This window comes from Heterocephalus glaber, unplaced genomic scaffold (assembly GCF_053883595.1).
Source record: "Heterocephalus glaber isolate CG9 unplaced genomic scaffold, H.glaber_assembly_v1.0 deba00001497, whole genome shotgun sequence".
NCBI classification, from domain to species: domain Eukaryota; kingdom Metazoa; phylum Chordata; class Mammalia; order Rodentia; family Bathyergidae; genus Heterocephalus; species Heterocephalus glaber.
Window position 1 is genome coordinate 25,430,578 of NW_028258320.1, and position 288,358 is coordinate 25,718,935.

Below are 288,358 nucleotides of genomic sequence, written 5' to 3' on the forward strand. Positions count from 1 at the left end.
GAATAGTGTCACCAAAACATCCTCGAGTACAGACTGTTTTTTTAAAAATAATAGCTTAATGAGATATCACTCACACACTATGTGATTTATGAATTCAAAATGATCAGTTGTATAGTTTTAGATATATCTATAGAATTATGTAGCTATCACTGCAGTTGTTTTAGAGCATTCATCACCCCACCAAAAAGGCAGTGACTTCTCTCCTCTTAACTGTCCTTCCCCGCTGCAGTTATTATGAGTATACTTTGATTCTATAGATTTGCCTTTTCTGGACATTGAATGTATCAGAATTCTAGAACAGTTTAGCCTTTGTTACTGGTTCCTTTCAAGGTTTATCCTTGTTATAGCTTATATTAGTACTTCATTTCTTTAAATTGCCCAATAATATTCCATGCTATGGATATGTTACATTTTATTTATACATTCATCAGTTGGTGGACATTTGAGATATTTCCTGTTGGGGTTATTATGAATACAGTTGGTATGACTGTTTTTAGACAAGTTTTTTCAGGGACATCTTGCTTCATTTATCTTAGGGATAAAGCTAAGAGTGGAATTGCTAAGTTATATAGTAATTCTATGTTTAACATTTTAAGGAGGTGCCAGACTGTTTTCCAGACTGCACCATTTTACATCCCCACCAGCAATGAATCAGGTTTCTAATTTTTCCACATCCTTGCCAACACTTGCTGTTATTTGACTGTTTTTTTTTTATACCCATCCCAGTGGATATGAAATGACCCTGGTGTAGACTGAAATCATGTTTCGCCTTTCCTATGCCCCCACTTCATGCCTCATCATTCACAGTAAAATTCAACCCTTACAACAGCTTTAAGGTGCTGTGTGATTTGCTTCCTCTCTTTGAGCAACCCAACTCTCTTGCTTTGTTTTCTGGCACTTCCTTTTATTGCTCAGTTTATTCAACCTGGCCTCAAAGCTTGTGCAGTTATTGGTCCTTTGGCCTAAGACGTGCTTCCTCCAGACAGTTATATAACTTATTCCCTCACCTCCTTTGGGGTTGTGAACACCACAGCAAAATATAAGTACTGAGGCCAGGGGGAATTTTCAACAGACAGGTTCCCCAAAGCACATGAATTTGGTAACCTGCATCTCTTTCTGATCAGGTCTATGCTCCTTAAAGCTTTGGCAGAAATTACATAATTTTTTTAAAAACAGCAGGTGATGGTGATGCATACCTATAATTCCAGCACTTGGGAGGCTGAAGCAGGAAGATTGCAGCAAGTTCAAGCCAAGAATGAGCTATTTAGTGAGTTCAAGGCCAGTCTGAACTCCATAGAGACACCCTAGGAAAAAAAATTTTGCTTTGTATTTCTTAGTTCTTTTAGGATGAAGGGAAGTGGGGTGGAGTGGGAATGACATTAAGAAATTTTTCAGAGGAGAGTTAATGCTGAGAATTTTTCTTCATTTGTTCCCTGCCCCCCCCCTTCCCCCAGCACCAAGGAGGTGTCTTGTTGCTATCTGGAAGAGATAAATGCAAAAGATAATGGCATGTCATGTGTATATATGTGTGGGGGTACCCATGAGACAAAGCAATTTCTGTCTTGACATTCATTTTTTTGGTATGACTCTGAGTAAATCTCCTAAGCTTCCTGAGCATAGGAATTTTCCTATCTGTATAACAAGGAGTTGGACTACATAATCGTTGAGATCCCCCTATTCAGGACATGCTATATTCTGTCATACTTTTCACCTAATGAAATTTAAAAAAAATTTTATTTTATTGGTACATTTTAGGTATACAATATAACAACATCCATCATTGGAAATTTGCACCTTTACATAATCTCTCTTGGTTCTTATTTTTTTCCCCTTCCCTGCCCTCCCTTCAACCCCTCCATCCCTCCCTATTTACAAAGACTTTGTCTCCATTTTTTCTTTTTCTCATATTAATTCCATTCCCTTCTTTCCTTTCCCTTACCCCTCCCACTTCCCCTTCCCCTTTTCCCCCTTTCTTCCCATTTCACATTATTTATTATACAATTTAGTCCTTATTTACACTTTCAGTTTCTCACACTAGAGAAACTATTCGGTATTTACACCTGTGTGTCCTGTTTATTTCACTTAAGAGTATCGCCTCAATGTGCATCCATTTAGCAATAATTTCTCATTTCTCTAATTTCTCATTTTTTATGGCTGAGTAGTACTCCATTTTATAAAAAATCCCCCACATTTTCTCGATCCAGTCTCCAGTTGATGGACATTTGGGCTGTTTCCAAGTTTTAGCTACTACAAACTGTGCTGCTATGAACATGGGTGCACATATATCACTGTGGTATAATTCTTTTAATTTTGGGGGGAAGATACTCAGCAGGGGAATAGTTGGGTCCAATGGGACTTCCAGTCCTAGTTCTTTGAGGTATCTCCATACTGATTTCCACAGTGGTTGCACTAGTCTACACTACCAACAACAGTGAAGCATGGTTTGTCTTTCCCCACAGCTCCACCAGCATTTGTTATTGGTTGATGTCATGATAGCAGCCATTCTTTCAGGAGTGAGGTAGAATCACACCATTGTCGTCATTTGTATCTCTCAAATGACCAGTGATGTTGAACACTTTTTCATATGTTTATTTACTATTTCTACTTCCTTGTCTGAGAAATGTCTGTTCATTTCAGATGCCCATTTTTGGATTGGGTCTTTAAATTTGGGAGGTCTGATTTTTTTAAATTCTTTATAGATTTGAGATAGTAGACTTTGGTCTGAGGAACAGCAGGTGAAGATTATTTCCCACATTGTGGGTTGTCTCTTCACACTGTTGGTGGTTTCTCTTGCTGTGCAGAAGCTTTTTAATAAGAACAGATCCCACTTGTTGACTGTTTGTGCTAGTTCACGGGCAACTGAGGTTTTGTTCATTAAAATCTTTTCCTACACCAATGTCTTCAAGAGTTCTACCTAACCTCTGTTCCAGGCAATTAAGCATTTCTACTTTAATATTTAGATCCTTAATCCATTTCAATTTTAGTTTAGTGCATGGTGAGAGAAATAGGTCTAGTTTTAATCTTTGGCAAGTTGAAACTCGATTTTTCCAGCACCATTTATTAAAGAGGCTATTTTTCCTCCAGTGAGGGTATTTGGCTCCTTTATTGAAGATGAGATGACTGAGTGTGTCTGGAGTTGTTTCCGCATCTTCTAACCTGTTCCACCTGGTCCTCAGGTCTGTTTCCTTACTAGTACCATTCTGTTTTTATCACAGTAGCTTTGTAGTATGGTTTCAAGTTGGGGATTGTGATACTCCCTGCCATCTCTCTGTTACCTAGAGTTGCTTTTGCTATTCTGGGTCTCTTCTTGTTCCAAATGAATTTTTGGATTGTTTTCTCAAGGTCCATGAAGTATGGTGCTGGGATTTCAAATGGGATTGCATTGAATCTATATACCAGTTTGGGAAGTATGGCCATTTTCACTATGTTGATCCTTCCCACCCAGGAGCAAGGGATGTCTTTCCATTTTCTGATATGGTCTTCAATCTCTCTTTCCAGAGTGCCTTAGTTTTCAGAGAAGAGGTCTTTGATTTCTTTTGTTAGGTTGATTTCTAGGTATTTCAGTTTTTTGGATACTATTGTGAAAGGAATTGTTTGCCCTATTTCTCTCTCAGTGACTCTGTTGTTTTTTGTAGAGTAAAGCTATTGATTTTTGTATGTTGAGCTTGTATCCAGCTACTTTACTGAATTCATTGAGTCTAGAAGACTTTTGGTGGAGTCCTTGGGGTCTTTTATATAGAGTAGCATGTCATCTGCAAATACTGACAATTTGACTTCTTCATTTCCTATCTGTATTCCTTTTATTTCTTTCTCTTATCTAATTGCCATGGCTAATGTTTCCAAGACTATGTTGAACAGAAGTGATGATAGCGAACATCTTTGTCTTGCTTTCTGATTTTAGTGTGAAGGATTTCAGTTTTTGACCATTTAGTAGGATATTGGCTATTGGTTTTTCATAGATGGATTTTATCAGATTGAGGTAGAGACCATCTATTACAATTATTTTTAGGGTTTTTATCATAAATGGGTGTGGGATTTTGTCAAATAGTTTTTCTGCATCTATTGAGATGGTCATATGGTTTTTGTCCTTGGTTCTATTGATATAGTGTATTACATTGATTGATTTGCAAATGTTGAACCATCCCTGCATCCCTGGGATGAATGCCACTTGGTCAGGGTGCATGATCTTCTTGATGATCTTCTGCATTTTATTTGCTAGTATCTTATTGAGAATTTTTGCATCTATGTTCATTAGTGAGACTGGCCTATAGTTCTCTTTTTTGGTTGGGTCTTTTTCTGCTTTGGGGATCAAGGTGGTGCTTGCTTCCAGGAATGGTTTGGGGAGTATTGCTTCCCTTTTAATTTCATTGAAGGGTTTAAATACTAGTGGCAGCAGTTCCTCTCTAAATGTCTTGTAGAATTCAGCAGTGAAGCCATCAGGACCCAGACTTTTCTTAGTTGTTAAGTTTTTAATTACATTTTCAATTTCATTGGTTGATATTGGGTTGTTTAGAATTTTTAGGTCTTCTTTGTTCAACTTTGGCAATTCATATATATCTAGGAATCTGTCCATTTCTTCTGTGTTTTCCATCTTATTGGTATATAGATTCTGGAAGTAGGTGTTGATGATCCTCTGGATTTCTGCTGGGGTCTGTTGTAATTTCACCGTTTTCATTCCTACTTGAATGGATTTGGCCCTTTTCTTTCCTTTTCCTGATAAGTTTGCCTAAGGGTTTGTAAATTTTGTTTATTCTTTTGAAGAACCAACTCTTGGTGTCACTGATTTTTGGTATCATTCTCTTAAGTCTCCACTGAAATGATTTCTGCTCTGATCTTCATAATTTCCTCCCTTGTATGAGCTTTGGATTTGTCCTGCTCTTCTTTTTCTAGAAGCCTGAGGTTCAGTATCAGGTTGTTTAATTGGGCTCGCTCTGTTTTCCTAATATGTGATTCACTGTTATGAATTTCCCTCGTAAGACTGCTTTCACTGTGTCCCATAGATTCTGATATGTTGTATTGTTATTTATTTGTCAGAACTGTCTGATTTCTTCTTTAATTTCCTCTGTGACCCTTTGGTTATTCAGAAGTGTGTTGTTCAATTTCCATGTGTTTCTGTAATTTTTGTGGTTTCTTTTGCTATTGATGTCCAATTTTATCACACTGTAGTCTGATAATATACAGGGGATAACTTCAATTCCTTTGTATTTACTTAAACATTTTCTATGAGTGAATATATGGTCTATTTTGGAGAATGAGCCATGTGCAGCTGAGCAGAATGTGTATTCTGATTTTGTGGGATGGAACACTCTGTAAACATCTGTTAAATTCATTTGTTCATGAGTTCGACTGAGTCCTAGTATTTCATTGCTTATTTTTTGTTCAGTTGATCTATCTATTTGTGACAGTGTGGTGGTGAGGTCTCCCACTACTATTGTATTAGTGCATATATGACTTTTCATGTCCATTGGTATTTGTTTTATATAGTTGGGCACACTAGTTTTTGGTGCATAGATATTTATGATTGTCATTTCTTCCTGTTGGATTGTTTCCTTTACAAGGATATAGTGTCCTTCTTTGTCTCTCTTAATCAGTGTCGGTTTGAAATTCACTTGATCTGCAAAGAGGATAGCTACTCCTGCTTTTTTTCGGGTTCCCGTCACACAGAGTATTGTTTTCCACCCTTTAACTTTCAGTCTATGAGTTTCTTTTTGAATTAAGTGTGTTTCTTGTATGCAGCATATTGTTGGATATTGGTTCTTGACCAGTTCTGCCAGTCTGTTTCTTTTGATTGATGAATTGAGACCATTAACATTGTTTGTAATAACTGATACATATTGACTTCTTTTTCATGACTTTTTCTTTTTGTTGGATTCTCCCCCTTTAAATTTAATTTTTGTTGCACCTGATTAATTCATTTTGCTGTGCTTCCTGGAATTGTGATCTTCATTGTCTGTTCCTAGGATGTTATCTAAAATTTTTCGGAGTGCTAGTTTGGTATTCATGAAGTTCCTCAGGTGGTCTTTGTCATGAAAGTATCTTATTTCTCCATCAATTTTGAAAGACAGTTTTGCAGGGTATATCAGTCTGGGTTGGAGGCTGTTTTCCTTTAGGGCTTGGAATATATCACTCCAAGATCTTCTTGCCTTGAGGGTTTGCGTTGAGAAGTCTGCTGTGATTCTGATGGGCTTTCCTTTGTATGTGATTTGTTTCTTTTCTCTAACTGCTTGTAGAACTTTGTTCTTCTGTTGGGTTTCTGGAATCTTAACAATTATATGCCTATGTGTAGATTTGTTTTGATCAAGGCTAGTTGGAATTCTATATGCCCCACTTATCTGTATGTCAAGTTCTTTCCCTCTGCTTGGGAAGTTTTCTGCCATTACTTCTGTGAAGATTTTTATGTCATCTGCACTCTCTCCTGTTTCTTCATCGACTCCAATCAGTCTTATGCCCTTCTTCTTTGCATTGTCTAGCATCTGCTGGATTGATTTCTCGTGATCCCTTACAATTTTGAAGCATTTTTTTTTCCTGATCACTAATTGCAATCTTATCTTCTATATCTGAAATTCTGTCCTCACATTGGCTCATTCTGCTGTGTAGACTTTCAATGGAGTTTTTAATCTCTTGGAAATCTGTTTGTATGTGCTTTATGGATTTCATTTGTTTCCTATGTTGGGATTCCATCATGTTCCTCAGCTCTTCTATTTTTTTTATCTGTGTCCTCTCTAGATTTATTAATCATGTCTAGCAATATGGGCACAATATCTGCTGTTATGTGAGAAATTATTTCTGATTTCATTTTTTCCAGATCCTCTTTTGTTGCCAGTTCAGGGAGTCCAGGTGGTTGAGCATCAGAGTTTTCCGTCTCCTTTCCCTTTGGGGTTGCTGTAGGTGATCTGGAAGTCTGGTTTTGAGACTCATTTATGTGTCTTCTCATTTCGGTTTGTGTGTTGGGGGGGTGCTTTTTGCACCACATTGCTCACGTCCTCAGTGCTGGGAGTGGTGGAATGGCAGATCCAGAAGCCCCTTCCTCTGGGCTGGGAGCCACCTAATGAGATATTAGTGCTGGCTTGGGTTTAAGACATGGGGGCCCAGGAAACTGGCAGCTATCAGCAAAAAAAAAAAAAAAAAAAAAAAAAAAAAAAAAAAAAATCTCCAAATGCAATTTCAACATAGTAGAGCTTGATATATTTTTGTATCTCGACTTCAAGAGATCAAGCTTTGAGTTGGCAATATGGGAGATTCAGTTACTATTTTTGACAAGTAGTTGGATTTACTGAATGATACATTGCATCTGACAGCATTATGGATGAATCGGGACAAGTATAGAGTTTAGAATTTCAAAATAGTTGAAAGGCCTTAAAAGATTGATCTTAATGAGGGCACTATATTCTTTTAAGAACCACAGTGTTTGCTTTGAAAAACTGTCATTATGCAGAAAGAGTTACTCAAAGCCAGTTACTCAGCCATGGAGGTGATATGTGGAGAGAAGGTTATGAGGGAGAAGAGAGCTTTGAGAATGGCAGGGGCTCAACTGGGCTAGGCAAGAGAACTGCTACTCACACTTCTAATAGATCAATTTATTTCTTACTAGTGTGTGTTCGTTGAGAGGGGAAACAAGTGTTCATGAAATTGTGAGGATGGAAAAGGTTAGGGGTGGTGGGTCTTTCTGATGCTTATGGAATGAAAAGGTTTGTGCCTGTAAAACAAAATGCCTATAATGACATGTAAAGATCAGAGCTAATTTGCACTGATGTGATGACATGTTCTAAAATTGGCTTTTTCTGTCATTGCCTCACTCTGTGTAATTGACGTGCCCCAGGGCTACCTCAATCCAGAGGTTGCTTGCTGGTCCAAGTTAGGGATGGTTGGGGCTGGAGGTCCTGCAAAGCCAGAGAAGATAAAGCTACTGGAGAAAGTAGGAGCATTGTCTGGATCTTCTGCCTCATCAACTTGGTGTCTCCTTCTGATACCATGTGGTCCACAGACATCTCTGCACAAGAGTCGCTGGAGCTGCCTTTGCTTGTGATTTTCCATATGTGGTTCTGAGCATGACATTAGCCTGTGGATACAAGAAAGGAGCTTTTAGTTTAGAAGTGTCCTGTATTTTTCATGTTGAAAATTAGTATTGATTTCCAGGTTGGGAGGGATTTTTTCTTTTTTAATCTAAGCTCAACAGTAAAAGAGTAAAACCTTTTTGCATTAGCAATGTCTCCCATGAGTGAGAAGGGTAAACACATATTTACAGATCATGTGTTTACAATATCTGAACAAGTCCTCATTTTAGAGAAAACGTTGAGGTTACAAGAGGGAAAATAACTAGCCAAGGTCACACAGAAAAACCCAGATCTTCCTCCTTTGATGCTAAAGTATCTTGCATCTTGCCAAGCTGGAGCTTCTTTCATAAAGGATGGTCACAAAGTGTTCAGGAAAACATGAAGCTGAGAGTGACTGGGCATGTGGCAGCACATAAGCACCCTGCTCTGAACAGTATTGTCAACTTTTCTTTCATTCTTGGTTCAACAGGGCCCAAAATAACACATGTCTGCTTGCATTGTCTGTGAAAGCCACAATACTATGTAGGCCACAGAAACACTGTTCTTTAAGCAATTAACCTTTTAAAAGTTCATTATTCTATGGAGACACATGAAGTATGTAGATTTCTTTCAAATGTTAGCCTAATAACATATAATATGGGACCTTTAGAATTCTCAGTATCTGCTTTTCTCTGAAAGGGAAGGTTGGTAACTTACGGTTTCATTTTAGTATAAAGCTTTGTGTCTAATGGGCTCTCTAATGGGTGTTGATTCCCATTCATGCTCCAGCTTCTGAGAGTGTAGGCTGCTGCTCAGAAACTGTCTTTGGTGGAAGGAGTTTGTCTTGCCTTCTTCAGAGGCAGTCTGCAACTAAAAACTGTCCATGTAAGGGTTCAACACTACCTCTAAAAGGCCATTTTGGTTTTAGTTCTCCCAGTGAGGACAGTTGAAGTTTCTGTTTTATTGCATCAGTTAACCTTTTCTGTAAGCTCAATCCTGCTTCCTTTACCTTCTTCCTGAGGTGTTCTTCCTGAGATCACATCTCAGTAAGCATCCTATGTGCATATTATCTTCAGAATACAGAAATGTTACCAGCTATCTGGGTATTCCTTAGCCAAGTCAAGTGATACATAAAATTAACCATCACAAATCTACCTAGTATCAACTTGGTACCCATACACATCTCCTTAGTCTCTAAATAAAGATAATGACAAGGTTATAATTCTGCTAAAGTGATGCAATTATCTTGTATACTATTGTAAACACACTAATCCCTTCTCCAGAATACAAAAACATTGAGTGATGTTTCTTCTTCTTCTAATATTCTATAATTTAAATATTACAATTTAAAGTTAACAATATTTAAATACTGATACAAAATTATTATATCTTATGTTACATGATAAGAGAATAAGAATATCTGATATATATTTTTTGTTATGGACACTATATCCATCATGCCCATAACAAATTAAGGAAATGTTTGTGACAATTATGGTTCTAGTTCTGGTCATAGCTGGTATTTCAACTATCTTCTACTATTCATTCTGTATTGTGTTTGCCTTGAGCAAACATCTCAGCTGCATATGATTCTTTACCTAGTTTACATTGAGAGGGATATGCAAACTTCCATTGCTGATGGATCTGGGTCATGCATAGTCCTGCCTGGATTCGGCCACTGCTTTTCATTGATCTTTATGCCAGGGAATGGTACTGTTGACGATAGTCAAAGTATGCCCTGACAGTCTCTCTTTCCTCTGTTGTGAAGTAATAGTGCAATTTCCCCTGGGTAGTTAGAATCAATCACCACAGACCATAAGTGCCTTTTTTATTTGTTGATTCAGGGACAAGAAGCCCAAACAAGCTGGACAGACTTAACTTTCAGTTCAGTGGAATCATTGTATCCCTATGGGTGGAGGCCCTCCTCATGCAACTATGATCCGTAGATCAGCAGAGCAAAACATTATGGGGACAAGAAGACAGAATTTTTCAGGTGGGTCACTAGGAGTAATGGTGTGTGATACCTCCCCACCTCTACTCCTTGATTCCTGGACTAGTGAATCCTGGCTTTGAGAGAAATACCATCACATAATGGTTGCTGATTCAGAGAATATATTGTCTTCTGTAGAACTTTGCACAAGTCCTTCAAGATATTGTGACCTGGCTGACACTATACCTAGCTCTTCAAAGGACTTCTTCACTGTTCTATCAAGTCAGCTGCTTTAGGATTTTGGGACACAAGATAAAACCAGTACATACCATCAGTATGCATCCATTACCACATTTACTTAGCTGTAAAGTGAGTTCCTTGGTCAGAGGCAACACTGTGGAATACTGTGATGGTGAGTAAGGGCTTATGTACCTCCATGCTTGGTAGTTTGGGCAGAGGCATTGCATAAAGGGAAGGAAAATCCATATTTAATGTAAATATTTCTTATAGCAAGTGCAATATATTGCTCCTCTCTCAATGGAAGTGGTCCAATGTAATTGACCTGCACCATATAGCTGACTAATCACCCTGGGGAATGGTGTCACATCAGTGTTTCAGTTTTGGACTTTGCTGTTGGCTAACTAGGCACTCAATGGTGGTCATAGCCAGTGCAGCCTTGGAAAGGAGAAATTCATCCCCATGCATAATGTCCATTCCTGCTACAATGATCCATCGTTCAAGAGCCAATTGGATGATGACAGGAGTAGCTATGGAAGAAGCTGATTGTGATCTTATCCATTTGATTATTAAAATCATTCTTTACTGGGCTGGGTATTTAGCTCAATGACATAAGGTCCTGAATTGGATCCCCAGTACCCCACCCCCCCACCCCTGCAAAAAAATCATTCTTTGCTGAGGTCATTTTTGGTGAATAGTCACAGGGGATACAAATATCTTATTTTTTGGCTACAATGATCTAGCCATAAATCCTCTCCAAGTTTCTTTGTCACCAAATTTTTTTTTTTGGTTCCTGGAATTGAACTCAGGACCTTGTGCTTGTGAGGCAGGCGGTGGCACCACTGAGCTAAATCCCAACCCTGTCGCCAGTTTTTCAATCTTGTTCTTCTTGATGATCATCCAGCCAAAACATTGGCTAAGCCTCATAAATTGTATTTAAAAATTGCATGTCTGGTCATTGCTTCTAAGTAAAGTGTACAGTCACACATGTTGCCCACAGTTCTGCTGGCTAGGAGTATTTCCTTTCACCACTGTCCTTCAAGGATGTTCCAGTGAGGCACTTTAGTGCTCCAGCTCTCCTTCTGTGTGGGGCCTGAATAACATGCAGAACTATATGGAAATAAAGAGTCTTTTCTTCTTTTGTCAGCTAACAATACCTCCTCCTCCATGAGTCCATAGGTGCAGGCTAGGAGAGAGAAGGCAGCATAGTGGCAGTGGACCATGGACTTTTGGACTGCTTCTTCATATAACTTACTTGTGCCTCCATTCCTTTTGGGCTCCTGATCACATATATACCACTTCCACTTGGTTACAGAGTGTGGCTGGGCCCAATATTTTAGCTTGGTAGATGTAAGATTGATGATTTATGTAATTCACCAGTCTGATTGCTATAAAAACTGGATGAATTCTAGTAGTCAGCAATGTTCTCCCACAGAATCAAGCAAACAGTTGCTCTAATTTCATTTGCTCTGCTGGATATGGTATTATTGCTAGTGTGGATTAAAATGATTTCAAATATGTAAACACAGGTGTGGTCATTGATCTAGTTAGTGGATTTCCCCCATCCCCATCAATAAGACAGCTCAAAAACAATTCACATTTATATGGAACAGACATTGTTGCCCACTGTCATCATATGGTGTTAAGGACCATATGGATCAGATAGGCAAAAAGCAGCAATTAAGTGGAGGTTTTGGTAGATTATATGTACTCCAGAAGATAGGAGATAAACTCTGTGAAGATAAATTACTACACTGGTGAAATATTTAGATAACAGATTGTCTGGGTCATGTTGAGACGTCACCTCCAAGAAAGAGAACAAATTATTTTGTTTCTCCCATCCTACTGCTAAGAAAGAACAGTGTTTAATAGGCTGTTTTGGGTTCTGGGGTAACATATGCTATACATGGCAATACTGCTTCAATCCATTTACTATGTGACATGGACAACTGCAAATTTTGAGTGGGGACAAGACCAAGAAAGAACTCTGTAGCAGATCTAGTCTGTAATGCAAGCAGCCCTGTCACTGGAGCCATAGACCTACCAGACCTATAATACTGTAAGACTGTGTGGTAGGAAAGACTATGTGGAGTTTATGGGAAGCTCCAATGGAATCAGAATGTAGACCCCTGGGATTCTAGAATAAGGCCATGCCAGCCACAATAGAGTATATAACTTTCAGAAAGTGGCTGCTTGTCCCTTAGAACACAAAATATCTGACCTGGTACCATCAAACAGCCACATGGCCAGAGCTGCCCACCATAAGTTAGACTTTCTCTATGGATGGTTAATCTTGATTTTCAACTTGACTGGTGTCGGGAGCAATTCTACATAATTTTTGGGGAAAATCATTTCACAATTAAATTATGATTAGGCCTGCTTTTTCTGCCTACAGGCTGGCTATGGCATGTCCAGACATAACTCCATTTTTAGCTCTGGTCATAGCTAAGACCTCAATGGTCCAGTGATGCTGTGATGCTCCAGGGCAGGATTATGCCAGCAGGAGACATCCTGCAGAGGAACAAAATCATCATCTACATAAGTTCCTCATTGTTCTAGGATTATCACCCCTGCCCTCTGAACAATCTGTGACTCCTGATATACAGAATAAAGGTGTGGCAAGCTCAGGGATTTTTGTCTTTTCTGCCCAGAGCAGCATTGATTAGGCTCAAAGCTCAGCTTCCTCTCTAAGTCTCATTTTCTGTCTTAATTTATTAATTCACCTTGTGCTTTTGTGACTCACAGGAGACTTGGACTCAATGCAGGAGTTCTAGTAACATCCCCTCTCCCTGTTCCCTACAGACTAGATTGAGAAATGCCAAGGAAATTAGTAAAGCATATTTCTGAGTGTATCTGTGAAGCTTGGCATGGGAGGATGAAAACTGAGGAAAGACCTGCCCTGAATGTGGTGGCCCCATCAGATAATCTGGAGGCCCAGATAAAACAAAAGTGGATGAAAGAGAAGGCTCACTAACACAGACTCTCTTTCCACCTTCTGACTGCCATAAGGTGAGCAAATTTCCTCTTAAGCCCCCTTCTGCATGATGTTTCTGCCTTGCCACAGGGTTAAATCAACAGAGCTGGCAAACCATCACCAAAAACCTCTGAAACCATAAGCCAACGTAAACCTTTTGGTCCTATAAGTTGTTTTGCTCAGGTATTTTTTGTTACTGTGATGGAAAGCTAACACAATTGAGTAGATCTATCATCAATCCATCATCATCATCATAGTCATCATCGTAGTCCTTGTCGTCGTCGTCATCATCATTATGATCTGTCAACAACCATGAGCAGGACCAGAAGGCACAAGTAAGCTGCACAAGTAGATGGCTAGACCCATGTGCATCCTTCCCTTTGGCCCAGTCCTTCTCTCCAAGGACAAACATGTACAAACCTGTAGACACATAAGGTTTCCTTGCGAATGAGAGGGGAGGAAAGGACAGAGCCTGGTTCACAGATGTGTTGGTTCAGTATGTGGGTAGAAGCCAAGAATGGGCTGTGATGCACTATAACTGCCCAGTATGAGGCTGAAGTGAGGCAAGGTAGTCCCAGTGGGCAGAGCTTCATGGGGTGGACACAGTCCTCCACTTTGTGTGAAAAGATATGTTCTCCATGGTCAGAACACATGGAAAGATTACACCTGGACACACTATCAACTGTACATAGTTGGGCGGGGGTCATCTGGAAAGGTGACATGTAGATGGGCTCATGGAAATGGACAGATAGGAGGAAGATCATTGTAAGGCATGCTAACCCCCATGTACCATCTTCCTCAAAGGTGCCACTACCCACTAGCAACTGGCTAATGTGTTGACTGGATTATTGTTTGGATTTCAGATTATTTCCTAGAACTTCAGAGAAAACTTCCTTGACTACCTTAGCTAAAGTCTTTCCTTCATTACTACTCTACCATATCATCTTGTTTTATTTTGTTTACTGTACTTAAATAAAATAATTTTATTTTTATATTGTCTGTGTCTTTGATTAGTTTCCAACTAATGGAAGAGAGTCATCTTTTTCTTGCTCATCACTACATCCTTTATGTGAGAAATATTTCTGACACAGGGTGGGCATTCAGGATATATTGAACAAAAGAATAAGGACTAGCAAGATTAGGTAACTGGCCTAAAACCATGCAGCTAATAAGCATTACAGCTGGGTTTTCAGTGCTATCTTTGTGCTTTTAGATAAAATAACATATGTGCTTTAGTTTTTTTCATATATATATAAGGATGATACTGGTGTCTACATTTGAGTTGTTATGAGAGTAAAAAGACTTAATATTCAGATGGTCTCCGATTTAGGATGCTTCAACTTAATGATTTTCTGATTTTACAACTATGTAAAAGTAATGTGCATTCAGTAGAAACTGTACTTTGAATTTTGATTTTTTTTCCCAGGCTAGCAAGAAATGCAGTATGGTGCTCTGTCATAATGCTGGGCAGCAGGAGCGAACTCCATTTTCTTGTATGCCACATGATCATGAGGGTAAACAGCTGATCCTCTGTGGTGCGTTGTGTTGCTCAGGTATAGTGTTCTGTAGATTAGATTTATTAGATGTATTTTTGACTCAGGATACTTTCAACTTACAATGGGCATTTCTGGATACAACCTTATAAGTTAGGGAGTATCGGTAAAGGTATTTAGACAGTGCTTGATACATCTATGGCACAGTAAAAGTGTTTATTATTTTTAAGTAGTAGAAATTGGATTTAAACTTGGGTCTGACTCAATCTTTGGCTTTGGTAGAGCCCCAAAGGGCACTGAGAAATTGTGGGAAAAGGATAAGTGGACTCACAAAAGGAAAGGGTTAATATTTGATGTAATGGTGCCTTCATAATCTCATCACTTCTGTGTTTTGAGTGCTTAATGTATACTAAGCACAGTGGTGGGCAAGGCGGGAAACCTACAGTTAACTATAGTATGATCTCTGATTTTAAATGGCTCTTGCAGAGGTGGCAAACCTATGGCACGAAGAGCCTTCTTTGTTGGCACGAGAGCCAAGTATATGAGTTGTTTTCTTTAACTAAAATCTCATAATTCAGGTTTAACTGCAGTGTTGGGACTTTGAGATAAATAAGTGGGTTTTGGGTTGCAGTTTAGGCACTTGTTTCCTAACAGATTTTCTATTACTCCCCTACAACATGTTTTAATCTCTCAAAGCCCCATCATAGAGTCCCAGGTTATTACACCAGCATTGAGGCAAGAAACGTCCTTCACTAAAGCTGAGGATGGTCAGCCCTGTAACACGTGCTGCTGCCTCACACTATTTATATACTTCCCTTTCCAGATGTATGGGTGCAACTGTAGCAAACCTGGAAAGCCTTCCTCTGACATGACTTTAACCATTTTGACTTAAACCGTCGACTCTGTTTTCTAGCCTACCCTTGGTCTTATTAGAAAGAACTAATGTAGCCTTCCCAAGACCTGACCTACTTAGAACTTGGCTTCTGGACTTTTTGTCTGCAGAAGACCTCAAACACTGATGAGGAGGAATTGATGGGCTAGGAGTGCTTGGGTTTCTGGAATTGGGTGATGGAAGCATGTGCTACTTTTTATTCTCATCACTGAAAACTTTGTCCAAAGTACTCTTGGATGAATTGTATTTAATTTTGCCCAGTACTTTGTGGTAGCATTGTTTGCTGAATACTCTAGAGAGTTCTGAACTTATATTTACTACATAATTTAACTGTGAGTTTTACTTTTTTGGGGTCAAACTCCATCCATCAAGGTAAATCACAAGGCCCATTATGCTTTATTTTACAGGGTTTTTTTTTCATAGCCACTGCCACAGTGGATTCTGCATTTCTGACAGAGGTGAATGGTTTTTACCTAGGATGCTAGACAAGTCATTGCTTTGCTAATATTACAAACATGTTTTTTTCTGATATGGATGTCTTTGAAAAAATTCTCATCCAGCAGCTAATTTTGTTCCTCCTTTTGCCCTTGGCAATGTATTATTAGCTTCTTCTTTGCTCATGGTCTCTGGAAAGGTTATATGTTGTTTTAATAGCATGTGTATATAATGGCCATTAGTACTAATGGGATATATTCTTTCAGCAGGACATAATCACCAATAGCATGCAAATAAGCATATTTGCTCTTCTTCAACATTTGCTGAAGGCTCCATTCTTGGGCAACATATGGTCTCTAGTCACCTCTTCACTCTGTTCTGAAAATTTTCCTTACACATCTTAATCATCAATTTTTCCTTCTCTGTTTATGAAATGAATTAAACCAATAGGAACTGGGATGACAACCATTTTTAGATTGAAAAGAACCTCTTTTCCTTGCTACCAGAATCCATGGTTGCATTTTTATTTTTAATTTATTTCATTTTTTTACATCACCAATTAGCACCTCAAAATGATTTTTGCATCTGGCATGCATGGGGAGAGTTACAAAAATTCTAGTTTCAAGGCTTCTTTTGGTCTATTCTGTAGAAAAAACTCCACTATTTTATCAAGTGATTTCACAGGCTTAAGAAGTAATAGTTTAAGATGCAATGTGAATAGTATTTGTCCAGATTGTCAAAATAATTTTAGAAAGTGTCTGCTAAATGTCTGATGAAAGCTAATCTGATCAATACCCAAAGAGCAGAAACCAGTATTGGAGGAATACCTACTGTATATCAGGCCCTATATTTCCCCTGAATCACTTATTATTATTATTACTATTATTATGACTATTATTATTATTATTTTTAGCTAGGCAAGTCAACTAAAGTGACTTGCCTGAGTTTATTCATTCTTTGGGCATTCATTATTTCGCCAGGAATATAATCATGGATCACTAGTTTGTGTTAGGGATTGTGCTTGGCAATAAGCAGACAGAACATCATGCATGTGATATGCCTGGTCCTTGTCCTTATGCAATTTGCAATCAAGTTGTGAAGATAAATACAATGTGATTAAACAATTGAAAAAAAAACAACAAAAAATAAATGGTTGGTAAACAGTGTAAGAGAAAATAAAGAGAATGCTGCACACACATTCATTGGGAGTGCAGGGTGGGAGGATCTTTTGGATGACACACTGAAAGTAGAAACAGAAGCCTTGATTGAAAACCTAGTTAATCTGGCCCCAAAACTGTCTTTCCGTTGTAGATGTGCCGAATTTCATCATGATTTTGATTTGCTAACATTTCCTGAGTTCCTACTATGTGGTGGGTCCTATTTAATTTTGTGTGCTTCTCTAACTCTCTTATGAACTGGAAATTCTTCTTTTTTCTCCATTTTTCAAATAAGGAAACAGAATTAAGAGGAATTTGCAACTTACCCAAAGTGACTATTTCTTCAGGTCCAGCGATTATGTTTTAAACAGCTACATTTTGTTACTTCTCCACCCTTTTTGGCCCCTGACACTCATACTGCCTTCATTACAGGGTGCAAGAGTTTCTGCTGTGTTCTTTGGGAACAGAGACCCTCAGACAATGAGACAATGTGACAATATGAACTAGCTGGTGGATCTCCTCCCACTGCAAAAAATTCCATGGCTGGGCCCTGGAAGTCAGATTATAATACAGCTTTATTTTGAAAATGTTATGTATTTTTCAGGTCAAAAAAAGTGATAAGTGCTTATTGTGGGCAATTTGAAAAGCTAAAGCAAGGACAGAAAAATGTAAATACAGGAATAAAGATAACATAGTTTCATCGTCTAGAAAGGGCAGTGTTTTGGTTCCTTGGAATATGTTTTCAATGTATAATAACAAAAATGACGCTTTATAGCATTCATTCTGCGCCAGGCATAATTCTACATACATTCTATGTATTAGATAATTTAATCATTGCAGGATGCTTAGATGGAAGCTACTATTATTATCTCAATTTTATGGAGGGTGAGAGTTAGGTAGAGTGATGCAGTCACATTTCCAGGACCACAAGATGAAGGCTACTAAAGTATTTCTGCTTCTGATTGGCATGCTAGTCACTTTGCTATCTCATTTATACATAAAAAGAATTGAATCTATTCTTTTATACACCTGAGATTGTACTTTTAATATGATTTTAGATCCTGCTTTTTAACATAACATTATTTCATGGGCACTTTTTCAAGTTTTCACACGTTCTTCAAATATTTCTAGTGGTTATATAGATACAGCCATAACTACCTCCTATAGATCCATACTTAGATTGTTTTTTGTTGTTATGAAAAATGATGCCATGAATGTCTGTGTACAGAAATCTTTGATCCTCTTTTTGATTACTTCCTCAGAACAGATTTCTGGAAGAGGATGACTTGGTCAGAATTTTTGTCATTTCTTCAAATTCTTGGAGTGGGAAAAAGGAAGAGAGAAAAATGTTCATATGTGTGGTGCAGACTTAAATGACAATAAGTTACAAAAGTCGGAGATCTATGTGGGTTAAGAAAAAAAAATCAAAGGAGACTTTCTTGAGGACGTGACATAGAATATGAGCACCAGACAGTGAGGAGCTTGGGCCTGTCGGGGTGCGGAAGCCCTCTCAGACTCTGGACTCTCCTTCTAGAAGTTGACTTGGCCAAGGGGCTGATGCAGGAAGGCTTCTCTGAGTAGAGTCTGAGAGGACAAAAAGGCATTTGCAAGACAAAGAAGGATGTGAGCCTTTTAGGCAGGAGGAACACACAATATGTGAAGACCACCATAGGGCCTTCAGTTGAGGGAGGGAGGACTTGAGAGATGAGCTTAGAAGAGGCAGGCAAGGCCTAGCCTGAAAAGGCCTGGAGCTTCCTGTTAAGGAAGATGGATGTTCTTAGGGCAGCAGTGGAGAATGGCTGGAGTTTGGCCTTAAGATAGATGCAGTCATATCTGCTTGTCCATGGACTGCTGGGGGCAGGGGTCAGAGTAGGTGGGTGGAGGTGGAAGCAGAGGAAGTCTCATGGACGAGCATGTTTTGGGGACTCAGAGGAGAGTCATTGGCCCAACACAGTCCTGTTTCCAGCCGCTTTGCCTGCAGCAGGATCTGTGGTCCTCTTTGTCATCTCTCATGCCTCGCTAAGAGGGACGCAGATTGAACATACATAAAACCCTGACATGGAAATGAAAACGCTGCAGAAACAAAGAGCACAAACCCTTCCTCTGTGTTGTTGGGAGTTAACATCCGTGAGAAATATGTGTGCGTCAGAGCAGAAAATAATGAGGCAATATACTTCTTTAAGCAAATTCCGTTCATCATTGCTCGGGCCCAGTGCAGGGACAGGTGGGGGCGCCTTCCCTTGTCAGCACTGGCTGCTCCCTTCTGAGCAGACAGGTCACTAAGTGCTTTTCTCCAGGCAATTATTTATCGGATGATTGAAGATTTCGATCAACCAATCAAGCTTTTATAGAAGCCACTTTCCTTGATTGTGTCCCTGATCTTTAGCTTGGGGTGAGCTTTTCCTCTGTATGGTTCCATAGCCTCAAGCTTTCACTTAATTTCTCTCTCCCACCTCCTGCATCAGCTTCGTGCTGGTATGTTCATAGGGTTACACAAACTCCTAACACAAGCTTCCAGCATGGGCCTCCAAGGCATATGAAACCCATTTTAGGCCTTCCCTCCATGAAGAAGGTCCTGTGAAAGAGTGGAGGGACTTGTGAGCAGGAAGTGGAGGGAACAAGGGGAGTTGAGATGGGCACTGGAGGATTTAGAGGATTCGGATGCCTGGGTGACTGGATTCAGGACCAGCCCCAGGGACACTCAGAGTGAAGCAGCATGGATCTATGCTCAAATTCGGGAGCCACATCCCTGCTTCCAAATATACTGAATATTTTGAATTTTAATGGTTATGTATCTATTTCAGTGTGATTTATTCCATGGAAATTATTGCTTTTCTTTTAAAACAAAATTGTCCTCAATATATAAATGACTTAAAATGTTAGGTAAGCTAACTCAGATGTTGTACGGAAGGTGCCTTAAGGTTAGGAGACACTGTCATTGTGGAAACAATTTTGGAAACAGCCATGGATAAAATTCAAGATCTACCCATTAAGTGTGTGCCCAAGGGAAAATTACTTAATAGTTCATAGCATCAGGTTTCTCATCTGTAAAATGGGGAGGTAAAACTTTTGATATCATTATGGTATGTAAAGATTCATTTGTCCATTGATATATTCCTTCAATTATGAAATATGTGTTGTGTGCTTTTGAATGCCATTTACTCTCACAGGCATGGGGGAGACAAGGGCTAATCAGATAGTATCTGCCCTGACACATTTCTCATTCTAACTAGGCTAGAGAGATGATAAACACATAGATGGATATATAAAAAACCATCAAACACTAAGAAAAAGCAGAGTAAGAGAGAGGCAATACAGAATGGAAAGCACGTTTGAGGAAAAGGAAGATCACTGTTAGTGGGCTTGAATCCCAGGGAGGGAAGAAAGGAGAAAAGGGGCTCAGCTGGTCATATGCCAGGGAAAGAGGGCCTAGTAGGGGAGTGGATCTTGGATTTTGTTAACTGTGATGGGAAGAAGGATGATTGATATGTGGCACCTGTTAAAAATGATATAGTCGCCGGGGATTTAGCTCAGTGGTTTCACCGCCTGCTGAGCAAACACAAGGACCCGAGTTCGATCCCCGGTACCAAAAAAAAAAAAAGATATAGTCAATTGATATTTGAACAGCTATATTCCTAGTGGCCATCATGTGCAGAACACAATTTAAGGATTCCAGGTTTCAGAGATATCAAAATAAATTGGAAAGAGGTGCTCAAATTCTTGTTGTGGGAACACTAGTCAAACCAGTATTGAATATTCACTTAATATTTGTTATATGCCTGGCATAGTTCCAACAGTTTCAATGTAGTAGTGCGGGTAGTCTTTAGAAAAAAATATAGAAAAATTATTACCATCCCCATTTTATAGATGAGGAAGCTGTGGCACAGACAGGCTTACCACACTGCACATACTGCCTCTCAACTTTCAAAGAAAAGCAAAGTGAATTAAGTGTGTTTCCCCTGAGCTTCAAAGTACAGAGTACAGCACCAACATTCCCCTGAAGAGGGACAACACCCTTGGGCTTCAGGTGCTCTAACTTTGATGATGGGCGCATTGCCTCTCCTCATTGGACTTCAGCGGGGTATCTGTTCTCTAGGGGTCATGAGGATTAAAGGCGAAGGTGCACAGCAGTGCCTTTTCACACAGCCTGTCACCTGGAAAATATCTCTTCAATCTTAGTGATCGTTCCAGGAGGGTTTAAGGCACGAGGAAGACTTTAACAGGAAAAGAAATTTAATTTTAGGTCTATGGAGAACATCCCAGGAAAATAATGTAATGTTAGAAGCTCATGATGTGGCTGGCACCTAACTTGTGGTGGATGAGGATATAGCAGACAAATCTTTTAACTTGTGACCCCATGGGGACTTGACTGCTATCCTAAGGACAATGTGCTAGTCTGCTGGGCCTGCTATATAGATGCCACAGGCTGGGTGGCTCAACAACAGAAATCTACTCTCACAGTTCTGAGGGTGGAAGTCCAAGATCAAGATGTCAGCATGGTTGGCTTCTTCTGAGGCCTCTGTCCTGGGCTTGCAGATGGCCACTTTCCCACTGTGTCCTCATGGCCATTCCTCAGTTGGTGAGTTTGTTCTCTGTGTGCTAAGCTCTTCTTCGTTTATAGATACCAGTTCTCTTGGGTTAAGGTTCACCCAAGTGACCTTGTTTCACCTTAATTTCCTCTTTCAAGGCTCTGTGAGATGGATTTTGTGGGGATATAATTTAGACCATAAGAAATGATGAGGCTTCCATTCTTTTAACAGAATGGGAATCCATGGTCTAACCCACGAGCAGTAGGAGAGGAAGAGAGCAAGGTCCAGGGTAGTAAACTCAGTGTCACCTCCTTGTAGGGAAAGGGTGGAGAAGGAGATGAGAGGTGAGACATTGTAGAATTTTCAGGGCTTAAAGCCTGATTTCTTCAGGTTTCACACACACACACACAAACACAAACACACAGACCAAGAAAAATCCAATTTGTCTCACTCTGGCCTCTTTCTTTTTCCCCAGGGATGAGTCTACTTATAGCTCCTTGGTTTTCCCATCTGTTAAGTGGGAAAAATCAAACCAGGATCTCATGGCTCCCCATGGGATACAGTCATGTGTCACTTTAGCACTGAGACTTGGGCAAATGCAGACTGTTTTCCTTCTTCCTGCTAATAAAGAACCATCTTCCTTCCAGAAGACAGTACCAACAAACTTGCATTTTCTAAGTATCAGAAAGCCATGGTTTGGGTTTGAGCTATTCACTCACTGATGATCTAAGATTATTCTAAAAAGACTTTGCAGCTTAGTCTAATTGGGTAATTGGGATGTTTCCAGATGAAATTCGACTTGTATTTTTAACAAACCTCTTTGAAGAACTGGTTGCCATGGTGCTGCTCTGCTGACAAGATCCCTCACTTGCTCCCACTAAGCAGCGATAATGGGCTTCTGTTTATTCTAAGTTTCAGGTTACCCACCTGAGCATCCTTCTGGGAGGAGGCAGGGTGCGAACCCCAAGGAATCGCTGAAGTCTTTTCTGAGATTTCCTGGATGGGGAAGATGTGCCTCACCAAGTAAGGAGAGGTGTCATTGTGGGGGAGGGAGGGCTTTGGCCTCACAGAGGCTCAGCTGGCCCCAAGGGACTTCCTAGGCCACTTCCCTGCTGGGGAGCTGGGATCTGAGGAAGAAACTGTGCATTTGCCACATACATAAACCGGGTGGCTGTTTAGGATATGAGGACCAACCCTCTCACATTTGAGGGCAAATAGGTGTTGGGCAGGGAGAACTGCCTTTATTTTAAGACCTAATGCTGTTTTAAAAGTTAATATTAATGTTTTTATACTGTTACTATTTTACACTTGAGAAGGCCTTTGTTCTAAGTCAATTTTTCAACCTAGTGGATATGATTCTTACCCATCGTCCTTGAACTTCTTGGACCAGAGTGTTTATTATAAGAATGTGAAACATCTTCCCCAGATGCAGTGTTTTGGCTTCATTAAAAGTTTTTCTAGTTCCTCTTCAGTCATGTCAATATTTACCTTGGACAATGCTTTGTGTCCTTTTGTTTATAATTCCAGAATTCTCCAAGACAAACTGATTATTCGTGACTTTCTGGCCTGGTTTACAATTTAAACATACCTTAGGTTGACGTTTTAAGAATATGAATCCTCCAAACTATTTCCTCTACTCATAGATACATAGTTTGTACGAATCATTTCATACCTTGTATTCTTTCTTTTCTCTGTTGTCTTCTAAGCACGCCTTTATTCTTAGAGCATCAACATGTGAACTTTTTCTCTTTTCTTTTAAAATCCCAGCGTCCCTTTTTTCTGCCAAGGATGCTTTTAACACAGTGTGTTGTACCCTCATTCTTTGAATGTATCCATTATTTTCTCCTCTACACTGCCCACTCCCTCTTACTAAATTTCTGATCACTGATGCAAAGAACACAAGACCCCTGTCCTCACTGCTTAAAGACAATACTTTAACCCTTTCCATCAAGGATAAGGAGGGCTTGGTGGCAACAGACATCAGAAAGCTCAAGCAGATGTCTCCTGAGAGGCCATGTACGCAGAGCCTGTCATCTTTCCTTAATCACAAAGGATCTTACAGATCATGTATCTCAGTTCCCTATGTGTGCCTTATAGCTGCAGAATACTTTAAATTTACTAAGTATTTCACACACACTATTACATTTGATTCTTTTAATAGCATTGTGAGGGAGACCCAGAGGATTGAAGTGACCTCTTTAAGATCACAAAGTAAGTTGAACAACAAAAGTTTTTGCCCTTGAGTTATTTATATTAACAAACTACTTGGATTTACACAAGTCTTTTAGTTCCTCTAAATTACTGTACTTTTCTTGATTTGGATAATCATTTATGCTATTTCCTTTGCTTGAACTACCCAACTTTCCCCTTGGGACTACCAAAACCCTTGCTCATTTTTCAAACATTAGCTTCGATTTCACTTTCTCTAGAAGCATTCCTCGCCCCCCCACCCACCCCAGTCTGGGTGAGAGTTTCTTCTTTCTCTGTACTCCATAATACCCTTAAAATTACATTAACACATTTACCAGAATGTCTATTACATTAACTAACAGTAGTTATATTATTCTCGATCCTGTCTCTTCTCATACTGCATCTAGATTGCTGGCCATTGTATCCTCAGTACATAGCTCTGGGGAGATTCTGAATGAATAATCGTTGAATTAAGAAACAGTGCCCATTGGATCCTCTGCTTGATGTAGTCTTAGGTGCTTGAACTCAAGAACAAATGCTGGAGAGAACATCAAGCATGGTGTAAAAATGTGGGGCATTTCCAAGTCCAGTCTACAGAATACCAGATGAGTGTTGGTAGCTGAAGTGGCTATCTGTTATTTGTCCACTAAATACCTCTTTTCCTCTACTTTGCCATCACTTTTCCGTTAGGAAACTCTCATCACTTTTAATCAGGATTTTGGGGGTGTTACCCATGCTGGTTAACCAGGAGTAGGTTTAATAAGCATATTGTAGTACCAGTAGCCAGTGAAAGCACTGTAGAGGGCACAGAAACCAAGACAAAACTCTGAGGACAGTGGATCTTCTTTGCTTTTGAATATTTCGAGCAACAGAAATAAGACTGAATCTACAGGTTCTCTAGGAACTTGTAGATAATTCAATGAAGTCAACACAGAGCAACTTCAGCTGAGAGATAGTGGTAGAGTGAAGATATAATGCAGACAGGATCTGAGAACCTCAATTCAAGAGTACCAGAAGAATGATACTCCTTGAATGTTCAAATTTAGGGTAACTGATAGATTCCCTTTTTGGATACCACGAGTTTGAGTTGTATTTCTGTTAATCACCAATAACTGATAATGTTTTACTAATTCAGTAGGAAACAAAATGCTACGCCATTTTCATTACTGATATTAGCACTTTTTGTTCTTCTTGGCTTTGCCTTGTGCTTGTGCTTCTGCATATGTGTTTTGGATCTGTGTGATTTTTCTTAGGTATTTAATCATGAATGGAGTAAGCAAGCATGTGTTTGACTTTTCTAAATTCAATGCCACATGACAGGCTTACTGGATATGTACCGGTTCATATTTGAGCTGAATATATATTTGAGATTTTTTTCTTCTGGGAATGGTGATGATTTTACAGAGATTTTCTGTCCACACTCCCACACCTCCTTGTTGTTCTCCTGGGTAAATTGTCAGAGGACAAACACACTGGAATGTGGGAGAATGGTCTATGATCTCAGAATAACGCATACAAAGCTCTTGAATGCATAAAGTCAGAATGTCAAAACTGAACCTGACTGAACTTTATGCTCAGTCAGTTTTGGGCAGACAAGGCCTTCAGATTTTCTTTGGAGACAACTTTCTGGGATATCAAAAGAAATTACAAGCTATTGATATTCAGGGTAGACCCTCGTCTTGAAATGCTATGATGACTCCATGCATGGATCTTTTTGTCCTTTGGCCTGAAAGATGAAAACTTCATTCCCAGAAGCCCTCATCAAGTGCCATGGAAGCTCCTTATGATGATTGCTATAATCAAAGAACCCATCAATTACCTTGTACACATGATTCAAGAAAGGCATATTAACTGTTAAAGCAAGGAGGCAGGAGTTTCATTAATAGTGATTCAGTTCTTGCCTTTTTCTAACGTGCAGTCCTAGAAATAATCATTGAGTGCATCACTGTATATGGGACAATACACTTAGGAAATGTAGTATTTGGGATTTGTTTCTGAACAAGTCCATACTGTCAACATATCAGACACAATCTTTGTCACCAAATCCAAGATACAACTTGCAAAATCTTAAAATAATGAGATTAGTTTCTGATTATTATTAAATTGCAAAAATTTTGACAAATTTGAAATGGAATATATGTTTTATTCTTATTGTACAAAATCCTCAACTATACATAAAGTATTCATATATCACATGTAAATATATTTGGTTATTATAATTTAAACAAATGATCCATGTGCTATTATAAAAGGTATTTTTACTTCAGAATTAGATTGATTTTGCATGTTTTAGAAGTTTGAAAATTTTTAGCGAATGTTTTGGAAGGTTTAGATCTCTTTAAATCACCAATGACCTGGCCTTCTCTTCTCCTTCCCTACAGTAAGCATGAGTTTACCTGTATAATGACAACCAACTGTACTGGAAAGGATTTGCTCATGATGATTGTGACAGTAGTGATAGCAGTGGTGCTACAGTCTCTGAATCTGGTAAAGACATGGAGAGGTGAAGTGACATGCATACTGTCTTTTCTATATAGGAAAAATTTCATTAACAGAGGCCCAAAAGTTATCCAGGAGGTGAAACTCACTTTTGGTGTGAATTGTTTTTATAATTCAGAAGTAAAATCTACTTACCTCTCTCATGAGACTGAAGTAGGCCAAGTTGAGTGCTCATTTCCACAATGGATATCAAGCAAGGTTAGGTGGCACAGTCTTATTGTGGATGTCCTTTCCTCTGCTCTTTGTCCTGTGAGATCCTAATAATAAAATCTGGGTTTAGTGGTGGATGCGGGTAGAGCACACAAAATCTTGAGTGGACACATGGGGTCCACACACCCTGTCAGAGAGCTCTGCCTAAAACCTTAGGACACAAGTACAGCTAACGATGAAGCAGTATCCATTTTCTTTACCCAGAATTTCTATTGCATACTACTTTCTAAGAAATTGCCTATGGATCCAGGTTCTTGGATCTCTAGGACAGTATCTTCATTCATCATTAATTCCTACCAGAACCAAGAAAGAAGTTTTGTGCTTAGCTCCCAGTAAATGGAAAATTCAATTAAATGGCATTCTCCAAATACTACACTTCACTGATGTTTAACTATGCACATTCTTGAAAGGCCAAACTAGATGAAACTGACATTTTGAAAGTTATATTCTGCACTGAAATAGAAACTGAAATAGGAATATATTTTTGCATGCTTGTTTCGATAGCATTTTATTGATAGAAAGTTTAGGAGTTATAGGGTACAAATATCAAGTTTTTGTTTTATTTTCAGTGAATATTTTCATCATAATGTACTGCATTTGTTGAACAAATGGTGTTCAACCAAATTATATATTTGCTTTGGAATTTCACTGCTGCTTTCTTTTTTACTTCTCTAGATTATCTTTGGATATTTAAGAGCTGCAACCACTGAGATTAGTGTTGACTTTTGTACTGGGGATTTTTCTTAACTTTACCCCAGAATTAATGAGCACAACAAACAGCTGTGCTGATAGACCCATTCTGCTTGGTGACACACTCTTGCCAGCACAGTTGGCAGGTGGCCTGTCTTGCAGGGGGTTGCAGTGGAGTGGGGAAAACATTGTTAGGAGAATGAGTCCTGCTTATTTGAAGCCAGGTTCCTCCACTTTTCTCCTGGTGTTGAACATTCTGTCTCATAATTTTTTCTCACCACTCTAAATTAGGTGGGCAATCTCTCTGTCATTTCATATTTCCATATTGGTTGTACTTTTTCAATTCCAACATTTTTTATTATGGACACTGAAAACTTTGCCCAAACTACTTTTGAGTAAGGAGTTTGAGGCAGTAGTTTGAGTAAGTAGTTTGAGGGTGCTATTCCATAATAAGTGTACAGCTTGATTCAAATTCCTGATAAAATTACTACCAGAAAGCAGTAAAGTGAATAAAAGGAGACAAGGTACACTATGTGAGTGACAAAGGCAATCTCTTCACTGTAGTGTTACTCAAACTGATGTTAAACTGAATGCAGAGGTCGTGTGTGTTCTAAGACGTGTGTCATGCTGTTTTGTCTTTGTTTTTTTTGTTACCATGCCTTGAATGATGCTACTTCTTGCAAATCTTAAGTTTCTCTTGGAACATGTTCCCTTATATTCCAGGTCTTATAGTGTAAGAAACCTATGGACAACCAATTTGCCAGTGTCTGATACTAATTTTGTTTGTTTGTCTAAAAATGTTCTTGTAGGAAACGAAAAGAAATCTCTATTTGTTTCTAAGGAAACAATAGTTTCTCCCCCTAAAGGCCTATTGGAGAGCTAATGACCATAAAGACAGGGATGGGCATGTCATTGAAGCTCAGAATTTTATCCTTGCGTTGCTTGGAATACACTATTTAGAGTTCTTTCATGGGCTTTAATTATCAACCACTCTTTCTAAAGCTGTAGTTCTATGAGCTACTCCCAAGGCAGAATTTCTTATGTTAGAGTTTGTTTTCGCTCGTCTCAAGATGGAAAATGATGACTTCAATCAAAGTTTCCAAGATACAGGAGCCACCCTTGTCACTTTTGCCATTTCCAGAGAATGTTCTGGAATCCTGACACTTCGTGGAAACATGGAAAGTGCATATTTATAGGTAGGGCAGCAAGCCTTCAGAGTAATTGTCAGGGCCTCCTTATACCTCATGAACACTTGGAATATGTGATATTAAGTGTCCCTTCCAGTTTCAATATTGTGAAGGAGTGTAAGACTCCCTTTTTCTACAACTCTACTTTCATGTCGATGACATCCTCTGGCTTCAGTTACTTTCATGGTCGGGAACTCACTACTTTAGCAAAGCCAATTATTTGGAGTTTCTGTAATTGTGTGAATTATTCTACTCAAACAAACAACTGTCTTTCCATCACCTGAAGGTCCTACATCTCTCTCCACATGGCACATCTTCAGTGCTGTCCTGTCTTCTCTTTCTTTCTTATGCTAGGCATTTCTTTGGTGTTCACTAGTTTTCAGACCTGTCATCATCTTTAGATAGAAGCTCTATGTAATAAGGGTCTATGTTAAAAGACATCATGAAGTGTCCAGACTAAGGATGGTATGGTCTGCTAGATGGACTTACCAGTGCAGAGCAGGCAGGAACTAAGGAAGCTACTTCTGGAGTCTTCTCATAGTCTCCTTTTTGAAGACTGCCTATAAATACCAAAGTGATCTAGGTTTATGGCAATGCCTAAGATTTGATATTTTTGTCTTGACATCCAAAGAACCACATAAAATCAAATTTCTAAAATCCAAACCATGATGTCTAATCTGATACCATATTTAGTTCCTCCTTTTGCCTTTGCTATTTCTGAGGTCGAGTTCCAAACCTTCCATGCATCTCTGATGAGTTCTTTTCCTCCACTATCTTCTTCCAAGAGATTATCATTTCTCCATTATGGGACAGCCTGCTCTTCTACTCCAGTCTCTTTCCCAATTCCAGTACAGCTTTCAGCTGATACAGGCAAAGTTAAAAACATTGAGTATTTTTATAATAACTTAAAAATCATTCCTTAAGAGGTCATGCTGAGGAGAGGGATGCCACCACACAACTGGTTCTTTGGCAACGCTAATCTGAATTTTGCTAAAACACGTACCCAAATGGGCAAAAAAATGCATGTGTTAAACATAAGATGGAAAATGAAGTTATCCATCGCCTTAAAGAGGCTAATACTGAAAAGGCCAGGAGAAGAGCACCTTGTCAAACTAAGTCATCATCTACAAATTGTTAAACAGAAGTTCCTCAGGCCATAGCTGCACCCAGCAGAGTGGGACAGAAGTTCTGATTCAAAACTTTGATTTCCACAGGTTATTTGAGACTTAAATGAAATTTGGAAATGTTTCCTGACATCAAAGGCTGTTCCTTTTGCCTAATCAATTAAGTGTGTTGTGCCTGTCCTCCCCTGATCTCTCTACGACTGGGAACATATGTCAAATTCTCCCTTTGCCAGTAATTTGGAGGCTTGTGACAATAAAGTATCCTTTTAATAAGTAAAAAAACAAGATGGTCCTGGGGAATGTTAATATAACAGAGAAAATAGCAATGAATTATTCCTCCCTGAAAAATGTACCAAATCTGATCAATCCATATCTGAATATCATCCGCATAATTTGAAAATAATACATTGAAAAGAATAGAACCAACTTCACTATCCTGTTCACATTTACATCTGGAACAGCTGCCAGGGCCTCTTGGAGTTGATTTTGTTCTGTTCTGTAGGGCCGATTTGAAACCCAGGCATAAAATGAAAGTGAGCAAATTTACCTCTAGCATTCAAAGAAATGCTTTTGGTCAAAGTGAGTATTTCTGACCATGACTCATTTTCAAAAGAAGCATTGAATTCGCTTTGTCATCTTTGCCTGGATCGAGCTCAATCGGCCCTTTTATGATTTTTAAAATATCCTATATAGCTGGGATGACATTTATTAGGCTTCAGCTATTCAATATTGCATTTCAATGTATAAAAGTCACTGTTCAATTGAATATTGAGTTTTCTAAGGAAGTAAACCTACAGAAAAGAAATTTGCAAGAATCTAAAATAAATGAGTTTGGGGAAGATCAAACTGCCCTTTTGACTGTTTCAAAGATCAAAAGATCTCTCTTATATAGAAATCAGGAGCAGTTTGAATAGCCTCTTTCCTCTACTGTAAAGCTCCGTTTTTTTCACTATCATTGATAGCTTGGGACTGCACCATAATGGTATAAAAGGCCTTGGGGGAGATAGAAGACGGTTTCATTCTCCAAAAGCAACCAGGATTTTTGCGCTGGAAATAACAGGCTTTTAATTTAATTTAATCTGGAGTCCAGTAGAGTGAGAAAATGAAAAAATCTGTCTTGAACTCCTTCAGGAGTTGTGGTGGCGTTGCAGGGCACAAGAAGATCTCCTGTAATTGTTTTAAAGGCTGCCCTGTTTGTTTCTACTTGTAGGAAGGAGAGGCTAGATTATACATAAGAATATTATCTTTGGGCTCACATTACCCTAGATTCAATGCAACTCTAGGAAGTTGCCTAATCTTCCTAGATCCCAATAGCTTCATGTGTAATATGGAGATAATATGATTCACTTCACTGGCTTAAGCTCTCTCCAACTCCAGGTCTTTGGTCATATTGTTCCTTCAACTGAGTAAGAAATTGGCCAACCTAAGATAGTCATCTGTGTATTAGTGGAAAATAAAAACAAAATGTTAGTTGATTAAATGAAATGTAATGTATAGAGTCTAGCACATACTAAGTGATTAAGAAATAGCAGTTCTTTTTCTTCTCCTTTTTTTTTTTTTGGTAGCGGGGATCGGACTCAGGACCTTGTGCTTGAGAGAGGTAAGACACACTAGTTCCATGCTGGAGTCTGGAAGCTGGCAATATCAGCCCTATGAACCTTACAAATCAAGTCAGTTTTCTTAAGCTTTTAAACATCACTACCAGCATTATTGTCATCATTGACCACAAATATGAACTTCTTTAAAGTTTCCCTGTCTAGAAAAATAAAAATCCTTACCAATAGCACAAGCCATTTCTGGTTGGATAGTTACCATTAGAATTGTTCTGCTTTGGTTAATGTAAGTACTCACAAGAAATTATAGTACAACCATTATGGAAATCAGTATAGAGATTTCTCAAAGGACTGAAATTAGAAATTCCATATGACCCACCTGTCCTCCTACTAGATATCTTCCCCAGAAAGCTTAAGTCATCATATTACAGGGATACATGCATACCAATATGTATAGCAGTACAGTTTGTAACAACTAAATCCTGAAAGCAGTATGCATACTCACCAACAGACAATTGGATAAAGTAAATGTGCTATCTATATATAATGGAATACTACTTGGCTATAAAGAATGACAAATTTGAGGCATTTGTAGGAGAATGGATGCACCTGGAAAATGTAATGTTTAGTGAAATAAACCAGACACACAAGCTTAAATAGCATATGGTATCTCATTTGAGTGAGGCAAAGTACAAACAAAGAGAATACAAACGAAGGATAGATAGAAGGGGAAAAAGGGTTGGTTCTCTTGCAACGGGGAGTGGTCCAAGGGAACAAGGGTGAGGGAGCAAGAGGAAGGGAAGGAGAAATAAGTAGAATAAAGATGTGCCATGTACAGGAATCTAATAACCTCAATGAATGTAAACATTGTATGTCATAACATGAGCTATGATTAATAAAATCAATAAGAATGAAAAATGGAATAGGGGAGTTGGAGAAGGAAGGAGAAGGTGACTAAAAAAAATAAACAAGCTGTCGTATGTACATATAAACACTCCCCAAGATGACTGTAAGCTACAGAGACTGTAAACATGTATAATAAAATTTTTTAAATGTTAATAAGAGAATATTGAACATAATACTATACTTTCATATTCAAGAATTGATAAGAAACTTACAAGAACTGATAAGAAGCCTTGAAATATACAGTATTAAAACATACAATGATACAAAGAAATTATTAGTTATTAGTTATTATGCATTAGTTTATCAACTCATCTTATGTGAGAAGATGGAGGGTCAAGAATTAAAGCATTGTTTGCCTGTGTGGGAAAGAAGTACTTCTGTCTGAGGTGACAGGTAACAAAATTCAGTCTAGCAGAAATGGATTTTTAGCAGAAATGAATTTCACGCATTGAACAAGGAGCTTACAGTAATCAGTACAAAGGCTGGAGGAGTGGACTATAGACAGAACTTCCAGGAATCACACCAGAACACAGCTATGTCCTGGTCCACTGAGACAGCTACTGCTTCTGCCATGATCAAGATGGGGAGGAGGAAGTCATCTCTGCAACTGCCTTCTCTTGCACTTCACCACACCTATCTCAACCTGAGCCCATGAAATAGAGTCACGTGACTTACCTGTACGTCACCGCAGTGCGAAGGTCTGTGTAGGGAACAGGGAAAGGGGACGTTACTAGAACCTCTGCTGCAAGTCCTAGTCTCCTGTGAGCCACGGCAGTATACGACAGGAAAATTACAGGAAAGGTAGAAAAATGAGACTTTCAGAAGCTGAGCTTTGGGTCTGATCAGTGATGCGCTGGGCAGCAAAGGACGAAAGCCCCCAGTTTACCGCACCTTTTATACATTACATCAGGAGAAACAAATGTTAACAAATGACTTGCAGAGAGTTCAGTACATCCTGCTTAAATAAGATGTAACAACCCAAGAGCAACGAGGAACTGAGTAGATGTTTGTTCCTCCCAGGATGTTTTCAGCTCCCAGGATGTTTCTTGTCCTGGAGAATCACAGCATCACCGGATCATTGAGGTTTCAGTTGTGACCGGAGGCCAAAATGGAATTATGTCTCAGAATTCCATAGCTGGGCTGTAGGCAGGAGAACTAAGCTAACCAAATGATTTTTCCCTAAAATTATGTAGCATTGCTCCCAACAGGTCTGGTCCCTGAGACCTGTGTTTTAGCTCCCACCCTTCTTTACAACGTACTATGTAGCAGGAGGAATAAGACACAGGCTCTTCCTCAGTGTCTTCTTGGCTGAAGGTTGGTTTCACGCAGGGGTTTCTAAACTGCAGGGGATTCTGGGAAATGAGTTCCCTTTAGCTTTTTAGCCTCTTGGAGACCAAAGAGCAACTATGAGGAGATGGGCATGGGCCGAATGAACCAGTCTTCAGATTCTACCCAATGGGATGGGGGAGCCAAAAAAAATTTTTTTGAGAAAGAAATAAATGGAGAGGGGGCTGAAAATAACCTTGGCTGACCTCTCAACTTTGCCTAGAGCTGGTTATTAATATGAGGCATTTTAGGAATGCCACATCAGGGAGACATTATTATTTCCTTTGAATAGGTGGTTTTGAGGTCTGCATGTAAACTTGCCTAAATAAATAGCTTCTGTCTCCTATGCCCTCACATTTGTGGTAGGGGTGTCTGAGTTCTCTCCTTAGTAGAGGAAGAAAGGTCCTATTACTCTTACAACCTCTTTGTAGTCACAAGTGAGTGGTCTTTCTTTAGGTTAGGGTCCAGACAGATGCCTGGAAAGAGAAGGTTGGGACACCCCCTGGCATGTGTGGCAAATGGCTGTTTCTCCAATGAATTTACCTAAATAAGGGCTTGAAGTTGCTAGATTTTGATGGATCCTGAAATCCTCTCTGGGTTCTGGAAGTAAGAAGTCAGGAGTACTATCCTGCCATCACCTCTTTAACATTCAATCCAGCAAAACACCTTAAGCTTTAATAAACATCTCCTTCTTTAATAGTGTTGACTCCAAGCTAATAAGGCAACCAGCGAATCAAGTGAAGGTAAATTCTCATTAACAATTTATTTAACTCTGTTGAAGAGAGCAATTCCAACTTCTGCTAATTGAGTTTGCAACAAAAACATGGATCCATTTTCTACCACCCTCAGGACCTTAATCAAACTCTGGGAAAGGTAAAGTAACTCTCGTTAGCAGACTAAGGTAAAAACCCAGGGTGGAATGGAAGATACCAGAATACTGTTAAATTCTTGGAACTTCAACAGGATTATAAAACAGAGATACAGATTAGCATTTCACAGTGTTTCCAATTTTATTTGTCAGTGGAAGGGTCCTTTGACATGAAGCTAAGCCAGGACATGTGTAAAACTTTGAAAATTTTGGCTTTGGTATGTGGGTGATGGCTTCAATTTCTCCTCCTTTATTTAAGATCTCTCTGTGGAATGCAGAAGAGACAGCTGGGTAGAGCTCTAAGAAGACTTATTTTTTTCAGCTGATCCAAAGCCATTTCCTATGGCTCTAGGAGGTGGCTGTAATCTAGGAGTTTCAAAATGAAGGGCTGAGAGAAACTGCCTAGAGTGACAGCCTGTGGGCAGAGGGACATGTGGAGCATCTGTGATTGGGCAGTGATTGAATTTGAAAATATTTAATAATTCTTCTTGAAATTCTCTGCTTTTCTTCAGATTTTCTTCTGATTTTCTTCTGGAAGCCTGATTAAATGCATATTATTTCATCTTAAGTGATTTTACAGGTCATTTATTTTGGATTTATGAACATTAACATGTTTTAAAAAGTATTAGTGAGCTGTATTATTGGATACTAGCTCTCTAAATCATTTACTCTACCTCAGGTAAGTAGATATCTTTCAAATATTACTTTAGTTTTTTCTTATGCATTCATTTCAGCAAAAGATATTTAAGGACACCTGCTATGTGGCATATATTGTGCCAGGTCCTATAAACACACCAATGAACAACAAACCTGGTTCTTGCTTCTTCTGCACTGTAGAAAAATTTTACAAAGCACATTTGGTGACATCTATATTATTGTGAAATTATAGGGAATGAATTTTAATTAAAATTAATCTCCCTTTACCGTTCAGAATTCCATCCATGAATCAAGGTCTACATGGAAGGTCACAATGCAGGAAGATGGTGTCATATCCTGGAAGACAGAAAGGGAAGGTGAGTGAGGGAACAAACTACCCTTCTTCCCTTATCAATGTCTCCCAAGGTACCTATCCTTTAGAGTTTTTCCAGTTGTTCCAAGTCTGTAGCTCCAAAAGAGAAAATGTCCCCAGTGTCGGTGGAAATACTTACATTTCCTATTTTGAGAGGCACATCTGAGCCTCTCCAACTGTCAGTGAGACCTCCTGTTTGTCTGCCTTGCATGCACAGGGTTGAGGTCTAAGTTGCTGCTGCCAGTTGGAGCTGGTAAAGAGTGTGATTAAGTAAATCATTTGAATCATGATGGAGAAGATAATCAGAAAGTCCAACACAGATAATTAGAACTACTTATTAAGATGAAGCAAATGAATGCAAAAAGTTGAGTCACAATGCCAGGATCCAGATGATTCTATGGTGAGCAGTTCAGAATGGAAGATCTGGAGAATTTGGGGGAAGAGGTAGGTTTCTGTATTTCTCTGAAGGTTCAAAGTGTTACAAGTGATGTCAAAAGAAGAATTTTTGTTAGGGTTCCATACCCAGAGACTTCTGGAGGTGGTCAGCCATGTAGGATCATCTTTCCCCATTGGACAACTTGTTCATTTCACCCATGGCTTTGCAAAACCTGGATGAATAATGTAGAAGGGCCAAAGATGCCACCTTTTTTCTGGGAGAACACTGTGGTAACTCAAAGCAAGGGAAGATTCAGCAGTGTAGATGAGGCTTAAGACTTTACAATATCCTTTCCCATTGTCTTAGTTATTTTTCTCATTGCTGAAACAAAATACCTGACACTCAAAGTTAAAGAAGGAAAGCTTTAGTTCAGCTCAAAGTTTGTAGAGGTTTCAGTCCATACTTGGTGCACTTCAAGGCAAGGTGGCATGGTAGAGGGGCATCACAGAGAAAACAGTTCATGGTGGCCAGAAGGCAGCAAAGCATTGAAGTAGCAAGTGACCACAGTAGCCTTCTGTCCTTTATAGTTTATCAAGGCTGCCTGCTCTTAGGGCTGGTAGTATTCACACCCAGGGTGGGGCACCCTTAATCCTAGGGATTGCACCATGAATCAATCCCAGCATTACATCCTTAATCACAGCATCACACACTCTAAATCCAGCCACCTTTGAAAAGCCCCACCTATGGCAGCATAAGGCTTTGGGGGGACATCTAGACAAGAGCTATACCACCCACCCTTGTCATTTATCTCTACATGTTTCCAAGATGGAGACAGAGAGCCCTGAAACCATAGACAGCAAGTAAGTTCAAGGTCACATAATTAGTTAGGGCAAGACTTAGGGCTTGAATCCAAGTCTCCTCATTCTAGGTGCCATTCATTTTCTATTACAATTTGCTATTACTCAAATGGCATGAAAATACAGACAAATTATGAAACAGCATCAAAAATCCATTCACCCAGTGACACATAAGTGTAAGACTGTAGATTCTGATTTCTTTGCAGTTCTTGGCAATTTTCCTTGGCCTTCTCCCTTCTATCTTTCTGGCCCTGATAGGGCACTGATAGAAATATACCTCTGAGTATTGACTATACTTGCTTTCCCCAACAGAGATCTGCATTCTAACTATGAACATAGTCCCATGGTAATTAAAATGGTAGAGGACCAGGAAACATTTTATTCAGTGAGATTTCACTCATATGCTTATTTCATTGCTGAATTGTCTTCCAGAAATAAGTCAGAAAGTTTTACCATTCTATTATCTTGCTTTAGTTGGGAAATATGAGGGAAATGAGTTTAATTCACCATTCCCATTTCTAATTAAAACATTTTACATTTCAAGCTTTTTAACAAGAAGAGAGAAAATACAAGAAATTCTGTGTGGAAGGCAGCTTTGAGAAGACACAGTCTATGCAGCATGATTGCTTCAGAGCAAGGAGGGTTAAAAAGGCAACAACAAAAAAACCTGCTCATTTTTGCTTGCTAAAAAAAAGAAACAACTCAAACTATCTCCAAATGTAGTTTAATCCATTTTCAGACTCTATACATTATGCATCAAGATTCTGTACAAAAGGAATTTGAGAGGAACGTTTGCATGAAACCACTTCAGTGGATTAAATTTGCAGTTCAGCACATTAGACTCAAAAAGTGTACAAGACATTTTGAGAGACCTGTCTCCTTCTTTTATATGCAAGGTTCCTACTTCAGGTAAATACCTTTGTAAGAATGAGTGGATTCCAGCAGCTGTCTTTAAGAAAAAAATTAAGAGAGGATTTGGCTTACCTTCCACTTAGTTTAATAATGACTACAAATGTTTGAAGAACATAAAGCTTAGTTAATCTGAGCAGTTCTGTGGATCCTAATGTTCTTTTGGCCAAAGTTGCCTTATCCAAGGTGGAAAAGCTGATCTGAAAAGATACTCCTAAAGAAGCTAACATAGGTGGCTTGGTAATAACTGCAAACTCTACCCAGCTTCAGTTCAGAGTTGCATTGTTGGTATGGTAGACCAACTGGATGGAAAGCTTGGAATCACTCATCCAGATGTCTTCACCCAGTGGATGCCAAACAACGTGGGTGTTTGGAGGGCCCATGGCATTTTTATTTCCTGTTGTTTAAATAATGGATTGTTGGGATGTTAGACGCATAGTGTCTATTTTCTCTTACCCCAGAGACCAGGCACTACTGGAGGAGCACACTTTATGACAATTACATTGAGTCATGAGTTCCAGAAGAGCAATCTATTTCTGGGCTCTTAAAAATGGGAGGTTTAAATTGACAGGCAAAGTCTAACCCCTAGATATCATCACTGTTACAGACCAGGGGCTAACCCTCATTAAATCTAAAAAGCATCTGAAAGTTTCTATAACTTTTTTTTGAGAGTTGAAAAAGTTAAAAAAGTTCCTAGTGGTGTGGCTGGTTGCCTGGGATACAGCATTGTGTTGACAGCTGTGGCCCTTTCCTGCCAGCTGAAGATTTGGACAGTGACCAATGAGAGGGTTACATTCTACTTTGAACTTTGCATTAAGCTGGTGACTCACTTTGAAACCCACATTTTATGAAATCTGTTAATTCAGTGCAATGTACTTGTTGAGGTGTCTGCATTCAAATTGGATTCCATTAACTTTATAGTGTGATTACACGCCTGAATCATAAGACAAGAGATTGAATTTATGTGCCTTCTGAAAGTGCTTTTGAAGACTGGCAGCTTCAGTAAGTTTAATTTGATCCTTGGGATTAGGAGAATAAACCTAAAAAGATATCACTTCAACTATAACAATGATTTGAGAACCCATCTTTTGAGAGTTGAGGTGATTGGTCACTCTTTTATGTAGAGGAGTTGTTATTTAGCATGCATATTTTTGCTTCAGAATATTTGATTTTTGTTGAATTTTGGGTTAAGGGCTTAGTGATCTGCTGTTATAGTGGTTTTTCAAATATTAAAATGCCTAATTATTAATTTGGGTGCTTGTTAAAAATGCCAATTTCCAGTCATTTCTACTCTCTGATTCTGAAAGATTGGCATTGTGGACCCCACTGGGAGAAACCCTACTATACTCACTTTGCGTTTGGAGAAGGGATGTCTCTCATCCATGGCCTACCTCACAGGTATTATAAGTGAGCCAAGACCTGGAACTGGAACTCTTCATATTTTTCCTTAGGCATGGTTTCACCACCTACTTAGTTCATGCTTATCCAAATGGATATTCATGACATGGAAATTATTGGTGGTGTGAAAATCGGATATGCCATGTTGGAAAAGAACATGAAGTGGTAAAAAAGAGTGAGCGGTATACTGCACTTCACCAAAAGTAAGATCTGACATCTCATTTGAAAATTTAAAGTACTCCTTAACAAAGAGGGGTTGAATGGGAGATGCACAATATTTCCCATATTTGGGTAAATTTTAGGCAGTTTATAACATAGCAGTGTGCAAATCTTTTTATTTCTGTTTCTTTTTGTAGATTTTTGGCTTTAAATACACCAATATTTAAATATCTGGGCATTTAAAAATCAATTAATGAAATTAAAACCTTTTTGTTATTGCTGATAATTTTCATTTATTCTTTAATTTATGTATTTTTGTTCAGATTCCTTGAAGTTTTTCTGTTGAATTGTTAGTATGTTTGTATTGATTTAAAAGAGCTATTTATATACGAAAGTTATTAATTTCATCTTGCTGAAAGTGTTGTTGAGTGTTGTTTTTTTTTAAACAGTCTTGTTATGTAGATCAGGCTGGCTGTGAACTCACTATGTAGCCCAGGTTGGCCTCAAACTCGTGGCAATTCTCCTCCCTCAGCCTTCTGTGTGCTGGAATTAAAAGTGTGTGCCACGATGCCCGGCTGTGGTTTTCTTTTGTTTATGGTAATTTTTCTTTTATATGGTGAATTTCAAAATTTTCCTATAGCAAAATAAAATTTTTTTGCATGAAATTTCATTAGTTTTATTTGTTAAAGTTCTCTGTGTCATAAGATCAGGAGAATAATCATTCATACCGTCTTAGAGCTATTTTTTGGTTTTAGATATATTATGCAAAATGTAAATATAAAATATGAATATATAACATAAACATTTTTCCATGAATAATTGTCCCATTGTCATTTCATACAGATTCTTTTTTCATTGGTTCATATGATGCTACCACTTCTTGTATATGTAAATGTAGTGCTAAATATTTTTTTTAGAAAAGATTTTGCTATGTTTTTCAGGCTGACCTTGAACTCACTGTGTACCCCAGGATGGCCTTGAATTCATGGCAATTCTCCTGCCTCAGGCTCCCAAGTGCTAGAATTACAGGCATGCACCACCATGTGTTATTAGCCAGTGCTAAATATTTTTAATGAGTTGTTAATTTTAATAAATATAATATGATTTGATTCTTACAACAACATTCTAGTGTATTTTTATCCCCAATTTTCAGTTGATCACACTTAGGTTTAGGTAGCTTAAACTGCATATTTACTGTGAGGTGGAGCTCAGAGGGAACCTCAGAATTGAGTGACTTCAAAGGTTGTAGATCTGGCCCCTTGTATACATTTTAACATAAAACAAATTCTTCGTATAAGGCCATTTTTGAACCTTTATTCCAATTTGTTAATTTAGGTTTTATTTTTGCAGCAACATCATACTTGTAAGTATTTCAGGTTTCTAATATTTTTAAACCTGAAAGACTTTGCTCCTTAATACTCATCAGCTTTTATCCTTGTTCCTCCCACCGGCTTAATATTCATGTTGACCTCAGACTAACATCAGCAGATATAAAAATATTCCCTGAGATTTTCCATGGAATTACATGTAAAGCTTGAATCAGTATTTAAACCTTGCATCTAGCAAAACGTACTTTAGAAGAGTTCTACAGTTTGTCTTCAGGCAGATTCTTATTTTCACCACAAGTATATTGTAAAATATTTTCTAGGATATTTCCTTACCATTATTAGTTTATGGAAAAATTATTTTTTAATATTTAAATTTTTTATCTGACTTCCTACTGATTTTTTAAGAATAGCTTTTCTCATGGGTTTTCAGTGTAAGTAATCTTTCTTTTTCCTTCCTGTACTGGGTATCAAACTCAGGACCTTGCGCTTGCAAGGCAGACATGTTGCCACTGAGCTAAATCCCTAGCACTAATGTAAGTAATTTTACAATCTATAAATAATAATGATCTTGGCTTTGTGTTAATTTTACCTTTAATTTCTAATTGTTGTCTTATTGCAGTGGTGGGAAAACTATGAATGAGGAAAATAATCAACCAGCTAATGTGTCTGCTTACCTTTTGTTCTTTCTTCCACAAATTATTCATGAAGTACCAACTTTGAGCTAGGCACTGGGCTAGACCTTGGACATAGAGACTGAGCAAGACAGAAACACTTCCCATCTTTCTAGAGCTACATCCTCCACAGGGGATAGCTCTTAACTAGATATTAGTAGATTAAATATTATACAACGAATTCAAATCACAGCACTTATCTCCTTCATTTTAATGTGCCTAATATTTCAATTTTATGCCAATTTGAGATTTTTTAAAATCATTTTTGTTTTTTAAGGGTGGTTTTCTAGGGTTTCTTTTTAAATCAGGAGTGTCTCTTGAGTTTTAGGAAGATGCTTTTCAGTGTTCCTCCTTTTTGTATATTTTCACATCACCCATTTTATAATCAGTAAACCTGACAGTATGCTGTTGATTTTGAGCCATTCCTTCTGGAATCTTAACTCTAGAAGACATCTCGCTAATGCAAGGTCAGTGTGTCTACTTCTTTGATGCTGTGAGCCAGCCAGTGTTCTGATTTAGGTGAGAAACTTCTTCAGAATAAGAATAATTAGTGGGGAGCTCTTTGTGCCTCCCTGGGTTGAAACAGTTCCTGTTGTATTCTAAGCTTGCTGTATAAAGACTCGCTTACTGCCCAGGGAGGGCAGGGAAAATCCCCAAGCTGCTGGTGGATTCATCCCAAGCCTGGTGGGTGCGAATTGGCACTGAAGTCTACGGTGCAGCACACACCTTTTGGAAGCAATGTTTGCTTCTTCTTATTGGAGGAAAACAGTTAGACAAAACGTATGGAAAACACAGAAAAAAATTTGAACAACCCCTCTAACCTCACCATTAGAGGGAACTCCATTTTGGTTGATACTCTGTGTTTACTCTCAATCTCCCCACAGCACATGTCATTAAATGATATACATATTTTTTTACTTTTTTCCATTTACTATCATGAACAATGTCCCATGTGTGACTGCTTCGTTATTTTGTTTTGTTTCCTCAGTTTAGTCCTGGCTCAATGAGTTTTGCTTCACTGTATTCTAGAAATTCATCTGGTGATGAATTTTGAAATAGTTCTAAGGAATACAGGACCAATGAGGACACCTTGAGCAAAGACACTTAATCTGAAATGGCCACACTTGGTTGAATGAGTGATGACCATGTCATCAAAATTTCAGCAGAAAGGAAATGGTAATAAGTCAGTATGAGGCCAACCCTTTAAAAGCGGAGTAAGTTTATTTTCAGAATCTATTTTTGATAGACAAGTTGGAATCCAAGAGCTTGTTCTAAGACATTTTTAAACCACACTCACCACAGAGATAATAATCAGCAGCAGTAGGATAATCTTTGAAAAAGAAGAAAAGACCTATCTATGTATGTATCTATTTGCTGCACCTGTGTATGTATCTTTTTGCTTAAATTTGAATTTGGAAATGAAGAATGCTGAGAATGCTAGGACATGCCGAGGTACAAATTGTTACAGAGGTTGTATTAGTCAGTTTTCCCTTTGCTGGACATAATACAAACATAATACAAACAAAGAGAAGAGGATTAATTTGGCTCACATTTTAAGGGGATTCAGTCCATGCTCAGCTGGCTCCAAGGCAGAAACCTCATGGAAGAAGGGCCTATATATCCATCAATAGATAAATGAAAAAGGGAAATGTGATATTTATACACAATGGAGTACTACTCTGCTATAAAGAAAGACAAATTTGAGTCTTCTGTAGGAAATTGGATACACTTTGAAATCATAATGTTAAGTAAAAATAAGTCAGATACAGGCTCAAGTATCACATGGTTTCTCTTATATAAGCAACTCAAAGTGTAAATAAAGAACAAAATAAAAGATAGATAACAGGAAGTAGGGGGATAGATATTTCTCAAATGGTAAGGGGATCAAGAGATGAGGGGAAGAAGGAAGAGGATGAAGGAAGAAATGAGATGTGCTATGTGCATGTACCAACTCTCCACAGGGAGAGTACAATCATTGTGTACTGCAAACATGTATTCATAAAATATAAAAATTGAGAAAAAAAAGAAAAAAAAGAGTGTCAGAGCAAAGCCAATCTGTTCCTGGTGGCCAGGAAGCAGAGTAGAACAGTGCCAGAGTTTCTGATAGAAACAGAGTTTATTTTCCCTCCCTTAAACATGCCAGACAACCTGGCTGGTTACAGGCCAGTCTTGTGCTGGCTATGCTCCTGACCAGCATATTTTCACCCCAGTGTTTCATGTTCCTGTTACCTCTGACTTCCTGAGGTCTCCAGTGTACCTTTGATTTCATTCTCAAAGCTTCATACATGCCTTCTCAGGGGCTCTGCTCCTGGATTCAAACACCTTCCATGAAAACTTAGTAGAAGCCTTCCTCACCCCACAACTTACACATTGTCCATACCCATAAAGTCAATACTATGTACAAGATGCCAAAGTCTTCCACTAGCACGGGCAGTAGCTAGGTCCCCTTAGACCATGCCAGCAGCAGCTTTCGAGTGCCTGGATGGCTGAGCACAGTGAAATGATTCCCAAGGAACCAACTCCTTAGGTGGCCCATCTACAGCAGGGGGCCTAGGAGCTCTCTTATGAAAAGTTTATCTATTTGCACCCTTGATGCTGGGATGAGTGGGCTCTTTCCTGAGATCCTTTGAGGGATCTTTCTTATTGTCCCTTTACAAAGTACTTTGTTCCTCTTTATGGTGCTAATTTTTTTAGCACTCATACTTCCTTTGACCTCCACTTTAGACAGGGTTCTGTCTGTATCAAATTTAAATTTTCCAAAATGTTCTGCCCTGCTTTTTGTTGCACTTCTCATTATAAATCTGAGTAAAGCAGCCAGCAGTACCCATGCCACAGCTTGAATGTTGGGCTGTCATAAAGTTTCCACTGCCAGATTAATTAGTTCACCACCCTTTATCTCAGTCTCCTGCAAAGTTTTAGGACATGGGTAAAATATAAACAAATTTTCTACCAGATCATGGTCTCTAGTCCAACTGTCCATGGACTTCTTTTTCTCAACTTAAACCTCTTGAATGTGGCTTTTACTATCTGCATTTCTATCAGCATTCTGGTCTTCTGATCTCTAATCAGAATCTTCCATGAAGCTTTTCTTACAATATTCTAGAGCATCTCTAGCCTGCATCTTCAAGTCTTTCCAAACTTCTCTCCCAAACCAGTTCCAAAGGCATCTAAACAATATGGCCAGGTACATTTACAGCAATGACTCTATTTTGCCTATACCAATTTTTAGTCTGTTTTCCCTCTACTGGTCACATGACACAATACACAATTTAAAGGTGTAGAGGTTTAATTATTTGTCTTGCATTTTAAGGGAATTCAATCCATTGTAATCTGACAATCTGCCCTAACCTCCACACTACTCAATAAGCTTACCATCTCTTTTTCTTGTTCATAGAATCACTATTTTGTTCAATAATTAGCTGACCATGTTTGCAAGGTTGTTCCCCAACTCCACCTGGTGAGTCTTGACTAATGTACATCACTCATGATAATTCTATGTTCAATGCCAGTGTTTACTTTAGGATTGGCATGTGACACAGTTCTAGCTAAAGGAACATGGGCGACATTCTCCTGACAGGCTTTGGGAAAGTTTTTTTTTTCAAAAGAGATACAAACAAACTAAAAGCTGTCTTTATGTGACTACTTAGTGAGGATGTTTTTGCTATCCTGGAACTACAAGGAGACAGTTGGGAGGACAAAAGCTATGATACCAAAGACACCTCAGATAGAAATGTCTATATTCCTGGGGACGTTATGGAAGCTCCTTACTTCTGAATTTCTTTTTTTGTTAGCTAAAGTAATATGATATTTGAGATATTTTGAGTTTCAGATTTTGCTTACTTGCAGTCAAAAGCACTTCTATCTGGTTGAGGTGGCCACCCATAACAAGAACAGCTAGTATCTGGAAATGTTTAAGGGGGGGAAAATAAATTCTCTTCCTATCCAACTCTGTCTATGTCTTGAACCTTTTATTTTAACCCATGAAACTATCTACTATAAAAAACAAGATAATTCTTCAGAAATATAAGTTCGTCTTTAGAATAGGATATAGTTACTATCCATCACAACAAATAAATCATATTTTCTCTATTAATGGTCTTATCCAGGTTTCTGGGGTAGGTATTTGGTAAATAATTTTTAGCGAATTAAGGAGTATATCATCTGAAGAAATGACCTTATCCTAAGGGAAGGAATATTTACAAATTAACAATTTAGGGTCTTAGTTATACTTTCTTATATTAAAGAAATCTCAAATCAACCATAGAGATTTTAAAAATTAGTAGCTTCACTAACAGAAGAAAGTATATAGGGTGTGGTCATTGGTTAGAAATTCTTGGGTATGCAATTCATCATACTTTCAAAGCCCAGTCAATTTCATAAAATGCTAGTTTAGAAGGGACTGTGCGCCTATATAAACTAAGAATTGTTTTATATAATAAATCTACTATCAGGCCTCTAGTTAATGAATTAGCCAATTATTTCCTCATGTTATAGACATTGATCAATATGAGACATATCCGTGGAGTTAATTAAGGCTGGCTAGATTGCTGGGATAGATGCATCCCAAAATGGAATGACTTTAAGAAATGAGTTTCATTTCTGCTCATAGGACAGTTTAGATATAAATCCCCAGTTTCCCAGTCGGTGAGTGCCTCCCATCAGGAGCTCATTCAGGAACTAGGCTGACTGTTGGTCTCAGATCTTTAGATCCTTATTGTCATGGAGCCCCCAGAAATGGAGAAGAGACTATGGAGGTAGTATTTGATGGTTTTGAGCATCTCCCTTAAAGGGACAGATTTCATTTATGTCCACTTTCCATGGGCAGGAACGTAGTGATATAATCACACCTGACTATAAAGAGATCTGAAAAATGGAGTCTAGCCATGTCCTTAGGAGTAATGGATTTTGGTGGACAGGTTTTGGTGATATAATTGCAAAAGCATAAGGCTGCAGAAGTATCTTAGTAGGGAGAATCTATTCTCCCATTGATGGGACCCCATCCTCCTTTTCCATTCTCCCTACTGCAATTAGAGTTGTCTCTTCACAGTGCAGATATATTTGTCCTTCACTAACCATTTCCAAGTTTCTGCCTAACTCTTTCAGGAAATTCTCAGTATACAGAGGACAAAAATAAGACTCTTTTATCCTGGTCTGCAAGCCTCCACATCATCTCATCTCCATTTACCCATTTATCTTCATTTTTGGAAAATACTCTTTCTCACTTACAAGGCTTCAGCCACACAAAGCTTTCACACTTTCCACCTCTCGTGTTATATTTCCACAGAAATTTTGCAATTGCTGTTCCCTTTGCCTAAAATGCTTTCCTCCTGTCTGTACTTAATTATTACCTATTTGTCCTTTAGGTATTACCAATTTGGTTAAATTCCTCTATGTAAGCTCTCACAGCAGGATATACTTTTTTTTTGGTAGCATCCACTTGGAGTTTTTTAAAAAAATAATTGTTGTGTGATTGATTAAAATCTATATCTTCCTCTAGACTATAAATTTAATGAAGTAGTGATTATTTCTATTTTCACTGATGTATGCTTATCATAATCTCTGGTGGACTGAAGGCACTTAGAAAATATTCATTGAGAATAAGCATATTTGAATAAATGAATGAAGATCTGAACTCTAGTTTGGCCCCAGTCATAATTATCCATGTGATCACAGTCCTTTTACTTTTCTGGGCCTCAGTTTCTTTATTATGAAGGGTTATAGTAGATGATGTTTAGGACTTTCAGCACCATAGTTCTGTGGTCCTAATTAAAGTTGAATTGTGAGGGTAATTACTTCTGTTTAATCACCTAGCTATGTTTCCAAAGCAGTTGCAACAAATTCTGAGGCTGGAAAAGTGGCATGAATACACTTTTCATCCTTTGTTTTTGAATTTTTAGCTACTACAAATACACTGCAATCTTTTAACTATATTCAAATCTATAAAATCTAATTACAGCTGAAAAAAGGATTGACTAGAGTTAGTGAAAAATAATAGCATTAATTATTATACTGAAAAATATAAGAAAGAAAATCCACAAGCATTTCAATGGTCATTATAAAAGATTAACTCTGTGTAGGGTTGGCAGGACAAGTACAGGGTGAGCATCCTTAACCCAAAAATCTGAAATAAAAAATGCTCCAAAATCTGAAAACTTTTGAACATTAATATGACAGCACAAGTGAAAAATTCCACATGACTTGGTCTCTTGTGATAAGTCTCAATCAGAATGCAAGTCCACTAAAATATTCTATAAAATAATATTAAGCCTAAATGTGTAAGGGCTATATGAAACATAAATGAATTTTGTGCTTAGTCTTGAGTCCTAACACTAAGAGGTCTTACTATGCACAGGAAAAAACATCTCCAAATCTGGAACAATTCAAAGTCCAGAACACTTTTGCTCCTAAACATTTTGGATAAGGGATACTCAACCTGTACTATACTACTTTTATTTTGATTTAATTTAGGTTTTCCTTGGTTCTGTACAAGGCATGTATGGATAATGCATTAATATAAATTGTCACTGGCAAAAGGACAGGGACTATTTTTTCTACTTTTGATTTTGAGATTAATAGTCAATAAAAAGATTAACATACAGGCTATTCTAATCTTGTTTTTGGTGATAGAATGGCAGGTGATATGAACATCACCAAGCTTAATTTCAAGTATCTAGATGATATTTATTGATTGATTGATTTTTGCTCTCCATGTTATTATAAGACAGAGATTGCTTATGATTGCTTATTTAAAGAAGTCTTGGTGGGAACTAGAGTACACTTTATTGTGAGCAGCTGGAGAGACTGGGGTCATTCTATAAACGTATGATCTCTTCATTTAAGATTAACTAATAGACCCCATTATGGATTTATGTTGTAAAGAGTTAGGTGCTAAAAGAAATCAAACTACACTTTGTTTTTATGGACCACACACTTAGAAAATGTCAAATTCTACCACAGAACTAGGAGAGGCATGAAGAGGGCCAGGATTGGTGAAACTTGTAGTTACCTTTTAAAATGGGTATTGTTTACCACTGTCTCCTTTATAAACATTTACCCTTCTAATTTGAAATTTGACTATATCTGATCTCCTGTGCTAGTTAAAAGGGAAAGTAATTTTATTACTGGTGAAAATGACTGTGGACATCTGTGGTTGTTAAGGTAATGCTTCAACTTGATTTACTTCAGGATCTGACTAGAGATTGGTGGAACACATTTCTGGGTGTGTCTAGGTGAGTCAAGGAGGCCTGGCTTTGGGGCCTATGTCTGGTCTCTCCCACCTTCTACTTTGGCACTGTTCCCCTGCTTGCTTCCCACCTGCCATGAACTGAACATCTTTACTCTGCCATGTACTTTGAGCATGCTGTTTTTTCTTTGGAGCCAGCTGGCCATGGATTGAAACTGTGAGCCAAATTAGAGCTCTCCTCCTTTAAGTTGTGGTGGCAGTTATTGAAACCAGCTATGGGAAATCTAACCTATATGGTATCTTTATTTTGGGTAATATGGTCTTGCCAGCATGGTAGAGCAGGAAGAGCACTAAATTAAGAATGCCAGTATCTGAGTTTGCAAACCAGCTTGGCGACTTTCCAGGATCATGTCCCTGATATGGCCCCTTTCCTGAGACCTGCTTAGAGTGACCAGAGGTTATACTTGGCAATGTAGCATGAGAGCCTCTTTACTTGCTGTCCTTGCTGCCTCCAACAAATAGTCCTTATCCCTGTGGTTGGTTTTCTCTTGTAGTCCGATCTCAGCTCAAAAGTCATCCTTTTTAAGGGATTCTTAGATCACTATAGCTAAAGTTGCTCTCTCGCATTTCTAAATCTTATGTCCTATTACTTTTTTTTTATTAAATTCTTTTATTGGTACATTTTAGGTATACAACACAATTACATTTCTCATTGGGAATTGTACCTTTACATAATGCATCTTGGTTCTTCTTTCTTTGGTTTTTTCCCCATTCCTAGCCCTCCCTTCACGCCCTCCACCCTTCCCTATTTACAAAGACTTTATTTCCATTTTTTCCATTTCTCATCATTTTTTCCTTTCCCTTCTTTCCTTTACCCTGCCCCTCCCACTACCCCTACCTTTTGGACCTTTTCCTCCTATTTTACATTATCGATTATTCATTCTAATAATTGGTACATTTTAGGTATACAACATAATGACATTCATCATTGGAAATTTGTACCATTACATAGTCTCTCTTGGTTCTTTTTTTTCACCCTTGCCCAGCCCTCCCTTCAACCCCTCCATTCCTCCCTATTTACAAAGATTTTGTTCCTATTTTTCCATTTTCTCATATTAATCCCATTCCCTTCTATCCTTTCCCCTAGCCCTCCCACTTCCTTCCCCTTTGCCCCTTTTCTTCCTGTTTCACATTACCTATTACACATTTAGTCCTTATTTACACTTTCAGTTTCTCACACCAGAGAAACTATTCGGTATTTACACATGTGTGTCCTATTTAATTTCACTTAAGAGTATTGCCTCAATGTGCATCCACTTAGCTATAAATGTCTCTAATTTCTCATTTTTTATGGCTGAGGAGTACTCCATTTTATTAAAAAACCACATTATCTTTATCCAGTCTCCAGTTGATGGGCATTTGGGCTGTTTCCAAGTTTTAGCTATTACAAACTGTGCTGCTATGAACATGGGTGCACATATATCACTGTGGTATGATTCTTTTAATTCTTTGGGGAAGATCCTCAGCAGTGGAATAGCGGGGTCAAATGAGACTTCCAGTCCTAGTTCTTTGAGGTATCTCCATACTGCTTTCCACAGTGGTTGCACCAGTCTACATTCCCACCAGCAGTGGAGCAGGGTTCCTCTTTCCCCACAGCCCCACCAGCATTTGTTATTGGTTGATTTCATGATAGCAGCCATTCTTTCTGGAGTGAAGTGGAATCTCAGCATTGTTTTCATTTGCATCTCTCGAATGACCAGTGATGTTGAACATTTTTTCATGTATTTGCTATTTCTACTTCTTTGTGTGAGAAATGTCTGTTCATTTCAGATGCCCATTTTTGGATTGGGTCTTTAAATTTGGGAGGTCTGATCTTTTTAAGTTCTTTATAGATTCGAGATAGTAGACCTTTGTCTGAGGAAGAGCAGGTGAAGATTTTTTCCCACATTGTGGGTTGTCTTTTCACATTGCTGGTGGTTTCTCTTGCTGTGCAGAAGCTTTTTAATAAGAAGAGATCCCATTTGTTGATTGTTTGTGCTAGTTCACGGGCAACTGAGGTTTTGTTCATAAAATCTTTTCCTACACCGATGTCTTCAAGAGTTCTACCTAACTTCTGTTCTGTTCCAACTAGTTCAGAGTTTCTATTTTGATATTTAGACCTTTAATCCATTTTGATTTTAGTTTAGTGCATGGTGAGGGATACAGGTCTAGTTTTAATCTTTGGCAAGTTGAAGCCCAATTTTTCCAGCACCATTTATTAAAGAGGCTATCTTTCCTCCAGTGAGGGTGTTTGGCTCCTTTGTCAAAGATGAGATGGCTGAGTGTGTCTGTCATTGTTTCTGCATCTTCTAATCTGTTCCACTGGTCCTCAAGTCTGTTTCTCTGCCAGTACCATGCTGTTTTTATCACAGTAGTTTTGTAGTAGAGTTGCAGGTTGGGGATTGTGATACCCCCTGCCATGTCTCTGTTACCTAGATTTGCTTTTGCTATTCTGGGTCTCTTCTTATTCCAAATGAATTTTTGGATTGTTTTCTCGAGGTCCATGAAGTATGCTGCTGGGATCTCAATTGGAATTGCATTAAATCTATATAGCAGTTTTGGAAGTATGGCCATTTTCACTATATTAATCCTTCCTACCCAGGAGCAGCAGATGTCTGTCCATTTTCTGATATCATCTTCACTCTCTCTTTTCAGAGTGCCATAGTTTTCAGAGAAGAGGTCTTTGATTTCTTTCGTTAGGTTGATTCCTAGGTATTTCAGTTTTTTGGATGCTATTGTGAAAGGAATTATTTGCCCTATTTCTCTCTCAGTGAGTCTGTCATTGGTGTAGAGGAAAGCTATTGATTTTTGTGTGTTAACCTTGTAACCAGCTACTTGATTGAATTTGGTTATTAAGTCTAGAAGACTTTTGGTGGAGTTCTTGGGGTCTTCTATATAGAGTATCATGTCATCTGCAAATAATGACAATTTGACTTCTTCATTACCTATCTTTATTCCTTTTATTTCTTTCTCTTGTCTAATTGCCATGGCTAATGTTTCTAGAACTATATTGAACAAGAGTGGTGATAGTGGACATCCTTGTCTTGTTCCTGATTTTAGTGTGAAGGATTTCAGTTTTTGACCATTTAGTATGCTATTGGCTGTTGGTTTTTCATAGATGGCTTCTATCAGTTTGAGGTAGAGACCATCTATTCCAATTTTATGTAGGGTTTTTATCATAAACGCATGTTGGATTTTGTCAAATGCTTTTTCTGCATCTATGGAGATAATCATATGGTTTTTGTCCTTGGCTCTGTTGATATAGTGTGTTACATTAATTGATTTTCATATATTGAACCATCCCTGCATCCCTGGGATGAATCCCACTTGAGCAGGGTGTATGATCTTCTTGATGATCTTCTGCATTCTGTTTGCCATTATCTTATTAAGGATTTTTGCATCTATGTTCATTAGTGAGATTGGCCTATAGTTCTCTTTTTTGGTTGGGTCTTTCTCTGCTTTGGGGATCAAGGTGATGCTTGCTTCCAGGAATGAATTTGGGAGTATTGCTTCCCTTTCAATTTCATTGAAGGGTTTAAACAGTAGTGGCAGTAGTTCCTCTCTAAATGTCTTGTAGAATTCAGCAATGAAGCCATCAGGGCCCGGCTTTTCTTAGTTGATAAATTTTTAATTACATTTTCAATTTCATTGGTTGATATTGGGTTGTTCAGAATTTTTAGGTCTTCTTCATTCAACTTTGGTAATTCATATGTATCCAGGAATCTGTCCATTTCTTCTGTGTTGTCCATCTTATTGGTGTATAGGTTTTGGAAGTAGGTATTGATGATCCTCTGTATTTCTGCTGGGTCTGTTGTAGTTTCACCCTTTTCATTCCTAATTGCATGGATTTGGGCCTTTTCTTTCCTTTTTCTGACAAGGTTGGCTAAAGGTTTGTCAATTTTGTTGATTCTTTTGAAGAACCAACTCTCGGCTTCATTGATTTTTTGTATTGTTCTCTTAGTCTCCATTGCATTGATTTCTCCTCTGATCTTTATAATTTCCTCCCTTGTATGAGCTTTGGGGTTGTCCTGCTCTTCTTTTTCTAGAAGCTTGAGGTTCAGCATCAGGTTGTTTAATTGGGCTCGTTCTGTTTTCTTAATATGCATATTCACTGCTATGAATTTCCCTCGTAAGACAGCTTTCATTGTGTCCTATAGATTCCAATATGTTGTATTGTCATTGTCATTTAATTGAAGGAACTGTCTGATTTCTTCTTTAATTTCCTCCGTGACCCATTGGTTATTCAGAAGTGTGTTGTTCAATTTCCACATGTTTATGAAATTTTTTGAGTTTCTTTTGCTATGGATCTCCAATTTCCTGGCACTATGGTCTGATAATGTACAGGGGACAACTTCAATTCCTTTGCACTTAAACATGTTCTATGTGTGAGTATGTGGTCTATTTTTGAGAATGACCCATGTGCAGCTGAGAAGAATGTGTATTCTGATTTTGTGGGGTGGAAGACTCTGTAAACATCTGTCAAGTTCATTTGTTCAAGAGTTTGATTGAGTTCTAGTATTTCATTACTTATTTTTAGTCTAGTTGATCTATCTATTTGTGACAGTGGGGTGTTGAGGTCCCCCACTACAATTGTATTAGTGCATATATGACTTTTCATGTCTGTTAGTATTTGTTTTATATAGTTGGGTGCACTAGTGTTTGGTGCATAGATATTTATGATTGTCATCTCTTCCTCTTGGATTGTTCCCTTTACAAGGATGTAATGCTCTTCTTCATCTCTCTTAATCAGTGTTGGTTTGAAATCTACTTGATCTGCCAAGAGGCTAGCTACTCCTGCTTTTTTTCGGGTTCCTGTCGCATGCAGTATTGTTTTCCACCCTTTAAGTTTCAGTCTATGAGTTTCCTTTTGAATTAAGTATGTTTCTTGTATGTAGCATATTGTTGGATTTTGCTTCTTGACCCATTCTGCCAGTCTATTTCTTTTGATTGGTGAATTGAGACCATTAACATTGATGGTTATAACTGAAACATATTGACTTGTCATTGCCATGTCTTTTTCTTTTTGTTGGGTTCTCCCCCTTTACATTTAGTTTCTTGTCATGCCAAATGGGTTCATTCTGCTTTGCTTCCTGGGGTTATGATCCTCCATGTCTGTTCCTAGGCTATTGTGTAAAATTCTTTGGAGTGCTGGTTTGGTATTCACGAAGTTCCTAAGGTGCTCTTTGTCATGAAAGTATCTTATTTCTCCATCACTTTTGAAAGATAGTTTTGCAGGGTACATCAATCTGGGTTGGAGGCTGTTTTCTTTGAGGGCTTGGAATATGTCACTCCAAGCTCTTCTTGCATTGATGGTTTGTGTTGAGAAGTCTGCTGTGATTCTGATGGGCTTTCCTTTGTATGTGATTTGTTTCTTTTCTCTAACTGCTTGTAGAACTTTGTCCTTCTGTTGAGTTTCTGGAATCTTAACAATTATATGCCTATGTGTAGAATTTTTTTGATGAAGCCTATTTGGAGTCCTATATGCCTCATTTATCTGTATGTCAAGCTCTTTTCCCCTGCTTGGGAAGTTTTCTGCCATTATTTCTGTGAAGAGATTTTTTTATATCATCTCCACTCTCTCCTATTTCTTCATTGAGCCCAATCAGTCTTATGTTATTCTTCTTTGCATCATCTAGCAGCTGCTGGATTGATTTCTCATGTTCCTATTATAAGGAAATTATAAGATTTTGAAGCAATTTTTCTTTTCCTGGTCACTAATTGCAATCTTATCTTCTATATCTGAAATTCTGTCCTCACATTGGCTCATTCTGCTGTGTAGACTTTCAGTCGAGTTTTTCATGTCCTGGAAATCTATTTGCATCTGTTTTATGGATTCCATTTGTTTCTTATGTTGGGATTCCATCATGTTCCTGAGCTCCTCTCTAGATTTATTAATCACATCTTGCACTAGGGGCACAATTTCTGCTGTTATCTGAGAAATTATTTCTGATTTCATTTTTTCCAGATCCCCTTTTGTTGCCAGTCCAGTGGGTCCAGGTGGTTGAGTATCAGAGTATTCCATCTCATTTCCCTTTGGGCTTGCTGTAGGTGATCTGGAAGTCTGTTTTTGAGACTTATTTATGTGTTTTCTCATTTCAAGTGCGGTGGAGGCTGTTCACGCCTGCATGGATTACCTTCTCTGAGCTGGGAGAGGTGGGACAGGGGCCAGGAGCAGCGGTAGGGATGGTGACCCAAAAGCCCTTTCCTGTGGGCTGGGAGCAGCCGGAGGGATGGTGGCTAGGAAACCCCTTCCCCTGGAACAGGAGCAGTGGGATGGTGGCTCAGAAGCCCCTTCCTCTGAGCCAGGAGGACCGGGTACCGACGGTGGCCCAAAAGCCCTTTCCCCTGGGCTGGGAGCAGCGGGAGGGATGGTGACCGGGAAGCCGCTACCTCTGGGCCGGGAACAGTGGGACTCAGTACCTTGGTCTGGTGGTCTGGTGTCCTCTGCGTCTTTGTAGTGTGGAATCAGGTGGCTGCCTGCCTGCAGTGGGGTGATAAGGCATCTACTGCATGACTCAGCACCTTGGTAGGGCGTGCACAGACCTACCTGTCTGCAGCAGCCTGATTCAGCGTGTGTTCTGTGCGACTGGGGACCTTGGTAGGGTCTTATGTCCTATTATTGATATTATTCATTTGTGTTCTGCATTGTCATATAAAATTATCCTACTTATTCAATTGCTTATTCTTTCCCACTAGATTAAAAGCTTTATTAATTCCATGAAGTACAATACAATATTTGTCTTATTTCACTCCAGTACCTACAAAGTAGCCTGGATAAATGATAGGTCAGATTAAAAAGAAGAAATGCACTCATGCAAATGTGCAGAGACACACACACACACACACACACACACACACACATGTACAACCCATTGGAGATATCTTCATGGATCATTCTTTGAAGCTAAATTTAAATTCAGTGCCAAAAAGCTCTTTAGCAACTCTGACCAAATATGATACATTGATCTTCTCAATTGCTAGTACTTCTGTGAAAAAGGAAGCAGTCCCATAAAAAATTGGGATTTTTAGCATTCTCTGTTTTAGCATTTATAAATTCCAAAAGATGGTTTTATTCTGACCTAGAATCATTTTCCTTAGGAAACTTAATTTAATAATTATTTTGGCTGCCATGAAGGAGTCTGACTTCTTGTATTTAACAAATTAATGTCCAGGAAAAAATGACTTTGATATTGAGATGGGGGATGTCTTCCTGAGACTGAAATTTGAGATGTCAGAAGTATTTTGCCTCTATAGTTGTTGGGAAAAGGAGCACGTTTATTCTCTAGGTGAACTGAAGCATAAGGAAATGGAATCTAAGAACATGCAAACTTATTATCTACCAGGATGGTTGAATGGTTCCAATCAAATGGAGGATAGAAATAGGGTTTTATATTCAGATTTTTGAAAGAAAAATAACTCCATAGTTATATTTAGGTGCAACAGTGCCTGCAAATACTTGAAGTAGTGGCAGTCTTTAGCTTGTTCATAACATAATGAGTATATTTTCTCTTTGAGAGTTATCATGGTTAGGAGAAAAGTTCCCTAAAACTGTTCCTGCAAAGGCAGGAATTGTCTTCCTGAAGATGGTAAGAGAAAGGCTGCTTCTTTCCCAGAGATAGGTGGGTATTATCTTTTAAATTGGCTTTTCAGAGGGCTGCCTTGGGCCAAAGACCACTTAGTGTAGGTAGACTGTGACTGTAAGAAAGTCAAATCTTCTGTATTTATTCCACTCCTAGAAATTGCTAATAAGTGAATATTTTGTTTTCCGTATCTCCAAGAAGTCTTGGTACCAGAAAGATGACCGTTTTAGAAACACTAATCTGATGTCTCTTATTTAAAACTTATTAATAATTGCCCATGTTTTAGGTTAAAAATAAAAATCTATAACATGGGCTATGCCTTGTAAGAGCTGTCCCTGGTCAATCATTCAGCCTCAGTTTTAGGGGACTTTGCATATACTTCTCTGTCTACCTGAAAGGCGGTTTCCTTTATCTTCCTCTCTCTAGTTACATTCTACTAATCTCTCAGATCCAGCCCAAATGTCAGTACCCATGGGAATCGTCCTGACATCTTAGGCTAAACCAGGCTCCTTTATTCTATACTCTTGTAATTCCCTGAAGCTTATCTTCATAGTTAATATTAACCGTAACAGATTATTAGGGTAGAGGCTATGTTTCTCTGGCTCATCACTAAATACCCAGGCACATTGGAGGTGTTCAATGAATATAAAATGCACGAATGAATGAATATAATTGGGTTATACAGTCTGTCTTACATAAATTTTCTAAATACTTCGTATGCTAAAGACATAACCAAAAGGAAAAAAAGATGATTTTTTTTTTGCTCTATTTCTTGTTAACTGAAATGGATAGATGAAGATAAATGTTAAGTATGTAGATTTTATAATCATACAGGTCCAAATTTAAAACTCGATTCTACTACTTACTAGATTCATGATCATGGGAAAATTACTTAAAATTTCTCTGTATTACAGCTTCATTATCTATAAAATAGGTCAGACTTAGGTTTGAAGCCCTGATCTACCAGTTATTAATTGTGTAAATTAGCTGAAATTAGTGATCTCTGTAAGCTTTAAGCTCCTTCACTATAAAATGAGGCTAATAACATCTGTCAATTTCTCATGACTATTAGGAGGATTAAATAATCATACACATTTATATATAATGAAATATATTTGCTTATGAACATATGAAAATGAATAGTCCATGTCAGTAACCCAGTAAGATCAAAATGAAACAATACTGTGAAATTATTTTCTATTAGAATGACAAAAGTAAAGCACTGGCTAGTACATGCTATTGGTAATGACGTAGAGGGAGCCATTCGTATGGACGGCTGGTAGGTTTGCAAAATGATAGAATACCTTTGATTCTATCAAAATTCAAAATGCACATACAATTTGACCTAGAAATTCCTCTTCTGTAACTTTATCCTATGGACATATTGTACTTATTTACAAAGGTGTATGATCAATGATGGCAGTGCAGCAGTGTGATATATCTCCCAGAAATATTATTTGATAGAAGAATGTAAAAAGCAATATAAATTGTGCTTTTAAAAAATCACCACCCATGCAAGTATGCATCCAACTGTTTGAATAGGCAAAGTTTTAATTGCCTCTTGGGAGAGGAAGGGCGTACCTAGGGAGAGATTTACTTTTCATTGTCTTCATATTGTACACTGTGTGTGTTTAAGTTTTTTAGTTTACAAAATAGCCATATGTCTTTATCAAATCAATATGAATTTCAAAACACAAAGAATATGAATTAAAATTTCTGGCTACTGCTACCATGATTGCTTTCTCCTATTATTATTAGATCTTAAATTTGAACTGCCCCAGAGATCCCTAGTTGCTCCAACTTAAACACAAAGGACAGTAGAAGGGCAGAGTCGTCACTGTGGGATGACTGAAAAAAGTGGGAGAACACACCTACCCATAGGTGTCAAGAGCGAGGCAGAGGAGCAGAGAATTCCGGCAGAGAGGCTGATCCAGCAAGTGAGCAAGTGGTGTGACATTTTGCATATCCTAAGAAGTAAGCAAACCAAACCTTACAAGAAAAGTCATTGAACATGAATTTATTGAATCCTCATAATTACCTCAAAAACAGGTACTATCTCTACTTAAGAGACTAACAAATAGAGTTGAGTGGCCAGTGTAGGGTTATACACCAGCCAAAGGCAAAGCCAGTATCAGCCTTGAAGAGTCTTAGCCACAACTTTCAGCATGTCTGTTATATGATGTAGTATTTAGGGATTGTAGTGCTTTTTTTGATTCAGTGATAGGCTCCTGGTACCCTTGCTCAAATAAACACTTTTTATGAGAAGTGCAGTTCCACTCTGCGCCAATGATTTCATTTGAAACCGTGCTTGGTGATTTCTAGAAGGGTATTTATTCCCTGGTTTTGGTTACCCCAGTTTTACTGTTTCCCCTGGAGAAAAGACTGCTGAGGGAACCCATATTTGTGAGTCGTTCTTGTGGTCTCCTATAGCCTTTAACGCTTTTATTTAGAAAGGATAGCTCAGGGAAAAAACACATCTCCAGGCCTCCAGCCTGAGAGCTATAGGAACAATAACATGATTTTATCTTAAGGACTACTCTTAATTTGCAGATTAGTGTAGTCAGAAAATTACCAAAAGCTGTTAGGTCTGTCTCTCTTCCATGTGGAAATATTTTGGGCAGTTCCTTTGATACTGATAGAGAAGGTAAGTGTATAGTACATATTTAGCCAAGTGCCATCCAGTTGCAGGTATTGTACAATTTGGAAAATTCTTGAGGGAACTGTCTCCTCCCAATTTTCTGCCTCCATTTTAGAATATTCTGAAGTCTAGGAACTTTGGAAAGGGCTTAGGTAGTAATGAACTAACCTGTCTAACTAGGGACAATCAGCACATGGCTATTTTTGTTTTAAAATTGTATTTTAATAAGGGTATTTAAAGACTTGAGATATTTTTCAATAATTCCACTGCAATGTAATGGTTAATCTTAGGAGCTCTGTGAGTTTGACTTGTATTTAAGATTTTTTACAATCTATATATAGGTTGGTCTTTAATAACCATTTATACATTGCTTCTTTTTATATAGGTCATGTATTCTCCTGGGAGAGTAACAAGATTAGAAATAACAAATACAGTGCAGAATAAATTAAAATGCTTCAAACTACATTATATAATTTCAGAAAATTGGTTTCACACTGAAACATTTAAATAAGAAAACCAAATGATTTAAGTTTAAAAAAATCCTATTATATGGGCTTGAATTGCCATTGTTTGGCAAGTTTTATCCTGAGTAGTGTAGTAATAGTATCTTTTCATAGTGTTCCAGTAATGTGACAATTCATTTGTGTCAATATGGATACAATTATTATTATTATTATTTTGTTTCTGGTTACTTAAAAAAATAAAAAGTGAAGATGTAGTGTTTATTAGTAAAAACGTCAAAGAACTATCATAAAAGTAATTGTATTTTTATTTATAATTCTCCAAGCTCCTGTATACAGATATTCTTATTACTGTGGTGCAATTAATTCAGAAGCTGTTATGGTGCAAGAGATGGCAAAATTAGGGCTAATACTCTTCTAAATCCTTATGACAATAAACAGCGGGGCTCGATTTTCTTTTCACAATGAAATGAAGAAGATACGATGCTCTAAAGAATCTATATTCCAGCTAGTTTTGTCTGTTTCTGTGAAGTTTAGCATCACTCTCCTTGGACGGAGTCCTCAGGCCTTTTTCAGTTTTTCTATTCGTGCATTAAAGGCCTCTTCCTGTATTTGCAGCTTTTCGTTTATCTCGGTCTGTGAAGACAATCATAAAAAAGTGGTTATGATGGAGCTATCTTTTGCTGCACATTGTCTTTGTGGTTTTGACATACTATAGTGCCTAAAGACAGACATTATCCCTCACACACCTTCCTGTTTTGCAGACATAGCCGTGTTTCAGCCTGTAGTGATGTGATAACAATTTATCATATTTCTCTGCACATTCCCAATGTATAGCATGTCTACTATGAACAGGAAGTGGTATTTGGACAGCCATTTTTCACATAGCCATGTGTTGGAAGATAGGATAATTTATCTGCACTTTCAGACAGACTTTACCAATAAGCACCGAATCTGAATAACTGCTTTGGGCTGGTTATTGCAGTGTTGTTGGTCCCCCCACCCCTCTGCAATGGATGTTTTTGTCTTCTGGGTAATACATTCTAAATGGGATCCCAGAAAGCTTCTGTGGTGAAATAACAACACAAATAATCTCACAATTAGAACAATTCTCATAATTAAGAGTATTCATCATACATTATAACTCTTGGAATGATGCCACTTTGTGGTATATTTTTGGTAGAAAAAAGTAAGCAATTGCTAACAGGTTTTTAGCAATTGCTGAAGCTTTGATAGCATTTAGCCCCTGGCAGTGATATTCTGTGGACTAACACTGCTACCTGCACAATTTCAGAAATATTTACACATTATCTGAACATCAGTAGCTCTGGAAATGTCTGCTTTTTATCACGGTTAATAATAAAATTATGTGCAGGGAAATGTTTGCTATGTTGTTTGATGTAGCAAAAAACTTGATATTTTTTGTTGTTATTGTATTTGGGGTGATTTAAAAATTCCTATGAGATTATTAAGAGTAGTTTATACGCATATGTATTAATAAATTCTAAATTGAGAATATTTATACATATAACATAATTTTAGGTCTTCAAGTTAGTTGTATTTTGAGAAAATTTATTATTTAATTAAGATACCAGAAATTTGAAAAATCAATATGGTTTTAGGACCAGATTTACTCTTTCATTCATTCTTTCATTCACTCATTCATTTGAGTGCAACTATGATAGTTTAGAAATGTTTGCCCTAATTATCTTATCTGATGAGATTTTGTTTTACCGACAGAGTAAGGATTGATATTTAGGACAAGATCACACTAGGGAGCTCGGGATTTAGCTCAGTGGTTCTGGCACCAGCCTCGCAAGCGCAAGGTCCTGAGTTCGATCCCCAGTACCAAAAAAAAAAAAATACATTGGTGAGAGATAAAAATTAAAAAAAAAAAAAAGATCACACTGGTGTCAGCAATTCTGGATTCAGAATGCATGTGAGTAGGAAACTTTTGTTTGTTTGTTTGTGTTTTGGTTTAATTTTTTTTTTAATGTCATGGACCAATTTTTGGCTTCTAGTTTTATTCCAATCTTTTCCTTTCTTGGTGGTTGGATGAAGGTTGCATGGAAGGATAAAATGATCCTCCAATTTACTAAGGAAATTTGTTTTCAGGATGATTAATTTCCTCTTGAATGATTTTAGTACAGTTAAATGGAACATTGGTCTATGGGTGGGGAGATCCATGTGGTACTTTAGCCATGTAGTCTTGGCCAAGTCATTCAGGGATTCTTATCTGAAAAATTCGTTGGAGAATAGAACTGTGTTAACATTACAACCTAGCTTTTAAATTCATGATATACTTCGCTGATTACATATTTCATTGATCTAGTGCCATGAAAAATTTTAAAAATTAAAAATAAATTTTACTCTTGTTTCATTAAAATAAATATATGGCACACAGCATATTGGATAATATGGGTTCAAATGGTTTGAAGAAATAATCTCGACATGATTCCCAAAGATTGAAGAATATCTGTACCCAGACAATCAACTCTTCCTACTTTCATTACTGTTCTATGTCCACTGTGATCTCAGTGCTTTTCAGCTGAGGACTGATGGACCATCATTTAAAACTTCTGTTTTTCTACCTCACAAGGGTTTGTTTCATATTGATCTGGAGACCTCTGGTATTTCAGTGAAACAGAATTTATTGAAACAAGCGTGGCCTCAAGGAAAAGGTTCATGAATGCAAGGTGCATCTAATGGAGAGCTGTACCTACAGGAGAGTAACCTTTCAGATCTCCAGATCTTGGGCATCAGTACTTCAGTTCAAGTACAACCAAGAGAGCTACATCAAAAGATTTCATGACTGGTCAAGAAGAGGCTATCATTGGTCTGCTAGTGTCTCCCTGTTATCCCCAAGAATACTGCTGATTAGAAAAACTATTTTACAACCACTGGAGCTGGAGCTAATTCTGCTTCTTTTAGCTGAGAATGTAAAACCTTTAACCTTGATTCAATAGCTTTTCACTGACGACTAACTTGAGGTGATCTTCAACTTTTCTAACATTTAAAATTCAAAGTTGACCTAAAGGTACCTGTAGTCCCAAGAAGGCAAACTTCTCTCAGAGTTTTCAGGTTGTTTTTACACCAGCAGCCAACATTTAATGCAAGAATTTAGTGTTAATGTTCATATTTCTCTGAAATGTAATTCTTTAACTATATTAAAGTTTGCTCCATTGGGTGTAATTTTTATTATACAACTCAGGGCCAAAATAATTTCATTTTGAATATATTTTTAAAATTAAAATACCTAAACTATATAGGCTTAAAATGCTTGCTCTACTCAGTGTAATTTTAATTAACAGCTGAGCGCCAAGATAACTTCATTCTTAATAAATCTCTAAAACTATAAAATGAGTCAACTGGAAAATAAGTGGATTAGTCTAAAAATTTAAGGATTCACACTACCATTTCAGAACTGTATGCATTATACAAGATGATATGTTCTTGTAATCACACTAGTGAAGAAACTCTAAAAACCATGTGTAAAATATGAATTCACTACTCTCTCTTTCTGGAAAAAAACTGTAATAACGGTGTGAATTTTAAATGAAGAAGAAGAAAAAACTATGGGGAATTTAAACCATCTTACAAGTAATAGCTCACTAAATGTTTGTATAGCATGTTTGTTCAGAGGGCATATGCACAATAACCACTAACGTGCAGCTAACTTTGAAAAGGGATGTGGGAGTTTTTAGATCTAGGAACGCTGAAAGTCAGATTTTAGAAGTGGAAAACAACTTGTCCATCTAAAACAGGAGGAGAAATTTAGGTAAGTCGAGAGTAATTACTCAACTTGGAGTTCGACCAAAATACAAGGATAAATACTGAAAATGCATCACCCCACAAGTATGTTAAAATTCAAAGTAGTCTCCTGGTGGTATTAGACATGATGTGGTTTTTGTGGATAACACTGGTATTAGAGCTAGAACCCAGGTCATAGTTAGCTCCCAGGCAGGGTCTTTCGTCAGTTGCTGACCCTGGAAACTCTCGACAAATGACTTAATCTTTATGAATCACATTTTTCAATTGCTCAAGGGATGTGCCCTCCTTATTCACATGGAGTTTACTAGGATTATTGAAAGAAAATACGTAAAAGGGTTGATCAATTTGAGACTGTATAAATCCACATCATCTTGCTATTTCATTGAAAAATTGGCAGTAATTTTGTTGAGGCTGATGCCCACAGATCCACTTAATATGAAAATGATTGTGGCATCAAAAGGACCCACATCTCTCTCCTCTGCTTCAAGTTCTTTTGGTGCCTAATTACATTTAGGTAAGCAAGCTAATGAACTTCCAAGATGGCTTTAGGCCAATGGGAAGATAATGTGCACATACAATAATCATATTCTTTCTGCTATAGAGTAAAGGTATAAATGCTACAGACTCTAATATTTAAAAAATGTAGTGAATAGTTAAGAGCATACAGTTCACTACACGGAATATGACCTTGGTAAAGATGTTTTCAATTTTTTGGGCCTGCAAACAATTCTCTTGCTGCCTAGTAGTTCCTCGGCAACAATTTCAGAGCCGCAGGATTGCAAAGGAGCCCAGGGCCATAATTATACATAAACTATATTTAGATGAAATGTTATCAAATCTAAAAAGGAGATATGTTCTGAACTCAGTTTAATTCAACTGCACTCTGCCCTTCCATACAGTAACCAGTTATTACATTCATGGGGTTGTTAACAATAAAGCTTTGTGTAAAACGTGTTCTTCTACTTTTTCTGGTAAACACTAAACACCCCTTATTAAGCTGAGGACTTTGGCTGAGTTTGTTGGCACCAAATCATTAAATGCTCATGTAAATAATGCAATAATGTTCTATGATTAAACAAGTACCAAGCCATATTTATGCCAAAGTAATCTTTTGCTCTTTCTAATTTAATTATTAATATAGTATGCTTTTTATATATGGTCTCATGTTCAGATAACAACTAAATCTTTTGAGATGCATTAGTATTTTAAATATGTGCTATGTTGGCCTACTGAATTATGGTTATTTCTAGGAAATTGTAAATTTGTTAAAAAATGCAATCCACTTATTAAATGTTTTGGCCTGGAAGATTATGTGAATTCCTGTAAGTCTTTGTGTTAAGGTAGAAATATTTGTTTGTTTGGAGAGAATACAAAAGAACTGAGCATAAAGCTGAGTCTGGTGATATAGCTCACTGGCTGCTGCTACTGAGATGGCAGTTGCCATAGCCATTTTCAAGCTGCCATTGATGTAAATTATTTAGCTATTAGTGGCATGTGAAAAGGAACAAACTGTCTGAGGGATTTTAAGGACTCCTTTATTTCTTAGAAATTTGGTGAGAAGAATTAGCTAGCAATTATGATTCTTTAGAAATGTACACCAATTATCCCTCCATAAGCAATGCTGCCAGTGTAACACAGCACCAAGTCTTTACCATCTTGAATGTTGGGTCTTCAGTGTTGAATGATTTTGCAAACTGATTCACAAATACCATGCCAGATCCTGTTGGTAAATCTATTTTGTGATCTCTCTGAACCTCAGATGACTCAGTATGGGCATGTTAAATTGAACCTCTTCATCAGGAGTATCTCTTGATTGCACAGTTTTGGTGATGTATGCAGACATGAAAGCTAAGGTGTACTAATTACCCAATAATAAAGTGAGCAAACTATCAATACTGAGTACCTGAACGTCTGTTAAAATGTCATCCGTGATTTGAGCCAGCACGGACTTTACATCTTCAGTAGTGAAGCCAACTAAAGGATCCATGTCCAAAGTGTCAGTTTCTGGCTGGGACTCCTCATGGCCTTGTTCTTGATCTAGCCCCTAAAATATTAAATGTAAACAACATTCAAGTAAATTGTGGAGTATCCATTTGTTAATATGTAACCTCAAAATTCTATTGGATATTGTACCAGGAAGGATGTCAGTCTAGGAGATTTTGATTTGATATTACCCTGTACAGTATTTTTATTCTTTATGGAGATTATGACAGAGAAAGTCCTAGTGCCAAGGCAGTGCTTACTTTTGGGGAAGTGAAAGTAGAGATTAGGAAATATGGGATGGAAGTGTTTAAAGCTGCTGAACTGCCATCAGCTAACCCATCTTGGAATCAATGCTAAAATAAATATTTACATCTGTCTGGGAAAACTCAGAGGCAAAGAAAATGGAAGAACATTTGGTTCTTTCCTTCCCACCACTAAGTATATAATCCCTAAACTGGGTCAGTGAAAATACAAAAGAAACCTTACCTTCATTTCTTTATCTAATATTGGAGGTGGCTCAATGAATTTTGAATAAATATCAAATGAGATTCCTTCTTCCAGAGGACTTGGAAAAGGGCCTCCTGCAGGGTTGACGATCTCTATTACTTGCTGGAAAGGAAGAAAAGAGATAAATTATGACAACCTTCAATAAGTAACCACAATTTCAGCCAATTGCCTTATATATGTACCATACTTCCAAATGTGGTCTATTTTATGTGCCATCTCCTCCTCATTCTTGATGCTATTGACCTCCTGGTTATCTGGTGCTTTCTGAGCTCCATAACTCATTATTTGCATTTTATTTTCCTATATTCTTGTCTTAATCTCTTTTTATACTTTGTAGCTTAGCATTTCATTTTGTACTTTGTTTCATGGCTCAGTCCCTTACTCATGCCTACAAGCTCTCTGTAGGTGGAGAACCAAGCTTTAAAAACCCTGCATTTTTTTTTCTCCAGCTCTGGCAGTTGGTAATATTTTGTGATGGCCTGGTGGTGATGGATGCCACTCAGCAGAATGCAGTTGTTATTGAAAACAGTAATAAAGTAGCCATCAAGAACTTTGTGATGAGGACAGTGAAAGCTCTAAAGATTAATATGTACAGCCAGTACACTGCAGGTCAGATAGATTACAGAAAACACAGAGGGCAGGGCAAGACTTCGCCATAAGCAGTTGACAACTCTTTAGCAAGAGGGCATCAATCAGAGGGAGGGTGATAGTCAACATTGGAAGTGAAGATGAAAAAAGACAGTGAAGCCAACTTTGGCAGTGCCTATCCTACCATAATTTGGGGGAGAGAAAGAAGAGATGAGAGTACTAATAGCATTAAACATCTGAATCATTTAATTAGTTCCTCTTGTTCTAATTCCATGGTTAACAAGCAACATTTTGACCATAATTTAATTTCCCATCTCAATTGATCTGTAAAGACATGCCCACTTGCATGTTCTGGCTTTTATGCCTTTTACATTCCTCACTATAAATCAATAAATTGTTCCAGTTTGTACAGTAAATTCTCATGAGCTTATTATTGCAGCTCAGAGATGAAGTTGCTCACTGTTTTCTGAGAAAGTCAGACTCTTACTAGTTCGGAGACTAAACTCTAGAAATGTATAAATTCATTGAAAAATGACCATCTTATGAAGCATAGAGAAAAATAATGAAATAATCATACATTGGTTTCTAACTTCTCTACAATATTTCACATAAATTTACATGTTACATTTCATTATTTGCATATTAATGTGTTTTGACTGAGATATGTTTTGAAATGTACTGGAAGCTAAGTTATTTCTTGGTCTGACCAGTGTATGTGCATTTTGCATTGAATTTGTATTAGTGGTTTTAATTTGAGTTTACAGGAAGTTGTTGCCTAGTGTGAATATATAGAAGCACTGAACTGTCCTAACTTTAAAGGCAAGGAGACTTGGAACCCAAGAAGCTAAATGGTTGGCCTAAGGTCAAATGATTCCCTAGTGACAGAGCTAGGAGTTAAACTCTGGTGTGCTCACTTCTTGGCCTATGCAGTTTTCAAGAAACTTTAATATGTTATCAAGTTGCCATACTTGGAAGTTATTGATCTTATTAAGCAATGACTTTTTATTCTGTTAGATGACATCATTCCAGATTGTTTATTTTAAGTTGACTAAATGTTCATCAGAACAGAAAATTGAGAAAACGCGTCAGAACAGTTCTTTTCACTCAGCACATTCAGAAGCCATCTTTTAGGTGGGGTGTACAAGCATTTGCATCTTCTCACAAAATTATTTGTACCTAATTCTACTACTCTTGGATTGGTATCCCCCCACATCTTCTATTGCTCTTATTTTCCCAAGCTTGGAAAAGGAAACAGCTAAACATATTTTGGGTAAAATAAAGAAGCTGCTTGTGGGAGTCAGAGAGAAGGGAAAATGATGAAATATTTATTTGGTGGTACAGACTTTAATATTTGGTGAAAAATATGGTTTGGGGTGCAGGGAGGGAGTGAGACATTGAAAAGAACAAAGAACTGGAGTTTACTGAATTTATTTCAGGCACTGAGAAAGTAAGCCTGAATTGATTTGCAAGGTAAAATTGTTTTCTTTTAATGAAGCAGAATTTTATCTTGTGTGCTGTCACCACATCTGTCTCACTGCTGTGCTTTTCTATACACAGGACAGACCTTCCTGCGAATTCACCCTCACCCTCCAGCGCAGTTCTCAATAGACAGCCTCTCCATTTTGGTAATAACAGATTCTACCATCCTCCCCCTTGTGCCCTTTTCCCCACCAGATCATACACTTAAATGAAAACAGATATTTGTGTTCAAGTCTCTCATTTCATCCCTCACACCCCTGTGGTCTGCATTCCTTTATATGGTTCATCTGAATTACTCACCAACTACCCAATTTCCTGGTCGTTGGCACTACAATGTGTGTGTGATGTGTGTGTGTGTGTGTGTGTGTGTGTGTGTATGTGTGTGTGTCTATTGGTTACACTCTTGGAAACTTGGAACTTTTTGCCTCAACATAACTATTTGTTTTAGTAAAGTGAAGCTCCCTTTTATTCCAATAAGCTGAAATTCTGGCTGAGAGTTGGGCTTTTCCCCCTTTCTATGAGTGTAGCTAATATAACTATTAAATTGATTTAATTTATGCACAAAAAGAGGGGGTGAGAATTTCTTTTCTTTAGACAGTTTGCATATTATTAATGAACCAGACTACAGCTATGTTTTTCTGTCCAATGCAGAATTGTATTTCTTTACATTAGTGAGTTACTAGAAAGAAAAGAAAAGTCTCAGTTTCAAATGGAGGTAAAAATAAAATTTTCAATAATAATAAGAAGGTCTATTTTCTAATATATAGTTTGAAAGAAACATAATGCCCAGAAGCATCATGGTGATTTTTTCCCCCATTAAAAATGAGTAGCCTTTTTTGAAAAACAAGTTTAAGGAAAATTAGAATCAATAATTGTGGTGAGAACACAGAGCCAGCAAATATGCTTAAATGAAACCGTCTGATGCAATACTTTCTTTAAAAAAATACAATTAGGCCTTTGTATTTTTTTTTTAACAAAACCTCATGTTTTACAACACCACTGGTTCTGTAATAAAATCTATTTAAAACAGAAAGACATGGTCAGCTTTATTAAGTTAGATTTTCTGAAAACGTTATAATTTCCTCAATTCTATGAATAGTTGAAATAAATTAAATAAAGCTAGTTTTATAACTATTTTTATACATTCCTGTAGAATTCTAATTGTCTCATTTTTTTCTTCAAAAGTCTAATATGTTACCTCTTAAATCTGAAAAAATAAAAACAGAAAAGGGGATCAAGTAAGTTTATTAAAAGAACACTCCTATTTGATACCCTGACTTAGCAACCCCCCATTTCCATATGAGAATAGCACCCATAATATCAAGAAACAAAAGGAAGGACTTTAAGTGACTTGCCTCAGGCCTAATGCTGAGATTAAAAATCAGGAGTTTCTGATTATACACATATATCCATTTGGCCAAATGATTGGTTTTGCTTGACTTTCAAATACCTCCTAAATTTTACTTTAAATGTAAAGCAGTAAATATTCTTCTCTTGCCATTTTTGAATGCTTGCACACAAATGGATATAATAAAAACAATCATATTGTTCCATGTGAATGCCATTTATATTTTTTTCTGATAATGAGTAGACTGTTTGAACCAAGGTGAGTACATTAAAAGCTCTAATAAAGAAGTGAAGAGATTTCTAAACAGAATAATGGACTGTTAAGTGAACATACAATAAAGACCATCTACAGATGTGATCACTAGAAAATTAGTTTTGCATAACTTACCAATACACATTTCCCCCAGATGTTATCTGTTACATGAAAATTAAGTTAGTTATATTGTATGTTACATGCACATTGTGTCAGTGTTATTTAAGATGGCTTACAATCTGCACTTTCCTTTAATTGTGTTATGGTATTTAAGGCATATCAAGTAAGTGGCTTTTTGGCATAATGTAATACTTCTAAGTACAAAATTTCAGCATCAAAAATTATGAAGAATGCAAGATCTTTACTTATAAGCCAAGTGCAATCACTTGAAACCTTTAAAAAATTTGTATACTTAATATGAATTGGACATCTTCCATGGGAATAAATGCTAAGAATTTTGACCTCTTCTGGAACTAAGTTCAGGGTCAGTTTGGGTCTAATAACATGCTTATGGGAATTGCACTCTCTTTCAGATCTTACTGTGTCAGAGAAGTAATGTAAAGATTTTATCTCAGCATTGTATTACTTCGCACATTCTTTTTCTTCTTTATGTGTTAACGTTATCGATAGCATTAACTCCTGCATTATTTTTTTCTAGAAATTGTTTTTTTTTAGAAAATGTAGGTGATTTGTGGGTAATGTTATACCATTAAAATCTTTAATTGAGGTGGTAAATTGTTAAACTATGAAAATTTATTATTAAGCTATTCAAGATATTAAAAATGGCATTGAAATTACAACTTTCTACTAGTATGAATGGCAGAAAGCAAGATAAATCTGTTGGGTCCTTTTGGAGCCACAGGCACACAGACAAAAAAGTGGATTTGCTCTGAAAAGGCATTTGTTTGGAATTGTCAAAGGATGACTTCATATGTAAATCAGAACTTACTAAAATATGTCAAAGTTTCAAAAAGCAAACTTTATTGCCAACTTTCCCTACTATTAACTAAAAGAAAGAGGCACAAAAAATTCCTGTAAAGTTTTAACTATTTTCCCCCCTTGAAGAAAGACTTTACTCATTTGCAAGTCTAATTAAGAAGTACTTGTGTGGTTCTAGAAATTTTTAACAAAAAATTGTAACTCATTGCCCACAATGTCCTGCACATAAAGTAACAACATATGAATGCCACCTGCAAGATGCAATAAACTGTACTAATGTCATACTGAGGCCATAAATTTAAAATGGAATAAAAGGAAATTCAAAAGCTAGGAAAGATTATCAGAGAAACTAATTAATCCACTTCTAAAGCATTTTTCTTTTGTGTTAAGGGCCATTACAAATGTCTTAATATACCCTGTAAATGTAGACTATCCATTCTGCTACAAGAGTTCTCCTCCTCCTTTGCATTTTTGACTTGGAAATAAATTTGCAAATGCAGCACATTAATTTTCTTTCCTATGCTTAATATGCAGTATTTACATTTTGAAAAGGTTCAAAATGTTGCCAGGCTTCTGCAGGGTATGAATAGACATCTAATAGCAACTTCTATTTTTATCCACAGCATACTGATAGTTTGAACATTTATAACTTAATAGAGCTTTGAGACCATCAAATCCACACATGCTAATCACCTAAACAGTGAACAGTAACACAGCACAACAAGTCAGAACAGGAAATGAAGACTACCCATTCCAGCCGAGGCTGCGAGGAGGAATTTAAGTTGGCAGGCCGCAGTAAAGCCATTTACAATCTGGCTAGAAAACTCCAGTTCACACCTTGTGCCCATTTTCATTTATATTTCTTGATTTGATCTTGTTTAACTGGGGCTTAAAATAATTTTTTTAAAAGTTGGGTAATTAAACAAATGGATTCGAGAGTATTTTAGATATTTTTATTTCTAAATGCACTTCTGTTTAAGGCCAATACTACAGTTGGAAAAGAGATCTGGGTACTACTATCTTAATGACCTCAGACAATGAAATCCTCTCTAATGAATCGGAAAAGGACTACCTTCCTGTAGTGTAAATGCAATTTAAAAGGAAAAGATGTTTTGATCTGGCTCTTGTGCAAACATTTCCTGAGGGATATTACTATTCTTCATGTACCCAGATATTTTCTACAGATGCAACAATCTGAAAGATAGGTCACTGAATTATAAGCTTTAGCCTTGGCTTTATTACTAATTGTGCGATGCTAAGAAAATCCCTAGGCCTCAGTTTATTTATCTGTAAAAGGAGGATAAAGATAATTGCTACTGGCTACTTCATTGAATTGTTTTAAGCACAAATTAGATAATGTGGATGAAAATGCTGGGAGTTCTTCAAAGGAAGGTATTATTAAACCTCAAGGTGTATTATTATTATTATTTTTAATTACTATTATTATTGAAAGGATTATCATCTTAATGCCATCATTTTCAGATGTTTGACAGACTGAAGTAGCCATGTCTGCGGACATGGTCTATGCTATTTGTGTATGTGTTTCTTAGCATTGCTCAGGCAGCCCAATTAACTCAGAAGAATTGGTGAGGACATGCCATCTCTGCCTACATACAGTGACAGTCTTTAAAATATCAAATGGATATCCAGGACTATCTTTTCTGAGGACTTCCTTGGACTCACGCATGTTCTCCCTGAGAGCCAGATAACATGACATAATTAGGTAGTTATGAGGCATAGTCAGAACTCATGCAAATCACCTTGCAGGAAAGAAGAGTGTTTACGTCTAACTTTCCAAATTAGAAAATCTGCCTCTCCCTTCCCCGCCCAGTCACTTTCATTATCTTTTGTTTTTCAGCATCAAATGTGGCCTGTGGTTGCCTGGATTGAATTCACTTCACAAAGATTCCCTGTATCAAATGTTGCCAAAAGTTAAGAGTTGGGTATTACCAGGCAAACTTTTCAAACTTTTTTATTGTGTGTGTGAAAATGAAATATCTGAGCTCTTTTTTATTTTATGAAAAAATAAAACAAAACTTTGGAATTAAAGATAAAAGAATAACAAAAGTTATTACATTGTGTATCATTATCTTTAAAGTAGTTACTCAGAGTACAAGACAAGCCAAAAAGATTCTTACAAAAAAAGAAACAGATAATAACACAAATAAACTACTAGTGTAAATGAAACCAATTATATTGGTTTCATACAGTGCCTTTAAAAAATTTTAAAACAATGGAATTTGTAATTTGGAGAAGTATTTGAACTTCTCCCTAGGTCCTATTTATCTCTCTTCCACTTTGTTCTTTATTTGTGTTTCTCATATAAGCTCCTGAAAGGAGTAAATTTAGCATTGTATTTTTGGTTTTTAGATTGACCTTGTCTGGCAACTTCTTCAGGGTGAGAGTCAGAAGGCATGATTCCATTGTAAATAGCTGGAAAATATCTAATGCTTTTCAAAAATATTTTTTAGAGGCCACTTTGGAATATGTTTAGCCTCATAGATTATACTCTCAAAGGCATGACCTTGAAGTATAGTATTTCAAACAACTGTAGTCATACATAAATTTTTGTTTGGCTTCACGTAGGATGTAAGATTTGAGGGTTGTAATATTTTAAATTGAAGAAGTATTTCAAATGATCTCTTTTCTAAAGATTTGAAATTAAATATCAGTATTAGTCAATTAGAATAATAAAGATGAAGCTATGCAATTATCCTTGTGGAGTCTGTTTTCAATTATCAAATATAAATTTATAAATTTTATTTTACCTATGTTGCATTTCCACTGTACTTTATGATAGCTTATGTGCAGATGAAGTTATTTTCTGGCTTTCATATTTGAGAACACTTTTTTGAACAAGTACCTGTAATTTGCAGAAATTATATGAGATAATAAATTATAATGGTTCAAACAGAAACTACAATGGAAGAATGCTATGTCCTTGGTTCTAGTCTTTCTTTTTTTTTCTTGGACTTTCTGTTATTTTGACAGTTTAAACTACCTGAATAAGAGGAGGCTGAAACTATTTGGATAAATCTATATATGTAATTTACTTAACTTCAAAGCATGCTGATTGAACTTCACTTCAGTCCTGAAGTCGTCAGCGTAAAGTGGAAAAACATTCCTAAGACTATATTGAAAAGAATTTTATTTAGAAATATGAAGTTTTTTTGGACAAGTTAAAATGTTTATAAAATGCTATAAAATCTTTACAGAAGTCAATGCAATCATTCCTGACCTCTTAGACCTAAGATGTCTATTTTCAGTAATCTGACATTAAAAAATGTGCTGACAAATATAGATTTAAAAAACAACACAGGAAGTTGTAAATCAGTTGGTAACCCTTAGCATCAAGGAAATAGGAGACCACGAACATGCAGTCATTTACTTTAGTCAACCTCAACCTCGATTTTTAACTAAAGAAAATTTGCAGAAGGCATAATGTTTACATTTTGGATATTTCATTCAAAGTGTGTGTTTCTTTTTTCTCTACTAGAGTCATAAATTATTATTAAGAGATATATTGTCACAGTTACAAATATTTCCCTCTCTGCTTAGCTCTCTCTGGCCTCCTCCTTTTTTTAAAATCTCCAGTAACTGATTATTTAACTGTACTAGACCCTCTTCCCTGGTCAGCAAGCAAGAGTCTTCTTGCTTTGGACGAAACTACTGCCATTGTTTCTTATGCACTTGCCATTCTACAAACAGGGCTTTTCCAGGAAGAATCTAAGCCCTTTCTCTTATGCAGGGCAGACCTTTATTCTCTATGTAGGTGATATAATTTCAATGAAAATGAAGAGTTATTGATTCCCTTAGAAAGAAAAGAACTAGGTTCTTTAAGGTTCTGAGGCTTTTCATGGAATTGGAAATCTTAGAAATTAACTATCAAACTGATTTTGTGGACAAGAGTGTATATAACAATAGATGTTCTCAAAAAAGATCTTTCACCTATAATCTGTAAATCATGCTAGTTCAGTTAAAACAAACAAACAAACAAACATCCAGTGGCTCTGAAACATGTAGGAGTATCTTTATTCCAGATTTGAATGTTTGAGAAATCTAGATTTTTTAAATTAAATATGTACTCGTAGTCCTGGATTGGCTCTGTTACATGGTAGAGTAGGTCAGAGAGTGGTTTCTTTGTAAAATTAAGGAGCTGGGTTAGGTCATCTCTGGTGTAGTTACAGATGTTATATCCTATGTTACCAAATTTCAAGTGGCTTTCTCTTTATTTATACAAGACCCAAAGTCTCCAGCCTGTGTAAATACCTAGATTTAGTTTTTTTCTGTCATGATGAGGAAGAATATTTGGACTACACACTCAGTGCTTACTGGAACCTTAGACAGGCTGAAGCTTGTCCATCTATTTCTACTTAATTATCTTCCCAAATCTACTTCTCCTCCCCTTTTCCTTATCTTTCAATGGCATCTCCAGCTTCTCAGTAACCAGACTCAAAGTCTTGCGGTTATCTTCAGTTATTAGCTGTGTCTTGTTTCTAACATTAAATCAACCACACAACTCTTCTCCTTGGGGATACCTCCATGGTATCTGGCACACCTATGCCCTTATTTTCCATGGCAATGCCCATCTGGCATTCATCAAATCCACCCTCTTGCCCTTACAGATCTTCAGCTCTTGCTATAATGGACCACTCATTCTTTGCCAACATGCATCATGGCTGGAATGCATGCCTGGATAGTTTGTGCCTCACAAACATTTGTTAAATGATTAAAGAACAAAACAAAACAAACACCAAAGCAAAGAAGCATGTCCGAAGCTGTTTTCCCAGCTCCATCTTGTGTGGGCTGCTCCCCCTGCTGGGCAGACTTTTGTTTCCCTCATCCCTGCCAGTCAGTGTTCCATCTGGTCTCTTAGGTCAGCTCATTCACCCTAGTCAAGTCTTGCTTGTCTTCCTGTGCTCTGGGCATATTTCACATGTTCCTCTTACACAATACTTGTCACACTGACTTGCAGCTGCAGCCATGTATAAGCTATTATTTCCCATTAGTTTGTGGAAACAACTTGAGGGCAAGGAGCATCGTGGGGGCTGAGAGCTTAGGTCTTTGACCGTAGAAGGCCTTCATCATATGTTGCACATGCCACCTAGGGATGCCTAGTTTGTTTGATCAGCTATAATTCTGTTTAGAAAGTGTGTCATGAAACATGATTCCACCTGGGAGCCAATCTGGTAGCTGTACTTTTGCATCAGTGTAGCGCCTGTCTTTCTCGCTTATCAGTGGTGTCCTGGAGTATTTGATTAGCATGATGCCAAATAACCAAAACGATTTTCACTGATTTGATTGTAGTGATACTTGTTTTTAACTGATAATTAAACTGAGGTATAAATTGACTGCTGGTTGTTTTATAGACACAGTGTATTTTCAAACTATGAAGAGTTCTCCAGAGATACCTAGCTCCTAGTGAAAGTAACATCAAAAGATCTCTCTGAGGGCTGCTGAGATGCCCTACTCCAGAGGCCACAATTCATATTTTCCTAACTGGCATTGCTCCCAATACAGAGTAAAAAGTACTCACTGGAGCTATGCAATGGGGAGGCCTTGAAGGTAGTGCTGGCCACCATCTGAGAAAATAAATGGCAATGATGATAAAAAGTAACATCTCTCGTTTATTGAGAACTTACTTTGGGATTGGCATTGGGCAGGCTGGAAAACACATTATCAGTATTAGATTCTTCAAGTCATACTACATCGTGAGAAGAGATTTTATTATCTTCATTTTTTTTAGATGAAGATCCTAGAGCTCAAAGATTTTAGGTAACTCAGCCAAGGTCAGATGACCAGAGAATGATGAGTTCTGGTCAGAGCTCGAATGCAGATCTATTTGACTCCAAAACCCACATATATAATCCTTAGGAACAACTGAAATTCTGCCAGATTTTTATGGATCCCCAAAAATGTTTATAGGTGAGGAAATAAGAGGTTCAAAAAATAACATGATATACACACATCAGGGATATGAAAACAAGTTCTATAGTAATTTCAGAACTAGAATTTTTCCCTCAAAGCACCAGAACTACAATATATTGTTCCAAAAATAAGTCAGTGAAAGTAAGGCATGGAGGATTGAATTTTTTAAAAACATGATAAGATATAAAAAGCACTGGTTTAAAAGGAAATATGAGGACATGCTTAATTCATTTGTGTAAACTAAAAAGCATAGGAGCATCAGCTTGCTTTGGTGACTAAAACTGCATATTCCTTCTCAAATAGCAATTTATCCTATTTGTTGTAATTGTAATTACTGTTTTCACTGGAATCACAATTTTCTCTAGGAAGAAGCATGCAGAAAAACAACCAATAACGTAGACAGTTAAAAAAATACATCGAGAAATGGGTATGGTTGTGTGAACAAATCTCTTCTACCATGTTCTGTAATGTGCTTTAAATCCATTTCCATATTTTTAATTAACACTTAGTTCCAAAAAAATTTCTGGAGGCCATTTAAATCACAAATTGAGGAAAAAGCAAATTTACTTTATCAGAAAATTGACTATGAACTATTTTGGTGGCTTTTATTATTTTTACATAGCAATAATTAAAATTAAATATAGTCTGATTACTCAAGACAGAAGACGACAGTGAAATAATTTTCATGACTGATACAATTTTAAAGTCAAACCTGGGTGAATAAGATATTAGTTCTGTTGTGGACGAGTTTCATTGTCCAACTGCAGCTCTTATTTCCTGATCAGATCCATCCATTTCATGAAAGGAATTATAGAGCTGTACCAATCCACTTTGATAGCAGAGGCCTGGTTGCTCAATGGCTTTGTCTCAATGGCTGTTCTACGGGAACTGAGGTGTTACTTCTGCGCTGTGGGTTTTAGGCACCTATTTTGATGGTTTGAATCATTCATTTCTTTCAGGGAGAGAGAATATTATCCTACTGCATAAATATTATTTTAAAACTCTCATTCCAAAAGCACTAGTCATCTGCCATATCAAAACATCGCCATTGTCACAAGTAGAAGTGTAACTACAGCTCCCTGAGGTGCCTGCTCATCCTTGGTTCCATGACAGAAGCTACTGTTTCCTCACCTAGAAACAGGGTATAAAAGTGGCTAGCCACCATGCGAGTTTTTAGGGAGATTAGATCAATATATGAAAAGCACGCACACAATATCTGGCATGTACAAAAAGCTTAAATGCTTAAACGTGTGAGGTTGGTTTTGGTTTTTTTTTTTTTTTTTTTTTGCTGGGGGTAAGATTTCTTCATCACATTTATGTCTTTAACTATGCTGAACCAAGCTGAAAATAGAATCTTAATCTCTTTCATCCCCCAAATCCAGTACCTAGCAGGTGGCTAATATCACTGTTTCTTCCTTTGTCATATTGTCTCTTGACATACCAAATTTGAGGATTGTTTTCCCCCTAACTCTTTTCCCCTCCCTGATATAAACTTTATACCTTGGGCTGCTCTTCACTACTGCATTTGCAGTTTTTCGTATTCCTTTTCTGTTCATGATTAGATTCTTCAAAATGGTGTCCATGCTAGACAGAGTTATGCAAAGTGAATAGATGGTGGCAGTAAGACTGAACTTTCAGGATGAGTATAGCCTGCTCCCTGATGACGGAATTATTCAGGCCAGGAAAACCCTTGAAGGGTCGTTCTGGTTTTCACACTTGTATGAACACAGCCTTGGTATGAGGGGTTGTTAATGAAGCCAGTGATGCTGGCCCAGCACGTTAATTTACTTGATTTGAGGAACTTCCTGGTAATGTATTTATAAATGAACTCTCTTTAGTGGGGTACCTATATTTAGATAAGAAAATTGGAAAACAGCACCTCCTGTAATACAGTGCTTCCACAGATTGTAATATCAATCCACTCTAGCACAGATAACATTCAAGTAATCAAAAACTAGCAAGAACAATAAGCTACTGTTTTAAAATTCTCTTGCTGGAGATAAGACACCAGGGCTACAAACATTCAAATAATAAAGGTGCATTGCAAAACTGAGCTATAGTATTAATTGGGTTAATCTAATTATACAATCTGCAATTAAGCCTTAACATATTTCAGATTTCTAGTATCATTGGCAACATCAGCCATCTGATTATCATCATTGCCCCAGGAGATGAAGCCTTTACTTTTGAAAGATCTGGTGTTCAAGGCATGTTTTGCAGAATAGATAGACTATCAAAATGTTATGAAAAGACACATTTTATCTCTTTAGATTCTCTTTGTGTTAGAAGCTTTTCATTCTTATTCTGTACAACAATGATGTGTAAATACTAAGAAATGACTGAGAAGATAAATTATTACACTAATTCTTTATTCTAAACAACATCAATTTCTTTATGGGTTTTTTTTGTAGTTGCTATATTTATTCACTTATTGGTGAATAATTTTAGTTTGGTTTTAGATAGAGAAATATAGTATTGTAACTGATTTTTTTCTTTTATCAGATTGATTTTTCCATTGGTAAATCATAAAATACTTCATTATTTTAACAGGAAATTTTTCAAAGCGTTTGCTGTTATATCTCTGAACTTCACCATTTCACTAGCATCTGTCAGATTTAATCACCTACAGAACTACCTTATAAAGATTACCTTATCAGAAAAAGTGTCATCTTGTGAGCTTAGGTGTGAGAATTGCAAAATAAAGCTGAGCTACAGTAACAACTGCTGTGCTAATTTATTGTAAATTATATTTTTTGTTTGCAGAGATAAGACATGAGAAGTGTTTCTATTTAAATTCATTTCCTATTATTTCAACATAAATACCAAACAGCTTGACACAAAAAGTGAGAACACAGAATATTCCTTAAATAGGTTCTAGTGAAAGTGAAATTTATTTTCTAAACTATTGGAACCAGTCATATCATACTGTTCTAGGTGCAGAATCATACAGTACAATTAAGACAAAATATAGATGCTAAGAATGCTAGATGGAAATTTCTGATTGTCGTGTAGTGAATGTTGATTTATAGGATACGAACTGGAAATAATTGCATAGCAAGCTGGTCTACAACAAAGCTTTAATTCACTGGGCTGACACTGTAAACTCATAATCTGTCTACCTAGCACCAGTCATGATAGATTACAGCCGTTCAGAGCACATAAAGCATGTCCTTTTCATGAACATTCTGGGAACTGTAGTTCAGATGACCCCAGTAAAAACAACTGCAGTGGTTTTAACCAAGCTGGTTCTTGAAGAAATGTAAAAATCATGAGTCATTATATTATTAAAATGCAGAACTAGGTGGCAATGAATCACATGAAGTTATCACCTTTAAATCACTAAAGAGAGCATAAATTGGGTCCTATAAAGCTCCATGAGTCTCAGTGCATTTTTAACAAGATGAACCTCTTATATAAACAAGATTTTATTATTGTATTTATTGTTATTATTATTAAAACTAGAGTAAAATTTAATACTCATAAAAATGAAGGGCTAATGTTGCAGGCTTGAGCCAGAAAGAGCATAGGCCTGCATTTTGCAAACTCCTTTAGGTAGCTCTGCCAATATATTTTGACCTATTCTCGTTCTTATGAGTCAATGCAAAACATGGGAATTTGTGTGGTCTTTAAAATATGCATTAATGAATGAAGCATCTGGAAAAAAGCCCTCAAATCTATCATGGTTTTTAACCTAAACTGGTATTTGAACCCTATCTTGGAAAACCAATGCAACTGTTTCATCTTTCAAACCCCCACTTTTTACAAACACTTTGGATTTAAAAAAAAAAAAGGAGAATTGAAATAACATTGAAGAAAAAGTAAAAAAGTAAGTTTTCCATATTTTCTATGATTCTCTGCAAGTAAACTTTATATTGTACCAGACACATTTTATCTTTTGTGTAGGACTTAGATTTTGGTGCAGTTCCATTGATCTAAGTATACTTCATATGCTGGACACATCATAAACACAATTGTTGTCCTCACAGGGATTACAGTCTGGAGGTGGTGAAATAAATTTTCCTATAAGCAATTATAACACTGTGAAAATGTCCACACTTGAGCTAAGGTAAAGGACTGTTGGGCTTGTCCACTTTTATTTAGCTGACAACTGAATAGAGTACTCTACCAGTCAGGGGTCAGCCTAACAAAGAGACAAGCAAGGAAGGAAGGGTGTGGCGGGGTATGTGGATGGACACTACTGTCATCTAGCTGCTCCTCCAAGTAATTATCCAGAACCAGAGAAAAAGTGGCACTAAAGGACTTGGAATACAAAAATATCTCAGAATAAATTAGACTCTTGGAAAATTTAAACATTATTTGCTAATTTTTGATAAATATTAATTTGATTATAAAGAACAGAAGAAACATTGTTGGCTAATGGTTATTTTTACTTAAAATATTTATAGTTTGAAGGATACAAATAGACCTCTGGTGATAGATTATGAAAAACATATTTGATAGCTAAATATAAAAAAATTTAAAAACTAATAACAACTGACATTTATATAGTCCTAGTCCTTTTCTCCCAAAGCTCTTGACAAATATTACTGACTGTGTATACATAGGAATAGCACTGAAATGTAGCTTTCAAAGGACTAGCTATTAATCCAAGGAAAGAGTAGTAAATGGACGATCTACCAAAATATAGGTCTGCAGAATATAGGTATACATTTATGAAAATACACCACTTCACTTCCCTCTCAACGTGTTTTTCATGTTTTATTGAATTACAAGTCTTATTTACCTTTAGTCTTTTACTAAGTCTCCCACTGTGTTTGTATTTTTTCCCCTGAGATTGGGCTTGAGGTGGTTTAATGGTTCCTGTGGGGCAGTAAGTACCAGAGTTGATGTCACTTTCTGTCTGCAGATAGTAGCTCTGGCTCTTTAGCGCCTCCTAGCCTGAGGAAGAATGATATGTCAGTGCAACACAGGTGTGCCATCTACTGCACCTGGATTTCTCTGGAACCAAGAATGTTCTAGTTATCTGAGAAACACCATCTGTCTCAAGCTAGTTTCATTTATGAAATATTTGATCAAATGAGTTATTGCTGGGTTGATGGCATTATTAAAAGGACAATGCTTGTCATACTTGTTTGGACAAAATGTAAAGTACACAGCAAGAATCATTTTTAAATACTAGAAAATATAAAATACTTAAGGTACACACTTTAGGCCCTTACTGTAAAATACTAATTATTTTAATGCATAATCAAAGCATGACTGGCAATTACAGAAATATAAATTAAGGTTCTTTACATTTCCTGTAATGATGTTAAAATTTGGACATTTTAATTCAGGACTTATTTGAAATGATTTGCTTTAAATTTTAACATTCATCCTGCCTTCCTCTATAAATTCTCTATCTCTTCAAAACTTAAGCTAAACTCTCAGCAGCTCCTTACAGCTTTCATATTTTTTTTTCAGAAAACGAGATCTATATTGAATAAAACTCCAATTTATACCATCATTTTCAGTGTAAATTTATTGAGCATGCACTGCAAGTCAAATTCTGGAATACAGAATTGGAGATTCACCCAGAAACAGCCCACAAGCTCGCCTTCAGTGTCTCAGTCTAATTTGTGGGTAGGGGGCTTGGTAAGATGACATAGGAAAACTTCAGAGTTAAATTATTATTAGAAATATATATAGGGATCCTAAAAATATAGAAAAAGCAAAGTCCATTTATTCTGATGTAAGTGTTAAAATTAGGTGTTTGGGGAAAGCTTAAAGGGGAGAAAATGCCAGTGTTGAATCTTGAAGGATAAATAAAAGTTAGCATGCAGATGGTGTTGGACAGGGAGAAAAAAATCTCAGAAAGAGAGAAAGGAAGGAGCATGTACAAAAGAAAAGAGAGAGAAGAAGATTCTAGAACAATGCACACTGCATTGGTGAATGGCTGGGGTCAATCAGGCCTGTGTACAGTTCTAGCTTTTGTACTTAATGACTACATGATCTCTTGGTACTTTAATCTCCTGTAAGTCTAGGGTTTCCATCAGTTAAATGGGCTAAGTGGCTGGCCAATTGACAATCATCTAATCAGCCAATTTTCTTGGGAACATATATCAGAAAGTAAAATGGAAATAAAAATTATAACATTTAACAACAGAATGAAGTCTGATTGAGGAGTGCTACTGTTTGAAAATATAAATGTTTTAAACTTCAAATGATTTATAGAGTAAATCATATCTAGCAGTGAGTGCATGATTGTCTTTCTCTAGAGCTATATTGAAAAGATAGAAGAAAAAATAAAAATAAATCAAGGGGCTTACTTCTTACATGTCCTAATAATAACATGAAAATTTAAAAAACAAGTTTAGCAAAAGTTGGAACAATGTATTACCCTGATCATTTGCTGAGAGGAAGGCAGCTTGATTAATGTAATTAAAGGGTTGCTTGTAACTCAAGACTCAATTAAAAAAATAAATTTGGCCTTATTACTTTACTTCCAACTGGTGGTTTTCCTAGTGTGATTTTTGAGCTAAAATCTGCGGCTGCTTTGTTCATGACACATGAATTGTTTTAGCACATCCTTTCCCCTGCTGTGCATATGATTAAGAAAGCAGAGGTTAAATAGTGCAGTAAAGAATTGGGTAAATTCATTCTATTTTTGTTCACAGTGTTGTTTAGTCTCTCCTTCCCCCTTTCAGGACCAGAGGAGCTCAGGAACCTATTATCATCTTTTGAAATTATTTAAGATATGCTCTTATGCTGAAAATATGACCTCTCTCTTTCAACATTTTCTAGTACACTGATTTGTGATATCTGTGTTTCAGGTATTGTCTCCACAGTGTTGGCAAGAAAACCAAATGCAAGTACATCCTACCATTATTGGGTGCTAATATATGCTGGGTACTTAAATATAATTTTGCATACTCTGTATTTTTTTTTCCTTTGTGATAAACCAATGAGTATAGTCATTCTCATTTTTAGAAAAGGGATAAGGGGCTCTACAGTGTTATGCTAATGTTTCAAGGACTTCAAATTAGCAGGTGACAGAACCAAAGTGCTAACTCTGGTCTATCTTATTCCAAATCTCAGTTCTTATGCACTTGCTTTGTGTGTGTGTGTGTGTGTGTGTGTGTGTGTGTAGTTTAATTCAAGAGATCTGAATCTAGTTTTGGTGAAGAATCATGCATATCATGCATATATGATTAAATTTAATTGACTAGAAATCTTCTGCAATGCTGTCTTGCAGTTTACAGTCTAATGTGGGTGGGACTACAGTACTGGGTATCATATGGTAAGCAGCACAGAGGGCAGCATAGTATAGTGGGGAATACATGACAAATGTAACATGTCCTAAGCAAAAGAACTCTTTTCTTTTCTTGAATCTGTTCCTTCCCCACTCTTCTAAGTAATAGTGGTGCTAATATTCACTAAGCTGTCAAACTAAACCCTGGGAGGTATCCTTGATTCTTCTTTTTCCTTCACCTTCAGCATTAATTCTTCAGGAAGCTCTGTCAGATCTGCTTTGAAATGTATTCGAAATCAAATTCTCATTACCTCCTCTGCCGCCATGCCTTCCAAGTACAGGAATGCCCAGACCACAGCCACCACCTCCCACCTCCCACTTCCCTGCTTCCTCCAGTCTATTTAAAGCCATGTGCACAGAACAGCCAGAGTGGATTTTATGAGGCCTAAAGCTAAATCATGATACAAAATTAGGTATAAAAGAGAATATATAGTTCACAAAAGTAAGCATATAAAATAATAAAAGAATGAACAATAAATTGCATTTATTAAAAAGAAATTCTATAAGTAGTACAAAATTAAAAATAAAATTAAAAATTGGCTGCTTAGTCTATGTCTATGATACATTTTACCCTATTTTTAGACTTCATACTCAGCTCTTCAGATACAATAATGTGATATTACTTTCCAGCAAAAACAATAGGACTATTCAGTCTTTCCTCCAGTTTGGTTAATGGAAATGTTTTTATTATTAATTATTTAGGGAAGTTGCAGCTTCACAACTTATCACTAATAATATCATACATATTTTAGGACTGATGTCAGATTTCAGGAAATCTTTAGCAAGTTCCCTATGTTCATACATAAGCTGCAAGAGCTATGGTTCTTTTCAGGTTCACTTACTCAGGAAAGATTTTAAAACTCTTACTCCTTGAAGAAATGACAGTCAATAACCAGGCTGTATTGATGCTTTTATTTTTGAGACATGTTATAATTTTTATTTTAATTTATATTACTATTTTTATTTAAAAGCATGCCCGAAATTTAAATTATTTTTCCAATGTCATATGATTTATTTTTCTCTATTAATTGGATCATCAACCAATCTAGCAGCCTACTCATTGTTTCTATTTAAAATGTGTCTTTTATTAGATTAATACTTTTATTATGATCTGAATTTTGGGGTGTTGCAATTTACTTCTTGCTGTCAGAATAATTTATTGATTTCAAAGCTCATTTGTATCACTCTTGTTTCATCTTCCATTATGTCTTAATTTTTCTCAATTCTTTAATAAATCAATTTTGAGATGACAAAAGAAGGTACCTTGCATATAAATCCAAATCAGAAGTTGTGATTTTTTATTTGTTGAACAAAAACATTCCAAAAGTCTGTCCAAATTAGTTAAATGGTATATTCAAAATTTATTGAATAAAATGTTTGCATTTCATTTGCACTTTGGTTTTTATTCCAAGTCTTCAAAAATATATTTTAGAGTTCTTGAAATGTCATTTAACTCATGGCAAGACTTGAATAGCTTTTCACACAGCTGATGTTTAGTAGATATTTCCATAGATTAGTTTCAAATTCTATACATTTCAAACCTGCATTCTCCTCCACTACTCACACATGCCCAGAGCCTGGCACCAAAGGACAAACTCACATTGCAATACGACCTTACATCTGGTGCTTTTATATGATGATGCCACAATAGACTGTAGGAGAAACCCTCCCTGTACAAAGATGTCTAGACACACATTAGAAGAGTTCCTTCTCCCAGTTCAGTTAATGACCTTTTTGAACATATATGCCTGTCCAGCTCCAAGTCTCCAGATGTATGTAGGGAATTTGCATGTTGTCATTCCCATATCATATTAACCTTCATGTACTTAACACTAAACTCATCGTGACAACTCTCTTATTATGAAAAAATGGGTTTGCTCATTATGTTAATGGTACAATTACTCTTTTATGCAATCTTGCTTAATTCTGTGAAGATTTTGGTTCATCTTAACTTCTTAGTCTTTCATATCCAAATGGTCAACTTATTCCTATGTTAAATTTCCTTTAAAAAGTCTATTTCTTACATCTGTCCCTTCCTTTCCATTACCATCCCTACCTCCTAGCAATTTTTAATACTTTCTCTATTTTTTAACTTCCTAATTAGTCTCTCTGTCCCTAATCACTTTCATTTCAAAATGTTGTGTGTAACACTGCCAAGTTACTTTGCTCAAAATACTCCTTTTATCATACCAGTCTCATGCTTAACACCTGCAAGCTAAATTGCTGTTTATAACATTTATGTGAGAATTCTTAACAAAGATAGAATTCAAAAATGAACTTGAATTCCTGAAGAATTAAAGCTACTTTCATATCTATTAAATATTATTAATTTGGATGAATTGGTTGGAAAGCCAGCCTGAACTTGAGAGGAGTCTGAATTGCAGAATATTTTCTAAATAGACTTCATTAAGTGGTAGAGATTCTCAACCCTTCAAGCAAGGGTCCCAGACAATTTTACGCTCGTGCCCAAGGCATTCACTATTTGTAATGAATTAACTTCTCTCCCATGCATCTGGAATCTTACTAGTTATGTATTATCCTTAAGAAAATACAGAAAATAGTTAATCATTTTCTGTCAGACTTCGTTTCTTGCAGACCCCTGTTGCAAAAGACTGGAACAGTAACTGAAGCTACCAATAAAATGTTACAAGTAGAGATTCTGGATCTACTTTAATGACTTAGAAAAGCAAAATGAAAAAAAACAAAAATAAACCTCATTATAATTAGCAATGGGCATTTGCATATACACGGCGAATGCTGCCTAATTCAAACTCTGTCCTCGCAAAAGCAGATATAAATGTGTCATGAGTAATGAGGTCCTGATGTACAAACGAGTGTGCACTCATGAGTATGTGTGTATGCCATATATAACATTCACATTTCCACACCTCTGAAACTAAGCAGCCTCTGTGCAATATTATCGAAATTATAAATGTCTGTGTTCTTTGATAGATCAGTTTGCTATTAAATGAGAACAGATTGATATATCTGAAATTCAGTTATTTGAATTTGAATATGGTTATTGCTGTATATAATTTCTAATAAGGTTCCATTACTATAATATTTATTGTTTAAATCCTTGTTAAGATATTATAATTTTTATGTTAGGGTTATAAGATGTTGTGTGTATGGTGCTGAGGTTCAAACTTAGGCCCTTGAGAATGTTTGGCAAGTGCTCTACTACTGGGCTATATCCCCAGGGAAAATTAATTTTTGAGAGGAGAAAATATGACATAATATTTTGATTCTGGAGCTATGTTAACTATTTAAGAAATTAGGTGAATAGTATATGTTTGCTAACAAAATAAGTGACATTAGTGTATTTGAATATCATGAAGCTGTTAAAGTGACAGAAACCCCAAAATTCCAGAAGATTTAACAAGATTCTATTTTATTTTGCCTCACATTAGTGGTCTGGAAGTAACTAGTAGAGAAGTGCTATTGTGGTTCCGAATTTTATAGTCTTTTGGCATCTAGGCTCCTTCTCTCTTGCTGTGACTCTGCTGGATTCCACTCTCAAGATTACCATGGTCCAAATTGGCTGCACCACCTGGATCTATCTTTTCCATGTTCTAGCCAGTAAAATATGAAGATTAAAAACAAAAATCACCAACCAAACAAGAGTATGTTCCTTCCCTTAAAGGACATTTCCATCAAGTTACATACTTTAGGCCAGGTGTAGTGGTACATGACTGTAATTTTGGCTACATGGGAAGCTGAAGCAGGAGGATTGCAATTTCAAAGCCAGCCTGGGCAGTTTGGTGCAACTTTGTCACAAAATTAAAAAAACATTTTTTTAAAGGGCTTGAGTGTAGCTAAGCATTCCCTGGTCTTAATCGCCAGTACTGGAAAACAACAACAACTAAAGTCACACATTATTTCTGCTCACATCTCATCAGCAAAAATTAATTTTGGCTAAGTGGACTGACTTACAGATTGGGAAATGAAGTGTTTTTTTTTCCACTCAACTACTCACCTATCCAAAAATTATCTGAAAAGAAAGCTGGAGATAGACGTTGAGAGATAAAACAGATACATGACCAGAGATATAGTATTGTCCTTAGTTTGATGTGTCTCCTAACTGTATAATAATACACCATACTTGCTGTGTTCCCATCTCCAAGGAGGAGGAGATGGTAGGTGGACCTATGCTAGCAAGTTAGAGCAAACCTTAATCTGCTGGTTTTCAGCCATCAAAATCATGGAGGTTTTAACAACTAGAAGATGCTAAGTCCTATCCTGTCTATTGCCGGGGGAGAGTGAAGGAGTATTAATAAATAAATAGTCTCTTTTTCAAAGAGCTCTGAGGGAACCAGGTCTGTGGTCGGGTCCTAGTAACAGTACAGGGATCCGTGGTAGGACTTCCGAACAACAATATTCCAAAGCTCTTAAGAGGAAGGGTTATAGGAAAGACTGAGTCAAAACTGTGGGCTCCATTCCTCTCTTTCCTTTCTTCCCCTCACTTCTCTTTCTTGGTTACTCATTCCTCTCTTCTCCAACTCTCACCAAGCCTTTGGAATAGTTTTTGTTGTGGCTTATATGACAGAGGAAGTAAAGAGGGGAAAAGTAATTTAATACTGAAAAAAAAGTTTCCTGAAAGGAAGCTGAGGGTAAATAACGATAACACTAGACGCTATAAATTGAGCCCCTTGAAGGTAGGTTTTCATTGTTTTAAGAGGACATCTCTTCAACAGCAGAAGATTGAGGAAGTCAGAGTGAGGAACAACGAATTTGTATTGGAACCAGATTGCACCTTTCTGACTGGCTGCACAGCAGCTCTTGGTGGGAAACAAGGACTCCAGATTTCAGGATTATAATGAGCTACTCTTAGGTGATGTCAGTTGGACAACTTTGATGATTTTGATAGAAGACAGCTAGCTCTAAGACAATTTCGCATCTAGAAATACAGAAAATTACATTCCTGCTGATACTGACTTAGCTTTCTGAAGAGGACATGTTCCCTTTGGACTAGGGCCCAGGTGATGTTCACATTTAAAGGCTCTTTGGAGTTCATTCAGTATTCCTTTGAGGGACATTTTTTAGCTGGGCCCTACTTTTACTTTACTGATCTTCAGAAGCACCTTAGATTTTACCTTTGCTTATGAATAGAACTCCATATATTCCTGCCCCTGGAAAATGTCATTATAATGGAGTTTCTTTGGAACACAGGATGCTCAGTACTAAGCTTACTTTATTTAAAATATTAAGGTTACTTTGAGGTTAGATTGAGTTTCTCAATTATGCTTTTACTCTAATTTGGTCTCACTAATTAAGCCATTTTTACTAAGGGAAACTAACACTATCTTCTATCCTGCTTCACATTTTCTCATCCTATTTTTGTTTTTATTTTAACATTTTGTCCAACACTTCTAGTCTGGATGAGCTTGCTCATAATCTTTTGATCATGGCCCTGGCTCCAGAAAGAGCTACACTTATTTCTCTATTTATGAACATTGCCAGCTACCTAACAGACATTTAAATTTTGAAAAACCAGTGTTTTCACCTTCCCATCTACAGGAGACAGATTTAAAGAGGTTTATGTGAAGATATAAAAATCCATTGTATTTTCTGTTGACATGAAGTGCTGCAGGTAGCTTTCTGATTTTTCTCTTAACTCTCTGTAATGTGTACCCCCTTTCCTAAAAAATTCTTAATTAGTGTCTAGTGGTTCTTAACACCTGTTTAATTTTCCCTTGAAGGAGGAAGGGTTTAATTTTTGTGTAGTTAGTAGGGATCTTTAGCAGAGTACAGAAGGTTGGCAGTGAAACAGTAGACTAAAGCAGGAAAACAGCAAATATAACAGGAAACATCAGACTCCTAAAGCCACCAATCTGAGACTTGTGTATATATTGAAACTTTATAAATGTACATGAAGAGTAAAGAGGTTTGGGGTATATGAATATGTGTGCACGCATATGTGTATATTGCCACATATAATAAAGTTCACATTTCCATATCCTTGAAATTAAGCAGAAGAGGAGGTTTAGGGCTGAGAGGAAAATAAATGAACCCAATTATTGAGAAACACATATCTCATAAGTAACATTAATATATTCTCACAGAAAACATTATTGTTGAACTGGGAGAAAAGCCTTACAGTTTGAAAAAAGTCTCCCTTTGTGTATTTTTGATATATATCAATGAATATATATTCTAAAGTTTTATTTTTTTCTTTTGTAATTTTAAAATATAGTCAATGCATCTAATAAGCAAGCTGAATTTATTACATAAATCCAAATATGTCTCAGCTGAAATATTTATCTACTTAGGGACTTGATCATGTTCTTTCCTCATCAGCATTTAATTATTTAACTAAAAATCAAAGAAAAATCCATTTCAATAAAATAATTAAGAAATGTAAATGAAAGGCTGATGTCTCTCAGTTTGTATTTTGAACTGCAACTCTTCTGAACTGTAAATGCATTTTATAATTTAAAAGCAAATTCTACTTAGAAATTTTAAGAAATGACCAAATTACCCTAAACTGCAGTAATCCTGAATGCGAATGACTTTGCGGCTGGTTTGGAAAATCGTTCTCATGGGCACAGGGTGAAGTTGTAGCCAAACCTCCACAGGAGGGCACTATAGTGTGGCTCTGGTCTAAACTGCAACTGCAGCAACCCATCTGGTCCTGACTGGCTTTTGATTCAGTGTCTCAAACGGGAGTCCTTATCCTGCATTAGAAAATTCCCCTCTTCCTAACTGAGGATAGATGGGTTTCATATATGGTAAATATTGATTTTCTTTGGTAAAAAATTATTTTAGTAATTTAATCTCTTTTGAGGCGTATATTCAACATAAAATTTTATCCCCAAACACAGAAAAATTGGTAGCGTGCGTGATCTGAAAGAAGCGAGACCTAAATAAACCAAATTATATAATGCTTTAAAAAATAACAGTAATGTTTTAGAACTACTAAGTTAAGCGATCAAAACCAAAAGGCCTTACAATAAATGCCTTTATTACTTATAAGTAATACGTATGTAAAAATGGTGCTACTTACATATGGTACATATTACTTATAATGGCAGGCCTCGGTAACTAGGCGGTAGATAAATCAATCTTAGTGAATGTAAAAACAGAATCAAGATAAAAATTCCAAAGCATTTCCAGGCTGGTTCTTCTTATTCTCATACAAAGGCTCTGAAAAGATTCACTATATTAATAAAGATAGATATTTGGGTCAAATTAATATTTTTCAAAATATATCTTTTCCTAACTTTCAATTTAACTAGTATGTTTTCAAGTCATTCTCCAGGAGACAAAATATTTTAATATTTTACTAGATTTAAATCAATATAAAAGTAATTATAGTCTTGGCAGTTGCCATGTGCCTTTGTGAGCCTTGACTATTATTCTGAGGACTAACAGAGCCATGCAAGTCCATGAAAGCTAAATCGAACAGACAGTTTCATTAAATCTGAAAAGTAACAGGAGTAGTGGTTACAGATATAGATTATATCTATAATCTATGTTTCCATTTTATTTCTTTCATTATAGTTTCATAAAAAAATGTCAATTGGGGAAATCCTAACAATGAAGGGGAAGATGGGGGAAAAGTCTTGGGTGTTTTCAGTATCTTTATGGGTGATACATACTGCCTTATAGTCAAATATTGGTAATGTTAATGTTCTGATAAGTTATAGTCAAATAAAATACTGTAACTGTAGCATAATTCTGACTGTTTTCTGAACCTGCATTCTCTATCAGAAATTGATGGCGTTATGATTTCATACAAATGCAAAGTGCTTGCTTTAAGCTGAGGAGTGCTCTAAACTTTTGATGGTTCACACCTGGATTGAATAATTAAATTTGTTAGTAATTAAAATGCTAGTTCATTTCTTTCCCGGGGAATCAAGACAGACTGTTTTAATTTAAATATCTTTGCTTTTAGCTCATACTTACAGATCTTTAGGTCAATAAATAATTCAAAAAGTAGGTTTGAAAATTAAAAAAGAAAGTAAGTTAATCTGCTTGCACATAATAAAATTATTTTGAAATATCAAGTAAAATTGTCAAATTTATGCAGTCAGATCCTTACATAATAGAACAATAATATAATCAATATTTTCCTTTGCTTTTAAATCTACAATCTAGCTAACTAGAACATTTAAATTATTTATTGTTTGAAAATTTTAGGAGACAGAAATTCTAATCAAATGACTTGATACCAGTAACTCGAAATAATGCAACTTCTGTGATCTATATTAAGAATGGGGCAATTCCCACTGGATTTTATATTACTAAAGATACTAAAAGATCACCCTAAAAAAGTTTTATTCAGGAATTTTTCTTTCCTTTCTTTCACTCATTTTTTCCCAAAGTTAGGGAGATGTACCAATAGTTGGGGTTTTTTCCCCCACAAAAATACACTACTATAGAATTTCAGCATAAATGCAAATTTTGTTTAAAGAAAATGCTCCATTTGTTAAGCACTATGCTGTAAAAATCTATTTAATTTTCAAGTTTGATACTTCTAAAACATCCAGTACTTTGAGAGGTAACTGTTGTTTCTGTCTAAATACAAGAAGAATCAGAAGGGGAAATATGACATTAGGTGAACACTAGAAACCCCCCCCCCCCAATACAACTGGTAAGAGGAACATAATGGGAAGCTTGAAATCCTGGGTTTTCTATGGACTTCATTTTCAGGTAAAGAAATGACACAAATGACACAATGTCCCTTCTTGGGCAGGATTATTTAACAAAACCAACAAAACTGTCACCAGAACTTGTGGAAGCAGCTTCTCTGGGTGGCTCACGTGAGCTTTCTCATTGTTCCCATGGTTCTGACCTTGAGGTTTAAAATATTACATCAAATTTTGGTCAAAGTTTTTTGTTTTTTTTTACTTTGTACTTTTTAAGTAACTTCAAATTTACATTGTAAGTTACTGAGATAAATCATTGTGTTCCTATACAGCCTTTGAGAATAACTTGCAAATTAATGCTGGATTCTCTGTCATTCTTCAGTGTGCATTTCTTAAGAATAAAGACACTGTCATTCATATATAGATATAGATAAAGATATAGATAGAAACTACCAAAAATGTATATATCAGGAAAGAAAAACTTGTATAAATATTTTAGTACTAAATTTATTGAGACATCTGAGATTAATACAAGTTATGTTTGACCTCTACAATACAAGAGGTGCTCAAAGTGGTGGCTATTAGCTTCCAGACATTTATTAATATGGCAAACTGCTGAAGTGTGTATATATTTTTGGTGGACTCTGTAAATAATGTCTATTAAAGTTATATTTGATCTAATATTGCCATATAATGCCCAGACTCCAATAACTATCAATTATCCCAACAACATCATTTATAAGTCCAGCATACAATTTAGGTGCATGTGTTGTATTTAAATATTTGTTCAGCCTCTTTCAACTTACAAGAGTTCCTCATTCTCCCCTTAATTTTCTTAATTTTCAGCATTTTGAAAATCAAGAATAGTTATTTTTTAGAATATTCATCTTTGTCTGATGTTTCCTCATGATAGTTACCTTTTCTGATACTGTGCATTTGACTATTTGGGACACCATATACAAGTGAAATCGTGCAATATTTATCTTTTTGTAATTGACTGTAATTAGCTTATTTCATTTAGCATGACCCTCAGGATTCATCCAAATTGTCCATATTGTAGAGTCCCCTTCTTATTAAAGGCCAAATGGTATTCTATTGTATGTATAAACCACATTTTCTGTATCCATTTATCTGTCGATGTACATTTGGGTTGTTTCCACATCTTGGCTATTACAAATGACATTGAAGTGAATATAGGAGTGCAATATGACTTTGAGATTCTGATTTCAATTCTTTTGGATAAATAACTCAGAAGTAGTGTTGCTATATCACAAAGTAGGTATATTTAAAATTTTGAGAAACCTTCATGTTGTTTTCCGTAGTATCTATACCAACCATATGCAAGGGCTTCAATTTCTCCATGTCCCTGTCAACATGTCTTTTTTTTTTGCTTTTATTTTATCTTTTAAAATAATGGTTAGCATGACATGTGAAGGGTGATTTTAATTGTCGTTTTGACGAATTTTCCTGATGATTAGTGATACTGAGCATCCTTTTATGTACTTGATTGGCATTTGTATGTCCTCTTTGGAGAAATATCTAGAACTGGATTTATGATGCTACAAAAGCATAATGATAATTAGTAGTAATTGATTTGATTGAGAAAAGCCATGGTAAACAATTATAGGTAATTGCAATCAAGAGACTGTCAACTTTCTTGGCTTTGGGATCTGCCTGGGAGGTTGGTGAAGCACACTTCTAGATGTATCTGGGTGGATCATGGAAGGGTGGCTTTGAGGTTCATGTCTGATCCCACACAATGATCCCCTGCTCTGCTTTCAGGCTGCCATGAATTAAGCAGCTTTGCTCTGTTATGTTCTTCTCTTATGATGTTCCTGCCTTGGAGCCAGCTGACCATGAACTGAATCCTCTTAAAACATGAGCCTCATTAAACTTCTCTTCCATTAAGTTGTGGGAATCAGGTATTGTATCCAGCAATAGAAAAACTGACTAATACAGGACTTCAAAATAAAGGGTAATCCTTAAGCATGTTCATTGTTACTGAAATATCACTGTTCTGGGCATTCTCAGAAGACAAAGTTAGTTAGAAAAAATCATATTATATTATATTATATTATATTATATTATATTATCTTTCTTGAAACCTGTTAGTTCATACTGATATCTCCAATATTACTTCCTTCTTTAATGGTGATAAAGCCTATTTTTCTTGACTTATCTGCCCAATTCTCCCATATGTAACCACTTTTCAAAGCTGTGCCAGCCAAAGCTTGATTCTAGATACACATTGTCCTCTTTGTCCCCCTATTGCCCCTAGTTAGAATTCAAGAAGGGAAATGGGAATGGAAGGAAGAAGAAGGCAAGCCTTAGGAATCTTGCCCCTAGTTACATCAGTCACTTACATAGCTGCCAGTAGTGTTGGCTGAAAGATAGACCTGGGATGGATAAACTATTTCTCCAGCCTACTACCAAGTGTGCTCAAAGAAGCTCAACTTGACCCAAATTTCTGAATATCCAAATTCTGAACTGAACCTTTGGAATCTATTTAAAATAAATTGAAACAATCAGGTTCAATATATAAACATATAAAAGAATCGATAATTGCCATATTCTCTCTTCCCTTTTATCTTGAGGGTTCAAAACATTTATTTTTGAAGGGTGACATAAAATGCATAGGGATAATATAGACTACTCATTCTTTTTTTAAAAAAGACAGAGGGAAAGCCAATGAGCTTACTTTTTAAAAAGCTAGCTCTTTATTGTTATATTTTCACCCAGAGATCCGTAATAACCTGGCTACAGGTGTGGCTTTATAAACTTGACAGACCAATTACAATAATGGTAACCCCATCTCTATATGTCCATTTTCCAGGAAAAATGTTTTATTATCAAGTTTCTGAGATTTACTTGCCAAATGTTAAAAGTCATGCACATAAATATAAGAACTAACTTTGTCTGTTTAAAAAGAAATACTAACAAGAAAAGTAGAAAGAAAAAACCAACAACACAAAATAAAATTTACAGATCAAAAAGGAGCTAAAGAAATAAGAAAGACTGCTTTTAAAAAATCAGAAAGGCATATAACCCATATTTTTAGATACATTCAGAAGTGTGTTGAAACAAAAGAAGGATTAAAAAATGGGTTTAGTTCTATGACATTAGAGTCTAAAAATACTGATGTTTGTGACCCTCAGATTTTAATCTTCTGGAAATAAAATTTAAAACCAATTCTGTAATAGATGCTAATGTAAATGATGCTTACAGGCATTGATAAAACACTTTGCCTTCCTTCTACTAACATATTCCATAATTATACCGTGATTTAAATAGTTTATATATAGAGAGATGAATGTAGAACATGAGAAAAGTGTTCATACATTAGCATTCAGAGTAAGTAATTCAAACATCTAATTGTTCCAGTCCATGGAATATTTTAAAATATTACCGGTTAAATGTTCAAAATTATCTTGGATTTTTTTTTATTGAGTCATTCTGATCATTTGCAAAATTAGAAGATGTTCTTGATGAACATAGATGCACATTATAGAAAATAAGCAAAGGTATAGAATGACAATTATCAGGAAACTACTTCTGCTTTTCTTTTATCCCAGATGCATGCAAAAACCATTTTTTCTAAACTAAGCTTCTGCTGTTTGAAAAGAGTTAGGGATGACAAGAGACATTTCTAGTTTTTTTTAAAGCTGAAGAAATGCTGTGGGTAAGGGGTTTTGAGTGTAAATTCTTTGAACTCTAGAGCTCTTTTAAATGCATTTTAATTAATGAAACAATTTGAATATCTTTATTAAATATTCTGTGAGCATCTGTGAAAGCCTTAATATTGCAAAAAATTATTCTTGAGAAACATGCAATACCAAATTTATGAATCTTTGCCTTTGTAACTGCAATGATTTGAAATTTTAAATCTTTGTAAATTCTAGAGTTTTTTTTAGAATGGATGCTAAGACTATATTTTTTTGTAGTTTGACAAGTATGATTGGTTCAAGTCAATGAATGCTTACTGAATATTTTTCTGTGTTAAGATCTATAGAAAAGTCAATGAAATAAGAAACAGCCCAAGCTTCAAGAAGTTTATAATCTAACAGAAGGTAGTAATAAAGATAATATTTTACTTCTTATTATTTATACAAGTTCCATAAATGAAGGCTGTGGAGTAAGAAAGAGGTCATGTAGTTCTGGACAATCATATATGATTCTACACATAAGAGTATTTTCTATTATGCCTGTAGTTTTTTTTTTCCAGTAATGGGGATTGAACCTATGGCATTCTCATTGAACTATTTATTTTTTGAGACAGAGTTTTGCAGTTGCCCAAGCTGGGCTCAAAATTGTGATCTTCCTGCCTCAGCCTCCCAGAGTGCTTAGATTACAGATGCACACCACCATTCCTGGCTTAGATTTTTTTCTTAGCAAACTTTGTTTAGATTTATTTTTTTGGTTAAAGAGTTGCTCTAGAGAATTTTTAAATTTGCAAGCAACTTTTATTGTATTTTTTTTTACCACGTTTTTCACTTCGAATTTCAATGCATCATTGTCAGGCAGCTTATGTACTATTTCTAATATAGAAATTTACTGAGATTTATTTTGTCGAGTAAAAAGTTGCATTTAAAAATTTTAAATGGATGCTTAAAATAATATCTTATCTGTAGACAACAGATATAAATAAATCTGAGTGTGTGTTGTGTATTAATATTCACTAGAGACCATTCAGCATGGAAGAACTAAACAACTAATCAGACAAAATGACCCTGCAAGTTGACATCAACTAGCTTTTGACTTCAGCTTTCTTAGGGCTGGCGTGATGAACACATGGCTGGCCATTTTGAGCCTATGTGGGATGCTCTGATGAATAATTGTTACTCCACAGCTGCTCAATAGATGAGGCATTATCTGCATTGTCCTTTTCTGTCAAATTCTTTCTTCCTCCTTCCCTTCACAGTTGTTGATCTTTACTACCAATTTTTTGTCCAAACTCCATTTTAGTATATGATTATGGGCAACCAAGCTTGGATGCTGAATATTACCCAGATTGTGTTGACAAGTGCAATTCTCAAAAACAGATACCTGGATAAGTAGAAGATGTGCTTCCTCAAACTTTGTACATTTTGAGATTATTACATATTGTTTGAACATTTGAATACTCATCTGATAAGAGTATGTAATTCTGGAGCCAAATGTCTTTTCTTCCTAAACTCTGTTGACAGTGCTCTATAATATTCTCCCATCTAAAGCTACTAATGAGAGTTATTAAGCCAGTGCTTTCTTTATTTTTTAAAAACCTCTTCCTTTGTTGATGACTAATTTTTATTGCCTGGATGCTGAAGTACAATAACTTTACTGTACTATATCTCAGAATTGACATTCTTTACCTTTTTCTTCTAGAACAGTTACTCCTTTTGTCTTTAGATCCTGTCTTCCTTAAATTCAGAAACATTCCTATTATCTCTTTGAATGATTCTTTTCATTCTATAATTTTTGCCCTTTTCTTCAAAGACAGCAGTGCCACCGATGTTGGATCTCTACTGGATCACTGGTGACCCTTCTCACCATGTCTTTCTGCTCACATTCCTTCTGAGATTTTCCTAAAGCTTGCTCTCTATGTCATAGGTTTGTTTCTTTGCAGTATAATTTTTACTCTTTTTGGTAAATATTTCTAAGTCCTTTAATGTCATTATTTTCTCTCTCTTTTTAGCAGGTCAGTTGAATTTTATTGTTTTTATCTTTCTGTCATAAATGTTTAACTTTGGAGGTTCAAAGGATGTATTCTTTTTTCACAGTTAAGAGGATTTGAATGTATTTTTCAGAGTTGTACAATCATCATTTTTAATTCCATAACCAACATGCATCGCCCTCCCCTCAAACCCCAGCATCCATGAGCAGGCCCTCCCCACACCCTCCTCTCCTAGCTCCTGGCATCAAACTATTTTTCTGTAACAGGACAATTTTTATTTATTGTATTTTATTTCTTGGTACTGGGGATCAAACTCGGGACTTTGCGCTTGCGAGGCAAGTGGTGGAACGACTGAGCTAAATCCCCGGCTCCTAGGACAATATTTAGAACAGAGTAAAGCCCATCCCTCAGGGAAAGGGAGTAAAAGTTCTTCAGAACTAGTAAGAGTAGTCCAAACACATCCTTTAACTGTGCTTCCCCCAAGTACATGTTTCAGTACACAATGATTCACCATGGGAAGTTAGTTCATGTACATAACACATCTTAATTCTTTTTATGTTCCCTTCCTCACATCTTCCTCCCCCTGCCTCCAACTCTTGGGCTGCTTCCCATTTGCAAAAGATCTGTCTCCCTGTTTCCTATTATTTTTTTTTTTTGCTTTTTAATTTATACTTTGGGTTTTTCATATAAGAGAAACCGTAAGTTATTTAAATTTGTGTGCATTTATTTCGCTTAACATTGTAGTCTCAAGGTGCATCCATTTTTCCTGCAAATGAATCAATTTACTCTCCATTATGGCAAAGTAGTACTGTATTGGGTGTGTGTGTGTGTGTGTGTGTGTGTGTGTGTTTGTGTGTGGGGGGGGTATTATTGTGTGTGTATATATAAATATGTATATATTACATTTTCTTTATCCATTCATCTATTGATGGACATATAGACTACATCCAAAATTTAGCTATTATGAATTGTGCTACTGTAAACATAGGTATGCATGTATCACTGTAATAAAATGTCGTTAACTCTTTTTTTTTTTTAGACTTAAATTCTTTTATTGGTACATTTTAGGTATACAACACAATTACACTTCTCATTGGGAATTGTACCTTTACATAATGCATCTTGGTTCTTATTTTTTCCCCATTCCTAGCCCGCCCTTCACGCCCTCCACCCTTCCCTATTTACAAAGACTTTATTTCCATTTTTTCCATTTCTCATCATTTTTCCTTTCCCTTCCTTCCTTTCCCTTGCTCCTCCCACTATTCCTACCCCTTTGGACCTTTTCTTCCTATTTTGCACTATCAATTATTCATTCTAATCATTGGTACATTTTAGGTATACAATATAATGACATTCATCATTGGAAATTTGCATCTTTACATAGTCTCACTTGATTCTTGTTTTTCACCCTTGCCCAGCCCTCCCTTCAACCCCTCCATTCCTCCCTATTTGCAAAGATTTTATTCCTATTTTTCCATTTTCTCATATTAATTCCATTCCCTTCTATCCTTTCCCCTAGCCCTCCCATTTCCTTCCACTTTGCCCCTTTTCTTCCTATTTCACATTATCTATGATACATTTAGTCCTTATTTACACTTTCAGTTTCTCACACCAGAGAAACTGTTCAGTATTTATACATGTGTGTCCTATTTATTTCACTTAAGAGTATCACCTCAATGTGCATCCACTTAGCTATAAATGTCTCTAATTTCTCATTTTTTATGGCTGTGTAGTAATCCATTTTATAAAAAAACCACATTTTCTTGATCCAGTCTCCAGTTGATGGGCATTTGGGCTGTTTCCAAGTTTTAGCTATTACAAACTGTGCTGCTATGAACATGGGCACACATATATCACTGTGGTATGATTCTTTTAATTCTTTGGGGAAGATCCCCAGCAGTGGAATAGCGGGGTCAAATGGGACTTCCAGTCCTAGTTCTTTGAGGTATCTCCATACTGATTTCCACAGTGGTTGCACCAGTCTACACTCCCACCAGCAGTGGAGCAGGGTTCCTCTTTCCCCACAGCCCCGCCAGCATTTGTTATTGGTTGATTTCATGATAGCAGCCATTCTTTCTGGAGTGAAGTGGACTCTCAGTGTTGTTTTCATTTGCATCTCTCGAATGATCAGTGATGTTGAACATTTTTTCATGTATTTATTTGCTATTTCTACTTCTTTGTGTGAGAAATGTCTGTTCATTTCAGATGCCCATTTTCAGATTGGGTCTTTAAATTTGAGAGGTCTGATCTTTTTAAGTTCTTTATAGATTCGAGATAGTAGACCTTTGTCTGAGGAAGAGCAGGTGAAGATTTTTTCCCACATTGTGGGATGTCTCTTCACACTGTTGGTGGTTTCTCTTGCTGTGCAGAAGCTTTTTAATAAGAAGAGATCCCACTTGTTGATCATTTGTGCTAGTTCACGGGCCACTGAGGTTTTGTTCATAAAATCTTTTCCTACACCAATGTCTTCAAGGGTTCTACCTAACCTCTGTCGAACTGGTTCAGAGTTTCTATTTCAATATTTAGATCTTTAATCCATTTTGATTTTAGTTTAGTGCATGGTGAGAGATATAGGTCTAGTTTTAATCTTTGGCAAGTTGAAGCCCAATTTTTCCAGCACCATTTATTAAAGGGGATACCTTTCCTACAGTGAGGGTGTTTGGCTCCTTTGTCAAGGATGAGATGGCTGAGTGTATCTGGCATTGTTTCTGCATCTTTTAATCTTTTCCACTGGTCCTCAGGTCTGTTTCTTTGCCAGTACCATGCTGTTTTTATCACAGTAGCTTTGTAGTAGAGTTGCAGGTTGGGGATTGTGATACCCCCTGCCATGTCTCTGTTACTTAGAATAGCTTTTGATATTCTGGGTGTCTTCTTGTTCCAAATGAATTTTTGGATTGTTTTCTCAAGGTTCATGAAGTATGCTGCTGGGATCTGAATTGGAATTGCATTAAATCTATATAGCAGTTTTGGAAGTATGGCCATTTTCACTATATTAATCCTTCCTACCCAGGAGCAGCAGATGTCTGTCCATTTTCTGATATTATCTTCAATCTCTCTTTTCAGAGTGCCATAGTTTTCAGAGAAGAGGTCTTTGATTTCTTTCTTTAGGTTGATTCCTAGGTATTTCAGTTTTTTGGATGCTATTGTGAAAGGAATTATTTGCCCTATTTCTCTCTCAGTGAGTCTGTCATTGGTGTAGAGGAAAGCTATTGATTTTTGTGTGTTGACCTTGTAACCAGCTACTTGACTGAATTTGGTTATTAAGTCTAGAAGACTTTTGGTGGAGTTCTTGGGGTCTTCTATATAGAGTATCATGTCATCTGCAAATAATGACAATTTGACTTCTTCATTTCCTATCTTTATTCCTTTTCTTTCTCTTGTCTAATTGCCTTGGCTAATGTTTCCAGAACTATATTGAACAAGAGTGGTGATAGTGGACATCCTTGTCTTGTTCCTGATTTTAGTGTGAAGGATTTCAGTTTCTGACCATTTAGTATGCTATTGGCTGTTGGTTTTTCATAGATGGCTTCTATCAGTTTGAGGTAGAGACCATCTATTCCAATTTTTTGTAGGGTTTTTATCATAAATGCATGTTGGATTTTGTCAAATGCTTTTTCTGCATCTATGGAAATAATCATATGGTTTTTGTCCTTGGCTCTATTGATATAGTGTATTACATTAATTGATTTGTATATATTGAACCATCCCTGCATCCCTGGGATGAATTCCACTTGATCAGGGTGTATGATCTTCTTGATGATCTTCGGCAATCTGTTTGCCATTATCTTATTAAGGATTTTTGCATCTATGTTCATTAGTGAGATTGGCCTACAGTTCTCTTTTTTGGTTGGGTCTTTCTCTGCTTTGGGGATCAAGGTGATGCTTGCTTCCAGGAATGAATTTGGGAGTATTGCTTCCCTTTCAATTTCATTGAAGAGTTTAAACAGTAGTGGTAGCAGTTCCTCTCTAAATGTCTTGTAGAATTCAGCAGTGAAGCCATCAGAGCCCGGGTATTTCTTAGTTGATAAGTTTTTAATTACATTTTCAATTTCATTGGTTGATATTGGGTTGTTCAGAATTTTAAGTCTTCTTCGTTCAACTTTGGTAATTCATATGTATCTAGGAATCTGTCCATTTCTTCTGTGTTGTCCATCTTATTGGCATATAGGTTCTGGAAGTAGGTATTGATGATCCTCTGGATATCTGCTGGGTCTGTTGTAATTTCACCCTTTTCATTCCTAATTGCATGGATTTGGGCCTTTTCTTTCCTTTTTCTGACAAGGTTGGCTAAGGGTTTATCAATTTTGTTGATTCTTTCGAAGAACCAACTCTTGGCTTCATTGATTTTTTTGTATTGTTCTTTTAGTCTCCATTACATTGATTTCTCCTCTGATTTTTATAATTTCCTCCCTTGTATGAGCTCTGGGGTTGTCCTGTTCTTCTTTTTCTAGAAGCTTGAGGTTCAGCATCAAGTTGTTTAATCGGGCTCATTCTGTTTACCTAATATGCATATTCACTGCTATGAATTTCCCTCATAAGACTGCTTTCATTGTGTCCCATAAATTCCAATATGTTGTATTGTCATTGTCATTTAATTGAAGGAACTGTCTGATTTCTTCTTTAATTTTCTCTGTGACTGATAGGTTATTCAGAAGTGTGTTGTTCAATTTCCACGTGTTTATGAAATTTTTTGAGTTTCTTTTGCTATGGATCTCCAATTTCTTGGCACTATGGTCTGATAATATACAGGGGCTAACTTCAATTCCTTTGCACTTACTTAAACATGTTCTATGTGTGAGTATGTGGTCTATTTTGGAGAATGACCCATGTGCAGCTGAGAAGAATGTGTATTCTGATTTTGTGGGGTGGAAGACTCTGTAAACATCTGTTAAGTTCATTTGTTCAAGAGTTTGATTGAATTCTAGTATTTCATTATTAATTTTTGTCTAGTTGATCTATCTATTTGTGACAATGGGGTATTGAGGTCCCCCACTACTATTATATTAGTGCATGTATGACTTTTCATGTCCATTAGTATTTGTTTTATATAGTTGGGTGCACTAGTGTTTGGTGCATAGATATTTATGATTGTCATCTCTTCCTCTTGGATTGTTCCCTTTACAAGGATGTAGTGCCCTTCTTCATCTCTCTTAATCAGTGTTGGTTTGAAATCTACTTGATCTGCAAAGATGATAGCTACTCCTGCTTTTTTTCGGGTTCCTGTCACATGCAGTATTGTTTTCTACCCTTTAACTTTCAGTCTATGAGTTGCCTTTTGAATTAAGTGTGTTTCTTGTATGCAGCATATTGCTGGATTTTGCTTCTTGACCCATTCTTCCAGTCTATTTCTTTTGATTGATGAATTGAGACCATTAACATTGATGGTTATAACTGAAACGTATTGACTTGTCATTGCCATGACTTTTTCTTTTTGTTTGGGTTCTCCCCCTTTACATTTAATTTCTTGTCGTGCCAGATGGGTTCATTCTGCTTTGCTTCCTGGGGCTGTGATCCTCAATGTCTGTTCCTAGGCTATTGTGTAAAATTCTTTGGAGTGCTGGTTTGGTATTCACGAAGTTCCTAAGGTGCTCTTTGTCATGAAAGTATCTTATTTCTCCATCACTTTTGAAAGATAGTTTTGCAGGGTACATCAATCTGGGTTGGAGGCTGTTTTCTTTGAGGGCTTGGAATATGTCACTCCAAGCTCTTCTTGCATTGATGGTTTGTGTTGAGAAGTCTGCTGTGATTCTGATGGGCTTTCCTTTGTATGTGATTTGTTTCTTTTCTCTAACTGCTTGTAGAACTTTGTCCTTCTGTTGAGTTTCTGGAATCTTAACAATTATATGCCTATGTGTAGAATTTTTTTGATGAAGCCTATTTGGAGTCCTATATGCCTCACTTATCTGTATGTCAAGTTCTCTTCCCCTGCTTGGGAAGTTTTCTGCCATTATTTCTGTGAAGAGATTTTTTATGTCACCTTCAATCTCTCCTGTTTCTTCATTGACTCCAATCAGTCTTATGTTATTCTTCTTTGCATCATCTAGCAGCTGCTGGATTGATTTCTCATGTTCCTATTATAAGGAAATTATAAGATTTTGAAGCAATTTTTCTTTTCCTGGTCACTAATTGCAGTCTTATCTTCTATATCTGAAATTCTGTCCTCACATTGGCTTATTCTGCTGTGTAGACTTTCTATGGAGTTTTTAATGTCCTGGAAATCTATTCACATCTGTTTTATGGATTCCATTTGTTTCCTATGTTGGGATTCCATCATGTTCCTGAGCTCCCCTCTAGATTTATTAATCATGTTTTGCACTAGGGGCATGATTTCTCCTGTTATCTGAGAAATTATTTCTGATTTCATTTTTTCCAGATCCCCTTTTGTTGCCAGTTCAGTGGGTCCAGGTGGTTGAGTGTCAGAGTGTTCCATCTCATTTCCCTTTGAGGTTGCTGTAGGTGATCTGGAAGTCTGGTTTTGAGACTTATTTATGTGTTTTCTCATTTCAAGTGCGGTGGAGGCTGTTCACGCCTGCATGGATTACCTTCTCTGAGCTGGGAGAGGTGGGACAGGGGCCAGGAGCAGTAGTAGGGATGGTGGCCCCAAAGTCCTTTCCTGTGGGGTGGGAGCAGCAGGAGGGATGGTGGCCAGGAAGCCCCTTCCTCTGGTCCAGGAGCAGTGGGATGGTGGATCAGCAGCCCTTACCTCTGGGCTGGGGGAGCAGTGGGAGGGATGGTAGCCCAGACGCCCCTTCCTCTGGGCCAGGAATGGTAAGATTGAAGATGGCCCAAAAGCCCTATCCTCTGGGCTGGGAGCAGCGGGAAGGATGGTGTCTGGGAAGCCCCTTCCTCTGGACCAGGAGCAATGGGATGGCGGTTCAGAAGCCCCTACCTCTGGGCCGGGAGCAGCGGGACTCAGTACTATGGTCTGGTGGTCCGGTGTCCTCTGTGTCTTTGTAGTATGGAACCAGGTGGCTGTACAGAGGAGTGGGGGTGGGGGTCCAGTGGATTGTTGCATGGGCTGATTCTGCGTGTTCTGCGCAACTTGGTACCTTGGTAGAGCGTGCACAGACTTGCCTGTCTGCAGCGGGCTGATTCGGTGTGTTCTGTGAGACTCGGGACCTTGGTAGGGCATGCACAGACCTGCCTGTCTGCAGCGGGCTCTGTCTTTAACTCTTTGGGAAGATACCTAGAAGGGAAATAGCTGGGTTGAATGGAATATTTATTTTTTGTTCATTGAGGAATCTCCATACTGATTTCCATAGTGGTTGTGCTAGTTTACATTCCCACCAACAATGTAGAAGGATTCTTTTTTCCTTCTCAGTTTAGGCAGCATTTGTTATTATGTTTTTATGATTTCTTTTTTTAAATTTAGAAATTTGTTGTTTAATCCACAAGCTTCATATAGGTTTGGTTAAAAAAATATCAAAAACAGTGAAACCAAGACACTATTTCAAAGTTTGGGCCCTTCCAGCTTCCAAATATGAGAACTCTGAACATTATATATCCCAATTGAAAGAATAAGACAAAAATATGAATGGTGTCATGACATTTCAGAAAACAAAAGTTTCATGTAGCTGAAGGATCCTTCCTGAGACAAGTTAACTGACTTTACAAGAGGAGAGGGGTGGGAAGGGAGGGGGCTGCTGGGGGAAGGGGGGGAGAAGAAGAAACCTAGAACAGGATAGAATCAAATTCCAGTGTTTTTATGATTTCTTGATGATGACCATTCTTTCTAGAATAAGAATTTCAGTGGTGTTTCAATTTGCATTTTTTAATGGCCAGTGATGTTGAACATTTTTTTAATGTATGTTTTGGCCATTTGTACATATTCTGAAAAGCATCTATTTCATTTGTCCATTTTTTTGATTGGGTCCTTTATTTTGGGGTGGTCTAATTTTTTGAGTTCTATATATTTTTGAGATATTAGTCCTCTGTCATTTGTAGCTGGCCAAAATTTTTTTCTCATTCAGTAGGTTGTCTCTTTTCTCTGTGGATTGTTTCCTTTGCCATTCAGAAGCTTTTTAATTTGATATACTGCCATTTCTTGATCCTTGATATTATTTCCTATGCAAGTGAGGTTCTGTTTAGAAAGTCCTTGCCTATGCCTATGACTTCAAGAGTCTTTCCTTTTTGTCTTCCAGCAGGTTAAGTATTTCTGTTTTAATATTTAGATCTTTGATCCATTATGATTTAAGTTTAGTACATGGTGAGAGATATGGGTCTATACTCAGTCTTCTTCATGTATATAGCTAGTTTCTCCAGCACCATTTATATACTTTAAAATGTTTTCCTTAGAGAAAATCCTCATCTGTCTTTATTGATACTCTTTGTTTGTTTGTATTTCTCTTTCCCTTCTCTTTCCTTACTTCTCCCCAGCTCTATGTTTTTGTTTAGACCTACAGTGGCCTCCCAAAATTCATGTGTTTGGGAGGTTATTAGATCATAGTGGTGCTGGAGCTGACTTCTATTAGGATGTGGGTTCTGGATGGAAGAGGTGGGTCACTGGGGTCCTGACTTGGAAGAGTATAGCTCTTTTCCCTGTTTCTCCTTTCTCTCTGCTTCCTGGATCCCACGAGATGAGCACATTTTCCTCTGCCATACCAGTCTTCTATGCCACTTGTATCTGGTAGCCCAGCCAACCACAGACTAAAAGAAACTGAGCCAAAATATACTTCTCCTCCTTCAAGGTATGGGTGTTGGAAATTATCTAATACAATCCTTTTTTTCTTCCCTTCTTTCCTGTCTTTTCTCTCCTTTTCTTCCTTCTTCTTCATTTTTGCTGTTTTTTTCTTTTTATTAAGTATATCCAATTTTTTTTACAATGGTGTACTTATTTTTTGGGGGGGGCATACTAGGGATCGAACTCAGGACCTTGTGCTTACAAGGCAGGCATTGGCACCACTGAGCTAAATCCCCAGCCCCTGGTGTACTTATTTTTATTTGAGAGGATCTTTCTCTGGTGTCCACTAACATTCTCCCAAATTTAGTAAGTAGAAATTCAAAGTATGTACCACAAAACAGGGCAAACTCAACATAGGGAAACAGTCTCCAATTTCAGAGTTTCAAAATCTTTTGAGAAAATATCTTATCCTACAGCTTAATGTTTGCCTTACAGTGATACTGCTCTTCAAGGACAGGTTGGAAAGAACAGGGTGCTTGCTGCATAGAGAAGCCACTTCCCATGTACTTACCAGTCCTGCTCCTGCAGTGGAAGACCCAATCCTATGCTGAATATTTTTTGGCTTTTTTCAAAAAGAGAGGAGGCAATCTTCAGGTTTTCTATGATGTATCACTTGTGAGCTTGGCTCTCACTATTTTCTCTCAATATCATTTAAATAATATTGTACCTAACAGTTGCACTTTGGGGTTTAAAGCTTAGGCCAAGCCTTTTTTAGTTTAGGTTGGAAATCAAAGAAATGGTTTTGTAAACATGCCCTTCTGTCATTATGTTTCCAAGAAGTTCATTAAAACTTTCATAATTTGTTTTTTTAGACTCAAGAAAGCAATGATCAAACTTAATGTTTGGTTTAAGATACAGGAAATCAGGGCTTTATTAATACTTCCTGAAACACTGAGGCATTTAAAAGTAAATTATATATTGGAATTAGTTTACTCCATTAGTTAATATACACAAAAGGTGATTTATTTAACCTAATGACTTTCTGTAAAATTAGCACAGTGTTTCCAAAGCATATTTATGAAATGAAAAGCAATTGATGAGTTTTTTATATGGCAATTTTGCTGAATTCTTTATTATGAAATGGGAATCAATTTATAAGCACCCAAAAGATATAGGCACTAGATAAAAAACATTTTTGTATGAAAAATATGTCCTATCACTTTAATCAAGTTTATTTCTATAATGGAGTGAAACGTTGTTAGATCTGCTAAAACAATCCATGTATTAATACCTTTCAAAAGATAAACTTACAGTGACTTTGCACAATGCATTGGTAAATATTTTAAGTTTGGTTGTTTGAACTTTCGCCAGTGAATTGTCTACTTTGTGGACGGCAATTACACTTTGATTGCTTGGTTCGACCTGAAGTAGTTCTAACTGGCCTCTTGACCTTCACTTTGTAAATGAAAACATACAAATGTGTGGACATACAAATGTGTGAATCACGTACATTCACATTCAAAATCTGACCTTTGTTTCATGTTTATAGAATAATATTTTTATGGAAAACATGATTTTATACTTTTATTTAAACAAACTGATTACTTCTCACAAATAATTTATAACTACTTAAACTTAGTTGATAGAATGTTTTCTAGTAAATTGACTGCTTTTTGAACAAACAGCTTGATTGGTTGCCATAACACTGTAGCCCTAACTTGCCTCCTGACCCTGACTTTGGAAACTAAAACACCTAAACAAATCATCATATTCACAGACACCAATATACACCCAAACTCTGACCTTTGCGTCATGTCAAAAATAATAATCTCTTTCTGGAAAATCATGCTGATTTTATGGCAAACAAGTAGGAAGATTTCATTCCAACTACATTTCAGGAATAACTTTCCTGTGTTAATACTCTCACAGTCAAATATGAAAATGTCTTTGGTAGTTTTTTTGTATAAGACTGAACCACAGTGACTAGCATCCATTCAGAGCTTGTCATGTCTGTGCTGCTGTAACCATTAGACTGTATTTTCCAATGATCTCTAATACATAATCCATACATAATCCTCCACAAGAGAAGTAGTCTCATCCCTGTTATCAGGTTCAAATGTTAGTCATTCTTGCTTGCATATCCCTGCTTCTGCTGTTACAAATTTTCACCTTCTCAAATCTGAATGTGGAACATTCTTTGATAGCCTGACTAACTTCTATTTGGCTTTGAAAGACCACTTTAATTCCCAACTCATTCACTCAACAAATTTTATTTTGCTGTTACATTCCAGTGATCCCTCCCTTTCCTGAACTTTTATCCTGTTTTTTGGTTTTGTTTTTTTTTTTTTGGTGCCAGGGATCAAACTCAGGTCCTTGTGCTTTTGAGGCAGGTGGTGGAACCACTGAGCTAAATCCCCAGCCCCTTATCCTGTTTTTTAAAGTTGAACTTTCTTGTTAATTTCCTAAATATTTAATTTTACTTCTTCAAATACAGAGCATAGTTTTTTTATATCAGATACCATATTATACTCCTTTTTAAAAACAGTCATGAAGTATAGTACTAAACACATAATAGTTTTACATTGTTAAGCAAGAATACCAGAAATTTGTTTAATTTTCTCTAATTACAATGGTGTATCATTGCCTCTAGAACACAATGTTTAAAAACTAAATTGTTGTTAAGCTTTCTTTTTCTGTATGGGTGGTTAAAGATTTTTAGCATATATTAAAAACTTAAGCAATTTAAACCCTGAATGTTTCATTTGGCAGAGAAATGAAATTCATGAGCTAACCATTACTCCATATAAAATGAAAAGAGTAGATTTATAATTCAGAGAAAAGATGGCCTCTTTTATCCCCAAAGTCCTTTTCTGTCTTTATTCTTGGAGCCTGGCTTCCTTCCCTATGTAGTCAGAGTATGTCAACATTTCAGATGTCTTGGAACTATTCAGAGTCCTATAGGCTAATTTTTTTCTGGGCCTTTTGTTTTCTCTGATTTTAATTCTCAGGTTATCTTTTTTCCTTTTTTCTGAAGGCTTGTGGAGTATTAGGATGTTATGAAGATGAAGCATTCAGAGGTAGACCTGGTCATAGTTAAGAGCTCAACATGTGTTGGCCACTGTGTTACTTCTTTGCTTCTTTATTATGAACTTTCCCCTCAATATGAGCCTGGAAAATATTTAATATCATTATTTGCCTATCTCTATTTTTAAAAAAGTGATTTAGGAGGCAGCAGGAGGCTTCCGGGTAGGTGTGCCATGGCTCTGAGCCCAGAGGAGACCTCCAGATAAGTGCACCATGGCTCCCAGGCAGCAGGAGGCTTCTGGGTAGGCGTGCCACAGATCTGACCCCGAGGAGGTGAGCTCGGGTGCCAGGAACACAGACCAATCGTTCCAACCCCCCCACCCCCCCACATGTCAAAGTGAGAAAATAGGTAAACAAGCCACAGAACCAGACTTCCAGGTCACCTACAGCAACCCCAAAGGGAAACAAGATGGAACACTCTGATACTCAACCACCTGGACTCCCTGAACTAGCAAGGAAAGAGGATCTGGAAAAAATGAGATCAGAAATAATTTATCACATAACAGCAAAGATTGTGCCCATAGTGTAAAACATGATTAACAAATCTAGAGGATACAGATAAAAAAATGGAGGAGCTGAGGAACATGATGGAATGCCAACATAGGAAACAAATTGAATCCATAAAACAGATGCAAACAGATATTCAGGAGATTAAAACCTCCACTGAAAGTCTATGCAGCAGAATGAGCAAATTTGAAGACAGAATTTCAGATATAGAAGATAAGATTGCAATTAGTGACAAGGAAAAGAAAAAATTCTTTAAAATTTTAAAGGACCATGAGAAATCACTCCAGCAGCAGCTAGACAATTCAAAGAAAAATAACATAAGACTGATTTGAGTCAATGAAGAAACAGGAGAGAGTGAAGATGACATAAAAAAATTATTTACAGAAGTGATGGCAGAAAATTTCCCAAACAGGGGAAAAGAATTTGACATACAGATAAGCGAGGCATATAGAACTCCAAATAACCTTGATCAAAAAAATCTACACATAGGCATGTAATTGTTAAGATTCCAGACACCCAACAGAAGAACAAAATTCTACAAATAGTTAGAGAAAAGAAACAAATCACATACAGAGGAAAGCCCATCAGAATCACAGCAGACTTCTCAATGCAAACCCTCCAGGCAAGAAGAACTTGGAGTGATGTGTTTCAAGCCCTAAAGGAAAACAACCTCCAACCCAGATTGATGTACTCTGCAAAACTATCTTTCAAAATTGATGGAGAAATAAGATATTTTCATGACAAAGAGCACCTGATGAACTTTATGAATACCAAACCAGCACTCCAAAAAATTTTAGACAAAATCCTAGGAAAAGACAACCAGGATGACAATCCCAGGAAGCCCAGCAGAATGAATCTGCCAGGCACAACAAGAAATTAAAAGCAAAGAGGGAGAATCAAACAAAAAGAAAAAGTCATGACAATGATAACTCAATACATGTCAGCTATAACCATCAATGTTAATGGTCTCAAATCACCAATCAAAAGAAATAGACTGGAAGAATGAGTCAAGAAGCAAGATTCAACAATATGTTGCATTCAAGAAACACACTTAATACAAAAAGAAACTCATAGACTGAAAGTTAAAGGTTGGAAAACAATACTCCATGCAACAGGAACCTGAAAGAAAGCAGGAGTAACTATCTTCTTTGCAGACCAAGTGGATTTCAAACCCACGTTGATTAAGAGAGACAAAGAAGGACACTATATCCTTGTAAAGGGAGCAATCCAAGAGGAAGAGATGACAATCATAAATATATATGCACCAGACACTAGTGCACCCCACTATATAAAACAAATACTAATGGATGTGAAAAACTGTATAAGCACTAATACAATAGTAGTGAGGGACCTCAATACCCCATTGTCACAAATAGATAGATCAACTAGACAAAAAACAAGCAATGAAATACTAGAACTAAATCAAACTATTGAAGATATGAACCTAACAGATATTTACAGAGTGTTCCACCCCACAAAATCAGAATACACATTCTTTTCAGCTGCACATGGGTCATTCTTCAAAATAGACCACATACTTGCTCATAGAACATATTTAGGTAAGTGCAAAGGAATTGAAGTTATCCCCTGTATATTATCAGACCATAATGTGGTAAAATTGGGTTTCAACTTGCCAAAGACTAAAACTAGACCTATATCTCTCACCATGCACTAATCTAAAATCAAAATGGATTAAAGATCTAAATATAAAAACAGAAACACTGAACCAGCTGGAACAGAGTTTAGGTAGAACTCTTCAAGACATTGGGGTAGGAAAAGACTTTATGAACAAAACCTCAGTTGCCCGTGAACTAGCACAAACAATCAACAAGTAGAATCTCTTTTTACTAAAAAGCTTCTGCACAGCAAGAGAAACCACCAGCAGTGTGAAGAGAGAATGAACAATGTGGGAAAAAATTTTCACCAGCGGTCCCTCAGACAAAGGTCTTCTATCTCAAATCTATAAAGAACTTAAAAAAATCAGACCTCTCAAATTTAAAGACCTAATCCAAAAATGAGCATCTGAAATGAACAGACATTTATTACACAAAGAAGTAGACATGGAAAATAAACACATGAAAAAATGTTCAACATCACTGGTCATTCGAGAGATGCAAATGAAAACAACACTGAGAGTCCACCTCACTCCAGAAAGAATGGCTGCTATCATGAAATCAAGCACCAACGAATGCTGGCGGGGCTGTGGGGAAAGAGGAACACTGCTCCACTGTTGGCGGAAGTGTAGAATGGTGCAACCATTGTGGAAATCAGTATGGAGATACCTCAAAGAACTAGGACTGTAAGTCCCATTTGACCCCGCTATTCCACTGCTGGGGATCTTCCCCAAAGAATTAAAAGAATCATACCACAGTGATATATGTGCACCCATGTTCATAGCATCACAGTTTGTGATAGCTAAAACTTGGAAACAGCCCAAATGCCCATCAACTGGAGACTGGATCAAGAAAATGTGGTTTTTAAAATAAAATGGAGTACTGCTCACCCATCAAAAATGAGAAATTATAGACATTTATTGCTAAATGGATGCGCATTGATGCGATACTCTTAAGTGAAATAAACACGACACACGTGTAAATATCGAATAGTTTCTGTAGTGTGAGAAACTGAAAGCATAAATAAAGACTAAAAGGTATAATAGATAATGTGAAATAGGAAGAAAAGCAGCAAAGGGGAGGGGGAAGTGGAAGGAGTAGGGGAAAGGAAAGAAGGGAATGGAATTAATATGAGAAAATGAAAAAATGGAAACAAAAGTCTTTGCAAATAGCGAGGGATGGAGGGGTTGAAGGGAGGGTAGGGAAAGGGGGAAAAATAAGAACCAAGAGAGTATGTAAAGGTGCATATCTCCAGTTATGAATGTCATTATGTTGTACACCTAAATTGTACTAATAAAAGGATATATGAAAAAAATAAAAAAGTGATTTAGTATAAGAAGTAAGTACGAAGTCAAATAAACTTGGAAAGAATTTAGTATTGACATATTAGAAAGTTTGAATTTTATTCCAAGCTTTACTCAATAAACATTTTATTATTATTATTATTATTATTATTATTATTATTATTATTATTATTATTTGGTACCGGGGATTGAACTGGGGTCCTTCCACTTGCAAGGCAGGAGGTGGAACCACTAAGCTAAGTCCCCGGCCCAACATTTATTATTTTCATACCTGAGATGTAAAACAAGCGCATATTATTCAGAAATGAATCCCACTAATTTCTACAATATGAATTTCTTACTTCAGTAACTATAAATAAATGTTATTTAAAATGTAGAGGAGATAAGATTTATATAAATAATTCAAGAATGAAAGTTAAAAGTACCCTAAGAAAGGTAGAGATGAAATGAGAGTTCACAGGGAGAAATGAAGGAGCTATTTTCAGTTTAGTGGGTTAATAATTCATAAAAAAGACAGGATCTGAAATGAACTTGGATGATAGAGCTAGTTTTGGAAAAGCATAAATTTGAGGGAGGTGAGGAGATGTAATGGATTATGGGTGGCCGCAAATTCTCTGTGGTTTTCCCCATTGGGAAGTGGAGTTTGATCGCTGTTCCCCTGAATCCTAGCTGGCTCTGTGACCACTTCACCCAATACAATATGACTTCAGTAACTGTACTTGCAGTTCTGGGCCTAAGCTCTTTGAAGAGTGGAAGCTTCTGCGCCAGCCCCTTGACACCTCTCACTTTTGGGATCCAAGCCCTCCCAATAAAGTCCAGTTAGCCACATGGAGAGACTCCCTGTGGAGACTGTGTGGTGTTAGATCAGCTTCCAGCTGATTGCTAGCTTTGCACTGCTGTGACAATGATACATCAGATAATCAACTTCTAAGGAGGAAAGATTTATTTTGGCTAACAGTTTCAGAGGTTTTGGTCCATGGTTATTATCTGCTTTGCTTTTGGGCCAATGGCGAGGCAGTACATCATGTGGGAAGCAAGCAGGAGAAGCTTATTAATCTCATGGCAGCCAGGAAGCAAAAAGAGGGAAGAAGCTGGATAAAAACATCCCTTTAAGGACAAGTGCCCAGTGACCTACTTCCTCCAAGTAGTCCCCACATTCCAGATATTCCACCATCTCCCTTTATACTGAGAGCCACTAGGGACCAAGCTTTTATCATATGAGCTTAGAGGAGACTTTTAAGATCCAAACAACAGCTAACAAAGTTGAACATAAGCTCTTATTTGGATATCTGCTTCCACAAACTGTGTATTTAAGTTTTTGTGTATTTTTAAATATTGGTTTATCTGCCTCACATTTTACTGATTTGGAGTTATTCATTTGGATGTGTCTTTTATCACAAACATTGTATGGCAAATATTTTCTCCCAATAACCCAAAGCTTTATCCTTGTATTAGTGTCTTTTGTTGTAAAGAAATCCTTAATATTAATGTAGTAAAGCTTGTCAATTTTTTCTTTCATGTTTTTCTGGGGGTGTATGTGACATTTTTTAAGTCTATGTTTTTGTATGCTGTCTTTTATAAGCTTAAATAGTTTACTTTCATGTTCAAAGCTACAGTTCATCTGGAAATAATCTTTTTATATTTGAGTTAAGGATCTGGATTCATTATTTTACTTATGGAATATTCCTTTGAGTCTTAAATATTTATCAAAAGGATCACTTTTTCCCTTCTGCACTGTACTGTCACCTTGATCACAAACTAAATGACTATGTAAGTCTTTTTTTGTTCTCTTTAATTCTCTTCCAGTGATTGATTTGTCTGTTTAAACCAGTTTAAGTTAATCACAGTGTTTAAAAATCAGTGTAAATTTATAACTCTTGAAATATAGTAATATAAACCCTCTAATTTTGTTCAATATTGTTTTAGCTATTCTCTGCCTTTTTCTCAATAATGTTTTGAAGTCTTCCATTTGTATAGATACATACATTCGTACTTCATCTATTTTCAGTTACATATTTTATGCTTGTTGATGTTATTGTAGTATCATTTTATTGTTTTCTTTTCTAATTGTTTCTTGCTGCTGTATAGAAAAAATTATTTTTGTATATTGGCCACTTATTCAGTAATATTGAAAAATTCTTTTTTTTTTTAAATTCTTTTATAAGTTCCAATAATTTTTACATAGGTTTTTAATACTCCATACACTCATAGGAGTATATGTCTGGGTGAGAATTTGAAATCTTACTTTTGCATTTTTTTACCAATTATGTAATAATAGCAGACATTCCTGTTCCAACACTCAGGATAAATAGCTTCAATATTTGACCATTGATTGTAATGTTTGACCTAGGTGTTTGTAGATACTTTTAACTTTTAATCATATTAAGGAATATTCTTTCCATTCCAAGTTTGCTTGCAGATTTTAAAATTATTGGTTTTAGATTTATATAACTGTTCTGCTTCTAATGAAAAAAACATATGGTTTGTCATCATTATTCTAATAGTATAGTAAGTTGCATTGATGAATTCTCAAATAGTAAGCAAATCTTGCATTCTTGAAATTAATTTAAGTTGATCATGTGGTGCTATCTTTTTACATACTATTGGATTTGATTTGTTAACATTTTGTTTAGGACTTCTGCATACATGTTCATAAAAGAGTATGTTAGAAAATTTCTTTTCTTTTTTGTTTTTATTGTTTTTTGTTTTTTGTTTTGGTACCAGGGATTGAACTCTGGACCTTGCACTTGTGAGGCAGGCAGTGGAACCACTGAGCTAAATCCCTGGCCCAGAATATTTCTTTTCTTAAACTGTCCTTGTCAGGTTTTGTTATTACAGTTACATTAATCTTTTTCTAAACTCTGGGGAAGTTCATAAAATATTTATTTTATTTCTTTCCTAAACATGAAGCAATCCAGGCTTGTAAATTTCCTTGTGGAAAATATTTTAACTTAATTCAATGTCTTCAACATAAAGCTTTTAAAATTTCCAATATTTTATTTTTTATAGTTTTCTTTTTTTTGGTGTTGTCTGCCATCTCTCCTTTTATTCTTAATGTCTTAATAGGAAATTATTAGTTTCACTAGTCTTTCTAAAAATTATCTCATATCTCTGTTAATTTCCTCATTTATATATTATCTATTTCATTAATTTCTGCTCTTATCTTTTTTATTTCCTTCTCATTAAGTTCAATTTGATATTTTTGATTTTTATTTCTCATTCTGATTCACAGGTCTTGGACTTTCTGCCAGGATCCAAGAAACAATGACATACTAACTCATACAGTAGATAAAATCCTAGACCCTTTATAGTTCTTGGCAAGAATAATCCCTTATTGCTCTCCTATATTTGTAAAATTCTAGTGATGTCATCTTTCTCATTGCCAATATTGGTAATTTGCCTTATTTCTCTTTATTTCTGCTCAATCTTGATGGACATTTATTAATTTTATTGATTTTTTAAAAAAAAGTTTAATTTGAAAATTGGCTTCCATTCTTATAATTTCTTCTTTTCTGCTTAATTTGTATTTAATCTTCTCTTCTTTATTAGTTTGAGGTGGAAATATTGAGATCAGATATTTAAAACTTTTTGTTTTGTGCTATAAACTTCCCTCTATATACTGATTTAATTTTTCCCCCGTTAAGTTTATTGATACATACTAGGTATAAAATACAGTTACATGCATCATTGGGATCTTGTGCCATTAATTAATATCTTGGTTCTTATTATTTTCCCCATTCCCCTGCCCTCCCTTCACCCCCCTCCACCCTTCCCTATTTGAAAAGACTTTGTTTCCATTTTTTTCCTTTTCTCATATTTTTTCTTTTCCCTTCTTCCCTTTCCCCTACCTCTCCCACTTCCCCTGCTCCTTTAAAGATTTACTTCCTATTACACAATATCATTATGCATTTTAAAAATTACAATATCAATATCTAGGAGACATTACTACAGATTTTACAGAATTTAAAAGGATATAGAAAGCATATTGCAAAAATTGTTATTGAAATAAATTTGACAACTTCTAAGAAGTACCTTGGAAGACAAATTAATGAAACTAACTCTGGAGGAAATATAAATTTGAATAGCACCTATTAAAGAGAGTATATTCCTAGCTTGAAAACCTACCTATATGACAACAACAGGGTCATATACATTTTCACTGATAAATTATATCAAAAATTTAAAGCAGAAATAAAAGGAACATTTCTCCCCTCATTTTAGGAAATCAACATTGTGCTAATGCTAAAACTGGATAAAGATAATAGAAGAAAAAAGTATGAACATAGATAGAAATTTGTTTAACAAAACAAACTATTAGAAGTCAGATCTGGCAGTATGTAGAGAGTGGTTTTATTACAGGGATGGCAGTGTTGGTTCAGCATTGGAAGATTCCCCCCCAGAAGTCATCATTTTAACAGAGGAAAGGAAGAAGCCATATGATCCTGTCACTAGTTGGAGAAAGAGTATTGGACTAAATTCTACAGCTGTTCATGGTAAAAGCTATCAGTAGGCTAAAAGTAGAACAGAACCTTCTCAACAGATCAAAGACATGTACTCCATACTTCCAACAAAAACTCCTTCTATGAATGGAGATGATACAATGCTTTGTCCCTGAGGTGGGGAACAAGGGCAGATATGCCTACTCTTCATCTGTCCATTAAACTTTGAAACATAGGCCTAAACCAAAACAGTCTGGCAATGAAATGACACAATTAGGATAGGATTAGCAAGGTAGAAGCAAAATCTTTATATGTAGATGAAAAGATCATCTACAGAGAAAATACTAAGAAATCTCTAGGAGCCCCTAGAACTTGCATTTGAATTTAGCAGGATTAGAAAACACAAGGTATATATAAAAAATTCAGGTCTATGTATACTTGCGATAAATGAAGAATTGGATACCGAAATACTGATTTAATTTTATCACGTTAGTATTAACATTTTCTGTTTTCAGTCTCATAAAAATACTTTTAAGTAGTACTTTTTAATTTCTTCTTTTATCCATTGGTTATTGGGAACTGTGTTATTTCCTTTATACACACTTGAGATTTTGTTACTGACTCCTAATAATATAAAGAACTAAAAAAATAAAAGACCTAATCCAAAAATGGGCAAGTGAAATGAACAAATACTTCTTAGAGGAAGATATGCAAATGGCCAACAAATATATGAAAAAATGTTCAACATATCTGGTCCTTAGAGAAATGCAAATTAAAGGAACAATAAGATTCCATTTTACACCAGAAAGAATGACAATCATCACGAAGCAAAAGAATAACAAATACTAGCATGGCTGCAGTGGTTGTAAACTAGTACAACCACTATGGAAAATCAGTATGGAAGTTTCTCAAATAATTAAAATTAGAAATTCCATGTTACCCAGCTATTTCCCTTCTAGCTTTCTTCCCCAAAGGGCTAAAGACATCATACTACAGTAATACATGCATACCAATAATTACAGCAGCACAATTCATGGTAGCTAAATCCTGGAAGCAGCCAGTATACCCATCAATAGATGGACAGATAAAGAAAATGTGAGATCTATACATAATGGAGTACTACTCAGCTCTATAGAAGGATAAATTTGAGGCATCTATTGGAAAATGGTTGCATCTGGTAAATATATTATTGAGTGAAAGAAATCAGACACACAAGCTTAAATATCATATGGTGTCTCTCATTTGAGTAAGACAAAGTACAAACAAAGAGCATAATAAAGGATGAATAGAAGGAAACAAGTGGATAAATATCATGTAAATAGGAAGGGGTCCAGAAGACAGGATGAGAGGTTTAGGGGGAGAAGGAGGGGAAGTAAATAGAATTCAGATATGCCATGTACAGGAACATAATAACCTTAATGAACATGAGTTAAGAATAATGATATCAGGATTGAAAATAAGGAAAGAGGATTTACAAGTAGAGGGAAAGAGATGGGTGGGAAAGGGAAGGGGATTAAATAAAGAAACAAGCTGTATTATGTACATGTATCTACTCCCCAAGATGAATGTAACCTTCATGTACAGATAAAATACAAACATGTACTAATAAAATTTTAAAAAGTAGACCCGGAAGGAAGCTCTCCCGCCTCTATCCCATGCTGCTAGGGAAGAGAAGGTGGACTGGTCCCAGCACCCGGAAGGAAGCTCCCCCACCGCCACCCCACACTCCTGGGGCAGAGAAGCTGAGCCGGTCCCAGCACCCAGAAGGAAGCTCCCCCATTGCCATCCCAGGCTTCTTGGGCAGAGAAGGTGACCAGGTCCCAGCACCTGGAAGGAAGCTCCCCTGCCGCCATTCCATGCTCCTTGGGCAGAGAAGCTGAGCCACGTGGGCACCAGAAGCACTACCCCCCACCGTGGAAATGAGAAGACACATAAACAAGGCTCAAAAACAGACTTCTGGATCACCTACACCAACTCCAAAGGGAAATGAGATGGAACAATCTGATACTCAACCACCTGGACTCTCTGAACTGGCAACAAAAGAAGATATGGGAAAAATGAAATCAGAAATAATTACTCAGATAACAGCAAAGATTGTGCTCATGGTGCAAGACATGATTAATAAATCTAGAGAGGACACAGATAAAAAAAATAGAGGATCTGAGGAACATGATGGAATCCCAACATAGGAAACAAATGGAATCCATAAAACAGATGCAAACAGATTTCCAGGAGATTAAAAACTCCATTGAAAGTCCATGCAGCAGAATGAACCAATGTGAAGATAGAATTTCAGATATAGAAGAAAAGATTGCAATTAGTGACCAGGAAAAGAAAAATGGCTTTAAAATTGTAAGGGAACATGAGAAATCAATCCAGCAGCTGCTAGATGATGCAAAGAATAACATAAGACTGATTGGAGTCAATGAAGAAAGAGGAGAGTGCAGATGACATAAAAAAACTGTTCACAGAAGTGATGGCAGAAAACTTCCCAAGGAGGGGAAAAGAACTTGACATACAGATAAGTGAGGCATACAGGACTCCAGCTAGCCTTGATCAAAAAAAAATCTACAAATAGGCATATAATAGTTAGGGTTCCAGAAATCCAACAGAAGAACAAAATTCTACAAGCAGTGAGAGAAAAGAAACAAATCACATACAAAGGAAAGCCCATCAGAATCACAGCAGACTTCTCAATGCAAACCCTCAAGGCAAGAAGAGCTTGGAGTGATGTATTTCAAGCCCTAAAAGAAAACAGCCTCCAACCCAGATTGATGTACCCTGCAAAACTATCTTTCAAAATTGATGGAGAAATAAGATACTTTCATGATAAAGAGCACCTCAGGAACTTCATGAATACCAAACCAGCACTCCAAAAAATTTTATTCAATACCTTAGGAAAAGACAATGAGGTTCACAACCCCAGGAAGCCCAGCAGAATGAATCCATTGGGTGTGACAAATTAAATGCAAAGGGGGTGAATCCAACAAAAAGAAAAAGTCATGACAAGGCTTTTAAAACTTTTACCTTCATCTCCCTAATGAGTGTATAATTCAATCTTGTTATTGTACTGATTAGTATTTTTCTGATTCTAGAGTTGCACACTGTTCCTTGTGCTATACTGGCTATTTATCATCTTCTTATGTCTATTTTTCAATTGGGTTGTCTATTAATGAGCTGTAAGAGTTCTTTATATATTCTGGTCATAGGTTATATGCATTGTAAATATGGTCTGTTTAAGGACTACTTTTCATTTTAATGATGTCATTTAAAGTTCTAAATTTTGATGGAATCTCATTTATCAATTTTTTTCTTTTATACATCATGTCTTTTGTATCCTAGGTAGTTCTTGCCTACCCTAAATTCATAAACATCTTCCCTTATAATTGCTTCTTAAAGTTTTATACTTTTAGGCTTTCATATTTAGGTTCATAGATCCCTTCAAGTTATTTTCATGTATGGAAATAAAGGGTTGAGGTTAATTTTTTATATACAGATACCAGGTGTTCTAGTGCCGTTTGCTGAAAACACTCTCTCCTCCTTGGCTCTTGAAATGAGTTTATATTCTATAAAATGCTACTGTTAAATAATCTTTCAAAACTCAGTGGACCATATATGTGTGCTTCTATTTCTAGATTCTCTGTTTTATTCAAATGATCTATATGTCTTTCCTTACACCAACACTGCCTTGATTACTGTAGCTTTAGAAGAAGTCTTAAAATTAGGTACTAAATGTCTTCCAACACTGTTTTTTGTTTGTTTGTTTTTTTGTTTTTTAACTTTTCTGGTCCTTTGTACTCCTACATAACTTTTAAATTTCAATATCCAATTCTTCATTCATAGCAAGTATACATAGACCTGAATTTTTATATATACCTTGTGTTTTCTAATCCTGCTAAATTCAAATGGAAGATCTAGGGGCTCCTGGAGATTTCTTAGTATTTTCTCTGTAGATGAGCATATCATCTACATATAAAGATTTTGCTTCTATCTTGCCAATCCTATCCTAATTGTGTCATTTTATTGCCAGACTACTTTGGTTGGGCCTATGTTTCAAAGTTCAATGGACAGATAAAGAGTAAGCATATCTGCCCTTATTCCCCACCTTAAGGAGAAAGCATTGTATCTTCTCTGTTCACATAAGGCATTCTCCCTGGAAGTATGTAGTACATGTCTTTTTTTTTTTTTAATAAAAGAATAGAACTCGGGTCTTTGCGCTTGTGTAGCAGGCGGCAAAAGCACTGAGCTAAATCCCCAGCCTGAGTACATGTCTTTAATCTGTTGAGAAGGTTCTGTTCTACTTCTAGTCTCCTGATAGCTTTTACCATGAACAGCTGTAGAATTTAGTCCAATACTTTTTCTCCAACTAGTGACAGGATCATATGGCTTTTTCCTTTCCTCTGTTAAAATGATGACTTTTGGGGGTGGATATTCCAAAACTGAACCAACACTGCCATCCCTATAACAAAACCACTTTCTACATACTGCCAGATCTGACTTCTAATAGTTTGCTTTGTTAAACAAATTTCTATCTATGTTCATACTTTTTTCTCCTATTATTTTTATCCACTTTTAGTATTAGCACAATGTTGATTTCCTAAAATGAGGGGAGAAGTGTTCCTTCTTTTTTCTGCTTTAAATTTTTGATATAATTTATCAGTTAAAACGTATATGAGCCTGCTGTTGTCATATAGGTAGGTTTTCAAGCTAGGAATATACTCTCTTTAATAGGTGCTATTCAAATGTTATATTTCCTCCAGAGTTAGTTTCATTAATTTGTCTTCCAAGGTACTTCTTAGAAGTTGTCAAATTTATTTCAATAACGATTTTTGTAATATGCTTTCTATATCCTTTTAAATTCTGTAAAATCTGTGATAATGTCTCCTAGATATTGATATTGTAATTTAAAAATATATAATGATATTGTGTAATAGGAAGAAAGGTCTAAAGGAGCAGGGGAAATGGGAGGGGTAGGGAAAAGGAAAAAAGGGAAAAGAAAAAATATGAGAAAAGGAAAAAAATGGAAACACAGTCTTTTCAAATAGGGAAGGGTGGAGGGGGTGAAGGGAGGGCAGGGGAATGGGGAAAAAAATAAGAACCAAGATACTCATGTAATGGTACAAGATCCCAATGATGAATGTAACTGTATTTTATACCTAAAATGTACCAATAAACTTAATGGGAAAAATTTAAAAAGTAAAATTCAATTGTGATCCAAAAATACAATTTGTGATATTTGAGTCCTTTAAAATTTAGATTTATTTTATGATCCAGAATGTTGACTACGTTATAAATATCCTTTGTGTACTTAAAATAAATGTGTTTTCTGTTGTGGTGGTTGTCAATTATATCAAGTTATTATGTCAATTATATCAAGTTATTTCATAGTATTGGTCAAATTATTTATATTTTTCTATTTTTGGATTCTGAGTCCAACAATTTGTGGGAAGGATGTTGAAATTTCCCATTATAATTATACATTTCTCTTTCTAATTCTATTTTAGCTATGAATGTCTATTTCTTGCAGTCTACTCATTTTGTGTCATATAGTTTTAGCCTGTTATTTTGTATCTCAGTGTTTGGGATTCTCATGCACTCTCATGGAGTTGACCCATTTATCATTATGAAATGACCTTCAGGTTCTTTGTGCTAATATCTATTGTGCCTAATACTTACAAAACCACTGCTGCTTTCTTTTGATTGTTGTTGACATGGTATACATATTTTCCATCTTTTTCTTTAAACCTGTTTGTGTCCTTCTATTATAACAATGCGTGTTTATTGTAGACATCATACAGGTCAGTCATAGTGTTGGCCAATGGCCAAAGGTCTAATGACCTTTAATTTTTATATAGGTTATAATGTTTAATATAATTTATAGTTATTTTTATATTTCAATTTAATGATACTTTATATAGTTGGATTTCAATCTACCATTTTACTTTTTTTCCCATATGTCTCATATGTCCTTTGTTTTCTTTTGTTGGCTTCTTTTGTATTAACTAAGTATATTTTTATTTTAATTCACCTTGTCTGCTTGCTTATTAGCTATAAAGTTTTGATGGTTGATTTAAAGATTATGTAATGCATTCTTATACTGAAGTGTAGCCTAAATAATAATATAACATTTTATGTCCAGAATCTTACAATAATAGATATCTATCTTTTCCTTCTTGGCCTTTGTACTACTTTTTTCATATATTTTTGTTTCTGTATTTGTTATAAGTTTAACAATACATTACCTTTATTTTATTTTGTTTTATTTTATTTTTTGGTACCGGGGATTGAACTTGGGACCTTGAGCTTTTGAGGCAGCCGGTGGAACCACTGAGCTAAATCCCTGGTCCTTATTACCTTTATTTTTACTTTATGCATCAAATTATTTTAAGATAATTTTTTAAATAATAAAAATCATTTTATATTGGCTCACATGTTTATTACTTATTATACTTTCATTCCTTTGTGAAGATATAGATTTTCATGTAGTGTCATTTTTTTTTTCTGCCTGAGGATCCCTTTAATATTTCTTGTAATGCAGATCTGTTGATGAATTTTTACTCTCTTGTATATCTAAATAAGGACCTACTTATTTCACCAACATTATTAAACACTTTCACTGGATATGGAGTTCTAGATTGATAGTTTATTTTTGGTTAATGTTCTGCTGTCTTATGGCTTGCACTGTTTTCACCTAAAATTCTGCTCTCATTCTTGTCTTTCTTTTTTTTTCCTGCTGCGTGGAATAAAGAAAATGTATTTTTATTCTCTGGGTGCTTCTAAGGTTTATTTTTGTCACTTGTTTTTAGCAATATGATTATATCATTATTATGATTATGATGGTTTAGTTTTCTTTTTGAGTCTCATGTTTAGTTTGTTGGGCTTCTTGTATTTGTGAGTTTATATTTTCCATGAAAGTTTCATAAAAACTGCCCTCTATTTATTCAAATATTTTATCTTTCCTTCTTCCTTTTCTCTTTTAGAGGCCCAATCACACATTATTTCACCATTTGTAGTTGTCTCACAGCTCTTTTACTTGTTATCTTCCTGCAGACAGGCAAAGAGTAGGAACAGATCACTTCAATCCAATCCTGGGCTGAGCTAAGCTGACTTGGGGCTGTTTTTCAAACTTTGTAAGGCTGGAAGCACTAGTTATATAATTCATCCACACCAGGGTCTCAGCTGACTGAGATTCTTCAGCTATTGGTTTTTGAACTTTAACTGCTTTACGGTCCTATCACCATAAATGCAAAGCCTCTGCTCTATGACAGATCCTCTACAGACTGAATCATTTGTTTGTCACAGTGGAAGAATCAGCAAAGCCTGGAGTGTAAAACTGTCAGGTAGGCTCACTTCTGGATGCCACCTGTTTCTATCAAATTATCCTTTAGATCCCAGACCTTCTGCCCAAACTCTAATTTTTGTCTTCTAGTCTTAGGAAATTGTCCAATGATTTATCAGCTTCTGTTTTGTAGGTTCTGCCCTCTATTTCTCTTGCCTTGTACCTTTAAAACTCAAGAAATGCCCCAATGGGGAAAGCTGCACTGCAAATTGTACTCATGTCAGAAGCCTTCACTTCTCTTTGAGACTGGGGTTCTGAAGACCTGATTGCCTTGGAAGACCTTCAAAGCCTTTGGGTAGTTTTTTAAAAAAGGATTCACTTTCCTATTCGTTCTGGATTAGAGTATGGTCAGCTGTAAGATATGCCATCACAGTTGGAAGCAGGTGGACCAAAATGATTATTTTTGAATAAATTATTTTTCATATTTGAAAATATAAAATTATTTATAAATTTTATGCTTGTTAACATATTCTTCCTGTTTTAAAGAGTAGGAATATTTTTGTGTTTACTGTATATTCAGGGATTATAAATAGCATTATAGCTGCTTTAGGATGGAAACTGTTCAACAGAAACTTAGAATCTCTACTTAATTCTCAAAGTACCTTAAAGAAGCTGCTATAGTGAAGTCATTTTCACTATCTCTACATCAGTGTCTTATCACACATTGGTGTGTGCGCACACACACACACACACACAAACATTAATTCAGCATATCTCAAGACTTCAATCACAATATTGTATTGGAATTGGAAATTTGTGGCATAGGAAAAAAATTTCCATTGACTATATTCACAAAAATACACTGGAAAATTATTTGAAATGGTAATTAGGCAAATGTTTTCTTGTTATTGGCAAATAAAAGCATTATGTTCTTAATTCATTCTATCTACATTTTGAGGTAACAAAAATTTAAATTTATAAATTATGTAAAATGTTTATTTTATGAAGTCACTTATTCTTTATTCGTATCCTTTCCCTTCTTAATTCATTTTGTAATTTTGAAACGGCAGTGGAGCATATGTTACCACAAACATTTTCTTTAATCAAAAAAATGTGTTTCTTTAAAAAAAGCTGTTCAACACAAATAAAGCTATAAATAAAGCTTTTACAGGGTAAATCAGTTTAAGTTTGTTGCATTTAGATAGTGCTACATTGCTGAAATCCTAAGAATGAGAGAAATGAGGGGAAATAGCATTCAATTGTTAATTTATATATTATTTCTTTTCTACCTGAAAGGAAAAGAGAATCAAGTTAATAGTGATTTAAATGATTTTAAAAGATCTTTCTACTTCTTATCTTTTGTTTTCAAAGATTTAGTGGTTACTGGCATCCTTTTAATATGTAAAATAATTTGGATTAAATGCACGGAGTCTGTAAATTTGTGTACAATCACTATGCATTTACTGTTAAATTTTAACTGAGTTTTTATGGTTGTAGCACAAAGCTAATAAGACAATCCAAATATTGTGGCCATGATTTAATGAAAGGTGACTATCTTAAACTGACTTAATTCCAAATGTCTGGCCCTGTTTTAATTTAATGGCTCTGTGTCTAAGCAATAATCTAATTTTAAGCTTTTTGTTTATTCCAAGTAAAGTTGAACAACATGTGCATTTGCTAAGAATAATCTTTGGGTGACACTTGACTTGATGTATCCCATTAGAAATGATTAGGAGTCTCTCTTGGGTAACCTATCCAAACTGTCTCTTGTTCTGATTTGTAGAAATGAAAGAGGTAAATTTAACTATACATCTCTCTTATTCAATATTTAACTGTTGAATGTTAAATATTTTCCACATCTATTCATTTTGGATTTATTGCAATAACTTTCAGAAATGGGACCTCGTCCAAATTCTTAGAGTATTTTAACCATAAAAGGTATAAAAATATTTTATAATCTCATGGGCAGAAATTTGATATTTAGGAGTTATATAAAAGGAATGAATAAAGTCTGAGTATTTAAAATTAGAACTCCATGATAGTCCATCAGGAACGTTTATTTCAGTGCCTCTAATATGTTTGGTTCTTGAAGTATAAATGGGATAAAGAGGAAGAGAAATAAAATTTATGGAGTATTATTTTCCAGATATTTTAACTGTTATCTAATTTATTTCTTACAACACTCCTACGAGGACAGGAAGTTACCATGGTTTTAATGTTTGTGTCTTCTCAAGATTTGAACCTTGAAACTGAATCCCCAAGGTGTGGTTTTGAAAGGTGGGGATTTGGGGAGGTGATTAAGTCATGAAAGCAGAGCTCTTATGAATAAGATCAGAGCTCTATAGCATGAGGGTGGGGAACCATGCAAGGAGAACACAGTGGCCAAAACTCAAGGTGGACCATCCTTTTTGTATCAGCTGCTCCTCAGGCTGACATCAGGTCCAGGCCATCCTATCAAAGAAAACCAGCTTGAGTTCTCCCGAGGCCTCTGTGTGGGGGCTTTGGGAACCATTCTACGCATGTGTCCCAGGACCTTGTCATGCGTCCTTTCCATGCCAATTTTAGCCATGCCCTACCTTCCTGTCACAGACCAAGTAAGGACAGCAAGAATGTACCATCTGTGAAGCAAACAGCAAGTCCAGACTAGACACTGTGTCTGCAGTTGCCTTGATCTCATACTTCTCAGTCTCTAGAGCTGTAGGAAATAAATTTCCACACAGATGATGATATTTTTGTCTTAGCAGCCCAAGTGAACTAAGATAGAGGTGTTATCTCAATTTTAAAGAGGAGCTTGGTGAAATTAAGTAATTTGTTTCTGATTGTAAAAGCAGCAGATGGAGAGGTAGAATTTAAACATAGGTAGACGAAAGGAAGATAAGTCATAGTAACCACAAAAACACGTTCAGTTGCAAGAACTCATTCACTCATTCATTCATCCACTGGCACAATTCCGTAGCATTTGGCATGTGTGTCTGTACCAGGCACTGGGGATATAAAATGAGATAAGTAGATAGGAATTTTGACCTTAAGTTTACAGTTTAGTATCTTGTACTACCTTCAAAAAAGCAATCAGAGGAGAATGTGCAAAACAAACTTTGTTAATTGAGTCACTGTCCCATGTCAGGTCCTATCTTGTTAACCTTTGCAACAAAGGGAGAGAGATATTATTACTTCCTTCGCTTTGTAGATCAAGAAATTGAGTTTCACAGAGACTAGAAAAGTTGTTCAGGATAATTCAGGGACTAAGTGAGGAGTGCTTATCATCTTTGAACTAAACTCACAAATCAGCTTCTGTGTTTACCTTGTGCTACACTTGAAATAATGTTCCACACTTTTTTAAGCATTCATCAAAGCATTGGTGAGCAGTATAGATATCACTGTTTAAATTATTCCATAGTAGTATCGTTTTCTCAGTAATATAATTAAAAATTCATCTGATGATTAAAAAGTGTTAATATGCCAGTGGATTGAACAGTGTGAACTACAGCCTTTAAGCATGGTCTCCATCTCCAACATGGTCCCAGGCATCTCACTTCTCTGGCCAGAAGTCAGTCTAGAATGAACATCCACTACTAAGGTGACAAGTGATGGTGGAGACCCTAAAGGCTTTTCTTAATGTCTCCATGAGGGAATGTTTTCTCTAACCAGGGGTTAATGGTTAGGAAATGACTAAACAGGCATACATTATTTCAACTTTCTGAGCTGTAGAGTCTTTTTTTTTTATGCTATATGTGAGGAGTTCTGGAACACTAATCTAATTGAGTATAGGACACCCATTCAGCCATTGGTTAGCCAGCTAAGCAGACCATCAATTCTACGGAGTGTGTAAGCCACATTCTCCAGTCCAGATCCAAAGTAAGTGCACCCTTGTCAACAGTGCTCAGCCCATCTACATAATCCTCTTTCTCTTAATCCATAATTCTCAGTCAGCTCTCCATCACTTCCCTTGGTGTTCCATCCCAGCTTCCTCCAACAATACCTGGCCAATTAGCTATCTAGATACCACTTAAATATATAAACAACCCAACTCAGGATCCATTTTGAAGGTCAGTTTCCTGAGACTGCTAATCCTGGTATCCAGGACAATACTGTCAAAGTTCTAAGAAAAAATAACACACAAAAGTCGAGTAATTGAGGTAATTGAGACAGGTTTAGCAAAGGGACTATTTGCAGAGGTGCAGGTTAGTTTGGACACGGTAACAAAATGGTGGTATGACATTCCACCTTCTTATTCCTGGGGTAACAAGGTCAACGGAGGGAGCAGTTTCCAGAACAGAGAGAAAAGGTTTGCATAGAAAGGATAGAAACCTTGATCCCTTGATGGGTATTGATCCAGCAGGAAGGGAGCTGGAGGAAAACAACTTCTACCTCTATTCCATCTATGGTTCCCAGTGGGCCAGCCAGAAATCAGAGGGTAAAGGGCCCTATAGGTGGTTTGCCTGCAGGTTGACCTCTGGAGTCATAGAGAAGAGGAGGAATGAATTTAGAGAAGTAAACAAAAGGTACCCAAGCAATAGGCTAAATATTCAATGCAGGATTATTTATGTTGCTTAAAATGCATCTGGAAAATTCTATGTTCAATTTAACTGTTTTTACCTAAATATCTTATTATGTTGAATAGGTGGCTGCATTCATTTTGTGAAAACAAAACAATTAAATATTCAGAAATTCATCCAAGGAGTTTATCTTAAGCAACATTTCAAGTTTTGCGAAATTTACACTTATACCAGTTATTCTCACTTGCATTTAATGATTATATTATTTTAAAACATTCATTATTTAACAAAGAATAATACTTTGCCTTTTCTTTTCTCAATTTTGGCTGCAATTTAATATATGTACAGTGTCCATTTTTATAAACTGTATCTAAATGGAAATATACATATTTGGTTAGTAGTATTTATTATATAAAGGAAAACATCACAAGGTTCATGGGTAGAAAGTATAAGGAAATTTAAAGAGTTCTAAAAGTGATGAATAATTAAAATAACTGTTACAATATTACTTATATCATACTTTAAGAGTGCATGTTTTGAAGGTAATAAAGTTAAACTCTGTCCTATAATGTGTTTTAACTGTTGAAATTCCTGAGAATAATCAGTATTATTACATGTCTTTTTGTCTTAAAAGTGGTTTGAACAGAATCTTTCATTCAAGGCTCTCTTTGGTACCCTTCAGGATTAAATTACAACCTTTTCAGAGGGTCTTTGGGAGAGTAGCTACCCATGTGGACATTAGTCCTGGGTTTCATAGCTTTAAAATATGATTAAAGGGGTGCCCACCTCCAATAGCTGATAAAAAGGGTACATGTGTTGATTATTTAAAGTGATTAGAAAATGTATGGCACACAGCACTCAGTTAACTTAAATTCCCTTTGCTTTATACTTTTGCCTAGTTAACATGTTACCTGTTGATGTCTACCCAAAGAACTAGCTCAAAGAGAACCTTCCTTGATCACTGATCCCCAGATCAGAGAAAGTGCTCAAATCTACCTTTTTTTCCTCAGCAATCTGTATTTCTCCTTTATAGTACTTGATTTAAAACCATATGCCTATGAGTTTATTAGTGTCTATTTCTCTTGCTAGGCTGCTAACATTATAAGTAACTGTTTGTTTCACAAGCCTGTGTCACACGATGGCAGCATTTTTACTTGAACTTGACTTGTCACTTGAACTGACTGTAAGTCACCAGATTCCTTAGAATGATGGTAGGCATGCTGCATTCAGTCAATAAATAATTATCTTGGTAATCAGGTGGCAAAAAGCACTGACCTGGACATCACAGGCAACACTTGGAATTGGAAAAGTGTTTAGAAGATATCTTGAACCTAAAATTGCTTCTGTTGGCAAAGTACTTGATGAGCTTTAATTGCACTGCAGCTTTGCCCATGTGGAAGCGAAAAATGTGCCTACTCCTGTTCCAGAAGAGAAGGAGTGCACTGACCCCAGAGGAAGTGTTCTAGTTACGAGGAACCAGTCTCACTAACACATGGCTTAGCTTCAAACTCTCGAGCACTTCGCTCCATAAACCTAGTCTGAATTGTTAGAAAAATATTTTTCAAGAGAATAATTTTTCTTTGTACAAGTCAAAAGAAATTGATATCTGGTTATGCTATGGACAGCTATTTATTGAACACTTATTATGCGCAATGATTTGAAATATCATGATATACAATTGTATTTGTTTTTAGCAGAATTCCAGGAACATCTTGGGGTTGCCTGAAATATGGGACAAATAAACTCTGGGTAGCTTGTCCTTTATTTTATTTTATTTTTGATACTGGGGATCAAACTTAGGACCTTGTGCTTGTGAGGCAGGCAGTGGAACAACTGAGCTAAATCCCTGGCCCTGGGCTAAGTTGTTTTTGAAAAACCTAGAGTCAGTATTTCTTTCAAGCTCACAAGATTCACCCCCCAGCACACCCTGCCCTGTGTAAGAGGAAGTGCAGAACAACCTCAAGCAACCCAGCTCTGGTCAGATTACATTAAAACTAATTCTGTAAAGCATAATGCCTTAGTTCAAACCACAACAGTGGTTTCTGGGAAGGAGCAGTGTTCTGTAGGGGTAGCGTGGTTTCCCTTCTCATAGTCTATAAAACTCAGCAAAGACTTCATAGGAGACACAGGTGTTGCTCCAGATTACATATATTAAATGCATGTCATTTAGTAAATATATTATGCTTTTTATTGAGGAAAAGATAATTCAAGTCAGATTTTCATTCTTTAAATAAAGCAAAATACCAACATTCATTTGTTAGCCTCATCTGCCTTTGTTTCCCATTAAAATATTCCATGTCTTTAGCTGTAAGTCTCTGATTATTTATAAGGGCAGAAAAAAAGTTTTGGAATAATAGATGGTCTACTAGATGGTCTACTCTGTTGAGATAGGAAGAGATAGAAAGGAGGAAGAGAGAGAGAGAGAATCTTTCTATAAGTACTCATACATTTATGATACACTGTGCACCAGGAATGCAGATCTTGAAATAAGGGAAAGTGGGTTGCAGCTCCCATCTAAATTCTTATTAGTCTACAAACCATGCCCTGGGAGCTATGAAACTCCATATTCATCAGTTAAACTCACCACTTCTGCCATGGTCATTAGTGCTTCAAGCAAATGGAAGAAAATGCAGCTTAAAAACAAAACAAAACAACCATCCAAAGCTCCTCTATCTCATCTACACTTATATTATTTCCTTGATCAAACACACAGCTATTTTGCTACTGAGAACTTGGTTGTTTTTTCCCTCTTCACTCCTATAGTGTCAACGGTGCCGAAGCAGCTGCATAATTTGCATAGAAAGTTGCCCGATTCTCTAGTCAGAATACCAATAAGGTGGCCTCTTTCTAAGCATGTTTATTCTTTCTTGATTGACTCTTCACTTGCATGCTTTTCTGCACAATGCATACTTCCTTGCAAATTCTCAGCCATCTGTCAAACACTTGCCAAGCCTTAAGGGTGGCCTCGTAATCAAACTTGAACACTATGGAAACATTACTGTTATGTGGCCCAATAATATAGAATTGTGACCGAAATCTTTTTTTAAAAAGTAATCAATAAAAATATATTACCCTAGGGTCTTGGTTGACTTACATTTGATTACACTTATTTACATGCAAGTCTGCATTCACCAAGAAAGAGCCAGTAAATGACATCCTAGTTATAAACAGCTACATTTCTCTATCCACTTCAACTTTAGCAGTCCAACATGATTTCCAGCCTGTAGAAGGGAATCCACTTTGTCACTCTATTAGTTATGCTACCCAGAGTGAGACTGGCTCATTATAAATTTTGGACTTTGCTAACAAGAACATTTGGAAGTATACTCATGGGAAGAAGAGGACAAAATCATTTAAATTGGAATTGTACTAGAAAATCCTAGAAAAATCTAGGGTAGTCACTTACTTATATAGATACCTAGCTCAATTTCTATCTCTTCTTTAAACTACTTTAAAAGTGTTATTTAATATGAATTATGTAGCTTAACTTTAAATATATTCAAGGAGGATATAACTTGTTACCTCTCCATTCATTCAATAAAAATTTGTTAAGTGCCTTCTGGTTCATCTTCTGTTTGGCAGGACCTGTGCTGAGAGTTAGCAGTATAAAAGGAAGACATGCCTCTCTGCTCTTTTACATCGTATCCCTTCCATTTTTTAATACTTTAATTTAGGAAGTGATTGCATTTATTTAGTATAAAACATCCTCCAGGAGATCTCCATGGTTCTTTGGTCTGCCATCTGGGACTTATACAGACAAGACCAACTGCTATTGTTTGTTTGTTTGCTTGTTTTGCCAATTCTTTACATTGAAGACAGTTATTGCATCAATTCTAAATCTTTTCTTCTTCAGGGGCCTCTCCTCCTGAATAATCCAAGTTACTTTCCTCTAAACACATGTGGATTTGAAAATGTTTCTTGAATGTGGGTTTGTGAACATGTCACAATGCACCTTCAGTATGTCTGGAGAGCTCACTTTAAAAGATCACTTTAGTTTCAAATCAGAGTCTTGGATTATTAATGGATTCCATAGCTATGTAATCACAGAATAGAGATAAATTGACTTAAACTTCATTCATCCCCCTCCATCATGCCATCTATTGGACAGATAGTATCTTAAGTAGTAGAGTAAATCTCTACAGCTAGAGTCCTTATTGTTATTACCCTGGACACTTAAATGTGTGGTGTGTGTGGTTTCTATAACTCATGAATAATAAGATGCTCATCCTCCAGTAACAATTAATACTTCATTTGCAATAGAACCTTTTGCTTTAGGGAAGAACCTTGTCTAATCACATAAACATGAAATGCATTTCTTCAAAATAAAATAGACATTTTCATAATATTATGCAATCTTTTAACATTAAATAAGCAAGAAAAAAATGAAAAATACTGAACAAGGGAAATAAAAAGAGATGAAGTAAAACTTTCATAGTTTAAGCCTTTCCTCTTTAAAAAAATAGTACATTTTGATTCCTGGAAATAATTTCAGGGCATACAGACAAGTGTTAAGTAAAAGCAGAGCTTATCTGCTATACTATCAGCATTGATGACTATTGTTAACATTTTTATGTCTGTCCTTCAGGACCTATTCTCTATGCATACATACATAGCTGTGATATAAAACTATAAACTGCAGTCACAGTAGACACATTTAATAGCTTGTTTTTAGCACATAATTAACATAGCGTGAATATTCCATCACAAACACACTACATGAGTACTTTTAATGTTGACCAAATTATATAGAGGCTCTCCCAAATTTTAAACTTCCTTTCTAATGACAGACATATAGACACTCCACAGTTTATTTCAAGCAAGTATATACAATCAGTGGACAATCATCCCATTGTCTGACTATCTATTTCAGATAAACTCACTGAAGTACAAGTTGACTCAAAAGAGAAACACATTTACAAATTTATTATATCTTGCCAAACTAATCCCAGAAAAGCTTGTTAACTTATATTCTTCCCAGCATATGTGACAATACCAGCTCACCTCATCACAAGACAGTGTTTTACCCTTTTAGCTTTTGAGAATCTGATAATTAGGTTTAAATTACATTTCTTTTAGTACTATAGAGGGTAGAAATCTTTGTATAAGTTTATTGGTATTTATATATCTTCTCTTCTAAATATGCTGTTAATTTTTCCATTCATACAAAAATGTTTTCCTTATTAATTTGTAAGAAATTGCTATATAAGCTATTAGGACTATTATACTTTATTGTCATTTATACTACAAATTTTAATTTTAGAGTCTGATTTTTAAAATTTGTATATTGTGTTCTCCTCCCCTAAAATAGAAATTCTAAACTGTGATGTAGTGAAAAATATTAGTGGCCTCTGGTATCTTAGCACATTGACTTATAAGGGGCTATAGTCAAACATTTTTTAAGGTGGTTAATATAAAACAATTTCTCCATAATTAAAATAACTAACATAAACACACTTTGTTTTAATATCAGGTTTTAATTTCTTAATAATAGGCTTGATTATTGATCATTTAGAAGATTGATTTAAGTTACTCAATTTACACACCTAGATAATATTTTTCAAAAGTAGTGTTTTGGAGTCAGTCAATAAAACAAAGCTTTCCTTCTTTTATATTAATTGATTTAGTAAAAAAATTATTGAACACTAGTTGAATGTATGTAGTTCTTACACTGAGGAAAAAATAGAGAAGCAATGCCAATTACTTTGATCTTATGGAACTATATGATTAGTTTCATGAGATGTAAATCTATGATGCGAAATCAATTTCTAAAAGAATACATAATGACAGTGTTCTTAAACAAGGAGTAATGTTAGGGAACATTCTTTCCCTTACCCTTCTTCCTTCCATTCTTTCTTTACCTTGTTTTTTTTTCTTCTTCTTCAAGAGAAATATCTCTCAAACTCAGCTGTGATAGAATAATAGGTTTAGGTTGTCATAAAAGACTGGAGAGTATTTCAGGAAGCAGGAAGAGTCTTACACTCCCAGGCAGAAGTAAGTAGGAAAACTGTAACTATGAAAAGACCAACTTAGTTCAATCAGAGAACCAGTCACAGATGAGCTGAGACTGATGCTAGTGTGCCATGAATGGAAACATTTGAGTGACAGGCTCAAGAGCTGAGTGCCATGTGATCCGTGAGGGAAACCATCTTTAAATTATGTTCTTGCCATTTATCAGTTGTTTTGCTGGAGACACATTCTTTGAATTTCTCCTCAAAGATTTATCTTTAGGGAAGGATGATTATTTTTCTATGCTTTGGAGAAAAAGGACTAGAGTGAAGTTTGATAAATTGTCTACTGAAGCATCAACCATTTTCTTTAAATGATAGATTCTAAAGTCAGTTAGTCACACTTGCCAGGTAGTGCAGATAGAATTATTTTAACACAACAACTTCAGATTGATTTTCTTTAGCAACACCCAATGTGAACAGGTCAAACTACAAATTATGCCCTGTATTATTTTCCCTTCCAGCGGTTTGCTAATAGGATCATCCAACAAGAAAAAAAGCCTTTTTAAAATTAAAAACGTCATCTGGTTAAGTTTAGATTATTTTGATAGGTACATCTCAAGGGTAAACTAAAGAGTAAAAGGATATCTTTGTAGCTACGCTTCAGTTGCCTTCTTCCTTTTCAAAATATGATCAGACATGCAATGTTGTTTTTGCTTTTTTTCCTTAAAAGGTTGAATGTTTACATAAGTTTCATATTTTATTTATTCAGAAAACTGTAACTTTATAGTTTAAAGAAAGAAAATACCGTTTATGTTTCTATCTGGTTATTTTTCCCTTAACAGCTAACAATTTTATGTACAGAGCCATTAACACCCATAACCTATGTGAGTTTTAAAATAAGGGAAAATGTTTTCTTAATTTTTGTTTTTGCTTTAGGAGTAAGTGCTCAGAACATGAAATTATATACAGTTGACATTCACTGATTTTAGAGAGGTCTGAACTTCCTGTATTTGCTGATCTTAAGTGGAATTATTTTGGGTTATGAAAGGCTGCCAAAGCCTGACTCTAGGCAAGGAAACCACTTACATATATTTATGATTCTCTTTAAATACCTCTCTAAATTTATCAGAAATAAAATAATCAGATCCTGGGATTGTACTGCTTGTGCAAACAGGGCCTCTACCAATGGCTGCCCAGGGTGTGCAATCCCTAACTCCATAATCTCATAGTCCACTATGCAAATGGCATCCCTGGAGTTGTGCAAAGGGGGAGAGGGTCTGTGTGAAAATATGCACATTGTAGAGTCACGTGCTGCCTCCTAGTAAGTGTGCTGGGTAAACAGGGCTAAAACTATACCTATCTATCACAGTTTGGAAGTTATTAAAAAGACTACATCTTGTGAGATCTTAATTTCTGAATGCAAACCTATATACATGTGCATATGTGTGCATGCATTTAAATATACATATATGTATTTAAATATACATATATATCCATTGAGAGTACACATGATATCAATTTTATTTTCCTTGGGAAAATTTAGGATGTTGTAGCTCAACATCAGATTCTTTTACTCTGTAAATGATTTTTCAGCAAAACCTTAAAATGTAAATATGATAGCAGTGCAATTGTAACATATTTAATTTTATGATTAAAAGTCCAACTATTTCTTTTCTGTTCAGCCTTTATCTTGTATAAACTCAGCTAATGTCTCTCTAACCAACTGTCTGTCTGTCAATATGTTAGCAGTAAGCATGTTTTTATCCCTACATTTAATTTACAAGATGTGCCTCAGTACTTCTTGGGAATGAACTAGGGAACAATTTTATTCTTGCACAAGTAATACATGAAGACATTCACATTGTAAAAGACTGTTGTAAATCTGAAATAGACAGAATAAAATGTCCCTTTTCACATCCTGTCCAACTCCAACTTCCACTCCACTACCCAAGGGGAAGCCACATTAAGGGTTACTATAAATTTTTCTAGTTCTTTTTCTGTCACTTATATGTCTATTATTTTCATGTTTTTGTTGGGTTTTTTTGGTTTTTGTTTTATACATGGTCTTGCTATGCAGTTCGGGCTGGCCATGAACTCATTATGTATCCCAGGCTGACCTCAAACTTGTGACAATTCTCCGGCCTCAGCCTCCCATGTTCTGGGATTACAGGTGTGTGCCGCCATACTCACCTATGTCTTTTCAGGTTTACCCAATTTTTAAAAAATAAAAACAGGGGACATTATTCATATTGCTTTGCATTTACACTTTTTAATTTAAGAATATATTTTAAGGATATTTATATAATCATACCTAGGAATCTACTCCATTCCTTTTAAAGATGCCATAGTTTTCTGTAATGTGACTGTATTGCATTGTATTTAACTATTTCCCTTCTGATTTATCTTCTGCAATTTCTAGCTGTTATAAATTGTGGTTTGATAAATTTCCAGGTTTAAATATTTTTTTAATAATAGAGTCCTATCTCTATAAAGAAGATTCTAAGATGTTAGGGAACTAAGGATATTCACATCAGAGAAACTTTATAGATTTTAGCACTCTGCTCTTTGAAATGGCTTTACAAATGTGACTTCTCAACACTTACAGAGTTATGTTTTCCTGCATCCTCACTAAAATAAGGTGTTAATTAATATTTTTTACTATTAGCCAATCTTATAATTGAAAAAAAATTTTTTTTTGCTGTTTTAGGTAGCTCTCTGTCACTGTATAAAATGCCTCAGAAATTGACATAAAAAGAAAAGATTTATTTTGGCTCATAGTTTTGGAAGTTCCAGCCTATGATGGTTGGTCTTGTTCCTTTTGGGCCCATGGCAAGGGAGCACATGATGACAAGAACACATGACATTGAACAGCTTCAAGGGGCCGGGGATTTAGCTCAGTGGTTCGGCTGCCTGCCTCGCAAGCACAAGGACCTGAGTTCGATCCCGAGTACCAAAAAAACAAAACAGAGAATGGCTTCTCACCTCATGTTCCAGAAGCAAAAAGGAGCATGAAAAGGGAGACAATTCCCACAGTTCCCTTCAAGGGAGGCCCAGCGACCTGAATATTTCTCCCAAGATTTATCTCTTAAAGGTTCCATCACTCACAACACCACCATCCTGGGCACCAAGCCTTTAAGACATGGGACTTTGGGGGACATTGAACCATCGTTAGTGTCTTGATAGCTATTAAGGTTGAATATTTTATATCTGTTTATTGGTAAAGTGTAGTGCCTCTTCATTTTCTTTGCCTATGTTTCTGTTATTTTGTTTTAACTTTAAGTTTTATCATAAAACTTTGTGTTGCATTATACCAGACAAAAACTAAAGCATTTAAATCCATGTCTCTAAGATGTCCTTTTGCATTTCCAAGACTCGTGCCAAATTAAGGGGACACTGTTAGTAAGCAGAGAACAGAGTGTCCAGATGATTATTATCTGAAGGACATTGGGAGCTAGACAAATGAGAGCTGAGAAATTGCTTTCCTGCATGTATTCTAAGTCAGATGTTTCTTATACAAATATATATATGTTTCTTATGTTTAAATATATCTCCTCAAATGTTTATCATTTCTTCATGGTGAAAACTTTCAAATTTCTTTCTTCCAGCTTTCTGAAATACATGGTATATATTAGTTATCTTTAGTCATGTTACTGTGCAATAATGGCACACCAGAACTTCTTGCTCCTAACAAACTATAACTTAGTACTCATTAATCAACATTTCTCATTCTCTCTATCATGACTATTTTGCCTATCTTATGGAGCCAGCATTCATTTAATTTATATGAGATCAAATTTTTTTATATTCTACATATGAATAATATCATGTGATACTTATATTTCTGTGCCTGGATTATTTCACTTGACATAATGATTCCCAGTTCCATTCATATTGTTGCAAATGACAGGATTTTGTTCCTGTTTATGGCTGTATAATATTCCATTGTGTAATATTTTTATTGCAAATGATATTGTCTTATTTTTGCTTATGGCTGTATAGTATCCCAGTGTATTTTTCTTCATTTCTCACTTGATGGACATTTCAGTTTTTCTCATTTCTTGGCTATTGTGAATAAGGCTGCAATAAACACTGGAGTGACGATGTCTCTTTGACATACTGATTTGGTTTCCTTTGGATATGTACCGAGTAGTGAAATTACTTCATGATATCATGGTTATATTTTTAACTTTTTGAGGAATCTCCATACTGTTTTGTATAATCTCTGTACTAATTTACTTTTTCTTCAGCAGTATATAAGGATTCACTTTTCTCCATATCCTCACCAGCGTTTGTTATCTTTAGTCTTAGTAAAAGCCATTCTTACTGGGGTGAGATGATATCTCATTGTAGATTTGATTTATATTTCCCTGGTGATTTATGATACTGAGGATATTTTCACATAATTGTTGGCCACTAGTATGTCTTCTTTTGAGAAATTCCTATTTAGGCCTACTTCCCATTTTTATATTGAGTTACTTGCTTTTTTGCTATTGAGTTTTTGGAGTTCATATTTGCTGTTCTTATTTTTGCCCATGCAGCAATATTGCCACTAAAATTTTTATTCTCAGTATTTTTGCATGCCGTGTCATTGTACATAGGCAGTTACAGTGGTATCTCGGTTCATGAATGCTTCTGTTTGTGAACAATTTGGTTCACAAACAGAAGCATTTGGCAAAATTTTGCTTCCATTTGGGAACTCAACATTGGTTGATGAACAGAATCCTGGTCATTTTTCCCTCACAAACACAAATGTGACCATCTTTTCCAGAATTGTGGAATGAATTAAGTTCATGAATTGAGGTATACTGTATTCCTTAGAACAACTGAAGTTACACTGTTATCTTTTGGATCTCATTGTTTTTGTTTAAAAGTCAGTTGTCAGTCACTTTTATTGTTGCTTCCTTGAAAGGAATATCTTTTTCTTCCATGACTGGTTTTAAGATTTTCTTCAACTTTTGTTTATGGAAATTTTATTATGATATGCTTATGTGTGAATTTACTCAGACTGGTGGTTACAGTAAATCTTAAGTCTGTGGCTTAATGTTGGATATTTCTGGAAAATTTACTCTTAATTTACTTTTGTCTTCTCTCTTTGTAATTGACTTCCATCATATCTATTTCAGACTTTTTCACTGTAGCCATATCGTTTTATTGTTCTTTTTTGTTTTCCATACTTGTGTTTCAGTTTAGATTTTTTTCTTTTGGCTTATACTTGAGCTTACCAGTTTTTCTTTTTGTCTATGACTAATTTGTTGTTAAGCATATCCATTGGTTCTTAATTTCAATGACTTTTGTCAATTCCAGAATTTCACTTAATATTTTCAAATAATTTCTTATTCTCTGTTGAAATCCAACATTTTATATTTTTTCCAAGAGTATTTGTTCTTTCTCAAGCGTAATTCTTTTAATATGACTACTTAATCAGATGAATTACTTGTGGTCTGTTCCTATTTTTTGTGTTCCCAGTGTTTTTTATTATATGACAGATACTGGCTATGAAAAAATGTTAATATAATTTAGAGTGTGGCATAACTTTATTTTACTTTAGAAGAGGTTAGCATGGCACACAGTTAAATTCACTAGAAACTGAGATAATTTGAAACTGAAGTTCAGGGCTAATGAGTGCTGTTGTTTTAAATTTTTATTTATTTATTTATTTATTTATTTATTTATTGTTTTGTGTTTTTTTTTGGTACTGGGGATTGAACTGGGTTCTTTGCGCTTGCGCAGCAGGAGGCGAAACCACTGAGCTAAATCCCCGTCCTCGAGTGCTGGTTTTTTAAAAGATGATCCTTTGGAGTCTACTACACATTTTTGCTATTTACTTTCGTTTTTGTATCTCCATGTGTCTACCAAAGCTCTACTTCTTCATTTCTGTCTTAGCTACACTTCCAAAACTGCTAGATAATCATAGGTAGAAAGCATTGCCAAATGCCTGGCTTACCTCTTGGACTCATAATTGTAACTCATAATTTTTGAGCTTTGCTGGCTGACTTTTCAAAGATATAAGACTTCAAAAATATTTTGCTAGCTTTTTTAGTTGTTCTCAGTGACAGTGATGGTCTAATTATCATTTACCATTATGGGATATGGTTGTCATTATGAGAGATGGCTCTTTTAATAAACTGGACTCATTTTAAAATTTGGTATAAGGTAGGGCTCTAAATTTTTAAATTTAACTTATATGCCAACTGATTTTAAATGCTGCTTCACTCAATACTTGTATATGCCATGTACTAAAATTCCACATACACATTATTTTAATTTTAAATTTCATATTTAGAAATGAACAGCAATAATAAGCTGAATATTGACATAGATATTTAATAAATTTGTGGCCTCTTTCTTCATCTTAAAGTTCAATAATATAGTGATCTTCAAATCTTCCTCTTTCTCATGCTGACATTCCTGCCTTGTCATTTTTTAAATAGGGAAGCTTACCATTATACTGAACTTACTTGAGTAATCCAGAATAATTTCCCCAACTCAAATGCCTTTACTTAATCAAGTCTGTAAAGTTCCTTTTACCATGTAAGCTAACATATTCATAGGGTCCAAGAATTAGTTTGCAGTCATGATCAAATACATAGCCAAATATATCAGATTATATAATAACTATTCTGTGTTTGTTGTGTTTGGGGTTATTTGGTTATTTGTTTGTTTGAAGTATTAGTATACTGGATTTTATTATTATAAGAAAATATCAGAGACAGGATAACTTTATAAAGAATAAGAGATTCATTTAGTTCACAGTTCTGGAGACGGTAGAGCAAGGTGCTGGCAATAATTTGGTTACGGTGAGGACTTTGTGGGGGATAGCAGATAGTGTTACAATGGCAGGAGTGTGTGGGGGAGGAAGGAAGAGGACACATCTTGAAACAGAAAGCCGAAAATGGATTGGGGTTCCATAATCCCTTCCCAGGGAATGCTTAAAATGACCTAAAAAGCTAATCCTTTCTAAGAGCAAGGCCCTAGTGACCTAAGTGGGAAATCCTTGCTATGATCATGCCCCTAATAACCTCCAGTAGGCCCCAGCTCTTAAAGATTCAATTACTTCCAGCATCACCACACTAGGGGGGGATTAAGTTCCAACACACGAACCTTCAGGGGGGATGCACTTAAACTATATCCAAACCATAGCATAGATTCCAAGTAAGATACCTACACTGCAATTGAATGCATTTTTAATCTATACGCTCAATTTTACATACTTTATTTTACTACCTTGCAATTTCTTTCTTGAAGATTCCACATAGTCTATTCTATAGAGTCTCCCATAGTCTGGTTTGCTAATTGCATTGCATTGCATTTCTGTGATAATCTTAACATGCTCCTCTAGCTTTCATACTTTAAGTAAATGAGTAGTTAGTGTTAGAAGAATACCCAGAAGACAGATCATTCAAATGTCTAGCAAGGATAATTCACAGATGGTGTTATGTGTTGTGTCTAGTTGTTCCCCCAAAGCTTCATGCAGTTAGAGAGGCAGTTTTTCAGAGGTACCTGGATCTAGAGTGTGTGGTGCTGGGATCAAGGGTGTGTGATTACTAAATCACTCCACTTATTGGTTTGGCATAGTTCTGGCTAGGATTAAGGGTATGAGTCCTATACCTGTCTTAGAGTGGGTAGCCTGCATAAAATATACGAGTCAAAGAGAGGGCTAATGCACTCTTGCCTGCTTGCTTTCCGTAGACTATTTCTCCTCTGTGATGACCCTCTGCCATGCCACCCTGCCTTGGAGCCAGTCGACTATGGACTGAAACCTCTAAAAACTGAGAGCCAAATAAACCTTTCCTGATTTAACTTTCGGTGTTGGGTATTTTGTCTCAGCAATGAGAAAAGTAACTGAGACAGATAGTTTTTTATTTTATTAGGTGACAAATATTGTTTGGTTTCTCTATTTTTGTGATGTTAGCGGCCACAGATCACCATTGCCTAGATCTGATATTTTGTTAATAATTCAAAAACAGAGATATTCTATTTTATTATTTTGTTTCCATTTATGAACAGGAGACTTGTATGAACAGAGGGAACTTATGTTTTCTCCTAATTGCCTATCTACAGTTAAGAAAGAAACTAAATTTCTTCAGTATTTTCTAAATTGAATGCTTGCCTAAGAGTTAAATTTGAAACATTCATGTGGCCCATATTTGGTCCCAGAGAACTGAGATCAGCATGAAGACTCCATAAGATACTGCAATATAATATACACTTTTGTTAATCTTTTAAAATTCTGTAAGTCATCTAATTCTTGAAGACCCAAGATCCTTTCCTTAAGGATGTTTTCTTGGCTCTGGTCAGCTGGGGGAAAATACAAAAGACAATGGAAAATAAATACAGAGCCAACCTCTGTCTACTTCATCCAATTTATCTTTCCCTAAGCACGAATGTCACCTAAATATATTCTTACAACATAGAAGAAAGGCATTATTCTATTAACAAAGAAAAAGGGAGCTTTGAATTTTTTTCCTTGATGACTCTAAATATCTAGTTATGCTCCTGTTCAAGCCACTGTCTTTCTCCAAAATTTTGCTGAGTAGATGAGGTAAGGTTATATTCCAAATGAATGATTACTACAGCACTGTCACACTATGTGATATGATTCTGAAATGGAAACATTTTCAGTGAAACTTTGTCAAGTGGCACCTAATTTAAACTAGAGAATAAGAAGGCTGCAAAGAAGACATTTTAAGAAAATCTAAAGCACAAAGGGCTCCGTTTTCCTGCCCCTTACTTTTAAAAGCCCTGCATTCAATAGGTACTCAGTGGAGGATAACAGTGATAGAGGTGTTTTTGAAGTAAGCAATTTATAAATTCCAGGATAACAACTTTGAGGACAAAGCAGTTATGACTTTACATCCAGTGCTTACTGTCAGAAAAGTTATAAAGGTAATATGAAAATCCTCCTATTCACTGTTTAATTTTGATAATCATCACTACTGTACCTGATACTTTTTTTTCCCCCCAGTACTGAGGATCGAACTCAGGACCTTGCGCTTGCAAGGCAGGCATAGTGCCACTGAGCTAAATCCCCAGCCCTATACCTGATACTTGTACAAGCAATGATGCCTCTTAAAGTGATTGAGAACCTAAAGGATCACTTTTTATAGCATCCTTAGTTTTCTTAAAATGTTTTCCTACTCAGTATTGATTTTTAGTAATTGTAAATATTTAATTATATGTAACGATATCTAAAAGTGTCTCTAGGTAGACCACTCGTTATAGAACATCTGTTCTGTGCACAGTCACTGAATACTTATATAGTATTAATTGAGGAACTATTGTTTCCAGTATGATGCTACAATCTGTCACGCATCAAAGAAAAATAGTAGATGATCCTTGCTTTGGGAAAATTACTATTATGCTTCATTGACTATATCAATCTACAGAAAAAAACTTAGAAAACCATGTAACAGTGCATATTTATGTGCTTATCATATAACATTTACCAAAATTCACAAAGAAGAGATCAACTGAAATAAAATCATAGACTGCAACTACAGAGTTTGTTCAAACCCTTTGTTCAATTTATATTTAGCTAAGGCAGGGGTGCTTCATTGAGGAAGTGAGATTTGAATTAGACCTTAGAAAATGCATGGACTGAAAATAAATATGAAATTATAAGACTTAACCAAATTATTTATCTCATTTTCCCTGCTTTTATTTGTATGAAGATGTATGCACCCTACTCAATCGAGCTTTGTCAAATAATCCATAAAGTCTTAAAGCATACGTGATTAACAATGATTCTAATGCCAAAAGGCAGCTTATTTTCTTAATCCAAAGCCCACTTTATATAATTATTCTTTTTGCAAACTACTAGTTGGTTATATTAACACTTGAGTAATCTTGACAAGAAGTAGCTTTAAGCAGTTAAAGATCCAGATGCTGATCAGCATGCATCAAGTGATTCAGCTTAATTGGTTCCATCTAGATAAATTACTTACCTCAGTCCCGATCACAATTTCTTCCCTGGTAGAGTAGAACATAAATTCGTACAGCTTGTAGTGTTGAAAGAAGCTGAAATACAAGAACTGTGCAATAGTGATAAATTTATATCCTTATATAAAGGTATTTATTAAAGGAAGTGTAGACCAAGTTAAAGATATTAATTGCTAATATAAAATTAGCCATCTACTTTATTCTAAAAGAAATTGCACACAAATACTAAGAAATTAAAATTTGGTTTTTTGATACACTGGTAATACAATACAGTACCTAGAATAATGCCAGCAAGTCCACCTGTGATGATTAAATAGGTTTTGGGTAAGACAGCAATTAGATTGCACCTTTACTTTTCCAGGTTTAAAAATAAAAATGCACCATCCCTAAATAACACCAAACTTTGCATTATTTATTATGTTTTGTTCCAAACTAGAGTCAATTTCCTCTGATATGAATGGTACAGATTTCTATAATCTACTTCTATGTCAATTATTACTTCTGACATTATCAAACTGTTTCAAGATTAAATTAATCTGCAATAACACCTGAAAAATGATGTGACACAAAGTGAAATCCATTTAGACAATGTCCAATTTCCTGCAAAATATTCAGTCACACATCAAAGGGTAGAATAAATTTATGATGGATCATTCTCTTTGTTCTAGCCTGAAAACTAGGTGGTCAGTGTATAAAAACTACAAAGAGCCAGAGGATAGGAGTTCCTGAAAATAAATATTTCTAGTAAGTTTAAAAAGCTTAGCAATGTATCATTGAGATTTAAAAATTTACTGAAGGGCTGATTTCTAATATCCTGTTTGTGATAATAGTCGAACTTTTCTAATTCTCTTCCTGCTGGTTGGGAAAATTAATAGACTCATAATACACCAAAACACCCAAGAACAAAACATTGTCTTAGTGGTTTCTCTTTCACTCTGGTGCCTTTTGCTATTTAAGAAAATTGATTTTAATATAACTGAGAAATTAACATTTGCAAAATGTAGCTACAGAGCATGTATAATAATGGCTTCTCCTGAATGCTGTAATGGATCAAAGTTTCAATTCATTTGAAATCAATGAAGAAATCCTCAGGCAGCTGGTCTCTCTGAGTAACATTAGCAGCTGATCTCACTACTAACCCAATCCATTAAAATGTGATGGGTGTGTGGACTCGGTCATGGTTGTTTTTTTTTAACCTTGCACACTTGAATTATTCATCAACATTCAGAAAACTAACTTAGCTTTTGACATCACTGAGTTGTTGGCTAGAAAAATACATTAAGATTAGTAAAGTTTGATTAATTCATTGAAGCAAAATAAATGGTATTTCTCCCTCCTTTACATTTGTGACCTAGAGAAAGCTATAATGTCAAAAATATTACACTGTCAATTACTGATTTTAAGTAGAAAAATTTAAGACTATATTTTGGAAATAGTTGGATTCTTCTAAGTGAGCTAGGTTGAATTTTCTCTTTGTCTGTCTTGTGTTATACAAAGAACTTGATTCATAAATTTTCTTTCCTGTAGTTTCAGAATCTTTTAGCCTTATTCCCCTAGCTGCACTTTGGAATTAGATAATCCCATACCAAGAGGGAAATTAACTTCCTACAATGCATGCATGACCTGCATGCAGTGGTTGAAGATGTGGGGCTGGGGAGAAGATCAGGACTAGGATAATGTGTCCAACTGAAGAAATCTAAAAAGGAGCCTCTTGCCTCATTCACTCTGTAACTTTACAGGGAGCTTTTAAGTGGTCTTGCCTGAGAACAATGTGATTCTTCAACTATGGGAGTATATTTTCGGTCTCCTCTTCAGACTTCTGCCTGACTGGAGCTCCAGACTATTCCATTAAACATCTAGTCTTAGTCCTAAATTGATGGAAGATGGAATAAAAATGAGTCAAGGTATCTAGCCTCATCCCAGGAAGTTCAACATCCTGGTGTACACAGAGGACCAGGGATGATTTTGTTTTTATATATTGGGTATACACCTGTACATAGTAGCTCTTCCTGATTGCCAAGGAATAGGGAGACCACACAACAAAAAAATTTGTACTTGGACCTGATATATATGTAAGTGATGTTTAAATTAAAAAGCTACAGTAGTATTTATATTTATATTTGTATGCAATATACAACATGTACAAATCTATATATTTTATATGTAGGTTTCCCAGTAAGTATGGTATTGTGGGGGAGAAATTTTGGTATTAGTTTTCTTTCAAATCACAGGCATATCATAGAATATACAATTTGAAGGCTAAGAATAACAGTGAAATTTAATTTATTGTCAAGTTAAGTTTCATGGGCTATGGGTCATGTTCTACAAACAATTCTCCTTAAATTGACTAAAGCTTTGAGTGATCGGGTAAATTTAATATCAGCTAAAGTTGAAACACATTTATACTTCTGATAATTGAGTCACCTTCCTATTTATAAAACCACTTTGTAGTCATCAAAATGAATGTTTTCTATGATTTAATTGCAACTAAACTTACACCTGCGGACCTATGAGATCTACTGAACAGGTGTGGTAGAAAAGTACATTTCCCTTCACACAACTATAGTGCCAATCCCAGATATCCTCCTAACTGATATTTTATCTTTCTGTAGTAGAGATATTTAAAATGCATAATTTCTTCAAAAAATCACAATATGACTTAAGAGCACTAAAAATAGTTCTAATTTACTTTATTTGATTCATTTCTTGAATATTATTATTAGAGCTTATCTTTATTTGGTTTTTTTTTTGTGTGGGGGTGTGGTACTGGGGATTGAACTGAAACAAGGGCTTAGTACTGAGCTTCATCCCCAACCCTTTTTATTTTTTGAAACAGCTTCTCACTAATTTGTTAAACTGCTCAGGCTTCACTTGCAATTACAATCCTCAGCCTTCCAGAGTGCTAGGATTACAGGACTTTTAGGGGATTTTTGATATGGGAAGTTACTCTGGTTAGAATCTAAGTTAGTCATTTTCTGAAAAAAATATTAAAAATACGTTGATGAACATTTGCCTAGTGATATGAGATCAGCGAGGAAAGAAGCTCTTCTTCATTGTGTAGAAAGTGTCATCATGGTGCCTTCTGTGCCTTTTGCTGCTATGCTTACCTACTGGTACAGCACCCATTATAAACCTCCTGGGCTTAGAGCTCAGCTGTAAAAATATGTTTTGTAAGAGCAACTGGGCATGTTCAGAATAAAGGGAGAAGGGAAAGAAGGAGAGTAATACAAATGTGCAGGGTAGAATTCTCTTGCCCAGTGACTCTCAAGCCCTGAGGGGCAGAAAGACATTAAACACAGGTTCTCATCCAATTATGAATTTCCAGCCCTTTCTCTTCCCACACACAAGGACTTTGCCTCACTCTAATTGTTCAAAATTACTTTCTTTTAGTGAGAATCACTCATTAGGAGGAATGCATTTATATTAAGAAATCATGTATCAAATACTGTTACATAAAAATATATTTTATCATATGCTACTATTAATGCCAGAAATCAATATATACACTTTATCATATTAAACACACTAATATTTATAAAGCTTCCAAACTACAGTCACAATCCTTGCCAAGCAAATCATGAGCACATCTAGGATATGATTTGGCACTCTTTATTTTATAATGTTAATTTTTAACTTTGGAAAATATTGGCATACATAGCATAAAAGGAACAAAGATACTGTACAGAACCTTTAATTTGGCAAAAGAAAGATTTTTACTATTCTCATTTGAATGTTTGCAAATTCTAAAAATGTCCCTTTGGAGAGACGCATGACTCTCAGGCAGATTTTGTGAAAAACTATATAAGACAAATTACTTCACCAATGAAAAATCACTGCAATAAAATCACTTTCCCTCCATCCATCATCATTTTCTAAGTAGAAAGACCCTTAATGAGTTTGTTTGGGCAATAGTACAAAATATTTTAATGCACATAATAAATTTCAGAAAATACATAGATTTCAATTTTTAGTGCAAAGCATTTAAAATAAACATTAAAGTGGAAATGAATGTTGCTCTTTAAAATGTAAAATTATGTATTTGGGAAGGTCAGCTACCTAAAACATAGATCCTATTGTGATTAAATCTGTTTAATCATAAAAATAATTTTATTTATAAAATGGTGCTAAAGATTCAGAGAAAAAAGAAATTCTTATGGAACTTATTATAATTCTAGAGGAAATTATATTTATCAAACACAAGCTATGTTCAGGAATGCAACATTAGCCAAAACATTCAATGACCTGACTTTTATTTATTAGATGGAAGATTTGAAGATTATGTTTATTGAGTAATTGAACTCCCATATAAATGCTGTAAACATCTGATTTTCCTCAAAATTGGATTTAAATTTAAAAGAAACTTTGTAAAAGACATGAAATAAGAAATAAATGCTACTGAAAAAAAGTTCATACCTGATTTTTAAGTAATCAATGATAGCATTGGCTTGTTTTACACCAAAGGTGTTCCATTCATCAATTCTTTGAGAACGGGTTGGTCTGATTTCAGCCATCACTTTCCCGAGCCACTTTATGTTGTCCTTTAAGGACATATTTAGTGCTAAAAAGAAATCCAGACAAATATTAAGTATTGTTTTAGTAGATACTTTGAGAGCAAAATAATCCAAGATTTCTTAAATGTGTCAAAATTTATTCTGATCAGCCATTGTGAGGACAAATATTAAAACTCTTATTTTTTTGTATAAATTAATAATTATATTTAGTGTAAAACAACAGCAGCTTAGACATCAAACAATTATAAATTACTGTAATGGTACACAATCGCCAGAAGAGGTTGTGTTTCCATTACATGATATCAAGGGGAAAAAAAACCCAGCAGGATATGGTGATGCACAGCTATAATCCCAGCCCTCTGGAGAGCTGAAACAGGAGAATCTCAACCTGGGAAATTTAGCAATTTAGTGAAATCCTGTCCCAAAATAAAAAATTAATGAAAGGGGTAGGGATGTAGCTCCGCACATAGGTATTAGGTACAATCCCCAGTACTCCATACCCCCAAATCAACAAACAAAAAATCAAAATCTATTTAAAGATTATTTAAAAAGGAAGGTATAATTTTTCAAAAAATAATCTGAGAGAAAAGGATATATAAAATTATAAAAAGGTGGTGGACTTAGCTAGTGGGAAAATTCAGACTGTAGGTTTAGTCACTGTGGAACTCAGAGCTGAAATTGGAGCTGAAAATGTAAATAAAGGGAGTTATGTAACACTAGCTGTAACTGAACATTACTAGTGAGAATCTGGGCTTAAAGATTTTCAACAGGAGCCAGAAATATGGATTTTTACCTAGAACATCAAGATATATTTTCCTTTTCCACAGCTTCAGACTCAGAACAGGTAAGCTATTTCCAAATGCATCCTTAGGAAGTTTGGTGAGAAAAAAAGTGCAAAAAGAGTGATACAACTTCACCATTTCTCAAAAAAGTCTTTTAGTCTATTCTCTGACAGCTACAAAACAAACAAAACAAACACCCCAAACTATCTTCTGTGACATTTGTTCAGCTGAGAAAGATGTAGATAAATGTTGAAAAAAGCCAGGCATGTCGGTGCACACCTGTAATGCCAGCATTCTGGGAGGCTAAGGCAGGAGAATTGCAAATTTGAGCCTCTTCTGGGGGACTTAGTGAAACTCTGTCTTAAAATAAAAATGTAAAGAGAGCTGGGGATGTAGACCAATGTGAAGTCCCTGGTTCAGTCCCCAGTTAATAAAAAAAAGACAAATTTAGAATGTCTATCATAATAAAAAATATTAATTTCTAATAGTTATATTATGCTTGTTTTTAGCAGTGACAGGCAAAATATTATTTACAATTTATGTATACACACTGCCCTACGCCTTTGGAGGATGGACTGAGGTAACTGGGGTGTCCACAGGGGTCCTTTGTTTGTTGACAATACTGTGTGTCTGTACCTAAGAGCAAGGAGGCTGGAGGTGGAGAGTGGAAAGACTCTTCAGAACCAAGGCGGGGCTGGCTGTTCAGGAGGTGACTATCAACTGAGGGCCTGGAGGAGGAATCTGAAGAGATTTTGCTCCTTAATATAAACCTTACCAACAAAATTTCATTTTCTCGTGGAAGCTCTCAGTAAATGTTGCGTTTCTTGTAACAGAAGGGGTTTGTGGTAGGATGGAGATAGAAGGAAGCTACGAAAATGCGTGCTGATTGTTGGACTTGGCCATTTCTGAATTATACAGCTACATTTTCTGGAATATAAATACAAGTCCTCAAATATGAAAATTACCAATGAAATGATTGTAATTTAAAATTTTAAAAAAGATACTGTGATCATTAGATTGCAATTTGTTTAGACTCTTTCCTCCTTGTGGGAAATAGAAAGAAGCATAAAACTAGATAACAATTAAAATCTGGTTTAATGAATCACAACTGGCCTAATTCTCATAGCTTCCCTCCAGACCATCCTGGAAGTGTATCAGATGTGCTCAATTGTTGCTGGATGACTAGGCTTTCCTATATCACCCTAAATGGAATTCAGCTCATTTATACATTTCTCTTTCCATGATAAACTTCTTTTGAAAATGATGAAAATAACTTCAGAAAAGAAAAATTTGTTGGAATAAGAGCAACTCACAAATGAATAGAAAATCTGAATCATTTTATTAATGAAATGGTATTAATTAGAGAGGCAGAGGAAAAAAAGAAATTCTTAGATAACTGATTATAATTCAAGATGAAATTATACTTATCAAATACAAAATACATTTATATGACTATTTCCTTATGTTGAAAAATAACTGACTCTTTAGAACTGTTTTTGCTTTGTCTAGTGTTTTTCTATAGATAAGTGCTTTGAAAATTAGGGAATTTATCATTTCACTTATCTAACTGAAATATTTGCTCTTTTAAAATCACATTTAGTGATATGATTAAAATATGAAAGATTAAACTCTTAAATAGTAAGGGTCCTAGAAATAAAATTTATTCTTGAAAATCTAGGGTAATGAATACAGGAGATTTATAATTAGTTGGAAAACTTACAATTATTGTATCTCATAACTGACACTAGCTAGGTGACCTGAGTCTCATTTCTTTATCTCTAAAATAAGAATAATACTTATTTTCAAAATGATAGTGCTATTGTGACAGTCAAATAAGAAATGCATGTGAAACTATTGGTAACTGAAAAGATGCACATGCTATGGGGAGTATTTCACATGTGTTTAGTGCTTTCAGGAGGAATTCAGCCCAAAGCCAGGCATGTTTGATTTAATAGGAAAATGAACTCTCATTTGCTGAAGTTGACCATGTCTGACTTTAAGAAGTTATTTAACTCTTCAGACCCTTATTTGTTTGTCTAATAAGGTGGTGTGTGCACTATTTGTAAAGCAGTTAGTGCTGTGAATGGCACAAGTTAATCCTACATAAGTGCTGTTATTATGAGTCCTATTTTGGGGAAAAGTAGTTCAGCATTATGGGAATTAGGATTCCCTAGTAACTTACTAATAATCATGTTATGTACAAGGGAGTCAGCGTAGGTCTAAAGGCCTGGATAAAAGTCAAATATCCATCTATCTAATATGCCACAGTTTGTCTTTCTTTAGACTCTAGAAAAACCAGACAGCAAACTGTATACAGTTGTTCATCGGCATCCAGATAGGATTAGTCCCTGGGGCCCCTCTCAAGGACATCAAAATTTACTGATGCTCAAGTTCCTTATATAAAATGGCATAGAATTTTCATATAACCTATGCACATTATCCTATATACTTTAAATTTTCTCTAGATTACTTATAATACCTAATATAATGTAAATGCTAGGTAAATAGTTATTAATACTATATTGTTTGGGGAATTATGACAAGGAAAAATATCGGATCAGGTTCAATACAGACAGAATTTTTAAAAAATATTTCCTATTCTAGGTTTGTTGAATACACGAGAGTCAACTGTTAGCAAAAAACCTGGCTTTCACAGTTTTTTAGATTGACCCAGTTTCACTCTAGGTGGGATGCAGACATGCAGCATAATTTTGAGACAAGGATCAGATCTGAAACACAGGCCAAAATGGATTTGCATACTGGGTGAGCCAGATCAGGATATATACCAATTGATATCCTTTAAATTTCAGAATGGTTTTAGGTATATAGAAAAGTTGCAAGAATATCACAGAGAGTCTCCAGATATTTAGAGAATGGATGACAGGAAGACTTTTAAGTGTTAATAACATATCTTTGACAAATTAATTATTAGGAGAACTTTAGTTGTGGTAAGCATTATTTGAGGTTTTACAATTCAATGAAGGCATGAGCCATAACTTTGCTATAATCAGAAATAAGGCCTTTAGTTTTCCTGGAAAGATGTTATGGTTTAGAACTAAAACGTTCCCCAAAGTCTCATGTGTTCAGAGGTTGGGCCTTTAGAAGGTAACTGCTGTATTCATCCATGGTTGTGGTTAATCCATTGATGAGGTCATGTGCTGTTAGGAGGTGTGGCCTGATATGATCAAGTCACTGGGAAAGTGGCCTGGAAGGGTATAATCTCGTCCCCAGCTCCATCCTTCTCTCTCTACCTCCTGGCTCCCATGCAGTGAGCAGCCTTCCTCTGTCAGGCTCTTCCACCATCCCATTTCTGCTTTGGAGCTAGCCAACCATAAACTGAAACCCCCTCCATGAGCCAAATTAAATCTCTTTAAATTATGTGTATCTGTGATGGAAAGTAACAAATACAAAAGGACTGCAATAAAATCAGAAACTTCTGCTTAAAAACATTAATTTATATGGTAGAATAAAGTTCCTTTTCTTAAAAAAGAGAAAAATAATGTACTTACTTTTAAGATTATGAAGTAACATATCTATTAGAGTCATAAATTTTGAACACTGAATAATAGAAAAGTCCATTCCTTTAGCCCACAAAAATCCAGACACATAATAATCTAATAGAATGGCATCCTTTGAACAAGTTTGAAGATTTTTGAAATTTAAAAACATTCTCAGTTTTCTGTAACAAAAAGAAAAATGCAGACATTAAATCAGATTAAATCCTGAACAGTTCCTTTAGTTTTGAAAATAGTTTCCTTCAATGAAAATTCTCTAATGTTTATATAACATATTATGTTCAACTGTATCTGAATCCATAAGCTTAAAATGACATTCAAAAGAGAAACAGAGACAGAGAGAGCTCTGTTTTGTCTCCTTTCATCCTTGTTATTTTCTCATTCTTCTCCTTTTCCAATTCTTTAATGTCTCTAATGTCTAGTAATGTCTCTGAAATTCAATATCTCTTTCCACTTGTGCAATTAAATTTCTTTTATTTCTGAAAATGTTCTTATACTGGATTGTTAAATATTCTGTTCTATTTTCTTTTTTAAAGGAATCCAGTTATTCATGTTTTATTAACTGTATCTTAAGCTATATTTTTTCACTTTAGCATTTAAGTCTTTTTCAATATATTTCCTTTTTATTTTGTATACTTCTTATTATTGTCTTCTCTTTTCTTTAGTTTGTTTTTAGCAGTCATTCATTCTTTGGACTGCTATAAATTTTACCTCAAATTCTGTAAGTAAGTCTTTCCTTTTAAAATGTTTTACTACCTTGTATTTTTTGTTATCTCTTCCTTGAGCTTTTATAATTCTGTTTTATGTCCTTATGATTGCTTCAGAGTTTAAAATTCATGATAAAATATTTTATCACATTTTTTGTCTGCTCATGGCTATATTTTTCTGGTGCATTTCCTTTATCTGCTATTTCTTTTTCCTATTCCTTTCTTTTTATTCTTTATAGCAATGCCTTAGATGCTTATTCTTTCTTTATTACTTATCTTTGAATGAAGTGAGATTTTGTTTTTGCACAGCTATTTTCAGGATATACACTGAAGGTGGAAACTTGGCTGTTTTACAAACCAGTCAGCATTTCCTGTTTAAAGTAACTTTCTGTCAATTTCTCTAACATTTACTTTTTTCTAACTGGTGGAGTAAAAGCAGAAAAAGTATGGGTAGATTATTTTTACTCTCACATAAACAGCCCACTTCCTGTGATACAGGAAGTATCTGCTCCAAGTCTGTACACCCTGATCCTGCTATTGTGAATGAGGGTTTTCCTCTTCTGAGAGAATATTTTAACTCATTCTAAAATCTTCAAATATTAGTTTCTTCTTTTTATTTTCTCTTGCACTTGTTGAACTATAATGATTGTGGCCATCATCTTGATATTCTGCGGTCTGGGCTTTCAGCATTCTCCTTATTTTGATGAAGATAAGTTTGGTATTTTCTTCTAGCTTATGTGTGATTTCTTGAGGAGTGGGGACAATATGTGTGTGACAACTTAATGATGTTATTTTCAAAAAGAGAAGCCCCAATCATTCATAATATTAAAATAAATTATTTGGTCAGAATAATAAATATAACAGAATAGTTTAATCAAGTATGGAAATAAATAAAGCTGATGCTGATAATATGTTTAACTTTCTGATGTCTGCTTTATGTTCAGTGGTAGGGACAAATATCAGACTCCAAATGAGTTCTAATTGTTGTAAGGGATCATTGCAATCTCACCCTCTTTCCTATAATGCCATTCAGTGTGTAAAACTTTTCTACAAATATTTTTTTTGGTGATCACTCTCCTAGATTATTTCATTAATTCCTAAAGATGAGGTTTTTTTTTCTTTTGGTGATCAAATATTAATAAGTAATTTCAATTGCTGACAGCCATCTTATAACCATTATATAAAATATCACAAAATAGGAAATTCAGAGAGAGGTTGACTTCAAAGTTGAGTCAAATCCTGGGCAATATCTTCATTTTATATATATATATATATATATGCATTTATTTACATATACATATGAATGAGATACAGTATATTTGTAGATAGGTTTATTCATATTGTATATTTATATATGAATATGTAATTTATTTATGATACATATATAAATACATATATTTAAAAATCAATATGATCAACTTTTCATATTATGTATAACTATACCTTTTGATACATTTCATCAAGCATGGAACTCAGCAGTTATATGCACATTTGTAAGGACACTTAGGTGTTGGGGGAATGTGGTTTGTGTACTAGCAGGCATCTTTAATTTGCATTAAACTTTTTTCAGCAACATTTATTTGAATAATATAAAGCATCATCTAGTCTTTTTGTTTGTTTGTTTTGAGGCAGGGTGTCCCTTTGTAGTTCAGGCTGGCCTTGAACTCACTATGTAGCCCAAGCTGGCCTCAAACTCATGACGATCCTCCTGCCTCAGCCTCCGGTGTGCTGGGATCACAGGCATGCTCCACCATGCCTGGTAGCATCATCTAGTCTTAAGAGAAAAACAGTAAGAACATTTCTGCAATAATGCAAATGTGCAGTATTACTACAGAATAAGTAGGGCAATGGATCAGGTATAGATTGCAGAAACAGACCCAATGTCCACGGGTGCTTGGTGCATGACAGAAGTAGTATTTCAAATCAGCAAGGGAAGTATGTACTATGGTACTGGGTCATCTATCCACGTGAAAGTTATAAATAAAATGAAATCTGGGTGGATTAATGGGGGTTTTTTTGTTTGTTTTTTTTTTGGTACCAGGGATCGAACTCGGGTCCTTGCGCTTGCCCAGCAGGCGGCGAAACCACTGAGATAAATCCCCGGCAGGGTGGATTAACGTTAATGGCAAATAATTCAAACTTTTTAGCCAAGAATATAATGTGACATATGAGTAAGCCAGAAATGCTAATCATAAAGAAATGGGCCAACTGCCTGGGATTTAGCTCAGTGGTTTCTCCGCCTGCTGCGTAAGCTCAAGGACCCAAGTTCGATCCCCAGTACCAAAAAAAAAAAAAAAAGAAAAGAAAAAGGCCAATAAATTGATCTGTATTTAAACAGTTAAAACATGTCTAGACCATGAAAGACAATATAACTAAATTGAAAAGACAAGAGGCAGACTGGGAAAAAAGTTTGCAATGAATGTAACTGAAAAAAATATTGGGATTCTAGAAGGAAGTAGAAGGCCTCTACACATTCTCTGGTCTTATTAGGAAAATGGAGCTCTAAGTAATGATGAAAATATATTGGAAATATACATTCCTAAATGTGCTTCAATGTCCTCCATTGGTTAAGAACCTAGAATAATGAAGGATGATTTAAGACTTTTCCAAAACTCCAGTGATCTTGTAAAAATAAATTCTTAAAAGTAGGCTTGCTGGGTTCAATATGGTGAAACTTCCCTCCCAAAAAGGCAGTGCCAAATTAGTCTTCTATCAGTACCATAGTAAAAGGTATGTTTTAACATATTCCAATGTAGTTTGGATTTAGCCCATAATTTTAATACCTATTAATCTATTATAAAATCATTGTCTTGTACATTATTTGCTTCTTTATTATGTTATATTCATTTTTATTGTGTTCAATTGTTTGCTTTTTTCTTATGAATTTATAAGAGTTTTTTGCATGGTTAGGGATATTAACCCTTTACATGTATGATGCAACTTTTAAAAAGCATTCTAAAACTAAATTTTATTCTGTAAGAGAAGGAAATTAGGTTACTCTTTTTTTTCTCATATGCACACTTATTTTCATCACATGTTCCTGAATAGTTGTTCAGTTTATTATTATCATATTAGATCTTATTTTAATTTTAAACGAGTCCATTGCTAAATACTAGTCTTTTTATATCAATTTATCGTTAGCAGTTTTGTTGGTATTATTATTTTAAAGTCATTAATGAATTGATTCATCTTTCAGTTGGGCTAATAGGTAGATTTTTCTATGAGACATAGCTACAATATTTTCTGAGTTGTTGCTTATTTTACAAAGTATTGTCACTATAATTAAATAACAACCCAAAGTAGCATTTTATTCTGGAGTCATATTCTTTTGACTTCCTAAAATTAGTGTCTTGTTTGCTGATTTCTGCTACCTAGCATTGCTAAAGAAAACTCTGAAGCCTATTCCTCCATGAGTGTCTTTATCCCAGAGATGAGATAATACATGAAGTTTTCTTCTACTAATATATTAATATCAAAGCATTATAAGATTTATTTTTTTTTCTGATTCAGTATGTCAGATGCATATTCTAACATCTGATTGTTTTACTCTGCATTTTTATGTTTTCTTAAATTTGTCTTCCATCATTACTGCAACACCAGTTCTACATTAGTTTTATTATTTACCCTTAGCTCTTTGCTTTAGCTATAAAAATTTCTTATTTACATATTTTATCATTTCATCTTTAATCTCTTGTTTTGTAGAACTGATATCCTCTTCAATCATCAGCTTTTGCCTAACAGTTTCTTCTGTTTCTAATGTTCGTTTTTCTGCTTTCTCTTCATTTGCCATCTGCATGCTGTGATTTGTTAATTAAATATTTGACCTCAACATTTGCATATGTCTGTGCTTTCCATTTTTATTTTTCAAGGTTTAATTGTGTTTGAGTGAAGGCAACTACTTTTCTAAGAATCTTTGGTAAAATCTCTTTGATCTCCTGCCACCTCACCTTTTCCCAAACCCTCTCTTTAAACTCCTCTTTCCCTAGTACCATTTAATCTTCCCCTTTAACTTGAACCATGGTGCTGAATATTTATTATTTCTGTGCTTTGTTCAGTCATTTCCCTCCAAAGTAGCTTACAAAGGGAGTCATTTGAAGCAAGATACTGTTGAAGTTTGGATGTAAAGTGTCCCTGTATTTTTACTGGCAAATTTGTAAGCTTTTACACTGGACACAAAAAAAGATGTTAACAAGGGACAGAAGAAAGATGGGCATGGCTACAGTGTAAGAGAGAATTTCAGTAAAACTGTTATCATATTATTCTTGCATGTTCTTGAAATGGAGTGCATTTCACTTCTAGATGATGACATGAAGACAGAAAGTTTGAAAGCAAAAGTGAAACAGCTCATAGAAGCCCATCTATAGGAAGGTCATTACAAGTCATCTTGGTGTTATTTCTGTGTTTATAAAGTGGTTTTATTTTTGTTTTGTTTTGTTTGATACAAGGTCTTGGTATGTAGTACAGGCTGGCCTTGAACTCTTGGTGATCTTCCTGTCTCAGCCTCCTTACTGCTGGGATTATAAATGTTTGCCACCACTCCTGACATATATAGTTATTTTTAATGTGGTCCCTATCTTTTTTAAAAAAGGAATTTGGCATGGATCAGTAAATAAAGTCAGAATTACATTAAAACAGTTAACGATTGATAGCAGCTAGGTGACAATGAGAAATGTACTGATATTTAACTGCCTAAAGTGTATTCCAAAAATATGTTTAATAATATTTTGAAGTTTCTTTCATTTGATTGCTTGCTTTCATAAACAGCAAGTCTTAATTTTAAAGGTAGGAAATGTGCTTACATATTATAATTAAATAGGCATATATCTTTGTATATTGTATAGTTTCAGCATACTCATGTTACTTAGTGATAAGGTACCTAAATATTACTATTATTTTGAAAAGTATGTAATCGCTACTCATAACAATGCTACTTGAAATTAAGGGTGATTTATTGCAAATATTTCAGAATTACTGGTTAAAAGCACCATATAAAGAGCTACAAGGAAATTACAAAGAATTGGCTCCTATGATAACACTGACATTATTTATCCAAAGATGAGATCATTTTATGTAATTTTTATATTAATGAGTTTTAAAAAATCAACCTGCTATTTAACCCCCTAACTTCTCTATCACCTTCTGTATCATGTACTTTGTCCTAGACCTCACCTCCCTTAAAGATTAAAAATATTTTCACAGTTCAGATATGTAACAGCAAACGGGGGTCAATAACTGAAAAATATATTATCACATAAAGTACAATATACAGGACAACTTATAATATGGCAAGAAATACTTCTAAAGAGCAACATCATCTTTAAGTTTACTTGATTTAATATAACATCTTTTATTTAATAAAGCAAATAAAATGTACATTGTATTAAAAATGTGTTACTTGAATTGCATTATGTTTGCCTAGTATTAACTATCTATTGTTTTGCGTAGTAATGATCAAAAGCACTTGGAGTACCTGGAAACAGAAAGTATTTTACATAAAAACACAGGGAACAAAGGACAGAAGAGAGACAGTGATGTCAACATTATGAATGCATTTTTGTCATTTCTCACATCTAAAAGCAGAATTCCCAGTGAACATTCGTTTTTTATTAAAAAAAGGATAAAATTTTCATGAGACACTTGGTTAGAAACTGGAGATTTTAATTTACCAACTAAGATGCAGTCAGCCAGCAGTATGGCCAAATCGCAGGTCAGCGGCCCTAGCAGTTTGCAAGAGATAGGGGTGAAGAGCATCTTGGGAAAAGGCCTGCTAGTGTTATACTCCTGCTCACAATAAGCTTTCTCTTCTCAGATTTGTTCTCCAGCCAGTACATTTGTCTTATTTCTTTCTCAGTAGTAAATTGCCTCTTTACACAATATTTGTAAGATTTTCCAATGATAATTATCGACAGAGTCATTTTCTGTTTGTCCATTATGGTGCAGGACACCATGCTTGTGTGACGAGGACTGGACTGCAGAGACAAATAACAGGACACTATGGTCCTGCTCATCACACCATCCCTCTCTCCACACATTTTGACCAATCAATCCACACATTTTGGTTTTCCTTATAAAGTGAAACAATTTTTAAAATGGGTGATTTTGAGAAAAAACATTTAAGACATTGTGTTGTGTAGTATATCTGACTAATGTTCTAAATAAATGATGTATTACAGAACTAAGTGACCTAAAGAGTGAGATGTACCTTTGAATTATTTTCCATAAACTTATAGTTTTAAGCATGTATGCAATCAAGAATAGTTAGTATACCTTCATTTCTGATCAAAAGCTCAGTTGTATGGCCAATATCCAGGATTTACAAAATAATAAGATGTCTCAACTATTAATATTACAGAAAACACATTTTGACAGTTTTATGAATGAAGAGGTGGCATACAGTAGAGGCTGCTTTGACAATAAATCTAAACTCTTAGTTAATACTAACACATTTGCTTGAAATGTATTTCTCCCATTAGGAAGACTGCCAAGCAGTGCAAAAAGTCAGTTAGTTTTCAATATTGTATTCCAGAGTCTGGAAGTATTTCAGTGCACAATAAAAAAGCCTAATATGTATAATAAATAGTATATCATGTTCATTTATAAATGAATTAGAACTCATCTATATTTGATTGTAATATTGAAGTACTTACTCTTGAACACCATCTACATCCTCTGTTAGTAAATCTGTGATTTGGACAGTTGAAAGAAGATCTGGAGACAGAATCTTTTCATGCTCCTGGAATTCAGCATCTTTCTACAAAAAACAAAAAGAATGACATAGTTCAATTTTATATTTTACATATTAAAATCAGTGATACAAAATATATTCTGGTGGCATAGTTGCTGTCAGAAAAAAATTAAAACAAATCTCTTAAATAAACATTTAATTATTTTTCTTTTCCACTTTTATGTGATGGTATTTCTTCCCTGAAAATCAAATGGCTAGTCAGTCTGTCTTTTGGCACATGTGTAACTGAGCTATGGCTATGTACATTTTTCTCCTTAAACTTGGGGCTCAGAAGGAGGCAATGATAAGTAAAAAAGTATTGCTAACATCAAAATCCTTAACATCTAGCAGGAGGAACAAACTCAAAGATGACTAACACAAGAACAGACCATGATAAATGAGCCAAAATAAATGGGAAAGGCATTCTGTCCCCTAACAGAAGGGATAAGTTCAGGTGCAGCATCAAGGTTATGCAGACGACACAGTTAAGGATGAATTCTGTAAATATCAAGCAGTTCACAGTGCCTAGGGTATGTACAGGAGATGTTAATTGGACTTCGGTGGGCAGTGAGCATTGGGAACATTATTTTATAAGATTTTAATGAGTTGACAAATATTTACTGAGTGTTTACAAGGTACAAGATACCATAAATGACAGGTATCATTGATAAACCATAAGTGACAGATTGAGGAGCTTTTACTTAATAATACAGGCAATGGAGAATCCTTGAGGTTTCTGAGCCTTTAAATGACAAGATGAACTTGTGTTTTAAGGAAAGGACATCCCCAGAAGAGAAAGGACCCAGAGGAAGAGTTAAATGAAGAGAACTGATGAAATAAAAATAGTTCAGAGATAAAGCATTAGGTTACACTGGACTCCTGGCAATGTGGATAAAAAGAAAGCAGTGAACTCAGCATGATATATTTTGGGAGAATGAAAGGATAGAAAGATGGAGATTCTGAGTTTCTGAAATAGGTGACTTGGGAAAAAAAAGGTGATGACACTCAGGGCCTTCAACAACATATATGGGCCATCACTGGGTGAATTAGACAAAGTCGTCCTCTCTAGGTGGAGGAAGTGGTAAAAGACCTTTCACAAGACTGACACAGCTCTGCAATTAAACATACCACATGTGAATATAATTTCAGTTCTCACTAACACGTCAGCCAAGTGCTTTTGTTCAAAGTACAACCTGCATGACTACATAGCACCTGTTACACCAACAGAGATAAGGGTATTGCAAGGTGACGTTGGTTTTTAAAAGGCAAGATGTTTTATTTCAGTGGCTGAGTTGAAGGTAGAATATGTATAGCAAGGAAGCAATATTTACATTTTACTTAGAAATGCTGAACCCAGAAGGGTCAAGTTTAAAGGTGTTGGTTCAGGAGTCAACTATAAGTGGGAGAATGAATGGAATTGTTCAAAGCCAGAGACTGATGAGAAGCTGTGGAACGGAAATGGCAAAGGAGGCTCAGAGATAGACTAGAGACAATAGCAGCTACATAAAATTCCAGGTATTGTGAATTTGCCAAAAGAAAATGGCCAAATGTTTTTCAATGCACCATATAGTTACTGAACCTTCCATGCAAATAGTGGCCAATAAATAAGAGCAAGGAAATGCTTTGCTACAGGTGGCCACGTGACATTCCACTTTTTTCTTATTGTCTTTCAATACAGAAAGATCTCAAAAATGACACTTATTGGTAATGGTTATTGGCTTACTGTTTGTTATTTAATATTAGTTTATTATATTTTTATTTTAAAAATCCTACTTAGGAAATCTTTGCCAGTGTCAAGTGTATCCTCATGCTTTCTTTAGCAGTTTTTACATTTCAGGTCTTATCTCTTGGACTTTGATCCATTTTTAATTGACTTTTTGCAACATGAGAGATAGGGATCTAGCTTCCATCTTATACAAGTGGATAACCAGTTTTCCCAGTACCATAAGAGGCTCTTTTCTCCAATGTGTATTTTTTGGCTCCTTTTTATGGAATCAGGTGGGTATAGTAGTGTGGGGTTATTTCCGTGTCCTCTATTCCATTATAATAGTCTCAATTTCCATTTTTATGCTAGTACCATACTGTTTTTGTTTTTATGGCTTTGTCATATAATCTAAAATTAGGTGTGATGTCTCTGGCCCTGCCTATTTTGCTTAGAATTGTTTAGGCTATTCTTTAGGGTCTTCTAAGCATACAGTCAAATCATCTGCAAACAAAAATAACTTGATTTCTTCCTTTCCTTTTTGTATCCTTTTTATTTTTTCTCTTGACTAATTTCTCTAGTTATACTTTCAAAAACTATACTGAATAATAGTGGTGAGAGTGAACATCCTTGCTTGGTTTTTGATGTAAGAGTTTTTCCCCATTCAAAATGATTTTGGCTGTGAGTTTGTCATATATGGCCTTTACTATATTGAGAGACGATCCTTCAGTATCTTCTTTCTTTAGGACTTTTACAATGTATTCTTGAATAGAATGACAATAGCACAGGAAATAAGTGCAAGAATCAACAAATGGACATCAAATTATAAAGTTTCTGCACAGCAAGAAAAACAATCAACAGAGTGAAGAGACAGCCTACACAATGCTAGAGAGTCTTTTATCAGTTACTTTTCCAACAGAGAATTAATATCTAGAATACATAAAGAACTCAAAAACTTAACACTAAAAACTCAAATAGCCAAATCAATAAACAGGCAAGTGAATTCAGCAACACTTTTCAAAAGAAGTACAAATGGCCAATGAGTTCATGAAAAAAATGTTCAACATCTTTAGTTTTGACTCCTTCTCACTCTAATCAGAATAGTTATCACTAAAAAATATTAAAAAAAACAATTGATGTTGTTGAAGATGTGGGAGAAAAGGAACCCACCTACACTTTTTGTGAGAATGTAAATTATTACAAATCACAATGAAAATATAGAGGTTTCTAAAAAATACAAGAGGTGACTGAAAACTATAGTGAATTTTTAAATTTAGGAAACTTATTACAGTAAAAGACACATTTCCAAGAAAAATAGGCAAGTGTGTTTGAAGCAAGGAGGAGTATTTTTGTTATTTTGAGGGAGATTAATGGCAATGTGTCTTTTACTCTAATACATTTTTAAATATTTAGCATAGTTTTTGATCTCACCTTATTGATCAACCAATGTCAAATAAAACATTATGGTGCATTTTCATCCACCCTATATACTTGATCTGGCTCTGTGCAACACTGGCTCTTTGTCAAAATCAAAATGACTGAGAAATTTAAACATTTTGAATTGATTCAGGACATGGAGGTAGCCATGACAGTTCAAGTAAAGACACTCATCAAAGAAGACTTTCAGAATGGTTTCAGTGATAAAAACGATGGGATATGTGTGCTGGAAGCAAGGAAGTGGGTATTGACCGGGATTAATGACAATGCGCCTTTTATTGTACAACTTAAAAAACATAACTCTCTGTATTTTTTGATCATACAAGTAGCACTACCATTTGTTCTAGCTACATTAATTCTTTTGGTATATACCCAAAAGAATTAAAGTCAACATACTATAGGAATAACTGCATACTTATGCTTATTGTGGCATAATTCACAATAGCCAAGATATGGAACCAGCCTAGATGTCCAACAGATAAATGGATAAAGAAAATGTGCACATTATTCAGCCATGAGAAAGAACAGAATTCTGTCATTTTCAAGAAAATGGATGGATCTAGAGACCATAATGTTGAGCGAAATAAGTCAGATTCAGAAAGACATATATTGCATGCTCTCTCTAATACGGTATGTGGAATCTAGAAAAGGATAACAAGAAAATAAAAAGGAGAATATTATTAGACATGAAGAAAGGGATAAGAGAAAGGAGGAGGGGTTATAAGGGTAGGTTATTGTGGATGGACATGAGAAAAATATATTGAAACACTCAACCCCGCAAAATATGAAATTAGGGAGGAAGGCAGGCAAGAGGGGAGGTGAAAATGATCAAAATACATGCAGGTATGAATCTGCCAAAATGAAACCCATTAATCTGGATAAACAATTTTTTTTTTTTTTTTTTTTTTTGTACCGGAGATTGAACTCGGGCCCTTGCGCTTGCGCAGTAGGCGGCGAAACCACTGAGCTAAATCTCCGGCCTGGATAACCAATTTAAAAAAGAGAGAGGAAAAAACCTAGTTTAAAAATAAAATATGCTATATTAATCCTCTTGTAATCTAGGGTGAGCAAATTAGGCTAAACTGGGACATATGATTAGATTATAAAATCATTAGGAAAAAATATTTTAATGCCTAATATTTGTCACTATTAGCCATTCAGATACTTGTAAATTGAATTAAATCAGTTAGTTTTTATATAGTATAGTATTTCACCCCTAATATATAGCTATATACTTGTTTAAATGTCATTTGATGATATACAGTTTTATTGGAAGTCAAATATAGTTAATTTGTACATTGTCAATCCCATTAGATTGTAAATCCCTCAGTAACAGTCTTGCCATATTTTAGTTCATTTTAGGATTCTGCAGACCTTTGTATGTCAACATAGGTTCCTAACTGACTGCCTGCATTCATCTTTATCACATGATAACACTTTTCTGTGCTGGAGCACAATGAAAACACAATTTAGATGAACCCAGAAGCTCATCCAGGTTTGACTACTGATTAATCTCATGACTTAAGGCAAGTCATTTAAACCTAAATTTGGATTCATATTTAAAAATTCTTTAATAGGTTTTAATGTACACAAGATTGTGGTCATTATTAAAAATGAATAATGGTATACATGAAAAGTGAATTATTAGGACATTCAGATCAATTTGTTTGATTTGAAAAAAATCTCTAGATAGGAGAAAGGTAAGTCACACAGGAACTATATGAAAGAGAATGCAATGATCTTAAACTTTGGAGCAATAATAATTTTAGCTAAGATGCCTAATATTAGTGCAATAATTTTTACTAAAACTTACAAGCCTAAAATAATAATCTTTGGTACAGTTTGCCTTTGGGTTTTTTGTTTTGCTTTGTTTATGTTTTAAATTATATTCTGGGGCCTATTTAAACTAGACCTCTTTTTTGTTTGTTTTACAGAGTGTCTTTCACTACAAAGAATATTAGGTGGTTAAAAATCTTTGATCTTACAATATATACATTTTGATTTGTAAAAGTTAAAGATGCAATAGAAAATTAACTTGCTAATTGTAGCTTTCTCTAAAATTATCTCTACAACTAGGAAAATATGTAAACTAAACTGCACTGTTAACTCACTTTACTTCACGAACTGGTTGATTTTAGTGATGATTCCAGGAGCAGTAAAATTTTAAGCCTGGTATTACTTACCAGATAATCTTTTCTCTGATTTCTTTTTCCTCTAATGTAGCCTAAACACTCCACAGTTGTAACTACATCTTTTTTTCTAGAATGTAAGCTTTTAAAGGCATCCTTATATCCACCACTGGTCGTTTTTAAATAGAAAATATTCTTGATAAGTTTTCATTAAAAGAAAGATGATGGATTTCACCCGATTAGAAGAGGGCTTTCCTCATCACACACAACATAGGCTTATCTGCAAATGTCAGATTCTGAAAGGCTTTTGTCAAGCCTAAAAATAAATGAACTAAGGAAAAGTGCTGTTTTAAGCCACATTAGAGCCTGAGGCAAAAGAAAAGTCAGTAATACTGATCCTATCTTTATTTTTAAATTTGATCCATTATGGATTTTGTGCATTAATTTTGATTTTGCTAATGTAGTGCATAAGACATAATTTGTCTGGTTCACTGAGTTTTTGGCACTCCCTTAAATTTTGTACTTAAGGAAAGGGCCTCACTTACCTTGCCATAATCTTGCTAAGAAGTGCAGTGCCAACATTTTTAAAAGGGAATAAATAAATGAAAGAAGAATTAAATGAAGAGAAAGTTCTTTAAATTATGAAGAGAACAATATTTGGCAAATGTGATTAAAAAATACAGAAGAAAAATAAATATATACCACACTAAGGGGCAATAGATTTTAAAATTCCAAGGAAATGAATAATTTCCTAGGAAAATAATAACATCAAAATTGACAAGGGATAAGGGAAGAAAACTGACCTAACAAAACAAATTAAACTGGAACTCTACTTTTTATAAAATAACTGTGCCTATTTTAGAATCAAAAACTGTTTATCAGTCTAAAATTTTAGATTGAAGAGTTCATCTTTAAAAGCTCAGGACACTATGCATAAAACCTTGAACCAGAAAAAAGAAATTACAAACTAAAATCACTAATGAATACAGATATAAAATTAGTTAAAAAATATATTAGAAAATTGAATCTAGCAGTGTATTAAGGAATAATAAGCTATCATTATGACCAAATAAGATTAATTCCTAAAATAAAGGATGGATCATCATTAATAGCTCTAACATAATTTTATGCTAAACTAAATGATACAGGTATTACCATTATATAAATAAATATTGAACAAGCATTTTGTAAGTTTAGAAATGAAATTCTTGGTAAATACAAATAAAAAAGAATACCTAAACATGAAAGACACAATATGCAAAGATCAACAGCAAACATACTGAATATTGAATAGTGAAATAGTAGTCACTCCTATAAAAACCAAGAACTAAAAGGGATGATGACTAATAATATTATTGTAATGCACCTCACTACTGAGGTTCTAATACAATTAAACTAAATATCAGATATAGCTTAAATATTAGAAATGAAGATATTAAAAATATTTATTTGAAGATTACATGATATGACTGCATACCTAAGAAAGTTGACATTGTGCTAACATTGTTTCAGTTAATAAGAAATTTGGTAAAATGGTTGTATATAACATATATAACAGTTACGGACAACAAATATACAAAAGCCATTTGTTTTTCTCTATATGAGCAACTACTCAGAAATGGCAATGGCAAAAGCTTGAATAAATTATGCTTGATTAAGCAGTTAAATTTTATAAATATATGATACAACCAATTATATTTGGTCATAAGTATAATAAAGATGTATAAGACCACATAAAGAAATTCTGAAACTTTACCAAAAGCTTAAAAGTCAGAATTGATAAAAGAAGTTTATTAGAAATCTTCAAAGAATTGGATCCCTCTGATATTATACATGTAACATGATGACAATCTCAAATCCCAATGGGGCTATTCTGGAGCTTTGCAAGATAACTTTTAAACTCTTATGGGAGGATACATACATTTGGACAAAGAATAGTGAGGGGAACCTTTCCAAATCAGATATTAAAGGTTAATATAAAAATGGTAAAATATTGACACAATAATGGACTATATATTTATATATATAAATTTAAAATTCTTTATTCTCCCTCACTATTCTATTCATTCTTATGTCCATTCATATATCCATCTTAGCAACAGTTAGTCTATTCTCCAACAAGAAGAGACATAACGGTTTACTCAATAAATGAAGATAACTGGTGATTCACCTCTAGAAGAAAATAAAATTGGATCCTCCTTTCAAATATACAAAATACATCTAAAAGTAAATTCTAGACTTTTAATACTTGACTTTAGTAAAATAAAACTTAGGAAATCTTCCAAAAGATATTGCAGATTATGTGGAGCCACCCAAGGGGGAGGACAGAGGCAGAGGAAGGGCATGGCTTTTTAAACAAAACAGTAAACCCAAAGAAAAATAGTAAGAAAGACAACCCTAAGTATTCTTCCATCCCTTCATACCTACCGCAGAGCTTTTCTAGGGACCCTAAGTGTCTCATAAATACTATTACTGCATACAGAATATTTTGTGGCACATTAATACTTTTTTATTTTGCATCATCCCATAGCCTGCATGGCTTGATCTACATTATCGACCACATTGTTTGCATTCACATTGAATTATTCATACTTCGAAGAAATGCTTCTAGAATGATATTGAAATTGCAGCAACCTGACCATCATGCTGCTTATATTGGAGCCTGACTTTATTACCTACCAATGGTGGGATGCAGTCTGCTTGCTAACATTATAGGGACTGCCTAAGGTACAGAAAATTGCCTGCAGACTCCTCCCAGACATGAACAATCTTGAAAGCGAGCAACACCATCTTTCCACTCAGGATTATATATGTGTGCTAACAAGGCCCCCAAAGCATTGCATGAACATTGACTGTTCGTGGATGTGGTAATACTTTAAGAGGCATTATTAGCTGGGTGTAGGGCTGCACACCAGTAACTCCAGCACTCTGGGAGGCTGAGGCAGGAGACTCACAAATTCCAGCTGAGCTTGTGAGCAGCTTAGTGACTTGACTTAGAAAGATCTTGTCTCCAAATAAAAAGGAAAAAAATTAAGATTTGGGGATGTTGCTCAGTGTGAAGGCCCTGGGTTCAATCCTCAGCACTGAAAAACAAAACAAAACAAAACATAACAACAATGGAAAAAAAAACCCAAAAAGACATTAAGAGAGATTATTTAGAAGAAGCAATTGAAAAACAATCTTTTCCATTTTATTTAAAGTCTCTGATATGAGTTGAAGCATATTCCCTATAAATATACTACTTAAATAATTCTATTTCCTAAATAGTATTTTTAAAAATATTAAGAAAGAGAGTTGATGAACAAATGATGGCTATAGAAGATGGTCACTAAATTCTAAGCATACATTTATAAACTTTCACTTACAGGTGTGTACAGACAAAACCTTTATTTTCAGATGTTTGGGTTTTTTCCTATTTTTTTTTTCTGTTTGTTTTTTTGAGAGAGGGTCTCACTATGTATTCCAGGCTGGCCTTGAACTCACTGTGTAGCCCAGGCTGGCCTCGAATTCACAACTATCCTTCTGCCTCAGCTTCTCCAGTGCTGGGGATTACAAATGTACGCTACCACGCCTGGATTTTCTCTGTTTTTATATATTCATATAGATAAATGCCAAAGTTTTAGTCTTACATTTTAAAGGGATGCATTTTCTCCAATATTACTGAAGAATCTGGAATGTCGAAATCAGAAAGTTGGCAAGCAAAGTTTATGCAAAATCACAGAAAAAAAAATGTCCCTGGATCTGTGTTTCATGTTTGCTTGTTCACAGAATCTCTTTGAGTAGAATTTAATCTACAGTAACTACCTCTCCTGGCGCATTTCAGGCCACCCATGACTTTAATTAGTTATCATAATTTATTGAGTGCCTACTACATGATTAGGATAATCATTTGCTTGTATTCTAGGTGTTGGCTACCCCCAGCAAATGGGAAATCTCAGACTACTGGAAGCTTATGCTTTATTTCTGACAGATTTGGCAAGAAAAGAAATATTTCACTATTACTTGGCTCAGCTGACTATACAGTCTTCTGGCTAAATCAATTTAGAGAGAAGATTTATTCGAAATGATACCATTAGGGACTAGCTCTTGGGATCAACTCTGGAAAGAATCTGATCTAAGAATCTTTCAGTGTCCCACTAAAAAGTGGCAGCATTGGGAATAGACTACAAGAGAATCTTATCATCTTTTCTATCTAACCTCTGAGACCCCCGGTCAGCACGAATGGGAGGCAGGCAAGACTTGCCATTGCAATGGATGGAACTGCTCTACGGATCAACAGCTTGTCTTCTCTCCGCTTTCATTCCAGTAGGCAGTGTAGTTTGGGCCACTGAGTATTAATGTATCATCTTAGGAAATGAGTGCTACCAAGTGAGTCCATGTTACAACTTAATTTCTTTTATTTGTCACTAACTAAAAAAATTGAGCATGTCCTGAATTGCACATTATGGGGAACAACTGCTCCAAGAATTTAACAAATAGGGAAATGATCAGTCCTAAAATGATAATTATCTAAGGTCCATAACTAACTAGTCCATTCATCTGACTCATCCATTATAAAAAGTGGTATTTTTTTTTTCTTCTGTAAAGCTTGGTACTTCTCAATATCTTAAATTTTTTATTTTTTAAAAAATCAAATACAGTTTCATTAAGATCCCAAATTATCAGTTTTCTTTAAAAATATATTTTCTACCTGGATAAATATGTGTATGTGTTCACTGACAACTGTGAATTCTGGTGCATTTTTGTACATGTTTAAATAACACAATTTAATTGGGAAATTTCCTATGCTACTTCAGAAATTGTATTACTTACATTAGAGATCCCAAGGGAGTAACTGGCTTAGAAATCAGTTTATCACATTAAAATGTGCATTTAATGTATGCTAATTTTATTTCAAAAGGCTCATATGAGAGTCTTATGCCTAAGCGGCCGGCATGTTGTATTGAGAGGTATCTGGATTGGGAATGGCTTGTGTGTCTGGAAGCAGGACACACAATTATTGGCCCTCTGCATTTCTTCATTTATGAGATTACAGCTAATATTTATCTTCTGCACACAAAAATGTTGTTTATACTAATATATGTGCTGAGCAAAGCAATGTTAATTAACACATTATTATTCACCTTAGAGCCTTAGAAAACTGAAGAAATTTTCCTCTATGAGTAATTTATGATAGACTGTGTGTGGAGATTTATACATTTTGGAGGGTAATATTTGGTATGACAGATGTAGTTTCAAAATCTCAGGATAGTAAGTTTATGAGTAAGGTTACTTAAAACCTATTATTCAGAGTTGGTCTTGGTTGGGACCTAAAGATACCTTCATATTATACAAGGAGGCCACTAGGACTCAAAGAGGTTCAGTGACTTTTCCTAAAGACAGTCTGGTGGTCAGGAACTTAGCCTCAGTGACAAGAGTGATTTTCTAGCTGCTGTCCTTTGTCCTGTCTTCTAGCATGTATTTATGTATTCAGAGAAATGGGAAAATAACAAATACGGAAGCTGGGTCTTCTCATGTTAATCAACCAATGAATAGTTATTATTCAAAGGCACTTTTTGAATAATTGAAACTGTGAGCATTACAGAAGAATGAATAGCAATTTCAAACAGGGTGGACCCATTAAAAAAATTGTGAGATCCTGTAATCCCAGCACGGAGGAAGGAGGATCATAAATTTAAGCCCACCCTGAGCAATTTAACAATAAACGAGGTCTTGTCTCAAAAAACAAAGCACAACATTAAAAAGGGCTGGGGATGTAACTGAGCACCCCCGGCCCTAAATCTAAGTTCACTGTTTAATTTTTTAATCTTTGAAAAATTGAGGAGGGGGGGGAGCATGGCTGTGAGGTTGTTTGGACACGGACCAGTCCAATGCAGGAATTTATACAGTTCATAATCGCAGGCACTCGCGCTGCACGCGAGGGCCAGCTGAGGGGGCAGCCAGCAGCTCCGGGGCTCTGAGACCGGGTCGTGCTTCCGGGCTCCCCGAGACGCCTCGGGTTGTCCTCAACCCTGCCGCCCTCTGCGGCTGCGCTAAGGCCTGGGGCGCCTCCCGGGCCAGCCCAGGGCCTTGGTCGCCGACCCCAGGGCTGGGGGCAGGCGCTCGGGGGTCGCTGAGACACAGACTGGCTTGGGAAACGGGCCTCATACCTCGGACTCGGGCGTGTTTGCAGCCTGGGTCATCCCTCCCGGGGTCGTAGCCCCAGGAGTACTCCCCAACGACGTCGCCATGAAGTCTTGGGAGGGAAGCGGCCCTCGTTGCCTGGGCAACCGGGGTGGGGCCAGCAACACAGGGCCTGGAAGCAGATTCCTGGGCCCAGAGCCTCCGCCCCACCCGGAAGGTGGCTGGAGACCTGCGCAGCTCTGCATCCTCCTGCAGGGACAGACTTGTTCCTTTCAGGGAGAATGAAAGCTGAGAGGAAAAGGCAGTTTAAATAGCAGCAATTTCGGGGATCTACTGTGTCTGAAGGCGCCTAATGCTAGAGCACCTCAAATTGTTCTTTCTTTTGTAAGTTCTTAACGAATATTAAAGCAAGATAAATTATTGATAGATATTTGATCTTAAGTAATTTTTGTTATTTTTTTTTTAAGTTCCATGATAGTATTGTGGTCATATTTAGAAGGAAAAAAAGACACCGCCCCCAGAGATTTAGTGATAATGAAATGATACGCACTCCGTGATTTATTCAAAAATAGTGGAAGAGAGGTATGCGAAATGTATGGAGGTGTAGTAAATAAATCAAGATGGGTATGGAGGAGGCAGTGGGGTGAAGGTTGTTGAGTATATGCTACGGTTACATATATTTGACAATTTCCATAATAAAGACTCTTAAAAACAAGATATGTTTTATGGAAGTCTGAATATTCTGGCTTCTCTGGATAAGCCACACCTGTTTTGAAAATGGGATGTATTTTGCTTGAATTTATCTACATGGAGGTTGATATGCTTCCTGTCACAATCAGACATGATTTAAATGCTTCAGTTCCCTCCTCCGCAAAATGAGATAACAGGATTGGCCTCAAAGCTTCATGGGGAGGACCAACAGGTTATTATATATGGAAATGTTTATGTCAGTCCTGGCAACTAGTAATGATCTGTGCGTGCTAGTCAGGTGTAGGATTAGTATTATGTTTCTCCTAACTTTGCTTAGCTGCCAAGGTACTATTTTTCTTTTCTGATAGCATGTTGCTTATCAGACCAAATTTGACATGTTAGCTTTACACAGTGTTGTAACATTTCTTTCAAATGACCTCACAGTTCAAATTATTGTACATATCTTGCATTGTCTCTAGTCTTGCATATGTATAGCTGTCAATTCAAGTGCATTGCACTATTCCCTTTCTCAATATTTAGGTCCTAAAGGACCTAGTTCAGGTTTCATTACGAAATATCAACTCAACAATGTGTTTATGACTTTCACATTTTAAAAGGACTATATTTCATCAGTTACTGAAAATATAGTCAATTTATAACGACTGCCGAATTTAAGTCATCACCTTACAAATTTATTACAATCACTTTTTTTCATGGTTTTCTTTTGATCTCTATTCCAATTAAAATTAGCTGCTCATCTTCTGAAAAGTTAGAACATTTAGCATTCTTTAAATTTTGTGTTTGCTGAAGTGTTAAGACATTTATTTCTCCTAAAATGTTCTAGTTTCCTCAAACACTCATTTCATATTCTGGCTTTTAATTATTCTTTTTTTTTTTTTTGACAATTGTTTAAGATTTTCAGCATCCCTTTTGGTTTTGGCCCCTAGAACTACATGGAATGTTCCATTAAAGATGGAATCAATTCTATCAGCATCAGGAAAGGTTACATCAGGAAGCAAGGGATTGTTTCATAGGAATTCCAATTTTACTTTAATGCTATAATTTATTAAAGGAGTCAGTTTTCACAAGTCAGTTTAATTTTATGGGCAGAAAATTTTGCTCACTAAGGAGTGGTGTTTAAAACCTACTAGTTTGAACGTTACTGTTTAATTTGCACAAGTTGAAGCTGATTTTGGCCTCCCACTTCTTTTGTAGAGAGGTGCCAACAGCAGATGTCATGCTTTCTTACAAGGAAAGGTTAGCTATGTCTTCTGCAGTTGTAGTTATTGTTTAAAACAGACCTTTGACTTTTACCACATCAGAAAACAAATGTGTATTGACAGTATTATTTGATCAATTTGGATTAACTTCTGTTTTAATGAAAGACTCTAATGTACATACCTACAAAACTATTATCAGCACAACATTTTACAAATAGAAGCAGGTTTTCTTGAAGAGGAGTGTTTTCATAATATGATTATTGGATAGAGCATAATTTTAAATACAAGAGAAACATGTAGAAAAGACATGTGATGGGGATTGGTGGTCCGAACTATATGACCCATAGTACTGATGGTGAGTATTCAGCTGTTTTCTTAGGATGGGTAAAAATTTATACTCTTCATGATTTTTTGGTCACTGATTCATTTTAAGTATTAATGAAGTTCTTCATTAATAAATGAAATAATGTCACTGATATGGCTAATGTCATACTAGTAGTTCAAACACGGTGATTCCTGAGTTCTTCAGTCTATTAAGTGACCTCCATGACAGTCTTAAGAAGGTTAGGCGGGAAAAGTTCTGCTTTATCCTTTAAATGGTAATAAGAGAACATAGAATTCTGCAGTTGGAACTTACACAACACATTATATCTAGCCTGCAAGTACAGTAATGCTATAGATGCAAAAAGAAAAAAAAATATATAAAAAGGATAAAAGTCACATGATCATCTCAAAAGATGAAAGATAAGCCTTCGTCAACATTCAACCTTCTTTCATGATAAAATCCTTGAAGAAACTAGATGTAGAAGAATCTCCCTCACAATAATAAAGGGTATAAATGACAAATCCCAAACCAACATTAAATTGAACAGAGAAAAACAGAAAGGATTTCTTCTAAAATCAGGATGGAGATGAGGCTATTTACTCTCTTCACACTTATTCAATATAGTACTTGGAATTTTATCCATAGCAATTAGACAAGAGAAGGAAATAAGGGAAAGGAAGAAGTCAAATTATCTGTATTTGCAGATGATATGGTACTATACATTGAAGACCATGAAGATTTCACCAGATGACTTTTAGATCTCATAAATTTGACAAAGTAAAAGGATACAAAATCAACATATAAAAATCAATAGCTTTTCTATACATCAATAATGAACCTGCTGAGAAAAAAAAATCCCCAAAACAATTCCATTCACAATAGCTACAAAAAATAGCTAGGAATAATCCTAGTCAAGAATGTGAAACCAAGCATTTAACTCAGTGTGCTGCACCTGCTTCACAAGCTCAAGGTCCTGAGTTTGATCCCCGGTACCAAAAAAGAAAAAAAAAGACCGTGAAATGTGAAGACCTCAACAATGAACATTATAAAATAGTGAGGAAAGAGATTTACCAGAGACCCCTGCAGTTAGGTTCCAGTACCCACCTGCCCAGTATATGATGCAGGTCTGAGGAAAAAAATACACTAAGAGACAGAACTAAAAGAGAAAATGTGGGGTACCAGGATGACAAATGCCAGTGCAACTGACAAAAGCACTGGCCAGTCCCAGGCACTGATCTTTATTGGCAATCAGTTGGGGTAAAGATGAGCTATGTGTGGTTTCTATGGAAATTAACGTAAACAAGGCTTGTGAAAGACAAGACAAAGCATTCTCAAATTAGGAACAAAATAGACAAAATATATGATTGTAATTAGAATATTGTCCTTCTAGTCAGAAGGTTTTAGTTGTGGGAAGGGAATTTGGGTGTGAGTTACTCTGACCTCAGCGTGTAGACTTCAGATGGACTCATTTCTATAAACAAGCCAATTGTGGTATTAACTCTTCACAGCCTGCTTTGGGGATGATCAATATTACAGTCCTCTGCAGAAATGAAGAAGATACTAGAAGATAGAAAGAGCCTCCATGTTCCTGGATTGGCAGAATCAATATTGATAAAATGGCCATAGTAACAGAAATTATCTAAAGATGCAGTGTAATCCCTGTGAAAATACCAATATATTCTTCAAATTATAATTGTAATTATATACTAGAAAAAATATTAAAATTCCTATGGAAGCACAAAAGCCCAGAATAACCACAGCAATTGTCAATAAAAAGAGAAATGGTGGAAGAATCACAAAACTTGATTTCAAAATGTACTGCAAAGCCATAAGAACAGAAGCAGCATGGTACTAGCATGAAAGCAGACATGTAGACCAATGGAATAGAACAGAGGACATAGATACCAACTCATGCAGCTACGGCCATCTGATTCTTGACACAAGGCAAAAAAAAACCCAGCCTCTTTAGCAAATAGTGCTGTAAAAAAACCTGGATATCCAGACATAGAAAAATGAAATTAAACCCTATCTCTCATTCTGTATCAAAAATCACTTCAAAATGGATCAAAGATCTAACTATAAAACCTAAAACTTTGAAGCTGCTAGAACAAAACATCAGGGAACTACTTCAAGATATGAGCACAGGAGCACAGGCAATGATTTCTTGACTAAGATTCTAATTGCTCAGAAAATAATAGCAAGGATGGAAAATGAGATTGCATCAAATTAAAAAGCTTCTGCACAGCAAAGAAAACAACAGAGTGAAAACCCAGCCCATAGAATTGGAGATCTTTCTTTGTCAGACACTTTTCTGACAGAGGATTAATATCCAGAATGTATGAATCACTCAAACACATTAACACCAAAAAAAAAATCATACAATCAAAAAATGGGCAAATGAACTAAGCAGACTTCTCAAAAGAAGTACAAATGGGCAAAGGCCACATTTAATAAAAAACATTCAACATCTTCTGCCATCAGAGAGTGTAATCTAAACTACACTGAGATTCCAACCTACACCAGTCAAAATGGCTATCATCCAGAATACAAAAATAACAAATGCTAGCTAGAATGCTGGGAAAAAGAAAAAATATGCACTGTTGGTTGGAAATGTAAATTAGTACAGTCATTATGAAAATCAGTATGGGGATTCCTCAAGAAACTAAAAATAGAACTACCATGTGATACAGCTATACCACTTTGGTATATACCTAAAGATATTAAAGTCTGACTAGTATAAAGATACCATATCCATTCTTACTGCAGCATACTTCGCAATACCCAAATTATGGAATCAGCCTAGGTACCCACCCACTGATAACTGGATAAAGAAATTGGACTTATATATCTATATCTATATATAATATCATTATTATATTATGTAATATATACAGCATAATATATTATACAAACACAATGGAGTATTATTCAGCCATCAAGAAGAACATAATCATGTTATTTTCAGGAAAATGGATGGAATTGGAGATCATCATATTAAGTCAAACTCATAAAGGCAATGACATGTTTTCTCTCATATATAGAATCAAGGGTGGGGAGACAACATGAAGGTAGAAGGAAAGTATTATAGAAGAGCAGGAGGACTGGGCAGGGAGAGGTATGGACAAAGAGAATAAAGAGGGATAAAAATAATCAAAGAACTTATGCTAATGTATAAATATGCCAAAATGAAACCCATTAATAGGCACTAATAAGAAAGAAAAATACAAAAAGCAACTGAATTTGTGAGTAATTGACTTCATTGTTGTATACTGTTTTGAGTATAGAGAATATTCTGATAGTTAATCAATTTTGAATATATTTATAGCTTTCTAAATTTTTACTGAACTCTCAAATTTAGCCTCATTTTATTTATTTATTTTTATTTTTTATTTTTTATTAGATTCTTTTATTGGTACATTGTAGGTATACAACACAATTACATTTCTCATTGGAAATTGTACCTATACATGATGCATCTTGGTTCTTATTTTTTTCCCCATTCCTAGCCCTCCCTTCACCCCCTCCACCCTTCCCTATTTACAAAGACTTTATTTCCATTTTTTCCCTTTCTCATTTTTCCTTTCCCTTCTTTCCTTTCCCCTGCCCCTCCCACTGCCCCTACCCTTTTGGACCTTTTCTTCCTATTTTGCATTATCGATTATTCATTCTAATTATTGGTACATTTTAGGTATACAACATAATGGCATTCATCATTGGAAATTTGCACCTTTACATAGTCTCTCTTGGTTCTTAATTTTCACCCTTGCCCAGCCCTCCCTTCAACCCCTCCAGTCCTCCCTATTTACAAAGATTTTGTTCCTATTTTTCCATTTTCTCTTATTAATCCCATTCCCTTCTATCCTTTCCCCAGCCCTCCCACTTCCTTCCCCTTTGCCCCTTTTCTTCCTATTTCACATGACCTATTATACATTTAGTCCTTATTTACACTTTCAGTTTCTCACATGAGAGAAACTATTCGGTATTTATACATATGTGTCCTATTTATTTCACTTAAGAGTATCACCTCAATGTGCATCCACTTAGCTATAAATGTCTCTAATTTCTCATTTTTTATGGCTGAGTAGTACTCAATTTATAAAAAAAAACAACACATTTTCTTTATCCAGTCTCCAGTTGATGGGCATTTGGGCTATTTAAAAGTTTTAGCTATCACAAACTGTGCTGTTATGAACATGGGTGCACATATATCACTGTGATATAATTTTTTTCATTCTTTGGGGAAGATCCCCAGCAGTGAAATAGTGGGGTCAAATGGGACATCCAGTCCTAGAACTTTGAGGTATCTCCATACTGATTTCCACAGTGCTTGCACCATTCTACACTCCCACCAGCAGTGGAGCAGGGTTCCTCTTTCCCCACAGCCCCACCAGCATTTGTTATTGGTGGATTTCATGATAGCAGCCATTCTTTCTAGGGTGAAGTGGAATCTCAGCATTGTTTTCATTTGCATCTCTTGAATGACCATTGAGGTTGAACAATTTTTCATGTATTTATTTGCTATTTCTACTTCCTTGTCTGAGAAATGTCTGTTCATTTTCAGATGCCCATTTTTGGATTGGGTCTTTAAATTTGGGAGGTCTGATCTTTTGAAGTTCTTTATAGATTCAAGATAGTAGACCTTTGTCTGAGGAAGAGCAGGTGAAGATTTTTTCCCACATTGTGGATTGTCTCTTCACACTGCTGGTGGTTTCTCTTGCTGTGCAGAAGCCTTTTAATAAGAAGAGATCCCACTTGTTGATTGATTGTGCTAGTTCATGGGCAACTGAGGATTTGTTCATAAAATCATTTCCTACACCGATGTCTTCAACAGTTCTACCTAACCTCTGTTCCAACTGGTTCAGAGTTTCTACTTTAATATTTAGATCTTTAATCCATTTTGATTTTAGTTTAGTTCATGATGGGAGATATAGGTCTAGTTTTAATCTTTGGCAAGATGAAGCCCAATTTTCCCAGCACCATTTATTAAAGAGGCTACCTTTCCTCCAGTGAGGGTGTTTGGCTCCTTTATCGAAGATGAGATGGCTGAGTGAGTCTGGCATTGTTTCTGCATCTTCTAATCTGTTCCACTGGTCCTCAGGTCTGTTTCTTTACCTGTACCATGCTGTTTTATCACAGTAGCTCTGTAGTATAGTTGCAGGTTGGGGATTGTGATACTCCCTGCCATGTCTCTGTTACCTAGAATTGCTTTTGCTATTCTGGGTCTCTTCTTGTTCCAAATGAATTTTTGTATTGTTTTCTCAAGGTTCGTGAAGTATGCTGCTGAGATCTCAATTGGAATTGCATTGAATCTATATAGCAGTTTTGGAAGTATGGTTATTTTCTCTATATTAATCCTTCCTACCCAGGAGCAGGGGATGTCTGTCCATTTTCTCATATCATCTTCAATCTCTTTTTTCAGGGTGCCATAGTTTTCAGAGAAGAAGTCTTTGATTTCTTTCATTAGGTTGATTCCTTGTATTTCAGTTTTTTGGATGCTATTGTGAAAGGAATTATTTGCCCAATTTCTCTCTCAGTGAGTCTGTCATTCGTGAGAGGAAAGCTATTGATTTTTGTGTGTTGACCTTGTAACCAGCTATTTGACTGAATTTGGTTATTAAGTCTAGAAGACTTTTGGTGGAGTTTTTGGGGTCTTCTATATAGAGTATCATGTCATCTGCAAATAATGATAATTTGACTTCTTCATTTCCTATCTTTATTCCTTTTATTTCTTTCTCTTGTCTAATTGCTGTGGCTAATGTTTCCAGAACTATAATGAACAAGAGTGGTGATAGTGGACATCCTTGTCTTGTTCCTGATTTTAGTGTGAAGGATTTCAGTTTTTGACCATTTAGTATGCTATTGGCTGTTGGTTTTTCATAGATGGCTTCTAGCAGTTTGAGGTAGAGACAATCTATTCCAATTTTTTGTAGGGTTTTTATCATAAATGCATGTTGGACTTTGTCAAATGCTTTTCTGCGTCTATGGAGATAATCATATGGTTTTTGTCCTTGACTCTATTGATATAGTGTATTACATTGATTGATTTGCTCCCACTTGATCAGGGTGTATGATCTTCTTGATGATCTTCTGCATTCTATTTGCCATTATTTTATTAAGGATCTATGTTCATTAGTGAGATGGGCCTATAGTTCTCCTTTTCAGTTGGGTCTTTCTCTGCTTTGGGGATCAAGGTGAAGCTTGCTTCCAGGAATGAATTTGGGAGTATTGCTTCCCTTTCAATTTCATTGAAGAGTTTAAACAGTAGTGGCAGCAGTTCCTCCCTAAATGTCTTGTAGAATTCAGCAGTGAAGCCATCAGGGCCCGGGCTTTTCTTAGTTGATAAGTTTTGAATTACATTTTCAATTTCATTGGTTGATATTGGGTTGTTCAGAGTTTTTAGGTCTTCTTTGTTCAACTTTGGTAATTCATATGTATCTAGGAATCTGTCCATTTCTTCTGTGTTGTCCATCTTATTGGCGTATAGGTTCTGGAAGTAGGTATTGATGATCCTGTGGATTTCTGCTGGGTCTGTTGTAATTTCAACCTTTTCATTCCTAATTGCATGGATTTGGGCATTTTTTTCCTTTTTCTGACAAGGTTGTCTAAGGGTTTATCAATTTTGTTGATTCTTTCAAAGAACCAACTCTCAGCTTCATTGATTTTTTGAATCATTCTCTTAGTCTCCATTGCATTGATTTCTCCTCTGATCTTTATAATTTCCTCCATTGTATGAGCTCTGGGGTTATCCTGTTCTTCTTTTTCTAGAAGCTTGAGGTTCAGCATCAGGTTGTTTAATTGGGCTTGTTCTTTTTTCCTAATATGCATATTCACTGCTATGAATTTCCCTCATAAGACAGCTTTCATTGTGTCCCATAGATTCCTATATGTTGTATTGTCATTGTCATTTAATTAAAGGAACTGTCTGATTTCTTCTTTAATTTCCTCTGTGACCCATTGGTTATTCAGAAGTGTGTTGTTCAATTTCCATGTGTTTATGAAATTTTTTGAGTTTCTTTTGCTATGGATCTCCAATTTCCTGGCACAAGGTCTGATAATATACAGGGGCTAACTTCAATTCCTTTGCACTTACTTAAACATGTTCTATGTGTGAGTATGTGGTCTATTTTGGAGAATGACCCATGTGCAGCCGAGAAGAATGTGCATTCTGATTTTGTGGGGTGGAAGACTCTGTAAACATCTGTTAAGTTCATTTGTTCAAGAGTTCGATTGAGTTCTAATATTTCCTTACTTATTTTTTGTCTTGTTGATCTATCTGGAACAGTGGGGTGTTGAGGTCCCCCACTACAATTGTATTAGTGCATATATGACTGTTCATGTCCATTAGTATTTGTTTTATATAGTTGGGTGCACTAGTGTTTGGTGCATAGATATTTATGATTGTCATCTCTTCCTCTTGGGTTGTTCCCTTTACAAGGATGTAGTCTCCTTCTTCATCTCTCTTAATCAGTGTTGGTTTGAAGTCTACTTGATCTGCAAAGAGGATGGCTACTCCTGCTTTTTTTCGGGTTCCTGTCGCATGCAGTATTGTTTTCCACCCTTTAATTTTCAGTCTATGAGTTTCCTTTTGAATTAAGTGTGTTTCTTGTATGCAGCATATTGTTGGATTTTGCTTCTTGACCCATTCTTCCAGTCTATTTCTTTTGATTGGTGAATTGAGACCATTAACATTGATGGTTATAACTGAAAAGTATTGACTTCTCATTGCCATGACTTTTTCTTTTTGTTGGGTTCTTCCTCTTTACATTTAATTTCTTGTCATGCCAGATGGGTTCATTCTGCTTTGCTTCCTGGGGCTGTGATCCTCAATGTCTGTTTCTAGGATATTGTGTAAAATTCTTTGGAGTGCTGGTTTGGTATTCACGAAGTTCCTAAGGTGCTCTTTGTCATAAAAGTATCTTATTTCTCCATCAATTTTGAAAGATAGTTTTGTAGGGTACATCAGTCTGAGTTGGAGGCTGTTTTCTTTTAGGGCTTGGAATATGTCACTCCAAGCTGTTCTTGCCTTGATGGTTTGTGTTGAGAAGTCTGCTGTGATTCTGATGGGCTTTCCTTTGTATGTGATTTGTTTCTTTTCTCTAACTGCTTGTAGAACTTTGTTCTTCTGTTGAGTTTCTGGAATCTTAACAATTATATGCCTATGTGTAGATTTTTTTTGATCAAGGCTATTTGGAGTCCTATATGCCTCACTTATCTGTATGTCAAGCTCTTTTCCTCTGCTTGGGAAGTTTTCTGCCATTATTTCTGTGAAGAGATTTTTTTATGTCTTCTCCACTCTCTCCTGTTTCTTCATTGAGCCCAATCAGTCTTATATTATTCTTCTTTGCATCATCTAGCAGCTGCTGGATTGATTTCTCATGTTCCCTTATAATTTTGAAGCAATTTTTCTTTTCCTGGTCATTAATTGCAGTCATATCTTCTATATCTGAAATTCTGTCCTCACATTGGCTCATTCTGCTGTGTAGACTTTCAGTGGAATTTTTCATGTCCTGGAAATCTATTTGCATGTTTTATGGATTCCATTTGTTTCCTATGTTGGGATTCCATCATGTTCTTGAGCTCCTCTCTAGATTTATTAATCATGTCTTGCACTAGGGGCACAATTTCTCCTGTTATCTGAGAAATTATTTCTGATTTCATTTTTTCCAGATCCCCTTTTGTTGCCAGTTCAGTGGGTCCAGGTGGTTAAGTGTCAGAGTGTTCCATCTCATTTCCCTTTGGGGTTGCTGTAGATGATCTGGAAGTCTGGTTTTGAGACTTATTTACATGTTTTCTCATTTCAACTGGGGTGGGGGCTCTTGGCACCTGCAGGAATTACCTCCTTTGAGCTGGGAGAGGTGGGACAGGGGCCAGGAGCTGCGGTAGGGATGGTGGCCCAATAGCCATTTCCTGTGGGCTGGGAGTAGAGGGAGGGATGGTGGCTGGGAAGCCCCCCTTCCTCTGGTCCAGAAGCAGTGGGATGGCGGCTCAGAAGCCACTACCTCTGGGCTGGGGGAGCGGTGGGAAGGATGGTGGCCCAGATGCCCCTTCCTCTGGGCCACGAGCAGTAAGATTGAAGATGGCCCAAAAGCCCTATCCTCTGGGCTGGGAGCAGCGGGAGGGATGGTGGCTGGAAAGCCCCTTCCTATGGGCTGGGAGAAGAGGGAGGGATGGTGGCTGGGAAGCCCCCCTTTCTGTGGTCCAGGAGCAGTGGGAGGGCAGCTCAGAATCCCCTACCTCTGGGCCGGGAGCAGTGGGCCTCAGTACCGTGGTCTAGTGGTCTGGTGTCCTCTGCGTTTTTGTAGTGTGGAAACAGGTGGCTGTACAGAGGAGCGGGGGTGGGAGTCCAGTGGATTATTGTTGGAGTGCAGGGTGATTCTGTGTGTTCTGTGTGACTAGGTACTTCGGTAGGGGGTGCGCAGACCCGCCTGTCTGCAGCAGGCTGATTCGGCCTGTTTCAGGAGACTGGGGACCTCGGTAGGGCGTGCATGTATTCTCATTTTAATCAAGTGCCTTAATCTTTGCAAATCATTTGTAAGACCATTTAAGCTTACTTTTATAAACTCACTTAAGAGATGACATTGCAAAACTTCCATAGTGTATATGCTCTAAGAGTGACTATTTTGGCAATGATTGTCCATAACCAGTTAGTACTATTTTGCATTACTCAAGTCATGCTACGTCTTGTGTTCAAAATTTTATACTCTCTCATTTTGGGTCCATCTGTTGGTCGCTCTTCCTCTAACCACTCCCTTTACAGTGGATCCTTTTGCTTTTCAGGCAAAAATTCTGTCTCTCCAAACCAAGAAAAAACATTTTTTTCTAAAGATCTCTTTAAGATAATTTTGTAACTTGCTTATTTGTTTTTGCTCAATTTGTTGAAAAAGTGGCCTCTCACTCATCATCTTTCCTTAATTACTCTGTGCCCCACAGTCTCTCATCTCTTTTGTTCTCTTAAAATTGTCTCCTCAAGTGTTATCCCTGGCTCCCATCTTCCTTGGATGTTCCCCTTTTCCTTCTCATAGCCACTCTCCACCCTTTCCCACTGGGCTTTGTCCACTGGAAGGCTAATCATTCTGGGTTCTACTAGCTGGATCCATCTTACCCTTTAATTTATGGTTGGAGTTGGCCAATGGGAGCACTAATAGGTAATTGGAAGCTGGAGGGGTAAGGTCAAGGTGTTCATTCTCCCAGTTCTCTCCCTGTAGGATTACAGATTAGAAGTAGTTGTATTCCTACACCAAAGACCTGCAAGGTCACAGCCCTGGCAGTGCCCCACTAGAGTGCCCTCAGATCTGGTAATCATCTCCCTTTACCTTTCAGGCCTGAGGATAGTAATGGCTCCCTCCTGCTGCCAATCCTGGGATGCTTCACCATCCCTTGTTGATTTTCTTCATATCTCCCTAAATATTTGTCAATATCTCATTTTACTAAACTTTCCATTTTCTTCAGTTGCTACATTTGTACTTCCTGTTTCCTGATGGGACTTTTACTGATATCAACATAAACTAACTCAAAAATGTTATCAAGGAAGACTGTGTCTGGCTTGTTCCACACCATTGTTATTGCCAATAACTGACTGTGCAGTGATCTGTCTGTAAGTGATACTGGGCACTTGTTGTAGGTTTCCAGACAATTATCCAGGTGGGGTTGTGCAACAGTCCCTCCCACTCCCTAGCTGGAGAGGTTGCATCCAAGCTCAACCATATTCAGGATTGACAGTAGACAGAGGGACTATAACTGCACGTGGGGCCTACGCTATCCATACTTTTGGCATTTGGCTATTTCAAACAATTTATATGTCTTGGCGGTTGAAAATCCTAACTTTCCAGTGCCAAGAAGACTATGTAGTTCCCCCGTTGACAAGACTGCTTTAAAACTTTCCCCACAAAAAGGCAAAACAGGTTTCACCCCCTGCTGTGCAAGCACAAGGACCAGAGTTCCATCCCTGGTACCAAAAAAAAAAAAAAAAAGGGCAAAACAAAACAAAACAAAACAACAGATTCCATGGGCATTGATGTACCTCTCCAGGCATGATGGGGAGTAGAGGGAGGAACAGTACTTTACTTTTCCTCTTTTTGCATCTGGTCTTGAAGCTTTGACCTCCCCCAATAGAACTATACCCCATAACATGACAGGGATGTCTCCTTGTGAGAAAGCTTGTTGTTCACAGATTTACCTGTCCCAGTACATTTAGGTTCATAATCTATATTTTCACCTAAGTTCTGTCAATTACTTCCATCTATGCAGTGTTTTTTATCATAATATTTACGTTTGTGGTTTCATCACTCTTTTTAGCCACCAGTGAATCATTTTTAAGTCATTGATCCCTATTTGGGAACTGGTAATTTAATGCAAAAACCAAGTTAACAAATTTAAGCAAAGACATACATGCTTTGTCAAAATGCTTCAGTTGAAAAATAACCTGCTTCTGTTTTCAGAATGTCAGTCAAAGCCCATTGACCCAAATTCCTAAAGCATAAGTAGAACCTTTAAATGCATGATTTGAGCTAGCATTGAAGTTTTTGATAAAATTAATTCATTCTACACCTTAAATTTGTGAAATATATATGGTCAAAACAGTTTCAATAATTTTTTTGCCTTTTAAAACTGTCTCAAAGTGACTGGGGGCTAGTTAATTAATGGCAGGAAACTCGATTGTTTTGTGAACACATTTTTGAGGACTATTTCTCAGGGGGATTCTGAAAGGGGTTTTGAGGGAGCAAGCATTGCCCTTCTTCTCTACACTACCCCTTACTTCAAACCACGTTTCACAGTGGTTGCACCAGTCTACACTCCCACCAGCAGTGGAGCAGGGTTCCTCTTTCCCCACAGCCCCACCAGCATTTGTTATTGGTTGATTTCATGATAGCAGCCATTCTTTCTGGAGTGAAGTGGAATCTCAGCGTTGTTTTCATTTGCATCACTTGAATGACCAGTGATGTTGAACATTTTTTCATGTATTTATTTGCTATTTCTACCTCTTTGTCTGAGAAATGTCTGTTCATTTCAGTTGCCCATTTTTGGATTGGGTCTTTAAATTTAGGAGGCCTGATCTTTTTAAGTTCTTTATAGATTCAAGATAGTAGACCTTTGTCTGAGGAAGAGCAGGTGAAGATTTTTTCCCACATTGTGGATTGTCTCTTCACACTGCTGGTGGTTTGTCTTGCTGTGCAGAAGCTTTTTAATAAGAAGAGATCCCACTTGTTGATTGTTTGTGCTAGTTCACGGGCAACTGAGGTTTTGTTCATAAAATCTTTTCCTACATCCATGTCTTCAAGAGTTCTACCTAACCTCTGTTCCAACTGGTTCAGAGTTTCTATTTTAATATTTAGATCTTTAATCCATTTTGATTTTAGTTTAGTGCATGGTGAGAGATATAGGTCTAATTTTAATCTTTGACATGTTGAAGCCCAATTTTCCCAGCACCATTTATTAAAGAGGCTACCTTTCCTCCAGTGAGGGTGTTTGGCTCCTTTATTGAAGATGAGATGGCTGAGTGAGTCTGGCATTGTTTCTGCATCTTCTAATCTGTTCCACTGGTCCTCAGGTCTGTTTTTTTGCCAGTACCATGCTGTAGACTGGTGCAACCACTGCGGAAATCAGTATGGAGATACTTCAAAGAACTAGGACTGGAAGTCCCATTTGACTCCGCTATTCTACTGCTGGGGATCTTCCCCAAAGAATTAAAAGAATCATACCACAGTGATATATGTGTGCCCTTGTTCATAGCAGCACAGTTTGTGACAGCTAAAACTTGGAAACAGCCCAAATGCCCATCAACTGGAGACTGGATCAAGAAAATGTGGGGTTTTAAAAAATAAAATGGAGTACTACTCAGCCATAAAAAATGAGAAATTAGAGACATTTATAGCTAAATGCATGCACATTGAGGTGACACTCTTAAGTGAAATAAATAGGACACACATGTATAAATACCGAATAGTTTCTCTCTTGTGAGAAACTGAAAATGTAAATAAGGACTAAAATATATATTAGGTAATGTGAAATAGGAAGAAAAGGGGCAAAGGGGAAGGAAGTGGGAGGGCTAGGGGAAAGGATAGAAGGGAATGGAATTAATATGAGAAAATGGAAAAATAGGAACAAAATCTTTGTAAATAGGGAGGACTGGAGGGGTTGAAGGGAGGGCTGGGCAAGGGTGAAAATTAAGAACCAAGAGAGGTTATGTAAAGGTGCAAATTTCCAATGATCAATGTCATTATATTATATACCTAAAATGTACCAATGATTAGAATGAATAATTGATAATGCAAAATAGTAAGAAAAGGTCCAAAGGGGTAGGGGCAGTGGGAGGGGCAGGGGAAAGGAAAGAAGGGAAAGGAAAAATGATGAGAAATGGAAAAAATGGAAATAAAGTCTTTGTAAATAGGGAAGGGTGGAGGGGGTGAAGGGAGGGCTAGGAATGGGGAAAAAATAAGAACCAAGATGCATTATGTAAAGATACAATTCCCAATGAGAAATGTAATTGTGTTGTATACCTAAAATGTACCAATAAAAGAATTTAACAATAACAACAAAAAAACCACATTTCAACATAGCAATTTCTATTTTATCTTGGTTACATAATACCTTTCATGTAGATTTTATTGGAAGGATGGATTTTGAGCTTTGAGAAAGCCACCAGATAGTTGGCACAGAGGCGTCATCTCTGAAAATTCTATTATGGTATAATTTCCCAAAGCATTCATTGACTGAGACATCCACTTAGGCAAATACACAGTATTACTGTTACTAAACATTTCTGGTGCATATGCATATGCTTGATTCCAGGCAAGTGAAATAACTTATATTGTCACACTCAATCATTGGAATCACATTAAAAGAAATACAGAATAATTTTGTTTGTAGATGAGGACACTGAGGCTCAGAAGGATGAGGTAACTGACCTGATGTCATATGGCTAAATATGTGGCAGGCAGATTGCAAGTGTGAACAGGTTCTATGATTCCACAGCCTAGTCCCTCTGCCTCACTGCATTGCACCATTTCAGCTGTGAGGCACACTCTAGAGCTTTGGTGGGCAGTTGGAATTTATCTCTGGAGCCTTTCCATCTGTCCTTCCATGCCTCTCCTCTCATCCCCTCCCAACCTTCCCTAGTGCTCTGCAATAACTGCTAACTCACTTAGCATTTTATTTTGGGCAGGTTATCAACCTAGGTGCATAGTAATAACTAAAGTATAAGATGATATGGCTTAGCACCTACCAGGGAGTGTTTGTACTTTACTAGGAGACTTCTGAAGATAGAAGTTTCTTTTGCAGCTCAAGTATATGAGGCTTTAATAAGATTGCCACATTGTAAGGTTTATATCTTAGAAACAGGAAATCTTTTTTGGTGGCTTTTTAGACCTCACTTAAAGACAACTTTATTCAACCTACTTGTGTCAGAAGCTGCTACGGTGATTTCCTCTACCCTCCAAAGCATCAGTTACAATGCTTTGGTAAGCAGTCAATAAATAGGTAAAGCAGAATGATGAAAATGTAAATTAATAAATAATATTCTTGTAGTGATGATTATTCCCAATTCTACCACAATAAATGGCTAACTTTAAGCATTATTTTCTTACACTATCATGTGTATCCTTTTCAGATAAAATGCATTTTCACAGGTTAAGCATTTACATTGCAGAAATGTATGACATCACTGTGAAGCTTGTGAAAGATTGTGAACAACTATCACTGAAATTTTTCTGCCATTTAAAATTTTCTACATTGTCTATGATTGTAAATTGGTTGTCTGTATGTGCTGGGGGGCCATGTGTCCTGGGAGGCTGATTGTCTATGTGTTCTGGGAGGCTAGGTCTGAAAAAAGTATGAGATTATATGTGATTTCTCAAACTAGCTGTCATGGGGTTAATAGTTTATCAATTGCTTTTTGATACTAGTCCCTTCATGCCCATTATGGTATCATCTCACGGCCACCAGGATCCATTTGGGCACAGCTTGTATATAGGTAATATTGTAAACCCTGGTGAATGAGATTTCTGATCAGCTTTAAGTAACCATAGGGAAAATGGCTTTATTTTCATATAATAAAGGTAGTTCCTCTTAGAAAATCTTTAAACAAACTCTTATGTAGAACATATAAACTTAGAATATTTGCATGGAAAAGCGAAATAGAAAATTTTTAAAAATGAAGAAAAGGTGGATGGTAAAACAAAAGTAATGTCCAGACTTTGGAGAGAGAAAATGAAGTCCAATGGAAAGGCAGAGTTGTAACCAACTAATACTGGATCACACTCCTGTTATTAGAAGTTCACTGAGATTAAGCTACAATGTTCTAGTAGGTTCTGTTTTGCTCTGGAATTTCTCTGGTAAACCCTGGGAAGTTTTCTAGAACAATGCTTTCTTTGTGAACTACATCTTCTAAACAATTGGATGAGACTATTTTTTTTATTCCATCATTAGGCTTTTGTAAAATAATTGATGCCATAGCTATAGATACAAAGCTGACTGATGCAACTAGATTACAGTTCAGCAGATGAATTAGGTAGCAGAAATAGATTTAAAATGTAGATTATTAAGGAATTTGTGAGTTATTCTTGTCCAGGCACCATATTGGTGATGCCTGTCCATTCTTGATGTGGTAAACTTTTCCCACGACCATTAGTGTTAGAGCCAAATGTTCATAGGTGCAGGATACAAGGACAATGGACAGATCAGAATATGCACCTGAATGCTAATCACTCACTTCTCTTCCATCCTCTGAAATCCATTGACAGAATTACTATTATTCTTTAGACTGGACAAGAAAGGAATCATTTTTCTTGTGAACAAATAAGCTCTTGAAGCAGTCCTATCTATTTGTCTTTAGAAGCAGTATAAAGAAGGCTCTGGATGTGTTGTTAAGATGAACACTGCTCAGGGAGCTGCCCCTTTCTTCTCTATGGGAACCCTAAATTGGCTTGGGTTGTAGCATACATAAAATTCAGTATTAAAGCTTTGTTTGTAACTCTATTTCTGACGATTACTGCTTACGTCTACTATTATATTGAATATTAGGAACAAATATGGGGGTAAAAGAACTTCTTCCCCCACAATTTAAGATCATCTAACATTTCTGACAATATGCACCAAGGCATTTTCTTACCATTTATTTATCTAACAAAATTTTAGGTGCATAGTGACAGACACTGCTCTAAGCAATTGATCAACAAAAGAAACAAAAACACTGTCTTCTCAGAAATGCCATTCCTTATGTTCATAACCCTAGATTCTATTTCAAGATACAGAAACAAATTATTATTTTGAAAGCCTTTTCGTCTACACAGGTCTGAGAAGTTCAGATCTACAAAGAGCCTAATATTATACGTGATATTTTTTAAAACTGGAAATTGTATCCCATTAGCTGATGGTTAATAGTTTGTTTAGAAAGTGGTAAGTGCTAAGGAAAAAAAAAATAAAACAAATTGAGGTGGATCCAAAGTAAGGGGTTGAGGGGAATTTGGGCATGATATAGTGTTTGTATTTTTGGTACTGGAGATTGAATCTTGGGCCTTTATCACACTGAGCTACATTTAAATATTTATTTATTTATTTATTCATTGAGACAAGTCTTGCTAAATTGTTATATTGCCCAGATTGGCCTCAAAATTGTGATTCCTCTGACTCACCCTTGCAGAGTATTGGGATTACATGCTTGTACCACCATATCCGGGTAAGATGTAGTTTTTGTTTTTGTTTTTGTTTTTTTGGTACCAGGGGTCTAACTCAGGACCTTGTACTTGCAAGGCAGGTGGCAACCCCACTGAGCTAAATCCCAGCCTGTAGGATGTAGTTTTAGATAGGATAGTTAGGATAGACTCAGGAGAAAAGATAACAATTGAATAAAGCTTATCATTGTCACTATTATAACTAGCACTCTGGTAACTACTTTCTGTGCATTATCTTCCTTAAGCTTTACAACAGATGTAATCACTGAGGCTTAAAGAAGTTAATTATTTAGCCAGGATTGCAGAACTATTTAGTAAAGATGATCAAATACAAAACTCAGGATGATCTAATTAAGATTCTGAGTTACACTATATTGTACGGTGTGTCAAAGCAATAGTTTACAAGCTGTATTCGGAGAGTCTACCAAAATTTGACTTTATATTAGTTTTTTAAAACATCCACAGTTATACATAGTTTCAACTGAATTTAAAAGCATGTGTTCAAGTGAACCGTAATCTACTCAGGCCATTTTAGAGGCATAAATGTGTGTAAGGTATGAAATGTATGTTAAGTATGTTTTCCATGTGTGCAACACTTTTTTAAAATCTGTGCATTTGAAAAGCCCATGTATTTTTTATTGGTTAAGCATGTTTCAATTTTGTATGATTTAGAAAAATTCAGGCCTTAGCCTGTTTGTCCTCATAGCATTGTAAAACAACTCACATGTAGCATTTAGTAGAATGTCTTCTAGTTACATGTTTGCTGCATATTAGAATCATGGACAACTAGTTAACAAGGGAAACTATAACATATTTATAGGATGTCATATGAAAGGTCTTTCCAGTACTGTCCATTACATTGAGGTGCTTTTTTTAAATCTGACTTGTATTTGGGAAAAACTAAGATATAATTAGTGACTAAACCTTGATTTTATTTTAAGCTCTAAATTACTTAATAGAAGAGTATTCCAAAACTACCTGGGAAGCTTTCTTTTTTAAACTGCCATTTGCAATTATTTACATAAATCAATTTTTTTTTTAATACTAAATCAACTCATAATATTGAAATAGATTTCAGACTGAACCTTACATGGCTAGGAATAGAATATGTTAGTTTTTATAGTTATAAACAAATATATGTTGTAATAAGTAAATATATGCTTATAGTAAGAATAAGTTCACTACGTACAATATATTTATAATAGTGTATAAATACACTATATATGGACAATATATTTACGCAAATAAGAATACTTTCATTTATTTGCCTAGTAAAGCTTAATTAAAAATACAAGAGATGGGTTGACACCCATTAATATAGACATGGAAATAGATTTCTATACTTGGAACTACCTAAGGAAAGAAAACAATAACAGCTTTTGTTCACAGATCCTCTAAATAAAATCAGGGAATATTGCTCCTTTTGTGAATATAAACAGTCCAACATCCAAAATAGTTTGTTTTTGTTCCTCTCACTTCATTTATATAATTGTATCTACCATTAAGGAAGAAGAATAGTATAAAAACTTTCATAATTCCATTAATCATTGCCTTCAGTCATCTGAAATTGGGAGGAAGCTATTGCTGGGCTGGTGAGGGTAAAGAGAAAATCCATTTGAATTTAAAGGTGCCATTACCATGTCTATAAACCCCTTCATAATTTTTTGCCTCTCCTCTGGATTCATTTGCAGATTAACAAGTACAGTTCATCTTCTCATCTAAGCAGAAAATAGTTGTTCTTTTGCCAGTAATAGAGGGACAAGCATTCTTAGTATCATTTCCATATGAATTACTTTGGGCACTGTATTAGTTAGGGTTCTCTAGAGGAACAAATTCAGTATAAAATATATGTATGACTATGCAAAGGATTTATGAGGCAAGTTTACAGGATCAGAGTCAAAAGAGTCCCAATGGCCATCTGTCAAAGCAGAGACAGAGAATGCAAAATGCCCACCTGGGAGTTGAACTGAAGAGCTGCAGGATCCAGTAGCAGTCTAAGGCTGGAGGCCTGAAAACTTACAGCAGTTTGGGTAAGTTGGAGTCAGAAAGCTGAAGGAACTGGAGACCAGTGTCTGAAGGCCACAGTGAAACCTGAGCTCCTCCAAAGATTTCCCTCTTTTTTTCCTTTTTATTCTGTTTAGGCTACAAGCTATTAGTGGTGCTACCCACATCTGGGGTGGCTCTTCTCTCCTCAGTTTATAGCTTCCATATGAATCATCCATAGACACACCCAGCACTTCACTAATCTGCTAGGGAGTTCTTGACACACTACAATTAACAATTAGGGCCACTAGAGTGAGTTGTCTTTACTGGTTGATTAATATTTTGAGGATGGTTTTAATTATGTGTAAATCATGTCCTAATATGGGAAAATTAGCTAAAAATTTTTGTACTGAATTAGTAAAATTATTGAAATCAATATCAAGTAATAAGAAATAAGACAAATATCTCTTTCCCTATAGAAAATAAGTAAGTGTATTGTGGCATTGCAAAAGAAGAAATGTTAAAGAAAAGAAATATGTGGAAGGTGTTCAACCTGATTAACACTGAATGAAATGCAAGTCAAACAATCACAGCATCTCTTGCTAATCAGAACTGGCCAGTATGTGGGTGGAGAAGTTGACATTACCATGAACTTTTTCTAGACATGCAAATTTCTATTCATGTGAGAATATGCATAAAAATTTAAATTTGCTTGCTCATTGACCTAGAGATGAAATTTCTAGAAATGTATCCTAAGGACATGATCATCAGAAAATATCACCAATAATTTTCAGTGTAAAATTATTAATGATTATGGGTGAAAAGTGAGAAATAAAGTAATATCCAAAAATGGGGGAATGATAGAGAAAATCAAGTTAAATTCATAAAATAAAATTTTATATGGTTAAAAAGTCATATAGTTGAGAAATTTTGATAAGTTAATAGAGAACAGTACAAAGAAGATATATGTATATATTACATATGATAATCATTTGTGGATCTGTTAAACTATACTAATATATATATATAATAAGAGGACAACAGGAATGTTGACTAAAATCTTGTTTTTGGGTAATTTCTGTTTGTTTTTTCACACTTTGAAAAATTTCTATATAAATATGCCATGCTATTTTAACATTTTTAATAGAATTATTAACATTTTTAAATTTCTCACTCTTGTGAAAAGTAGAGAGAATAACAGAATGAGTGTCCATATATGTATCACTGCCTTTCAACAATATCCACTATAGTTTTCCTTGTTTTAAAAAAGAAAACATTAAAAAGAAGTTAAGTTTCCCAGAAATTACTGTCTTCAACCTCCTTGAGCTACTTATTAGTCATAATTCTTTATAACAAACTTCCTACAACTTCCTTTGAAAAGTATTTTGTTCCACAGCCCAAATACTATTTTCAAAGCTGACTTAGTCACCAAATTTTTTGACGTGAAAACTGAAAGCATTTTGGTATTGTTATTGAAATTAGTAAAATAATAGTATGATTTCTTGGTTTTGTTTTTAAACATCTAGTTTTTGGCACTCTGTTATTGCTTTTTTGTATACAGGTATAGGAAGCTATGAACAGTAGGACCCAAACGGTGATGGAGCCAGTGGTGTGTGTTCTTCATTACCTTTCTTCATCTAGTTTAGAGATTAGGCAAAAGTTTAAGTAAAAGGTCCTTTCTACTCTGCAATCAGTTTTGGAAAGCAATTTCTTGAGTTAGAATTTGACATAGAGTATGTGATATGCAAGCAGATGTCTACCAGAATCCTCTAGGGCCAGGGATTTAGCTCAGTTGTTCTGCTGCCTGCCTTGCAAGCACAAGGTCCTGAGTTCAATCACTAGTACCAAAAAAAAAAAAAGAATCTTCTAGAAGAAGTTCAGAGCCATGTTTGCTCCAAACGATTATGTACTTATGTGCAAAAAAATAGACTCCTATAAGTTTAAATATTTTTTCCACAGTAGAATAAAGACATAACGATTATGTACTTATGTGCAAAAAAAGACTCCTATGAGTTTAAATATTTTTTCCACTGTAGAATAAAGACATAATAGAGATGCAGCATCCACCATCTAATATATTTATCTCAAAACCTTTCTTCCAGACTCCTGTTTTTCTACCAAGCTTTAAAGGTACATTTTTTTCACATTGCATTTTAGTGGAAGCCTATGCATTTTGATGGACTAACCCTCTGGCAGATTTTAATGTGTGCTATTTCTTTTAAATCTTGGATAACTTACTTTTGGAAGGTGGAAAATTGCTTATTTCTTTTATTTCCATAAGGCCTACTACTGTGGTTCCAAGGCACTCAGTGTAACCAGACCATAAAAATAATAAATGCATGACAATGTAAGTATAAACATAACAAATGTCATGCATTCACATGGCAAATTGTCAATATCTATTGACATTTGTTCTTATGGCATCTATTAAGGCCACACCATATTTATTAACTCTGGTTTGATTACACTGCTCCATTAACTTGGTAATTTCATTATAGTTTAAGAGGGATTTTAGCTGCTAGATTTGGTTTAAATTTTATGCACATGCCCAGAAGTCCTTGGGCACTGAGCACATTTCATATAAGTCAAATAAATAATTAATGAATAAAGGCTATTTCAGAGAAACAGAAAACAACAGAATCATGATCAGATAACATTTTTAATAACACATACTGAGAAACTGTTCACGGAGATTATAGTCATAAACTGTGTCAGGTGTATTCATATGCTTGTTAGTAAAATTATTGCCATACAGAAATACTCATGTCAGAAGAAAGCTTCACTGAAGTTAGAAAATCGATGTTAAATCCAGATAGAATGAACAATGAAGGAAGATACTTGTAAAGGAGTAAGAGAATGCATACATTTGCTCATTACTGAACTATCTGTATACCTGATATTATAGAAATTTGATGAGAAAATGTTTCTCTGTTGAAAAAATCTGACAAAAGTTGCCAAAAAGACCGGTTAAGAGGGGACAGATTGGGTAAGGATTGGCCTCTTTATCCTGTAGTCAGCCAGTTCAACCATAAAATATATAGAACATAGTTCTGTATTATTTAGCTACTGGCCTTTGTGTTCTGGGTACACTAATTTGTTTAACTTACTGGTCACTTAGAAAGTCATAGGAACATTTTAAAAAATACTTTCAAAACCTTGAAAACAAATGAACAAATATATGTTCTATTTATCATTTATCTCACTGAACAAAGTTCTTTGGATGTACTTGACATCACTTCAATGAAGACAAATGCTATCAGTTAAATAAAGGAATGATTTCATTGGGAGCAGAAAGTTTCAGCCGAATATATTAACTTTATGAGCATTAAATGTGAGAAAAATCTAAGTATATGAATAACCTATGTATCGATAAGCTCCCCCCCATGTTAATATCAAGAATCAAGAATCAGGCAATTCAGAAAAAAATATTGTAGCATGTGGCAGTGCCTTAACAATGATGAGAAGATAGGACAAAAATTATGTTTGTAAATTTCAGAAATGATTTTCAGAAATGCATTACAGGCTAAGTGCTTTATAGAGTGTATATTGTTAGCAGGTGTTGTGAATACTTTATTTCTTATACACAATGCTGACACTTTACTCCTTTATACTCTTTAAGGGAACAAGCAGCATAATTGGAATTCCTTTGAGAATGATTTGTTAGTTATTTTGGACCTTTACAGGGAGTAAATGGTAAATAAGAGCTGAGTTTTTGGACATTAGTATCTATTGGCTGGGAAGATTATACAGTAAATTTTAAAAAGGAAGGGCAATTTAAGCAATGATACTAACAGCTGTATGGTTATTGTGTAATAGTGGCCCACCTGGGCTGAATTGTGAGTTGCAAAACAAAGCTGAATGCTTTCAATTCCATGATGTATTCTGCTACAAGGGAAGCTCTCAGCTAAGCTAAATGTAGAGCTACTGTCAGACCATCCCTCTGCTGAATTACTACTGCACTGAAAAATGACTACAGTCATATCACTTGGTGAAATCATCACCGTCTGCTTCTCTAAATGTTTCCATGATTTCTGATCCCAATTTTACATCTCAGCAATTTGTTTTCTGTAATGAAGTGTTTTCTCCTTCACTTTGGTAGAGCATATATACATATATATACATAAACTTATTCAGCTCTTTGAGAATGAGAACACATGTGGTTTCCTTCTTCATTGTGAGCAGTGTAATAGGTGAATGATGTCTAGGCAATGAGTTTTATATATATGCTATGATATACGGAGTGTGCAGTTCCTCTACACATAGAAAAATGTTCTTACAAATGAGTTAACTCAGCAAAAGTAAGCCTTCTTAAGCTTATGAATTTACTATTAAATTATGTGGCTGATTAGCTTTCTATAATTTCTACATCTCTATCAAGACTCCAATTCTGCATTTTTCTAATTTTTCTCCAAGCTCCAGTGGTGAAGAGAATAACAGAGGGTTCTAGAAACATTAGTTCTTAGAAAATGAAGGAGTTGAACCATAGGGGAACCATGTGGACTTGCTGTGAATCATCACAAATTTGAACCAAAGAAAAGTTGGGCATGATATCAGGCATTGTTTTCTTTCCAGGTTTTGCTAAATCTGGCTGAATTTTACGAACACGTCAGGGGACGTTCAGTGTGCTGTATTTGATGCCTAGATCTTTTGTATGACCCTGAGAAATCACCTACACTTACAGATGTGTTTGAGATGGATGTTAAACCACCTTTTAAAATATATTGATAGTGAAAGTACTCATTTGGATGCTTTCTCTCCGTACGTACTTAGACAAAAGCATGGAAACACTAATATTATATTTTGATGCAAAGAATAATTCAATCTTTAATAAAACCAAATGGCTGCTTGAATAAATCTGTTAATCAGTTTTCTCTTTCATTGTTTTCTTTCTGTAATGTGGTTTCCATTATCCATTTCAATTCTGCTTCATTGCTGGTAAACATCTGTTTTAAAATATGGTTAAAAATTGGTACTCTTGGTCCAATTCCAACAGGCAAAATCAGCAGGAATAAGTAATCCCATAGCCTTAAGAAGAACCTTCTAAACCATGAAAAAAATAGCAATAAGTACTAAACTTTGAATAAAAGAGCCATAAATGAGTCTGGAAGCCTTATTTGCATTGTAATGTGCATACCAGCATGATGTCATTATCAATTAGAGTGAGTATTTTCTAACAACCATCTATTCCAAGTATGTAGTCATTTAGTTTATGGTTATGATTGCGGTGTGTATGTGTTGGTATCAGAGGTAGAACACTAAAGCAGCAATGTCCACAGAAAGTAGTAATACAGAAAAAATTTATGTCAGCCATTAATCAGTCCTACTTCATTTAATGTTATTTATTGATACAATGTAGATATAGTAGCTCAATAATCTATGCATGCTGAATAGAATAATAAAATCTGGCTGTAATATAACCTTTCTACTTTACGTATTAAAGCAAAAAATAAATATGTATATTCTTTGTTTTGTCAGTCCCATCACAATGTGATTTTTTTCTTTTGGATTTTGTAGTGCTGTAGGTGTTGTTGAGACTAATATTTTATTCTCTGTTTTTTGTCTCGCTCAGTCTCAGTTTTGATTATGCTTCAATAACCCTGGTGTGTGGATTAGTGGAATCTGAAGTGTGAGGAGAGTGTGTCAACTTGAGTATAAAGTTTGTTTTATATAACTGTGAGAATGTAGGGAACCTGCATGAACATTGACATAGTTGAGTAAAGAAATTTTGATGAGACAACTGCTTCTTAGGCCCAGTTTCTTGGTTTTAGATGAAGTCTAAAATTTAATTTTTAAAATTTAATTTTGTTTCTATTTCCTTCTGTACATGCTGAAATATTTCATTGATTTTTTAAAAAACTGCTTCATTGCATTTCTATATATGAAATTTGCCCAACGATTAGGGAATATTTTTTGATGTATGACTTTAGAATATAAATACTATGACGATTGAGACTCACCAGGGAAGGACAGCTAGTTCCTGTGTTTGTAGAGAGTACGTCTCAATAATATTCTTTAAAAATACAGAAGATCACCTGAGAAACGTAGGAAAAGAAAGACCCAAAATGGTGCTGGGTTAACCTGTGGAATTAAAAAAAAAAAAATAGTAAACAAACCAAACAAGAACAAGAACGAAGTCCTGTTTGTGGATCCTTCTCCATCAACATCTTCCCCTGAGACGCTGCTTTTCCTCTGGGCAGCAGCACGTAGTCAGCCGTGGACACTCAAGCTGAGACTGTGAAGCTTCGGCCTGAGCACACCGATCTGTGTAATGGTCTGTGTCTTTGCTAATCGTGCAATGGAAAGATTCAACTTCCTGAATCATTTGCTTTATTGCAACTCCAGAACTGCCTCTTGGGAACTTCCTTGGAAGGGGTGATGCTGGAGGCAGTTGCTGTGTAAATATATCTCAATTCCTGTAAATGGCACCAGGACATCCTGCTACAGTTCAGTTAAAAAAAAAAAATCTGTTTCAAGAAGCTCTGCTAGTGGAGGTCTTTTATAATGTTTTTAGTAACTGTGGTATTATCATGCTAAGCTGCTAGGGAGGTAAATTAATCAGATAATGTATTCAATGTTGTACAGTACCTGGTATATAGTGGGCACTCAACACATACTAAATATTCAGCATGTGTTCATTGTGAGCTGTGTTCACATCATGCATTATACTTCAAATGGGCATCTGCCTAAAACTGCTTTGTTGGAAAACTTGGACATGCCCTATTTTTTTTTTAGCATACAAATATGTATTTTTGAAAAGTATATCAAAGTCTTTCACCAGATCATATCCTTTCTCAGTTCCCTAGAATTTACCCACCAGAAAATATCCTAAGTCATTTCATGTCAGTCTCTCCCACTCCATCACCCTCTTTTCTGTAACCTATAAATACTGATGTTTCCTGCTAAGTCTGGTCCATAAAACATAATCTTTCTTCTTGGCCCAATTTTCTCATCACATAGTTTGCTTAGGTTTATTCTTTGCTTCATAGCCAAACCTCTTAAGAGAGCTGTCTGCCTTATGTCCCTCCAAATTCCCTACATAATTTGGAAATGACAAGTGACAGGGAAGAATGAATATAAACTTATTACAGCATGCATTGTATTTGGGGGTTTAATCACAAATTGAGAGTTAACCAGAAGAAAAGATGCCACCTTGATAATTTAGCCTCCCAGCATCTAAATCATGAGACTAGATTGTAAGAAATTGTCTTACATACTGTGTGGGTTTCCAAGAGAGCCAAGACACAGTTTCTGTCTCCAAACTACTTATGAGCTACTTGTGGGAAAGATCCTATATACAGGAAGATAACTGAGAATGAAAGGGAGGGCCAGCAAGGCATTATGGAGTTCAATGAAATGGGCTGCAGAGAGCTTCTGGAGGCACATGTAACATCGCCTGTAGCTGGCCAGGATGAACATGATGCCTGAGGCTGGAATGCAGACAGATAATGTGCTTCGAAGGGAGACAGTGGCAAAATAAAAGCTGAGTTTAAAGACTAGTCCAACATGATAAGGTTGAGATACATACAGCTCAAGGTGAGGCACTAGTACGTAAATGTGGTAAATGATGGAAAAATTTTAAATTTGGTGGACAGGAAGGAATGATCTGGCTAAGAAAGAAAATTCTTATAGGACAAAAGTGTAAATCAGCACAAAAATATCGCCAGGTGTATATTTATTCATTAAATTTATTCCCTGAAAGTGAGAAAAAATAAGGACCAATGTATTTAGTTCTTTCAAAAATGACAACTGGCTCTTTTATCAATAAGTGAACGCTAAATAACTAGGCTGTCATTGTTCCCAGTTTTACCTTAGTGTAAATTAGACAACTGAATTAACTTTTCCAGGCCTTTAGGGGGACTATCACTTGCTGCATAAATAATTATCTGGTAGCTGTCATTTAATATGTTAGTAACGGATATGTGATGCTACATTACAACGCAGAGGGTGTGCTATTGGCTTCCTGGATGTTATTTCAATAAATATTTGAATGCTTCTATGGCAGTATGATTTTTCCTATAAACTATCTCAATAAATCCTTGTGTTATATGATACTCTGTGGGGCAAACTGAGGGAGAAATTACACTCCTAATTTACAGGTCTTGGGTCATTTTCAAATTCTACAAAGTTCATTAAATTGATAAGAAGAGGGCTGAAAGGGCTCAGTTACCCCAACTCTCCCAGAATGTAGCTTACTTCCTGAAGCCACATATCAGACCTCAGATGGCTAGAGGTCCGTTTCATAAAAGAGATTTTCTGTTCACCAGAAAGGGCCCAAGAGACCTGAAATTATTCATGTGCTTTTCAGTCATCTACAGATTAAGTGTGGTTATTTATTGCTCTATGACAAAGCTTCACTTATAGCTATATGCCATTTCATTAAATTGAGTCATTCTGTCTAATGTCACAAAATATATATTCCTGATTTTTTTCCTCTTCTGAGATTATGTGTTCCTCCAAAAAGGTTTTGTAGAATAATCATCCATTAGTAATTTGGGGTGGAAGGAATGAAGGTAAGAGCTAAACCTCTGGGGGAAACAATGTGTAGACAGAACACATTCTCAGGTTTGTGTCTAACCCAGAGGATGTCTAGAGATGAAGTACTATTATGATGAAAAATGTTAAATTAGGCCTTAATTCAGTGACTTGACATTGGCTTTTCATCTAAAACATCATCAGCAGAGGAGCACTGTGGCACATTTAATCCAATTCTGATCCTTTGAAAGCAGTCAATCAGGGTTGCTTCCCTTTAACATCCAAATTTGAACTATAACTGCTGAGTCAATTTGAAAACAGTGTGGTAAGACTAAAAAATATGATTCAATAGACATCCTTTTTCTGATTTTCCTATTGGAAATTCAAAAATCATAAAGTAATTGGCAAGAAAACCCCGTGTTAGAAGTAACATATTTTAAAGATCTACATAATGTAATATAACAGAATCAGCCAGAAATTGATCAGAAAATCAGAGCTAGACCAAACAGTGTTAGATACATGAAGAAAAATACATCACATTTCTGTGAATATAGACTAATTTTTCTTGGCTGGATTATTTCATAGGCCAATTTATCTGAGAATTAAAATAGGCAATTATGGTTCAGAATCTTTAAAGGAAATACAAAAGAAAAAATTCTACTTAATTATTACTCAAAGAAGATGACTTTAGTTTCATATATTAAGACTAAAAGTATAACTTTACATGAAGTTACTCTCCCAAACTCTAAGAGATGGAAGGAAAGTTAAGAATTGTTTATCTCAACTGTTTAACAGCACTAATCATCAGGGTTTTGATCAAATTAAAAACCTAATATCATCTCATACCTACTAGAATGGTTATTATAAAAAAGATGGAATATTGATGAGAATGTAGAGAAAAGGGAATTTTTGAACACTGAAGGTGAAAATGTAAAATAGTGCAGACATCACAGAAAAGAAGTATGGAGATTCCAAAATAATTGCAAATCTTGTCATTTGCAATATCATAGGGTGAATCTGGAAGACACTTTGGTAAGTGAAATGAATCAGCCACAAAAAGACAAATGCTAGGTAAAAATACTTAATTGTGGAACCTAAAAATGCTGAATTTATAGCAGAGACTAGAATGGTGGATGGAGAGGACTCAAGAAAATCTAAGAACATAAGATTTCAATTCTTAGGAATAAATGCAAAAGCCATTTCACAACATGGTGACTACAATTAATAACAATGTATTGTATACTTTAAAATGTCTAAGAGAGTAGATTTTGATTGTTCTTGCCACAAATAAATACATGAGGTAATGTTAGTTTGATTTAGCCATTCCACAATATATACATATTTCAAAACATTATACTGTACACCATAAATGTATATAACTTTTCTTTGCCAATTTGAAAAACTAAAAATTTGTAAAAATGAATATTCAGTTATCAGGCTATTTTCTAGTTTAGTAACCTGAGGCCCGCGAACATCTGAATTGTCCAATTTTCTGCACATCTCCTCATACCAGTCAGCCATGTAGATGGAGGCATGGGATTCTGGAAGATCTCTAAGATTCTAGGGTTCATCATTTTGTTGTGCCTTGGTATCCTGTGGTTCTTTGATTATTTTTCTTATGAATGAGGCATATATTTCCATAAGAATGCTCACTATTTTTGATCAATATTTTAAATATTGGTCAGTTTTTCACTGACTGAAGTTTGAATGCATGGTAGGTTCAGAGTATGAGCTTTGCTGTCTGACAGGCATGGATTAATGTCTTAGCCCTGCCACTTCCTTAGTGACACTTAACAAGTTTCTTAACCCAACCCTTCTCTTCCTTATGAGTAAAATAATATTTGTGTATTATTTTGCACACAGATATTCAATATGCATTGCTCTCACTAGTCAACAAATATTCAACGGTCAGTTCTGGGGCTTCGTTACTAGCCTTAGAAATATTTCACATTCAATATTATTTAAAATAGTGATAATATTTATAGATAAAATTTGTGAATATGTCCAACTATGCTCCCTGTTAATAATATTTTTTGACTTAGAGACTTTATGATCTACTTATGGTGAATTTATCTGAATGACTCAGAAAAACACAACTTTAAAGGCAATTTTTGGACTTACTGGTCAGTCAGAGGGTAGTCAGAGTACAAGTAAAATTCAATCCAGAAATTAATAAACTGTGTACTAAAGATTTCATTCTCTTTCTGACTATCCTCTGCCTGTCAAAAGTGTGTGCTTTATCCAAGAAAGGGATAAAGCAAATTTAGGGAATTGAATGCTTCCTGATTCACATTAAGTAGTAGAAGAGAAAAGATGTCCTATTGTAGCTTTTAAAGAACAGGATGAAAACTATTTTCTTCAGAAACTCTCAACAAAAATCTTGGGTTTCACTGACCCTCACTAGGCCGTGGTAACTATATCAGAGATTGGATGTATGGATTGGTCAGTCAGGTACCATGCCTGGTGTTGGGGATAGAGTCAGCTTCTGCTCAACTAAATGTGCTGTGTTGAGGAGGGGAGGATACTAAAAAAATTACATTATGCTAAGAGAGAAAGACAATGGATAATCAGGGATGATGGGTGGGGCAAAATGTCCATATATCTTCTCAAAGCTGCTGATTTGTTTAAATTGGAGATCAAAGTTTTTTATTTTATAACATCACATTTTTGTTTTTGAAATAATTGAAGCAACCATTATGAACAAAAAAATAATCACCATGGAGACACTTAAAGAATTACATCTATTTCTATTCAAATGCTCTCAATTTCTTCCCAAAGCAGTAACTCATGGGAGATATTACTGTTGCTGTATAGGAGGTCTACATGAAGTATATTAAATACTTTATAGCACAATTCACAATCCTGAATCTGGAGGGAGGTCTTTGAAGTTTTGAATCCAAAGCAAAATTATTGGCACTATTTTATATTATTATAGTGTAACTGAATTTTCTTTTGAAAAAAATCTCATTAGGCAAGACATAAATGAGAATAGAATAAAATCACTGGAATCCTTTTTCCCAAAAATATAATTTCCATTTTTAGCAAATCATAGTATTATCATTATGTAAAACTTATTTCCCCACACATTACTTAACACAATATTAGCCAAGTTGGAAATCTTCTTGATTCCCATCAAAGACATGTATGCTCTTCATTCTGGCATCTTTTCAACATTCTCAATGAATGCCTGAGGATACAAAGGGTATCCAAGCGGTAGTGGACTAAAAATAATTTTGGCTTGAATGTCATTTGCATCCCCATGGAGAATATTCAACTCACTCAAAGAAACAATAACCACAGAACCAAATGAAACCAAAGCACAACAAAACAATGCAATCACAGAATCCCAGAGATCTTTCAGAAGAAAGAATTTCTTCATGGCTTTTGAGTGCATCAAGAAGTTTCATGATAGTGACTGACTAGTCTAGAAGAATGCAGTATTTGGGTACTCAGTTAATACTTAGAGTCACAGATTCTTTGAGAAGCAGGTGAGAGATACAAATGCTTACACTGGAAAAATGCTCCTCCACCCCAAATTTCACTTATAATTTTAAGGGTTTGCAGACTCTCTAAAACTTATTTATATAAGCATTTAAAAAACTATTTTGATACGAGTGCAAAACTAAGTAAGCCCCTTTTCCTTAAATTTTAAAATGTAATATCAGGTCTGTTATAAGCCATAGCTTTAGAGATTTTAAACAACTGAATTCATTGTTTCCTAAAATACATTTCTAGTAGTTCAGTCTAAAAGAAATAAGAACATGGAGAGCTGGGGATGTAGCTCAAGCCAGGCCACGCATGCCTGGCAAGGACAAGGTCCTGAGTTTGATCCCCAGTAACCTCCTCACACAAAAAAACAAATGAGAATATGGGAAGGGTAAGAAATGTGGAATGTTAATGAGTTATTCCAATGCCTTACACATAGTAGGCACAGTTAATCTCATCTTGAGTGATTTTACAAAATCAGTTTTAGAATTACAGAGATAGTAGATTAATTTTAATGTTATAAAAGTAATAATAGACAAGTACTTATTAAAATAATTCCCATTTATGCTGTCATAAATAAATTACTTCACTACTACATACTTTTCAGATTTCTAATTAGAGTTTTTTTAAATATGTGAATTTATTAGAATAAATGAAACAGTTTTAAGTGTCTGGCTAATTTGTTTCGATTCTTTGACTTTATAACTTTAGCAAATTTTTTTAAATGAGAGACTTCAAGTAGTCCCATGGATAATGTTCCTTACATTCTCTACTTTAAGAGCTATTTTATTTATGCCTTCTGATTTTTTATAATCACTAATAAGCTGAGTGTTTCTAAAATTAGTGTTCTCGTTGGAGATAACTCAATATGTCAACTCAAATGACTGAAAAAACATGAGTGGTCGTTACACCGAGCAAAACTATGTAGAAAATTTGTAATGATTTGTAAACATTTTCACACTTATTATGATTTAGATATGGACTGAGGCCCAGAAAAGATTTGGATTTATTTTGATAGTCCCTGTAATTAGCTCAACAATGTTTTTCTAAGTTATGATTTCATGCTGACTATTAGAAATTGTACATTGTTGAAATGCCACATGCAAAGAAGGTATGGGATTTTACAGCAACAATTAAACACAATACAAAGTAAATTAAAGAGGATTTCAAACGAAGAAAACATGGAGTAAATGTAGCATAAATAGATTCAAGAAGGGAAATGATATGTAGTCTTAATTTTTAGATGAAATTCTAAGCACAGAGCCCAATTTAATTTTGAGCAAGTAGAGGAAAAGTAGAGTACTGATGGGGTAATAGAAAAGAAGGGCTTTACTACTATAATTATTGGCATCAGTGTGGAAACCAGAGATTTGTTTTGGCTCAAATGTTGTATCACTAAGGTCTTTTCTCCCGGGATATAGGACAGGCACAAATGGCTATATAGTTTGTAGTATAAAATAAAAATGTAGGGCCCTTTGATCCGTATTAGTTTTGAATTTCAAGATAGTCATCTAGAGTGTGACACTCAGAATAGAGCCTGTGAGACTATTCTCACTGACAGGTGAGAAAGGAATTGTAGAGATGCTTCTGAGTCCCATCTGTCCCTGTCCCCCACTCCTTCTGGGCTCTGAGAAGAGGCTCAGACCTAGCTGAGGGGAAGGGCCAGATCTTGAGTATAAATTTTAATGGTGAATAAGGTGACAAAGGCTGCTCCTTCCCAAAATCTATCCTCTGGATAGGTTGTGAGGATTAATGAGTTAATATCAGAAATTGCTACAGGGCAAATCTTCACTTGCCTAAAAGAACATAAAATTTTTATTTTGTCTTTTATGCTTTCTGACAATCCCTTCAGTCTGCCACTAGGCTTTTAGTGGAGTGTGTAGAGAATTTAGGACAAGATGATGAATCTTACTCAAGGGCATCGCGATAGCTTTGCAAACTTAATGCAATAATGTAGGTCCTGGACCCTGTGTCACAGAGAAAACAAAGACAGCAGAAATTTCAGATAAAAGAGGCTATAGCTCATCTATTATTGCTGTTTAGGAGACAAATTATAGTGATGGACTTTCTTCCCTTTTGAATCTCTTTTATCATTGCATGCCCACCTAATTTTATTTTGAACAACTATGAAGATGCTGGATTAATTGTTTAAGGATGCATTTTGTTTTAAATAGTGCATAAAGAATATATTTTGGTCTCCTTGAAAAATAGGAAAAGCTAGATTGTACTACTTGGAAGCAAGGTTAAGTCTCAAATACAGGCTGTTAGAACTGCTGGGGTGAAATGCTTTGCTTTTGTACTTATTTGAGAATCCAGAGAGTGAATGAGTGCAGATTCTTGCCCATTGCCACAGTTCTGGCTCTACTCGCAGTCTTAAGAGCTACTTGAAGGCATCTACTAAAGTTGCTAGCAAAAAAAAGATGCTAATGGAGCCCTTAACACTTGCACTCTATTGAGGTAAGAAAGATAGGATGAGTGAAAGCAAAGAAAACAGCCAGAGGCAGCCAAAGGGAACAGAGGAATGTGAGGAAGCCCAGTACATTAACCGCTGAAGGTAGTACTGGTGGTCAACATTCAGATTTGGAGCCTTCTCTTTCTTTGTCCCACACTTTTTGCCATGTACATCACAGTTTGTGAGTAGAAACTGAGTATTTTCAACACAAGGAACCCTTGAGGGACATCTAGTTTCTGCCTTCAAGAACCTTTTGAAGTTGCAGTGGATGTAAGGAAGTTAATAAGTGAAAGAAATCCCAAGAACTTCATGAAAGTGTTGAAGAGGAGGACGAGGAGAGAGAGATAGGTTAGGGAAGCTTTCCTCAAGAGGGTGTTTTCAGGGGCCAAGACTCGAAGGCTGTGATAGGAAAAATGTACAAAAATAGGAAGGCAGAGCAAATCATGTTGAAGAGAACTATTATGAGTCACCTACTGTATTACTGCAGAGCAGAATGTTTTTCATGTCTTCCCAAATAGCTCTATAACCCAAGTGTCATTAGCTTCACTTAGAGAAAGGAAAACCTTTTTATCTATTAAAAACAACAACAACAACAACAACAAGACCAAGATTAAGATCTTTAGCATATCTAACCATCAAAAAAGTTACGGTATCTCCTTCCATATGCAACTCATAATTTAAAAATAATACATTCATGTGTGTGCTACAATTCAAATATTAGCTTATTTCCAGTTTTTCATTGCTAACTCCTACATAGGTAAATTGGAGGTGGTTGTGCATGAATTCTGTGTTCTGTAGAGTTTAGTTACATCTCTTCCTTGGCTTATTTGATCAAATCACATTGTGCCCAAGGATGACAAAGCCAGAAAATGGAAGAGAAGTGATTCAAATTTAGGTCTGTCAGTTGTCAAAACCCAGGCCTTTAGGGGGTGGTTTTCCCAGTGAACCATGCCTAAAGTGACTCCAACTCCTGTGTGTCACTTAGGAGTAGTCATATATATGAAGACAGAATATGTAGTAAGAAACAAAGTTTTCCTAGGATTCTCTGTGAAACTTTACCAAAAGATTTTTTTTTTTTTTTGAGACAGGTCTCACTATACAGTTCAGGGTGACTTTGAACTCACTATGTAGCCAAGGCTGGCCTCAAACTGATGCTAATCCTCCCACCTCAGCCTAAGTGCTGGGATTACAGGCATGCACTGCCCCCCCCAGCTGCCAAAAGATTTTAAAGTGACATAAAGCTCTTTTAGGTATGCTGTATTGTTGTGTTGCAGAGAAATGTATACAACATAGCTCCAATTTTTCCTAATAAAATGTTCCTTTATGATTACAGATATCCTCATGGGTTTGCATAGTTACCTTGGATACTAGAGGGGGAAAAGAAAAAGAAGTGAGCCAGCAAAATGGTAGGTTCCTGGTGTAAGGTGAAGGAAACATACACAATAATGCAGTCAGGTCTACAATATTACTGCAAATAGAGGATCATTGAAAGTTCCCAGAAACAAGGTCTCTAGATAACACAGTAGAAAGACAGCATGGATTCGTTTAGATGATAGTTTTGGATTCCATTTGTCATTTGAATTTAGTTTTTTTCTCTATGATACAGTAACAAAACAGGCAAAAAATGTTCTCCAAATCTGCGAGCATTTAGTTATGCAGATGTATGTACAACCAAAGCTGAAAGCCTTGTGGCCACAGAGGCACTCTCCCCGGACCTCTCATCTCCCCTCTGTGCTTCTTCATAGAGAACCTCTTATTCTGTTCTCATGAGCTACATGCTGATAGTGATCAAAAGTGCCTAACCATGCAGCCTGCCCCATAGTAAACAGTAAAACAGGTGGTGGGCACCCAAATGGAATTCTTGAGTGTGTAAGGGGGACATCCCTGGCTCCCTTCCTGCAGACTACTGCCTGGCAGGATGATAAGCCCAGAATAATTAGATCTTCCAGGTCTTGAAAAGAACAAAATTCAGATTTGTACATGAGCAACTCAGAGTTGTTCTCAATGATTTTCACTGGAGCACATCTTTTCATGTGCAAGCAAATCTAGAAACATTTGCAGTCACATGCCATTGTGCCTGGAATGTGAAAGGGGTTAGGTCAAAAGTGTGACAAGAGCTCAGGAAAGCTGTGGCATGTGGCTCTTGGGAGGGATGGCATATCACGTGGATGAGGTGCATGTGTGTGGATGCCATGGTTTTCATGAGGAAAATTGAGCATATATAAGGGACACCATAAAGTGATACACTGGAGAAGAAGGGTGGCTGTGGTCTTGTAAAAAGATGTTAGTGATTACTCTTTCTGATTTTAGTTTTGCTGAGTGTCTACCTTTTCACAGCTATCTACTCTGTTTTAGATCAGTTGTTAAAATTGAATTTGTGAGCCTGAATTCTGAGAGTGTCACTTCCATAAAGAGTAAAGACTTTCACACTCACATCCCATGTGTTTCAAGCATGTAGAAACAGAATGTTGATTTGCTCTTTTAATTACTTAAGAATTAAGGGTAGGAATGAAATGAAATGAACTGCTATAGTTTGTCATTGCATGCTTTGAGTTCCACCATAACTCAAACACCTCCCACTTAGATCTGTCATGCTGCCTGTAGGCACAAATGTTCTTAAATTGTCTTCAACACAAGAGCACCTGTGGTGTTCATTAATCCATCTTGGGAATAATCTCTCTTTAGAAATACTCAGAATGTATCTCTCTCTAAACATTGAAGTTCCATATCTCCATCAAAAAGATGAAGGTGTAGGTTTCACTCTCCTATCTCAGGCTGAAAAAATAGGATAGCGTGTAGGGAGTGGAATTAAGTCAGTGCCAGCATGTATTTAAGAGGTATTCCTTATATAGTGCATGACTTAATGTCAGCAAGACCCTCCTCTCCATTCTGTCTTCAGAAAAGGGCACAAGAATTCTGGAACATCATACTCTATTAATTTTTAAATAGTGCTGGAAACTACTGCTTTTAAAACATGGAAATATTAAGAATTATTCTGTACCCGTAACAGATATTCCTATTTTAGAAAGTGCTTCTTCACCAAGTAGCACAACATTCTTTTGCAAGGAACTAGCTAAAAGGGAATAAGGTATTTTTTTCTGCATCACAAGTCTGTCTCCTCTGTTCTGGTTCAGCCAATAACTCATTTTTGCTGCCACAAACCAGGAACATTGAAATTTCTGAGTCATCACGGGAATAGTATATTCTTTATGATCCCAAAGACATATTTCTTGATAACACTTTGATTACAATATCTCTAAATGGATATTTCTGGTACATTGTCTGTCTAGCAGCTGTATATTCTCACCTATTTGTCTGGGTAATTTCAGGCTCCAGAAGAACATATGGGTCATATTCACAGCTTCTACCATTTTCAGTGTTTATCTTTATTCCGTCAAATTTCTTCAGAGTTCTTTCCATTTCCCTTCTGTTGCATTATTCTCTTCCCTTTTCTTGAGAATGCTGATCAGCAATTCATTTTTAAAAATCTCCAGCTTTAAAGTTTGTGGGGCAGGCAAGCTCAGTATTAAAAAAATGATAAATCCAGAAACTAAATTTGTAATATTTGCTCTGTCATTATTTAACATTAATAATTCTTATAGATCATTTAACTCATCTAAGTTTGAGATTCTCTACTTTCTAATGAGATGTTGGGAGTTTCCCCCTACCAGTATAGCAGGAATATAGTGTCAGTGAAGAATAGTTATGAATTACTTTGAGATTCTGTGGTAAATCTTGAGGTCTCGACCTTGCTCTGCCTACAGCTCATTGTAGTGCTTTGCAAGTCATACTGGGGATTCTTTGCTTTGGCTTCACCATTGAATGATCTGGCAATTATTCTTCACCCACTTCCCGGAGCTGCCTGAGTTTCCATAACCAATTGTGATACTTTGAGACCAACACTTCTGAGGACTTAAGGCAGTGTAGGGAGGCTTCTGGAAGAGAAATAATAATGCGGGCCATGCTTATAAATGGCCTGTTATGTGCAGGGACCTGTGCCTTATGTTAATTACGTGATCTTTCATAATATTTTTACTCTCTCAGCATATGTTTATAATTATCTCTATTCTTTCATGTAGATGAAAAAACTTATTTTTGTTTTCTGTTTTGAGGGTCTGGGGGAGGGTTGATGGGGATTGATTGAATCTAGGGTCTTGAGCATGCTGGGCAAGAGCTCTAACACTGAGCTATGCCCCCCACCCCCAGAAAATTTAGACTTGGCATATAGAAACTATTCCAAGGTCACAGAGCCTAGCAAGAGAGAAAACAGGAATTTGAATATAGTTTGTCTCATTTTTAATATATTTTTACTTCAATAAATGATAGCTCTTGTATTTTTTACTAGTTTTACTCATGTTTGCATAATCAGTCTGTATAATAAAAATTTTGGAATACATAGCAATTTGATCTTAACTTCTGAATGTCACCTGTCTATGTATCAAAGAAAATGGTAACTTCAGAAATGGCTTTAGGGACAAAGTAGTTTAGTGTGGTTGTTAATGTGGGTTTAAATGCCACAAGGGAGTACATGCTGTGACTAATCTGCACTTATGGAAAACAGAACATTGGCTGCCAGGGGCAAGGGTTAGTGTGGACTTACTGTGCAAAAGACACATGGGAACCCTTTGGGGTGATGAAAATGCTCTGTGTCTTATTCATGATGGTGGTTACACAGGTGCATACATTTGTCAAAATTCATTAATCTTCATACTTAAATAGGAACATTTTACTGCAGATAAATTTTGCCCCAGCAGATGTAATTTGAAAAATACAGGTACCATTATCTATTCACTGTGGACTAGGCATGTTACCTAACCCATCTATGTCTTATACTCCTTCTCTCTACATGGGGATACTGATTGTACCCATCTTAATAATTTTGAGAAGCATTAAACAAGTCATATACAGCAATTTCTTATAGTGACTTCCAATTATGGTCATCGTGATTGTTCAGCACATTATTGGTTTAGATTATTATTCATATGGGGGAATTCTTTCAAGCTCTCAAAATAACATACATGTAGGTTTTATTAAAGATGTTAATTCCAAAGCTCAGCACATGCTTACTTAGAAAAAATATGTGTCAGTGTTCTCAGTGGTAAATAAGAGAATGCTTCTTTTCTCACAGAGCTTTTATTCTAGATTAGGTAAAACATAAACAGGTAAATAAAAAACATAACTAAGAAAACATCAAATGGCAGTGAGTTTTGTGATGTGAGTAGAACAGCAATGCAATGGTAACTGAAGTGGGTGGCCGTTTCTCTGAGAGGAGAAGAAATTTGTGGGGAGGCGTTATTCAAATGAGATCCAGATAGTATGGAGGAGACCATCAAGGGAAAATCTACAAGTGAAAATAAAATTTTATTCAAGGGGACAAAGGCCAAAAAGAGAAGAGTAAGAAGTGAGTTTGGAAAATGCAGCAGCAATGTACCAATGCAACAGGAAAATGATGGAGGAAATTAAACAAGATGATGTGATCTGACTTACATTGAAACAAAAATTTTTGGCTGCTGGTTTGGATTCTAAAGGGGTGAGAGAAACAACAGGGAGACTAGGTGAGAAATAGTGCTGTTTGGACTGAGATGGTAGGAATAGAGATGATGAAACGTGGCCAGACTTAGGATTTATTTTAGAGTAGGGAAAACAGGGCTGCCAATGGTTTGGATGTGGCAAGGGAGAGTGAAATTGGTTTTGTTTTTTCAGCTTTAAAAAAAAGGTATAGAATCTTTCCTATTTATAGGCTTGACATTCACTAATTATAAGAATTTTTACTGAAAATCTACTCAGTGAGCTACTAGATATTATATAAAATTGTTTCTAACTACCAATATAAAGTGTTTGTGTGCTAAGTACTAGTTTGGTGACAAACTCTTAGCTTTAGGTTTTAAGCTGTCTATTAGGTAACTAAAAGTTTTAGCAGATCTAGTTCTGAAATCAGAAGGGCATGTATATGTGTGTGTGTATGTGCAACTGTGTGTGCAAGTGTGAATGTGTGTGCACACGCAATGTGCTCTTGAAGCTTCAGAGCTCTGCTTTCAGGAGTGACACTCAAAGGCAGGAGCCTAGAGTTTCTTCCCAGTAGGATAGAGCCTTTACATTGCCCCTTACTCCCTTTACCTATGCCATCCTACAAAAGGATAATATTTGTGGAACTGAGACTTTACCCAGTTGTGGTTTCTTCATTATTGCTATATGTTCCTAAAGCAACCGGAATTCCATCAGTCTTCCCCAGTACATCTAGGGAGTCAAGTAGAAAAATGTCCAGATTCCCATTATGTCCTTTCAGCTTAGGATTCAATGGCTGGGGCTTCATTTTATTTCTTTGGTGAGAACTAGTTTCAAATTCAACCTCATCTTAGCTGATGGGGAGAGGCCACTTTCCCACTCCACTTTGCAATGGCTATTTTTTCTGCATTCCTCTGCTGCCTCCTTCTCTCTAGAAACCACTAGAAATTTCACATAAAGTGGAGGACTAACTACTGTGGGATAAATCAATGAACAAAATTCCCCAGGGGACCACTGACAGCTGATAGAACTTTTAATTCAATAATAAAATAAACAGTTGCTGCCCTCAGTTGAGCACATACTACCTGCCAGTGCTTTATAGGAATTCTCCCTCTTAATCCTTCTGGCAAACGCAAAAATCTCTCTTGTACAAACTTGTAAAGCTCTTTTGTTTTCTGCTTCTAATGGTTGAGTACACAAGCTCAGAGAGGAAATAATTTGCCCAAGGCCACACAGCCAGTCAGTGACACAACTGGGATGTCAACTGAGGTCTATCTGGCTCCAGATTCACACATAACTACTAAATTATAGGGCCTCAATCCATCTAAGCCTTTGAGGCTGGATGTCATAGCAAGAGTCCCCAGAATCTTGGCTGAATACTCAGTCACTACTGTGATGCTGACCTGGAAGCTTCGAGAACGCCACTACAAGCATAAAGCCACTGCCATAATTAAAGGCCAAATCTTCTGTGTTACTCTTGTGGAAGGATCTGTTATGTTTCTCACCCTTATCGGTACATGAGAAGTAGCCACACCTTCATCTTTGGGTTCAAAGTTCCCTGATTTTATGCTGACTTGTATATTATTTTAAAAGTACACCTTTAAACCATCGATATCAATTCATGGGCTGAGGATTGAGCTCAGTGGTTCTGCTGCCTGCCTTACAAGTGCAAGGTCCCGAGTTTGATCCCTGGTACCAAAATGAAAAAGAAAAAGATATTAATTCACAAAAAAACTAAGATAATAACTCATACATTGTTAACATAACATTGTATATGCCCACGATACCAGTCAGACTACTTATAATACTTCCTGTCCCTATATGAAGGAATTCAGATGTGTGATGTTGAGTAGATAAGTTCAAAAGGAGGCATTCAACATTTTCAAAAGTATGAAAGACTGTTTCAGAATCATGTTGCCTTAAGTTCTAATAAAAACTTATGAAAGGTATTATCAAGAGGGGGTGGAAGAAATAAAACCCCAAACACAGAGAGAAACATTGCATTCAATTTAATGGTATTTCTGGCCTACTTGAAAGCAGGAAATATTGGAAATGTGATTGAAAGCATGCTCTCTTGGAATTTCTATGCCACTTTGGAGGAATGTAATATTTGGCTAATATACGTAATCAAACATTAGAAACTGGCACGAGAACCAGCCCAAACAAAGCCTGCAACTCTTCCATTTCTTATTGCAAACTCTATCTGCTAGAATGGAGGACCCAAACTGTTTACCCTCCTATGAGAATTTACTGTGTAGAGACTCGGCATTTATGTGACTCACCTGTACTTCATTCCATTGACAGAAAAATGGAAGTCTGATTTACAGATTGTTAACAAAGCAATGCAGATGAATCCATTAAAGTATATCTCCTCAGTGTTTTGTTTTTGACTTCCAATTGGCATTTTTTCTTGCCCCCTGGCTTTGGTATTGAGAATAAAATCCCTCTGGAAACACCGCAATGTGAGCTGGGAGTGTGCATGTTATACAGAATACTGAGAGAGATCTTGGTGCTGTTCACGGCTACAGCTGTCACCAATTTTTCATTTACAGTAAGGTCAGCCAGACAAAAAGACCCAAGACAACATACTCGGTAGCATCTTTCTTCTCATCTCAATCTGAAAGAAGCAATTTCTTGTAGTGACTTCCAATTATGATCATGGTAATTTTTCAGCACATCATTGCTTTAGATTAATTGTTGATCATATAGGGGGGTTCTTTCAAGCTACTAAAATAAATAAATGTGACTATCATTAAACATGTTAACCCAGAACTCTAGAGGTAAATTCAATAACTCTTTATGGTGGGATCTGGTTGGTAACCACCAATTTGTTTTGTGGGGATAAGAATTAATTATTAATTCAAAATGATTTTTTATTAAGTTTATTTATTGGTACATTTTAGGTATAAATATAGTTACATTCATCATTGGGATCTTGTACCTTTACATGATATATCTTGGTTCTTATTTTTTCCCCATTCCCTGGTCCTCCCTTCACCCCCTCCACTCTTCCCTATTTACAAATAATTTGTTTCCATTTTTTTCCTTTTCTCATATTTTTATTTTCCCTTCTTTCCTTTCCCCTACCCTTCCCATTACCCCTATTCCTTTAGACCTTTTCTTCCTATTTCACAAAATCAGTTATACATTTTGACCCTTATTTACACTTTTAGTTTTTCACACCAGAGAAACTATTCAGTGTTTATACAGGTGTGTCCTATTTATTTCACTTAAGAATATGGCCCAATGTGCATCCACTCAGCTATAAATGGCTCTAATTTCTCATTTTTTATGGCTGAGTAGTACTCCATTTTATTAAAAAACCCCACATTTTCTTTATCCAGTCTCCAGTTGATGGGCAATTGGGGTGTTTCTAAATTTTAGCTATTACAAGCTCTGCTGCTATAAACATAGGTGAGCATGTATCACCATGGTATGATTCTTTGGGGAAGATATTCAGCAGAGTAATAGCTGGGTCAATGAGACTTCAAATCCTAGTTGTTTGGGGTATCTCCATATTGATTTTCACAGCGTTTGCACCAGTCTGCACTCCCTCCAACAATGAAGAAGGGCTCCTTTCTTCCCACAACCCCGCCAGCATTTGTTAATGGTTGATTTGTTGATAGCAGCCATTCTTTCTGGAGTAAGGTAGAATCTCGGCTTTGTTTTCATCTGCATCTCTCAAATGACCAGTGATGTCGAACGTTTTTTCATGTTTATTTGCTGCTTTTACTTCTTTGTCTGAGAAATGTCTGTTCATTTCAGATGCCCATTTTTGAATTGGGTCTTTATATTTGGGAGGTCTGATTTTTTTGAGTTCTTTATATATTCTAGATAGTAAACCTTTGTCTGAGGAACAGCTGGTAAATTTTTTTCCCCACATTTTAGGTTGTCTTTTAGCTCTCTTGGTGGTTTCTCTTGCATTGCAGAAGCTTTTTAGTAAGATTTTTAATTATAGGAAGCCCACCCTGTTATTCAAAGTTTGATGATATAAATTATTATTATTGATATCTTTTCTCTACTTCTCACTATTATTTTCTGAACCTTTACCCATTTTTTTCAATATCAAATGGGTGGATAGAATCAATCTTCTATTTATTATATTACAAAGAACAGTTAAAAAGCTGAGGCTTAGGGATTGCTCAACTGCCGTTCGTATTTATCTTATTATAATTATGGTATTAAAATGTCCTTTATTGCACTTTTATTTTTTGTATTAACCTTAATTTAAACTAAATTTAAAATCATAGAACTTTTAGTCCTAGTCTTCAATTTATTTTTATTTCAAAGACATGATTTAGAAAAAAAATCTTTGTCTTTCTTGAGCATTTTACTTGACAACAATGATTCTTTTGGTGATTAAACAAAATGCAAGGTGCTAACTTGCCAACTTAAATTTTCCAGCAGATTTTGTTTTTTAAATGTTGAACTTCAACTTAAATGGAGTCCAGTGTCTCCTTCATTTTCTTTCTAAAAGATTATTGCATGTGCTGTCCGCTTCCAGAATATTTGACTCTATAAAAAGTTCCGGGCTGGGGCCGGGATTTAGCTCAGTGGTTTCGCCGCCTGCTGCGCAAGCGCAAGGACGTGACTCCAATCCTCGATACAAAAAAAAAAAGTTCCGGGGAAGGAATTTGACATGGTACCAGAATGAGTGCAAAGAGAGTACTTTCCATGTGTTACTACTTACCTTTCTCTCTCTCTTACTTATGTGGCTATGTATGGAAAGAGGTACTAGCCTTCACAGACCTCCACATCTATAATTAAGAACTGCCTCTGACAAAGGTTTTTTTTTTTTTCTACTGACAAATAAATGTCACTTTAAAGAAAAATATTACAGAAAGAGTGATAAAAGGCAAAAGGGAAAAAGTGTTCTCTCCTTCATGATGGAACACAGAGAGGTTTTCTTTCTTTTTCTTTTCTTTTTCTTTTTTTCTTTTTGATAAGTACTTACAATGAGTACACTGTTGACTTGGCATGCAGATCAAAAGACTGACAGATTTAATTCATGTTTCTGTGCTGTACAAACAATGACATGTTCCAGCCAATCTGGGCTGCTTTCAGCAAGTAATTGAAGGTAGTGCAAACAGAGACTTTAAAAGATCAGTGGCTCACAACTGAACTCTTCCACGAAAAGAAATCCAACAGTGCATATTCTTTTGACTGTTTTGGTGAGATTTCTCTTTGCCTGCCCTCTGCCTTGCCCTGACTCCCCTGGAATTAATAGCCACGGATAGCCCATGCATTGTGTCAATGGGAATGGACACACACACATGCACTGTATATTAACTGGCTTGTCTGCTGCTGGGTGAAGAGATAAGCTCTGAGAGTGCAGAGAATAATCTGGAGACGTCTGCAAGTTAACCACAAGAAATCAATGTTTGCATAAGCTTCCATTACACAGGCAGCTTTTGCTCCATAATAGGGGTAGTCTGGGTAATAAGGTAGTATATTCATCCACAAATGTATAAAGGATGACCCTGCAGGATTTTGACATGACATTTTCTGTGGATCTAACTTGGTTGGAAATGACAGGCAGCATTTTTCTCTGGTAATTTGTGTACTTGATGTATTTTTTTTTCAAATTGCATAGTGCCAGCAATTTGGTTTTTAAATACAATAGTCTTTTGAAAAGTACTGAAGAAAATGAATAGAAAATCACCAGCATCATAGCAAATTATCCCAGGTCAACACATAATGCCTTCATTTTCCAGATGTCTCAATTCAGACAGCTACTTTGGGTATTTTTGTCTGAAGATGCTTATAAGCATTCCAAGTTTAATAATACATTTTCTGTTGTATGCTACTATAGGTGAACATCACTGTATATGTATCATCTGCATTAAGGTTCCAAAAGAAATGAATTTAAAACAATATACCCAAAGGCAATGCTTTGCCTGAATGTTTCATATAAATTGTTTGCTCAAAATCCTTCATTTTAATTTAGGGTCATAGATAAACTTCCCATAATTCTCAATTATAAAACAAAACAATAATTGTTTTATACTAAAAGGTTAAAAATATAATTTCCAAGCTTTTAATGCCAAGAGTTTAAATATTTGGAAATTGTGTATATCATACAAACTGACAAATCAGTTTGAGACTGTTGGTTCTTCCTATGACTGACTTAAAAGGATTTGCATTAGCAGTACTGGCTCAGTGTAGAAAAAATAAGAAATAAGCAAATAAGCAAAACAAAAGATGCCACAGTATTTATAATACTTTCCCGCAGAGCAATTAATATCACTCTGCTTCTATTATCTTAAATTTTTAAAAAATTATATTATGCTCATTTTTAAGAAAGTAAATAGGAACTTGAGTCATTAATCATTGGGAATAATATGTGTATTATATTTATACATTTATATATATACAAATTTTTCTCTCATGGAGTTGTGGAATGCTTTTGTAAGCCTCTTCTTTACATTGGATTTCTTTTGTGGACTTTTTAGTATCTAGAGTTTTGGAGTAGGAAGATTCAAGCTATTTAAGTCTGTTATAATGCAAGTAATGAAATATTTAAGTGGTAGTTCTAGAATCACATGGGCTGGTTAGTTGAGGGAAAAAAAGTGGCAAAAAGAAGTGATTCTTTAGAACTTGAACAGAAAAGTACAATATTTAAAAAGTACTGCTATGAGGAACACCAGAAGAAATTGGACATACTTAGTCTATGGAAGGGGGCTTAAGAGACACTTGTTAATTATTTTTTTTAAATGGTTGCCATGCAAACTTCTTTATAAGTGTTGTGTCAGTTCTGACAGCTATAAAAAAGTGCCATACATTGAGTGGCCCAAATGACAAGCATTTATTTGCCACAGTTTTAAAGGTTGAAAGTTTGAGATTAGGCTGCCACCATGGCTCAGTTCTTGGTGAAGGCCATCTTGTTTTATAGATGTCTACCTTGTTATGTGATGAGAGAGGGAGAGAGGGAGAGAGTGAGAGAGACAGAGAGAGAGAGACAGACAGACTGAGGGAGGGAGAGAGGAGAAGGCCTCTCATGCTTCTTATAAGGGCACTAAATTCAAAATGAGAGCTACACCCTCATCACCTATTTAACAATGGAAATGGAGCTTTACTATAGAACTGGTAGTTTCTGAGCATGTTCAGTCCATAGCAACTTCTCTAGAAAGGAAAAAATAATTCTAGACTATAGAGTGGAGATTACCACACAGGAGATTGGTGCTCCTGTTAAAAAGAAAGAAAAGATTAGCAATTAGAAATATTGAACAGTGATACCAGCTACATTTAAAGTACTGAACCCTTCATTGTTGGAAGTGACCAGGGGAATGCTGAATTACTATCAGTTAGGTGTGTTGGATAAGGGTTTGTAACATGAAAATAGATGTGAAAAATTGCCTCTGCATTAGTTACTTTTCCATTACTGGGACAAAATACCCAACACATGCAGCTAAAGGAGAAGTTTATTTTGGCTAATGGTTTCAGATGATTCAGTCCATGGCTGAATGGCTCCAAGGTAGAAATAACCTGGTAGGAGAGCATGGCAGAGGAAAGGTATTCAACCTATAGTTATAGGAAGCAGAAAGAGAGAGAAGGGAAGAGGCATGAACAAGAATACACCCTCCAGGTTATGCTTCCAGTGATCCAACTTTGCGACCAGTCTTCACCTCCTAATAGCACATTCAGTTGTCAACTTGTCAGTGGAATAATGCACTGATGAGTATAGTGTCCCCATGTTCCAGTCATCTTTCCAAAGCCTCACTTCTGAATGTATGAGACTTTTAAGGAGCAGTCTAGATCTAAACCATAACAGTCCCCTCTTCCAGCATCATATTTCCTTTTGGCCAGGAAATCCATAGAGTCCAACTCCTTAAGAACAAGATTATACATACATCATGTTGAAACCTAAATAACATCTGCATAAAAACAATGAGCAGAGACAAATCAGCTCTGGATTATTCAGCTGTTTAGATAAAAGTTCCAATTATCAAAATATTAGCAGGCATTTTGCTATCCTAGATGTAAGAAGTACTTTTAATTCTAGAAACAGGTAGTTTAAAAGCTGCAAAGTCATCAATGGCAATTTTCAGAGTTTTGCTTTGGTAATGTAGACTCTATCTGTCACTTATGAAAGGTAAACCATGAAGAAGCCTAAAGAAACAGGGAATTGTGTGTAACATGCCTGATTAAGTGAGCTGTGTTTGATTCTTTCTGTGCAAAATCTAATCAGTCTGCATATGAAAGCATTGCAATAATATAGTCTAGAAGGAAGTGAACATAAATCACTACTCGGGCAACAAACCAAACCAATAGGGGACAAAACCTAAGATAATTCTTCAGTAGTAGAATAGCAGCATAACCCACGATGACTTTGTTATTCCACAGAGAGAATGGGGTTCAGCATTATTCCTAAATACTATGCAATATCGTCAAAGGTGAGATGATCATTATAAATCAGGATGTTGCAAAGAGAAGAAAAGAGCTGTAGCTAGAGACAGATTCTCTAATTAGCAAGATATCCATTTTCAAATTGTTATGTTTTCAAATACATTCTGACATGCAATTTTGGAACACTGGAAAATAATATTAAACCCGCCTAAATAGAAAGAGAATTTAAATCTTGGCAGAGCTATATGTCCTCCATATATTACTAATAATTCATTACATTGCTGAGAAGGGGTGGTGAACAGAATGACTTTCAAAACCAGCCTTTAACTTGAGATGCTTTCCCCAAACATAGAGTTATTAATTGAGACTGGCAAAGTCATAAGTCCTTTAATTACTAAAGCAGGCAGTTCAACCAGATAGTTTAAATTGATCTATAAGGGGCCCCAAAATATCAAAAACACTGAAAGGTCTTAGAAGCCTAATTTTACCCTGTGGTACATGATACGAATCATTATGCATCTTAGAATAGCTATACTATTTCTGTATCTGTGCATAAAATTCTGTTTTCTTTTTAGTAAGTCCATTTATGCCATACATTTGAGATCAATATAGGTCCAAAAAACTATAACCTCACTCCAATCCTTCTTTGCTCTCAATATATATAAGCTGGCTTTTCAAAGAGAAAGGGAATATGGTAATGCATGTACAGTACAGAGCTCAGAAAGCTGCTCTCTTGAGAACATATGAAAGAAGAAGAGGAGGGAAGTGTTTTTCAAAGTGCGATCCATGCATTGTCTATGTCTGAATCAGCTGTGTTGCTTCCTAGTAGTACATTTTCTAAGCCCATCCCAGCTCTATGAAACCAGATTCTATGTAGGCTGCACTTGTATGTTAAATGCCCTCCTCAGGCACTTAGAGCATTAACATGTGTGTATCTTTGATTTAAGAGGAAGTGTGAGGGTTCTCTTCTCTAGCTCCCTCTAAAACCTCTAGAATTTATAAGTACTATAAAATCAGCATTAAGGAATGAGTGCTGGGATTTTTTTAAGCTAAGGGAGATGAGATGGAGAAAAACATGAAGAATGACAAGTTTGAAGATCAAATAATTTGAAGTCTAAATGTCTGAGTACAGACTAATGTATGACATATGTAGACATGAGCTATTGAAATCAAAAGCAATTGTTTGGGGATAGAGTGAGGGAAGGATATAAAATGGCTGTGTTCTTAAGCTGTCATTTATGTCAGCATATTGCTTGTCATTGGGAATAAACTGAGAATCCCCCTTGTGTAACACAGAGATGAATATTGGAAATTCTTACGAGCATGTTTAAGTGCCATTTGAAGCTCAGTGTAAGCTTTTCTATTTGCATTCAGTTTATACAGCTGTTGCCAGTGTGATACCTAATAATAATGATGTTTTATACTAGACAATGCTCCAAATGCTTTAGATATATTACCTCAATTAGTCTTTACAACAATTCACTGAGGCAGATACTGTTAATCTTTCTGGTTTACAGATTAAGTCACTGAGGGAAAGAGCAGTTGAACACTTTGATCAGGGTTTTACTTACTTGGTAACAGTATTGGGCTTTAAGCACAAAATACTAATGTCAGAGCTCATTTTTATATTTATTTATTTATTTATTTTGATACTGGGGATCAAACTTAGAACCTCGCACTTGTGAGGCAGTCGCGGCGCCACTGAGTTAAATACCCTGCCCCAGAGCCCATTTTAAAACCCAAATGTTATTCCATCTCAAACTTTAGGACCACATTATATAGCAGGAGTCAGTCAACTTTTTCTGCAAAAGGCCAGATAGTAAATATTTTAGATTTTGTGGCCACAAACTGTTTGCCAAGATAGCATGAAAACCATAGGAAAACTGTCCATAAATGGGTGTGAATGTACTTCAATAAAATTTTACTTATAAAAACAGGTAACTGTGAAAAAATAGGTAAACTGTGCAGTTTGTAGATTCTTGTTCTCTAGTATTAAAAAAATGTTTGCCATTCATGGTGATGTAAAAAAAAAACTACAAATTTCTCTTTTTTTAACACATGACTTAAATGAACAAAGATTTTATATTTTCTACTGATACACTGGAAAAAATCTGCCTGTCTCATCGACAAGAAGCAAAAGGACATGTTCTTAGAGTAGTCTTGGAGAAGTAGTGATGCTCTTGTTTAGAGGTGTTCACACTGCCTCACCTAGCTGCCCCTGTGATCTGAAACACTGATTTATGAAACAGCTAGGTGAGTTCAAGAGGTGGAGCTTTCTAGAAAAGAAAAAAAATTACAGAGAATGTAACTCATCTGGAAGAAAATTTCACCTGTGATCTAGCCTTATTTCTGTTCATGCTATAATAGAAAATGAACTATCCAAATCAGACAAAGCCAACAATCTTGAGGAACTCATTGGTGTGCATGCTGTAAAATTTTGCCCTAGAAATGTTTATTCCAATTAGCATAGCTTGAAGACATCTCCTTCTTAGTTTATCAAAATGAGGGGACCTTTTAAAACTAAATTCCTTCATATGGCCTGCTAATGAGTGCCTTGCAAATAATAAATATTATAGATAGTGGCTTTTGGAAATTCGCTAAAGTCTAAATTCTCTAAACTCTCTACACTTTTGCTTTTCTCCTGTTGAGGATGCTCCATGGAGGTGGGAAGACTGAATGAGAAAACAGACGCTAGAAAACCTTGATATGTTCAGAGGGCTACATGCAAGGTGTATTTTTTTTTTAAAAAAACGGTGGTACATGGTTAAATTTTGAAAATATTATTACAGTAAAAAAATTACCACTAAAAATATTGAAAACTAAAAACTAAAAATGCTCATTCCCCTCAAAACGCTTTCTCTTGTTTATCCCATCATTCTTGCCACTTTTTGAAGCAGTTCTGGAAATTGTTTTTGAGTCATGGTTCCATGGTCACGGCTGCCTAGGTGTCCTGAATTGACAAAAAAGTTTACCTTTCACAGTCACTTTGACTTTGTGGAAGAGCTAGAAGTTGTGCAGTTTTAGATCTGATGAATAAGGTGGATGAGGACATTCCATAATGTTTTTACAAGGCTGTCTTTCCATTGGATAGCGCTAGACTACAGCTTCACTCTATTTTGATCATATTTCATAAAGACTCGCAAAAGGAGATATCCAGAGCTGCATCAGAAAGTGGTAATAATGATGGGATACATTTATTCAAAGTAAAGGAAGTATTTTTGAGGAGAATGAATGGCAATGTATCCTTTGCTATAATATATTTTTAACATTTAAATATTCATTGCACGTTTGGATCACATTTTGTATTGACTCTTGTTGGTAAGGGTATTATTTAAATCAATCTGAGTCAGCTAATTAAATCCACTGCCTATGTATGTATGTGGGCTTAGTGAACCTAAAACAGTAAAATAGGGTTCTCACTGTAAAATAACACAACAATATTTCAACAATTAATATAAAAGTTCATTTGTTATAATTATTGTAGAATGCTCTGGAACTGATTTATGGTAAACCACTATGCATTGTTAAAGGGGCATGAGGTTTGCCCCAAGTGTAGTGATACTGTGGTAAAATATGACAAAAGTGGATGTTAGCCTTGAATTCAAATGTTTCACAGTGGTAACTGCCAATTTTCATTTGTTTGTTGTTAGCTTTCAAATGGTTATCCTTATTTTAAGTAAAAAAGGAAAGTCATCATTTTAACAAAGCAAGAAGCTGAGCTATCCTTCTGTGGACAAAATTACCAGAGAGAGTGATCTGCTTTTATTGCTTTATGCAAGCTTTGGTTTGGGAAACTTTAGAATTTACATGACAGCAAGGACTTTTCCAGTGGGCAGCAATTACTTACTGGTACTAAAGAGGAGACTGACATTCACATAAGGGAAACAAAGAAGTTGAGTTCTGCATAGCTACTCATCTAGGTGTCCACAAATGAAGCTCTTAATTGGAAACTCTAGGATTAGTTATATAACTTTTGATTCTTTTGTTTTGTTTTGATAGGAGTTTGGATTCATTAAGGTCAAATAAGTGAAATCAAGAACAACACAAGGAGTCTTACGCACATTGGATGAAATAACAACCCCACTAAATTTCTAAATAAAGTTCTAATTATCATCATCATTGATATTCTCTATTGAGTGTTTAGACTATATCAGTATCTGTGCTAAGGACATAAATCATTCAATTTATCTCCACAACATCTCTATAAAGTAGATGGTTTGTTTTCTATGCTTTTGCAGTTGAAGAAAATTGCCAGAGGCACACAGCTAGTAAGAAGGATTTTAACCTACATCTGTCCTATGCCAAAAACCATGGCACTTGGTCACTAGTTAGAAAAAAATATTAGCATTAACTGGCACTGCCATTGGTTTATATAGGATTTAAGGGAATAAAGCTCATGAGTAACTTTGATGATATAATTAAAGAAAGGGAAAAAGAATTGGAAGACAGTAGAGATATCCAAACCAGTATAAATGTCACCTCCTCAGACCTTTCCTGGCCACAATACTTAAAGTAATACCTGCAAAATATTTTGTCTCTCATCATGCTGTTTGTTCAATGTCATGTGACTGTTAGTTTTAACAAACTTCATTTGCATATTTGTTTGTCTTGTCTTTATTTTTCTCCATGAGTGTTTATTCTCAGTCTGTATTGTTCACTATTATATTCCCAACACCTCCTAGGACAATTTAAGCACCAAAAATTCACCTATTGATCCCTTACTGAATTGTAGATGCTCTTTCAAATACTTTCCATATGTTATCTTAAATAATCTTGACTATGACTCACTGGAGGAGGTCCTCGTATTAGACCCAAAGGGAGAAAGTTACTATGTTCTGGGTGAATTCTTTTATTCATCACTGATGGTTCTTATTTCCTTCCATCCAGATATGTTGTCTAGCAGTACAATGTATTTTCTTACCTAAGTGCATAATAAAAATGTTACTAATTTTAATTTGTTTTTATTATTTGGTTGATATTGTATTTAAAGTTTATGTAATATATTATAGTTAACATACTAATATGCACAAAGATTTATCCTTTCTTTTATGAAGCTGCACTATTCTTGTTGGATATACTCTGGATGGTAGTTGACTTACAGTAACTTTCATAAACCATCTAAAAAAAAGAATAAAATAAGCTCAGCTTCCAAGAAAGAATAACATTTTAAAAAGGAAAGAAAAAAGTCTATTTACTATATGTCTATTGAATTTCTGGCCCATTTATATCTCTATACTTGTGAAGAATAGGAGAAAAATTCAAGATCTAGTGTCACTATTAAGGAGTTTAAGACTTTTAAAGTTGTGAGGATACCAGAATTCTTGAGAAAAGCCTCTTGGGAAGATCTGTCATATGTCACTTGAGGTGTGCAAGAAGTCCTTGACTTATACCTTAAGTCAGGTTGCTGGTAAAAGGGATTTGCAATGAACCATTGTGTGTAGATTGGTAAATATGTGCCATAAACAACTACTCTGTGTATATGTAGGTGGGGAAAAAAGACTTCTATGACTAACAGCAGATGTTAAATGTAATGTTATATTAGTTTAGAACAAAATGGGAAGATAGGAGCTTGAGCAAAACTGTAGGCTAGATGATCCAGGAGGGAAGAGAGGCAAAAATCAGCTGCAGAATAGATAAACCTGAACTAATAAAAGTACAGAAGGTGAAATTTTTAGTAGAATCTTGTAGCAAATATTCAATAAATATTTGTTTAATCAAATTTCAAGAGTGCTTATGAGAGCCAATGGTCTTCTCCACCCACATGTCAGTACAAGTCTTTCACTTAAGCAGAAGGAAAGATTAGCTGTTTATTTTTAATCATCCTTGAGAACGAAGCACACCTAAGAGATTGCTTTATTCTCTCATCTTCCTGCACCATCCCACACTCTGACCACCATAAATCATTCTCCCTTCCTTCCTCTGTTCTCCACCCATTAGACCTTTGACTTCCATTCTTAAACACAGCTGGGCCATATGGGTAAAAGAACAAAGTGAGAAGTCATTTCCTTATCTGTTTCTGTAAGTGGTCCAGGGACAGGAGACTGGATGTAGGAAAGTTTGTGCAAGAGTGTGTGTGGAAGGGTGTGGGGCTGGGGGATGCGACTGGGGATGGAAAGAGATTAGAGGTACTACCTTGAAGGAGAACTTAGAGGAAGTATCTTGTTTTTAAGAGATAATGATTAGAGTTTAAGATTTAAATTAGTTTTCTTTGCTTTTTTGTTTAAAGAGCACCAGTTAAAGGCATAGCCAAGAATCTATAATAAGGCATGAATGTGAGAATTAAAAAATTCCCCCATTGAAAAAATTTAGGGGGCATTGATAGATACTGTGCCAAAAAGATATTCCTCATCATGTTTCTGGCATCCTGAGATGAGGGGAACCCCCTGGCACGGGCTTGCCACATGACAGCCAATATCTCTGTCTTCTCAAGATGGAAATCTGGAACGGCAGCTTTTAGAGGAAATTGATTTATTGGAATGTGCATAATAGGACAAGAGGCAATATATCTTTGATCACTAGTTTCCAAATTATCTAAGCAGGGCTGTGGAGATTTAATTGTTCAAATTAGCTGGAGAACAAATAGAAAAGTAGGCAGATGGTCATCGCCTGTGTAGGACCACAAACCTAAACATTTACCATGAGGTACACACTCACCACTCTGCACCAGAGGAAGGGAGGAGGGAGGTCAGTAACACTAAGGAGAACATCCTGAAGAGAGTCATTTGCCTGCTTTACTTCTTTGATAGCTGTGATTCCATGGAAATTATCCAGAATAACCCCCCGCCCTTCTTCTTCCTTCCCCAACTCATTCTCTCTCCTCTCTTCTTTCTTTCTCTCTCCCCTTGCTCACTCCAGAAAAATTATTAAGGTTCTGCAGTTCTACAAAGTGATTCTATGTTTCCCTCTGTTCCTCCTAATTTGCTTCCCTCTCCTTCTTTCTTTCTTTTATTTTATTTTTTGGTTAGCAGCTGATGAGATTTGTGCACATTTGGCATGTTGAAGCTTATAGTAAAATATTCAGCTATTTTTGGAAATTGAGCAGGACCTAAAAGATATGTAGATAGACGGAGTGACCAACAGCTTGCAGAGCACCACGCCCAAGTTTTATTGTGACTCCTGGGATGCATACCTCATCCACGACTCTCCATCTGTGAGAAAGACACAGTACAGTGATCGGAAACACAAAGCAAATGTGCAAGACTACTACCAGAAATGGATGGAAGAACCGGCTCAGAGCCTAACCGACAATGGTCACACTTCAACAAGGAAACATACTTCCTACTCTGTTCTTCGCTCTCTCCTGCAAGTGATGGTCCTATCAGCCCCTCTCCAGTTTCATAGGTCCTCTTTGCCCTGGTATAGTGCCAGCTCTTGGAATGAGGCTGCTCATAGGAGGCCACATACCAATGATGCCTGAGCCCCTGGCGGTGAAACCTCCTACACTTGGTCCCATGATAGTGCAGAATCAGAAATGACTCCACTAGAGAGATCAGGACACAGGGAAGCATCTTTTAGGCCACTTTAAAATTAGTTGCTTGGTTTTAAGAGGAGGTTATAGTGCTGTGACACCAGCTGTTTTCTAAGAGCATGAGAGGGAAGACTTGGTCCCCTCACCTATGAAAAACAGAATATTTTTAGAGAGGAGTATTTGGACAAAAAAAATATGTTTTATTTCTATTGTAAAATGTAAACATAAAATTGGCCATTGTTTTAGTTAAAAGATATGTAGATAGAGAGCAAATACTTTGGAAAAGGTAGGAAAAATGCATGGCTAAGGTGATTGATAAATTACGCATCTAGAAATGACACGATTTAGTTTTAGTGGTTAACGCTTCCAACAAGAGTTTCTTTTTTTAAATTTTGGATCATTCAGTAGTCAGTGAAGGGAAATAGTATTTTGGGGGTGGGGTAGTACTTTATAGTAATTTTAGAATCATTCTGCTCCAAATTGGGAAGATTAAGATGAGTTCACTTTTAATAAAAACAGAAACAGAAATAAAAACAAGCCATAATTATTACAGGGCAAACACAAGTTCTTCCCTTCTAGGTTGAACAGAAGAAAAGACTGGAAACTTCTTCTCTTGACTCTGTAATGTGGAGGTTTCTAATACATGGGCCACAGATGGATACAGATCTGTGGCCTGTTAACCGAGCTGGCTGCACAGCAGATGAGCAACTCATGAACTAGTGAAGCTTCATTTGTATTTAGCTCCCCATTTCTGCCATTACCTCTAGAGCTTGGGCTCTTGTCATATCAGTGGAGGAATTAGATTCTCCTAGGAGCGTGAACCCTACTGTGAACTGTGGTTTGTGTACTGTTTCTGAGATTCTAGTCAGGAAACTATCCACCTTCCCTTCCCATCTTTGGAACAACTGTCTTCCACAAAACTGGTCCCTGATGCCAAAAGATTGAGGATCATGGCTTAATATTTTAGAGCACATGGCTGAGATCTCAGTATTTCAGAATTTTAGCACCAAACAGAGCTTGATCTGAAGCATGGGTTGGAAAAGAGTTCAACTGCTCTAGCATGACATAACCATGCTCTCTGAGTCCTAATTCCTTCTGAGCAAAACAGGGGTAAGGCTATGGTGAGATAATGAAAGGCCCATGTACATTTTGAAGTACTGAGTCCTCCAGAAATGTGGACGCGGGAACTTAATATGTTGCAATTAGATTTGAAATTTCAGTTCTCTCTCTTTATTTCTCTCTCTCTGTTTCTCTCTATCTGTCTGTCTGTCTCTCTCCCTGTCTCTAAAGTGTAATGTTCAGGTAGGATTTTCTGTTAGAGGGTTTCATCCTTCTGTGATCATGGACTTCCATGAGAAACTGATTCAAGCAATGAATTCCCACTTCTGAGAAATATTCCTGTACACATGTGTACACACATATTGTACATGTATATAGAATTTCACACTCTGATTCTGTCAAATCCAGCAGGGAACAGTAGAGTAAGCATGGACTCTAGAGAATTCAAGACCTTGTTAAACTCTATTCTTCTTAGAAGGCCCATAAGTTTAATTAATTTATTTAACCTTGAGCTTTGAGTTTGTTCCTTCAATTTTAACACAGAGATAACACCTACCTAATACATCTTATTATATACCAGCCAAATATATTGGGTTTTTCAATTAATGGGTGGAGTGGCAGTTATTTTTACTATTTTTTACAATTTCCCATGTTTTCAATAGTCCTAATTTTAATTTGACATATGCCTCACAAGATTTTGGCCTTGTGGAATTTTGTGTGATCTATGGATAAAAATTACAGTGGGGAGAGTTTCAGTGTTGTCAAATTAGAGAAAAGAAAATTTTAACAAATATTTAAGTTCCTCCAGTGAAAATGTTCTCAACAGGAACATTTAGTAGCCATAACCACTAAATATGTTTTTACTGGAAAGGGTAGATAAAATGTATAACAGCCAGGCAAATACAGCTGTAAATCTAATTTAACAATTTAAAAATATAACTGGGTAATGCCTATCACTTAGACTTTCAATGGAGATATAAATTTGTATTATAGTTAGTATAAAATATATTTGAAATCAATTAAGCCAACATAAAGGGTTGTATTAATGGGATATTTCACATTCCTTGCTCTGTCAGCTTCCTTAAATTTAGTATTTTTCCATTTCCTCTATGATAAATATACCCTGGCTTATAGCACTCATTCTTTTCATATGGGCCATTTTTTCCCTTTCAAATTGTTTCTTTTCCCAAGTTTCTTATGTTAGTCAGTGTAACATCTAGCATAATTTGGATTCCCCCTTTGCATTTGGTTTTAAGCAATCATATCCAGATGTTGTTTTCATGATAGTCTGATTCTATTTGAGAAATTTGGGTTTTTCAGAATGTTTTACAATTAACAGCCTCCTTCACATTCCTTTCAGGTCATAGTGGTTTAAATGTTCCCACAATCTTGTTTCCAACATGGAGACATAAAGCTGAAGGGGACATTAGAGGTCATTTGGTGCAGTCCCCCATGTTATAGATGAGGATGCTGAACTCTTGAGTCTTGAACAAAGGTAATAATACAGCCAATACTTGGAAAATCTAGGAGTACATCCATGGATCTCATTCCTCATCCCCAACTTTCTACATTAGAGTACTACAAGGTTGACCACTAAAATGTTTTTTAACTTAAAAAAAGAATTCTGTCATCTATCCCCTATCTCCTATATTTAAATTCAACCCTGGAAAATGTTTAGCAATCCATAAGTATGACTATAAAGTACAAATATTTCATTCTGACTTTTCTTTAAATATGTAATTTTGAAACAAATTCTTACTTTGTGTCTTTGAATTTGAAACAAATTTGTACTTCTTAATTTCTATATTTTTTGAACAATTTAAACGAAGAGGTCAAATTTTAAGCTGTAAGTCTTCTCCATTTAAGACATTTCCAAATGTAAAGTCTGGAAATGAACAGCAATGAAGTCACCAGTAGATCATATGTCATTTAGAGGCTTGGGGCATGTGTAGAACTTCAGTATTTTTCTCACTAAATAAAGAAAAGTTTAAAATTTAATTCATGTGGAAAGGAAAAACCAAGAACTAAACCTTTTTATTAAACAAGACCAAAAAATATAATTTAGAAAATGTATTCTTTAAGTGCTAGTGCATAAAAATGCCTTCATTTTAATCACAGCCCACTTTTGATTTAACTGGCATTGAAATGAGGAATGCAAAGTCAAGTTTAAAGTCTTTTTTTAAAAAATGGGATATCGGCTAACCACTAACAATTGAGTAATTATTTTTCCCCCACAGGACACTTTGAGCTCACTGGAATGTGGCTTAAGATAATAATCAGATTCAAAGAAATTCTGATGCCAGTGTAACATGGAATTTGGTTACAATGCTCTATTTCAGAAATATGTTAAACTTCACTTGGAGAAATGGGCTCTTACTCTACTGTAGCAGGGTGTACACTGGGTGAAAAGAGTCTTACTTTCTAACACCAGCTGAAAAGCTCCCAGAAGACTTCCATGTGTAGGTTTAGCAAACCGATTTATTTACTCCTTCATCCTTCACCTTGAAGGGTAAAAGGATCATAAGTTAATTCTGTCAGTGATATTCCAAACTATATTTAGGAGAACACTACTTTTTTGAGAAAAATAGTGTACATATTGAAATGCACAAAAATACCCAACAATAATGAAAGCTATCATTTAGATATGTCACATATACTGTGTTAAACACTATGTGCATATTACTTATAGATTTCACTTAGTCCCCACAAATATCCTGTGAAGCAGGTACTATTATATTTAACTTTTAAGGAGGGTCACTGAAGATTAGAGAAGTTAAATAATGTGTTCCAGGTCTTATAGCTAATATACAGTGAAGCTGAACTTGAAACAAATCTGATTTTAGACCTGACCACACAATCTGATTTTGGACGTGATACTTTCAACTTTGTAAGAAAATAGTGTCTCTAGAGGACCTCAACAATTACTTCGCAGGATAAGCCAGTTTAATTGATTCCAATTTGTATTATTAAAATCAAAATATTTATACTCATCATAGGGATCACCTTGAAGCAAATTTTCCATTGTTCTGTGGTTTTTGTTTTTGGGTTTGTGTGCGTGTATGGGAGTGTGTGTGTGTGTGTGTGTGTGTGTCTGTGTGTGTCTGTGTGTGTGTGTGAGTGTGTGCATGTCTGTGGTGCTGGAGATTGTTGAAGCAAATTGCAATGTAACTAAGATTTAATATCTTTTAGTTGTATTTCATTACATATGAGCTGACTGCAGCATCCAGAATTTTGGCAATTAATTTGCGTTTCAAATCCTATGTTTGAGTCTTAAGGAATTCATCAAAAGATCTAGGAAGCTGAAGACAAAATTGTAGTTCATAGAATTGTACTTCAAAGTCTTCATCCAATGACGCACAAGATAGTTTCTGAGGCAGGTCACGATGAAAGTTTTACAAGTGTGTATGTTGAATTTGTTCCACATGCCTGTGCCATGCAAATGGAACGCTCCCTGAAAGACTAGTTTAAAATCTAATTCATGTGTCCTGAAGCATAACTGTTATGAAGCATGAATCTCTGGTTTGCTGATACCAAACCATATTCTACTCCAGCATTATACAACTTCAACTCAATGAACAGGGTAAAACTTTAGAAATTGAGTAGTGTTAAAGTTTTGCAATATCGATTATTCCTTTATATCATTGGTCTGAAAGATAGGAGTTTGAAAAATTTGGGAAAAAAATGAACTGATGTATTATTATTTCCTTGCCTTAAAATTGAATGATTAGTACCAGTATGAGGCTGGGCAGCTTGCAGAAAGACAGATTACTATTATTAAAATAGATGGGTTGTATTTTACAGAACAATTTTACCTCCTTGCTGTTTATATTTTCTATTCAACAGCATGTATATGGAAAAAAACTTTTATGGTAACAGAGTATATGCTCACTCTTGGAATTTCACCTTGTATCTTCACATAGTAAAAGTACAAAAGTCTGGCAGTCACTTTAAGTCAGTGTTTTCCAGTGCTATTTGACACATATGCCACTTTCTAGTATTAACATGGAACTAGTATTCTATAGAAGATGGCAACATTCCTATGGAGATAATCATTTCGATACAAAATGTCTCATTTCCTCTTATCCTACTGAGTTATTTTTTATAATTTTTTTATTTTTCAAAATTTCAAACATATATAAGAAAAAAGTATAATAAACACCTTACCAGTGAGATATAACAGCAGTTTGAATTTTGCAGTATTGCTTCCTCTATATTCTGAAGAGATTTAATGCAAATCTCAAATATCAGTTTTATCCTTGTAAGCTTTGGCATGCTATTATAAAAAAATCAGAAATTTTCTTATGTTTTAACCTGGCCATTATCCCCTCTAATATAATTAATAGCACTCCTCTAGTCATGTCTAACACACAGTTGATATTTGAATTTTCTAAATTGTTCCCCATACAGTATATCTAAAGCACCTAACCCAATAGCTTTTAGTATATTCATAGAATTGTGCAACCATCACCACAATTGATTTATGAATAGTATTTCCATTATGCTCAAAGGAATCTCAACTCTCTTTAGCTATTACCCTCAGATTCCCATTATTTCCCCAGGCCTAGGGAAGCACCAATCTTTCTGTTTTAAGAAATGTGTCTATTGTGGACACTATATGCAAATAGAATGAGTTAGTACATGGTCCTTTATGTCTGGCTTCTTTCACTCAGCATAATGTTTTCAAGGTTCATTCATGTTATAGCACGTATGAGTACTTCATGTCTTTTTATAGCCAAATAATGTTCCCTTGTATGAAGCCATTACATTTTTATCAATTTGCCAATTGATGTTTGGGTTGGTCTAGGAGGTCTGGGTTGTCTCAACTTTCTCATGACTTTTTATTATTAAAAACCTTTTGTATTTTGAAAAATTTTAAACATGCACTACGTAGATAATTCAGTAACCCTCAGGTCCTACCTCTTGGTTTCCACAGTATCAACTCCTGGCCTATCTGCTTATATCTGTACTTCAGTGGTACCTTGCTCTCTAACTTATTTGAAATAAGTCCCAGATATGACTTTATTTTACCCAAAATATTTTATCATGTATTTGTAAATAATAGCATTTTAAAAATTCACATCTCCATTATCACATCTAAAAAACAGTAATAATTCTTGGACACTAAATATATGGTTTACTGGTATCTTAACACTAGGCAAAGTATATATTAGATTTGATATATCTAGTGGTTATTAAATTTGTCAAAGCCAATTTTTTTATTTGGAATGATTTGATGTGCTAGAGGAAAATTATTTTTCTTTGCTTGGAATTTCTAGGCATGAAGATTTTCCATGGTAAAAGCTACCACATGCCAAATTCTATCACTCCTACCTGGGTCCCTCAAATGTCCATCTCCAGTTTTAGATGTACACAAGCCTAGAGCTCAGAGATCACTATAAAATGACATCCTGAGGTCTGGAAGAGACAAGTTGGTTCCAAAATTCTATGAACATTGATTTGCTGTAGAAGCAATGATCCACTGTCCAGGAATCCCTTATACACATCCAGGTCTTAGAATCTAGGTCCACAGAACCACCATGAGGGTAGGAGTGTTACCATGACTAAGATGGGGCAAATTAGTTAAAGTGAAGCTTCCAGGTAAAATATAATTTGCTCGTTCAGACAAAACATCTCACTGATTTTATCAATATATATTTATGCATTTTTTCTTCTCCCCTCCCTGGAGAAAAATTGTACTATTTACCATTAAAATTATAACTGAGTCTTTAAAGCAATTTTGAAAAGCCTCTCAAATTATTTTTGACACAAAAATTAGTGTCTGTCTAGCTTATACAAAGGAAGGAACTGTTCTTATGCTTTCTATTAAAACACGACAAATTTTGAGAATATGTATGTATTTTGTCCTGTGATAGAATGGTGAATTTAAGTAATGGTGAATTTAGGAAATGGTGCACTTGCACGTGTGTGTGTGTGCCCCAAATCAGTATTTTCATGTTTCAGTTTTGTAGCATTGAGGGCCATAGTGCTAAGTGAATGCTGAAAAAGGAAAGACTGTGAAACTGAGTTATTGTTAACTGTTGTGAGCTGTTAAATAGGGGGATTTTTAAAAAATCTGAAGTAGTGTTTCTTCAGCATGTGTTCTTGATTACATTTTAGGAACACTTGAAAACCCTGGAAGTAGCATGTAAACATATATATGTTTGTCTGGACTTAGATGTTTTTGTGGTAGTTTTTGTTTTGAAGGGTTTATAGCTTTGAACAGTTTCTCACTATAATCTATGATCCTTCTTTTCCAAAATATTGCAAACAAGTCATCTGAACTTTTGACAAGAGGAACCACTAAAGTTCCTTGAAAATAAAATTATTTTCCTGTAGTTCTTATCTGTTCAAAAATTTTAAAATTTCAAACACTGATCAATATTGGTTGAATGAAGGGTGAACAAATATACCTGCTTCTCTTAATTTAGTAAAGTTCTTGAGATTTGGGGTAAGTAAAAAATGATCATTTGTTGATTACACCAGTGGCATCCTGACTGTTCTATAGGAGGATGTGATGCAGGAAAAGACTGTATGCCCTTCATGTCTCCAAAGGTCTGTTGTTCAGCTAGACCATTACTGAAGAAGTGCTTAAGCAGTAGATTTTAGAGTCAGATTCAAGGATGCAGTTCAGTGGCTGTGTATCCATGCCTGAGGAACATGGTGGAAATTATTTAAATTCACATATGCTGGATACAGTCTAGACTCAACCATCCATGTCCCTTTAACTTTCTTAGAGAAATGAACCAATGTGAATGTAAAGTACTGTGCCATCTAATGGACTATTACTTGGAGAAACCCAGAATAGTCAAACTCTGGAGTTGGCAGTTCCTTTGAAACTGGCCATTTGTGTATGTTGTACTTTATTATTTCTAGTCTCTGTTCAGTAGAAAGAAGGAAATTGCTATCCCTCCAAACCAAAATATAATAGCAGTAAGGACAGTAGAATATAGGTAATATGAAGACATTAACACTGGTCATCTCAGGGGATAAACTGGAATTTTCATATTAACAATGAAAATACACCTGAACAATAATCTCTTTGACTGTCAACAGCAATTATGAGCAGGGTTCTGGATGAAGCTGTTTCCATAGTTGCAGGAGTCCCAGGATATGTAACACTATCTTGTGAGAACATGTAACTGCAAATTATAGCAGGAAGTGAAGACTGGCAGGTCTAATTCAAACTATAGGGTAGTTTTCATTAGCTATAGTGCCAGAATTTAGTCAGAGTACTTATAGGACAAGTGAGCAGGGGTTCTCAATGGGCCTTCCAGTTGGTAAGATAGATCTACATCTTATTTGAAAAAGGCAGACTAAAAACAAGGGAGCAATTTTTCTTGAGTTCTTTACTCAATTTGCATTTTGGAACCAAGAGAAGGAAAATTCATTTAAAATAGATTATCTGATGACAGGGAGTCAGACTTATGAAAAGAATATTTAAGCTTTATACCAACGAAAGGAAGAATGACATACATTTCTTACTGGAGCATAATCTTTGTGAAATTAAACATGTATAATGATTATACTCCAAACATGTCAGGAAGCCTTATATGACAATGAGGTGAGAAAATGAAAAAGACAGGAAAAACATTGTCTCATTAGAGGGATTATATAAGTATGTAAAATAATACATATTTAATGTATATATATAACTCATTTGCATTTATATATTAGAAATATTTGTCCTAAGTTAATAAGTTTATTGCATTATCATTTGGACAAATAAGATTAATAATAAATATTAGCTCCAAATTATACTTTAATGAAACCAAGGTAAAAATATTTCATGGTGCAGTAAATTTCACAGGTGTCTAATAGGTATCTTAAAGAAATGATGATAAAATATGCCTTAATTCATTTTTGGGAAATACATATTTTTTCATTTTCTTTTGCAACTAAACTCAGCTCCCTAAAATTCTGCTTTTGTTTATATTTAGATATGTCTTGATGAATGTAACCGGCTAGGAAAAGTATAATAGACACCAAAATCAAATCAAATATGGTGTGTTGGGAAAGACAGCTGACCAGGAGGTAGGCATCCTAGACATTCATTGTCTCTCTACAGCGAACCTAGTGTTGTGCCATGGACAAATATCTTAATCCTTCTGAACCTGTTTTATCTGAGCTGTACAATGAATTATTTGGACTAGATGTTTAAAATTTATTTTTGGTTCTAATGAAAATAAAATTCTAAATTGCTTTGTGAACTAAATAAACATCACCAATATGGTTAATTCTGAGCCTTCAGCCTCTTTAAAATGCAAAATAGTTAATGTGAATTTAAAAGGAAAAATTTATTCATCTCATCTCTACTCCACTTTGCCTTTGAACACACAGTTTCAGTTTTTAGTCTGTATGGTGGCATTGTAGGCCTATTTATTTTTCCAAAGACCTTTTACTCTGATGATTTGATAAGAAACAATATTTTTTCAAAGGTATTCAGTTATTCCCTTGGTTTGTATTAGAGAAGATAAGTCCTTTGAGTTTTTAAATGAGTTTACATTTTCATTCCATCTCTTTGATTCAAGTTTGAAGGGATTCTAGCTTGGCTATTTTATCTCTCTGCCCCTAGGAAAGCCAGACTTTAAATTGTCCCCAAGGTATCACTGGCAGCATTCCACACCATCTGTAATGTATAAATATATTCAGTTATTCAGTCTATTCCAACTTAGCTAGGTCTAGTAATTTTATATTATTGGAGTCTTTGAGGAGAAAGGCATTCATTCTTTGCTGATTTATTCCTTAAGATTAGTCCTGAACTTTTGATTTAGCTGACAAGTAATCTAATACAGAAACAAAACCCTAAGATTTTTCACAATGAGTTAACTAACAGATAGAAAGTTCTGGAGCCCATTCATTGTCTTTATTGCAGTTGACTGGCTGAACACATTTGAGCACCCTTGACAGATTTCAGATTTGAATTTAAGAGACTTTAAGCAGGATGAATTATTCTCAATAAAGGGTACTTGTCTTTGCAACTCTTCACTTGATGCAGCCTTATACTCACCTTTCCAACATGGTATCAGATTAGTTTCTTTGTCTATTTCTTCTCTTTTGAAAAATTCATCCAGTATTTTCTTTCTCTACCACTGGGATAAAAGACAATAAACTTTTCATACACTAGGTATGGGTCCAAAATTTTTCTCTTTAAATGTGTGTACTAAATATGGATATTTTGGGACTTTCATGCATATAGCTCCATCTATTTGAGAGCTTTTAAGTTGAGAAATGCTTGGTCACTATAGGTGACCTCTTGTCACATGAGCTCTAGTTAGGGAAGAAACACAGTGGAGAACAAGATAAACAAGAGTTCTAATCCAGATTCTTGCATTGCTAGCTATGTAGCCTTAAGAATATCCCAAAAATATTCAGCATCAATTTTTGTCATCTGTAATTGGGACAACAGTTATAAAACTAACCTATATTAATCTGCAAAAATCATTAGGTATGGTGAAGTTTTAATAATTAGAAGTTATCTTTAAGAACCTCGTGTCTGTAACAGTATGTTTACCTTTGGATGATAGCATACAGAAACTTAGAAAGTATGACTGTCCTCAGGAATTTTCAATTTAGTTAAAGTTTTATATTTGCTAAGATACATTGCAATAAGCTTCATACTCAGATCACTTAACTCTATCTTTCATTTATTAACTTATTTATTCAGAAAAAGCTTCTTATATGTCAAGCACTATCCTTAAAGTATGGGGTTATATCAATGAGCAGAAATACACAGCCTGAATCTATAAAAACATGCAATTTTTTTTGTCTTGTAGATATATAGCACATTTAATATATTAGAGTAACTATGTAGCTATTCATGCTCCAAACTGTCTGTGTTCAAATCTCAGCTCTATCAGGAACTCTCTGTGCAATTCTGGGCATATTTTAAAATCTATTTTGAGCCTCAGTTTCCTTACTACAAAATGTGATAATAATCATGTATTTGCATGTGATGATTAAATCTGTTAGTATACATAAAATTCACAGAATAATTTCTACGATGTAGTAAGATACAGACAAATGTTAGCTTTATTATGAAAATTGTTATTTTTCTATATTTTCCAGATACTAGGCTCTCAATTATACTTAAGCCTTCTCTCCATTCTCAGTCAGCATTTTAGCCTTCATATGTATCTGTAAATTAAGCTTAAACTAATCAATATATTGCAGTTCATTTTCTTTAGCCATGGTAGTTGGTTGAGGTAGAACAAAATCCAGTTACTCAAGTTCAGTTAAAGTCCTTTCCAAAGCTTTTGTTGGAGTATCCAGGAAGATGCATGCTCTTTTCTAAAAGAATTGAACCTGAGATGATAATAGTCCTAGATTCTTGGCAATGTTCTCATCACTATTAGTCAGATAATGAATGATACCATCATAGAACAGGGTAGAATGAGTTGGGGAAAAAAGATATAAGCTTCTAGATAAACAGTATCAGTGATAGTACTACCATGTTTTTCATGTTCCAACAAACTATTATTTTACTATCTCCTTTTATTTAGTGTTTGGCTAAGTTGGTCAGAGTTGATTTCTGTTTGTGACAATAAAGAAACCTAACAGGTAAATTGGTCACTTAGAGGTTAATGCAGATTGTTTTGGTTTTTTTCCTTCCTTCCTTTCTCTCTCCATATAATATAGTTAACTCATATCATTTTGTCAGCATTTGTAGAAGTTTCCCTTCTGGGTAAAAGTCTATGATTGTTTTTTCTAGGATGACAGTGTTTCCTGAGCTTATTTGATGTGACCAGATGTCTTAGTTACTTTTCTTATTGCTGAGACAAAATACTCAACACCCAAAGTTAAAGGAGGAAAGGTTTATTTGGCTTATAGTTTGTAGAAATTTCAGTTTAGAGTTGGCTGGTTCCAAGGCAGGGTGGTGTGGCAGAGGGGCATCCCAGAGGTGAAACAGTTCATGGCAGGCAGAAGGCAGAAAGGCAGCCCCCAGCAAGAACTTGGAGTGATCCTCTTTCTATCCCTTGTATCTTATGCAAGCTACCCACCTTAGGGAGAGTAGCATTTATGCCCATGGTGGGGCAGCTTTAATCCTAGCATCACACCATGAATCAACCCCGGTATCACATCCTTGATTCCAGCAGCGCACACCCTAGATCCAGTCACTCAGGGAAAAGCCCCACCTACGACAGCATCAGGCTTGGAGGGAACATCTAGATACAAGCCATAACACCAGAGTACAGACAGAAAGAAGTAACAAGGTAATGAAAGTCATAAATTGTTTCTATTGTGGAGCAATGGTGGGTTTTTGTGCCTGTTAGAAAGGAGAACTAAATAGTACAAGTTTGTTTGCGTATATGCAGCAATATAAGAGATCAAGCATGTACACACTAGAAAAACCACAACCAGATTAAAAAAGGAAAATCAATTAGGTTGTGAAAACATATAGGAGGCTAAAAATATTGGTAAGTACTCTGAGAAAAAATATAGGATGCAAATATTAGAGTAAATAAACAGATCATCACTCAAAATAAAATTTAAAAAGCCCATCTCTAATAATATAGCTGATATTTATTAAACACTTGAGGAAGCTGAGTGTTTGCCAAGTATTTTTCTTATGTAATTTTGCAGCTCAAGGGAGTATCCTGTACTTTGACATATATATAATTCATGTTACCTCTCACTGTACTTATGGGGTGAAATTTCAGAATTCCTCTCAAAATGCTTGGTGTTAGGAGCCTAGGTTTCTTTTAGGTTTTACACCATTAATTCCACTGAATTAATTTTGTTTTGTTTGAATATCTGTCTTTGAGCTTGTGGTCACTGATGTGTTACCCTATCACTCTAGTGTTCCTTATATTTCAAAGGGCTAATGACACAAAATGAAATAAATGTGTAAGAGATTTGTATGAAAGTTGGACGTGAATGCAAAACCAAGCCAGATACATGTAGCAGGGAACAGCTCATGTTGCATTGTTGTATGATAATCTCTTTAGCATAAACAACAACATTCATGGTCCCATGAAAAATCTTTCAATCATTTTTATTGACCATTGTTCCTCTCATTGCTATGGCTTTTATCTTGTTAGACTTCTTCCTGCTCTGCTCTGGAAGCATTCCTCTCCTCAGCCATGAGATAAAAATTTGTCACCTTACTTAACACCTACAACTACTTTATGAACAATCTATGTTATTAAAGTCAGATGAATAAAATTTATCTTCCCCAAATAATTTGGAGGTAGGCATTATCAGTGCAAATGGAAGCTAGGAAATACTTTGGCATAACACCTGACAGACACAATAAGAAGACTTGTCCCTTTGTGGCTCCCAAGAGTGCTGGTAAAACTCTGGTGTATGTATATGAGCAAGAGGGGTTAGTATGAGGGGAAGGAGTTGCAATTATCAAAAATATAAAAGGCAACATTTGAAAATCAGAATTTTTATAAAGTGTGATTGTGGGCTTATAAGTTGAAGCAGTTAATTTGCTAGAAAAATAATTCAAAACCTAGGGAGAAATGCCAAGAGGTGGAAAGAAAATGATTTTCTCCTTCTTTCATTTTTATTCTTCATAGTAGACCAATAGGTTGCAAATTCCTTTATTTTATTACTATGCAATCAAGGTGCATTAGTTTATTATAAGACAATTAGTTCCTATTTATTTGAGTGAATGTTTTATTATTGTATAAGTAAAGAATGAAGAATTTATCCTACCAAATTTCTTCTATTTAATGTTGATATAATATTCATGTTGAAATGTTAGACTCCTTCAAATTTATTCCCCAAATAGTGATCACAGCTCTGAGCTTATCAGTAGTGCATATGATGATGATGATAATAATGGAAAATACCTATGGAGGATTTACTGTGTGACAGACTATATATATATATATATATATATATAATATATATATATATTATGTGTGTATATATATATATATAGTCTTATCTAAATCTCCCAGCAATGTTTTGCAGTAGAATTATCTCTATTATTAGTATTTGTATTTTATTTTTGAACAAAAACCATAGATAGTTAAATGACATACTTAAAGTCACATCAAACAAATGAGTGATCAAACTGTATTTGTGTTGTGAAGAGTAGCATCTTAATGATTTTCTTTGTTGGTTGTTTAGCTGCTTCCAGGATTGATTCTGTGGCAGTGTGGCATTTACATCATCAATTGGTGAGCTGGATCTTACCAAACTTTCTTTTCTGTTTTCTAATAAATGATTCCATTTAAAAAAAAATGATATGTATAAAGACAAGGAAAAAAAACCTGCCACAATTTACGTAGAAGAAGAGAAATTTTAGAAGTGGAAATTTCCTTAAGGATGAATAATAAAACAAGAAATCCAAGGCATGGATATTTAGATTCACTTGCTCAAGGTCAAACGGCTAGTTTTATAATCACATTTTCCTTTTTCAAAGAAGTTAAGTGTTTTAAGTAACTAATTTATTTTAATGTTGGAAGATCTCTATAAATCTTTCCACATTACTTAAATAAATACTTTGCCACTAAAATTGTTTTTCAGTAATTTTGTTTGGCTGTTTTAGTGTGTGTTTTTCATAATCTCTAATGCTGAATTTCTCATCAATTCAGCCCTCCAGATTTTATTAGGTTTTGCGTGCTCGGGAAATAACACCATCAAAGCAGAGTTATCTTCACATACGCAGGACAATTATATTGATATATCATGTGCTGTATTTTAATTTCAAAATTATTGCCTCATTGTTTCCTCCTGGAGCCCAGCTTTATTTCTTTCTTATCGTTAAAGGTACAGTGAAAAGTAATTCACCCTTAAAAAAAGAAGAGAAAAAGAAAAGGTTTGCTTAAAAAAATGTAGCTAGAAAAATCTCCCACAGAGTGAATTCCCACAGTGTTATGGAGGATGCAAATTTAGCCCAGTGTGATTCAAACAATCAAGTTAGGAATTTTAATTTAATGGTTTGTTCCTTTGAATTGTTAGACACTCACCTCAATGTGCAAGTCCTGTTTGAATTGGAGTAAATTAAACTAAAATTGTGTTGAATTTACCTCAGTCAGGTTATTCTGGGAGGTCTGATGCATGTGTTGAGTGATGAACTAGAAAAAAATGAATCAATATATGTAAGAAAAGATTTAAATTATCTTGCTTTAATAATAAAGACTATTATCCCTCAATAATTTAGAATTTAAATTTTTGTTTTGGTGGTGATTATGTCATCTTAGCAATTTTAATAGGCTTGGAGAATTACCTTATTTTTATTTACACGTAATCCAGAATCTCTTGTGTTAGGTGTGTTGATTGGAAATCTGAATGCCTACTAGATTAGAGGTTTTGTAAATTAGATCCTGCCTTCCTGACAGACTTGGTTGTGCAAACAAAATGCTGGAAGAGAAAGAAAGGTTGGACAGACCAGAATAAGAACCAAGTATGTTTATGATAACTTAGGGAATAGGCCACTAGGCCAAATGGCTGTGGATGATCATGGCTTATGACTGGAATTATAATTGTAAGCTTTGGTAAAATACAGCACACTTTTTTGAAAGAGAACATATAAAAAACCCATCGAGAGAAAAGTAACTTGGTTATAAGCCTTTTTACGTGTTTACCCATAAAGAAAGAAATGTTAATAAACTGAGCTCTTTGACAGTAAAATGGAGTTCTTAGCACTTACAGGCTTTAGAAGTTAGACCAGACAGGGACCTGTCACCCACATATATCGTTCAGTGTGATTTCAAATCCACTCAGCCCAAAACTCAGAGATGGTGAACCATGCCAAGAATCATGTTGGCCCTGGCTGAATTAGGAAAAGTATTTCCCTTTCCTTTCATGCCATGTTTCTTTGCCTGCTCTTGGGAGTACTTAAGTCTCAACCAGCTGTCACTGTCCCTGAGTTTTTTTTCCTTGAACTGAACGTTGATGTTAATTTACAGCAACACATGCCTCTTCTGCCCTTTTGAATGACCATAGCCATGTTACACATGTGAGAGCAAAATTATTCCAATTACTAGTGCTGATACTGCCTTGCTGGTTCTGAAAGCCTCAAGCCCTTCTGCAGGGAGATCTAACCCTGCATTAGGGTGCCTTAACCTGGAGTGATCCATGGGAGCTAGGAGGGCTTGGGGGAAGGAATGGCATTCACAAAATTAGCAAAGATCTACCTGTCTTTTTTGTGGATTCTTGAAAGGTGTTTCTCATGTGTTCATGAAGAACGTTAGCATAAAACAATTAGGCAATGCAGAACAAAATGAAAGTCTGAGAAAGCAATCATTTTCATAGAAATGCAACATTCAGTCCATTATACCAATTTTACCAGAGGCTCACAGGCCAGGAAACCTGGGATGCTAAATATATAAGTGACTTTAAGTCCTTTAACTTAACCAAGTTTTAGTTTCTTCATCTCTAAATAAAGGGCATGGATTAAGTCATTGCTAAGGTCCTTTTGGGTTCTAGAAAGTTCTTTTAAAACAGACATCTGTGTTGTCTTTGAAGTGTTGAAATAATATAAAAAGTGATGGAGACTAATACCTTTTTGAAATCCTGATTGCAAAATTGCTCTCAGCCAAGATTAACTTCATTTTATGGTTTCCCATCAAGCCTCAGTCTCATACAAAAATCTAGATGCTTTTTAGTTTAATGTGCTTTAACAAGATATTTGTTCAATGCTTAGAACAGTACTTTTAGGAAATACTTTCCTCTCCAGAGTCTTCAATGAGCGGTCCTTAAAGCACCAACTTAATGCAGGGCACTGTTGGCATTGAGAATTCAAAGGATTTTAAAATTTGGCAGGGGTCCCCAAGGAAGTTTGCAGTGCTATTGAAAGGAAATGTGATTGAGAGCATATTTAATTAAGTGACAATTGAGTGATCTAGAGAATAATTGCAATTTGTAACCTGTTTATTTAACCACCTAATTTTCCTATATAGAGGATTTCTGTTCTTTAAACTCTATCATAGTTTAAATAAATCTACTTGGAGTTGACTCATCCCGCAGTGAATAACTGTGTTCTCATGTTCTGTGATATAATTCTAAAAAAAAACTTCTTGAAATTTTCTTGGCATTTGATTCTAATGATTGGAATAATCCCAATGATTATATCTAGAAAATATGTGTTATCTATATCTCTTTTGCTATGCCAGCACTATCCCAAAGCTCAAGAGACTATAATATTGCTAGTAACGTATGTCATCTATTTCTTTTTTTAAACTAAAAATAAATTTTAATTTCACTTGATAAAATGTATATGACTTAAAAATTGTATTTACCAACTTCTTTGTAGAAAGGGTATCCATATGACATCATCTTATCCAAGGGGATATAAAGATAAATAATAGATTGGACTCCCTTAAAATTCATCAAAGCTAAGGAAAAAGGCTAACCCAAAAGGCAAGGGTCCTTCTCCTTTGTCAGTCCCCTTCTCTGAAATGTGAATAGAGAGAGGCAGCATTTTCTGGGGGTATTTTATCAGTTAATCATAATTTTAAAGGGAACTATTTCCTGCTTAAAACACAGGCATGCCAAACTAGATTACCAGCTAGCTCTAAGTATGGAGGAAGCTGATCGACTGTGGATGAGTGGCAGATTTAAGACTGTGATAGTTTAAAACTGTGACCAGTTTTCTGTGAAGCTTTCTCCTGGGAGAACAATCCTTATGTCATTGAGAGAAGAGCTCAGGGTTCCTTAAGACAAAGGTGTCCATCTTGATATATGAGACATTAGTGAAGCCTTCTACCCAAGGAATGCTATACCAGGTTTCACATCTATTCAATGGTTGGCAAATTACTTTCATCTTGAGTTTCAATTCAAATATTTTTTATCCGGCAGCCTAACTTCACTGAAAAAGTGTTCTGAGTGTTTAGGACTGCATAGTAGGAGTATATATATGGAAGATGAAAAGGGGGATTCAATCTGCAGCTATAAAAAATCACCACAAACGTAGTGGCTTAAAACAACAAAAATGATTTTTTCTTCCAGTCCTGGAGTTGAATTGTTCTAAAGTCAAGTCTGGGATTTTAACTGGTTTACTGTAAAATCTTCAGCTTTCATTCACAATAAGGTAACAATTTTTAAAACTACAAACCAATGTTAACTGAAATCCTACACATGTAATCAGTATGTCCTATTTCACCATCTATGGGTTCAAAATAGGGTCATCTCTCTTTTAGTATTCAAATGAAATGATTTCAAGCTCCATTTTGCTGTCATGAAAATGTCTCCCTTTTCTACTTGGACCTTCCTTCTCTTAATAAACTCAAGAATCCTATAAGTGTGTAACTCAGTCCATGACAAGTAAAACACATGGTGAAAGAACCAAAATAATCTAATATATATATACCAGGGCCAAGATCTCCATTGCCATTGTTGCTATTTCTGCCATACACACTATGACACTGATGGGGATTAGAATCTCACAGCCACCATGGAGTGTCTGCAGGAAGGTCACAGTGGAGGCTTTTGGCTAGTGCTGAACTGTGAATATGGGGAGTAAGGGAAACTTCTCCCATGGTATTCTATAGATCTGTGTTGGCCGTGCCCCTACTCTTACAACTGTAGCATGAAATTTCTCTTTCACACTGTAATCTTCAGCCACTTGACCAGGGAATTTCCTTCCACAATGTCTGCAGATGTGGCACATGAGGGTTTTCCTGTCTCAGAAATAGATAACATCCAGAACTAGCCCCCTTCATAACATCAGAATCCTAGTCCATGAGATTAGGGAAAATCTTCCCTTGGTTCTGAGGTCTATTCCATTTGATGCATCTAAATAAATGTTTCTTTAGAGGTATTAGAACTAGAATAGGACAAAAATAAAACATCACATAGTACAGGCATGAGCAAGACTCAAATTTCTTTTGCATGTTCTATCTTGTGTTTCCATCATGTATTCTTTACTTCCTCAAGGTCAGCTTGTAGTTCAAGGTATTAGATAAATCTAGAAGCCAGAGCATCACATCTAGAAGGACGGGGAAGTGGTGAAAGAGAATGGCCCTCCTTTTCAGGATATTTTCTTTTCAGTCCTCTATCTAAAACTTAGGTAGTCACATGGCCACATCTGTCTACAAGGGAGTATAGGAAGTCTCAATTGTATTCCAGATGATCAAAAACCCTGCTAAAATGGAAGGATGTTATTCTTGAGAAAAAAATTCTACAATAAGCAGTCTTCATTCCAAGGATGGCATGCTACCTTATTATATGGTCATCTCATTTTATAAAATAGATGAGAGCATATTGACTTGGTGGAAGCAGCAGCAGTTTCCCAAAGCCCTGCTCTCTCAACTTTTGGTATGGTCCTCAAGGCTGTGCTAAGACATAGGACTCGGAGCTCAATTTGAAAACCATTGTACAAAGATGGCAGCTCACAGTTCAGAACTACCTGACTCCTACTTTAGAAAAACATGTTTCCTATTTTTCCTAATAAATGAAAAAAAATAAAGGCAATAATATGGCAGTAATACCAGACTTTCCTCCCTTTCAGAAGGTATCACTATTATTTAAGGGTCTCTTCAAGAAAGAAAGCATTTCAGATTCAGCTGGAATTCCTCTCATTCACCATTTAGGTTTATTCCCCACTTTTTTTTTTAAGTCCAACACTGCTCTCCTCAACCTTTGTCATAATATAGAAGTGTATCCCACCAGTTCATTTTTTTTCCAATTAACTAAAGTCCATACTTTATTTTTATTTTCTTTGTTTTATCTTAGTATCCTTTGTTGTTGTTGTTGTTCTATAATCCCATACAGGGATTCCTCATTATATTTAGTAGTCATGACTCCTTAGGCTCCTCTTAACAGTGACCAAGTCTCACATTTTTCTTGCTTTTGATGACCATGATAGTTTGGATTAAGTGCTGATTTTCTTATATCATATTAAGGGTACATTTTAACCACATGATTTATGACTGCTTATATTCATATTAATCACCTGATTGAGGGAGTGTTGGCCAGATTTCTCCATTATAAAATTACTTTTCTTTCTCCTCTTTCTGTTGTGTACTTCGTGGAAGGAAATCTCTACACAGCGTACACTGAAGGAGGGGGAAATATGCTCTTACTGTTGAGGGTGGAGTATCTACACTGATTACTTCTGCATAGGAGATTTATCTCTTCCCTCATTTATTTATTCAACCACTTATTTGTGTCAATGTAGTTTCATGGGTATTTATTTCATACATTTGTGTCTAATATTACATTATTTTGTGCTCAAATAATTTCTTCTTTGGCCATTGGGAAATCTTTCCAGTGGCTACTGTGTCTCTTTGACAACCTGTTATTGTCTGTTTGTTTATTTTTAGAAATTCTTTATTTTATGGTATTATAAGATGCTCCAGGCTCATCATCTCCCAATCCTAGAATCAGCCAATTCTTTATATATATATAAAGAATATATATATATATATATCTGTATAAAGCTAGTAAATCTAACAGAAATAAGACTGTAACTGTGACTTTTCAGCATTAAAGGAACAAGTGGTGTGGTCTTTAGGACAACCTGCGCTCCCCATCACCTGTGACAGCAGTCACTCAAATCAGAACCTGAAAACTGAGCCACATGACCCTGTGGAGAAGTTGCTGAGGGGAAAACAGACTTTTGGCTCCTACTTTTAAATCCAGGTAGAAGTAAACACAGAGAACGTATTCCAGATTCCTGAGGTCCACAGGCTCGCTGAAATTCTGTCCTGGTCAGGGGTCCATGGTGCTAGAGAAAGACCTGAGAGACCCAAATGCTCTGTTCGCTGGTCCTCTCAAGTCTCATCTCCATTGTGACTTGTTTTCTGCTTGAGGAAATGGAGTCATTTAACAAATAAATCAAAAAAGCTTGATTTAATAATATAGTTTCTTTATTGATTGATTACAAACATTTTCTTTGAAGCTGTTCTGTTTATGGAAAAGAATCATGCTGAAGTTATTTTGGGGATTGTTTTTGGTTTCTGTGATTTAAAGAAAAAAATCAGAGGTAATTTCCATGGTTTCTTTAATTCATATCTCTTTCAGTTTTGTTGGAGTCATTTCCTCTGTGCACCAATGGTTCCTATTTAAACCTGGTACAGTGGGAAGAAGGATATATTTAAAATAAGGTTGTGCCTGTGAGAACTGACGTTAGTGTAGGATTGAAAGAGTTAATGGAGTTAAATATCAGTATATTTTTTTGAATCTGTGTTTAACCCTGATTATTTCAAGGTGGTTTTTATAATAACTTCCGAATGTTTTAATGAGCCTGTCTTTCATTTTTCTCAAAACTCTTTTTAAACAATTTTTCCTTTTCGTAAAGATTTTTCTAGCCATTTCCTTTAATGACACTATAGGCAAGCCCAGGCAGACTTTTGCAGTTTGTTCTGGAAGCTTCCCTCCACCTCCAAGCTCCATCATCTTCCTGTCTTCTGCATGCTCTTCATCTGAGGAAAACCCTCTCCTGACCTTTCTGTCTCTTGCAGCCAGAGTCTCAGGTCACGTGCGATTTTTATTTCAATATGTCAGTCATAGTGGCAGCTATCTCCTCTTGTCATCATGTTGCTGAAAGATCTCTCTGGAATTAAATCCGAGACTTTTTAATAATCTAATTTATTGATTATAAGTGTTAGCCATCTGTTTAATCATATTTGCATTCCTTTGGTTTCAGACATTGCCTTAGAAGCACTCCTTTTTTTTCCTTCTGGATTTTTCCTGCCTGGTAAGGAGTCCCTTCCCTACTATATCAGGTAGCCATCATCAATTAGGCTGCCCAAGAAAGACAGGGCTGTGTCACTCATCACATGGCACAGCTTTTGGACAGCTCTGTGTAAATACACGTTACCAGCCAACCCAGGCTGATGTCAGAGATTAGAGTCAGAATGTGCCTGCCATTCCTTCAGACAGAGGTCCTGTTAGGTCACGATAAACAGCCACAAGATTTATGGTTTCCTAAAGAGGAAAAACAATTCCCTAGACTATTGCTTGGGGTGATATCGGTATGCCAGACACTCTCCACCTTGTGAACATCATGACACAGAAGCAAGATCACTCATCAAGTGTGTTGTTGTGTTGCAATGAAAAGGATATAGGGTATTTTCTAAATGTTAATGATAATAAATGCGCCTGGTTTCCAGATTTCCTTTGCTTCATTGGGCTATCTGAATCTAGAAGCCTATTTTCAATTTAGTCTAAAATCTTTATAAATAGCTTTTCTCCCTTCAACTATATTATTTATACACACCAATTGAGAGATTCTGTATTTTTATTTTGAAATCAAAGAGGTCAGGGTACATCTTTTTTCAATGGAAAGGAAAAGTGTATCTCAGTTGAAGTCCAGATTTCTGCCCAGAAATCTACCAGAGTTCAAAGCATTGCTATAGTGCCTCCTGTGTATATGTTTGGGTATTTAAGATCGCAGATTGACTCTTCTCTTAGATGAGAAGCTATGTATAATGAATGATATTAAAATAGTTCTGTCACTCAATAAGAAGAAGGCAAATTAGGTAACTTGTTTTTAGATAGCTTTTAAAAATTTGTGTCATGGTATGATGTTAACATCAATTTTCAAGACTGATTTATCACAAAAATAGTAACAAATTATAGACAAATAATAAGACTATATTTTCCTAGGACCACTGAAAGGGAACAGTGAAGATTATAAAACCATTTGTATTAATATACTACCCTCAAAACCCAGATGTTTCTCTACACATATCTAAGCATATGAGTATTTGGAAATGTGAATTTGAGGCTGATATTTTTTCTTCCAACCTTCTACTTGGCACTCTGTGAACAGGGCAATGTGTCTGGCTCTGTGACTAAAAATTCTGTAGTAAGAACATTCATCAGCAGTGGAGGTTGAAGAACAAAGGATATAAAAAAAACCCCTGAAAAACCATAGTATTGGGGTCTCTCATACATGACCTGAGTTCCCAGGCAATATCCCTTCATGATTTCTTTATTAATGTCCACAGAAGTGATTGATTTTACCCTAGGTCTAGTGTGCTTGAGGTTTTATAATCTCAACAACAAAAAAGGTTACTTGAATTTAGTGTATTTTATTAATAGGATTAATTGGCATAAAATTTAATAATTGAGAAAGGATATCAGAAAAGAAGATAAAGTAGGAGTTCTAATGAAAAACAGGTACTCATCCCCAAGGAAATAAATGTGAGCGTGGATGTAACATTAATACAGAAAAGGGGAGAAAATGTGCAGCTGCTGTGTGTGGTGGTGAGCTCCCTCCCAGGGCTGCCTGCTGGCCTCCAATTCTGTTGCCCCTATTATCTCCAACTTGGAAAAATGCTGCTTTTGGAGTTGAAATTCTTCACGCTTTGTTTTACCCTAAGGAGATGCGTTCAGTTTTTCTGGGACTTTTTATTTTGTGAAAGCTACATCTCTTTTGCTTTTATATAGGCAACGATGTACTTTAACAAACACAGGGCTGGCATTCCCAGCAACCATTAGTCCAGTGTCTGCATTGCCCCATGGGGAACTAGGAAATGGCAGCTCACTCTTCGCTGGCATCTGTATCTTCATTCATGCTTTATCTTTCCTAGTTTGCTCTTCTTTTTTATTTTTCTGACCGCGAGCAATCATGGGTCAGCCTGAATTTCATTTTTTCCATGGAGTTTTTCTTAAGAGTTTTGGTCCCCTTGCTCTTGCTTCTCTCCAGAGCTGACTGGCATGGCTAACTACTGATTGAGTCCTTAGATACAGAGTATCTTCTCTCTCTTTCTCTCTTTCTTTCTTAATCTCTTAATTCTCTCTCTCTCCCCCCCGCCCCCATTCTTATCAACTAGACTATATGCTTGAGAAACTAGAGATTTCAAGATTTCATCTTCCATGATGTTTTTTTCATAGCTGCTAGCATGATTCTGAGCATGTTAGACTGTACTGGGTGCTGCTTCATTACTTTTGAATTTGATGATCTTGGGTAACCAGGAGAAGTTTCTTTTTATGGAGAAGAGGGAGCCCCTAAAGAATTTATGTGAAAATATTTTCTATCTTGCTAATAATTATAAGTGATGACTACAACTTCTAAGGAAGATTATTCACTGTCCACTTGTTGTGAATCAGTTTCAAAACTGCCTCAAACCAATTGTTTTAGACAAAATTATCCTAATATTATTGCTTCAGAAAAGTATTTGACAGCTCTGTCTTTCTATAACCCCATGGGATAACTGCACTAGTAAGATCAGCACTTTATAAATTGGTTTTCCATGTGTTAAAATCAGTTATACTTCATTTTAACAATGTGACTTAAAAGCAGTCATAATGCTGTTTTCCTATTTGGCATATACCATTATGCTAAGTCATATTTCTGAGTTAAGGTGGATGAAGTTTTCAGAGAGGTTCACCAATGAACATTTTAGATTTTAATAACATTTTGGTATATACTATAAGACAGACAGAATGAAAACCAAACACTGATTTTACTGGTTTGCAAACCTTGGAAAATGTGTTCAGTTTTACCTTGATTTTACTGGCATTATTGCTTTTAGATAAAGTACAGTAATTAAAATATTGTGAAACAAATTAAAGAAAGCTATAAAGAATTTATTTACTCTTCCTATGTTGATGCATTCACATAAAAATTGTGAATTTAATAGGAGATCAAAATCTAAAAAATAAATATTTTCAAGAACAAAATAAAAGGTAGATAAAAGGAAAGAGGGAGATAGATTTTTTTTGTGTGTGCTTGGAAACAGGGCCAAGAGATGAAAGGAGGGCAAAAGAAGGGAGGGGAAGGGGATGAAAAAAGAATTAAAGTGTGTTACATACAGGCACCAAATCCTCATGATAAATGTTTTCATTATGTATTGCAAACACGTACTAATATACATGAAAAATTTAAAATAAATTTAAAAAGTCAACTTACACAATGCAAATAAAGACTAGATGATTGATGAAAACAGGACAGAAGGGTTTTTTTAGTGTTTATCAAATGAGAAAGAAATATGTTTTTAACATGGTGCCGGCTCTAGTTGGTTAGTTTCTCTGGAGGACCCACTTTGTGATACAGCTATAGTGTTTGCTCTAGATTGAACAAGAGAAAGAAAATATAATTCCAAGTTCTTACAGTTGGTGTTACTGCATTCTAGTTGTCCTATGAAATATGTCACAAATACTTGCTAATGCGATGCATTTGTTGTAACGAAGAGGACAGTATTTTCTTTTAGTTATAAGCTAAAGGCAGATTCTCTGGCATCTCTCTGCATAATCTTTGCTTTTACTCCCAAGCAATACTTTTCTGGAGTGAAAAAGAAAGGATGTGGAGATGAAGGAGAGAGCTAGAACTGCCTCTGTTTCTAGGTCCAACCTTGGGATTATGTCATATTTGGGGCTATCTATCCTATTTTATCATAGGGTCTTATCACTTCTTCAGCTTTGTCAGAAAATATGATGACTTTCTACACTTTTTTTAAAATTTATTTTATTGGTACATTTTAGATAAACAATGTAATGACATTCATCATTGGAAATTTGCACCTCTACATAATCTCTCTTGGTTCTTATTTTTTCCCCTTCCCCTGCCCTCCCTTTAACCCCTCCATCCCTCCCTATTTACAAAGATTTAGTTTCCATTTTTTTGTTAAATCCTTTTATTGGTACATTGTAGGTATACAACACAATTACATTTCTCATTGGGAATTGTACCTTTACATAATGCATCTTGGTTCTTATTTTTTCCCCATTCTTAGCCCTCCCTTCACCCCCTCCACCCTTCCCTATTTACAAAGACTTTATTTCCATTTTTTCCATTTCTCATCATTTTTCCTTTTCCTTCTTTCCTTTCCCCTGCCCCTCCCACTAGCCCTACCCCTTTAGACCTTTTCTTCCTATTTTGTATTATCGATTATTCATTCTAATCATTGGTACATTGTAGGTATACAATATAATGACATTGATCATCGGAAATTTGCACCTTTACATAACCTCTCTTGGTTCTTATTTTTCACCCTTGCCCAGCCCTCCCTTCAACCCCTCCATTCCTCCCTATTTACAAAAATTTTGTTCCTATTTTTCCATTTTCTCATATTAATCCCATTCCCTTCTATCCTTTCTCCTACCCCTCCCACTTTCTTCCCCTTTGTCACTTTTCTTCCTATTTCACATTACCTATTATACATTTAGTCCTTATTTACACTTTCAGATTCTCACACCAGAGAAACTATTTGGTATTTATACATGTGTGTCCTATTTACTTCGCTTAAGAGTATTGGCTCAATGTGCATCCACTTAGCTATAAATGTCTTTAATTTCTCATTTTTTATGGTTGAGTAGTACTCCATTTTATTAAAAAACCACATTTTCTTTATCCAGTCTCCAGTTGATGGGCATTTGGGCTGTTTCCAAGTTTTAACTATCACAAACTGTGCTGCTGTGAACATGGGTGCACATATATCACTGTGGTATGATTCTTTTAATTCTTTGGGGAAGATCCCCAGCAGTGGAATAGCGGGGTCAAATGGGACTTCCAGTCCTACTTCTTTGAGGTATCTCCATACTGATTTCCACAGTGCTTACACCAGTCTACACTCCCACCAGCAGTGGAGCAGGGTTCCTCTTTCCCCACAGCCCCACCAGCATTTGCTATTGGTTGATTTCATGATAGCAGACATTCCTTCTGGAGTGAAGTGGAATCTCAGCGTTGTTTCCATTTGCATCTCTCGAATGACCAGTGATGTTGAGCATTTTTTCATGTATTTATTTGCTATTTCTACTTCTTGTCTGAGAAATGTCTGTTCATTTCAGATGCCATTTTTGGATTGGGTCTTTAAATTTGAGAGGTCTGATCTTTTGAAGCTCTTTATAGATTCGAGATAGTAGACCATTGTCTGAGGAGGAGCAGGTGAAGATGTTTTCCCACATTGTGGGTTGTCTCTTTACATTGCTGGTGGTTTCTCTTGCTGTCCAGAAGCTTTGCAATAAGAAGAGATCCCACTTGTTGATTGTTTGTGCTAGTTCACAGGCAACTGAGGTTTTGTTCACAAAATCTTTTCCTACACCGATGTCTTCAAGAGTTCTACCTAACTTCTGTTCCAACTGGTTCAGAGTTTCTACTTTAATATTTAGATATTTAATCCATTTTGATTTTAGTTTAGTGCATGGTGAGAGATATAGGTCTAGTTTTAATCTTTGGCAAGTTGAAGCCCAATTTTTCCAGCACCATTTATTAAAGAGGCTATCTTTCCTCCAGTGAGGGTGTTTGGCTCCTTTATCGAAGATGAGATGGCTGAGTGTGTCTGGCATTGTATCTGCATCTTCCAATCTGTTCCACTGGTCCTCAGGTCTGTTTCTTTACCTGTACCATGCTGTTTTTATCACAGTAGCTTTGTGGTATAGTTGCAGGTTGGGGATTGTGATACCCCCTGCCATGTCTCTGTTAGCTAGAATTGCTTTTGCTATTTTGGGTCTCTTCTTGTTCCAAATGAATTTTTGGATTGTTTTCTCAAGCTCCATGAAGTATGCTGCTGGGATCTCAATTGGAATTGCATTAAATCTATAAAGCAGTTTTGGAAGTATGGTCATTTTCACTATATTAATCCTTCCTACCCAGGAGCAGGGGATGTCTGTCCATTTTCTGATATCATCTTCAATCTCTCTTTTCAGAGTGCCATAGTTTTCAGAGAAGAGGTCTTTGATTTCTTTCGTTAGGTTGATTCCTAGGTATTTCAGTTTTTTGGATGCTATTGTGAAAGGAATTATTCACCCTATTTCTCTCTCAGTGAGTCTGTCATTCGTGTAGAGGAAAGCTATTGATTTTTGTGTGTTGACCTTGTAACCAGCTACTTGACTGAATGTGGTTATTAAGTCTAGAAGACTTCTGGTGGAGTTCTTGGGATCTTCTATATACAGTATCATGTCATCTGCAAATAATGACAATTTGACTTCATTACTTATCTTTATTCCTTTTATTTCTTTCTCTTGTCTAATTGCCATGGCTAATGTTTCCAGAATTATATTGAACAAGAGTGGTGATAGTGGACATCCTTGTCTTGTTCCTGATTTTAGTGTGAAGGATTTCAGTTTTTGACCATTTAGTATGATATTGGCTGTTGGTTTTTCATAGATGGCTTCTATCAGTTTGAGGTAGAGACTATCTATTCCAATTTTTTGTAGGGTTTTTTCATAAATGCATGTTGGATTTTCTCAAATGCTTTTTCTGTGTCTATGGAGTTAATCATATGATTTTTGTCCTTGGCTCTATTGATACAGTGTATTACATTAATTGATTTTTGTATATTGAACCATCCTTGCATCCCTGGGATGAATCTCACTTGATCAGGGTGTATGATCTTCTTGATGATCTTCTGCATTCTGTTTGCCATTATCTTATTAAGGATTTGTGCATCTATGTTCATTAGTGAGATTGGCCTATAGTTCTCTTTTTCAGTTGGGTCTTTCTCTGCTTTTGGGACCAAGGTGATGCTTGCTTCCAGGAATGAATTTGGGAGTATTGCTTCCCTTTCAATTTCATTGAAGAGTTTAAACAGTAGTGGCAGCAGTTCCTCTCTAAATGTCTTGTAGAATTCAGCAGTGAAGCCACCAGGGCCTGGGCTTTTCTTAGTTGATAAGTTTTTAATTACATTTTCAATTTCATTGGTTGATATTGGGTTGTTCAGAATTTTTAGGTCTTCTTCATTCAACTTTGGTAATTCATATGTATCTAGGAATCTGCCCATTTCTTCTGTGTTGTCCATCTTATTGGCGTATAGGTTCTGGAAGTAGGTATTGATGATCCTCTGGATATCTGCTGGGTCTGTTGTAATTTCACCCTTTTCATTCCTAATTGCATGGATTTGGGCCTTTTCTTTCCTTTTTCTGACAAGGTTGGCTAAGGTTTGTCAATTTTGTTGATTCTTTCAAAGAACCAACTCTTGGCTTCATTGATTTTTTGTATCATTCTCTTAGTCTCCATTGCATTGATTTCTCCTCTGATCTTTATAATTTCCTCCCTTGTATGAGCTCTGGGGTTGTCCCGGTTTTCTTTTTCTAGAAGCTTGAGGTGCAGCATCAGGTTGTTTAATTGGGCTCATTCTGTTTTCCTAATATGCATATTCACTGCTATGAATTTCCCTCATAAGACTGCTTTCATTGTGTCCCATAGATTCTGATATGTTGTATTGTCATTGTCATTTAATTAAAGGAACTGTCTGATTTCTTCTTTAATTTTCTCTGTGACCCATTGGTTATTTAGAAGTGTGTTGTTCAATTTTCATGTGTTTATGAAATTTTTCCAGTTCCTTTTGCTATGCATCTCCAATTTCATCACACTATGGTCTGATAATATACAGGGGATGACTTCAATTCCTTTGCACTTACTTAAACATGTTCTATGTGTGAGTATGTGGTCTGTTTTTGAGAATGACCCATGTGCAGCTGAGAAGAATGTGTATTCTGATTTTGTGGGGTGGAAGACTCTGTAAACATCTGTTGAGTTCATTTGTTCAAGAGTTCGATTGAGTTCTAGTATTTCATTACTTATTTTTAGTCTAGTTGATCTATCTATTTGTGATAGTGGGGTGTTGAGGTCCCCCACTACAATTGTATTAGTGCATATGTGACTTTTCATGTCCATTAGTATTTGTTTTATATAGTTGGGCGCACTAGTGTTTGGTGCATAGATATTTATGATTTTCATCTCTTCCTCTTGGATTCTTCCCTTTAGAAGGATGTAGTGCCCTTCTTCATCTCCCTTAATCAGTGTTGGTTTGAAATCTACTTGATCTGCCAAGAGGATAGCTACTCCTGCTTTTTTTCAGGTTCCCGTCGCAGGCAGTATTGTTTTCCACCCTTTAACTTTCAGTCTATGAGTTTCCTTTTGAATTAAGTGTGTTTCTGGTATGCAGCATATTGTTGGATTTTGCTTCTTGACCCATTCTGCCAGTCTATTTCTTTTGATTGGTGAATTGAGACCATTAACATTGATGGTTATAACTGAAACATATTGACTTCTCATTGCCATGACTTTTTCTTTTTGTTGGGTTCTTCCTCTTTACATTTCATTTCTTGTCATGCCAGATGGGTTCATTCTGCTTTGCTTCCTGGGGTTGTGATCCTCAATGTGTGTTCCTAGGATATTGTGTAAAATTCTTTGGAGTGCTGGTTTGGTATTCCCGAAGTTCCTAAGGTGCTCTTTGTCATGAAAGTATCTTATTTCTCCATCCATTTTGAAAGATAGTTTTGCAGGGTACATCAGTCTGGGTTGGAGGCTGTTTTCTTTTAGGGCTTGGAATATGTCACTCCAAGCTTTTCTTGCCTTGATGGTTTGTGTTGAGAAGTCTGCTGTGATTCTGATGGGCTTTCCTTTGTATGTGATTTGTTTCTTTTCTCTGACTGCTTGTAGAACTTTGTTCTTCTGTTGAGTTTCTGGAATCTTAACAATTATATGCCTATGTGTAGATTTTTTTTTTGATCAAGGCTATTTGGAGTCCTATATGCCTCGCTTATCTGTATGTCAAGTTCTCTTCCCCTGCTTGGGAAGTTTTCTGCCATTACTTCTGTGAAGAGGTTTTTTATGTCACCTTCAATCTCTCCTGTTTCTTCATTGACTCCAATCAGTCTTATGTTATTCTTCTTTGCATCATCTAGCAGCTGCTGGATTGATTTCTCATGTTCCCTTATAATTTTGAAGCAATTTTTTTTCCTGGTCATTAATTGCAATCTTATCTTCTATATCTGAAATTCTGTCCTCACATTGGCTCATTCTGCTGTGTAGACTTTCAATGGAGTTGTTCATCTCTTGGAAATCTATTTGCATCTGTTTTATGGATTCCATTTGTTTCTTATGTTGGGATTCTATCATGTTCCTGAGCTCCTCTCTAGATTTATTAATCATGTCTTGCACTAGGAGCACAATTTCTCTTGTTATCTGAGAAATTATTTCTGATTTCATTTTTTCCAGATCCCCTTTTGTTGCCAGTTCAGTGGGTCCAGGTGGTTGAGTATCAGAGTGGTCCATCTCATTTCCCTTTGGGGTTGCTGTAGGTGATCTGGAAGTCTGGCTTTGAGACTTATTTATGTGTTTTTTCATTTTGCTTGGGGGATGTGTGCTGTTGGCACCTGCACGGATTACCTCCTCTGAGCTGGAAGAGGTGGGACAGGGGCTGGGAGCAGTGGTTGGGATGGTGGCCCAAAAGCCCTTTCCTCTGGGCTTGGAGCAGTAGTGGGGATGGTGGCCAGGAAGCCCCTTCCTCTGGACCAGGAACAGTGGGACTGCAGCTCAGAAGCCCCTACCACTGGGCCGGGAGTGGCGGGAGGGTTGTTAGCCCAGAAGCCCCTTCCTCTGGGCCAGGAGTGGTGGGACAGAAGGTGGCCCTAAAGCCCTTTCCTCTGGGTTGGGAGCAGCAGGAGGGATGGTAGCCGGGAAGCCCCTTCCCCTGCACCAGGAGCAGTGGCACGGTGGCTCAGAAGACCTTACCTCTGGGCCAGGATCATCGGGACTCAGTACCATGGTCTGGTGGTCTGGTGTCCTCTGGATCTTTGTAATGTGGAACCAAGTGGCTGTACAGAGGAGCCGGAGGGAGGTGTCCAGTGGATTGTTGCCGGGGTACGGGGCTGATTCGGCATGTTCCCCTTGACCTCAGTAGAGTGCCCTGTCTTTCTATACTTTAAACCAAAATGTATTCCTAAAAATAGATGGCACCTAAATCTCATCTTTAGTGTCTTTCCAATGGTCATAACATTGAGATGTTTAAAGTATATCCTTCGCTCCTCCTATGTATCATTTTTATCTAAAAATGTGAGAAGTTGACAAAGAACAAGACACAAGACAGTGGACTGCACTAGTATTTCACAAGTCTTTCCAGGCTGTAGAATTCAATGCCCATCTTGCTGGTGACCAGGGACTCATAGGTTTAGTTCTTTGTTGGACCCAGAAAATCTCTATCTGATGAATTAAGTGCTTCTATTCTCCAGCTGTAATGAAATCACTGGTAGAAATAGATGTTAATCCATAGTGTGGATTCTAAACTTCCAGCTTTTCCAGGGAGAGGTCACGTCTTATTCAAAGATGAATCCTTGGTGCTGAAGACAGTGTATGGCCAATGGAAAGGCTCAGTGATGGTGTAATGAATTTATTTGAAACAACACAGTGTCCTGGAAGAAGCCTGGGGCAGAGAATCAACAGAATTGTGTTCTATCACTTACACAACCACCATTAGCATTTGACATTGGAGAAGTCACACTCTTCTCTGGATATCAACTTCAAATTTTTCCTGTATTTCTAAAACTAATGGTGCTTGAAATAAATGATTTATAAAATATAAAAATGTGCTTGGATTTGTGATTATCTTTGTTGATAGGTCACACCTACTTATAATTTAAAAATTACCAATAACTTAACTTATCCCATATGATAAGTACTTCCCTGGTGGCAGACACTTTACTGAGAGCTGTACACATGTGACCTCATGCAATCCTCCTATCATATGGGCATAGGCTTGGTCATTCGCATCCCACACATAAGGGTACCTTGAGCTTTGAATTGTTACTTCAAAGCCTGACTTCTCAATATTGGTTCTAAACCAATTTATTGCATCAAAAATGTGAATTTTATTCACCAACTAATAAAACATTTATTATTTTACATATAATTTCTATGTTTTTAATTCATACATATGTAAACTTACTATAGTTAGTATTACCAGAATCTAATTGTATAGTGATAAGTGATCACATGATTGATTGAAAATAGAGGGAAATGAGTAAGAAGAGATGTAGAGGCAGAGGATATCATTCCGATGTAATTTATTAGTTACTTATTAATTAGATTGAAACATTCTTTTTTACTGAAAACATAATCTCTAGGTATAAACAAAATTGAAAATATGATTATGTAACTATTTAAAGCTTGTTTCCTTTCACTGACTTTAGTAGATCAAAATAATTGCCCATAACTCTGCTACTAAAGGGATGCAATATTTTAGTAACTTTTTAAGCAAAGCAAAACATTGGTTTAGGCTGAACCAAGAATCCCTATCATTCTCATTCACTATGATCTCTCCATTAAGCACAATTGGATAATAATGTACTGTGACCACTGCTGTTCTCCATTTCCCTTTGCTTCGCATCAAGATAGTAGTTCTCATGATTACAAATGTGTTCATTTGAAATCAGGAATGCCTCCAAATTGCTAAAACTAACAGTTTCAAAGTTTACAGATCATTGATGTGACTTGAATTGATTTAGTGGTTCAAATATTACAATTATCCTCTACCAAAACCCTCAGTGGGGGATCTGAAAATATTGTAAAGTGCTGACTTAGATCTGGAATCCAATATGGGTAACCTTCTCTCTCCCTCTCTCCCCCTCCCCTTCCTTCCCCCTTCCCCCTCCCCTTCCCTCCCTCCCTCTTCCTCTCCTACCCTCCCATCATTCTGTCCCTCTCTGTGTCTCTTTTCCTCTCTTTCTTTCTCTCTCTCTTCCTTGCTTTTTTTTTTTCCTATATATCAGCTGAACTAGACTCAGCGTTATTTTCAACAACAGACTGCTCTAGTTGAAACATCTGAGGAAATTAAAACAATATTTCTGGCTAGAATTCTGTCTTAATACAGGGCCCTTTGTATAATACCAAACATTCCTTCTAATGACAAACATTCTGTATTAAATGTTTATTAAGTTACCAATAAGCTTTAAATCTTTATTTATGCATACAAAATTAAAACAATACAAAAGGGAACCAAAGGAATTTGGTTATGAGGATACATATTGATTTGTAAAAACTCCTGAAAACTGGCTGTTGTTTGAGTTAAAGGCTATTTTATTTACTATTGTATTGTGTGAGTAATTTAATGCATCAGTAATTTAGATACCTGGATTTCTCTAAGACTGTGGGTTTGGAGAATTCTCATTATATAAAAAGCATCCTGCCGTGTTCGTTACTTAGGGAATCCAAGTTGTGTCTATAAACCTTTGTGGTTCACTACAGGAGGCTGAAACAAGTAAACAGAGATGTTTTAAATTGAAAAGGAAGAAAAATTCATTCTGTCATAATTACAATTCTATAATAGTACTGAGGAACAATGCTAATGATCAACCCTGGCATTCGAGATGAATCCGGAATGTGTGTGTATGTGTGCATACACACAGGTATATGAAACCTTTATATTTTTAAGAATATTTAATAACAGCATAGAGTGATCTGCACAAATAAAAATATTGAGACCAGTGCTGAGTAAACCAATGATTCCCCCACTCGTGCTGGTCTGGAACATTGTGGGAACACAGATCTGTGACACAGAACCAACCAACAACACAGCTCATGTCCACAGAGATTTTCAAGGCCTCAGTAGGAAGGAAACCAGCCTTCCCCCTTGCTGTTTTGCTTCTTTCTTCTTCTTTTAAAATTTAAACATCAGAACTCTCTTCAATCCTATTCAGAACCCCAACACAAAAAGAAGAAAAAGCAAAGTACCAACTTTCAAAATGGTGGAAAGAGTGTGGAGGTCTGCTTACTAAAGCTCTCTCCTGTCCAAGTTTCCCTTTACAACCATTTCTCTGTAGAATATGTGGAGTATGGAAATTTTCTTGTTATTCTTTAACTTGAGTTAACACGCTGAGTGCTTTAGCTATAATATCTGGGGAGGTTATCATACTCTGGATTACATATTATCCACTCCTACTTTCATTCTGCTTTGCTGGCTAGAAATGAGCAGAGTCCTGAGTGGCTGAGGCAGAGAGAAGAGAGCTCTAAACTGAGGGGAGACTGGGGAGAAAAATAAAACATGTTGGCCTGTGTCAGGGAGGACATAAAAGGGTTGTCAGTAAGAGAAACTGAATGTTTACAAAATAGTCTTAGAGCACTGATTTCTGCCAGGAGTAAATACACATAGGCTAAGGAGGAAATTGTTTTGGAAAGAAAGTAGGTTGTGAACTAAGAGTAGTACCTGTATTTATTTTAGGAAGTCTCTAGTCTTGCCAATCTAGTTTTGTATTTACTCTATTTGTTGAGAAGCCTCATTAAAATTGAAGACCTCTTGAAAGCTTATTTTGCCCAGGTGAAACTGGTAGAGTCTAAGAAACTGGTAGAGTACTCCAGAAAGAAAGAAAAATAATGGCCCAAAGTTCCTAATGTAGATCACAGCTGTCGACCTAAGCTTTTCGGGAACCTTTGGTTTGGAGATCTACTTGGAAATACTCTGGAGCTCAATTACACAATAATTAGTGTTTGATTTCTTTCTTGTATTGCTATTGATCACCAAGGATGCCTTGGAAACAAGGAAGGGTAGGATTGCCTTCAGCCTTAAATTTCTGGGGAAATCTCTAATTTTCCCTTAACTCATCATATGTTAGGTAAAAGTTCTGCAAAGTTATTTCCATTTTTCAATTGTGATGGTGGAAGGATATGGTGTATATGTTAAGGAATGCAAGTGAGAAATTCTGTAAGTCAGTAGATGATTTGCTTACAGCTTGTGCATGAATAAAATAATAGCAAAAACAGATTGTGAATCACAGTGATCCAGTTCCTTGTAAATCATCTACTAATTAATCTATCTTTTCCCTTGTTGACTTTTCCTGCTTCTATATATTGAGGAGTAAATCAGCAATCTATAGGTGTCTCCATTTTCCTGAATGTATTTAACTTGAATGCTTCCCTATGTGATGTCTTCAATACAGTTTATAAGCCATTTTCATATGTAATTGTTTTGGTGACTTGGTTTAAGAAAAAAAAAATCTCTGCTAATATTATGTGTTAACCTTTTAAAAGTATTTTTATGCTCTATTCTTTTTATTATCTGTTTTGGGGTCTACAAATATGTATATATCAGACTATTTGATATTATCCTGCAGATCTTTAAATCCCTGTTCCATTTCTTGGTGTTTCCTATAGACTGAATAATTTCTATTTTCTATCTTCCTTTTACTGTTATTTACATCCTGATGATAAGCTAAGCAATGAAATTTTTACTTCAGATAATACACATTAAATCCAATATTTCTATTAATTTCTTTCTATAGTTTACATTTCTGTCGTGGGAATGTCTATTTTTTTTCTTTATGAGCATATTTTTCTTATATCACTGTGCATACATATATTAGACATTTTAAAATCCTTCTTTAATAATTCAAATCTGAGTCATATCAAATTTAGTCTTCATAATCTTGTCATTTGGGAACAGGTAGCATTATTTTGTTTCCCCATATTTGAAGTGATTTTTAATTGTATCCTGGACACTATAAATGCTATGCTGTAAAGATTATGGGTTCTGTTATATTCCTCCAAAGAATGTTTATTTTTTCTTCTTGTAGGCAATTTGAACTCATAATGCAAAACTCTGTCCCCTTTTGTGTATGACAATTCAAATTTCATTTCAATTTTTTTTATCATTAGTTAAACTATTAAGTTGACTCTAGGCATGGGTTGAAGTGTTGCTCAAGGTTTACATGAAAGACTTGAGGCTACCTCTTGGAATTTCTATTTATTGGAATACACGCCCTCATTTGCCACTGTGGTAGTATGACAGTTGCTCTGAACACTGTCCTCTGGTATTTCAAGCAGTCTAGTATAAATGTCACATAGACGTATATTTTGAATCAAAATTTTAGCCAATTCACACAACCTTGGCTTCAGTCTGCTCACAGGAAAGAAAATTCCCCAAAAAGGAAACATCTCATGTTGTTCCCTTCTCCCAAGTTAATTTCTCTAAGGCATTTTCATGCTTATTCACTCTTGCAAGTTTTCATGTAGTTTGGTTTTTTCCTAGAGCTTACAGTTGTTTTAACCTTTCATTTTTTATTTACCTTTAATATTTATGCCTTTTTTGTTACCAGGGTTTGAAGTCAGGACCTTGCACTTGCAAAGCAGGCATGGTGCCACTGAACCAAATCCCCTGCCCAATATTTATGCACTTAATACATGCCATAGCCTTCCGTGTTTATGACACAAAGTGGAGATCACTTTATTTTTTTAGATAGTGAGCCCACTTCCCACCAAATCATCTAAACGGGTGATTATTTCTTTCCCTCTTGATTTGTACTAAAACTTTTACCATATAAAAATGGTCTATCCCTTGAGTTCTTTGTTTTTTTTATATGTGCCTGTCCTTGTGAGAGTAAAACTTCTATTTATATTCATGGTATGTCAGTATCTGTTAGGAAAAGTCCCTTTAATTGCCTTTTATTTTCATATTTTATTTAGTTGTTTGTTTATATTTGGTTTTTATATGAATTATTGAATACATTTGTTATCTTCATCAAACGTTTGGGTACATAGATATATTTATACTAGTAAGTCATTACAACCAAGAATATGGAATATCTCTCTATGTATTCAAATTTTATATTCTTCTATGATTTAGAAAATATTAAACTCTGTATTCCATTAAATCTTAAATTATAGTTTTGTATTATGATGAATAACCTTTTACATTTTTTAAAGTTAATTTTATTGGTACACTTTAAATATACATAATGATCATATTCATCATTGGGAATTTACCTATATGTAATATATCTTGATTCTTTTTTACCCTCATCCCTTCCCCTCTCTTCAGCCACTCTTCCCCTCCTTATTTACAGAAGCTTTTTTTCCATTAATTATGTTGCTCATAGAAAATGTTACTGATTGTTTAGTTTACTTTTGACTGGAGTCAAACATGAAAAATAGATCCAACAGCTCCATGAAGATACAAAGAAGTCTAATCTTAGATTAATTGGAATTAGCAAAAAATCAGAAGACATCATAAATGGCATACAAAACCTGTTTAGAGAAAGAATAGGACAAAACTTTCCAAATATAGTGAAAGAATTAAACTTACAGATAAATGAGGCACATAGAAAACCAATATGACCAAACAACAAAAACCAAAAACCCTCTCCATGACACACTATAGTCAATATATTCAAAGTACAACACAGGGACAGCACCCTAAAAGATGTTAGAGAAAAGTAATCAATCATTTATAAATGTAAATGCATTAGAATTACAGGAGATTTCTCAATACAAACCTTAAAGGGCAAAATCATCTTTCAAAATTGATGGAGAAATAACATTATTTCCATGACAAAGAGCACTTTAAGAAATTTGTGACCACCAAACTAGCACTATGAAAAATTTAGAATATCCTAGAAAGAGACAATGAAGGAAAAATACCAAAAAGTCTAATAAATGAATACATCAGGAAGGGTGAGCAGTGAAGCACAAAGGCAGGGGGAGGAGGAGGCAATATGAAAATAAAGCAATGACAGGATTATTCAGTATCTTTCAGTAATAACTCTAAATCTGAATGGTCTCAATTCCCCAATCAAAAGACACAGATTGGTAGAATAGATCAAGAAACAAAACCCAATGATACACTGTATACAAGAAATACATTGAAACCAAAAAGAAATTCATAGACTGAAAATCAAAGGTTAGAAAACAATATTGCTTGCAACAGGAACCTGTAAAAAAGCAGGAGTAGGTATCGCATTTTCAGACACAGTGGACTTCAACCCAAAACTGATCAGAAGAGCCAACGAAAGTGGCCGTATATTGGTTAAGGGAACTTAACTGATATCAACAGTGTTCCATCTAACAACAGCAGAGTACATATTTTCAGCACCACATGACACTTTCTCCAAAATAAACCACATTAGCCCCAAAAGCATCATATGTGTATGCAAAAGAATCAAAATTATCTCATGCATATTGTCATATCTGTGCAGTAAAAATCAGTGGCAAAAGAAACCACAGAAATTATGTAAATACATGGAAATTAAACAGTACCCTCTGAAATAATCAATGGATCACAGGATAAATCAAGGAAGAAATTACACAGTTCCTAGATTCAAGTCCTTACTGATACTCAAAGTTTTCCATCTTAGACCAGGTTGGCTTCTCAGCACTTTTGGCTTAAATTTTATAAACATTTAGAACTTCTCTGCTTTGTGCATCATAAGCTCTCTGATGTGTTAATTTTGTCCCTCTAGTGTAGCCATTTCTGTAAGGGATCTGGTTTATTTTGGTGTCACAAGTTTTGCAAGATCACAGTCCAAGTAATGGAGAGCCTCACTGATACAGTCATTGTTTACTCTTCTGAATCCCCATGAGAAACAGGAAAGCCTAGCAGTTTTTGAGAATGTTACACCAGCAGAAACATTGTAAGCTTGGACTGAATGTGGCGGAGAGAAGGCAAATTGAAAGAAAGCTGTTAAACTCCCAGAGTCATGTAGGAAGAAAACAAGCTGAAAAACTACTTCTCAAATATGAGCACCCTTCAAGAGAACGGAAGGACAAGTAGGAGAGTAGAGATGTGAGCTACAGTGGATCATTTCTCGCATTTGAAAACTGAAGAAATTTGTCCAGATGAATTTCAAAATTTCTTGGGAATGGTGATACTTTCTTTGTCTTACTTTCTCCTTTTGAATGAAAATATCTGTAAATATTATCTAAACGTTGTACCACCATTAAATATTGGGAGAAGATAACTTGTTTCTTGAGTTTCACAGGTTTACTGATGGGCAGAAAGATTAACAGGAAGGATCAGAACCAAAATCTTGCCCATACTGATTTAAATGACTAAGGTAATGAGATATCTTTGTTTTTTGTACTGGGGATCGAACTCAGGACCTTGTGCTTATGAAGCAGGCCCCGGAACCACTGAGCTAAATCCCCGGCCCAGTAATGAAATTTTTAATTTGAATTGATGAGACTCAGATGAGATTTTTTAAGTTTTGAATTAATGTATAATGGGGCAAAACTTTTGGTGACCTTAGGATAGAGATACATATTACTCAATGGATGTGACTCTTTCAGGTGGTAGACCCCGCATACATATCATACATATCTAGATGTTAATCCCTGAAACCTATGAATAATTATGGTATGTGGTTAAAAGAGAATTTTGCAGATGTGCTAAGTAAAGATATGGTAAGAAACAGATCTTGAGATGGTGAAATTATCTTGGATTGTACATCTGGGTTTCATGTAATCAAAATGATCTTTAAAAGAAGAAGACAAGAGAATTAGAATTACTAGTCAGAAATGTGATCATGACAGTGAGAAGTTGAGATGATACAAAGAATGAACCATAAACCTGTTATGCCAGTAACCCCTAGAAGGTAGAAAAGACAAGGAAATGGATGATCCCCCAGAATGTCCAGAAGGACCAGGCCCTGCTGACACTCTAAGTGGGGCTCAGTCAAATTATTTCGGACTTCTGACCTTCATAACCAGATGAGAACAAATTTGATCCATTTTAGACCACTGCATTTGTTGTATTTGGTTACAGCAGCAATAGGAATCTGATTCATTGGTGGTACTGGTCACTGTTTCTAGGACATTTTATGGATAGAACAAGAATAATATAATATATTTATATATATTAGATGATACACTCAACGTTTGTACTGCTAGTTCCAAGACAAGATTAGAATTACAGAGAATCATTTGCCTTCATTAATTTACATCAGTAGCAATTTTTTTATCTATGAGGAAAAATTGAGTCCTCAGTAACAAAAATTTATTTTTCTATCACAGATTAGAAGTCATTGATTTGTATTAGTATGATAATACCATTTCCACCCCCAAAAATTTGATTACAAAAACTATTTTGTTTTTAGATTATGTACCACTGAGAATGTAAAATCAAATTACTATTTCTTGAAGTCATTTAGAATAGGTGTTCTCTGTGTGATTATGCCACCCACTGGAGATCAAATTAGTTTCATTTGTTTTATGTTTAGATTTTAATTATTAGGTTTTTTGATTGAATTTTGTTTTATAACCATGTAAAATATTTTTATAGTTCAAACATTAAAATCTTTAAATTAAAAAAGTTTGGTTTCTAGTCCTGTCTTTTCCAATGTTTCCCTCATTCTTTATGAGTATGTACATTTTAAAATCACTGGACCAATATTATTGATTTATTTTAAAGAATTACTCCGGGAAAAATGTTCTTTACAATCTATAATATAAATAAATATCAGAGGTCATGAGAATTTGAAAGCATTTTAAAAATATACAGGAAAAAGTTTATGCAGTACCCTGGGCTCATCATCTATCTTACAATTATCAACTAATGGTTCTTGTTTTTTCCCCTTTTCACTTTATCTCTTCTTTCATTCTTTTGAAACAAAATCTCAAATACTACAACACTTTATCTATAAAGTTAGTATTTCTAAAAGTTAAGAAATCTCAAAAAATAAAAGTGACTATTGTATCAGTGATTCCTTAATATCACCAGATATAGAGATAATATTTGCATTCCAGAATTCGTTTTTATAATTTTCTTTTTGAACTAGCACTCAAGGAAGTTCCACTTACAGTAAATTTTTCTTTAAAAATAATTTCCTTTTTAACCTCTAAGTTCCCTTTCCATTTTGCAATTTATTTTATTTACTGCTGTTGAGAAACCCATATTACTTATTCTGTAGACCCTCAAACATTTGGTATCTTACAGACCTTGTGACGTAATTTAACATATTTCTCAATGAATTCTCTGTAAATTGGTTTTGATGTGAGTTTTATAAGACTTATTCAAGAATAGTGTTTTGTTTTTCAATCAAGAGACACATGCTGCATGGTCCCCTCACCTCTCTTTGTGATGATCTGTTCCTAGATTCACTGACACATTGGGGGTTGAAATTAATCCTATTTGTGTTGTTTTAGTTTTAACTGGAATTCTTCCATAAAGCTGAACTTCTTGTGTGCTGTTTGACTCCACAATGATCACATTTGTGAAAAAATGCAGGATATTTGTTTGGTTGTATTTTATTTACACAATTTCAAAATAGCAAAATAATTCTTGACATACTCAAATAACACTTCTACTTTTTTATTTCTATTACTTTCCTTTTTAAAAGTCATTATAAACTCCTGAATTTAAACATATTTGGTGAATTTCCATCCACTGAAATTATTTATATTATTGGTACTCCATTTGTTCCACCCTTGGACACTTTAATTTAGCTCCTAAATCATTTTGACACAATTATAGTAGCTTATGATAGCTTCTTCCCTTTTGGCATAATAGTTCATGCTCATCTTGTACATTTCTTATCTTAAATTTGTATCAGTCATTGCTCCAAGGAGACTTGTCTTTTTGTTCTTGTATTTTGTTTTAGTTTTTAAGAGTAAAAGCTATTTCCATGCAATAGTCTGAGTATTAGGAGAGTGAATTATTTATTACTATATTGATCATTATCTTGGGCTTTATCCATAATGCTATGAAATCAATTGTTATTATTAGAATTCAAGACTAGGTAGATTATTGCTTTTATTAAAATTTTTATATTACATTTGTATGTTCTCTTTCTTAAAAAACAATACCAATAACACTGGGCCTAATAGAATTAGTTTTTCAAATGACTCACTTGCTAGATTCCACATTTTGACAAGAATATCAAAATAAGATGATTATTAAAACAGCTTATAATTTTTTGCAGTTTTCATCCTTATGATTTATTCATTATGGATATGTCTTCAAATTATTATGTTTTAAATTATCTATGTGTGGTAATGCTATTGGCTGGATATACATTAATTTGTTTCATTTCACTTTTTAAAATAATCAGTAGATTTAATTTTTTAGTACATTGTTGTATATACAAAGTAATTTAGTGAATGGTAGAGAGTTCTGAATACCCAACCAGCCAGTCTTTAGCAGCATCATCTAATTAATATCTTGAATTATTGTGGCACATTTGTTAAAATTATGAACTGATTTGGACACAGTATTTTTAACTAGCCCATTGTATGTTAAGAGTCACTATTTGTCGTGCACTTCCTGTGGATTTAGGCATGTGCATAGTGACATGTATCCACCATTATAATTTCATACAGCACAGTTGCACCACCTAAAAGTGCCATATGCTTTATTCATGCATCACCTACCCTGTCTTTTCCTTCGAATCCTGGTAACATAGATGTTTTTGATGTCTCTCTAGCGTTTCCTCCTCCAAAGTGTCATATTGTTAGAATCATACAATATATAGTTTTTAAGATTGGCTTATTTCATTCAGCAATACACATTTTAGGCTCCTCCATGTTTTATCGTGCCTTTAGAATTCATTTATTTTTACCACTAAGTAATATTTGTGGACCACAATTTGGTGGTCCACAAACCTAGTGAAAGTTGTAATGGTCACTTCCCTTTGGAACAATGAATAAAGTTAGCATAATCATTAGTATGCAGGATTTTTGTGCGGATGCAACTTTTCAACCCAAAAAGTATCCATGAGTACAATTCCTGGATTTTATAGTAAGACTGTGTTTAGTGTATGTGAAAGGGGTAAAGAATGTCTGGATATCTTCTTCTCATTGGCAAATACAGTTGCTTGCTCCACTGTCAAAGATCTTTTGGGTGTGTTTGAATAGTTTTGAGTTTTGAGTGTGTGAGAATAGTTTTTATCTCTATCCCTCCATCCTGTTCCCTCTATTACCTTGTAGTTAATCTTTCATTAAAATTATGTGCCAACCGACTTTTGAAAATAAAAGGTAGCATGCTTTCTACACTTCTTCCTTCTCACCCTCCTTCCTAAATCAGGGTCTCACTATGTGGTTCATCACTACATAGTTCAAGCTGACCTTGAACTCACTATGTAGGCCAGGCTGGCCTTGAACTTGCAGCAATCTTCTTGCCTCAGCCTCCCGAGTGCTGGGATCACAGGTGTGTACCACCACACCAAGCTCTACACTTATTCTTGTTTGGTTACATTGATCAGCAAATCCAGAACAATGTGTAACTATAACATCAGGGGAGCAAGTGGGCAGACATTTGCTATCCTGTGTTTGTAAGACAGCCTCCAGGGTTATCTGATTAAGTAAAACCAGCTTTTGGATAATGGGTAATAGATAGATACATAGATGCATAAAATCGTGTTAAGAACATTTCGACCAATTTGGATTTTTTGAGTTTTTAAAAAATGAATGTGTGTTGAATTTTGCCAAGTGCCTTTCCTATGTCTATGGAGATACTATGTTCCTCTTTAAATTGATTACAGTGATAAATTATATTTGTGTGCACTAATGTTGCAGGACACATATCCTTTGAGTTAATCCTGCTCAGTCATTATCATCTGGCTTTAATGTGCTGTTGGATTATGGTTGCTAAAATATAATTTGTATAAAATTCTACAGCATTATTTATAAGTCAAATCTGTCTGTACTTTTATGGGGCAACACTTGCCAGATTTTGCTATAGTTTCATAAAAGCAGAGTTAGAACTTTCCTGTGAAACCTTCTGAGTCTAGTGTTTTTGTATGAGGATCTTTTTGCCTGCTGTCTTTATGTCTTTTACAAAAAAATGATTTGTTTGGACTATCTCTCAACTACAGCTATTTTTGCTAAGTGGTAGCTTTCTAAAATATTTATTTCATTTTGATTTCTTAATTGTCTATCATCTTCCTTCCAAAATCTTTTCTTATGCATTTTTTCCCTCTCCTTCTGCTTTTTCTAGAATTCCAGTTTCAGTCTATTTTGGATGTATTTTCATTTATGTTGACCTTTCTTTCTTAGGCAGTAATACATTTTTAAAGTTACCTGATTACTTTCCAGATCACTTCAGTTTTACTCCTGGATTAAGCTCTATTCTTACTTGAATACTTTGCCCAAATGTAAATTTGAGGATTTTTTAAAAATCAGATTTAAATTACATATTAGTGAACGAAAAAATTTTATAATCACAGACATATTCCCATTAAACATTAGAAACAATACCATATTGGCTTCTTGCTCCTTTCTTTTCAGGGAAATTCCTATTTCTTTTTAGTATATCTACTAGCTTATTTACATTTTTATTCTAATAATATTTCTATTCTTTTCAAGAGTAACTGGGCATTTTAACCCACCCATAAAAGCTGTTGAAAGGATCTCAGCACCCACAGACCTTGACAGTTATTATTGATTTCTGAATCTAAGGAGCCAACAATGGTTATTCCAAGGAAATGAGGAAACAGACAAGAGGCAAGAGGACAATTTAACACATCTGCAGCTATCTACCCATTTTGCTGCTGTCTGGATTTGTTTGTCCATCAGGGGATGGTCTAGCCCTTCCAGACCAACAAGCTTTCATCTTTCTGATTCTTTTTAATGGAATTTGTTATTTTTTCAGATCAATGCTTCTATTCCTTCCACAATTTCTCCAGAAGGGATTATGTTTGGTGAAAAACCAGTGGACTATATTTTGGAAAAGAGCTATCTTAGCTTTTATCAGAAAACAATATTTACAGGCTCAAAAATCATCCATTTTTATAGTCAAGGAAAGTCTCAGTGATCAATCTGAGATGAGTCTATCACATAATAGAAATCAGGGTGAGAAAAATAATATAGCACATAGTGTCATTTTTTCTCCTTAACATTACTTTCACATTTTATTTTCTTCTACATTACCTGAGTAGGTAGTATTCATTCTCACAAGTCCCAGGCTAGGCATTGGTGTACATTTTGGCTGTGTCTATGCAACCAAACCCAAAAAGGGAGCTCTTGTCACTAATGCACTAGGGAAACAGTCAATATCAGTAGATCAGGGAAAATAGTCTTTACATTTGTCTAAATTTTCGGCTCATTAAAGATAATTCAGATCACTGCTTTTGCTGGTGGTGCATTATAGCTCAGATGTGAGATAAGTATACACTGGGGTAGATCCAACAAGCAGATGAGATAGGTCTCTAACTGTATAGTATGCTCTGAAGAGCTTCAAAAATCACCTCTCCTCTCCGAAGCACTTCCATACCTCCTCTGGTCTTTCCATATCAGCTTTAAATTCTCCATCCTGATTTCAAATTTTTGTTATTTATAATTCTTTTGAGGTAAGCAAATGACAATAAGATTACTTCTAAATTTCCCTGATAAAAACCCTTTCAGATACTAGCATGCATTGTAGTACACATGTTGATTAGTGCTCACCCTTCCATTCCACTTCCACAAATGACATCATCGTCTTTCTCTTCAAAGATGCTTTCTCCTCCTATGTTCCTCAGATCTGTGTCTGTCACTACCAAATATACACTCTCATGGTGCTCTGTAGATCTTTCATTGCTCTCACCAACTCGGTCTACTCCTGTTAGTTTTAACATGTAAATTTTTCTAGAATCCACACAATATTATTTCTGCTGCCACTGACCAAGGCTTTTCTCACTGGATATGCCCAACCAGTTTTCATACTAATATCTTTATATTCAGTCTTAGCTTTCTCTAATCTGTTGTCACCACGTCAGCTGAACTATTTTGACCATCTCAGTACTTTGTTAAAACTCTTTAATATCATCCAATTGCCCTTAGAGTAGTTTGCAAATGTTTTCCCTCACTAAAACATATCCACAAAACAGCACACCTCCATTCGTAGCAGCAACTAAAGAAGTTGGTCTAATTATCTCATCATATGCCAAAAGAGGTAGGCAAGGACAAAAATGTAGATCTCTACCTGTATCCCTAGAATGAAGAGGGCATTCTTGAACTCAGTAGGTGTTCATGAAACATTTCTTGAATAAAAAATTAATGTAGAATAGGAAAGGTAAACATGGTAGCAAGAAGAAGTTTAGGAAAGGTTGAGAGCATAAGTTCTTTGAAAGAAGGAGAGAATACTAGGAACTTATAAAAGCTTATTGTGTGTATGTGTGCCCACTCACACACATGTGCAAACATATGTGTTCTTGGTAAAGTAGGGACACTATTAATAATTATTGAATAGAAAAAAGTATTTAAAGATAAAATTGTAATTTAGTTTTGCTTTGGTCAACCTAGTTTCTTGCCTGAAATTTGGAAATTCTTTTTTTTTTTTTTTTTTGGTGCCAGGGATCGAACTTGGTTCCTTGCACTTGTGAGGCAGGCAACAGAACCACTGAGCTAAATCCCTGGCCCTGGAAATTCTTATTAATAAACTCAACCTAAATCCTAAGGACAATTTAATACAATTGTTTACCAATGTATTGTTTGTGCAATGCTTTAAAAAGGCTTCTATAATGTAGTAATTTTCCATGACTGCTTAGTAAACCATAAACTTAACTGGAATAAAACAACAAAACTATACTGTTTTACAGATTTGAAGTCTGATTTAGCTTTCATTGGGCTATAATCAGCTATAGCAGGTCTATGTATCTTTAGGAAGCTGTATGGAAGACTTTCCTCTCATTCCATTTACAACTTTAAGAGAATTCTCACATTTCTTGACTCAGGGTCCTTGAATGCCTTCACAGCCAGCAACTGTAGGTTGTCTTTTTATTCTGCATCACTCTTGACATTAATCTCCTGCCTTCCTCTTTCTTCTGAAGATCCTTGTGATTACATGGGACCAGATGGATGATTCAAGATGAATCCCCATCCTAAATCAATTGATTAGCAACTATAATTATACCTGAAATTCTAGTTCTCTATTTTTCATGTAACATATTCCTAGACTCCTGAGATTAATGAACATTTTTAGGGAAAGCAATTATTTTGTCTACTATGCATACATTTCTCCTCCTCCTCCGCCTCCTCCTCCTCCTTCTCTTCCTCTTCCTCTTCCTCCTCTTATTCCTCCTTTTACTCCTCCATTACTCCTCCTTCTCCTTTTCCTTTTCCTTCTTCTTTCTGGTTTCATGAGACATGGTATCTTTATGTATTTCAGGCTTACGTTGAACTCATTATGCAGCCCAGGCAATCCTCCTGCCTCAGCTTCACAATTGCTGAGTTTACAGGCTTGCACAACCATGCCCAACAAGTTATTTTTCTAATTGTCCCATAGGAAGATTCCTAGCTGAAGAGGTCTAAATAAAGAGAGAAAAGTTCTAATTCGGTTCCACTTGGTTACTCTACCACGTTTTAACAGTATATAAAGCGAAAATAGAAGAATGTAATACTCACATAGTGGGATATAAGAATCTGAAAATAGATTTATGTATTTTTAAGAATTTAGTATAGCCAGTTTTCAGAATTCATCTGACACATTTTTCTGGACCTTATGTATGAACATCCCCAAATTACTCTATCTAAACTAAATTTTGGATTTTATATACATAATGCTAATTATTAACCTTTTTGATCTTTTAGGAACATCATCATCAGGTTTCCTTCTGGAAAGTTTAAAAATCTGTCCTTAGGCCATTACATAAGATAAAAATAGAGAAATGGAAATGCGAATATTATGACCATGTATTTGAAGTATAGCAGGCAGTAATCAGAGAAGCTGGAAGTGTTGCATGTCTATTGTCTATACCTATTTATTGGGATAAAGTTATCAATTGTTCAGTCATTGAGTTAAAAACAAAATTAAAGGTAATAAACCACAGCATGAAATTGTATTAGAAAACAGCTGTTTTTAAAAAATAAAAAGCCAGAGTACAGAAATGGATTTAAAAAGAAATTGTTAAAATTATGGGTTATGTATAAAATGTTTTCACTTCCATTTTTTCATATAGCTTTTTATCTAAATATTTTTTATACACCACATTAATTTCCAAATTGATATAGGTGGGGGGAAAGGAAGATAACTATATGAAACTATAAGGTACTAGAAGAAAATATAAGTGAATTTCTTTATGTGGAATTTGGAAAAATGTCCCTAAATTTGATTCAAAATCTAAAAGCAATAAGGGAAAAGAGCAGTAAATTAATTTTATAAAACTCAATAGTTGTCATGGCTAATTAAACTAAAAAGACAAATTATCAACTGGGAAAATATTTGAACTTCATCAAAGAGTCTTGTAAATAATGCATAAAATATAAAGAGCTTCTGAAAACAGAGAAAAAATGATGTTAGCAGTAAGAACAGTTCACAGAAATAGAAATCCAAGTAGCTTTTAACCATATGAAAATATGCTCATTTAGAACAAGAGAAATATAAATTAAAATATGTTTAGAAATATTCTCCCCATCAGATAGGTAAAAAATCAGCTGACTGTATCTTGGTTTAAAAGGTTTTGGGCAAATAGACACTTTTATATATTGCTGGTGAGAATTAAAGGGTACAGCCTCTGTGGAAGGGGATTTTGCAATATCTAGCAAAATTACATATACCATTTGATCTGGAAATTACATACATAGGAATCTATTACCTATAAACCCTGGTAAACATTTGAAAAAAATGCCCAAGACTCTTGTACCATCACCAGTAGAAGAAAAGACTAGAAACAAAATGTTCATTGGTAGGAAGTTATTTGAAAAGATAATGTTGAATAAATCATTGTAGATACACACAATGGAGTATTGTAAAAGAGAATGAAAAGTATATTTCTATATTTTTCTTCCATAATCTCTAGGCAATGTTGATAAAGGAAAACAAATAAATTGGTAAAATCCCCTAATGTTAATTTAAAGAATAAGAATATAAATATTAACAAAACAAAAAAATGATACCATAGGGTGGAGGATACAACTAAATCTCTTCAAATTTACCTTGTTTTGAATATTTGGCTTTAAGATCTTAAGTTTTTCACATTATTATATAAAAATTACATTTAAAAGCAAGACCTCACAAGTTAAAATAAAATGGAACAACTAAACCTAAAACTATATCCAGGCGATCAAAGCCATATCTTAAAACCTGAAACAAAGTGGAACAACTGAATCTAAGTCTATATCCCGCTGATAATCTCATAGCAAGAACTATTCCAAGTTACTTTAAAACTCAGTAATTTAAGGATAAGTTACTTGTAGGATATACAGTCCAGAAAGAACTGCAAAATAATTAATCTATTTTCAATCATCACATTGTTAGTAGTACAGATAATATAAATTACCCTGAGATTCTTTATGTGTGATGTGAAACAATGCAAATAAATAATTACATTATATCATTGGAAACCATAAATACAGGCCTATAACGCTGAATTTGAAGTGGAACATCAATACGACCTATCAAAATATATTTTAATAAGGTAGATATTTATTTAATTGTTCCTTTGAAAAAGGTAAGAAACAATGGTAAGCCCAGCTGAGTTCTATCAACACCCATATTAAATTCTTGAAATACCATTTTCTACTAAAGGAAACTGGGGTTTTAGAGAAATGACTGAATTCTGGGTCTAATTTAAGAAACATAGAAGTTAAACATGGCACATTTTGTGCTTGATAGAAAGACTATTCAAAATGACTCAATATTTAACTTGAACTAGTTACTGCTGGGGAAATATGACACAACCCATTGGAAGTAACACAATCAAATATTAAAAAATCAGAAATCATGATTATTTCTGGATGCTAGAGAATAGTTCATCATTTGAAAAACTAGTAAAGAGAAAGATCCAAATATTTACCCTGGCTTTCCCATGTGATAGATACTTTACAACTTTCAAATAATTGATGAAGCTGTTTCCTAATAGATATCTTTCAGCTAATAAACAGAAGAAATGGTAGTATTAGAATGTTGCCAGTATTAAATTAGTGGATCTTGGTGATAATTATCAATGACTAAAGATAATAGATAGTATTAATCCCCTGATAGAAATAAACAAAATCAACTATGAAATAGTTTAGCTAGAAAATAATTTTAATATTGTAAGTCTTATCTTTCTACTATATCTCATATGGAGAGACAATCAATTAAATTCTGACCATGGGAGGATTCTATATGGCAAAAGAGCTAATTTCTTCAACAACATCAATAATAAAAAATGTAAAGATAAACTCAGTATGCTAGAAGAGAGAATAGTAAAGAGACAGAATATACCACAATGTATGCACTTTATTTGAATCACAAATCAAATATGCAAATGTTTAAAAAGAGAAAAAAGATGATTTAGAATCAGTGAACACTAAGGAATATGTGAAGAATTTTTAAAAATGTGTTACATTTAGGTGATGATGTTTGTGTTTTATGGTAAACACAGAATCCTATCTGAGAGTTTAAACATTGTTGAAGCTGGGTGGTGATATATCAGGATTATGATAGTCTCTCCACTTCTGTTTGTTTTTAAAATTCTGTAATAAAAAGTTAAAATGTTTCCATTAATTCAAATTTGTGTAGTTACTAATAGCAACAATGAGAACTCCTTTATGAAAAGAAGATTTTTGATGTTCAACTTTTCTTGATTAATATTTCAAGGAAGTTAATAAGATACCATTTAAAACAGAAACTCAATTACTTGCTCAAGCTTAACACTGGCAAATTTTCTTCCCAATCAATTTCCTCTGCTTTATAAATGTCATTTCAAGTAAACTAAGAGAATCAAAAACTGGAGCTGAGAGATAAGATTTAAATTCAGAAGTTTATTTTATGTTTTAATTTCATACTTGATCTATGCTTTTCATAATTGCATATTTATTGTCTATCAAAGAAAGCTTAAAAACTAGACATAATTATGATATTTAGAGATGTCTACTATTTTAATCTCTATGTTAAGGTATCCTCTCCTTTTGGTCAGTCCTGTGTTACTCTGTTGAATAGAACAATTTTTATATATAATGATGCTGGAAAATCATGCCAGTGAGTAAGGAATCATGGTTATGCCTTTGCATTCTAATTGGCTAACCATTTGGGAAAAGAAGTAGATTATATCCTTATTTCATACTTACCAAAATTAATTCTATATGGATTTTATTTTTAAATATTAATAATTAAACCATTAAAGTAACACAACATAAATTATTACTAACAATTTATATAACTGGCTTAATCTGTTGTTATAAGTGATTACCCCACTTTGGGTAATTTATAAGTTAAAAAGCAGTTTATTGTATGAAAGGCTCTGAAAGCTAGGAAATTTGAGATGAGGTGCCACATCCTGAGGGGGACTCCACAGGTCCAAGGCAGTAGAGCAGGGCAACACATGGAGAGGAAAAAACGAGCATCTGAGCTCAAGTCTCTCTCTGTTTTATAAAACCTCAGCTCTACTACATTAGAACCCTACCTTTCTGGTATCATTTAACTTTAATTATCTCCTAAAAGCCTCACCTCAAAATAGTATGGTCCAATTTTCTACCTTTTTAATGCGTCATAAGGGGATTAAACTTCAACATGACTTTTAGTGAGGACATTCAAGCATATCAGTAAACTGCACCAGGGAATAACTTTCTTTTGGGATATCAAGGTAGAAACTACATAAAAATATTGATAGGTTGAACACATAAAACTAACAAATAGATCACAAGATTCCCTTCTTTCTAGTTAATGATCATAATGAACATAACTGGTAAATGTTTAAAATTTTGTAAAAATATGTAACAAAGAAGTATTCTTACTGGTAGTAGGAGTTCTGGGAAATCAACCCAGTGCCTTTGAACTGAATTTTATCCTAACCTTTTTTAAATTTTGAGATAAGTTCTTACTAAATTGTTCAGATTGGGCGATTCCCCCTGTTACAGCCTCCCAGAGTGCTGGGATTACAGACACATGTCAACACGCCCGGTTAAAGTTAATATTTTTAATATATCAAGGGGATTTAACTTATGAATGGATGAGAAAACTCTTTCTAAGAGAAAAATGGAATAAAAGCAGGAATAAATGATGCACAAAACCTACAAATCATCAACACAGATGTGGTTAAAATTCATACATGTTTGGAACTAATAAAATAAATGCAAATTAACATGAAGATAAGATGACACTTCCTCATTCACTGAAGTGACAAAGATCAGGTGGGTGTGTGGCATCAGGAGAAGCAGAAATTGACATAACTTCTCTCAAGACAACTTGGCAGGATAAAATTCATGACACTTACATAATCCTTAACCTAGAAATTATTTTTCTCTAGTTTATTTTTTTAAATAACAAAACAAGTACAGAAAAGACAGTATAAGTGTTTGTTTTATCGTTATTTGGAATAGAAAAACCCATAGGTAAGCTAAAATCCAAGGATGGAGGATTTGTTCAACTTTTGTAACATACAGAGAAATACTGAAGAGATGCACTATTAACATAGACGTAATAGCTAATGTTAAATGGAAAAAGAAAGTGGCAGATCACTTTGTATTGTGTTGTTCTTACATATGTCCATCTCTTATGTATTACATATAAATATATATATTCAATCTATCTTCATGTTATATAAGAAGCCTGTAACTTCTGTAATAAACCAATTTCAAAAAGATGGGTATTTTTTCCTATTTACATTTGAAAATTTTCTTATAGGAATCCATAAGAATGTAACTATGGGAAATATTATTCAAGATACCATGAGTCTTGCTGTCTCTAAGACAGAGTGACTAATAGTGAACCATGGCTCCAGAGGCAGCACCCACAGTGGGGAGCAACTTGTAAGATGCACGGTTATTTTCTCATCTGATTTTAACAGGTCACAAATTAAAGAAATACTGTACTTTAAAATTGTGAGGATTTAAAGGAGTAGAATTTGGAGAAACATTTAAGTCCATGAGCCTCACACTTTTATATACATAAAGATTGACATAAATGCATATAAATATGCAAGCCTGGGCAGATTATGAGGAAAGACTAATACCTTCATCCTGATAAATATTACCAGATAATAACTAATGAATTTTAATTCAGTGATAAATCAAGCCTAGAAGTAAGATTATTTGCCACAATCAGATGCCTGCAAATTATCTAGCAATTGAAACTGTTCCAGGGTAACACCAGAACTCAAATGAGCAGATTCATTTATTTTTGTATTCATTCATTCATTCATTCATTCAACATGCATTAAACACATGCTAAATGCCAAGCATCATTTTAGCCTGTAGGAATAGTGCAGTAACCATGATCTCTACTCACATGTACCTTTAAGTTGACAGTGTCAAAATGATGAAAGAGAAGTTATATTTTTGTAGAAGTAAAAAACAGGTTTTTGTGGGTTTTTTTGTTTTTTTTAAATGGGACTTAGTCGTTCACACTCACTAATTGTAGAATCACAGACAATGTCATTTTGTTAAAAGGTGTGATTTTTAAACTTTTTACAGTTAATTGAACCCTGATGACTGTCTGGAAGAGACAAACAGGTTCACATCAGGGGCCTTAACAAGGATATCCTTTTCTCACTTTTCCCATCTTGCAAGGGCAAGTCAGAGGAGTCATACCCAGATAATTTCCATTTCATTCAGCCACCCCACCCAGTATCTAAAATCATTGCTAGGCTCTTGTTATTTTATTTTTAAATTATTCTGTAACTTCTGCCCATTTCTTTCCCTATACATTCCATCCCCCTGCACAAGTCAGGCTTACATGACCCAGGACAATATTTTCTTAAAGGTCTCACCACATTTACTCCTATTCTGTTCCCATCTACACTCCATGCTTTTTCATTACTAGCCATAGAGGTTGCTGAATACATACGGCTAATCTAAATTGAAACACATTAGAAGTGTAGAATACTAGATATAAATCAGCTAGTATAAAAAGGCATGCCAAACATCCTATTTACACTTTTTTTACACTGATTGTATGTTGAAATAATCCCTTAGGTTTAGAACATTAAAGTTAATTTCGCCTGTTTCTTTTTATCCTCTAAAACCCAGGAATGCTAGAAAATTTATTATTAGATACGTGGCTTACATTGTATTTCTATTAGTACTGCTTTCTATTGTAATAAAAATCAATCTTTGACTTATCTTTGCTCATAATCTTTCAATGTCTTCCTGTTACTGTTAGAAAAAAAATAAGAATCTTTAAACATGGCCCATAAAACTCTATGGGTCTTGCCCTGCCTACCTCACAATTTGTAGCACTCCCCAACCTCCTCCTTTGATTTCTGAGCTCCAATCACTCACCTTCTTTCATAACTTTCAGATAGTGCATTTTCTGAGTGCAGATTGAGACTTAGAAGTGTGTCATGAAATAAAGTCACTGAATTGAGACTAGCATTTAAAAACAAAAGAGGATTACAGAACAGACAATTGAGTGTATCACAAGTAAAGAGTAAATATCATTTCATGTACATGTTGTTCTTTTTGTGGCCTTGTTTACTGACTTATGTCTTCAACTATATTTAGTATTGAAAAACATGTTGAGAAGTAATATGCTAACCCAGGGTTTCTTGGTACTACTGAAATGTGATTAGATAATACTTTTCTGTGATCTAAGAAATCTTCATTGACTTCAACTCATGGAGATAATGTATTAGTCTATGTTTTTTTAGAGGCTTTATATTTAAGTCTGTGACTTTCACCAATGTATTTTCAGTAAGTGATATGATATAGGGATGGTGGTTTATTTTTTCCTTATGGATATTCAGATTTCCCAGAACTATTTGCTCAAAAGACATTTCTTTCCCTATTCAAATGCTGTTGTGGTTTTGTAAAATTTTAATTGACTATATATGTGAGTCAATTTCTGGATTTAAGACTGTTATTTTGATCTATTTACATTAAATCAGTATTACATTGACTTGATCACCATACATAATTACAAGTTGTTTTTTAAAATTTATTTTTAATATGAAAATCATAAAAATTATACATATTCATGGAGTATCATGATGATTTGATGCATGTATATATTGTATAATATTTAAATCAGGTTAAAAATATCTATCTCCTCAATCATTTAGATATATTTTATGGTGGGCTGGTCTGAGTGCAGTGGTGTTTATATTTTATGGTAAAAAATATACTAAATTGTTTCTTTTGGTTTTTTGAATACATATTATATAATTGTTGCCTAGATTCACCCTTGGTGTCATAACACACCAAAATTTACTCTTAGCTACCTTACCTATTTAAGGTACTAAGTTAGTACCTACATATAACACCTTAAACTTTGAACTTCCTTTTCAGAATTGTTTTGGCTATTCTAGATCCTGTAAATTTCTGTATAAATTTTATAGTTTCCTTGACAATATCTAAAAAAATTTTGCTAGAATTTTGAATGAGATTGCATCAAATTTTAGAGTAACTTTGAAAAAATTATCATCTTAATGATAATTGACATTTCCAGTCCATGAACATTGACCATATTACCATTTACTTCAGTCTCCTTTAATTTTTTATTTCTTTAAAAACATTGTACAGTTTTCATTGTGTAAATCTTGCACATATATTTCCATACATTATTGTTAAATTTATGATTTAACATTGTGATTCTATCTCTAACATTTTCTATTTTTTTAGGACTTATGGTGATTTCTCTCATTCTTTTTTAGTTTGTTTTGGGGTTTTTGTTTTGTTTTGTTTTGATTTTTTGAGATAGTCTCACTATGTAGTTCAGGCTGTCCTTAAACTCACATAATCCTCCTACCTCAGCCTCCCAAGTGCTGGAATTGCAGGTGTGCACCACTGTGCCAGTCTGATTTCCTTCGTTCTCAATACTGATAATTTGTGTTCTAATTTTCTCTCTCTCCTGATCATTTAGTTATAAGTTAATCAATTTCACTAATATTTTGCAAAGTCAACTTTGTGCTTGATAATTGTTTCGTTATTAGTTTATTATATTTATTTCAATTTTTACTTATTTTAGGCTTAATTTTTTTAAAGTCCAATTTTAAAATTATTTTCCCAGTCCCTCATCCTAATAGATAAGAAACTGGTTGCTAGTAGGGACAATATTTGAATAATAAGTAAAACCTCAAGGTTTGTTGGTTAAATCAATTTTCAGAGACAGAAATGAGATTTTAGCTGTCTAGTACATCATTTGGTTAAAATTTTTATTGATTATCTATTGCTGAGTAATAAATTATTCCAAGGGTTCTTGTGTGGTGAGATAAAAGAAAAGAAAAAAGTGATTGAAAATTATTTCTTAAATGCTGGAGAAATATAAAACTGTAAAAAGAACTGAGATATGGAACATTCAGAATAGGCCATATTGAAGTTTACAGATGTAGGATTTTTGGCAAATAATTTTTCTGAGCTTTAGTTTCTTCATCTGAAAATATAGTAACCATACCTTTAAAAATTCGTAGAATTAAACAAAGTAACATATGGAATGCACCACAAAAATACTTGCCCTGGAACAGGAGCGCCGTAGAAGTCATTTCTGTGTGTTTTAATATCCTTCATTGTAAAATATGCTGTCAGAGTAGAGTTGCAGGTTTGTGAAAAGAGATACATAAGTAGCATGCCTAGCACCAGGCACAGTCCATTTTAGATGCATGCAGAATGTAAACTTCTATGAGTGTCTGCAGACACTATGTTCATGTTGTGGCTATTGGACATGAAAAGAAATCTATAAACTACTTAATAAGTTTTGTTTCAAATATACATCTTATTTCTCCAACTAAAGATATGGATATTTTTTGCAAAAAGCCAATCTTGGAGCCAATATTATACTAAAGGAAGAAAGGAAAGGAAGACAGGACATATGAAGTCTAGTTGGATCACCATTTTTGATAAAGCGTATTGAAAAGTATTAATTAAAGATCAGGAATTTTCAATTATTTTCTCTTTGAATCTGAGTGGCCTCCAAAGAGGAAGATCAAATAGGTTCAACCTCTTGGGGATATTATATTTTAAATAAATAAATGATTCCACAACATAATTAATGGTTAAAAACACATTTGCATTAAATCAAGGGTCACATTCATCATGAATATCTCAGGATTTGAAGAATACTCATCACTAGGAATATTATTGTTTACTTCTGCTCATTTATTATTTGTCAAAAGAATCCCATCTATGAATAACTTTAAATGAGAAGGTACAGTCCTCCTGTGAAGAGCATACTATCTACCACAGACTTTGTATCAGTCAGCATTTAGTAGAGAAGCAGATATAACACGAGATATAAAAATATGTATAAATTTACAAGATTGGCTTACAATAATAACTCACAGAGTCAGATGAGGAAGAGTGCAGAGGGTCTGTCTGCATGCTGGGGACTGAATGATTTAGTCAAAGGTCTGGAGCTCACTGCAGCGTCTCCTGCCAGTCTGTATCAGGAGGCCGATAGGTCTGCTACAGAAGACTGAAGAGTCTATGCGGGAAAGTTGAAGGAACTGCGCCAGAAGCCAAAAAGTCTGGGATGGAAACCAGGAGACAATGTTTAAGGTGAAAGAAAACACTGGAGTTCCTCTGAAGAAACAGAATCAGATCCATCCCTCCTCATTTCCCCTTTACACCATCTGGGCAAGGAGTGAGTGGGCCTTCCGCACCCTAGGATGTGGAGTGGAATTGCCAAGCCAATTTAGTTGAGCTTCTCTTAACTGAATTTCTCAAGTTGACACAATCAATCAACCATGATAGACTTAAAACGCTATTCACAATAGTACAGAACAGCATATCTACTGTGCCATGGTCCCTTCATTCTCTTTCCTTATGAACATTTGAAGAACTTAAAACTTCAGAGCAGAGGTTGAAAATCAGTTGACATAAGTTGGTTCAACACTAATATTTTCCTAACTTTGAGCCAGGATTTCTAAGTGATTTTATGTCTTTATTTATTTTATACTATTTTGGAGATCGATATTATTATCTTTATTATTATTATTTTTTGGTACCAGGAATCAAACTCAGGACCTTGCGCTTGTAAGGCAGGTGTAGAGCCATTGAGCTAAATCCCCAGCCTTTATTAGAATGAAGAAGTTAAATAAGGTACAGAGGTTGAGTGGTTTGTCCAGTATCATGCAACTGCAGTTCAACATCAGAGAACTTGACTCAGGAATTCCCACTCTGAAATAGTACTAAGCTCAGCCCACAGAAGAGACAGCAGTAGCTGTATCTTGAATAATAAAATATTCATTGAATCAGTAGGAAGATGGCAGAGTTTTGATTTGGGGCAACATCAAAATAAATTGGAAGCAAGAGAAGACAACCTGGTCTTTTATTCTTTTTTAATTGTGTGTGCCATCTATAGTTCAAGCCAGCTGGTAGGCTGAACTCAGAGCTGTAATAAAAAGATCACAGTAGGCATGAACTGTTTACTTTTGCAAACTAACGCTGTCTCTAATTAAAAGTTTATCTTGTGACTGTTTAGAAAAGAAAGCTCAAAATTGTTCATCCCTTTTGCTAGGCCCTTCACAACTATTTTTTTTTTGCTTCAATTCTTTTATTGGTACATTTTAGCTATACAATATATTTACATTTATCATTGGGTGCTTGTCCCTGTACATGATGTATCTTGGTTCTTATTTTTTTTCCCCATTACCTGTGCACTCTTCACCCCCTCCACCTTCCCTATTTACAAAGACTTTGTTTCCATTTTTTTCTTTTCTCATAATTTTCCCTTTCCTTTCTTTCCTTTCCCCTTCCCCTCCCACTTTCCCTACCCCTTTGGACCTTTTCTTCCTATTTCAAATTATCAAATATTCATTTTAATCATTTTAATCCTTATTTACACTTTCAGTTTCTCACACTAGAGAAACTATTCACAACTATTTTTTGAAGAATTATGTGACAAACTGATTTGGATGTCCACCAGTGCTGTCAATCCTCATGGGATTTATGTGTCATAATGTAACCATCCGGCAGGAGGAGGCTGGTAGATTGAGAGTATTCTTTCAAAATGTATCAATGTGTTTCAACACTGCACACATGAGAAAAGAGTGTCCTGTTTATTTCCCGTTTTTTCCATGTTTCTTACAGGGCCCTAACATATAAGTTATTCCTGTTGTTCAGTATTTGATCTTTGACCGTGTTTGAGCCACAAATCAGAGGAAAAACATTAACTTTGCAGGACTGCATAGGGCAAAATGAATGAAAATATACAAATGACTTATATGAGTTTAGTTGATTCCTTTGTCCTATGTAGCACTCTGTTTTTTAAAAAAAATCTTTTATACCTTTATACAAATGATAAATAAGAATTAATAGGCAAATAAGATAAAATGAGAAATCATAAATAATTTATTTCATATCTTCTGAAAAGAATTTACTTCAGTCACCTCAATTCTGCATTTTCAGGAATCAAATTCTACAACAAGTGATATTTGCCAATTGAATGGTCTTATCATCTGTGAAAGAGGTTAGCAGACTAAGATATAAAAGCCAAATCTGGTTCATTGCTTATTTTTATAAAATTTTGTTGGAGCACAGCCATATCTCTTCACTTTGGTATGGTCTATGGCTGTTTTTGGACTGCAATGACAGAACTGTG

The 288,358-nt window shown here is 35.6% G+C and overlaps 1 protein-coding gene across 3 annotated transcripts; it reads right to left on the reverse strand.

The window, feature by feature from the left end:
- Positions 1-59,131: 59,131 nt before the first annotated feature.
- Positions 59,132-172,198, reverse strand: Cabcoco1 (ciliary associated calcium binding coiled-coil 1). Of its 3 annotated transcripts, XM_004858265.4 has the most exons (8): positions 172,012-172,186; positions 160,518-160,621; positions 153,158-153,327; positions 148,769-148,913; positions 144,361-144,433; positions 65,082-65,204; positions 64,516-64,656; positions 59,132-59,477 (listed from the first exon to the last, which is right to left on the reverse strand). In XM_004858265.4, exons 1-8 carry the CDS (start codon positions 172,090-172,092, stop codon positions 59,403-59,405), a joined length of 912 nt encoding a protein of 303 aa, XP_004858322.1. In that variant the 5' UTR covers positions 172,093-172,186; the 3' UTR covers positions 59,132-59,402. The 3 variants fall into 3 exon arrangements, with proteins under 3 accessions (XP_004858322.1, XP_087040937.1, XP_087040938.1); XM_087184811.1 differs by lacking the exons at positions 59,132-59,477; positions 64,516-64,656; positions 65,082-65,204 and adding an exon at positions 80,542-104,312 and having other exon boundaries at positions 172,012-172,198; XM_087184812.1 differs by lacking the exons at positions 59,132-59,477; positions 64,516-64,656; positions 65,082-65,204; positions 172,012-172,186 and adding exons at positions 80,542-104,312; positions 168,817-169,079.
- Positions 172,199-288,358: the final 116,160 nt, after the last annotated feature.

Coding starts and splice junctions, on each gene's coding strand:
- Cabcoco1 (XM_087184811.1), bottom strand. CDS start 172,092: ATGGCGACGTCGTTGGGGAGTACTCCTGGGGCTACGACCCCGGGAGGG. Junction 153,328..160,517: donor GATGTAGATGGTGTTCAAGA/GTAAGTACTTCA, acceptor TTTTTGTTACAG/AAAACTGAGAATGTTTTTAA. Junction 148,914..153,157: donor GTTACTTCATAATCTTAAAA/GTAAGTACATTA, acceptor ATTTCTTTTTAG/CACTAAATATGTCCTTAAAG.